The following is a 243,793-nucleotide window of genomic DNA, read 5'->3' as shown; positions in this document are numbered from 1 at the left end:
GTGTATGTGTGTGTATGTGTGGTGTGTGTATATGTGTATTGTGTGTGCAGTATATGTATGGTGTGTGTGTATGCGTGTATATGTGTGTGTATGTGTGTTGTTTGTGCATGTGTGTGTTGTGTGTATGCATGTATATGTGTGGTATGTGTGTGTGGTATGTGTGTATATGTGTGTGTGGTATATGTGTATTGTTTGTGCATGTGTGTGCATGTGTATGTGTGGTGTGTGTGTGTGTGTGTGTGTGTGGTGTGTGGTCTGTGTGTATGTGTGTTTATGTGTGTGTATATGTGTATGGTATGTTTATATGTGTGGATATTTGTGTGTATGTGCGTGTGTGGGGGTGTGGGCATGTGTGTGTGATTATATATGTTGGAGTATGTATGTAACAGTCAGAGGATAAGTAATAGTAGTCAAATTTTCTCTTTCCATCATGTGGAACCCAGACACGGATTCAGGTCATGCCATGGGCCTGACACAAGTGCTTTCACTCACGGGTCCATCTTCCCAGTCTGAGTAGTAAGTCCGATTAGTGAAGTAGCTCTAATGCTTATCGGTACAGACTGATACTTACAGGTAACTGCCAGTTCTCCATATTTTTTTTAACGTATTCTAACGATAGACCTGACTAGTTGTTTTCATCTCAGATGTAAATGAATGACAAAAGTAGAAATTCCAGGCTTGGTGCAGTTATTTGCTGAGACTCATTTAGGGTTTCAGAGATGTACACTGTCCCCAGGTGGTCTCCACTCCATCTGAGGATGTATGGTAGCTTGAAGAGAAAGTCCAATATTCCTCTGCTCAAGATACATATTAGGGACCAAGATGGTCCAGAGGGTAGAAGCACCTGCTGCACAAGCCCAACAACCTGGTCTATCCCCAGAACCCACGTAAAGATGGGAGGAGAGAACCGACTCCACAAAGTCCTGACCTCCACAGAAACGCCTCCCCAGCATATACCACATGCACAATAATAATAAATTCAATTTAGCTTTTAACAAGAATGACATTGAGAACTGAGTATGTAGCTAATGGGTAGAACATGTAATAAGTGTGTATAAAGCCCTGGGTTCAATCTCCAAAACCTCCTCCAACTCAATTTTTTTTAAAAGATTTATTTTTTTTTAATAATTTATGTGGAGAGGTATGTGTGTGGGTAATTCGTTCATGTGCATGTGTGAGCATGTGTGTGTGTGTGTGTGTGTGTGTGTGTGTGTGTGTGTGTATGCTCACAAGCATGTGGGTGCTCTTGAGATCCAGAGAAAGGTATTGGATCCCCTGGAGGTAAAGTTATAGGCAATTGTGAGCTGCCCAATGTAGTGCCGGGAACTGAACACTCTGCAAAAGCAGACATTTCCCTTAACCTCTGAGACATCTCTCCAGACACTCCCACCACCAACGACCACCAGTTTCTTAAAACAGTTATTGCCTCTAACCTAGCATCTGCATTTAAAACCTAATTGAATTTTTATGGTTTTAGAAAGAAATGACAGATGGCCTTTGCTCCGAGTAATGGTAAAGACCTCTAGGTTTTCCAGAAATTATTCTGAACACCAAAAGCTGGAACTAATGGGCTACACTGGCACTCTGAAATTCTGTGTGGTGCAGAACTGAGCCCGCTGCAATGTTGATGCTGTTTGGTTTTACAGCAGAGAACAAAGATAGAGGAAGGCCTTCCTCAGCACGTGTTTGGATGACATTGTGCCTTTAGAGAAGGGTAAGGAGTCAGCCCAGTACAGCATCAGGCGCAGCAACCACACAGCGTGGCTTCTGTGGTCAGTGGCTGACGCTCTGGGGCTCAGTGTTTGCTTCTGTGACTCATCTGGGTCAGACAGAGGGCAGGGTGTGGGGACATGGTGCTGAAGGAAATACTATGTAGCTATTAAAGACCTTTTCTAAAGTTATTGATTTCATGCACTTGAAATGCATAGTTTATCTTGAAGTTTTCAATAATCAATGCTGAAGAGATGCTCAGTAATTAAGAGCACTGGCTGCTCTTCCAGCGGACCTAGGTTCAATTCCCACCTCCTACAGGGCAGCTCACAACTGTTTGCAAACCCAGAACCAGAGGCTCTGAGGCACTCTTCTGTCCACTTCAGACATAAGACATGCATTTGGTAGACAGACATACATGCAAGAAAATACCCATACACATAAAATAAGAAAATAAATCTTTAAAGAAGAAAATTCCAGATAATCTTGCAATAGGACAGACATACAGTTTTCCCATGGATTAAGTGGGTGACCTGGTTAAAATGAGCCCCACTTTACAGCCCAGTTAGAATTTTATGAAAAAATCATGATACTTAACAAACATTTATAACTGTAATCTCAAGCCAGGGCATGGCTTATGCCCACCATACTAACACTTAGGAGACTGAGGCAGGAGGATTGCATTGAGTGAAAGCTAGCCTGAACTACAGTGAGATCCTTTCTCAGAAACAAAGGAGGACCCTGCAACCTCAGTAATAAAGCAGTGAGAGAACATGTACATAAAATGCCATTCAACACTCTTCCTGTGCAGCCAATGAATTTCAGTTTTTACTCAGTTAAAGTAGTTACAGCTCAGTGGTAGAGTGCTTGTCTCAAATACACAAGAGCTGGGATCAGTCCCCAACATTTCTCTCTCTTACACACACACACACACACACACACACACACACACACACACACACACGTACATGCGCAGAGAATTGCAACCCTTAATCAAAGCACTCACTCTGTTAACACCGAGAGGCAATGTTTCAGTGGTCCTTGTCCACAGAAGATGAGTTTTGTCAGGTCTCAAACTACAGCTACTTCACTAGTACATTCATATTAACTGTTCCGACTGGTAGTCTTCAAGAAGGCAGGAAAGATGGCTCAGCAGGTAAAGTCACTTGCCGCTAAGCTTGACAGCCTGAGTTAGATCTCCGGGACCCAAATGGTGGAAGGCAAGAATAAATAAACAAACCCCTGCAAGTTGTTTCCTGGCCTTACATAGGCACCATGATTCATGCACATGTGCACACACACATATGCATATACACACACAGACAGACAGACAGACAGACAGACAGACAGACTGATAAAATAATTTTAAAAGAAAGTTTTAGAGTAATGGCTTCTTACATTTTCCTTAATTACAACTCCTTAGTAATTTCAATACATCTTTACTTTATTTGGACATTTAGTGTTTATTAGAAAATGTGTAATGGAAAAAGGTATTGTCAAGCTACTAATTGAATATTAGTTTATAAATTATTTAACAATGTAATGTTTTTCAAAATAATAGTTACATATGAGGCATGTCTAATCTGATTATAGACAGATCATGTTATCTAATGTTCTTTTGGTTGCAATAAGAGAAATAGAATCTGGTCAGAGTAGATTACCAGTAGTCAAGCATAGTTCTTTTCTGAGGCTGAGGCAGGAAAATGGTATGTTTGAGGCCACCCTGAGCTACATAGTAAGTTTCAGATCAACCTGGACCACATGACAAGTCTCTGACTCTTAGGTTATAGTTTGGTGTTAGAATATGTACATAGTATACATAAAGATCTGGGGTTGAAATATCCCCCCCCCCCAAAAGTTAACAATTATTCAGGTAAGAACTGAACACTAAATCATGAGACTGAAAGGTCATGGCTGTGTTGAAGGCCATGAATATCGTCAGCTGAACAGTCTAGATTGCCTTAGACTGAGGAACAGGTTGACTCAGCTTGGGTAAGTTATTTATCTGAGAACAGCCAAGGCCAGAGAGGAAGCACGGAGGCTACTAAGGTAACTGCTGGAGGCCACCTCTGGGGATCCCATTTGGATTCATAGTCTAAATTTCATAGATTTATTTATTTAAGTTTTTACCTCCCTGAGTAAGTCCCTCTGAATAAGGACTCAAAACTGTCCTTTTGCTGGAGGGCTGGCTCAAGTTGGTGTTTTCAAAACTCGATATTCCCTGTCTCCTGTCCTGACACTTGTCCCTCATTGCTCATTCTTCAGAGGTGGTCAAAATTAAGGGGAGAATATGATTTTTCATTATGTGGTAGAAAATATTTTATGGTAGATAAACTTCCTTCTGAGAGATGAAAATGACAGAGACAGGACAATTAATCTGGTGTTTAGAAAAATGGAGGTGGTGGTACACCCCTTTAATCCAAGCACTTGGAAGGCAGAAGCAGATGGATCTGTGTGAGTTCTAGGACAGCCAGGTCTATATAGTGAAACCCTGTCTCAAAAACACAAAAATAAATAATAAATAAATAGATAAAATAGAGGAATAATTAAGGGCTAAGACCTGAACTGAATGTATGTGGCACCATCCCATAAGCTGGTAGCTGGACAGGATAAAGGGGCAAAAGGACAAAACTTGGGGCTCAGGCATTCTCTGCCTCTGCTTCTTGGCTGTCCCATGTCCAGCCATGATAGCCTGAAATCACGAGCAAAATAAACATCTTCCTTAAGTTGTTTATGTCAAATGTTTTGTTACAGTGATGGAAAGTCCATCTAAAACAGAAGGCAGCATATGCATTCCTCTTGGCGTTTTTATGGCAAGCCCAAATCACCAATCTCCCAATATTAGATGTAGAGTAAATACTGTAGATGCCCTGCCCAGATTCTCTACATGCAAATGATCCTGCCATCTGTTCAGTGTTGGCTCCTAATGGCTCAGAACTACTCCCTTCTATAGAAACTTGTTGCAGGACCCTGAGATTGTATTATTTGCTGAAAATTCTGTTTCTAGTTGTGATGTGGCTCAGCATACACCTTTAATCCCTCTGGCTGCAATACAGACATGCCCTTAGCATGTACCTTTAATCCCAAACAATGAAGGTAAAGTTAGTTTGTAGAAGGAAGCATCCATGTTTGAAAGTGGTGTCTAGGACCGGGCGGTGGTGGTGCACGCCTTTAATCCCAGCACTTGGGAGGCAGAGGCAGGCGGATTTCTGAGTTCGAGGCCAGCCTGGTCTACAGGGTGAGTTCCAGGACAGCCAGGGCTATACAGAGAAACCCTGTCTCGAAAAACCAAAAAAAAAAAAAAAAAAAAAAAGTGGTGTCTAATTGAGTGGCAGACAAAGTGACGAATCAGAGAAAGATTTGACAGAATAGGATATGCCCAACTCTCAAGAAAAGAGAGAGGAAAGGCAAACTACTTAAGAGAGCAGTCCTGGCAGACAGAGAGAGAGAGAGAGAGAGAGAGAGAGAGAGAGAGAGAGAGAGAGAGAGAGAGAGGTTTTATTGGGAAGAGGCAGTTTTACTGGAATAGTACAGAAAGAGGTTACAGAAAGAACAAGCTAGACACAGGTAAAGACAGAGTGAGCTTGAGACTGAGGAGGCAGAAGATTGGAACAGATTGCCTAAGCTAGTTGAGGCCAAGCAGAGAAATTCAGTCAGAGACTAAGGAGAAGACAGATTAAATCAGCATGGAGAGAAGTTTGAGCCAGAACAGCTGAGTTGAATCAGCCAGCCAGAGATCAGAAAGAATTAGAAAGGGTGAGCTTATTCAGCAGCAAGTCTCAGAGGCTGAAAACATTCTAGACCTAGATTAGATTGTAGGGAGGCTAGAAGCTTCCAGGACTAGGTCATTAGCAGACTGAGGCAGTAACCTTTGGAGACAACAATTAATACAGGAGAATAAAAAAATACCTTTACAGAAACTACCTTCAATCAAATGAGGGTCAACTTACTCAGAAGGTTACATCTTCCAACCAAGAGAAGATCTTCATGCTCAAAACATCAAAACTTGGCACCTGTACACAGTGCATGCATCTCTACATAGAAACACTATAATTTATATAGTTTCTCTGTGTAGCCCTGGCTGTCTTGTAACTCACTCTGTAGACCAGCTGGCCTCGAACTCAGAAATCCACCTTCCTCGGCCTCCCAAGTGCTGGAATTAAAGGCATGCACCACCACTGCCCGGCTAAAGATTTATTTATTTATTTTTTATTTATATGAGTACACTGCAGGTGTCTTCAGACACACACTAGAAGAGTGCATCGAATCACATTACAAATGGTTGTAAGCCACCCTGTGGTTGCTGGGAATTGAACCCAGAACTTCTAGAAGAGCAGTCAGTGCTCTTTACCACTGAGCCATCTCTCCAGCCAAATTAATTTTTAAAATCACCTTTTCTAAGTGGGTCGATGTGACAAGCATGTTCAGTGACAAGCAATGTGTAATGCCTGTCACACTGATAATGGATGGAATTAAAGAGAAACCCCAGTGTTGAAATCATTGCCTCAGAGCAATAACACATGTTGGAGAATTTGGGACTGTAAAGTAGGTGGATCTGGAAAGCATATGATTAAGCAAGGTGACCCCAAACTTGGAAAGAAAAAAACCCCATGCTCTCCCACCTGAAGGTCCTAGCCTGCAATTTATATGTGTGTATATGTAGACAGATGTGTTAAGCATAGGTAAATTCCAGAATTTAGAAAGGAGACTTTGCTAGGTGGTGGTGGCGCACGCCTTTGGTCCCAATGTTCGGGAGGCAGAGGCAGGCAAATCTCTGAGTTCAAGGCCAGCCTGGTCTACAGACTGAGTTCCAGGACAGCCAGGGGTACACAGGGAAATCATGGGGATTGGAGGTGGGGAGAAGACCTTAAGAAGACAAAGGAAGGACTGAGCAAGTGTAGGCAAGAGCTAATGAGTCATGAAAGAGGATAGAAACCTAATTGTTTCCTAGTTTCAGCTCCCTCGGTAGGTTTTGTTTTTAATGGCAGATATGTGAATTCAACTTCTGTGCATTAAAGTGTCAAGAAACCATTTTTGCATTTCAGAAGAATCCAGTGCATATTACTCCTTTGAAGTGGTGATTGTGAACACTGGTCCAGGCTGGCTTCAAACTCAATGTAGCTGATGATGCCCTTGAACTCCAGACCCTCCTGCTTCCACCTCCAGAGAACTGAGGTTACAATCGTGCATCACCACACCTCCTTTGGTCTTGCCCAAACTAAACAGAGCTGCTTCTATTCTGCTCCATAAAACCACTCTTATAGCATGACATTATCCCACAAATAATAAAGAAGAAATAAGATAGCATAAAGTACCTTGCCGGGAATGACCAAATGATAAGTATTCATCCAGAGAAGACACCTCTGTGGCCATCCATGTCTTGGCAGCCCCTGGGCTTTCCCAGGCAGAAGTATAGGCTGCTTCTTAGCAGGAGGCACAAGTGCTGCGGGCTGTCTGGTGCAAGCCATAGGCTGTCATCCACTGGCTCCAGCATTTCCCAGTTGCCTCTGTGCACTGTTGGCTGGAAACAGGCACACAGTTGCCTCTGGGAAGAACTGTGCTAAACCTGTTGCAATTGTTGTCAGAATAAAAGTGCCAGAAGTCCTTGTTCAAAACCAGCAGGTTTTCACCTTTGCCATGTCCCATGCCATCGAAGAGGGTTAACATCCACAGGGTAAGGGTTTTTTTGTTTTTTGTTTTTGTTTTGTTTTTTAATATTCTCCCCCTCCTTTCTTTCTCTCTGGAGATATACATTATAGGAAACCAAATATGGTGGGACATGCCTGTACTCTCAAATCGTGAGATAGACCCAGGAAGATCAGCAGTTCAAATCCAGCCTTGGCTACATATTAAGTCTGAGTCTACCTTAGGATCCTATCTAAAAACAATAACACCAACAGAAAGGTCATAAGAGATTCTGGGATGACTCATTCTGATGCCACTCAGCAGTTCTAAAGACAATGATAGTGACGAAGGCTGGAGACGGAGCTCATGGGAGAGAAGAGCCAAGCATGTGCCAGGCCCTCGGTTTAATCCTGAGCGCCACAGAAACTATGACAGAAACAGTGTCTTCACTTAGCCAACACTCAGCCAGTACTAGTCTCCACCAGTCCCCTCTGTAAACCCTTTGACACATTTAATTCAAGCCACACACTTACCCAACAGGTAGGTGCTCAAAAGATGAGAAAACAAAAGCACAGAGAGGTTAAGCAATTTGTCCATAGTCACAGAGATGGATGAGGTCTGAGATAGGACTGGAACCCTACAGAGTGACTCCAGAGTTCAAACTCTTTCTTTTTTTTTCTTTTGGGTTTTCCAGACAGGTTTTTCTCTGTGTAGCCCTGGCTGTCCTGGAACTCACTCTGTAGACCAGGCTGGCCTCGAACTCAGAAATCCGCCTGCCTCTGCCTCCCAAGTGCTGGGATTAAAGGCATGTGCCACCGCTGCCCGGCTCTGAGTTCAAACTCTTTACAGATGAGAGGCTGCCCTCCACGAATGGAAAAACCACAGGCTGAGGATGCATCTCAGCTGATAGCATGCTGGCACAGCAGGCTCCAGGCTCTGGGTCCCATGACCAGCACTATGTAAAACAAATATGTATAAAGTATCCAATAAAAAATAAGAAAAAACCATTATAGTTTATTTGAGATTACTAAATAGATAAACAAAAATCTCCCCCCCCGCACCCCCCCCCCGTAAAAATACACTGAGAAGAGCTCTAGGTGAGAGCTATAGGTATCAACTGACTGCGAACCCCTTGTAAGACTGAGCACTGAACTCGGTTAAGCCCACTGAACTTCAGCGCTCCAGGACGGAGGAAATGGGTCTCACTCCCATCATCCCTGTAAGTGTTAATTTGTTACACAGCAACAAAACACCGCTGCGGCATTAATACCTCCGTGGAGGAAGCCACTGCCTGCTGTGGCTCAAAGAGCTTCACTGGGTGGAGTCATCCCACCCACGGGTGAGGATGGGATTTGACGTAGTAGACACACCCATATCGCTAGCAAGAAAGAGAAATAAAGCTCTTTCTGACAGAGGAAGGGGTGACTCAGATTCCTACTTATTTTTAGACACAAACATGAGACCAATAGCTTGGTTTTCTGTAAGGATGAGGGCCTGTGGGAGGGGCCGTGTCGGGCTTGTTAAGGTATGTGAGTTGTCTCCTTTTTTAAACTGAAGCATGAGGTGACTGGTTCTCTACACATGCAAAGCTGGGTGGATTTAGATAGATTAGCAGCAAGAAGCAGTTAGGGAGACAAACGCAATGGCGTTATTCATACACATAAACACACCCAGTGGAGAGCCCTGTCACGGAGGCCTAGCTGTGTCAGTCTCTCAGTTTCAAAGGGAGTTGCTAGTACCGAGTTTGTCATTCTGATCTGCTTCGCCCACACACTCCTGTGACCTTTCCTCCTTCCCTTCCGGCTTACTGCCCTCCGCTCATGACACACGGCCTCCTTACTCTCCTTAAGTGGCCAAGCCTTTCTAACTCAGGCATAGAAGGAGGACTCTTACTCTAGTTTCTGCCCTGCCTTCAAGTCTCTACTCAAAAGGCTTAAAAAAAAAAAAAAAAAAAGATACTGTGTGTAGCTATGGACAGTGCCTCCCTGCCTGTCTTTATTACTTCACCCTATTTTTTTATATGTGTGGGAGTTGGAGAGGGGTGGTATGCATGCATACGGCCACGAGTGCCCATGTGTGCAGGACAGAGAATGATATTGGCACTTTGCTCTATCTTCCACCTTACCTTTTGAGGTAGCGCCTCTCACTGAACCTAGATCTCACCGTTTTGTCTAGACTGGCTGGCCAGGGAGCCCCAGATCTTCCAGTCTCCCCACCCTAGCCCTGCCATCACAGGTGCTTTTAAATGGGTGTGGGGAACCTGCCCTCCAGCCCCCCCCCCCCCTTTTTTTTTTTTTTTCCAAGACAGGGTTTCTCTGTGTAGCCCTGGCTGTTCTGGAAGTCACTCTGTAGACCAGGTTGGCCTTGAACTCAGAAATCCGCCTGCCTCTGCCTCCCAAGTGCTGGGATTAAAGGCATGTGCCGCCACTGCCCCACCAGCCCTACCTTTTTTTATTTTTATTTTTTATAATACAGGGGTTTGAACCCAGGGGCTGACGCTGGCAGGCAGGCAAATGTCCTTACTGCTGAGCTGTGTCCCCAGCTCCCTGTTTAATTTTTCTTCACTAGTACCTTGACAATCCGATATGCTTACACACAAAAATGTACAGAGGCTAGGGCTGTAGCTCAGAGGTGGAGACAAACTTCCAGTATCAGTGAAGCCCCAGGCTTCATCCCCAGCACCAAAAGATACAAGTGGTTGTGTTAGTAGTCACTGCATTTTCCCATCCTAGAATGTAAGCTTAGGGACAATAGATAACAATAGAGAGCCTCTCCCTCTCCCCCTCCCCCTCCCCTCCTTCCTCCTCTTCTCTCCCCACCCTCTCCCACCCCGTGTGTGTGTGTGTGTGTGTGTGTGTGTGTGTGTGTGTGTGTATGTGTGTGTGTGTGTGCTTTTTTGATATTGGATTTCATTACGTTCCCTTTCTGGTCTCAGACTCTCTCGTTAGGGGCTTCAGGGGCTCAAGAGCTCTCTCTGCCTTGGCCCCTTTAGCTGAGACTGTATACTCATGCTAACAGGCCTTTACTCTGTTTCCTTCATCATTGTACCCCACCCCCCATGTCCAGAATGGTTCACAGCTCACAGTAGGGGCTCACAAACAACAACAACAACAACAAAAGCATTTGTGTTTCTTCAAACAATTCATCCAGTCTGAGCTATCCTGCTACCTCCCCCAGCTTCCATTGTTCAGGCAGGATTTGCTAACCAGTCCAAAGCAGAGAAGCTACTTTGCTTGCATGCATTCATAAAATTCAGAAGAACAAGGTTAAAATGTAGAGACAGTGTGGTACAGGAATGAAGTCTCTTCTTGCCTTTAGCAGTCACATGATGGGGATCTTCTCAGGGGAATGATGAGGAGTCTGTGTAAGAGGCTGGAGCAGATAGGCCTGGAGATTTCTTCCTGTACTCCACTCCTTTGAAACTAGAACCCAGTTGGTAAGAGAATCGGGAAATATTGGTTCTTGTTCTATATTAAATGTACACTGGGTATGCATATTTAGGCATGTCTTGTAAATATACCCACACCCCAGGCCTTTAGATGACCCAAAACTTCTTTGATGTCCTTCTGAGGTCAGATCTCAGTTCTTTGAAGGAACTGAATAGGTGCCAGGTTGGCTAACATCCTGGTATCTGTGAGCACTTCCTTAGGCTCTGTTCTTTTAAGACCTGGGTCCACCTGCTCTTCAATAGGATGTGGCTTAAGACTAAAATATTGGTTTCAAATAAACATTTTCAGTGTACATTCTATACAGTATCTGCTGGGAACACAGTGAACCACGTGGACAAGGCCTTCACCCTCATATATTCAAAAAGATCATAAACAAGTAATGGAAAACAAATCAAAACTAGTCAGGTATTGTGATACAATAAAAATATGAGTTGGATATGTCAGCACATACCTGTAAGCACAGCACTTAGGAAGTGAGGCAGGAGGATTGCAATGAGTTTGCAGTCAGCTTTGGCTACATGGTGAGTTCCAGAACATTTGGGGAAACAGGATGAGACCTTCTCTGGAGGGACAGAAGAAGGGGAGGGAGGAAAAGAGACTTGTTTTTAAATTTACTTAATTTTCTTTTATGTGCAATGGTGTTTGGCCTACATGTGTGTCTGTCTGTGTGGAGTGATCCAGTCCTAGGTCTCCCAGAATTGGAGTTATGGTCTTGGGCTACCACGTAGGTGCTGGGAATTGAATTAGGCCATCTGGAAGAGTAACCAGTGCTCTTAACCACCAAGGAACCTCTCCAGTCCCAGGAAGGAGATTTGTAATCCCAGTATCTAGGAGGTAGAAGCATGAGAATTGTGAACTTAAGGCCAGTTTGGGTTATATAACAAACTCTGTCTACACAAAACAAAGAAGAGGAGGGAAAGAGGGGGTGCAGGGAGGGAAAGGGGTACAGGGAGGAAAAAAGGGGGTGCAGGGGAGGAGCCAGGGCTGTAGCTCAGTGGCAGAATGTGTCAATAGATGATCAAGACCCCTGGTTTGACTTCCTGTCCTGCAAGGAACAAAACCAAAAAGGAATGAAGGAACCCCAGATCCAGAAATGATGGCAAACTCCTGCAATGCTGGTGGTCAGAAGGTACACGCAGAGGGTATTTAGAGGGTAGCCTGGGCTACATAGTGCATCTTAGCACAGTATGGGCCTTATTGTGAGACTTTGTTTTAGAAGAGATGAAAACAAGCTATAAGAACAGACAGGCCAGGCCGGGCGGTGGTGGCACACTCCTTTAATCCCAGCACTTGGGAGGCAGAGGCAGGCAGATTTCTGAGTTCGAGGCCAGCCTGGTCTACAGAGTGAGTTCCAGGATAGCCAGGGCTACACAGAAAAACCCTGTCTCGAAAGAAACAAAAAAACAAAAAACCAGGAGTAAAAAAAAGGGGCCCTAACATCATGTGTCAGAAATGTTGTTTCTATGAGGGATGAAAAGATGATTTGATTTCAACTAGGGATGACAGCATGTCATTAAAGGACAACATGTAGGAAAGACCAGGTTAACTTTCACCAGGGGAGACCGTCTGGAAGCGTTTCTTGGGGAGCATTTAGGAAGACCATCCAGACGTGGACTGAACATTCCGGATGGGTGAGCACAGCCATTAAGACCTCTAGATGGGAAAGACCAGGGCACATACAGTTGAATCTGGCAAAGGCCAGTGTGTCTGGGGTAAGGGGCGCTACTGAGCAGTCAGCAGCAAGAGGTAAGTTAGGGAGACAGGCAGGGCTCTCCCGGGTGAGTGAGATCTCTGAAGTCACAATTAGGGCCAACAACCAACCAGGTTTATCTCCAACTGGGGGCTTTCAGGCATTCGGAGCTGCAGTAGATGGTCACTGAAAGGTCTTAAATAGGGAATATAGCCAGGCAGTGGTGGTGCACGCCTTTAATCCCAGCACTTGGGAGGCAGAGGCAGGTGGATTTCTGAGTTCCAGGCCAGCCTGGTCTACCGAGTGAGTTCCAGGACAGCCAAGGCTACACAGAGAAACCTTGTCTCGAAAAACCAAAAAAAAAAAAGGGGGGGGGGGGAGTGGAATATAAAGCTATTTCTTAAAGGACACACTGCTGTGGGTGTGAGTGTGACTAAGGTATAGAAGAGGGGCAAGAGAAAAGGAGAAGCCACCTAGCCAGATGCTGCAGCCCTCTGTGCAAGGGTTGGTGTTGGGAGGACACAGGCACAGACTGAGGTGTTTTGAAGGTACAATGGAGGTGCCTCAGGAATGTGGGTGTGGAAGGCAAAGGGGTTAAAGAGATACCTGAACTAGATACAACCAGGCCTTAGAAAGCAAACACAGTGAATAGCAGGTGTGGTGACAGAGAGCCCATAATCCCAACACTTGGCAGGTGGAGGCAGGAGGATCAGGAGTTCAAGGTCACTTCAGCTACAATAAACCTACAACATAAAGATAGTACTGGTGTGGGGGTTGGGGGGAATGTGTCCCTAGTGAACACATACAGGCTTTTGCTAGTCTCTGAACAACATAAAATGGGACTGTTTAAAGAAGTAAGAAAGGATGCAAATTGGTTAAATGTGCATTCTGGAAGCCAGGTAGTGGTGTATGCCACCTAGTTTTTTTGAAGGTAGAATAACAGGATTAAAAGTTCACGGGCAGCCTGGGCTATAAATGAAGACCTTTTGTCAGAACAAACAGGCTGGTGAAGTGGCTCAGCAGGTAAAGGAGCTTGCTGCCAAGACCCTGGAACCTATGTGGTAAGAAAATAATTGGCTCCCAGAAGTTGTCTTCTGGCCTCTGTGTTTGTGCTATGGCTGGTCATGGTGTACACACACACACACACACACACACACACACACTAAATGGGGGGGGGACAACAAATGATTTTTCTATTAATACTTTAAGCAGCCACAGATATTCACAGATGTGGATAACACATCCACAGGGCTTATGAGCCCATCCCTGTGGATACAGAGGCATATGTGTGGTTGGTTTTACAGCTGAGGAGAAGCTAAGGTAGACCCAGTATGGACATCTCTGGTAGGCAGGGATGAAGAACCCAGAGTCCTGCTGACAAAACAGGCATTATTCAAAAGAAGAGCGGTCTTTTTATAATTATGTTAGCTTCCTGTTGCTATGAGAAAATACCCAAGAAAATCAATTTATAAGAAACAAAGATTTCTTTTCTTTTCTTTTTTTTAAGCTCCCAGTTTCAGAGATTTAAGTGCATGGTGTGGTTGCTAGGCCCTGTTTTATTTGCACCTATTTGTGGAATGGAGTTTATGGTAGAGAAAAAAATTCCTTACTTCATGGGAGACAGAGGGCAAAGATGAGCGAGGTGGTGATGCTGGGGTGACAGAGAGCCTCTACGGGCATGCCACAGGACCCACTCTTATCAATGGGTATCTCAAGTCGTGTTTGGCTTAAGGCCATTGTTTTCATGGTCCTATAAAGTCAGCCTATGTCCTATGTTTCCCTTGTAATTGTGTGTGAATCTAGTTTTATCTCTTGGGCAAGGTTTGCATTGGTTTATTGCACCCTTAATCCTTTTCCATGGCACCTTTAAATTTCCACCTGAAAACCACTGGCATTCCTACATGTCCCAGTGTCTCATGTATTTTAAATATTTCTTTGGTAATAATCTCTGACTCCAAGTCTCTCATTGGTATTGGCTTCCCTTTTGCTTTAAGCCTTAATGTGTTGAAGTCTATCTGTTCTGCCTTCCAATTTCATCTTAATCTAATTGCTAGGCTGGCTAATTTATCCACTGCTGTATCATTGTGTCTGTAATGGTCACCTTCTTTGTTAGGATGGGTGTCCACATGATATACACACACCTTAACTTCTTTGGTTATATTATATAATTCCATCCAAAATTCCTTGGACCATACATCCTTGCCATTAATTTTCCAATCGTCCACTTCCCTGACCGTATGGCTAAACCATTGGCTGTGCACCATCAGTTGGTAAACAAACAAAGTACCTTTTGTTTTTCTTTGGGGTTTTGCCTTGCTTGCTAGCTTGGCTGCTACTGCTTCTGCAGGCTGTGCAGATTTAGCTGTTCCTTGTTCAGTGACCACCATTCCATCCCCTGGTCTGTAGGCTGCTGCCTTTCACAAGACCGTGTTCTATTTACTGGTTGTGAAGCTCTTCATAAACCAGGCATTAACCAGGGAAGGCTGGTACTCTCCTGTCCCCCAATGCCCTAGTGATACCTGTTTCTAGGGAGGAGTGGCATTTGGGATGATTGATGATCCCTGTGGAGTCATAGGGCAGTCGGCCTGAAGTATTGACTCCAATGCCTTTGTCACCGACCCCTGTGCAGACAGGGTACCAGAGCTCTGCTAAGTACCATTTCCATTGTAGTACCTTCCCTTCCGTGGGTAGACGGGCCCGTGCTTCCTCTGAGGCCTTGATCCGATCTAGGATTTGGACGGTGGTGCTGAGTATTACTTGGCTGCTCTGCAGCAGGCTGTGGCAAGTTTGTAAGGCCTCATATGCTGTCCATATTGTTTTCTCAAATAAAGAGAATTTGTTTTCCCACCACAGGAAGCATTTACAATAGAAGCCTACTGGCCATCCTCCACCATTTCAAAAGGCAAAGATACTCCAGTTTCCGTACTGTTATAGGTACAATATGTCTAAATATTGTCTATAATACAATATGTCTATATCAAGTGGATGTATTGCAGCTTAGAGTATTCCTTTATACACTCTAGCACTGTTTTCACAGCTTGTTCTGGGGGGTTTATCCCAAACAAAATCATTTGCTTTCCTCATAATATTATACAAGGGCTGAAGAGTGACTTGTAAATACAGTATATGTTGTCTCCAATATCCGAATAATCCTATAAGATATTGCATCTTATCGGTTGGTATTTTAAGCTGTTCTAATTTACCTATGGCTTCTGTAGGTATTTCTGGTCCTGTAGTGGACCACATTATACACAGAATGTGACCTTTGTATCTGGTTCTGATACCTTATCCTTACTGATGGTCTAACCATCATCTCTCAATACTCATATCATGGTCTACTGCTTTCTGTATATTTTCCTTTTCTTGTCCAATTATCAAAACGTCATCAACATATGAACATATACTACAGTTAGGTGCTGGCGTGACCTCATCCAGTGACCATCTTAGAACGTTGTGGGCAATTATTGGGCTGTTTATGTATCCTTGTGGTACTCTTAGAAATGGGTACCGTCTTGTAAATGTGGTGTATTCTCTGCTCTGTGGTGCAGTGGTATGCCACAGAACATGTCTGACACATCTAGAGTTGCCAGCCATTTTGGTGCTTCTTTCTTAATCCTTGTGAAAAGATCTTCTTATCTGGTGATTGTCCTGGCAGTTTAGGGGACAATTCACCAATTCTCCTGTAATCTACTGTCACTCACTACTTACCATTTGGTTTTAAAACTGCCCAAATCGGACTGTTGAAATCGAAGCTTTGAGTTGGTTCAATTACTCCTTCCTTTAGCAGAGTTTAATGGTTTCAGACATCTCCTCATTTTCTCCTTTAAGTGGGTATTGTGGCATAAAAGAGGCTTTAATTGTTGGTAGTCTTACGGGTCCTCTTTTTACATCTACTAGATTGCCTTTTACTTTGGCAATCTTTTTCAAATTTAGGAAATCAGGAAAGGTTTTTGAAATCACTCAGAAGCCTAAAAAATTTTCTAGTGCACTGCAACATGCAAAATCCAAGGGAATTATTTTGTCATACACCATTAATTCTAACTTGTACACTGGTCCTATGGATTCTCCTGCCACTCCTTGTATATTTATTTTTTCCTTCCTTGGTATAGTGTCTGGTAGTCCTATGTATACATTAACATCACTGCCTGTGTCAGTTAGCCATCTAACCTTTATCTTCTTATTCTTAATTCTGAGGGGCAACACGATATATGGTCCTATGGGCGCCTGATTTGATTCCCGTTAAAAGATGTATCTGCCTTCTTATAAGTGGGCACTGATCATTCCTTTGTACTGGTGGCTACTTTTGTGGTGGCCTTCTGTTCCCTATAAAAGACTTAGGTTTGCTCCCTCCAAAAATCCTATTTGACGTATCCATCTGTAGGGTTCTGTTTACAAATGGCATTCCAGGTTTTCTGCTAAAGAATCTAATATTTGTGAATGGTCTGAAAAATCTAGATGTTCTCCTTAATTTAAATGTTTTCTTTCCTCTTATATTTAATGTTACTACTTTTCCTTGGTCTATTTCCCTGTATCCTTTAAAGAAATCAGGTACCTCAGAAATGGTTCTGCAATTTTGAAGTGGTCCTGCCAAATCAGTTCTCATGTGTGGTGGTGTCCCCTTGATAACTAAAATTCTTTTGAATTATCAAAAAATTGGTATAAATGAAGCAAGCTGTGGCAGCTTCTTCATTATATAACCACAATTCTCCTAGTTTTCTCACTAGCTGGATGGCCTCTTGGAAAGTGTTCCATTTTGCTGCTGCTTCAAGTTGTGTAAAGTCTAAAAGATGGAAATGTGTATCTCCAGGCTGTGGGTATCCAGTCCAGGAGAGGGTGTATCACCTCGAGCAGTGTCTAGGACTTGTTCTAAAGCTGCATACACTGCTGGGTTCCCTTCTGTATTCTTAATTTTCCCCATCTCCAACTCTGACAGCATGACCGTGTCTGCTCCTTTTCCCAGAGCTTTATCTTATGGATGCTTCGTTCCATTCTGGGCATCTTCTTGTCTCAACTCACTTAGTTCTTGAGGAGTGCATGGTCTAATTTCCATTTGTCGCTCGAGCTGCCCCTGTCATTGTTACTGTGAATCTTCTAAGTGTATTAACCTTAGAAGCTGTCACTGGGAGGGAGATGGCTGTCTTGCCCAGGGCCCTGGGTTAGGACAGCATCTTTAAAAGGATTGTTTGCTCCCCATTTCTTAATGATACTAGCGGCTAGCCTTTTGCCCATGAGTCTGTCTTATCTCTGTTTACTATGGCTTTCATCAGTATTGCAGTATTGCATCCTAACTTCATGCTCTAGCAGTGGTTTTGCTCCTTGTGGACTTGTTAGATCTCAAATGTTTAAACTCAACTTCCCTTTTGGCCTTATTCTTTGTTCCATGCCATTTCCTCTCTGTGGGATCCACAGCATCTGGACACTTTCATGGCTTTGAAGCCACTAAGTAGTTTTTTTATTCTGGTGTTATAACATATGCTAGGGAGTATAGAGCTTTAATAGTTTTTTTATATACTACCCAAAGGTAATTTTTTGTGGGTTTCTTAATACTTTTTCCAATAATTTGTCTGCCCTTCTCACCAGGCGTTTGGCCAACCAGTCTCTCATGGGTGTCCCTGCACCTTCCTCTCCTCCTACCTTGCATGCAGCAGTTGGCTTTAAGGTGTAGGTAATCAGCTAGTGATGAAGGCACTCACCCAGGCCCTTTCTCACTCAGCCACAGTTGGCTTGGTGGTCCCCTCTTTCAGTACCTCCCTTAGAGACTAGCTCTGCACCTAGGCTGCAATTAATTTTGTATGACCAGAGGCTTATTGCAATTTGGTGGAATTTAGAATGGTCAAGACAGCTATAGTCCTTAGAGGGTCCAGTTTCCTTCTCAGGATCCCACCTTGGAGGTGGAAGCCTGCCGACCACACCAACTGTTCTGAGTCTCGTCCGGCTTAAGGCCAGGAAGGAGAAATGGAGTCCAGATACCATTTAATCCCAAGGTTTATTCACTACAATGGCAAGCATCATTCCACAACACATGTGGGGTACCTGACTCATAGGCAAGCAGCAGAGGGACACTCATCGAGGCTTGCAATCTGTCTGTCACTCGGCACACCGGCACACCAAAGAAGTGGCAGCTCCTTCCTCTGAATCCTCTATCTTGATGCAGTCAGGACGGCAGTCAGTCGTCTCTGGTCGGAGAGTAAGACAGCACAACCGTCTTCACCTTGGCAGCATCAAGACCTCTGCCTGCCTGCTTCAAGCCCTTGCTTTTATTAGCTACAAGCCAATCATTACACTCTAGCCAATCACACTCTAGCCAATCACACTCTAGCATTTCATTACATAGTAATTCTTTCTTTTTACATAGTACTTCTTTCTTTTTTGTTTGTTTGTTTTTCTTTTTTCTTTTTTCTTTTTTTCGAGACAGGGTTTCTCTGTGTAGCCCTGGCTGTCCTGGAACTCACTCTGTCGACTAGGCTGGCCTCGAACTCAGAAATCTGCCTGCCTCTGCCTCCCAAGTGCTGGGATTAAAGGAGTGTGCCACCACCGCCCGGCTATAGTACTTCTTTCTTATCTGCTACACACAGCTGACATGAGCTAACTGCTCATCGCTATGTGACATCGAACTCAGTCCTACTCTTATTTCTTGTTTACATGCTCTCCACAAATGGGTTCCACCTTCTAAATTTACATCACCTCCCAGGAGCCTATCAAATCTGGACATCAGAGCCCTGCTGATCTACCCAGCACTCCACCTCTAAACTGCGGTATCAGACCAAGCCTTCAGCATAGGAGGCCTGGGGAACCCGAGCACAAGTGTCCCAAGCACTTCACACGCAGCCTTTCACAATGACTGTTCTTGGTCATTTATCATTGATTGCCTGAATGGAATTTTACATGTGCTAGGAAAGAGCAGGTGCTCTTATTTGCCTAAAGCTATGGTAAACTGCAGAACTGACAGCAGAACCCATCAATTCCTGGAACCTCTTGCTCTGCCTGTCTTTAAAAGAATATTCATTTATTATGGATACGGATGTGTTTAGGCACACCATGTGTCTGCTGATGCATGCGGTTAGAAAGTGTTAGATCCCTGAAATTGGGGTTATGGGTAGTTGTGAGGTACATGATTTGAGTGCTGGAAACTGAGGTCCTCTGCAAGAGCAGTACATGCTCTTAACCACTGAGCCACCTCTCTAGCCATACCTCCTTGCACCCCCCTTTTTTTGAGATAAAATCTCATTATGTAGTCCTGGTTAGCCTGGAACTCAGAGATCTGATGGCCTCTGTTCCTTAGTACTGGGAATAAATGTGTATGCCAGCACACTGGGGGTTAGGTAGTGGTAGGAAAGGTGTTGGTGATTTTTAAATGTAATAGGGTCTCTACGTAGCTCAGGATACCACTGAACACACCATCTTCCTATCTCAACTCTTGTGTGCTGAAATTACATGCATGTACCACTACACCCATCTGGCCATCTTCAAACACTCTTTTGGTTAAGATGAGTAAACTGAGTAGCATTTTAAGTGAGAGCAAGACATGAGTTATCATGTTTTGACATTGCTTCTTACTACTTATGAGACATGGGCACCTACATAATAAAAACATTCCTAAGACTTGGGATGTGGCTCAGTGGCAGAACACCTGGCTAGCATGTGCCCAGCCCTAGACATTATTTCAGCACCAAAAGGGAGGGGATATGCCCAAGCTTACAGATAGTGTGTGTGTGTGTGTGTGTGTGTGTGTGTGTGTGTGTGTGTTTGTATGTGTATTTTTTTAATTTGTTGTTGTTTTTGAAGCAGGGTCTTACTATGTAACCTTAACTGGTCTAGAACTGATTATGTAGAACAGGTTGGCCTCAGACTCACAGAGAGATGCCCACGACTGCCTCCTGAGTGCTAGAATTAAAGGTGCATGTCAGGGTGTCTTACTCTACTTCATTATGTATTTATGTTGTGTGTGCTCATGTGTTCATGTGTACATGTGCATGGCATGTAGATGTGGGTGGAAGCCAGAAAAGGGCATCAGAGCCCCAGGAGTTATACGTGGACATGAGCATCCAGATATGGGTACTAGAAACTGAATTTTTGTCCTCTGGAAGAGCAGCAAGCACGAGCCACCTCTCCAATCCCCAAACCTCCAATTGTATTTTAAACTAGATATGAATCTCTTACAATAATTCAAATAATAAAGTACACTGGGGAAAAAAGGAACAGGGCCTGGCAGGATGGCTTGGTGGGTAAAGCACTTGTCATGCAAGGCCAAGGACCTCAGTTTGATTCCCCCACATGCACATAAAAGAGACAACTCACTCCACAAAGTTGTCCCTCTGGTCTCCACATGAGTGCTGTGATGTGTGTGCGCGCGCACACACACACACACACACACACAAATAAATAAATACTAAAGTATAAAAAACTAAAATATAAATTTTTATTTAAAAATATATGTATTGGACACACACATTTTAAATATATATGTATATATATATATGTATGTATACACACACACACACAAAGGCCAAACACAGTAGTTTAATACTCAAGAAGCACAAGCAGGCAGATCTCCATGACTTCAAAACCAATCTGACTTACTTATTACTTTACAGGCCAGCCAGGTCTATACAGTGAGACTCTATCTTAAAAGAATATTAAAAAATGTCTAGGAGGTCTGAGCATAGTGATGCAAACCTTTAACCTCAGCACTTGGGAGGCAGAGGTGGGAGTATCATTGTAAGTTTGAGGCTAGCCTGGTTGACATAGTGAGTTTGAGAACAGCCAGGCTATATAGAGTGAGTTTATCTCGCAAAGGCTCTGAGTTCAGTTGTGAGTACCCACGTCCCACAGCTTACAGCTACTTGTAGCTTCAGCTCATGTGCAAACACCCACATACATACACATGGGGAGGGGGGAATTAAAAATATAAGTAAATAAATGAAGCAAACAGACATTGAGAGCTGGCCAATAAGTATGAAATATTTCTAGAATATTATACAGAGGTTTGGTTATGCCAAAAGAGATTTTCATTCTAATCTTGCTAACAATAAGAAGTATGAACTAAGTAATCAATACAAATATCATCGTTAATAAGTGTCTTAGTTACTCTTCTGTTGTCATGACAGAACACCATTACCAAGACAATTTTTTAAAAGGTCTTTAGTTTAATTTAGGGCTCATGATTCCAGAGTGTTAGCAACCATGACTATCATTGTAGGGCACATGGCAGCAGGCAGGTCAGCATAGTCACAGAACAGTAGCTTAGACCCACAGACAGGAAGTAGAGAGCTAACAGGGAGTGGTATGGGCTTTAGAAAGCCTGCCACAGTGACCAGCATCTTGCATCAAGGTCATATCTCCTAATACTTGCTAAGTAATTCCACCAACTGTGGACCAAAGATTCAAATGTGTGAGCCCGTGGAAGCCATTCTTCTTCAAACCACCACACTATGATATGGACATCTAGTGTATTGTCTTAATTACTTTTCCATTGCTGTGTTGAGACACTGTGAGCAAGACAACATTTAAAAGAAAGTGTTTAATGGAGCTTGCAGTTCCAGAGAGTTAGAGTCTGTGATGAATGAGCAGACACCAAGACAGCTGGAAAAGCAGCTCAGAGCTCACGTCTCGATCCACATCCATAAGGCAGAGATTCACACACACTCAAAATGGCATGAGTGTTTTAATTTCACAGCCTTATGCCAGTGACATACTTCCTCAAATAATGCCACACCTCCTAAATCTCAAACAGTTCCACCATCTGAGACCCAGTGTTCAGACACATAAGCCTGTGAGGACCATTCTCATTCAAAGTACCACACTCATCCCAGAATGATGTTCCCAAACTCAGCCTCACTTGCTTGGATAGTACTGTGGCCAGGAAGGTGAATTTCAGTCTAGTGATAAGTACCAGACCCCCCAGCTGTGAGAACTGTATAAAACAATGGGCCCTTGCTTACCTAACAGCCATAGTCGTGAAGGTCAATGGTGTCATGGTCATGAAGCCAATGAACATTAAGTGCATTAAGCTACATTAAGTGCAGAGAAAGTCACTGTGAAATCAGACAGTAGCAGAAACTGACAAAGTGCAAATAAAGTTTATAGCTTACCCAATAAGCTTGTATCTATGTTGCCTTTCTGGCTTTCGTCATCATCTAATTATAGTTATATAAAATGCGAGCATTAGGGAAAGATGGGTAGGGAGGACTCTTTGATCAGCTTTCACGGCGTTTTTACATCTAGAGTTACTCAAAGGCGATCAGGGAGAATAGGAGGGTCGAGAGGGTGATCAGGTGAATATGATCGAAATAGATTACATACATGTATGAAGATGTCGTGTGTTATTGTTGCTGTTATTGTTGTTGTTGTTATCATTTAGAAACACATCTTGCTCTGTAGCCCAGTCAGACTGTGGTGGTTTGAATGAAATTTCCCCCATAGACCCATAGGGAGTGTGGCCTTGTTGGAGTGGGTGTGGCTTTGTTGGAGGAAGTGTGTCACTAGGGGGCAGGCTTTGAGGTCTCAGATGCTCAAGCCATGCCCAGTGTGGTGGTCTCTTCTTGCCGCCTGTGGATGTGGATGTAGAACTCTCAGCTCCTTCTCCAGCACCATGTCTGCCTGCATGAGATCCAGAGTCCCACCGTGACTGATAATGGACTAAACCTCTGAGCTGTAAGGTGGCCACAATGAAATGTTTTTTCTTTATAAGAGTCGCCTTGGTCATGGTGTCTCTTCCCAGCTATAGAAACCCTAACTAAGACATAGATCTTGAACTTTGCCTACCTTAGCTTCCCAAGTTGATGCCAGGCCCAGCTTTTGCTTTAGCACAGAGTCTCGAGCTGGCCTCAAGCTTGAGCTGCCCCTGCCTAACTGTTCCAAGAACTAATATGACAGATGTGTGTCCTCGAATCCAGCTAGGCATGGATTCTTCAGGCCCTAACTAAATGACTGTGGTGGTCTGGTGATAGTTTAATACCCTTGCTTAGTGCCTCGGGTCTATGAAAAGGCACTTGAGATTTTGGCTTGCTTGACTCCCTGCCTTTACCCCCAGAAACCTGGGGAGAAAAAGACTCCTTTTCCAAGCCAGAGTTCAATTCTCCATTTCAGGAGTATGTTTCTTTTTCTCTCAACAAAAAACAGTGGCAAGTGTGTGCTATACAATCAGCGAGTGTGCAGAGCAGGGATCCCCACTTCCTGTCAGGAGGAAGCATGCAACTAGCAGGCTCCTAAACACTGGTGAGTCAACTCAACTGAAAAGCAGAAAATAAGCTAACTGGCAGGAGGGTGAGGAGAGGAAACGCAGATGTCTATTCATAAAGTCTGATTCATTTGAAAAAGAAAGTCACATGCTATCAGGTTGGGATTCGTGCTCGCTGTGCTGAGCTGAAGTCCAGAGCCTCTGTAGTCCCAGGGGTGACTAAGTCATTATTTCACTCCGAACACAAAGAGCTCTTGCTTCGCGTGCCCCTCGCTGTAATTAACTCTTGCAAGCAGAAGATGAAGAATTGAACCTGAGAGGTTCTTGGCTACCGGCCAAGCTCTCAGAGTTACTTATTTTATTTTGATGAAGAAAAATAGAGAAGAGGGCCGTGTCGACTACCCTCGTACTTCGTGGGTCAGTCACGCTGACTGAAACACCGTGAGACGACACTTGCGCATTTTTCTGTTGTGCATTTTTCTTCAGAGACCCACAGGGATGGCACATACTATCGTGGCTGGTGGCGTGACGGTGAACATTAAACCAGCAGCTTGGTGGAATGGAAGGGCTGGAGTTTGCAGTGTTTGTGGGTTTCTGTAGTGAGACTAATACTCTCCTCCCAGCCGTGGCCATTTCTAGACTTTCCCACCACCTTGGCACACCATTTCACACTAGACCCATCACTCAAACACATTATCAGTGCGGGAAAAACAGATGACCGTGGTAAAATAATAGGGAGTGAACACAATTATTTTCCACTTTATTATAAATGCAATTCATCTAATTGAAGTCTACATCATTTTATTTTTTCAATTAGTGTGCTTAATTACTGGCTCATCAAATTCCTGGAAAAAAAATGTAAGAACCAGGTATTCACAGTCTGTCGAAGCTGGTATCAGTCTGGTATAGAGTCACTATATATGGTTATAATCCCAGGTAACAAGAGAATGACAAGTTTGAGGTCATCCTGAGCTGCATAGCAAGTTCCAGGACAGCTAGAAAAACAGTGAGACCCTGTATTGTATGTTAGTTACTATTCTCTTCCTTCCTTCCTTCCTTCCTTTTTTTTTTTTTTTTTTTTTAAGTCCAAAACCTTTTACTGCACCATGTCCCCACTCCAGGTCTTGCTCCACCATCATCCCCTCCTTTTCCAAAACTTAAGCATTTCAAAGCCACATAAAATAGGTAAGGCAAGGTATAGTGCTGAGAACCTTTAACTGTAAAGAGGTGGAGCCAGGCAGATCTCTGAATGTGAGACCAGCCTGGTCTCCACACCAGGCCAGTTAGGGTTACATAGTGAGACTGTCTCAAAAAAAAAAAAAAAATTAGACAGTTAGTTACTTTTCTTACTGCTATGATAAAATATTGGACAAGAAGAAACTTGAAGGAGGAAGGTTCATTTTGATTCACTGTGAGGATACAGCCAGCCCATCATGGTGCCATCATGGCGGAGGTGCTTGGCGGCAGGAAAATGAGGCAGGCAGTTACATTGTATCTGAAGCTGAAAAGCAGAGAAAGATGGACGCTGGTGCTCAGCTTGCTAGCTCGCTCGCTCGCTTGCTTGCTTGCTTGCTTTTTTTTAAAGTTCTGTCCAGGTCCCCAGCCCATAAGATGGTGTCACTCACATTAAGTGTGTGACCTTCCTGCTCTGTTAAACCTTCTGGAAACAGCCTCATAGACATGCCCAAAGGTATGTTTCCGTGGTGTCTAGTTCACCTCTGTTACTGTGATAAAACACCCTATGAAATGCAACTGAAGGGAGAAATAGGTTTATTTGAATTACACTTCCATGCCACCGTCTATCACTGACAAAAGTCAGGGCAGGAACCTGAAGGCAGGACTACTTGAGATTCTGTGCAGTATTATTACCTCAGAGCAAGGAATTCATGACCAAGGAAGCACAGCAGAAACCAAAGGGGAATGCTGCTTGCCATCTGGATCTCTGGTTCGTGCTCATCTACCTTCCTTTAAGAGATTAGGACCACCTGCCCAGGGAATGGTACCACCTGGAGTGGGCCGTCCTCCTGCATCAATTGGTAAGACAACTCCCTAAAAACACGCACATAGGCTACCCTAATCTCTCTGCAATTCTCAATCAAGGCTATCTTCTCCAGTGATCTAGGCTGTGTGAAGATAGTTAAGGCTAGACAGGACACAGGGTAAGTCTAGATGCAGCCTCGAGACAATGTAATTTACTGTTACTACCACCCAGAAGAAGATCCAGCACGAAAAGTTCTAGCTTGTAGTGCGGGACAAAATTGGAGGTCAGCAGAAACGTGCTTCCAAAAAGAGCTCCAAGCTTTCATCAGCTGCTCCCTTCTTGTGTGACAGTCCTGATTCTCGACATCCATTATGATCTGGCCAAAAAGGAGACCACACCCACTTCTCTGTAGGTTATCTCCCCCAAATGTCTGGTTTTATAAACGAGGACTAGAAACCCTCAGGAGAGCCAAATAACAACAATGACAGCAGCAGCGAGGAAGGACTACTACATGTTAACTGTTGAATCTCACACAAATCCTAGGCACAGGAACTATTATTAGTATTCTCATTTGTTTTCCTTTAAAAAAAAAAAAAGTTTATTTTTGATTATTTTTATGTCTTTGTGGGTATGTACATGAGGCTACAGATGTCCAAGGAGGCCAGAAGATGATGTTGGTCCCCTGAGCTGGAGATACAGGAGGTTGTGAACTGATGAACATGGCTGCTGGGAACTGAACTCTGGTCCTCTGGGAGAGTCATCTCTCCAGTCTGGTGGGTTTGTTTGTTTCTTTGTTTTCCCAAGTAGGATCTTATACAGCTCAGACTGGCCTTAAATTCACTATTTGGTTTAGTTTAGAATGGCCTTGACCTTCTACTCCTTCTGCCTCTACCTCCCCTTCACTAGAATTACATACTGTCTTTTGCCACCACATCCTATTTATTCAGTACTGGGTACAAACCCAGAGTGTTGTACATGTTAGGTGAGCATTTTGCCAGCTGAGGTTCTCGGCCTAATGTTCTCATTTTAGACATAAAGGGATTCCACACACACACAGCTTCAAATCATTTTCTGATTTTATTTCCACAAAGAGAGCAATATGGGAATTCTGACAGTTTGACCAAATGCTGATGCTCAACACTGTGGTGGTGACCTTATGTGTGGTTTGTAGCTCATGTCGAAGTTTGTGGGGAGTCTTTAAAGGGCAATGTACCAGACACACAATTCCCAGCTCTCCTGGAACAACTATTGAAAAAAAAAATGTTAAAAGCTGGGACTGGCAATATAAAGCAATAATTCCAGTACTTGAGAGGGTAAGGCAGGAGCTGGTGAATTTAAAATCAACCTGGGCCTCAGAGTGAGTTCTAAGCCAGTTTGTTTAAGATAGAATACCCAGATCCTGTCTCAAAAAACAACAACAACAAAAGAACATATTTAACAGAAAAAAAATTAACATTTAGGGCACTAATCTATCATTCTATTTCCTATTCCATTTGTGGAAAATAAAATTTTTAGCTGATGCTGGAGAGATGGTTTAGTGGTTAAGAGCACTGGCTACTCTTCTAGAGGTCCTGAGTTCAATTCCCAGCAATCACTTGGTGGCTCACAACCATCTGTAATGGGATCTGATGCCCTCTTCTGGTGTCTGAAGACAGCTATAGTGTGCTCATATACATCAAATAAAATAATTAATAATTTTAAAAAAGTTTTAGCTGAACATGGCAGCACATGCAATCCCAGCACTTGGAGGCTAAAACAAGAAGATTGCCAAAAGTTTGAGGCTAGCCTGAGCTACATAGTGAGTTTAAGCTATGTTCTGGGGATGGGGTATAGCTCAGTGGTAGAACACTTGAAGCTCTGTGTTCCATCGCCAATGCCACATGAATAAATGGATAAATTAACTAAATGATTTTTGGAAGCTGAGGTAAGCACTCAGTGATTGAGTTAGTTAAACAAACTAACAAATTCACCAACAAGTTATCAACATCCTTGAAGGACTGAGGCAGCACCATATGTACACGGAGACACAGAGAAGCAAGTTATACCTTCAAGGTCTACTGTAAATGAAGAAATACAAGGACAGGAGGGTGTGAAGTATTTCATTGCTTATTCAAAAAGAGAAAAGGGCTAAATACACACACTGTGTGCTTGCTGAACAGTTCTAAAGGAGCACACGTGTCACCTCTCTGGTCACAGTTACTTACTTCTAGAAGCCTAGAGGACTGCAGAGGAAGGAAGATACTTTTTTACAGGGCAACATCATATATATATATATATATATATATATATATATATATATATATATATTTGAACTTCACCGTGTGCATGCATTATATGTTCAAATACAATCTTTAAAAAAAAAATCCCTCTGATCACACCTGCAATTCTAGGACTAACCAGGCTGAGGCAGGAGGATGGAGGGTTTGAGACCAGTCTGGGATATAGAATGTCACTTTGTATTTTGAAAAGAAAGTAAGAGAAAATCCTTATGGGGGTGGTGAAATGGCTCAGTGGTTAGTAGCATTTGTGGTTCTTGTAGGAAACCCAGGTTCCATTCCCAACATGTCTACATGGAGGCTCACAACTGTTGTAACTTTAATTACAAGGGTTCAATAGGGCACCAGCCATTCCCCACAATGCACAGACATGCATAAGATCAAAACACTCATATATATATATATATATATGTATATATATACATATATATATACGAAATAAATACATAAAAATAGTCTCAAGAAAGTAACTTTTTCATATACTTTTTTATTCTTTTTTAATGGAGCAGATACAGTGTTTTCCTTTGTTGTTTTTGTTTCTGTGTTTTAAGACAGGGTCTCAATTATGTCATCCTAGCTGGCAAGCCTGAAATTCACTATGTAGACCAGGTTAGCCTCAATCTTACAGAGATTTATCTGCCTCTGACTTTCAAGTGCTGGGATTAAAAGAGTGTGCCACCATTTTTTAAAAATGTATTTATAATGTAGATTGATTAAGAAGAAGTGAAGGACTGAAGAGCTGGCTCATTATTTAAGAGTACCCACTGCTCTTCCAGAAGACCCAGGTTTGATTCCCAGTACCCACATGACAGCTCACAACTGTCTGCAATTCCAGATCCAGGGGATTAGGCACCCTTTTCTGACTTCCTAGTGCAGAGTCAAACCTGTGGTGCACCTATATACATGTAGGCATAGCACTCACACACATAAATTAAGAATAAAGAAGAAGGGGCAGCCGAAGAAAAAGACCCAAGCACCTGCCAAGGGCACCACTACAACAGATGAACGTGTGATGGGGAGATGGGAAAGACAGTGAAGCCGAAGGGTTTGTATCCTGTGGAGAAAGGTGGACCTGGAGACTCGACAGTGGTGAGGAACAGGCAGATATAAGGCCATGATGATGCCTGGGCTGCAGTCAGGGGCCATGTTTGTGTCCATGGTCCTACTGCAATTAGGAGTCTGGGTCAATGTCTATGGCTAGAGTTACTACCAAAAGCCAAGCAGATGTCTGTGCTCTGGATGACTGACAGAAACCATGTGGCTATCTGAGGGCTGTGGCGCCTTAGGAGACATGTTCATTAGAGTGGCCTATGCTGCCACCTGAAGCCATGGTGACATCTGGGCCCATGCTGCTAACAGGGGCTATATCTGGGTTGGTGACACTATGGTAGCTAGGGTCTTTGTTGGTATCACATGTAGTAGCATAGTTTCCCTGCAAGTTTGGAGGTGCTAAGGTAGGAGGAGTAAGGGTAGGAAGAGGAGGAGTAAGGAGAGAAAGAGGAGGAGCAAGAGGGGGAGAGAGGACCAGAGAGAAGGGAGAGAGAGGACTGGGGGGTGGGGGGTGGGGGGAAGAGGACCAGAGAGAGGGGAACATGGCAACGGACATGTGCGTGTCTCTAGCAATTAAAGGTAGTTGATATATCTAGGTTGGGTATTGGGGTACATCTCTGATTGTGTGGGCATCTTGTTATTGAGCATTACCAAATATATAAAGCCTTTGGATAATCTAAGCATTAGAGTCTCATTTCTACCAGGTACCTCGTGGAGGGCAGAATGGTCTGGGCTCAGCCCAGCCTTGTGGAGAGAGTGGGGTAGATTGGCAGAACCGTCTCTCACATTGGTGTCTCGTGGGTGGCAGGGCCAGTGTGAGTGAGCTGCCTGAGCCGAGTGGAGGCAGCGTATTCTCAGGCCTAGGCTAGTTGGGAAGATGGCAGCTGCTTAAGAACAAGCAAGACTGGGAGCCGCCATTTTAAATATCTCCCTCAACAGGCACAGGCCAGTGTTACCATCAAAGGCCATGCAGATGTCCCTGGTCTGGATTGCTACCTGAGGGACTGTACTGAGCTGTCCCTGTCCCTTGCCAGCTACCACACTTGGGAGAGCTGGCCTTGCCCTCATCTGGACAGCACAGTAGAGCTGACCCTAATGATGGGGGAGCAGGTGAGCTGACCCCAAGGGCATGAGCTGAGGAAGCCCTTTGCCATGGAGTGGCATGAGTGAGGAAGAGATGCCCTCCCTGCCCTCATTCCTCGACGCCTATAGCAGGTGAGAGAGCTGACCCTGAGGTCCTGACAACAGGAGAGATGTCCTATCCCTCACCAGGAGAGGAGGCCAAGCACTTCATCTGGGCAGTACAATAGAACTGATCCTGGTGGTGAAGATGCAGGTGAGCCAGCCCGAGAACATGAGAGCATGAGAGCTGGCCCTGCCTCTTGCGGGCGCAGCATTGGATGAACTAGCGGGACAGTGCTGGAGAACTAGCCCTGGTGGTGTGGGCTCCGAGCAGCTAGTGGGCTGACCATCTCAGCTACCTCCTTGGCCCAGATCAGAATCTTTGGTTGGCACATCCCAACATCTACCCCATCTATGATCTGCTGCTGGAAGGAACTGAAGAGCCAGTCTTGAAGATCCAAAGCTGCAGGATCTCCATGACCCAGGACAACAATGAGATGTCTGAGAAGAGTCCCAGTGAGGATCCAGTATTGATGGTGTAGCAGAAGCCAGAGGTCTTGAAACAGACCAATGACTCATTGCCATGAACACTGGACAAAAGGGTATGCTGAGTGACACACTGTGACACACTACGGCTTCCACGACAAGATGTTGTTTTGTTTCCTTACTCTATCTTCTTTTCTTTTCTTTTTGGGGGAATGTTGCAAGGGCAGAGGGCGGATATGAAGGGACAGAGAAATGAGTGGGATTGGGATGCGTGTTGTGAAAGTCACAAAGAATCAATAAAAATATTAAAAAAAAAAAAAAACCTCTGTCCATGCTTTGACCTGAGGTAAAACAATATTAGTAAAGTGACAAAGTGAACAGAACAACAACCAGAAAGAGGAGGGGGAGGAGGAGTGAGGAAGGAAGAGGGGGAGGAGGAGGAAGAGGAAGAGGGAAGGAGGAGGAAAAAGGAAGGGGGAGGAGGATAAGAGTGGGAGGAGGAGGGAAGGGAAGGAAGGGGAGGAGGGGGAGGAGAAGGGGAAGGAGGAAAGAAGGGTCAGGGGTTAAGAGCCCATTGTTTGCAGAAGACCTGGGTTTGATTCCCACTACTTATTTGGTTGCTCAGAGTTGTTTGTAACTACAGCTCCAGGGGATCTGAGTCCCTATTTCAACTGCCACAGGTACCAGCCATGCACCTAGTATACAAACATACAAACAGGCAAATACTAATACACATAAAATAAAATAATTTTAAATCATATATACGTATATACATATATATATGTGTGTATATATATATACATATATATATGTATATATATGCCTTTAATCCCATAATATAGGAGGCAGATCTCTGAGTTCAAAGTCAGTTCAAAGTCAGCCTGGTCTACATAGCAAGTTCCAGGACAGAGAAACCAGGAGGAGGATGGAGAAGCAGAGAGGTCCATGTGCTATGTCTTATATCTTCACTTGCTATAAATTGGGCAGATACTTTTTGTTTCCGGTGAAGTATGAGAAAATGGAACATCAGAAAAAAACTAATCAGGCTTAGTGAACAAATGGCCAAGATCAGGTGGAAACAGCCTGCAGCTGGTACGAATGGGTGGGGCCGCGTGCTAGAGGATTCCAACCTTAGCCTTGTCTTGTGACTTTTTTTTTCACACGGCTTGGTCATTGATTAATAAACAGGGGAGCTATCTAAACCTATCTCAAGGCCATTACAAGTGGAAACTCTAGAGTCCGGTGGCCTGGCTGTGACTCTGGTTAGGCTACCTGACGTCACTAGGACTCAGGTTACATACACGTAAAACCAGTGGGATAGACCAGATAGAGAGGCACATGTCTGTAATCCTAGCTCCGGGGAAAAGGAGCATTGTCTAGAGACCGACATGGCTGTACAGAAAGACTGTTGAAAAAAAAACAAACAAACAAAAGGAAAAAAAGGAAGAAAGGAAAGGAAAAAGAAAAAGAAGAAATGGATTACTGGTATAGATTGTAGACTATCATATTCAGCAAAAGATAAACCTGAAGTTTTGTTCTCTTTCTTTCTTTCTCTCTTTCTCTCTTTCTCTCTTTCTCTCTCTCTCTCTCTCTTTCTTTCTTTCTTTCTTTCTTTCTTTCTTTCTTTCTTTCTTACTTTCTTTCTTTCTTTCCTCCAGTGAGGGGCATTGAACCCCAAACCTTGCTCATGCCACATGGCCCCAGCCTCACCTCCTTGCTTTTAAGTATTCCACGGTATCCTATGCATTATATCCAATAGGTACACAATAAATATTTGTTGAGCTAGCTTTGACTATTTACTCTAGACCCAAACACACTGTTTGAGGTGTTGGAAAACATTCTCCCAATATTCTCTGTCATTGCAGTAGGCTTTTAGCCCCACCCCTGCCTCTCTCTAATAAAATATACATAATAAAAATGACTTGGTAGTGCTGGCGGGGTTGCTCAGCAGTGAAGAGCACTTGCTGCTCTTTCTGAGGACCCAGGTTCAGTTCCCCCAGGTGGTGATTCATGACTATTTGTAACTCTAGTTTTAGGACGTCTGATGTCCAACTCTTTGTTTTCTTGTTTGTTTTGTTTTGTTTTTGAGACAGGGTTATGTTTCTCTGTCTCTAGCTACTTCGAAAAGTATAGGATTTTCCCCCCAACTCACCTTTCCTCTCTCACTGTGCCTGCAATCATTTTTGCTTTAGCATGTATAGACATCCACATGATATTTGTGTATCTAGGGCCTTGTGGAATGCCAGACAAGAGCTCCACCACTAGGCTATGTTCCTGTCTCAGTGAGGGTTTCTATTGCTGTGATGAAACTTCATGAACTAAAAGCAAGTTGTGGAGGAAAGGGTTCATTTGGCTTACATTTCCACACACTATCTCAGGAAGTCAGGACAGGAACTCAAACAGGGCAGGATCTTGGAGGCAGGTGCTAGTGTACCCTCCGTGGGGTGCTGCTTACTGACTTGTTCCTTGTGGTTTGCTCAGCCTGCTTTCTAATAGGACCCAGAATCACCAGCCCAGGGGATGACGCCACCCATTGTGTCATCATCATGGGTTGAGCCATCCCCCATCAGTCACTAATTTAAAAAATGCCTTTACAGGCTTGACCCTAAATGGTCTCATAGAGGCATTTTCTTCGTGGTCAGAATCTATCCTCAAGTAAATGAAAGTTGGTGTAATCAGTGGGGGAGGGCTCCTCAGCCAGTCAGTGATACCTCAGTGGACCAAACCTCCCAGGCTGTCTGGACTACTTGCTTGACTCAGGATTCCCACATCCTTGTTTTGTTTTTAGACAGGGTCCTGTGTAGCCCAGGCTGGCTTCAAACTCAACTCCATTTCTTTCACCATGTGTGGATCTGGGGGGATGATCTCAGGTCATTGAACTTTGCAGTGGGTGTCTTTACTGAGTCATAGCACATCTCACACTGGCCTCCTGGTGTTTTTTTTTTTTTTTTTCTAATTAAAAAAAAATAAAAGGTACTCGGAGGTCAAAGAACAACTTCTGGGAGTCAGTTTTCTCCTACCACATGGAGTCTGCTGATGAGACTCACATTGTTAGTGCCTTTCCTTACAGGGACATCTTGCTGCTCACAGCGTCCTAAAGAAACCACCCTGCTCCCTCTGCACTGACACTCGATAGCAAATAAACAAGGTCAGTTCCTAAAAGGCCAAGCATGGTGAAGGCCGAGCGTGGTGAAGGCCGAGCGTGGTGTACACATTCCAATTCCAGCACTCAGCACTCAGCACTCGGGAGGCAGAGGCATGAAGATCGTCTCTGTGAGTTCCAGGCCAGCCAGGGCTATGTAGAATATATCTCAAAAACAAATGAACTAAACAGGGGTTGGAGCAGGAGGCTTTGTCAGCCTTGATGACTCAGAAAGATAGTATACCACTTTTTTTTTTTTTCCTTTGACCACAACCTTGGTCGCACTGGTGGGTAAGTCAGAACATTGTTTGAGTTGCTGAAGTAAAACTTGCCAGCTGCTAATCTCTGGTAGTTTTCTCATGGGCCTGGCCAGATGGCACTTTCGGTGATAAAATTGTTCAAAGAGATTTCTATATTTTCTCTCTACTGTTTCTCAGATATGTACATTTCTGCTCATGAACAGCTTTTTTTTTTTTTTTTTTTCCTAGAAACATTCTATGATGAAAGCCGTCAGAGTAGCCTGGAATCTGTATAGACCCTGTTTAAACAGAAGTCAAAATTTTACACAGCAATGCTTACTTATATTTTGTGAGCAGGGAGGTGAGAAAGGGTGTCACTACATAGCCCAGGCTGGCCTAGAACTCACTACGTAGACCAGGCTAGTCTCAAACTTGGAGCCAGTCTTCCCTATAACTCATACACCTCTCTAATTCCAGTGGTTTTATATTGAAATGGGGGGCAGAGTTCAAGACTAGCCTCAGGTATCTACCAAGTTTGAGGCTAGCCTTAGCTATGTGGTGGTGGTTGTAGTGGTGGTAGTGGAGGTGGTGGTGGTGGTGGTGATGTGGTGGTGGTGGTGGTAGTGGAGGTGGTGGTGGTGGTGTTGGTGATAGTGATGGTGGTGATGATGATGGTGGTGGTGGTGGTGGTGGTAGTGGAGGTGGTGGTAGTGGTGGTGATGGTGGTGGTGGTGGTGGTGATGATGATGGTGGTGGTGGTGGTGGTGGTGGTGGTGGTGGTGATGATGGTGGTGGTGGTGATGATGGTGGTGGTGATGATGATGGTGGTGGTGGTGGTGGTGGTGGTGGTGGTGATGATGGTGGTGGTGGTGATATGGTGGTGGTGGTGGTGGTGGTGGTAGTGGTGATGTGGTGGTGGTGGTGGTGGTGGTGGTGGTGGTGATGGTGGTGGTGGTGATGATGGTGGTGGTGGTGGTGGTGGTGGTAGTGGAGGTGGTGGTGGTGATGATGGTGGTGGTGGTGATGATGATGGTGGTGGTGGTGGTGATGGTGGTGGTGGTGATGTGGTGGTGGTGGTGGTGGTGGTGGTAGTGGTGATGTGGTGGTGGTGGTGGTGGTGGTGGTGGTGGTGGTGGTGAATATGTACCAAGTTGGATTAACTTGGACCTCTAATCTTCCTGGTGAACCTTCAAGTTGATGAGCTTCAATGTCCCCATCTGTAAGGGAGGAATTGCCATATGTAATTCATGCTGTTGGCAATGAGTCTACAGACAGTATGGTAAGAGCTCAGGTCAGTGCCTGGCACAAAGGCACTCTGGGAAGTCCAGTGCAGTTAGCCCACATCTGGTTCAGGTCCAATGGGATGAATGCAAGGATTACATTTTCGTTTTTGTTTTTCTTATATATCCCAGGCTAGCCTCCAACTAAATTTCCGGTCCTCCTGCCTCTCCTTCTAGAATGCTAAGATTGCAGGCATGGGGCACCATTTCTGGCTTAAGGAGTGCTGGGGACTGAACTCAGGACAAGCACTTTATTAGGTGGCACCTCCAGCTTTTTTTGTTCGTTGTTTTGTTTGTTTGCTTGTTTGAAACAGGGTCTCACTAATCATTTTTAATAGCAGCAAGTCACATAAGGTGACCCTTGAAACCTCCCAGTCCTAAGACTGAGACCTCCTTAGAAATCACTGCTTTCAAGACTGGAACCTTCTTCCTATGTTTTTGTTTGGGTCTTAAGACAGCAATAAGAGGCTTTCTCGGGACATAGCTAAGCCTTCCTGCTTCAGACTTCAGAATGGAAAACAGGGTAGCACTGCCAATCGCTCTGCCTCTCATGGTGTCTTTCTGGTCCTGTCCAAGTGTAGATGTGTGACCCATCCTTAGCCTGCCCTTTCTCCTCACCCGCACCCCACCCCCAACTCCTTTTCTTCCTCTTCTCCTTTTGGAGATTTTCCAAAAGGTAAGCCTCTATAAACGCTCTTCTTGTGTGCCTGTGTGATTCTAGGGCAGGATCCCAAGGCCCTAAGCAAGCAGGGCAGGCCGTCCACCACTGAACTGAATCCTGCCCTAAACTTGGTTGACAGACCCTCTTCCTTCACAGTTGTAGCACCCACCTTTCAATATACTCAGGGGTAGAGAACTTACAAATTCGAAGGGAGAAAATATATGTTCTGGCTTCAAACTTAATAGAAACCTGGATAGAGGCGGGATTTGAACTCTGAACAGATTTGCCTATGAACAGATTTGTCCTCTGTTTCATTCCTTCCTTGCTGGGAGGCCTGAGACAGATTATTTAGCCTCCCTGAACCTCTATGTCTTCATTTGTAGGATGACTACAAGGCTCAAAAGGTTGATATGTGGGACAGATGGGTGCCACCTGCTTGTCCCATGACAGCACCTTAATGCCAACCCTCCCTTTCCTATGCAGCACTTGTCATGCTTGTTCCCTTCCCCCACTTCTTTTCTTTTAGCCCTTCCTGGTTGTTTCTTCATGTCTACCACCAGCATGGTTGAACTCTGGTCACTTTCCTCTGCCAGTTCCCCATTTCCTATGCTTCGGGTTGTTTGCTCATGTCCATTTCTGCCCAGCAGGGAAGGCCCACTTTCCTTCTCCTGGCTCTCTAGAAGCGTGGGTTCTGTTTGTTTGTTTGAAGTCTCACGTTGCAGGGATGGGCCTGCGCCATCCATCCCCTCTGCTTGGAAGTCTGTAGAGGGCATCAGGTCTTCCTTGGTAGTAAACGTTTAAAACCACCCCACAGCAGACTTCAGACGGTCAACTGAACCAGTGTGTGAACCCCAACCCTGGCGGCTGCTCACCGACTGCTTTGGATTCCTCTACAGGATTGCATCCCCTTGGGGCTGTTTACTCAGCCCTCAGCTGACACCAGGGCTGGGTTTTACCATCATCCAGAGATAAAAACCTAAAATACAGCAGCTCCCTTAAGGACTAATGGCTTCTTTAAATGCCTAAGTCTTATCTACAGCCATTTTATAATGTGGGCCTGTGGATTTGGACTGGCCCTCAGGTTTAGCTTCTCTCACACCCTTGCTATTCACTCCCTAGATTCCTGGGCTCGGTAGCTTGGAGACTAGCCCAAGAAAGAATGGGTGGGGCCCTGTCCTCTAAGATCATAGTGGCATGCCCTGTGGGCAGAGCTGGAGAGCTCTCCTAACCTCTTCTCCAGGCTTGAGAAGAATTCCCCTGGCCCAGGACTGTGGGTCAGGAACAGGGCTTCTGCCTCCTTTCTTGAGAGCATAAGGATTCTGCGGGAAACCAGTGACGTCAGGGGAGTCCTTTATTCATTCATCAAATATTTATTGGGCTTTTACTCTGTATAAAGCATCCTGTTGAGGCTTTGGTTTACAAAGATGAGTAAGTCATAGTTTCTAGTGAGAGCAAAGTCAAATAACGCCCACATGCAATTGCAACCAGAAGTCTATGTGAAGCCCAGGACCTTAGTGGAGGGAGGTCCTTATGCCACAGATGGTGGAACTGGGTGGTTGGGACATGACATCACAGGAAAGGTAATGTCTTCAGAACCTTCCAGAAGGAGACACTCAGCGCTGGAGGCAAATAGTATAAGGGCCAGGCTGGGGAGAAAAGAGCTGTTGATTCAGATCCCCAGAAGCAGAACTGAGAACAAATATTTGAGTGCAGTGGCTCATTTGGTGACGGTCCTGGGAAGCACCATCACATCCAGCTTGGATTGTGATTTGATTTTCTTGAGCCCAGTCTGTGTTAAAGGGAGATGGCTAAGAGACAGGTCCACATCCAAAGCTCCACTGTACTCAGAGGTTCTCACTGTGGCCTGGAAGTGCAGGGCAGGGAGGATGTGCTGACGTGTTTGTAGCTCCTGTCCCTTAGCTGTGTCCAAAGCTGGACACAGAGGACACTTCCTTCCCTTCCTATAGCCCAGCAAGCCCTCGGTGCAACTCTGCCTAACTGCCAGCCTCCTGCAAGGCCTTGTACTGTAGCTTTGGCATCATCAGAGGTGCCTGGACTTTCCCTTTGGCCTTGGCCAACTTAGCAGTCTAGGCCTCTCTCTTCGTAGACGGACCATGGTTTCTCTGATTGCCAATGAGCATAAGAAACTTATCCCGGTCATTCAACAACAGGACATCTTTCTGAAGCGGTTGTGTGGCCTTTCCAGAAAATCCCCATGGAAAAAGGAAATATCCCAGTGGTAAACAAGGGAAAACAGAAACATCCCAAGGGCCCAATTCATTTCTAGAACGGAGCTACACACCCAATGGTTCTGGACACAGACCTCAAGGTCAAGGGGCTCTAGTAACTGGATTTGACTGTCACAGAGTCCATGAAGGTTGCCTGGGGAGGTCATTCACTCCACTGTTATTGTAGAGACAACCAAACTTAACTCATCGAATAGCTATACTATTCAAATGTCTCCAGGTAAAATGTTTCTCTTGGAAATAACAAACTAGCCGGCAGTGGTGGCACACGCCTTTAATCCCACCACTTGGGAGGCAGAGGCAGGCAGATTTCTGAGTTCGAGGCCAGCCTGGTCTACAGAGTGAGTTCCAGGACAGCCAGGGCTACTCAGAGAAACCCTGTCTCGAAAAAAAAAAAAAAAAGAAAGAAAGAAAGAAAGAAAGAAAGAAAGAAAGAAAGAAAGAAAGAAAGAAAGAAAAGAAAAGAAAAGAAAGAAAAGGAAATAACAGATTATATATCCCGGAAAATTGTTTCACAACTGAGAAACAGAATCAGAGTCAAACACTAGACCCTCTGTTGATAAACTTTCCTCTGTCATTCATCAAGCATTCCTTTGGTGCTTATCCCAAGGACCATTGCTTGGAGCTGGAGAGAAACCACTTTAATAAGTGGATGTCTGTTCCCCAGGAAGGGCTTTAATCCAGCTGTGCAGAAATACTGCCATTCAGTTAACTAGAACCCATTGTCACCAATGACACAATAAAGGCATATTCAAATGAATCTTCAGCATCTGATTGGGCAGCACATGTACTAGAATTGGAACCATACTGAGAAGATTGACATAGACCCTACACAAGAATGGCATGCAAATGTGTAAAATGCTCAAATCCATCTTGAAGGCCTAGGGCATTCCTCCCCCCCCCCAAAAAAAAAACAATTAAATAAATAAATAATAAAAGGAATACGGCATGAGGGCTGGGGTTGTAGCTCAGTGTAAAATGCCTTTTTACACACCCGGCACCCTGGGTTTAATCTCTAGCATCTCCATCAATAAGCATAAGCTGCTACTTAGACTGCAAATGCTCCTTCTGCTCCTGTCCTCTTACTACACTGGGTTTCTATATGCCACATTATGACATCATGTGAATCCCTGGGTTTTATTGTAAAAACAGAAAACCCTTGTGACTCCCAGCAGTGTCAGACTGTTACTCCAAAGAGTTCTAAGGAGAAGACTGAGGCTCTTTTCCCTTTCTGCTCCTGCAACCTTGGAAACACAGACACCAGGCTGAAGTCAAATGGAACCAACTACCTTAAGGAAAAAAACAAAGAAGAATACAGAAAAAGAATCTATTTATTCAAGTGTGTTGTAAACACAAGCTTGCAATATTAGCATTTTTTTTTTTTTTGAGAGGCAGTCAAATGAACCACTGGCTTGTGGATGCTTGTCACTGCTGGAGTAACTAGTTATGTTTATATAGCAAGATCTGAGGGGAAAGTGACCCTCAGGATACGCAGTAAGTGAGGATAAATTTCACTAATGTGGCCAGGCGGTAGAGGCACATGACTTTGATCCCAGCACTCACAGGCAGAGACAGGTGGATCTTTGAGTTCCAGGGCAGCCTGGTCTACACAGTGAATTCCAGGACAGCCAGGGCTACACAGAGAAGCACTATATCTTAAAAGCAAGCAAACAAACAAAAACCTTCCATCAATGCTCCAAAGTTGTTCTTTCAAGAATCCGATTTTGGTGCTGGGCATCATAGATCACCTGTGATCACAGGACAGTGGGAAGCTGAGGCAAGAGGACTGCCTTCAGTTCTAGCCAGCTTAGCTGTATAGAAAGTTCTAGACCAGCCTGTACTACAACAGAGCGAGACCCTGGGGGACAAAACAAACAAACAAATTGGGGTTAGACTAGTTACAGTATCACATACTTGTAATACCAATACTCAAAAGACAGAGAAAGGAGATATTGCCTCAAGTTTGAGGTCTTAAAACACGACACAACACACACACACACACACACACACACACACACACACACACACACTGAAAGGAATTGGCCATATAACTCAGTAGAGTGAGCATAGCGGCCCACACCTATAATGCCAATACTCAGGAAGTAGAGCCAGGAGGACAAGGAGTTCAAGGTCATCCTCAGCTACATAGAGAGTTTGAGGCCAACCTGAGCTACATGAGACCCTATCCTAAGAGAGAGAGAGAGAGAGAGAGAGAGAGAGAGAGAGAGAGAGAGAGAGAGAGAGAGAGAGGACAGAGAGCAGTGGACTGGACTTGGGGACTGAGGGTATAACTTAGTGATAGAACACTTGCTTGGCATGACTGAGGCCCTGGATTTGATCTTCAGAATTTGAGAGTAGACTGAGGATGGAAAATTGGGTTTGAGCTGATGGTGACACATGCCTGAAATCCCAAGATCTCTCTATGTAGACTGAGCTCTCCTTGAACTAGTAATGTCAGCATCTCTGGATACTGTGTGTGTGTGTGTGTGTGTGTGTGTGTGTGTGTGTGTGTGTGTGTGTAGGTTTTTTTTTAAAGATTTATTTAATGTATATGAGCACACCATTGCTGTTTTCAGACACACCAAAAAGGGCATGGATCCTATTAGAGATGCTTGTAAGCTACCATGCAGTTGCTGACAGAGCAGTCAGAGCTCTTAACCACTGAGCCTTCTCTCCAGCCCTTGTTTTGTTTTTTTTGAGACAGGGTCTCACTCTGTAACCATGGCTGGCCTTGAATAATCTACATAGACCAGGCTGGGCTTGAACTCACAAAGATCTATAGGCTTCTGCCTCCAGAGCACTGGAGTTAAAGCCATTTGCCTACATTCCCAGTTACTTGGTGTATTTGACTATACTTGCTGGATGAAGTAGCAAAAGGATCCAGAAGCCCGGTTTCTTTATCACTTTTATCTTCCAAACCTTCACCAAATGGATCAGTTCCTCAGAAGCCATGAACTGGACTTTAACTGCAAGGGCTTCTGGGAAATGTAGTTTTGCTTTCCAGTCTCCCACTATGGAAAGACATGTGGGAGGGAAGTGAAATAGATCACTTATAATAGTTCTCACCTCTAGCATTTCTCTGGTGTTTACTTTTTATTTGTATGTGCATGTGTGGGGGGTGATTAAGTGCATGCATGTGCATCATGTGTGTGTGTTCAAGAACCTTTGGGAGTCAGAAGAGGCATGGATCCTCTGGAACTGGAGTTACAGGCAGTTGTGAGTTGCTGTATAGGTGTTGGGAACCAAACCTGGGTCTTATTTAAGAGCAGTAAGTGCTCTTAACTGCCATTCCTCCAGCCCTATTCCTCTTCTTTTTAAAAAATTATGTTTTTTCAGTGAATTGTGTGTGTCTCTGAACTCATGTACGTGTACCATAGTGTGCATAAGGGATGGAGGACAAGTTGGGGAAGTCCTTTTTTCCTCTTCCTTCCTATGGGTTCCATGGATCCAACCCAAGCTTGGAAGCATGTGCCTCTGCCTACTGAATTATCTTGTCTGTCCCCTCTACTATCTCTTGAGTTACTGCTGCTTTTATCCATCTCTTGCAAGACTCTGAGAGCAGAGCATCTGCCTGAACAAAACGGAAACTAACTGAGCTGCCTGGAAGAAGTCTAGAACAGAGTCACTTAGCCTGATATAGCTGTCTCCTTAGAGGTCTGCCAGAGTCTGACACATTCAGAGGCGGATGCTCACAGCTAACCACTGATCTGATCAAGGGGTTCCCAATGGAGAAGTTAGAGAGAAGACTGAAGGAGCTGAAAGGGTTTGTGACCCCATGAGGAGAGTAACAATACCAACCAACAGAGCTCCCCAGGGTCTAAACCACCAGCCTGGGAGTACACAGGGAGGGACCCATGACTCCATCTGTACATGTAGGGGAGGATGGCCTTGTTGGGCATAGGTGGGAGAGGAGATTCTTGGCCCCATGAAGGATGAACACCGAGTGGGGGGGGGCAATTAGAGGGTGGGGAGGTGGGAGTGGGGGGTAGGTGGGGCCACATCCTCATAGAAGCATGAGGAGGGGGGATGGGATAGGAGGTTCCTGGGTGGTGGGGGGAATGGGGGTAAGGGGATAAAATCTGAATTGTAAATATAATATCCAATTAAAAAAAAAAAGAAGTACACTCTCTAACCTGTGCAGTGTGCTCCAGGTTTCCCAGCTTTAGTGAGCTGTCACCTGTGCTGGGGTGGGTCTTGGTGATGCAGCTGTCTTTGAGTCATTTCTGGTCCTGTAAGCAGCCCTTTACCCGTACTCCTGTAAGTAACCCCAATAAAAGTCATTGGTTCACCAAGTTGGACTTGGACCTTGGTGGTATCCATACTTTGGTATGTCGTGGGCTCCCTATTTGGGTGAGTAGGTGTGTGTGTGTGTGTGTGTTGCATCTCCCCAGGAAAAATTTTGTCACACAACAGTTACGTTTAAATTTTTCTTTTGAAACACACCTTTGATTGTGTTACTTCATATTCAGAATCTTGTCACTCTTTCGGAAGAATAAGGAACAATCTCCTTTCAAATCTGTTGTCTGGGCCCAACCCACCTCCAGCTTCCAATCCTGTCACCTCATCACACATCAACTTTCTGTCACAAAGATAACCATGCTTTTATGTCCTCCACCCTGCCTACTTCTTGTTCATGAGTTTCCCCAGGTGGAGTGTCTCCATGTTTCCAACTCAGCTGGGAAGGGTGATATGGGCTTGTAATTGCAGCACCCAAAAAGCTGAGGCAGGAGGATTGAGAGTTTGAGGCTAAGTTGGGCTATATATATAGATCTCATGTCAAAAACCAAAAAAGCACATACTACCCCTGAGGTCACTTCCCTCTCACTCCCAGGCAGAATTAATGAATCTTTCTGGCATTTTTGTATCCACCACTAGGATCTTCTTACGGTGTATGATAGCTATTTCAATATGAAGGACTGGGTCTTGCTTCTGCTTCCCGGGGTGTCCCCAGTGCTTGACAATTCCTAGATAATAAATACACACCAAGTGAAGAGGCATGTGGATTGTTCCATGTCTTAGGGACAGTGAGTCTTATTTTGTTTGAGACAAGATCTTACACAGCTCACAGTGTCAGTAAGGTTGCTTTGAACTCTCTGAACTCTTAATTCTCCAGCTTCCACCTCCCAAGGGATACAATTACCTGTGTGTGCTACCAAGCGTGACTGAACTATCTCCTCCTCCTCTTCCTCCTCTACCTCCACCTCCTCCTCTTCTTTCTCCTTCTTCTTCCTCTCCTCCTCTTCCTTCTCCCTCCTCCTCTTCCTCCTCTTCCTTCTCCCCCTCTTCCTCCTCCTTCTCCTTTCTTCTCTTCCTCCTTCTTCTTCCTCTTCCTCCTCCTCCTTTCTCCTTCTCCTTCTTCCTCGTCCTCCTTCTTTTTTTCTTCTTCTTCTTCTATTTATAAACTTTCTGAAGTTCTAACTTCAAAAATTACCCTATAGACTGTGTGTTCTGGGTCATGCCTGTGATCCTTGTACATGAGAAGTGGAGGCAGGTCAGGGGTTCAAGTAATCCTCTACTGCATATCAAACTAGCTGCATGAAGACTAACATGAAGAGGAGGAGGTGGAAGATGAGGAAGAAGAGGGGGAAGGAAAAGGAGGAAGAGGAAAATATTAAGCAAGGAGAAAGGACAATATTGTGACTCAGAAACATGAACTGTAAACGATTCAGTATTTTCACCGCTAATCATCTTCTTTTTTCTCATTTCTCCACTATCTGACTGGTCACCCAGCCTCATTCATGGCTTTTACCTCCAACAAATACATCTTTGATCCTATCCTCTTCATCTAGTTTGACACTATGGTAGACTCACACAGATGTGGTTACTGTAGTTCATTTTGCTTTGGAGACCAGGTCTTACTGTGTAGCCCAGGCTGATTTCAAAGCCCACATCCTCCTGACTTGGGATTGATAATGTGCCCTGTTCCCTGGAGGACATGAAAACCTAGGGGTTGTCTCAGTTTACAAAGTCCTTTCTGCACAATGGACTCAATTTCAGATCCTTAATATCCATGTTTTAAAAAAATGCCAGGGCCTCTTGGGAGGCAGAGGCAGGCAGATTTCTGAGTTCGAGGCCAGCCTGGTCTACAGAGTGAGTTCCAGGACAGCCAGGGCTACACAGGGAAACCCTGTCTTGAAAAACAAAACAAAACAAAACAAAACAAAACAAAACAAAACAAAACAAAACAAAAAGTAAAAAAAAAAAAGTTAAAAATGCCAGGTGTGATCTGCATATCTTTCTCCAACATGTGAGGACTGGGGGTGGGTGGGACGGGGAGGCAGTGAACTGGCTTGGCTTCCATGTATGTATTCAGACACACATATACCATAAACATATGTACACACATACAATCATACATATATACATCACACACACATACACCCACATATAAAAAAAAAAAATCTTTCTTTAGACAGGCGTGTTGCTGTGTCCCAGCTCCTGGGAGGCAGAGATGGAAGGATGATGGGTTTGAGGCAAGCCTGGGCTACAATACTGAGACCCTGACCTAAAACAATCACCAAGCCATTCTGAATTTCTGCCTTGTGACAGACAAGATTTCTTATGACCACCAACCCATCAACTTCGCAATGTAATCCTCTAGCCACAGGGAACTCTTTCTTGCACTCACATCCCCCGGTCTCTGGGATTTCTTGGTGACTTGCTCAGGTGAAGGGCACTTTCCCTCTTTTCTACATGGCTAACGCTTAGGTAGCCCTTGAGCATCTCGCTTCTGCCTCTATCTCCCCAGATTAGGTTTTTGAATGTGTGAGTTAGTCGGGAGGTAGTGGTGTATGCCTTTAACCCTAGAATGCTTATATTCTCTCATGCTCTCCTGGGCCTCCAGACTGCACGGCCATGGGCCTGTGGTTGGTTTGTTTGTTTGTTTGTTTGTTTGTTTATTGGTTTTTCGAGACAGGGTTTCTCTGTGTAGCCCTGGCTGTCCTGGAACTCACTCTGTAGACCAGGCTGGCCTCGAACTCAGAAATCCGCCTGCCTCTGCCTCCCAAGTGGTGGGATTAAAGGCGTGCGCCACCACCACCTGGCTCTGTGGTTTATTTATAATACAAGTTCCTTGATAGAAGAATAAAGACTCATTTTTCTTCTTTATCTTTAGCATGATGTATTGAATCAGACACATACGAGTAGATGGAGCTGGCACGGTAGTGTACTTTTGTAATCTCAGCCCTTGAGAGAAGTAGAGGCAGGAGGATTGAGAGCTCATGGGTTCCAATTCATCATTCTCTGAAGCTAATGTAGGCTCCATGAGGATCTATCTCAAAACAAGAGCAAAAATCCCCTTAACACAAACCAAAAGAAAACAAAGGGTTTAAGGTCGTGTACACAAACCCAACCCAAATGCTAAGGCGGAGTTTGAGCTGTCGGTGTCCCTGGCGCCTTGCATACACCACGCACAGGACCTCCCTAACAAGGTGGGTAGCAATGAGGAGGCTAAAGACCCCAGTGGTCAGGATACTTGCTCACAGGTGATTGGGACAGGATTCGGGTTTGGGCCTTTGCCTCTATATTGTTTTCTTTCAGAGGGAAGGGTCTCGGGTAGCCAGGGCTGGCTTGAACTCCAGATCCTCCTGCCTCTGCCTCCAGAGCTGGAATTACAGGCATGTAATGCAGTGCTTGGCAGACCTTAGTTCTTAGTACAGTAGTTCCTTAGCTATTGTATCTACCCTGGCGACAATGGTAGGAGTGTACCCTGCTGAAAGATGGGTAGATGATCAAATCAAAGGTATTCCAAGTAGGAAAACAATAGAAGCAAAGATAAGAATGTTCACTCGCAGGGCTGGTGAGAAGGCTCAGTGGGTAAAGGCCCATGACCCACTTTGATCTCTGGGACCCACATAGAGAAAGGAGAGAACTAACTCCCACAAGTTGTCCTCCACATCTCTGTGTGCACACAGACACATAAATAAGTTAAAGTAAGTTAAAAAGAATGTTTCTTTTTAAAGCAATATATATATATATATATATATATATATATATATATATATATATATAAATTTTATGTATATGAGTACTTAAAAGCTCTCTTCTGGTGTGTCTGAAGACAGCTATAGTGTACTCATATACATAACATATATATATATATATATATATATATATATATATATATATACATGTGTGTGTGTGTAGTTGTATGCAGGAATGTATGTATGGGTGCTCACAAAAGCCAGAAGAGGAATTTAGAGCCCTCAGAGCTAAAGCTGTAGACACGTGTGAGCCATGTGAGGTAGGTGCTGGGAACTGAACTTGGCTCCTCTGGAAGAGCAGCAAGTACTCTTTGCCATCAAGCCATCTCTGTAGCGCCCGTTTTTAGAACTCTGAGACAGAGTCTCTGTTTCAAAGACAAGGCTAGCCTCAAACAAACTTCCACTATTCCTGCCAATATTCATGTGAACGCTGGAATTATAGGCATGCCTGTTTACCATGCCTGTAATGTTTACATCATTTTAATATGGCTTTTTATGGCCACATCTGCAGTTAATCCTTTTTTTTTTTTTTTAAGATTTATTTATTTATTTCATGTATGTGGGTACACTGTTGCTGTCTTCAGATACAGCAGAAGAGGACATCAGATTCCATTACATGGTTGTGAGCCACCATGTGGTTTCTGGGAATTGAACTCAGGACCTCTGGAAGAGCAGTCGGTGCTCTTAACCACTGAGCCATCTCTCCAGCCCCTCTGCAGTTAGTTCTTTTCTGTAAAAAGGCCATTTCCTACACACTGAAACCTTTGAGAACACACTCCTCAAACTTTGGAAGCTGCTTGTTTGTTTGTTTGTTTGTTTGGGTTGTTACAAACTGAAGCACGGACTCACACCAGTACTACTAGCTACCCATTTATCCTAAGTTACACTCAGTGCCTTGAAATAACCCTTTAGCCATTCTTATGTATGATCCTAAGCCTGGGTTGAGCTGAGCTAGACTCTGCTTCTCCTGATACAGTTTTCTGAACATTTGGGATACTAATATTTAGATGTATATCCACACTGCCTACTAAGTGCTAGGCACTGCCTTGGTTCTCCACCCTGTCAAGGGTCTTGCTATGAACCTGGCCTTGAACTTGCAATGTAACCTAGGCTAGCCTTGAACTTGAGGTAGTTTAAGCCTCGTAAGAATTAGGATTATAGGGCTGGAGAGATGGCTCAGCGGTTAAGAGCACTGACTGCTCTTCCAGAGGTCCTGAGTTCAATTCCCAGCAACCACATGGTGGCTCACAACCATCTGCAATGGGATCTGATGCCCTCTTCTGGTGTGTCTGAAGACAGCTATAGTATACTCATATACATAAAATAAATAAATAGTTTAAAAAAAAGAATTAGGATTATAAGTATGTACTAGCACACTTCACTCAGACACAGTACTTGGACCCATTTGGATATAACCAGGAGGACAGCCACACAGATTCATATGACACAGTCCTAGCCAAAAATCCTGTGAGAGGCCATGGGATGTCATGATTAGGATCACAAAGACAGGCTGCCTGGCTCTGCCACATTTTAGCAGTGGGTCCTTAGCTGTGTCACCTACCTGCTCTGCCTGCTGGTCTCTTCATCAATACCAGGACAGTGATCTCTATCTCATGCCATTGCCGTAAGGTTTACACAGTTAATGTATGTGGAGCACATGATACTGTCTGGCAAACACTCTAATAAGCTGTTAATAAATATTAGGAAATTTCATGTTGGCAGTCTTTTCTGTTAAGTTTTGCCAGCTGATTGAGTTCTTTGTGTGAGGCTGTTTTCCATTATAAAATAAACAGAAATCTAGAGATCTGGTGTGGGGCATAAGTCTTAAAGAGATACAAAGGAATTAATAGCATTTGCTGCCATAAGAAAGCCAGTTCTTGGCCCTGAGTGGGCCTTTAAGGGCCTATAATTTACATTAGCGCTGCCTCCCTCTCAGCGGGGCAGTCTTTGGCACAGCTATTTGTGCAAGAGGGACGAAGGTCAAGGGATTCCTGTATTGAAGGCCTTTCACAAAATGAAGGATTTGGCTTCTGAGATTAATGTCAGAGGGAACCCCTGCTATACTTAATTCTCTTTTCTGTGAACTCAGTACATTTTTAAAATTCAGTTAGGGGCCCTCCTACCGTGTGGCATGGTAACTGCCAAGCCAGACTCAGTCTAATAGATTTCTGAATGGCTCTTCTCACCCATGAGCACTGACTGTGGTCTTGGTTTGGCAACTGGGTTTAACCCTTTGGACTAGAGACTCTGGGGGAATAGCGTGTCTTGCATTTGCACATATTAGATCCAGTGGGGATTTAATGTTAAAGTTGGAAATGAAAAGTGTTTTGTTTTTTAAGTCCTCTACGAGCAGGGTTCTCAGATAAGAAAACTCAGGAGGCTGTTAAAATGTCGGAGAGAGGCCTCTCTGACTCTGGTGGCATGTTCTGAATTGCTGTTAGATTCAGTTTTTGAAGGACTTTTAATGAAGGAAGTATCACCAGTCTCCATAGAGTCTGGGACTCCAGTGGGTGGTTGGGTCTCATCTACCAATACTTGTTCTGGTTCAGATTAAAGTGAGATGAAATGAAGGAGATAGGAAGAAAATACAATTACTGAGATGACATTGTCAGCTCCAACAAGAAATAAATAACAGGTGTCCCTGCCCCACCCCAACCAATAAACTCAGCCATTTATCACGACCTCACCATGATCATAGCAAAAACATTGTTCTGTAGAGAAACGGGAGCACTGATGGCGTGTTCCAGGCACAGTGCACACTTCTTTGTATACCGTCCATTCAGACCTCCCATGGGCAGTTTAAGAGAAATAACTTCCACGTATTGAAAAGGTCATGTGTCTGAGAGAGTAGTTCCGTGAAGGCCTTCCTTGTCTAGGGAGCCCTGGGTTTCACTCCTCAGTAGTAAGGGGGAAAATGATTACTGGGAAGGAAAAAAAAAAAAAAAAAAAAAAAAAAGCCTCTGTCTTTCTGTGTCTGTGAGTGTGTTGCTATTCAATCCTTATGATGAGCAGATTAGGTAACTCCAAGCAATGAGGTGAGGCTTGGAGAAGTAATTTTAATACACGAGAGAGGGGACTCACTATGTCACTTTGGCTGTGCTGGAGCTTGCTGTATAGGTAGACCAGGCCAGTCTTGAACTACTAAATATTCTCCTGCCTCAGCCTCCGGAGTGCTTGGGATTAAAGGCATTGGCCATCACACCTGACCATCTTTTTTTAAGCTTCTTTAATCTGTTACTTAACTGGGTACAGGAAAAGCAGCCATAGCTTCTGTAGCATGGAATAGTGAGAAGCTACAAACACTTTACCTCTGTCACATAAGAAACTTGGAGAAACTACTGACCACCTCAGTTCCTGACTCTGAGCTCTGGGGTAATGCAAATGATTTGTGCCTTACCTGACTTGCTCCTTACAGCTGAGATCAGCATTGATAATTGATGTTTCTTTGGAAATGTCACATACGCGAGTAGTTCTTACTGTATTGTGGTTCTTTACAAAGGTCTGAGGCTTGACTCTTTTAAAGTGAGACCGTCTTGGCACAGCATTGAACTAAGATTTATATATAGGAAAGACAATTCTTTAAGAGCCTTGGGGTAGGTGTTTTCCAGGTACCAATACACAGGAAATTGTATTTCCTGTGTATTTTCTAAGTGCCAGGAACCATGCTGAGAATTCACCTTGCATTTAACCCCTGAAGATCCAGAGGAGTAGATGTTATCTGCTGGAGCCGAAGCTCAGAGCAGCTAAGTAGCTTGTGTGGTGTCATTCATCTCAGAGGTTAAATTGAAATCAAATTCCTCAGTGAATGTGTAAAATGTGTGTGTGACTTAGCATGTGTGTGTGTGTGTATGTGTGTGTGTGTGTGTGTGTGCATGGGTGGGCTCAAGCATGTGTAGAGGTCAGAGACAATCCTGGGTGTTGGGCCTTGCCTTCCAATTTGCTTGAGACAGAATCTCTTCGTTGTTTGGCACTGTGCGTGGCAGGCCAGCAGGCCCTTTAGCTTCCAGGGAATCTTCTATTTCTGACTCCTGTCTCATCATAAAAGCACTGGTTCTACATGGGGTTCATGTGATTTAACTCAGGTTCCCACTTTGGTAGGACAAGTGTTAGCCACTGAGCTATCGCCCTAGTCCAAGATTCAAATCTTCAGGTTTTTCATACTGATTCTGGAATATTGCCTCAGAGGGGAGAGTGGGACAGAGGCAGAAAGTCCCAGTCATGGGGCTCGAGGGATAAAATGACTTGGAGTGGGACTTGGTGTTCATGAAGGTCATCCACAAAACAGAAATGACAGAAGCTTGTATTTACTGTTCCATAGTCCCCCCCCTCTGTTTTGTTTGTTTGTTTGTTTGTTTATTTATTTATTTATTTTGAGACAGTTTCCTTGTATATAGCCTTGGCTGTCTTAGAACTTGCGCTGTAGACAGGCCTGGCCTCAAACTCACAAAGATCTACCTGCTTCTGCCTTCCGAGTGAGTACTGGGGTTAAAGTCCTAAGCCACCATCTGGCTCATCATCTGTCATTTTAAAAGTTTATTTTAGCCAGGTGTGGTTGCAGTGGAGCAGGAAGGTGACTTAAGTATTTAAGTTCAAGACCAGCCTGGGCAGCATAGGGCAAAACAGTCTTTAAAAAAAAAAAAAAAAAAAAAAAAAAAAAAAAAAAAAAAAAAAATCTGTGGCTGGAGAGATGGCTCAGAGGCTCTTCCAGACTGCTCTTCCAGAGGTCCTGAGTTCAATTCCCAGCAACCACATGGTGGCTCACAGCCATCTACAATGGGATCTGATGTCCTCTTCTGGTGTGTCTGAAGACAGCAACAGTGTACTCACATATATAAAATAAATAAATAATTCTTAAAAAAAAAATGTGTATTGTCTTTGCCATACTCATAGGGAGAGGAGTGGAAAGTAGGGAAAATAATTATATATGTTTTGCTTGGCTAGCCTGGGCTATATGGAATCTTGTCTTAACCCCTTTCTCACCCCACTTACACTTCCTAAAAACCAACTCACAAAAGAATCATACCCACTTGGAAGCTAGGTGTATCGTACATGTGTGCGCAATCCCATCACTTGGGAACTGAAGCAGGAGGATAGCAACTCCATGACAGCCTGGGCTACAATGCAACCCTGTCACACAAAGGAGCAACAGTAGCACACCCAGTTTACTGTATCAGTCAATGCTTAGAAGGGAAAAAGGGCACCGAAGTCCATGCAGCAGGCTGAGCGCTTGAGGCAAAGGAAGAGACTCAGAAGCACTCAGCAAGACTTACTTCCTGGAGCCTGGCCTTTCTCAGGGGCTCAGTTCCCAGGTGCAGCTAGCACTACACACTGGGCTTCTACACATTTGCATCCATCCTAGGTCAAGCGCTCAACCACTGAGCTACACCTCTTTTATCTTCCCTCCCTTCCTCTCACTCTTTCCCTCCCTGTTGACTTTCTTGCTGACTTTAACAGACACCTCGATCAGCTTCTCAAGGCTGGCCCGAGCTTCCTATGGGAAAAAACCTATTTTGAAGCACAGAGCTACGCCTCCTGTAGCTCAGAAAGTCTCTTGGAAACTGGGTTTCCAAGCCTTTTTACAGCTGTGGAGTCTTGGTTGCTACCTCACTGTATCAACCCTTAGGAAGGGTGCGGAACCGGGGGTTTTCTACCGCCTGAGATTCTCAGTGTGCGCTTACCAACGAGGACTTGATTTCGAATCCAGAACACGGTTAAACTGGTCTGGCTTGATTTTTGCTGAAGATCAAATGGATGGAGAACTTCAGAATTCCTGGCTGGCTTCAGGAATTACTTTTACTAACAGTGATAAGATTCGCCTTTTAGATTAGACCGGAAAGGTCAGCACTTGTACTGCTCACCTGACCTCTGCATGGCCAGTGTCTTCGCCTCCAGAATTGGGCAGACCTGAGGATCAGATTGAGGAAGTGGGTGAAAGGGATCCTGAGTAGGAAAGGCCTCAACATAAAGAGATTAGGATTTCTTCATTTCTACGTCAAGTTAAAAGGAACAGAAAAGGCAGACACCAATTCCCTTTTACCCTCTACTATTAGTATTAATGATATTTATGAGTTTTCAACACCCACCCCACCCCCCCTTTTCTCTGCAGTGCACGGATTTTTCAAACCACATGGTTCATTGTTATCTAACCTTTAACCTACGGAGTAACTCGAAGGGTGTCAGGGCAGGTCAAGTGCTTAAATCTGAATCAGAATTACGCACGGGACATAGACGTTGGGTTTGCACATCATGGAATGAAGGGCAAACTTCTCTCCATGCCCCTTGAAACTTTTACACGACACGAAAATCAGTGACATACCCCTTGACAAAGACTTTGTTTTTTCCCCTCTCCTTGAGACTGTCCACAGTGAATGCAAAACTCCCATCTTTAGAATCTTCCAGAAACTCAGCGCTGGCTGTTAAATAACTTGTTCACAGGCTCTCAGATAGTGAGGCTGAGCGTTGGGTCTGGAGCCTCCTTCTAACTTTCATTGCACGTTTTCTACCAGGAAAAAAAAGCCATTATATAATAATAATAATAATAATAATAATAACAATAATAATAACAATAATAATATCACTAACAATGGTGGCTAAGGCTATATGCCGATACTCTTGTCAGCTTACATTTAACTAGATGGGGGGGGTAGTTATGGGTCCTTCTTTTAATTAAAGTAGCCTACTGTGAAACAGTATTTTTTTTTTTTCTCAGTTGCATGACATTGCAACCCGAAATCACAACTTTAGGTTCCTTGTGGTGCCCGCTTCCTCTTCTAGTTTGTTTAGTCACAGAATTCGATTCCTGTTGGCTGATTCCGCCTGCAAACAGGCTTAGCGCTCCATTGAAATGCGGGAGGCTCCTTAATTCTTGTATAAACAGGTAACCCGAGGGGTGGGGCGGGGACCGCGGCCCTAGGGTGGGTTTACTGGGAGTGGGGATGGGGTCAGACCTGGAGCCAGTTCCCCAGTGATCAGAGGCAAGGTTAAAGGAGGGCTTGGCTTCAGTTGCTCCATGCAGTGTTTTTGTTCCCTTTCTAGAAACCAGCTGTAACACTAGGTCAGAGCGCATTAAGAATGAGCCACTTTGAACGAGCGGCGCCCAGGCCCCAGGCCCTGCTGTGAAGGCCCCGGCAAAGGTCAGAGCTCTGGCCGCGTGACGTGTCTGCCTGTGCTCTCCGAGCCATGCTCAGCCTCAGGTAAGGACAGCCCAGGAGGTCCCGGCTTCCTGCAGGCCCGCGGCGGGGCTCGCTGCCGCCCTACCTGCTCCAGCGCCTTCCTGCCCCGCAAGGCCGGGGGCGGTGGCACTGCTCACCCGGGAGTCAGGCGCAGGGTCCTTAGTCCTCGGTGCAGGCTCTGGGTGGCTTACTCTGAACAGCCACAGGCGGCCGGAAGCCATTCTCCTAGATGTCCCCAGGTGGGGCAGGTGCCACTTCTGGGGTCCCTTCTGGATGTCTGAAATGGATGTGACTTTTTGAGCGGCCAAAGTTCCTAAATCCTTCCATCGGGGCCAGTTCGATACGATTTTTTTTTTTTTTTTAACCTTCAGCTAAGGTATCCGCGCTCCTAAAACAACAGGAATGTTGCACTGGCCTTAGGCCAGCGGAGGCTCAGCGAACAGGATAAAATTTCAGTGCAGATTTACGGGAAGTTGCCGGTGTTGGGAGTAAAAATCTGGTTTGGTGAGTTTAAGGGAAGGGAGTATACGAGACAACCTTGCTACTGTGAGGCGAATGGCCTCGTCTGGGGGAGGGCAGGAGGCGGAGGGAGGGAACCGGGAAGAGCCGGGATTGCAGAGGCACGGATTGCAGCCCGTCTCCGCCGCGCTCCTCGGGATCCGACCCCGCGCCGCTCCGCCCGGGCCACAGCCGCCGCACAGCCCGCTCGTACAACCCAGCCCAGCCGGCAGCTGAGCGCCCGGACCCGGAGAAGCCAGGCTCTGGGTCGGGGGGGAAGTTACTTACCGCAGGTCGCTCAGGTTAAGAAATTGTGACAAACTGGAATTCCCAGAGCCCAGGAAGAGTTAAAGCCTAGAGCTATCTGTTGTTGCTTTAAGCCGCACGGTGGGAAGTAGCTTGGAGACTCTTTAATTTGGTTTTGTATTTAAAAGAGGGCGGCCAGCGAAGATGTTGTAGGTGACTTCCTAGCCTTGTAGATTGCTACCGGGCTGTGAATGGTATTAATTTCTGAAGTGGGCGACGCCAAGTACTTACAGAAGGTAAGGTGGACTTTTGGCAGTTCTGACTACTGCCTCCAACCTTCCACGGAGTCCTGATTTTTGAAAACAAAACAAAACAAAAATTTCTCTCTCTATTTCTTCCCCCCTCAGTATTTGTCTCTCATTTGACCGCCTTCCTTCTTTAGTGGGAAGTTAAAGGGTTTATAAAAAGTTTTATTTTTTTTAAAGCGTCAGCTTTTGGAAGAGCAGATAATCATACCGTCAGCCGCATCATGTTTCCTGCAGACTTGAGTCTATTTACATGGGGGCGGGGGGAGATTCTTTTTCCCCCCTTGGAAAACCATGATCAGTCGCTTGGAGGCACAGGTGACTAGATGCGGATTACTAACCTGAGATTTTGGAATTTTGGGTGGCGGGGGCGTCTCACTTAAGTGTTAACCAGAGCAGAGGGGGGCCTTCCTGTAGACGTTTACCTCTGAAGGGGAAGCTTAGTCGTTTTCAGCGGACAATTCAATCCGGAGAAAAGAGTAGAGTCTACCAAATATATGCCTGCACTCACTGGGTGTCTAAGAAATCAGTTAAAGTGAATGGGAATGGAAAATTTTAGATAAAGGACTCTGTTTTAATTAGGTAAAAGTTGACTGGCACTCTAATACATCCCTAAGGCACTTAGGGATGTGGCTTCCTTATAAAGTCTTATCAAATTGATGAAAAGATACTCTCTAGGTACTTACAAACCATTTTTTTGATTTGCTTTTGTTTTCCCCATTACTTATGTGAGCGAAAAGTCGAACTTTTCTCCCGCGAGTATGTCAGTGACTCACTTAGGAGTTTCCTTAGGAGGGTTACAAATTAAAACTGGTCTTCAGGCTGGTGAGGTGGCCAACTCGGAGGACCTGAGTTCTAGCCTTCCCTGGTGGTGGTGGAAGGAGACAGCAATCCTCTAAGTTGTCCTTGGACTTATTAATTAATAATTTAAATACTTCATTAATTTAAATAATTAATTAATTAATTAATTAATTAAAATGGCTTAGGTCAGGCATGGTGGTTCATGCCTTTTATTCTACAAGAGGCCAAAGCAGAGGATTGGAGGGTCCAGGGCAGCTGGAAAGCAGGACTAGGTGGATCATACCTTTAATCCCAGCAGGGGAGGAGGAGCCATTCTAGTTCAAGGCCAGCCTGGTCTACAAAGCAGTTTCCAGACCAGTCTCTCACTGTATACTGAGACTCTGCCAAAACAAACAAACAAACAAACAAACAAGATAGGTACATGAGTAGGAAATAAGAGTGGAGTCAGACTAAGGAACGTAAAGGGTGGTTATTAGATCAGAAGTGTTTGAGAATTGTAGAAGCCACAGCTAAATGGCAAAAGTTGCCAGCATAGAGCACAGGCTCTCGATGGACCAAAGCCCCCAGCTAAAGGAGAAGGTAGCATTTTATGGGGCTCAGGCTGCCGTTCAGTTACACAGTAGTCTCAGAACCCTATGTGATGACTTGGGTGTGTGTGTGCCCACAAAACAACAGCTGTCAGAGGCATACTGGAGGAAGCAGGGAGGGCTAGCCTGTGCATTTTTCATGTCTGCCTTGACCTTCCCATTGATCTGATGGAGACGCTGAAGGCCTCTAACTTTGCAGGGAGCTACACCCCGGGAGAGTGGAGAATCAAAAAATTTCATTTGTGCCAGCTTCATGATTAACTTCAAATGAAGACATGCTGGCATAGCAAAGCCTCCCGTCTACCTTCATCTGACTAGATAGAATGCACTATTTCTTCAGTGTTTGTAGTGCTGTGTTCAAGGCTCCAGTGCCACAAAGGAGAGTGTTAGCATCTGTCCCTAGCTGAGGATTGAACTCAGGGAGTCTAGCATGCCAGGCCAGTGCTTTACCACTACACTCTCAGATCTCTTAATGTCATCATATATTTACTGAGATAGGCTTCCTTTGCATCATCTAGGTCTAGGCTAGACTAAAACCTGTGAACCTCCTGCTGTGGTTTTCTGACTAGCTGGGCTTACTACACTGTGTAAGTGCTAGCAAGGTTGTTTTTTTTTTTTTTTGAAATCCAAATTCTTAAAAATAAACAGACTCTTCTGTCCATTATTGCCTTTTCAGAACTGTCTAGGATTCAAAATTAAGCAACATTATTTTATAATAATCTCCATTGACATTTAAAGACATAATAATTATTATTATCACTATTGTTATTTTGGTTTTTTGAATCAAGGTTTCTCTGGGTAGCCCTGGCTCTCTGTCCTGGAACTCACTTTGTAGACCAGGCCTGCCTCTGCTTCCTGAGTGCTGGGACTAGGCGTCTGACACCACCACCCACCTGAGTAAGACTTTTTTCTTTTTTAATTAAAAAGTTTTTTTTTTTAATGTGCGTGAGTTTTTGCCTGAGTGTCTGTGTACCACATGTGTGTCTGGTGCCTTCAAGGCCAGAAGAAGGAGTTGGAACCCCTGAAACAAATTACAGAAGGTTGTGAATCCCCATATGGGTGCAGGGAATTGAGCCCAGGTTCTCTGAAAGAGCAGCCAGTGCTATTAACCACTGAGGAATTTCCCCAGCCCCAAGACTTACATTAATTTTATTTGGTGTGTGTGTGTGTGTGTGTGTGTGTGTGTGTGTGTGTGTGTGTGCACAAGAGTGCAGGTACCCAAGGAGTCCAGAAGAATGAGTCAGATTCTCTTGAGCTGAAGTTATAAGCAGTGGTGACCAGCTCCATGTGGGTGCTGAGAAATGAACTTGGGTCCTGATCTGCTCTTAACTCCTTAGCCATCTCTTTAGAACCCTCAATAGTGTTCTTTAAAATAATTTATCATTGTTTTTGTTTGTGTGCACAAACGTATGTGTATGCACATATGTGTGTGCATGCATGTGAGATGATATAGGCATCAGATGACAACTTTTTGGAGTTAATTCTCTCCCTTCACCATTTTGTGAGTTCTGAAAGTTAAACTTACATGGACAGGATCACACAGTGAGATAGATGGCTGAGCCATCTCTCCAGCATGCTGCACTTTAAGTCAACAGATTGACTTTTTGAGATAGGGTCTCACAGTCTAGCCCATGCCTCACCCTCCCAAGTGCTAGGATTACAGGAATGTACGCGCTCGGCTCTTTAGGTCTTAAAACTTTCTTTACTCTTTATTTGTCAGTTTATTTATTGCTCAGGATGCAGAGTTCTGCTTTGTTGCTAAAGCAGTTGATGAGATTGTAAGTTAAAAAAAATCAAGGAAACAATGTTTTTTGGATTTGTGTTTTCTAGGCTTAGTATTTTTACTTGAGTACTTAGGACTTAGTACTGAGTTCCAGTCTCGGCTACCTGGTATTCCCAAAACAAAACAAAACAAAATAAATTAAAAGACTACTTTCATTTCCTCAAATGATAAGAACATCTTTCATTTACTAGTACAACCTATTTTAAGTAATGATTTTTTAAAAAAGGTTAGTGTCAATGAAATTGTTCTTATATGATTATCCAGGATCTACCCTCCTCGCCTGCAGGTGCTGGGGATCCAGCCCGGGGTCCTATAGACCGAGGCAAGTCACTCTACCACTGAGCCCCACTCCCTCCAGCCTTAAAAGTATCCTTTTATTGTGTATGTGTGTGGTTTTTGTTTTCCTTTTGAAACAAGTTCTCATTATGTAGCTGAGGTTAGCCTCCAATTTCTGTCTGTCTCCTCCCTCAGCTGCTGCTAGCCCAGTTCCCCAGCATTAGACTCTTAAGCTCAGGATTAAAAGTAATTCGTGGCCCAGATAATTGAGCTCTGACTGCCACCAGAAAACATCTGCTTGTTTGAGAAGGCCCTAATAAGTCTTCTGACTTTTCAGGATTGCCCAAGAGTTAATATTTAGATATTGTCAGGGTAAGGAGCTTTTCTTAAATTTGGACCTATGCTCATATTTCTATGATAGGGTATAATAGTGAGGGTCGAAACCCCAAAACTTATCCTGAAATGTGGTTCATAGGACTTTGAAAATAAATTTTTTTTTTTTGCATGAGTGGAGAATGCACATGGCATTTTATGAATCGACAATAGAAACATTAAACACGGCTTGAAGGGCTTGTCAGAAAGATTCCAAGGTAAAGGCTATATTGGATGGAGCCCTTCAATTTCAGGCCTGATTAAGAGCTTAAGACTTAGGAGCAGTCTCTGTCTTATGATGATATGGATTTCCTGGTTTAATATCATATGAGGTGTGTGTTAGTCAAAACAACTACTTACTGAAACTCATGGCTTCAGAGAATAAGACGTATACATGACTTGGGTTCCAAGGAAGGAGGTCTGGGGTGGGGGTTGGGTTGGGGAAGACCCCACTGCAGAATTGGTGTGGGAATGAGAGTAGTGTTCAGATGTCACCTCAAGTTAATGGAATTACCCCGGACTGAGAGATTCGGGAGGAAATGGTACCCTGCCACCTTCTGTGTAGCCCTGAATCCCCAGAAATGGTCTGAGCCTGACTTCTTATTGGTTCTGTTCCTCTGATAGTGACTTCTATGTTCTGTTAGCATCTGTATATAAGAGAGGTGGAGGGGAAGGCAGGAAACAACTGCCCCTTGGATCCCCTGGAGTCCAGGATAGAAAGCCCAGTGCCTTGCTTATGCCAGACAAGCCCTCTACCACTGAACTATATCCTCAGCTTGTTCTCGTTTTATTTGAGATGGGAGTCCTGGTGAATTTTCCAGGCCTGCCTAGAACTTACAGTTCTCCCTTAGCTCCTTGCAAAGCTGAGATTATAAACCTGGAGATCTTTCTTTATAGTCTAAAAAATGGTGGAGGAGTGAGTGGAATTTTCCACTGAGAGCAGAAAAGCAAAATCCCTGGAGAAACGAGTGGCCAAGAAACAGGTGATTTCTGCATGTACCAGTAGTGTGGGATAGACCAGCTCACCCGCAGATCAATCAACTGCAGGCTAGCTAGCCACTATGGAAAGTTCGGCTTGGCCTCTCTCCCATTTGCCTCTCTGCTTGTCTGCTTGTCTGTCTGTCTGTACTTCTCCTTGTTCTCATCTGGTGGTGGTGGTGGTTTTTCTTTCTTTTTCTTTGTTTTGATTTTTGAGACTGAGCCCCACTCTGTAGCCCAGAGTGGCTTTAAGATCCACAGGAAGCTCCTGTGTCTGCCCCTGGATCCTACACCTGTCTTCCCTCCCCTCTCTTCTACAATTTGAATGTTCCCAGCATGCTGCCACAGACACTGCTTTGAATGAGTCCAGGATACAACCAGAGAACTGACCTCAACAAGGCACAAGTCCTTCCATTACATTTGCCCATTATAGGAGCTTAGATTGTATAAAAATGACTTGTGGCTGTATTTAAACGCATGTGACTAATACATTTATGAAACAATATTAGGTAAATATACAGGCAGGATATAAGAGCCTGTCTCTAGTGAGTCTGTGAGTGGTTTTAGATCCTAGATGTGCAGTTGCTTGTTGAAGGTCATCAAGACTAGGTGTTTGTCATTAGAAGACAAAGTGTTCCCCCAACCCTGTGTGTATTGAGAATGTGGTGATCCTTTGTTTTCCTGTTTTGAAAATGTACGTGTTATTTAAAATTATAGTTGGGCACTTGAATCAAAACAGGATACATCCAATCTCCCCAGCTAATGCTTGTCTATGGTGGTGCTGTTTGTGTATAGTTTTTATGAATGTGAAGTCTCAACATTAACACAGTACTGGGTATGGTGAAAGTCTAGATAGTGGGGGTCCCTGGCAGCTGTAGCTTCCCAACTGAGCCTTTGTCTCACAGCCAGTTTTGGTCATACTCTCTGAGTATGGGTAGAAGACAACCTGTTCCCTGAAAGGATGGGTCATCCTTGCACGGGTGAGCAAGAGTTAACTATGTGTACCAATAGGACGTGGGCGTGTATGCAAGTGCGTAATGAATACTGCACATTGTGCAACTGAAATGGGGACAAGGTGCTTATACCTGACAAGGAAATGCCAGCCTGTTAAATTGTCACAAGAAGTAGCTATCTTCCTTGGGGGTGGGGTGTAGCTCAGTGGTAGAACATATGCTTGGCTTGTGGGAAGTGAGGGTCCCATCCTCTGTGTGTGGGTATAGACACTTAGATGCACAAACGGTATCTGTGCATCTATGTGTCTGACCACTGTGCTCTGTGTCAGGTGTGTGTGTGTGTCTTTATTTATGCATATGAAGGCCAGAGTTGGATGTCAGAAGTCTTATTCCAACAAGCCCCCCCACCTTATGTTTTGAGACAGGGTCTCCCATTAAACCTGATTCAGCTAGACTACAGGGGTGTTCAGATGACTGCAGGGGTGTTCTTGAATCCATTTTTCTAGTGCATGCACTGCTGTCCCTGGGTCTTTATGTGGATGCTGGGGACCCACACTCACTTAGCCAGCAAAGCACCAGCTGAGTTATTTCTATAGCTTCTGGCTCAGTCGTTTAAAAAAGCATCTCACAGGTCAAAAGAAAAGAAAAAAATACACCAGGCATGATTGTGTGTGGAAGTAAATCATAGGGGGCAGAGGCACAGGTAGTTGCTATGAACCAGAAGCCAGTCTATATAGTCTATATAGTTTGGGGACAGCTAAGGCTACATAGAAAGATCCTGTCTCAAACAAAAATAAAGCCAGAACCAAACAAAACAACCTTAAGTAATGAAACAGATTTTTTTTTTTTTTTTTTTTTTTTGAAACAGAGACTTGTAATCTTGGCTAGCTTGAACTTGCTGTGGATATCAGACTAGTCTTGAATGAGCAGGGATCTACCTGTCAGGTACTGGGATTACAAGTGCCACCACACCAAGCAAGACTTTTTTTTTTTTTTTTTTTGGGAGTACTTGCCTTGGGCCAACTGGATTCGTGCTAAAATAAGATTTCTTTTTGTTGTTCTTTATTTTCAGAAATAATGACATGGTTCTTAGGACAGCAAGCCTTTACCATGGGTAGGCCCAGCTTCTCCAGACAAAGTTACCTTTGTGTAACTACAACTAGGAGGATGTGGTAACCCAGAAAGCTCAACGGGGCACCGGGACTGTATTGACAGAGGTTCCTATGTCTACTGTTGTCTTTCTGTGTTATGCCTACCAGCTAATATTTGTAAGCTATGTCTCTACATTTTCTACTGCTATAGACCTACCCAGGGAAGAAGTCCATGGTTGCTGATTCACTTTGGGATTATCTAGATGATAAAAACCAAAGATGCACTTGCCTCAGCCTAACGAGGAGCTGAAAGTATAGGCCTATGCCACAGGCCTGGCCCCTAGCTTTCAATTGTTGTCTCCAAAGAACCCTACTTCAAGAAAGAGCTTTCTTTTGTGGTCTTTTCTAGTTGGATCTATGATTCTTCCAGTGTCACATGCAGCTTTCACTGAAAGGCCATTGCCTATGTCTGTAGACCCTGTTGTTGCGTGATTACGCTTCTTCTGAGATGCAACTCACTCACACGTCTCCTCTCCTTACCTCAGATAGGAACCCATAACAGACTACAAAGTACAGAAACCACTGAAGTCCAACTTGGTGAACAATGGCTCTTATTGGGATTACTTACAGGAATATGGGTGAGGGGTCACTGACAGGAACAGAAATGACTCAAAGACAGCTGCATCACTAAAGCCCATCCTAGCACTGGGTGACAGACAGCTCACAGAGCTGAGAACCTGGAGCACACCATACAGCCTGCAGGCAGCACAAATTAGTTGGAGAGTGTCCTTTCCAGGTGCTTCAGTTGATCCAAACCTCTTCCAGACGCCTCAGCTGGTTTCTTTTCTTCCAGGCATCTGGTGTAATCTCAAAAAGTCTGAAGTGCAGACTCCTTCCCTTCAGTTTGAGAGAACTCGAACTTTGTACTGCTTATTCTGGCAGGGTCGGATCTGGTGCAACTGCTCAGTTTCAGGGACTTCCCTGAAGCTCTTTTGAGCTGCTTAAGGAGCAGGAGCTTCCTATAGGATAGAATGTTTCAATCTTGGAGGAAACGGTTACATTACACCACAACTTTTCCTCCATTTTTTTTATGTGTGTTATTTTGTTTGCTTTGGTATTCTAGTTGAGCTACTTATGAAAAAAAGAGTGATTATCTGTTGCTTTACTATTGAAAATGGAGATGGATAATACGGATTAGAAGTTGTGGGTATATGAGACTATAATACATCAAACTGATATAGTTTGTATTGAGCTTTATTGCCTTGTATTAACTAATCAGAATCATTGTAGAACTTGGCCTGTCATATTATAGCTTGCCTTCTTTTCTCTTGCGACAAGGTGTCAGTGTGTAGCCCTGGGTGGCCTAGAACTCACAACATAGATCAGATTGATCTTGAACTCAAAGAGATCTTTCTGCCTGCCTTTCCCTCCAGGGTCTGGGGTTAAGGTGTAGGCCATCACTGGCTTTTACTTACACTCTTTTTCCCCAGAACATAGAGTAAGTTCCTTGGAAGCAGGAAGCTTTGTGTTTGTGTATCATTCACATCCCTCAGGTATTTTGAGTGACCTAATACAAAAAGCAGGTTCTTCCTCTAAATATACTGTCATCTAATAAGTTTTTTTTTTTTTTTTTTTTTTTGCATTTCTTAGGCATATGTTATATGTAAACATACAGACTTAACCAGGCACTATCCTCTATTTTCTTCTAAAAGCATTTTACCAAAATTTGTCAAAGAATCGATAGGATGATGCTTTAGTGAACTGAGGCAGGAGCCTGTAGCAGCTGAGCCTCCAGAACCATAGCGTGATAGGAGGTAATGGTACTGTCATGGAGCTCAGGTGCCCATCACCCCGTTCTACAGTTAGCAGTCTTTAAAATCTCAAACTCACTGAGGTTTGTTTTTGTTTTGTTTTGTTTAGCACCTAGTGCCTGGCAGCTAAACCTCCACACATCCAGCCCCCACTGCAACCCTCAGCCATACACGAACACAGTTATATACACTCAGAACACACGAACACAGTTATATACACTCAGAACACAGTTAAGAAGAGAAGGAAAGGTCGTTGCCTTGCGATTAGGAAATGCTTTTTAGATGATTATTAGGAGAAAGGTAGATTTTTCTCAAAGTCAAGTTGACAAAAGGAAAAAAATCCCAAAGAGGAAGGTCACTGTGAGGTGACTCCCTGCCCTGGAGCCTTGTACCAGTGTGGTTTTCTGGTGGGCCTGTGGTGTGACTATCAGAAGGGAGATGAGGAAGGAGGGCAGGTTGCTGGGAAGTCCTGGGAGCTACCTCTAGTCATGTGGGCAGAGCAAAGAGAAACCAGTCTGAGCCAGCTCTCCCTACCAGTGTGAGCTGCAGGTCTGCTCACTGTGAGTTCCAGAACCTACCTGAGGATATCTGGAGATTTTTCAGTTGCAGAATCCAGCTCAGCTGGTATTCCTGAGCCTGGTAGGAAATGGGCCAGTTGGCACCTTCAGTAGCACCTGGACCCTAAATCGAAGTGGTCTCTGATCTCACACATCCCACAGACAGCCTCTTTCCTCGTTGACTGAGCTAATCTGTTAACTCCTCCCCTGCCTCCTGCATTGCCTTCTCCCCTCCTCAGCCTTCTGAGGCTTACAGGTGCATTTTCATGTGGCGCTGGGGACTGAGCTCAGGGCTTTGTGCACGCCAGGCAGGCTCCCCACCACTGAGCTGCAGTTTGGTTCTGAGATGTCTTCTCACTGGTTTTCAGGCTTGCCGCAAATTCCCAGGATCCAGCAATTCTGCCTCACCTTCAGCATATCACTTTGCCTGGCCACATCCTCCTAGTTAAAATAACAGTTCTGCCTTTCCTGTTGTTTGTCCCCTCTCTCTTCCTTCTTGTACCACGTCAAGATTTTTGTTTTAATTATATACATATATATATATGGATATATGTGTGGATGTCTGTGCACATGAATGCAGGTGCTCGTAGAGTCTAGAGATATTGTATCCCCAAGAACTGGAGTTACAGGTGGTTAGGAGCTGCCTGGCGTGGGTGCTGGAGACCAAAGTTGGGGCTTCTGCAAGAGCAGTAGACATCCTTAAGCATTGAACTCTCTGTCCAACCTCTACTTATCACTTTTTAACACGCCGTATGATTGTGTGGTTTATGTAGTCTCTTTCTCCCTGACTGGAATGCCTACTTCATTCATTGGGATATTCCAAGCACAAGTATTTGTTGAATGAATGAGTTAAACAGCCAGGCTTTTACATAGCACAAAATATGAATTGTATAGAATGAATACCTTATGTGTACTAGTCAAAACACAACCATGGGGACATCTCAGTGAGCGTGGGTTTTTTACAAGACCACTTTTAGGCTGCCATGTTTTCTGTGGTCTCATTTTTTTCTGCATTCACAGCCTTTCATAGAACCCGATGATTAAATGATGTCCTAGGCAGAGCCAAGAGCTGGGATGTCACAATCCTTTCGGCACTTCTCCATTTCCAAATCAAAGCTGCCTCTTTGGCAGGCTTCCTGCCACTTCCCCCGTAAATCTCCTCGCCCTCCCTTCTGAGCTGCTCTTGTGAATTGCATGTCCCGCAGTTAATTGCACTCAACTAACTCTTGTTAACTGTATTTATCACTTTTTTCTATGGTTTAATTTTAATGAATGATTCTTCTGAAAGTAACTGTTGACAGCGTTCTTCATTATCTCTTCTGACCTCCGAGGCATTGCCAAATGCCAACTGCTGCTAATGGAGTTTTTCCATTATGGATGGAATACACACACACACACACACACACACACACACACACACACACACACACTGGGGGTGGTGGTGCTGGGGTTAAACCTGTGTATGGCAGGCAGGTGCTCTACCACAACTACCCCAACCCTCTGCAGCCCTTCAGTTAGGTAGTTGCCTTGACCTGGCATGCAACAGAAGTGCTGATGCCTTTAGTATTGCCAGAGAACTTCTACCTGAGACCTTGGCCTTGCCTCTTACTTATGAGCAGAAAATGTTGTCTTCCTGGTCTGTCTTAGGCCTTTATTAGCTCCTCTTTCTTCCTTCGTCTAATTACCCAGGTTTAGTCAGGTCGCTTTCTCTGATTTGTGAGGGTCCAGTCCCCTTCGCTTTCCCTTCTTTGTTTAATGCATAGCTCACTGAAAAGGGCTCCCCCAGTGGTTGGTAGAAGCCTGTGGTTCCTAGCTAATTCCTGTGGCTATCAACTAACATTTGTAGAGTTTTGTTATGGTTATTGTTTTGAGACAGTTTTGCTATGTTGCCCAAACTGGCAATCCTCCTGCCTCAGCCCTCCAGGGCTGGGATTATAGGCATCAATCTTTGTACCTGGCTTATATTTTTAACTTTTTCTGCCACTTATTTTATTTCTTGTCATATATATTGAGTGGGATAACAGAGATATAAATACAAATGTGAAATTAGATTTTTCTTTAGTAATAGTTTGCCAACAACAACAACAACAAAACCAGTATCAAACTAGTTCAAACCAGATACACTGAAGGCACCTGGTTTTTTTGTTTTTTTGTTTTTTTTTTTTTCTCAACTTTTTCCTTTTTGAGGTAGGGCCCCCATGTAGCCCAGGCTGCCCTTGAACTCCTGGCCTCTTGCTTCCACTTTCCAAACTCTGGGATTTCTGGGAAATCGGAGTCGAAACCTAAGCGTGAAGCTGCGTACTGGACGATAGGCACCGGGTGTGCAGTGGGGCACCAAAATTGTCTGTTGTGAAGGAACTGTCTTTCACAGTGGAAATGGCGTGTAAGTGTTCTGACGGAGCCAACCAGTCCCTGAAAATAGACAGGGAACCCGCCGTCAGCTGCATCGGTCAGAAGAGGGTGTTGCAGCTGGGCCTGGTGACTCACATCTGTCCTGCCAGGACGTGGGAGACTGAGGCAGGAAGTTCGTGAGTTTGTCTCAAAAATAAGAACAAAAATGAGGTGTGCCAGAGAGATGGCACAGCCAGCTGTTAGGAGTGTTTGCTGCTCTTCCAGAGGACCCACCTTTAGTTCTCAGCACCAATATCAGGTGCCCACAACTGTCTGTAATTTTCAGCTCCAGGGGATCCAGTGCTCATGTGCACACATACACACACACACACACACACACACACACACACACACACACACACTTAAAATGATAGAAATAAATCTTTAAAAAAAAGGATGGTGGGGTATCTTTGCTCATGTGCTAACTTGGGATGCACAAAGCCCTGAGGTAGATCCCAGCACTAAGCAAACTAGAAGTAGGGGCTTACACCAGTAATGAGGTGGGGGTAGGGAGACCAGAAGTTCAAGGTGGTCCTTGGCTACAGAATGAGTTCTAGGCCACCCTGGGGTACAAGTGATAATAATAATAATATGCATTTAGCAAACACTTCATGTTTACTTAATGTATACTTAATGCGCTGATTAGTTTTAAGTTTTAGTCAGCTGGGAATATTGTCTTACTGAGGGATTTTCTGCATCAGATCGGCCCGTGGGCATTGCCAGTGAGGAACTGACTTCTTCGCTAACTGATGTAGGAAGATCCATTCCATTGTGGACTGTGCTATTGTTTGTTACCTAGTTCTCCTATCACAGGTATATGCCACCATATGAGACCTTTGTTTGTTTGTTCTCTACTAGTCTTGGCTGCTCTGGAACTTGCTCTGTAGACCAGGTTGGCTTTGAACTCATAGAGATCTGCCTGCCTTTGCTGGCGCTGGCCGCCGCCACCACCAAACTATGATATTCTTACGTAGAGGCTCTGAACAGTCTATAGGGAGAGCTAGCGAGCAGAAGGCAAGGTTGTGTGCATTTGTTTCTTGCTGCTCTTACCTGTGGATGTCTTGTGACCTGCTCCTAATTCCTGCCTTGATTTCCCCTTAGTGAGGGACTAACCTGGAACTGTAAGTCTAAAACCTCTTTCTCTCTTAAATTGCCTGTTGTCTGGGTATTTTATTATAGTACAACAACAGAAACTATAAAACTTTTAAAAAAGTCTTTTATTTTTAATTACTCATAGATGTCTGTGGATATGTGCCTGTCAGTAAAGGTGTCTTCAGAGACCAGAAGAAATTTCCTTGATGTGAATGCAGGGAATTGAACCCTGGTCCTGGAGAAGAACAGCCAATTGCTCTTAACCACCGAGCCATCTCTCTGACCCCGTATCAAACTTAATTATATTAATACATATCTACAATATAATTTGTAGTAATATAAATCTATTTACTTGTATCATTTATATGTATTTGATATTGGATATTATTTCAGCATATGCATTGTTTTATATTGCTTAGTATATGTTTACTTAATTTACAGTATCCAAAAACATTTAAAAAGCAGGGAAAGCTAAGTATGGATAGTTACATAAGGAAAGATGTTCATCCAACATTTCAAAAGATGCAAGAAGATATTGTGGGGTGGAGCAGTGAGTACCATTGCTAATTACAAGTGTACTACAATTAATTACAATTCATTGAAGGCATTCAGGTTACACTATAAATATTGACACCATATAGGAGATACATTTGGGACATGCAAACACATGTGTTGTCTTGTCTTTACTAACTTTATAAAGGGTCTGCACACATGTTTACATGCTGGCTGAAAACCGAGGCTAGACCAATATGCTCAGGTATGAGAGACTGGTGTGTGGCTCTGATGATACTAGGTTTTGTTGTTGTTATTTTTAAAAGGCAGGGTTTCATGTAGTCCAGGCTGGCCTTGAATTCACTGCGTCCCTGAAGCTGTCTCCTAATTCACTTGCTTAGTTCTCCAATCACAAGTATATATATGAGACCTTGGTTATTTTAAAACAACAACAACAACAACAAAAAGATACAATGTTTCCAAATTCATTGGGGGGGGGAATAAAGATGCTATATGTTTATATGAAGCATTAGATAACTCAGATTTTTTTGTTTGTTTGTTTTGTTTTTTTTGAGACAAGGTTTCTCTGTGTAGCACTGGCTGTCCTGGAAGTCACTCTGTAGACCAGGCTGGCCTCGAACTTAGAAATCTGCCTGCCTCTGCCTCCCAAGTGCTGGGATTAAAGGTGTGCACCACCACTGCCTGGCCATAACTCAGTTTTTAAAGGAATGTTTTAAGATGTCCTCAGCTATTAGAGCTGGGTTGAGAGAGAGGGAGGTCAGGGATGGACATGGTTTTGCAACCAAGGCTATTGAAAGCTTGGGTAGTTGCAGCGTGTCCTGTGTCAATGCCAGTGTGGCCTGTGTAGTGATTGAGTTTATTATTGCTTAACTGGGTCAAGTGATGTGGGTTTTGCTTTTGTCCAAGATGGGTCATTTTCCAAAGGGACTTGTAGGGCTTGGAGTTTTCACAGTTATTTAAAGTCTGTTCTTAACAGTTCTTGGTAAGGAAGCTGGATTAGTGAGTTCCTACAGCAAGCACATGCAGAAGCAAGGAGGTTGCATCTGTGTAACTGAGGGCCAGTGATGCACGCAGGTTAAATGAGGGGGCTGGCTCATTGATGCCTAACTCTACTGCCGGCATGTGGCCAAGAGTCTGAGGAAGGTACAAGCTTGAGGCCAACTTGGGTTGCATAGTGAGACTGCCTGAAAAGAAAAGCTAAGAACAAATAGTAATGTCTACGTATTTGTTAAGCACCTATTGTATACCAGGCTTTACCTAGCTGGATTAACAAAGCGACTCCCAGTGAGTTGCTAGTTTTTCTGCCCATGTGTCAGGCGTGGGAATGAAGCACAGATGTATTGAGTAACTTGCCCACTGTAAATGCTGGCCAGAACTCAGGCTTCTTGTAAGGCCTCCCAAACCAGGTCAGGTTTGGGAAAACTTGATCCTTGGAGCAAGACCAGGTCTTCTTACCTAGATCGGCTAATCACACAGCTCTAAAACTTTCCTACCTCACATCTTCTTTCCCCAGTTTGAATACATGCTGTTCATGGGTCTTCAAGGGGAAGTAGAGCGTAGGAAAGGATGGGCAAAGGGACAGCGAGGGGCTGGCTTGTTCTAAGTCTCGCAAAAGTCTTCTAGAGTTGGTTACTGAAAACCAAGTGCTACACAAGACAGTGACATTGCTGGTGTACCAGGACTGGGGTTTCTTTATCTAGAGTTGGTAGAGGCTGGGCTTGCTGCTAAATAACAGTACTACCGTATACCTGGGAGCAACTCCTCTGTCAGTCCTGCTGACGGTGACAGCCTGCCTTCCAGGGGACTCTCCACTTGGGCCACTGCTGGGCAGCTCATGCCCAACACTGTTCCTACATTTTTATTTACTTATTTATTTTTAATATTTTTTAATTGGGGGGTGGGGGTTGGGAAGTTTTTTTGTTTTTAATGGCTGTGTGCATGCACATACACATATGCACATGAGTGCAAGTGCCTGTGGAGACCAGAAGAGGGCGTCATTCCCAGGAGCTGGAATTACAGGAATCTGTGAGCAGATCAAATCTATGCAAGAACAGGATGTGGTGTTGACTACTGAGCCACCTCGCCAGCCTGTTTTTATGTTTATTTATTTACACTGCTGAGAGCATCACATATGTTACCCATGCCCTAGTCCCCACCTTAATTTTTTCCCTTTCTCCCTCTCCCTCTTTCCCTCATCTCCTGCACCCCAATCCTCAGGCTGGCCTTTCATTCACTATGTAACTCAGTGGCCTTGAGCTTCTGCCTCCTGACGAACAACTTCATTTTGTGCTTACCAAAATGATTTGTTTTCTTTCTTTCTTTCTTTCTTTCTTTCTTTCTTTCTTTCTTTCTTTCTTTTTCTCCTTTTCTTTCCTTCCTTCCTTCTTTATTTCTTTCTGTCTTTTCTTTTTTTATTGGTTTGTTTGTTTGGTTTTGTTTTATTTTTAAAGACAGAGTTTCTCTACAGAGCCCTGGATTCCTGTAGACCAGACTGGCCCTAGTCTTCTAAATGTTGGGACTAAAGCCGAATGCCATCATGATAGACTTTTTTTTTCTTTTGGTGTTTACAAATCCCAAATGGAGGTAGGCTTCATGAAAGAGTTAGATCTCCTCAGACTTACAAGTGCTTGGAGCTTAAAAGTCTTGGTAAGGAAGGATGAAGTTGCCCTATCAAAGCTGAGGATGACATCATGTAAAATGAAAAAAAAAGTTCGTACAGAACGATCGTCTCCGAGGGAGAGGCGCTCCAGCAGATGAGTAGCTGGCTGGCTGCATGTAGCTGCGATGTCAATATCTTTATGAAAACAGTAAACATTTAAGGATAGCTAAGAACTAACCCTGTGGACTAAGCAGGTAATTTTCCTTTTGAAGAAACATTTTTGGTCAATATTTGATGTCCTGTAGATTTGGCACAGAGAGATAAATACATGTCCTTGGCTGTTTGCCTAGTTTCCATTAAAAAAAAAATTAATGATAGCCAGCCCCACCATATTTTTATTCCAGGCAGGAAGACTGAGGCAGATTTGGGACAGATTTGCTCTATACATGGAGTTCTAGACTAGCTAAAGGTTGTAGCAAGAACCCTATCTCAAAAATCAACTTAGTGAATCAAAGGCCATTGTCACCAAACCTGGATGGAGTCCATGTGGCAGAAGAGAGCTCACTTCCCCAAGTTAGTTGTCCTTCGGCCACAGCACAGATGTGCATTCTCGTAACAACAGATAAGTGTAACAGGACAACATCAAAAATTTAATTATAACCAGAGATGAGATAACCAAAGCCTGGGGGATGGGCATTGTGGGGGAATGAGTCAGGGGTCCTCTGAAAATTATCATGAATTCAGTCCTGCTTGTATATAATGAACTCTTATGTTACTCTGTGCATAAAATACCGTGTGTGTGTGTGTGTGTGTGTGTGTGTGTGTGTGTGTGTGTGTATGTGGTACATGTATGTATGTATCCTTTTGGGTGTATGCACATGTGTTTACAGATGTAGATGTATGTGGAGATAAGAGATGGAATTTTGGTCTTTTTAAATAGAATGCCACCTTAGTTTTTGAGACAGGGTCTCACCCTGAACCTAGAGCTACAACATTTGGTTAGTCTGGCCAGCTGGTGAGCTCCAGGGATCTGCTCATCTCCATTCTCACCAGCACTAGGGTTACAGATGTGTGCTGTGTTCCAATGCTGGGGACTTGAACCTAGGTCCTCATGCTTGTTTTGGCAGGCACTGCCAGACTGAGCCATCTTCCTGATGCCCCTTTAGACCGAATAGATGGGAAAAGTGTGTACTGAGACTCTGAAACACTCTGTCATGATTTGTGTGTGTGTGTGTGTTGTGTCAAGTCATTTAAGGTCAGACCTGTTTTGCAGACTCCTTATTGGATCAGATTAGAGAACTGTTCATACTGTTGTGTGCCTCCAGCAGGGTTCGGGATATGTATGGGCACTGTCATAGAGGTTTTAGCTATGCAAGTTTTAGTTTTTTGCTTTTTTGTTTTTCCAAGACAGGGTTTCTTTGTATAGCCCTGGCTGTCCTAGAACTCACTCTGAAGATCAGGTGGGCCACAAACTCACAGAGATCCACCTGCCTCTGCCTCCCAAGTGCTGATTAAAGGCATGCACCACCATCACTGGCTTCAGCTCTGAAAATGTAATGTCAAATATGGATTGCAGATGACTTGTTCCCTCCCACACCATGTATCCCAGGTCTCTGATTGTTGAGTTCTTTCAGATTCTTCGGGAACATCTTGTTCAAGCAGTCCTTACTGTTTGTTCCCTCACACTGGCTCTCAGACTTTACAGGTAGATTCTTAAACTTCACTCTTGATTTTTTTTTCCTACAACCAAGTATTGAACCTAGAACCTCATGATGCTGGTCAGATGCTCTGTTGCACTGTTTCCTGGTGGGGACTTTTTATACTTTTTACATTTGGATCTTAGTCCATCTCAGATTTCTTCCCTCCCTCCCTCCCTCCCTCCCTCCCTCCCTCCCTCCCTCCCTCTCTCTCTTTCTTTCTTTCTTTCTCTTTTTGTTTGTTTGTTTTTTGAGATGGGGTTTCTCTGTGTAGCCCTGGCTATCCTGGAACTCATTTGTAGATCAGTCTAGCCTTGAACTCAGAGATCCTCCTGCCTCTGCCTCCACAGAGCTGTGATTGAAGGTGTGCGCCACCACCACCCCGCCTCATCTCAGTTTTCATACCTCAGTTCTGAAGAGGCCTGAGTCTTGCTCACGTGTAACATTTGCACTCAACACCGGATTAAACTTGAGCTGCTTTGCCCATGTATCTTGTTGGAGATTTACATTCACACCTATGAGCTGTAGCTATAATCTGTAAGTACCAATGGTGTCTTTGGTCTGTTTGTATTTTTATTTTTCTTGTTTGACACAGGGTCTCTCTCTCTCTCTCTCTCTCTCCCTCTCTCTCTCTCTCTCTCTCCCTCCCTCCCTCCCTCCCTTCCTCCTTCTCTCCTTCCTCTTATGATAGTAATCATTCCAGCCATCTAGTCACTGAGTTGATACAGGTTCTGACCAGGCATTAGAGATATAAAATGTATACAGATTCTCTGGGCAGCAAAGGCACCGAGATTACACGCAACAGATGTTCTATTGTGCCTTCATCTGTGATTTACTGCACATCTTCTATTTTGTGACTTCATTTTCCTCCTGAAATAAGAAAAAAACCTCTCTTTTAATGTTGCTGTATTCTACTCCAGAGAGATTGAATATTGTGGAATAGTTTAGCTACTATAATAGGAATCTGTAGCATTGGCTTCGCCTGAAGAGACATGGTGAGGGAGAAGGTTGTCTGGAGGTGCCTGTTTAAGATTAGGTGTTTAATCTACTCTGTTACGTGCTTGGCGGTTTTGTTCCAAGTACTTTGCAAAGATGGTCTCATTTAATCCTCTGGAGAACATTATGAAGTACATACAGTTATTATCTTTATTACAGATGGGAAAATAGACATGTGAGATGTTAAGTCTCTTTGCGTTACAAAGCCAGAAAAAGCAGAGTCAGGATTCTAATGCAGGCAGTTTTGCACCAGAATTAAAGATGATTCTTGAGTGAGTCTTGAAATACTTTCAGAGATGTGTTTACAAAGAAAAAAGTCCCTGCCATCTGTGGGGAATCCCTGAGCTTCAGAGAGCCTAGAAATACTGGGAGAAACTTGATTGTAAAGATTTTACTGGTTGGAAAGGACATTTTATAGACAGCAAAGAAAAATGGAAGCTTTAAAAAATTATCAGAAAAAATAAGCTGATGCCAGCTTCCCAAAGAGCCATGTTTTTGTTCTTTGGTTTTCCTGTTTGTGACAAGGTCTTCTCCTGCAGGCCACGCTAGCTGTGAACTTGCTGTGTGACATTGGGTGACTTTGAGCTCCTGACCCTCTCGCCTCGACATTCCAAATGCTGGGTCTGAGGTGTGGGTATCAGCTTGTGTATCCATTCATTCTCTGCTCACATGGTTTTCTTTGGACCCTATTATAATCCTGTGTACTCCTGCTCCCTAACATCAGCTCGTCCAGCCCCACTGTTGGAGACCGAGGCTCCATGCAGACAGGTGCTTAAGTCTTAGTGAGCTTAAAATTGAATCTAAGTGTTCCAAGTTTTCTTTTAGCTGCATATTTTTGCACATTAGCATATATTATAATGTATACAATATAGCATACTATAAAGTGTATAATATATACTGATATATAATACATATTATATAACATATAATATATAACATGTAATAAATATAATATATAATGTATATATAATATAATACATGTAACATAAATATTTGTGTTATATATCAGTATATAATAAAAATATATAATATGAAGATATATATGATCATTTAAAGTGTAAATATCAGGGCCTAGAGAGATGGCTCAGTGGTTAAGAGCACTGTCTGCCCATCTAAAAAAGCCTAGGTTCAAGTCCCAGCAACCACATGGTGGTTCATGACAATCTGTCACTCTGGTTTCAGGGGCTTTCTGTACTCCTCAGGCAACAGGCACCAATGTAGATAGACTTACATGTAGGCAAAACTCTTGAACACTTAAAATAAGTCAATAGAAATTTTAAATTATAAAGTGTGACTATTAGGGCTAAAAAATGTAGGTCACTTGGTAGAGCACTTGCCTGGCTTGTGTAAGACCGTGGTTTGATTTCTAGCACCATATTATTATTTTTTTTTTTAGTTATTATTTTGAGTTTCCTTCACATCAGCCACCTTTGCTTATATTTACTTAAGCTGTGCGCAACACAACTCAGGAGGCTGAAGCAAGAGGATAATGGAGCCTGGGAATTAGGGACTAGCTTGGGTATCTAAGTTAGACTTTATTTCGAAAATAGATGGGTAGATAGATAGTTATTTTTAGGGGTGTCTTTTTTTAATAGATAGATTAGATCTTTAGTCTGACCCTACATTTTTATACCCCATGTGACAGCTACCTGAAATGTGTCTCCCTTTCCCTTGGGCTCACTGTGCTTTTTTGGTACAGCATATTATTTCTTCATTCTTCCTGCTCCTATCTGTTCTGTCATAGAATCGGTTAAATAAGTCCTCTTCTCTTTAGGCCTCCCAGCCCCTCTGATATCACGACTCTGAAGTGTCCTCAGGTCCGTGGCTTTCTTGTTCAGTATATCCCTAGCAGATCAGGAAGTGATTTGGGACTGAGGATATTATTTGTTGAATGAGTAAGAGATTAATTAGGGTCCTTAAACATGATCATAAATGTTACGAACCAAGGCATTCCAAAAACATGGAATGTTTTGAAACAAATATGTTGATCAGTGACATTTTAAACAAAGCCAAGGGTGGTTTGTGTAGAGGTTGCGTGGAGTTAGGCACTGGCTAAAATGCCTGGTGCCAAGAAAGCAACCCACTAACCCTGAAGACCTAGAGGTTACACTCCCTGGGATGCAAACAGTAGAACAAGTGACAGATATTCACCAAAGAAAGCCAACAGAACTCTTAACACCCTATGGGAAAGTCAGAAGAAACGTGGCCATCCATAGCACGGAGGGAAGTCGTGTGGCTTACACATTCTGTTGGATTCTCACACAATGAGAATGCATGGTCCACTCTTCATGAAGAACTGTTCACTAATATCATGTTCAGCCAAAGGAACCAGGACAGTGGAATATGTGGGGGGGGGAAACAAGAGCTTTTTAAAGACGCAAACCAGGTGAGATGACTCCCAGGCATTACCACCGTGAGTGTAAGACACCGTTACATCTTAGTGCTCTTAAGATGTGAGTACAGGGCCGGGCAGTGGTGGTGCATGCCTTTAATCCCAGCACTTGGGAGGCAGAGGCAGGTGGATTTGTGAGTTCGAGGCCAGCCTGGTCTACAGAGTGAGTTCCAGGACAGCCACACAGAGAAACCCTGTCTCAAAAAACCAAAAAAAGATGTGAGTACAACCAAGACATGGGGATCTAATGTATATAGTGAGCTCCCCTTCACAGGCTCTCCCCAAGCCCAGGCTGGTCTCTTAGCTTCTGATTCTCCCGCTTCCACCTCCCCACTACTGGGGTTCATTAGTAGGCACCATGATGCCTGGTTGATTGAGATTTCTTATCTGCCATGTGTTAGCTGTAAATGTAATAATTTCCTCATGGATACATTGGGGCATCGTGGCTTTGTTATACTCCATCTTTAGATGGGGGGAATTGTTTTTTTACTTAACTTATTTTTTATTTTCTCTGTGTGTCTCTCTCTCTATGTGTATGCCATGTGTGTAAACTCTCAAGAACACCTTCTTCTGGCCTCCAAGGGACCTGCATTTACATGATGCACAGACATACATGCAGGGACAACTATATGCATAAATTAAAAAAAGTTTAGCTGGGCAGTGGTGGCGCACACCTTTAATCCCAGTGCTTGGGAGGCAGAGGCAGGTGAATCTCTGAGTTCAAGGCCAGCCTCATCTGCAGAGTGAGTTCTAGGACAGCCAGGGCTATACAGAGAAATCCTGTCTCAAAAAAGAAAAACAAAAGTAAAATATAGTTACATCATTTCCCCCTCCCATTTCCTGTCTTTATTTCCTCCCATGCTGCTCCCTTGCTCCCTTTCCTTCTCCTTTTATAAACTTAAAAAAATGATCTATTTCTTTTATTTTATGTGTATTGGTGGTTTGCCTGCATATATGTCTGTGTGAGTGTCAGATTCCCTGGAAGTGGAGTTACAGGCAGTTGTGAGCCGCCACGTGGGTACTAGGAATTGAACCCAAGTCCTGGAAGAACAGCCAGTATTCTTAACCACTGAGCCATCTCTCCAGTGCCAGCCTCTTTTAAATTATTATTAATTGTGTGTGAGACTATGCATGTGTATGTGTATATGCTGACTATATAAATACAATCTGCCCGGCTCATTTTGTGTTTCTTGTATGTATATATGATTTCAGGGCTGATCCCTTGGTATTGGGTAACTTGTTGACGGGCTCATCCTCCGACTCTGAGCATTCCTTGGTTGCCCGTAGTTCTTTGTTTAGGGATGGGACTCCATGAGATTCCCGCCTTCCACCTTAGCGTGTCTTTGGGTGTTCTACTTTTTCAGGACTTATTTAGGCAGCTGTGTTGCTGAGGCACCACGGGCGAAGGTTTCCTGTTATTTCTAGGAGGTAGAATTTCACAGCAGACTTCCTGTTGCTCTGGCTCTCACAATCTTCCTGCCCCACTCTTTTGCAATGTTCTCTGAGCCTTAGGTACAGGAGTTGTGTTGTAGCTGTACACTGGGGCTGGACATCCCGCTGTTGTTTATTTCTCTGTATTTTGATTGGTGTGGTTTTCTGTAATGGTTTCTGCCATTTCTTTGATGAGGGACAAGAACTATACTTACATGTGCATAAGCATATGCGTTTAGAATGCAGCTAGGGTTTATGCTGGTTTTGTCAAGTGGCTGTCATAGAATCGTTAAGATCCAGGATCTCTGTAGCCCCAGGCTATGGTCTAGGTTTCCAGGAACAGTCATGATTTCCTTCCTGTTACATAGGTGTTTAGTCCAATCAGAGAGCTATTGGTTGGTTACCACTAAAATATGAGTGCCACTATTGCACCCCTACGTTAACGTGCCCTGCTGGATGTCATGACTTAGACGGTTAGGCTGGTAGGACTATTGGCTGTTAACTTCCATCAGAAGCGGAGTACCATAGTACCAAAAGGTGCTATGAAGTTAGTTGAGGGTTCACTATTAAATTAAATTAAATTAAATTAAAGTTAATTTTTTCTAGTTAAAGTAATATCTAATTAAAACAATTTCCTCCAAGTCTTATCATTTTCGGTAACTCAAGATCGAACTGGGTGGGATTACCCCACCCAGAGAACCCCAGAGGAAGCTTTGTTACTTAGTATGTCCAATAGGTAACTAGTAATGCAAGCCAGTGCCGCTCTTAGCATGTGAGTTCACACACTTTGTTTCTTTTCTTTCTTTTTCTTTTTTGCTTCCTTTTTTTTTCTTTTCTTCTTAGACCATTAAGGGTCTTAAAGACAAATTAAGTGACCACGTTAAGTTAACAAGAGAATGCCGTTGAGACTCTTGATTAAGACGTGGTTGGAAGTGCTTCAGGTTGCTGTCAGCTTTGGGCAAACCCCAGCTTTCCTGAATGGCTGTGGAGTCAGAGGGCATGTTTTGCAGTTGGACAGGACCATAGGGGATTTCTGATTTGACATTTCATCCAGGGCAGACAAGCCTCTCTAGCATGATAGTAAGTCTGGTACCTGTGTGCATAGCTCCCTGACACTGCTATTCTTTTTTCTTTTTCTTTTTTTTTTTTTTTTTTTTTTTTTTTGAGACAGGGTTTCTCTGTGTAGCCCTGGCTGTCTTGGCACTCACTCTGTAGACCAGGCTGTCCTCGAACTCAGAAATCCGCCTGCCTCTGCCTCCCAAGTGCTGGGACTAAAGGCGTGTGCCACTGCTATTCTAATGACCTTATTTTACAGAGTGCAAGTGGACGTAGGAAAGCTAGATAGTTTTCCCTAAAGCTAATATCCAATTGGATTCACAGACCCACTTTCTGGAGCTATTTATTTATTTATTTTTTTATGAATGAATGAACAGGATCTCACTATGTAGCCCTCTCTGGCCTGAAACTCGCTATGTAGACAAGGATCTGCCTCCGACTCCCAAGTGCTGAGATTAAAGACTTGTGCTCCACTTCCCCTTTAAGAAGTAGGGTCTTGCTTTGTAGTTCAGACTGGCCTTGAACTCATGATCTTCCTGCCCAGTGTCCCAAATGTTGGGATTACAGACATGCCACCATCATGCCTGAATTTTCTTTATAGCTTTCATCTGTGGAGCCTAGTTCTGCCCTCAAGGATAATATCACAGACCTTTTTGGGGGGATGAAAGCCACCCTTCTAGGAAGGAAAGGGGTTATATTGGTTTAGTTTCAAGAATGATTCTGGGCTCCAGTGATCCTTAGTGTCAAGAAACCACCTACTAGGTAGAATGAACAACCACAATCTGTTCTCTTCAGTTGGTCTCTCCATAATGTCTTCCCTGTAAGGCAGATAAACCTAAGTTACTTTTTTTATTTTAAGGCTGGTTGTGTAGACAGTCCTTTTAATTCCATCACTTGGGAGACAGTGGGCAGTAGATCTCTGAGTTCCAGGTAGATCATAGTGAGTTCTAGTACAGTCAGGGCTAAAGAAACCCTATCTCAAACAACTGGGAAAAAGAAGAGAGGAAGAAAGAGAGAGAGGGGGAGAGAGAGAGAGAGATAGAAACAGAGATGTGAGAGACAGAGAGGGAAGGAAGGAAGGAAGGAAGGAAGGAAGGAAGGAAGGAAGGAAGGAAGGAAGGAAGGAAGGAAGGAAGGAAGGAAGGAAGGAAAGAAGGGAAAGGGAAGGAAAGGAGGGAAGTAGATTAGTGTCACTTCCGGGTCAAAGCAGTCACGGTCCACCTAGTTCATTCGAGGGTCCATAGGAGGAACAGCAGGGTTGGCCACACACTAAGGGTCAAACTAAACATGGCTTTGCTAAACCCACTTTCCTAGGTTGCAATATTTTGTTGTTTAAAGTCCTCTTAGTGAACTATTTGGGGGCGTTTAGACTTTAGAGCTTTCTTTAAAACAACAACAACAAAATCTCATATGATAAAAATTATAATTTTTCATCAGTGTGAATTATTTGCAGAAGAATGATGAATCCATTTTCCAAGATAGACGTGCTTTCCACTGTCATACTAGGGTATCCTAAAATTAGGCAAGTGCTCTACCACTGAGCAAACATCTCCAGGCTTTAAAAAGCTGCTTTGAGAGAGGGTCTGGATAAGTGGTGTTTGGATGTCTTCAAGCTCACTGCCTCCTGCCTCAGCCTCCCATAGCCAGGCAGCTGGAGCACGGAGAGCATTGCTGGAGCATAGTGAGCATCGCTGGAGCACGGTGATCATCACAGTAGACTTCTCTGTTTTATTTACTCATTAGATGTTGTGCTGATGCATCTGTCTTAAACAGATAAGAGTAGAGGACAGAGTGGAGGGTGGTGTCACATGCCCTTAATCCCAACACTCCAGAGACAGAGGAGGAGGATTTTGTGAGTTTTGGTCTACCTAAGTCCCAGGCCACCCAGGGGAGAGAGGGGAGAGAGGGGAGAGAGGGGAGAGAGGGGAGAGAGGGGAGAGAGGTTGGATGCGGTGAACTATAGACTGCAAATACCCCATATCAGTGAGATATTTTTTAAAATGATTTGTCATCGCAAAGCATTGTGATGCTTTAATCATTCCTCCTTTTTTAAAACAAATCTGTGGGTGGGGTCAGAGGACAACTTTGGGAAACTGATTCTCTCCATCCACTACGTGGGTCTCTGACTGAGTTCAGGTCGTCAGGCTCAGTAGCAAGCACTTTTACCCACTGAGCCATCTTGCTGGTTCTCTGTCTCTGGGACATAAGATCTCACTCTATAGCCCTGGCTAACTTGGGACTTACTATGTAGAACAACATAGCCTTGAATTTGTACAAATCCAACGGCTCCCTCCCCAGTGCTAGGATTTCGGGCTTGAGTCAGCATGCTTGGCCTTGATTCTTGAATGCAGCATTTTCAAGTATGATTTTGGTTGGTAATAAGTCTCCCGTAGGCATGCTTTATTTCTCATTAGAAGCTGAGGCAAAATTCGGTGGCAGAGCTCTAGCTGTGGTCAGCTGAAGGAGTTAATTATTTCTAATCTTTTGATCCCTGTCACACTACTGCACTCTGCCATAATACACTAAAGAATTTTCAGCAAGTGGTGGGGACTCCCTGTAGCGCTCTCTGCCTTAAAACCCATTTTGTGGAGTTTAACCGGGCTTTGGTATGTGCACTGACCCCAAAGTGCTGTTTCAGTGCTAAGGGGAAGTTGCCATCTTTGGACAGGAGTGGCCATTCCCCCACCCTTGACGACTGATCCCCGTGTTTGACCTTTTGCTTGAACTACAATTTATTTGCACCCACATGCAACTCATCGTCCTCTTGAGTCTTTTTATTTGTGTGGTTCTGGGGATTGAACCCAGGGCTGCCAGGAGCCCCATCCCTGAGCCACAGCCTCAGCTCTGGTTTTTACATTTTATTTTAATGTGGGGTCTTACTAAGTTTCCCCATTGGCCTTGAGCTCACTCTGTTCCCCTTGAGTGAACTTGTGCCCCTCCTGTCTTAGTCTCTGTAGGAGCCAGTATTACAGGCTTGTACTACTACTAAGCTTGACCTTTTTATTCTTAATAGTTGGAGAAGTAGGTCAAAAGAACAATCTTTTTTTGACTTGAAAAATCATATGAAATTCACAACGTCAGGGTCCGTAAATACTTTCTCTCCTGTGAGGAATAATGTTCTTAATGTAACTCAGCAGATCTGAGTAGTTCTGATAGAAACTGTATGCCTCGAAAAAGCCTAAGCTGTCAGTGACCAACCCCTTGGTAGCATATGGATACATATAAGCAGTGGTAATCATGTTGAGGTGGGTGCTATGCAGTCTGGGCCAGGAGGTGGAAGTGGACAAAGGCTTTTCCACTTCTGGCACCTGTCCCCAGAACACCACCTCTTGGCACTCCACACCTCTCTCTTCTTCTTGCTCTTCTCCCTACCGTCATATCTACAAGCCAGCAAGTTCCATCTGTCCTGCCCCAGAAAGAGTGCCTCCAAGGACAGTTACCATCCCCTCTTGAGAGTACTCCACTTAGCAATTGTACTTTGCCTGTGTCTCCTGTCAGCTTTTTCCAGGCACACTGTGGTCCTGGGCATTTGCCTTGGCTTCTGTTTCTTAGACCTCTGGCTTGTTGAAGGTAGGGACTGTGTGCACACTAGGTGCAGATAGAACAGCATAGGGTAACTGAGCAAATAAACTTTCAAACATAGACTGCAGGAGTCCGATGCATGCCTTTAATCCCAGCACTCAGGAGGTAGAGACAGGAGAATCTCTGTGAGGCCAGCCTGATCTACACAATGAGTTCTAGGACAGCCAGAGCTACATACGTAGTGAGGCTCTGTCTGTCTGCAGAAGTCTGCAGGAATGAGGTGAGTTCCGTTTCCTTTGTTAGTGAGTAAGAACACAGACTCAGTAATACCTCCTGTTTCTTAGCTGTGAGTTTTCTGCTTTCCCAAATGAGAATTCCACAGCTGTGGTTATTTATGATGAATTCATCTTTCAAGGCTAACTGAAGAATGCACAGCGATAAACCCCGGCGATAATCCATTGGTGGGGTTCATGGGCTTTGAGTCAGGCTGCACATCTGTGAGCGGTGAGACCTTGGTGTTTGGTTAGCAAAGAAAAGGGCAATGGTTCATGCATATACCGTTGAGGTGGCTGCTGGGGTGGGGTGGGGGAGACAAGGATTACAGTAATTCTCAGTCTTCAACCTACTTACAAGCATTTGTAAGTAACAGAAGACTGTGAACACAGATGAGAGACACTACAAGTTAAAAGCTCAAGGTTGAGAGTGATAAAGGTTATATAGAAAGGATGTTAGGATGGAGGCAAAGCGGGGAGGTACCTGGAGCAGGTAGCAGGAAAGCTGCAGACATTCGGAGTACAGTGAAGTGTGATGGGAACCCTCCAGGCCCCAGACAGTGGAGCAGAAGCGTCAAGACAGAGGTGTGTCAGACTGTACGTGGAAGCAGAGAGGAGAATGGCTGCTTGACCACCGACAAAGGGAAGGAAAGATCCAGAAGGGAAGGAGATGGTTGAGGTCTGGCTTGGCAAGGCTGTTTATAGACCTACAGTTTGTACCCACACACGGAGTGCCTTCCTGGCTCAGCTCTGACCTCAGTTCTGCAAGACTGCTGTGTTACAGAGGCCTTGGCTTCTGCTGGTCCAGTGTCCCTCCAGGCAAATCTATTATCTCATTACAAAAGATGTCTTACAAAACAGGCAGAAAGAATCTCACTGTGCTTCGGCTTCCGTCGATCCCACACCCTAACAGAATGTGTTCCCTTCTGTGCTAGTGAGTTTTACTCCATGGAAGGAAGAGGCCACAGTGGAGACTCACAATTGTAGTGAGCAGGAACAAGGAGGAGGAGGGGGTTTCCTTGGACTGTTAGCTGTGATGAGCTTAGATGATTTGTGAGGTGTCGTCTGTGGGGCCTTCCCTCACTCAGGTACTGTTTGATACTTTTCCCTTGTAAAGCTCTACCAGAGAGTGAGAGATATTTAATGCTTTTGATGTAAAGTGTGCCCCAGGTTGTTTTCATGGACACTAACTTGGGTAGCAGCTAGTGTTGAGAATGCCATTTGGGAATCTCAGTGTGAAATCCGAACCCCTGCATCAAAGTTATACCAGGTCCCGGGTCGGTCCTAAGCTTTCAAATTCTTATCGAAGACCTGCAGAATAGGGACCTGGGTTCCCAAAGCTCTCTCTCTCTCTCTCTCTCTCTCTCTCTCTCTCTCTCTCTCTCTCTCTCTCTCTCTCTGTGTGTGTGTGTATGAGTGTGAATATGTGTTGGTATGTGATGTCTTGATGTCTATGTGTGTGTGTGTATGTGGGTGTCTGTATGTATGAGTGTATGTTTATGTGTGTATGATGCGGATGTGTGTGTGATGTCTATGTATATATGTATGTGTGTGTGATATGGATGTGTCTTTTTTTTTTTTTTGGTTTTTCGAGACAGGGTTTCTCTGTATAGCCTTGGCTGTCCTGGAACTCACTCTGTAGACCAGGCTGGCCTCAAACTCAGAAATCTGCCTGCCTCTGCCTCCCAAGTGCTGGGATTAAAGGCATGAACGGCTGATATGGGTGTGTCTTGATGCGTCTGTGTGTGTGTGTATATGTGTGTCTCTGTGTGTGTGTGCTAGGAACTGAACCTCGTGCTTCCTGTGTTCTACCACTGAGCTATACCTCCAGTCTCTTTACATCGTATTTTGAGACAGGCTCTTACTCAGTTGCCCAGGCTGTCCTTGGACTTCTGTAGTTGAGAGTATCATTTACTTTTCTGTTGCTGTGATAAATCACTGCAAGCAAGGCAGCTGTTAGAAGGAAGGGGTTTTTGTTATTTGTTTTTGGCTTAGACGTCACAGAGGGAGAATTCACAATGGTGGGAGAGGCATGGCAACTGACAGCCAGAGCAGGAAGCTGAAAGGTCATATTCTTCAACCTCAAGCATAGAGAGTGAACTGAAAGCAAAGGCAGGCCCCAAAGCCCACCCCTCAGTGATGCACTTTCTCCAGCAAGGCCACACCATCTCCCAAACAGTGCTACCAACTGGAACCAAGTGTTCAGACACCTGACCCTTCGGGGGACAGTTTTACTCACACCACTACACTCAGGCAGTGGTCCTGTGATCTCCCCGCCTCAACTTTCAGAGTAGTTCAGACATCAGATGTGTGCTACCAGCCTCCAGACCTGGCTAAGGACGTAAAGGAAAGATGGTTCTTTTGAAAAAGTTTTTCTATCGTGGTAAAATATACATTAAAAAAACCTACCACTTTAACACTTTATTTGCTTCTCTTCCTAGTTCTAGGACAGAATCTAGCATGTGCCAGGTAAGGACGTGACCACTGGGTTAGATTCCCAGCTCTCTAGCCATTTTTAATGTTTTTATCAGTGTATATAGTTACGCATACTTCTATATTTTTATTTGTGTGTGGGCAGGTGTCGTTTACTTGTGAAATCTTTACGGGAGTTAGTAATCTATGTCTGCCGTATGGGTTCCAGGACTGAACTTGGGACGTCAGATTTAGTGGCAGCTGCCTTCCCACACGGAGCCGTCTTGCTGCCTCCATGTGCTAACCATTTTTAAGAGTAAAGTTCAGTAGTAGCAAACCTGTTCACAGTATTGTCTAACCGTCACCACCGTCCATCCCCGGAGTGGCTTTGTTTCTCAGACTGAAGCTCCTTAAACCCATCCATCAATCACCCTTGGCAAAGGGCACTCTGCTTTTTGTCTTGAGGAGTTTGACAAATCTGGTATCTTGTAAGTGAAGTCATATTTATTTGTTTATCTTTTTCTCTCTCCCTTGTTTCTTGTCTCAAGCAGCTCAAGCTGCTTTTGATTTAAGATCCATTTTTTCAAGGTTTCCTGACTGCTGGGATTACAGGTTTGAGCCACCAAGCTCAGTTTAGTAGTGTGTGTGTGTGTGTGTCTGTGTGTGTGTCTTTTTATTTCATTTAGCCCTCAGTGTTTATTCAAATGGATATGCATGAATGGTTGTTCTTTCTACCTTTGGACCATGTCGAAGGCCTGTGGATGCTGGTACCACTTGACTCCCTCAGGCTCTGTTTCCACTTGTGCTGACTCTAGTGGTAATTCTTTTTAATTTTTTGAGATGTTTCCATGCCATTTCCTCAGTGACTGCTACTTCACATCCCCCCAAGCAGCGACCTGCCAAGGGCTCTTCACTATCTGTCTTTGCCAATGTAGCCCTCCACCCACTGTAAATGGCTCTGGTGAACTGATACCTACCTCTCTGCGGTTCGAATTGACACGGTTGACTTGCTTTTGTAAATAGGAAGCTTGATAAGAAAATGCTAATTTGCTAACGTCTGTCTAATGTCAACCAAGCAGACATAGTCAGTTGGTAGAATCCACATGCATTGTCAAGTAATGACTAGGGGGTGTGAGTGACACAGGTAGCGAGGGCATGAGGAGAATCGGTTAGTGTTCTGAAGGATGTTGCCAATGCAGTTGATATTGGTGCTACATTTTGTAGGGTCCCTGTACTGACATTTGCTCAATCTAGGGAATAGCTAAAAATAAGAAAAAAAAATAACCTTAATAATTTTTTTTTTGGGCGGGGGAATGGGTCTTCTAACCACAAGTCAAAGATTCTGAATTGGGAAGTGGTGAAAACACATATAAGAGCAAGCATTTTATTTATTTATTTATTTATTTATTTATTTATTTATTTATTTATTGTTTTGAGTGAGACAGGGTTTCTGTGTAGTCCTGGCTGTCCTGGAACTCGCTCTGTAGAGCAGGCTGGTAGAGAACTCACATATCTGTCTGCCTCTGCTTTGCAAGTGCTGGGAGTAAAGGTGCAAGCCTGGCCTTTTGCCTTGTTTTTCTTTTTTCTTCTCTTTTTAAAAGATGATGTCTCATTATGTAGACCAGGCTGGCCTCAATGCAAAGAGATCCATCTGCTATTGCTTCCTGAGTACTGGGATTAATTTTATTTATTTATTTTTTAAAGATTTATTTATTTTATGTATATGAGTACACTGTCACTGTCTTCAGACACACCAGAAGAGGGCATTGGATTCCCATTACTGATGGTTGTGAGCCACCATCTGGTTGCTGGGAATTGAACTCAGGACCTCTGGAAGAGCAGTCAGTGCTCTTAACCATTGAGCCGTTTCTCCAGCCCCAGGGATTAATTTTATTATCATTATTATTATTATTATTATTATTATTATTATTATTATTTGTGTGTGTGTGGTGTGTATAGATAGATAGATAGATAGATAGATAGATAGATAGATAGATAGAATGAACAAACCAAAGTACTACCATCTGCCTATAGAATTCAGAAGACCACTTGTAGGAATTGATAGGGGAGTCAATACTATTCTTCCTGTGTGGGTCCCAAGGATTGAATTTTGGTCTTCAGGCTTGTGCAGGAAGTGCTTTTACCTACTGAAGCCATCTCACTGGCCAGATGGACCCTTTAAAATGCATTAAAAAATATTCTCTCTGTCTCTGTCTGTCTGTCTGTCTGTCTGTCTGTCTGTCTCTCTCTCTCTCTCTCTCTGTATGTGTGTTTGTGTGTGTGTGAGGTATGCATGCTGTAGAGCCTAGAGGAGGATGTCAGATTTGTTCTTGAGAGTGGAATGATACTCCTTTGTATGTGTATGTATACACAAATATACATACATGTATATGTACACATACTTATACATATATACATATATACATGTGCATATATATGCATACACATGTATGTATATACATAAAATATACATGTACATATATACACATGCATACACGCAGACACATACACATGAATGAGTGGGTATATATATATATACATATATATGTATATGTATATATATATGTATGTATATGGCTGATTCTGTGGTATTCTTTACACCAAGCCTCCAAAAGCAAAGCCTTCCAGAATACAGTGCAGCTGTGTCCCATTCAATACACACTTAGGAGGAGAGGGATTGGGGCCTTCCAGGCATCTCTTAAAAATGCTAATTTTTTAGATGTTCACCTCTCTTAAGCATTTAGCACAGAGCTCCTGTGGTGTGGGAAGAACAGAATGTCACCTGGCCTGTCCCCTTCCACCCCAGCAAAGAGCACCCACTCTGTTTCTCCCTAGAATGTATTCATGTACTCAATTGGAAACATGCTCCCGAGTGCCTGCTGTTTGCCGGGTATTATATTTGGTTTTGGACCTTGGTGACAAACAAGTATCTGCCCTCTCGGAGTCATGCTTGGATGACGACCTGTCGGAATCTCAGCTGTCAAGAGGAGGTAGTTAAACTTTTGGGTGATCATCTGCTGTAGCCTCAGCCTTGTGGAGGAGCCCGTGGTTGGTTTTGATGTGGAGTGTGGATGCTGAGGCGAGTTTGGGCCTGACAGGCCAAACAATGCTGGAAAGAGCATTGAGGTTTCTCTGGTTAAGCATGACTGCCACGTGAGGCTGAGGCGAGGTAACCACCTGCAGGGGGATGTACACTGGTCTTTAAAGATCAGTTTATTAGAGTCTAATGAAACAATTAGAAACAAAAATGGAGTAATTGTGTTACTTCCTAACTTGGGCAGTAAAACTCAAAGTTCCTGATAATTGCAGCCTTGTTCTGTTCTGAAATGGGTCAGAGAGGAACTTGGTCTGACCCCCACTCTCTCCTTCATCTGGCACATGAATTCCATTCCATACTAACTCCCCCTTCAAGTACACAGCTAAGTTTTTAAGTAAACACGAGAAACTCTGTTATTCCCAGTTTAACTAACATGGAAACTTCTAATCCTCTTACTTTTTTTTTTTTTTTTTTTTTGATTTTGCAAACAAAGGTTTGTTGGGACAAAACTCTTTAAGGAGCCAGTCACGTGGACCAGGTATCCGTGTAGTGACCCTCAAGTGAAATCGGCTAGAACAGCCAATCAATGGCTTAAGACTGTCTCCCACACTGGTTTGCTTGGCTAATCTTTAACTACAGGTTGAGCAACTTTAGTGGAGACAGTGAATGCCGACAGTCTCCGTCCGGAGGCAGCAGGCACTTCACGTTATTACTAAATGCTCCACTCAGCTTCCAGATCCCCCTATTTTTAGCCCATGAAATAAAATAACCCCAAAAGCCATAGACTGTCCAGTACAATAGCCACATCTCACTGTGACTATTGACATATGGCTAAAGTGACTGGGGCTGTTTAAATTTGTATTAATTTCTTTTCTTTCCTTTTCTTTCTTTTTCTCTTTCTTTCTTCCTTCCTTTCTTCTTCTTCTTCTTTCTTCTTTTTTTTTTTGTTTTGTTTTTTGTTTTGTTTTAATTTTGTTTTTTTGAGACAAGGTTTCTCTGTGTAGCCCTTGCTGTCGTGGAACTCACTATGTACACCGGGCTGACTTCAAACTCAGAGATCCGCCTATTTCTGCCTCCCAAGTGCTGGGATTAAAGGCATGTGACACCGCTGCCTGGCACCACCACTACCCAGCAATAAATGGTCTTCTTTGTTTTTAAATATATAATTTATTTTTATTTTATGTTCATTGGTATTTTGCCGGCATGTATATCTTTGTAAATGTGACAGAAGCCCTGGGACTGGAGTTACAGACAGTTGTGAGCTGCCATGTGGGTGCTGGGAATTTGACCTGGAGCCTCTGGAAGAGCAGCCAGTGCTCTTAACTGATAAGCCATCTCTCCAGCCCTAATTTATATTAATTTCAAATTTAAAAACAGAAGCAATGGACTAGGTTTGGTGGCATACAGCTGGGGTCAGAGACAGGCATATCTCTGTGAATTCTAGGCCAGCCTGGTCTACGCAGAGACCAGGATAGTCTGAGCAACAAAGTGAGGACTTGCCTTAAGAAACAAAACAAAACAAAACAAACAAACAAAATCTAAGATGTGTTTAACTACTTTATGCCATTAGCACTCCATAATTATGTTCAAAAGGTAGGATCAAGCACATTTGTCCTTAAATGCCAGGCCTTCTGTTTCCTATATTTGGCCTCAGACCAACTTTTTAAGTTTGTTAAGCTTTGATTTTCTTGCCTGTGTAGGGGCTGAAGAGATGGCTCATTAGTTAAGAGAGCGATGGCTGTTCTTCTAAAGTACCCAGGTGTGGTTCTCAGCACACACAGGGCAGGTCACAACGGCCTGTAACTTCAGTTGCAGGGGTTCTGATGCCTTCTGCTAACTTCTATGGGCACTGGGCACATTACGTCTATGTAGACAGAACACCCAGAAGAGAAGAAATGGTACAGTAAATAAGCTTTAGTTTATAACATTGGAATGAATACTAAAGGATATATATAAATTGCCCGGCGCACAAGAATCACTCAGTTCCCATGACCGTTGCTCCAGATGATGTAGGGTTGGTCGCTGTAGTTTATCTGTTTGTGTAGTCCCGGGGAATGAATTCAGGGCCTCACAGATCTTGGGCAGAGTGTTCTACCACCGAGCACCATCTCCCTCACACTGTCGTTGATGCTCTTGTCAGTTTAAGTACTCAGTGGTGTTCTCAGATGCCTTCTCTGCCATCTTCTTGTTGGTTCTCAAAGGGCTTAATCAGAGTTGGTCATTTGCATGTTGAGATTCATGTTAAAGGTATTTATAAGTTGGGGCTGGAGAAATGGCTCTGTGGTCTAAGAATGTTTGCTGCTTTGGCAGACGATGGGAGTTCTGATCCCAGCACGCTTGTCAGGTAGCTAACAATTGCCTCTAACTCCAGCTCCAGTGGATTGGACACCCCCTTCTGGTGCGCCCGTACTCACACGCTCATACATTTTAAGAAAAAAAAAATCTTTAAAAAGTTACTAGTGCATGTTCTTCTTGTGGCCAAGCCTGATGATCTGCATTATCTACCTTGCTTTAATCTCCTTTGCCAGTCTTTGTCTACAGTCCACCACTAGCCACTAGCCTACAAATCCTGAATTTGTTTTTACTCATTTGTCAGGGTGTGTGTATGTGTATCTATGTATGTGTATCTGTCTCTCTCTCTCTCTCTCTCTCTCTCTCTCTCTCTCTCTCTCTCTGTGTGTGTGTGTGTGTGTGTGTGTGTGAAAAACACCTGTTGTATACCTGGATCTCTGATAGGTGCTAGGACTGTAAAAATGAATAATAAAATCCCTGCCTTTCAGGAGCTTACCAACCAGAAAGGAAGTCTATTATTAAGGTACTCAAATGTCACAGGTTCCTTGATAGGATTGGGGGGGAGAGCACAGGACCTTGTGGACATCGGCAGGAAGGAAGCAGGGGACTCTACTAAACAGGCAAAAGGCAGAGGCTGCCACAACTGAACTGTTTCTATGAGTGAGTCCCTGCTGTGAAGAGGGCACAGTTGAAGAAGACGCTGATAGGCCTCAGTGTAGACACCTGGAAGGGCTTGAAGCCAGGAGAATGTGTTCAAGAAGAATGGTGTCATAGTGTGATGGTAGGAATTAGGGCCAAGTTGACAAAAGACAGATTGGAGAGTTCAGAGAGGTTATCTGTACACCATGTTTTTGCTAATAGTGATCCACGAGATCTCAGTGTGGGAACAATCCCCCTGGCAACAAGGACTCCAGCTAGGGACTCTAGCTGTTAGGAAGCTATTGAGGCCTAGCTGAAGAGCTGCAACTAAGATGTTTGTGCTGGTGAGAGAGAGAATCCAGTGAAAGGCACCAAAAGTTAGCCTAAAGTCCACTTTCCTGGCAGAGCCAAGATGGATGCTTTGTCAGAGCTCTTTGTGGAACTATTTTTTTTTTATGCGTGGGAGTCCATGTGCTCTGGTGCGAACAACCTCCAGGAGAGAGGGGTCCATTTCCCTCAGGTGTCTTCGGTTAAGCCAGGTCTTAAGACACATTATTTTAACAAGCCATACACAGAGTTTTACCTACATAGAGATTCCAAGCTAGTGAAACCCACATATGATATAGAGTGTCCCCACCCAGAAGTGCATAGTGAGAACCTGTCTCAAAAATGGATGGATGGATGGTTGGTTGGTTGAATAAATAAGTATAAAAAACTTGTCTGCCACTGTTATTCTCAGACTGTGTTCTAGAAGCCCGGTCTTCACAGTGACTCACTTCTGTTGAGCCTGCACACAGATGTTGAGGAGAACCCTCGTGAGCAGGAGTTATTTGAGGAAGTACCATCTGCTGTGCTTTGCTCAGGGTATGGAGCCAGGGAGCCAGGGCTCTGCCTCCTCCAGGAACTGAAGCTGCTGCGGGTCTTTGGCTCAGCTCTGCTCGAGGAAGCTTCTTCAGAAAGTGAGCCCACAAGGAACCAAGCAGTCATGTGTTCATGAGCAAGTCACTTAAGGCTTCTTCTCTATCACGTGACTCTCAGGCCACCAAATGTGTGCTGGGCCGGGAGTCAGCAATTCACGACCTTTCCAAGGGAACTTATTTGAGCAACTCTTATTTTTTTTTTTTTCTCCTGGTAAAATCCAGTGTAGACTGACTGAACCTAATGGCCAGCAGGACACTGGGAGAACTTATTTCAGGGCTGTCTACCTCAGTTTCCCCTTCTGTAAATGGATACCATATTACCTACTCGGATTACTACTTTTTATTTATCATCTTCAGCATTATTTATTGTGTGTGCATGTGGGGGATACACGCTACTGCTTGTATGTGGAGGTCAGGGAACTGCTTTCATGGAGTCTGTTTATTTCACCTTTACACGAGCCCCAGGGATTAAACTCTGATAACCGGGCTTTTGTGGCAAATGCCTTTATTTGCTGAGCCATTTTACTGGCCCCTTCCAAGGATATGGATATCATGTGATAACACATGCTTAACATATATAATAATGCCTGTCACATGGCAATAATAAATGTTTATCAAAATAAGGTTAGGGCTGAGGTTGGGGCTCCAGGCACTGAATTCCATCCCAGAATCAGCTAAATAAGTTAAATAAATAATTTCTAGCTCTAAAGATATATTGTTCTTATTATATTACTATGATGACACTTTAGGGTTACTTTACCATTTGGGAAATGTACTCCTATCTATTATGTTAGCTGGTCAGAGGATAGAAAGGCCTTTGAGAGTTTTGTTTATATAATAAACAAGCTAAGGGTGTAATCTGGCAAAAAATAGAGACTGCAGGTTAAGGCCTGGGCTCCCTGAAGGAAGGCATTCCTTCACCATTCCTACGACTGCCCTCTAGAGGGCTCGGCTTCTCAGTCAGTGATGTGGGCCTATGAGCAGATCTCCACCCACCCACCCCCCAACCCCCTTCTACTAGGGCCTAGGGTGGGAACCTAGCAAGATAAAGCATTGACAACACACTTCCCAGAGGCATAGCACTCTTCCCAGGGGCTGTTGGTCAGAGGAGGCCACCAGCCTGTCCTGTTTCAGCTCACATGACACCTGAGAACTCAGCTGTTCCTTTCCTTCCTGGAGTAGGACTTCAGGAACTTGGTACTATGAGCAAAGCGGAGAAAACCAGGAAGGAACTAGTTGTGTCAAATGGCTTCATGTGTCTCTTCAGTGCTAAATCATAACCATCCCAAGGCAGCTGGTATGGCTTGGCCCTTGGTCACAAAGTAGCCCTGATGAAATTGGTCTGATGGGGGGAGGGGGGATTAGGACAAAGGCATTGAAGACTGAAATTTTAAGGCTGTGTGACACTTCTAGAGAGAGAGCTTTCGGTGGTACTCTGTATAACCTTCCCCTAGTGAGCTATGGCGTGAGTTGAGCATCTCCGTGGGGCTGTAGTGCTTGGAGCTAGGATCATTCAGTCTCAATGGCACAGTCGATGTTCTGGATTGTTTGTGAGGGTTCTCTGGCATTATAGAAAGTAGCGCCCCACCCCTAGCCACCACTCACAAGATGCCAGCAACATCCACCACCAAAAATGTCTTCAGGCATCACCAAGTGACTTCTGGGGGTCCCCTGTGTCTCCCAGATGACCTCCATCACTCTGAGACCCTTAGAGATGTTCATGGTTTAGGAAATGATTGAGTTCTGTAACCTTTACGTCTCAGATTTTACCGCTTGAATTTTGTCCCTTCCAATGCGTGTTTGGCAACCCATCGTCTCTTTATGAGCTTGCTTGCAATCACTTACAGAATTAAACAGAAATGTCTACAGAACAGATTTGTATATGACTGTCTGGAGTCATTCCAGGGCTATTATGTGTTGTTTTTTTGTTTTTGGTTGTTGTTAATCTGAATTCCTCCTTTTAACTTTTTAACCTGTCTCCTTAGTCCCCCTCTAAGCAAGTAAATAAATGTCCTCATTTCTGTGAATAACTGTAATCAAACTTGATCTTCTTATTAGAGATTTCCTTTTCTTTCATGGTGCTAACTTTGCCCAGGCTATTTCTGAAATAGAATAAATTTGTTTTTATGTAAATATATATAGTGAAGGAATGCCTTCCTTCAGAAAGCTCAGGCCTTAACCTGCAGTCTCTATTTTTGCCAGATTACACCCTTAGCTTGTTTATTAAATACACAAAGCTCTCAAAGGCCTTTCTAGCCTCTGACCAGCTAACATAACAGATAGGAGTATATTTCTCAAATTGGAGAATATCTTAAGTCCCCAAAGACTAACAACCTACAGTCCCCACAAAGAGGCTGAGGAACAATCTAGATGTGTTTATCTTGTGGTGATCATTACCATCTGTGAAAAGCATTTGAAACACTGCTGTGGGTTTGTGGCAGGTGATCTGACCTACCATTTAGCTTTGAACAAATGAATATTTTAAGCCCACATGTCCTACATGTATTTTGATACTTTGCAAAAATGAGAAGTCCCTATTTCTGTAAACTTTACAATTCATTTTTACATAATAATTTAGCTTATTAAGTGATTTACTTATCCTTTATGTATGTGAATATTTTGTCTGAATGTATGTATACCAAGTATGTGACTGGTGTCCACAAAGGCCAGAAGAGGGTGTCAGATTTCCTGGAAATGGAGTTACAGGCAATTGAGAGCTGTCATGTGGGCGCTAGGAACTGAACCCTGGTCCTCTTGAAGAGCAGCCAGTGGTTTTAGTGTCTGAGCCATCTCTCCAGTCCTCTTCTCCAATTTTTAATTGTCTTTAAAATTAAGTATTCTTTCTTTTCTTAACCACTGAAGATAATTTCTTTTTACAATATTCACATCTTTGTTACAATGAATCCTATAAGATTATAAGAACCTCATTATAAGAACCATAGGGCACAAAGGAGGAAACAGAACTCATCTGAGGTAACCATTTGGGGGAATTATATATCATTGTTGTTTGTCCACTACTGATTTCATCATTCTTCTAGCAAATTATAAGTCACGAAGGTGTGCTAACTCTGAGGTACTGTGATTGGTCAAATGAAGAAGAAAATCGAGCCGGGCAGTGGTGGCGAACGCCTTTAATCCCAGCACTTGGGAGGCAGAGGCAGGCAGATTTCTGAGTTTGAGACCAGCCTGGTCTACAGAGTGAGTTCCAGGACAGCCAGGGCTACACAGAGAAACACTGTCTGGAAAAACAAACAAAAAAAAACAAAAACAAAAACAAAAAGAAAGAAAGAGAGAGAGAGAGAGAGAGAGAGAGAGAGAAAATCGAGCACAGAAAGGCTGAATGATTTGCATACACTAGAAAGTGACAGATAATCTCTTGGTGATGTTGTCCCCAGTGCTGCCACCACAGTTTTTCCAGCACAATGCAGAGCTTCCACAGGTCAAGAATGAGTGCCCCACTTGACCCACAGACCTAGTTTTGGATGGTGACTTATATTAGAGGCTTTGGACTTTATTAGAAGAACTTTTCTGTAAATACAGAGTAGCTTCTTGCATGTTGCATGTGTGTGTGTGTGTGTGTGTGCATGTGCTCACTGGCAGAAGCCATAGAGGAACATTCCCCTGAGGTGCCATGTTTCACTGAAGCCTCAGGTGGTGGTCAGCAAACAGCATTGGTCCTCCTGCCTCTGCACACCACAGCATTGGGGTCAGAGTTTCATGCGCAAGGATCCCTAGATTTTCACGTGGGTGCCAGGTGGGGATTGGAACTTGAGTCCTCATATTTATGCAGCAAGCACTAAGACTTGAGCCTAGGTCTGTCTGAAAATCCTGCACATCCCATGAGGCCTTGTAAATGGTTGCATACATGGCACAGCCTAGCTGGTTGTTAAATTATAAAATCCTTTGTCCTCTTTGGCAGTTGCTCCGTCTGTTGCCTGTGTAGCTACCAGGAGCAGTCTGATGCCACCTCTCACATGCTGGGTATGATTACAAGTGTGTGCTAACTACACACCATACCCAATTCCGTTTTTTGAGATCATGTTTTGTATCCCAAGCTGGCCTCAAACTTGCAATCCTCCTGCCGCTGTCTCTTGAGTGCTGGATTACACACAAAACTCAGCTTTGTCTTTTGCAGTAGAGTAGACTCATGTCTGTCTGAAGACTGCCATGCAGCCCAGAGAAAGCAGCCCAGAGGAGAATGTATGGCAATCTTTGTGGGCCAGATTACATCCCATCATAGTTGTGTGCATCTCTTCCTCCCTCCCTACTGTGAGAGCAAACTCTAATCCTGGCTGTGCAAACTGTGTTCCAGCTGTGGACCACCAAAGAGGTGGCTTCTACACCTTGCTTTTTCCACAGCTTCCAAATATTTTGGGCAGCTGTTCTTCCACAGGGCCCTTCTGAAGGGCATGCCTATGCAGTTCTGTTCATAATTCTTTTTCAACTTTAAGAAGAAACCTTGGAGGTTGTTAGAGAGTAAGGAAAAGACACCTGCATACATAACCCACAGTAACAACTGTATAGACACCATGCAGGCGTACCATACACACACACTTTTTGTTATTGAGACAGGTCTCTGTGCAGGCCTGGCTAGGCTGGAACCTCCTACGTAGACCAGAGATATGCCTGGGATACCATGTCCAACTAAGACAGATGAGGAGAGCCAAGAATCCTACTGGTTGAGACCAGAATTACTCCTGGCAAGGAGAAGGGCCTTGTAGTGTAATGGTATCCACCTCAGTAGCCTGAGCTAACCCTGTGCTTCACAGTAGAGGGATCTTGGTTTGGCATGAAGCCTTCTGTAGGCTTCTCTTATGTTCTTGTAGGCCCCTCCTCTCCCCACCCTCCTACACCCCAGTTCTGCTTCTCAGGTGGGATTGCCCCATTTTACTTTAGTCACCTTAATCCCAGTCTAGTCTCCCCCTTTAGCTTCTGGTCCTCAAGCCAGGTAGACAAGATGACCCTTCTATTGATTTAGCATATCTTTAAATATAGTGCATTTTGCAGATTATCTTTGAAGGGACTTGATTACAGAATGTAAAATATGCTAGCAATTTAATGGCAGCTTTTTAAAAATGAATCAACAGGCCCATGGGTTATTTGAGAAATGTTAAAATGTGTAAAAGGGTGTGCTGTAGAGTAGAAAAAATGAATTTATTTAATTTTATTTATTTATTGTCATGGCAAAAGAGGATTCTTAGAGGTAGGCTGCACTTGAATGCTTTTGGCTTTATTCTTTTGTCTTAAAATAAGGGATCCTGGTACTAGTCTCCTGTCCCCCAGGGTATTGTAGATACACTCAGTGGAAATGACTCTGCGTATGTAGCACACACACAGCACTGGTCTGTTAGGCCATCCTTGGGAGAGACATACATGTTGCATTCTGAGTTCTGAGTAGCTTGAGTTTTAGATGGAGCTAAACATTTAGAGGGTGGTTGGAATTCTGCAGGTATCTGGGAGGAGATAAAGTCTCCAGGCAGTGTGGATCCTCACTTTCTAGAAACACTTGTACTGGGGAAGGGGGAGCTGATTGCAGCTCAGAACATTTGCATTTTTGGTCTTGTTCTTTAGCCCATGTTGACTTGGAAGAAGCCCGTGCTGAAGATCATCTTTCCTCATGCTAGGATGTGCTAGAATTAGGCATGTACTACCACGCCTGGCTGCATTGCTCTTGTATTTTAAAAATCGACCTTAGAAAGCTCTGGATGCATTTAGAGGGAGTGCAGGGTTCCACACTTTCCCTTCCTCCCGTTTGCCTCCCTCCTTTCTTCCCCACCCCCTCAAGCTGGCTTGGAATCATTAGTTCTGTGCCACCATACTGGGTTCTGTGTGGTGCTCCGGTGTCAACCCAAAGCTTCAAGCGCCTTATAGATCGAGCTACATCCTCAACCCAGTTGCCCATTTTCTGTGTGGTGAATGCAGATTCTGTCTAATTCTGGTGAACCATCTAACCGTCAGACTCTGGCCCTGTTAGGAAATTCTTGGTGATTGTGCAAACCCTGTGAGTGCTTTCGGTGTTTGGACAACAGTACTTCAGCTGACTCGTCATGTTTTTAACTCTTGTGGCTCCGTGAGAGTCTGGAGGGAAATTAGAGAGAAGGTAATGCTCCCAACGTGCGTGGTTGTAAGCTAGTGGGTGGGTAGTGGTCCAAAAGTAAGTGTGTGGTTGTGAGTGATTTCACAAGTCTTCTTCTCATGGCTATCTAGTTATAAGTAAACTGGAGGGAAAAAAGAAAGACAAATATCAAAATTTGCGTAAAATCAGAAAGAACACCAGGTTGTCTATTTAATTTGTGGTTTGTTGTGCACAGTAATCAGACTGGGACATTTTTTTTGTGTGTGCCAGCAGACAGAACTGGGAACTAAGGAATCACAAGTGTTCTTTTTCTACCCCACCATAAAGGCTGATTTAGCAGAACACAAACCCTCCCTTTATGCTAGCAAGTCTTCCTGATTTGGGTAGGGCCCTGAAAGATGGTTAGGGTGATAACTAGTGAACCTCAGAAGAATTCTGCTGAGTCAAGACTTTGCCTGTGCTGGTGCTGGTCACACGTGGTGAACTGCCAAATAGGATTGCCTGGGCATTGCTTTACAGTTCAGAGCTGGGAGGAGACGTTTGTGTAACCCCTGGGTAAGCGCTGGCCTGTCTCAACCGCTCGTTTCCGCTTTCCTTTTTTTTTTTCTTTTTCTTTCTTTTTTTTTTTTTATTACAATTAAATTTTATCGTATGAATTTTCTTTAGTGTCCGAAACACTGTTACTTTTTCCTTCCTGTAGATGGAATCTCATCTAACTCAAGTTGGACTTGAACTCTTGATCTTCCTGCTTGCACGACTGTGTGTGTGTGTGTGGGGGGGTGGGTTGCACATCACCATGCCTGGCAATAGAAGATTCATGCAATGTTTTCATAGTGCATGTCATTGTTCTTTGCTCATATTCTGCCCACGATCCCTTCTGATTCCCCAAATAGTCTTGTGGGTTTTTTTTTGCTTGCATGTTACATGCATTCCATATACTAGAGAAAATGAATTTGTCTTTGAGTCTGGCTCATTTTAATTAACGTCATTATCCCCAATTCCATTCATTCTTCTGCAAGTGACATTTGGTTCTTTCTCTGTTGAGTCTATGTATGTCCTTTTTCTTTTTTCTTTTTCTTTTTTTTTTTGGGGGGGGGGTGGTGTTTCAAGACAGGTATGTCCTTTCCTTTATGGATTTGTCTGTTGATGGGCAGACATCAAGAGGTTGACTCTATCATTTGGTTGTTGTGCATAGTGGCACAACAAACATATGTGCAAGAATCTTTATAGCATGTTGACTTAGATGCCTTCTGTATAGCTCAGCATGTTTCACGAGGACTGTATGGTCTTCTGCTTTCCACAGTGGACACAACACTTTACATTCCCATTGGCTTTTTATCGTGAGCTTGAGCTACTAGGTTGTGTCCAGTGCTATGCTCCACCTCGGATACAGGGGTGAACAGAAACAATAATCCTGTCTCTATGGAGACTACATCTGGGTAACTGAGCACCAACCAAACTTGGCCAGCATTTAATTGTGGCCTGTGATAGGTACTGAGAGAATGGGGTGGGAGAAGGAGAGGGAATCTGTGTGATTGAGGCCGGGAGGAAAGGCATCATAGAGGAATTGGCATTGGGTGTTGGACTGAGACTGGAGGAGTGGAGTTGGTGAAACAAACCCCTGCTGGCCCCGCTTACGCAACATCTTTCGTCTCTACAAATGATTAGCTTAGAGAATAGAAATAAATTGGTGTTTCTATGCATTGCAGACAGTAGTGGAAAGCAGTCTTCCCTTCTCCCTCCCCTTCTTTTGATCAGAGGCTTTCTAGTTCATCTTCAAACTCTGTATCCTCCTGCCTCCAACTCCCACGTGCTGGAATTGCAGGCATGCACCACAAATGAACCTGGTATTTCCCCAAGAGTTTCTATGTGGGGCTATTTGAATCTTGTCAGAATACAACATCAACAGGATGCACTGTTGTGCCCAATATGAGGTCAAATTGTACTTAAAAGAAAGAGGTCGCAGGCTGGACATGACAGCCAGTGCCTGCAACCCCAGTCCTTGGCCAGCCAAGGCAGAAGGATCAGGAGTTCAAGATCACCCTGCTACACACAAAGTTAGAAGCCAGTCTTGCTTACATGAGCAATGTTATCTCAAAAAATAAAACATACAGCACCACTCACCAATTAAAAAAAAAGAGTCGGGCGGTGGTGGTGCACGCCTTTAATCCCAGCACTTGGGAGGCAGAGGCAGGTGGATTTCTGAGTTCGAGGCCAGCCTGGTCTACAGAGTGAGTTCCAGGACAGCCAAGGCTATACAGAGAAACCCTGTCTCGAAAAACCAAAAATAAAATAAAATAAAATAAAAAATATTAAAGAGAGAGAGAGAGAGAGAGAGAGAGAGAGAGAAGAAAGGCAGGAACTGATGCCTGGGAGTACCTGTCAGATTGTCAGACTGTTGTTCTTGGGATGACGATGAGAGGGGGCATGGGGCTCTCAGGGTGGGACTGAAGCCCAGCACATGTCTTACAGGATCATACTTTGCAGCATAACCCTTGGCAGGTCTTTCATTTTCATAGATGCACCTTTATCTTGTTTTGACACAAGGTCTGGTGATATGGCCTGGTCTCCAATTCTGCACTTTTCCCAACTGAGCCTTCCACAGACTGTATTGTATATCACTGCGCCTGCTCAGAAAGGAGCCTTTAAGCTGTTGGGACAGCTCTGCTGAAATCCATTGTTTCTGTGAAACCCAGAGACACCAGATCTCCCATACACCTGCATTCTCAGCCTCAGAACAAAAGGTACCCCTCATTCAAGGGCAGTCTCTGGTCTCAACGACTTGCTTGCGGGGATTGTTTGCCTACCACGGTCACTCTGGGATTTAAGCAAATATCTGAGCTTTTGTTCATAGAAGAAGGATTTGAGGTAGACCTAAGGAAGGACTTGAGGATGTTGTTGAAACTAACTTGATTAAAGGATCATTGTCTGAGGGAGCGAGAGTGTTTCATTCCTCAAATGTTAAGTATTGAGTAGTGATAGACCACCTACTTCAGGGTAGATCTATTGAAGGAGATAGGTAGGTAGGTGCTACAGAGGGCTAAAGATGGATGTGCATTCTTATTTCAGTGTAAGAAGTGAAGAGAAGAAAGGAAAGGAGTTTAGGGCTGGTGACTAGCAGGCTGTTTTAAACAGAAGCCAGCTTGGTGGCTCACACTTCTGTGTGTGAGTGACAACATGCTTGTGGAAGTCAGTGGACAGAGCTCGCCTTCAGGCTTGCACAGCAAGCAATTTTGCCCTCTGAACCTTCTCCCCGGTCCTTCCCTTATGAAACAGGCATCCCATTCAGGACCCTCTGCTTCAGTCCACTTCTTTCCATTGCTGAAACTGCAGTTTGAGCAATAGCCATACTCAGTAGCTGTATGTCTCAGGGGCCGTAGAGATGAAGACCTGGCCGCTCTTCCAGAGGACCTGGGCTTGATTCTCAGCACCCACATGTCAGCTGCGGATGGTTACAACCATCTGTAACTCCAGTCTCAGGGAATCTGATATTCTCTTCCGGCTTCCCTGGGCACCAGGCATGCATATTGTATACGTGGCATACATGCAGGCAACGTACCTATACACATAAAAATAAACATTAACAAAACCTTTTTAAAAATTGTTCAGCTGGACATGCTAGGGCATACCTGTTATCTCAGTACTCGGGAGGTAGAGAGGCAAGAGAGTCAAGAGATCAAGGTGAGCTTCAGCCACACAGCCAACCAAGACCAGCCCAGGCCACGAACACAACAAGACCTTTTATTTTGGGTATATCTCTTGTTTTATTTTTGTGGGTTTTGTTTGTTTAGGGTGCAGTTTTCAGAAAGATGAACAATTTGTCCCCTCTTCCTGCCTGTCCATCCTTCTCCACTTGTGTGTATTTATTTTGTTATGTTTTAAGGAACCCAGGTTTTCTGTAGCCCAGGCTGGTCTCAAGGTCTGTACCGGAGGATAAGCTTGAACTCCTGATTGCCTTTTACCTTCTAAATGTTGGGGTTTAGGCCTGGGACACCAAAGGGCTTCCATCTTTTCCTTCCTATACAAATGCTAAGTATTTCTTGATACCTGGATTCCCCCATATCAACAATATTTCAAGAACAAAGTTAAGTACCCTTTGGTTACTTCTGAGTTAGTTAAGTACCCTTTGGTTACTTCTGAGTTAGTTAAGTACCCTTTGGTTACTTCTGAGTTAGTTAAGTACCCTTTGGTTACTTCTGTGTTTTAGTGCAAAGATTCCGTGGGACTCTTAAGTCACACTCACAGATGGCAGAACTTGAACTTGGAAGTCTGCTTTCTTGGCACTGTGTGAGATCTCTGCTTGCTTTTAATAGGCTGGCTGGCTCCACCTTGCCCAAGTGAAGGTAGGTACTAGAATATTCAAATTAAGTAGCAGTTAACATTGAGATTAAATCACCCATTGAATTTGTCAGCCTCAAACCATATTATTTTGTGGCAACCCAATTTCTATAGTGACTTAAAGCTGTGTCCCTGACCCGTGATGGTCATGTCCCCTCTCACATAGAACTGTCTCCTGATGGCATTGGTGGACAGGCTGGGCTCTGCCTGCTTTTGTGCTCTGGAACCACAAGAGGGCAGCTTGTCCAGGGAACTTAGGTAAGAAAGTACTGTTCTTGGAGGGTGGAGACTTGGGACTTTTTCAAAACTTTCTTGCATAAAGAAGCCTTTTTATATCCCAAGTTTGGTCCACACCAAGAGAGGATATGTTCAGGATAATTTTCAGAAGAGTCTTTTCCTGCACATACTTCCCCTGTTCTTTGGAATATAAATATCCATAGAAATATAAATATCCATTCCCTCACGCAACATTCTCTCCTCTGTCCTTTCTGCCTTCAGTGTTTGTAGTATCATTTACTCTTGATACATTTCAGTGTGTGTTTGTGTGTAAGTGTGTGTGTGAGAGAGTGTATATGACTATGTGTGTGAGTCTGTAGTGTGTATGTGAATGAGTGTGTGAATGTGTGTATGTGAGTATGTGTGTAAGTGTATGTGAGTCTATGTGAGTGCGTGAGTATTTGCGTATATGTTAGTGTGTATGTGTGTGTGAGACTGTATGTGTGTGAGTCTGTATGATTGAGTGTGTGTGAGTCTGTGAGTGTGTGAGTATTTGTGTATATGTTAGTGTGTGAGTGTGTGTGAGACTGTATGTGTGTGAGTCTGTATGTGAGTGTGTGCGTATGTGTGTGTGTATGTGTGTGCGCATGTGTGTGTATGTTAGTGTGTGAGTGTGAGTCTGTGTATGTGTGTGTTTTCTCTGTGTGTTTGTGCCTGAGCTATCAGGTTTACTACCCACCTCATTGTTGGAGACAGCTCTCTCACTGCATACAGTACAGTGCTCTATTGACTAGACTGACTGATCAGTGTTCTCCAGGAACCTGCCTAGCACTGTCTACTCTCCCATGTCCCTTTTACCCCTCCCCATGTTTTAAAGTTACTAGTGTGTGTGGCTTTTTATGTAAATGCTGGGAGCTGAAATTTGCTTGGGGCTTTCCATGTTGCCCAGGCTGGTCTTAAATTCACTGTTTCCTTCCTGACTCAGCCTTCCGAATGCTTGGCTGATAGATGCGAATTTCAAGCCACACGCCTGGCTTCCCTTTAATCTAAATCCTAGGGTCATTCATAAATATTATTCTTCTACACTTGATCTTAGCCAGAACGCTGAGAGGGCATTTATTGTGGTCCTTTCCTGTGTGAGAGCCTGGGGGAGAGCCAAGGAAATCAAAGCTAGCCTATTTCCAGACAAGTATATAGGTTTTTAACCCTTTGTTGTCTTATTTGCTGTTTCAGTTTGGCTCATGCTCACTGAGAGGGAGAGCAATCTGTAATTACACAACCATTAGTTTCTCATTTGTTTTTTTTAACGTTTATTTCTGTTTTAATTAGCATTCACTGCACTTACACATTTAGACTAATTAACTCAAGGAATCCTCCCTCTGAAGGGAAGGCTGCTGAGCCCTGAAACTGACACACCTGTGAGGAGAGTGGGCACGTTCGGGTTTCAGTGACAGGAAGGAAGGAGGTTTGCTTTCTGACAGCTCAAGTTTTTAAAGAAATACATTTTCTCACAAGGGTAAGAGACTAAAATCTCGGCACTTAAGAGGAGGGAATCTCCCTAGACAGATCATGGGTTCAAGGTCATCCTCAGCTGTATAGTTCTATGCTGGCCTGGGCTGACAACCAATGTTTGTTTTCTTCCTTCCTCTCTTCCTCCTCTTCTTTCCATTTCTTTCCTCTTTTTTTTTTCTCTCCTTCTAGAACGAAGTGCGTCCACCTCTGTATTAGATGCCCTTGGGCAATGCCTACATTGGCCATGGCTGAACGCACTGACCTTTCTAGTTCCGCATCTCTTTGACCTAGACATCCCTGCGCCCGCCCGTGCCCCTCAGCCCTCCTCCGCATCATGGCTAGGTTGCTCCTCCATTCGAATCCTTCCTGATTCGAAGTCCTCCGTGGCTCCCTCTGCCATCAGATATGAATTCCGGTTCCTCTGCTCATTTAGCCTCAGGCCCTGCCCACGCTCCATCTCTCTTACCAAACTGGATACTGTACTCTTCACGTCTCCTCCTTCCCTGTGAACTCTGGAAAATGTCCCTCCCCTCTCCACCTGTGTCTGTTGGACACATGGACTCATCCTTTGGTTCTCATCTTCCTTGGTTAGTCTAGATGGAGGGATTCCTGCCTTCCTGGTTCCCATTGCTCCTAGTATGTGCAAGCTGCCATCCCAGCATTTTATAATGCTCTCCTACAATCCCGTGTCCTGTTTATCTGTCCCCATTTAGAAGGCAGTGGCTTTGTCTTCTTAACCTGATGTTTCCAGCCTAGGCACCTGGATCATAATTACCACAGCTGCAGATAATATATTCATTTGAGCTACAATTGCTGTTCCCTGCATTTGGCAGAAGGACCTGGTCTATAATGGTGAATAAACGGTGTTCATTTAATATGTGTTGGAAGCATGAATGGTGGATGTTTTAAAATGTCCTGTACTAGATTAGGCCAACAGCCATCACCATAATCATTAGGCCATATTTTATATGACCTTATGGTACCATAGAGTGTCTAGATTTTATAGTTGTGGACAGAGCATTGCGCCTGCGCCCTCCCACTTTCTACTCTCGTCCTTTAATTGTGGACTTAGCCACCTCTGCTGGTCTTTGGCATGCTGGCCCTGAGATACGGTGTTGGGATGTGGGAAGTTGGCATTGGTTGGTTTCATTAGGGTACCAGAAGAAACTAGCACAGATCAGCAGCGTCTGCAGCATAAGTTGATGTCACTGTCATTGTAGAAGCTGGAATTTTTTTTTCTTCTTTTTCGAGACAGGGTTTCGCTGTGTAGCCCTGGCTGTCCTGGAACTCACTCTGTAGACCAGGCTGGCCTCAAACTCAGAAATCCGCCTGCCTCTGCCTCCCAAGTGCTGGGATTAAAGGCGTGTGCCACCACTGCCCTGCAGAAGCTGGAATTTAAGATCAGAGTATCCACAGATGGCTCCTTCCTATTAACAATTTGAACATGTATTTATTTATTGCTGGGTGGCAACCATGCATGGAGGTCAGAGGACAGCTTGTGGAGCCAGTTCTCTCCTTCCACCATGTGACTCCCAGGGATCAAACTAAGGTCTGGTGGCAGGCAAGGACCTTTACTTGATGAACCATCTAGATAGCTCAAGATGACTCTCTTCTTGCTGTGTCATCTCTTGTCTGGTCCTCATACCTTCTTCTTCTAAGGACTCCAAACATACCGTGTTAGGCCCCATCAGGACCCATCCCTGGTCTCATGTAACGTGGATCACTGCTCTGAAGATGTGATCTCTAAATACGATCCCATTCTGAGCCCCTGAGGGCTGAGCCCTCAGCAAACGAAGGCAGCCAGACTGTGTATCCCGTACAAGGCAGGGGCGTAGACTTTCAACATTTGTGGTTTCTTCCTTGTATCCAATTCCTGTTTTATAACATGTCAATAAAAAGGAGCCCAGGAACCTTTAGGGAGAACACAATGTCTCCCAGTCAAATGGTCTCTACCCCGAGTGCTTTGATCTGGGACTACACGCATATATCTTAGGGAACCGGTGCTTCAAAATGCCTTCTGTGTTCTGTCTAGAAATCTGTCCCCTTTTGATTTGGTCATTTGGAAAGCTGACCTGCGGTCTGCACGCTCCCTTTGTCGAGGGTTTGGTGGGCAGGCAGAGAGGTCAGGTAGTGACATGGCACCACGTCCATTTGCTGTCAGCAAACACTCGGGTTCTTTATTACCTTTGAAATAGGCACTCCTGACACAGGTTGGACTCAGAGAAGCTAGGCAATGCCAAGTATCTGTGGGTCAAAGTTCCTTTAAGCACCATATGCTAATCAGAAGTTCAAACTTAGTTAGCCTGGCCATTGCACTGAGGAGAACTTTGGAGCAAATGCTTACTGAGCTGGACACCAAAAGTTACCACGATTCATAAGCCTTTTTCAAAAAGCAGGCCGTGGTGTTTCTTGGTAGAGGCAGGAGGAAGGAGGCTCTTGTCACAGTTTGATTCATTCTTATATAATAAAATCTGCTCTACAGAACCTGGCTACTCAAAGGTGTTTTAGTGACCATAAAGCCAAACAGTTAAGGAGGCTTGACTATGTAAGCAGAAAGGACAGCTGTGAAGGGCGAAGGAATATGTCCTTCGATCGGTAGACCAGGCTGACCTCAAACTCACAGAGATGCGCCTGCCTCTGCCTCCCAGATGCTCGGACTAAAGACATGCATCACCACCAGATGTATCAGCGGTTCTCAGTGGCAAAGTCCTCATTAGCATTTTTGGGGGGTAACTAACGGCATCTTTTTTATTTCACAGCTCAGGTAACAAACAAGTTAGAAGGACAGCTTGCTCTCTGCCACCCAGCCTCACTCGGCTCCCAGCTCACTGAAGTTTGGTAAGTTAAGATGGCTTCATCCTGACCGTCACTGCTCAGATGAACACCATACAGGTGTTCAGAGCATTGAGTTCCATATGCAAATTCCCACCCTCCCTCGTTATCATTTCATCTTAAAGATTATCGCTCTTGTTTATCTTTATGTACATGCATATATATCTTGTAAGCGTATGCCATGTGTATGTTGCTGCCCAGGGAGGCCAGAATAGAAATCAGATCTGCTGGAACCATAGTTACAGATGGTTTTGAGCCACCTGGTATGGGTGTTGGTCCTCTGAAAGAGCAGTAAGCGCTCTTAACCACTGAGCCATCTCTCCAATCCTTTATTATTAACAAACAAACGCCCCCAAAACAATACTGCCTTGTTTTTGTTTAATACACTAGGCAAAGCGCCCTATATGTTTGTAAGGACCAATGAATGTTTCCATGAGAATAGAAAATAGAATGGAAAATCATAATAATTTGTGTTGTTTTTGTTTTGTTGGGGTTTTTTTCGTACTGATTTTAATGGGCGAATTTGGTGGTCAGTTAGCATTTGGCTTTCACTGGGTTATCTGTATTTCTGCAGTGCCACCCTCAGCATCTACCCACCAATCAATAGTGATTTAAGGTGCCTGCAATTGGGGCGTATCTCACGGAGACTTGGATTCTGGTAATCCTTAAATAACCCACATGAAATTTTCGCAGAGTACAATGTACTTCCTTTTGGGGGGGATAGATTATTGAATTTTTAAGAGGAGACGACCATGTTCTGAGTGAACTAATAGGAACCCTGTGCTTACCCAGTGAAAGATTTGAGCTCCTGGTACTGAAAGGGAAACCTGTGCTAAAGTTACCTGTGCCACAGATGAGTTGATGCTGTATAGACTAAGCGCCCCTTCCAAATCGCATGGCCTTACACACATGTACCAACCTGTGCACCCACACACATGACCCACAATACCATGCACACACATGCTTGCAGACCACACACACACACTCAAAAATGGAGAAAGAAAAAAAAAAAAAAAAAAGAGAGAGGGGGGCCTCAGATGTTGTCCACAGCCAGGCACTGAACTCAGGAAAGGCTTGTAACTTGAGTGACATTATGATCTCAGAGGCGGAATGATGGCTTAGTAGACTGAGAGGGGCTGGAGACAGGTGGTGCTGACCGGGGACAGCCACTTAAGGGCTCCAGCATAATCCACCAGTGTCAGTAGCAAGGAATAGCACAAACCTGATACGTCTAGGTGGAGAAGACTTTGGGTGTAAAAAAAAGGACTTGGTTACGTTTCTGGAAGAACCTTTGACTTTCTTGAGGAGGTAGCTTTCAAGCTGTTGGTCAGATTTGTGGTTGTTGCAACTAGCTTCTGGTAAGAGGTCTGCCTCACCAACCACATGCTTGTGTTCTGTCTTCTTGGTGTAACCAGGCAAGCATTCTTTCTTATTAGCTTAGCCCACATATCCCCCACCAAAGGCTGTATGTAAGCTGTGGTCTGGAGCACCCACCCTCAGCCCCTTGACTCTGTATCTGCCTTTAGGCTGGTTTTCAGCCTTAGTGCTCTGTGCTGATATCATCCATCAAGAGTACTGTTGAAGTCAATGTTGTTGTATATGCCTGGTGGTGTTTGAGAAAAGCCGCAGCGCTGGCGGGCTATTTAATCAGCGGGGTGGCTCAGCTTAGCTCTGGCTGTCATGTTCCGCACTAGAAGCAGCCAGAAGCCATGCACACCACAGCTAGAATCGGCTAGAGGCCAGGCGTGCCACAACTAGACCCATGAGATGCCAGCATGGGGGATCCACCCTGCTGCATCCACAAATCGAGGCTGAACCCCAGACAATATCCGCCATCCTCGAGGTACCCAGTAGAATGAAGACTCTTAATGCTTAAAGATTATCCAATGGATTTACATATTTGGAAATGCTCAATTACAAGATGTTCTCACAATTAGAATTGTTATCCAATATCAACCTTTTGATAGAAATTGCTATCCAGGACTGCTTTTGACCCATCCATCTTCCTCCATGGTTCATAGTCTCCTTTCTCTCCTCTTCTTCCTCTCCTTCTGTCTTCCCAACTCCTCACTCCACCTACCTTTCATACTGCCTAATCACCAAGCTTTATTGAAAATGTAGTGGGGGGAGGGGGGAGAGATTTTGCTACAGGTCTTTTGTTTTGTTTTTAGTAAGAACTCTGACCCAGAGTTCATTTATTTATTTAATGTGTGTGTGTACATTTATAATGTGATGTACACGCCATGTTACGTGCATGAAACTCAGAGATCAACTTTGGGGAGTTGCTTTCTCCTACCGTTTCAGTCTCAGGGATCAGCCTCAGCTCCTCTGGTTTGGTGGCAAGCCAGGTCAAAAAGGGCTTCTGTTGTTGTAGTGGCTGTTGTTAAGTGGCTGGTCCTATTCCCGAACTCAAGCTCAGCCAATGAAACTACAGAGTCCTCAGGAACAGCTTTCTACACGCCCCTAAAATTTGCTGGAGACCAAGTTCTCAGAAACAGCCCTTACCTCTTCTCCTTCTGAGAAGGCAGCTGGAGGTGAGGGCCTTGGAGTTGCACAACTGGTCAGCCTGTATGAGGGAGAGTGGCGAAGAGCAAACACAACCAAAGGTCAGACAGATAAGCTGAGCAGACTGTCTTTTCTTTAGTCATGCACTGGCAGGGTCCCATCACAAAATGACCCTGGCTTGCTCAAAACAGTCCCACAAGTTCTAGAAGCAGCTTTTGTTTTTCTTCTTTTTCATCTCCTTTTTTTTTTCTAACAGAGTAGTTGTTTTCTTAACACACATTAGCAATATTTACTATATGCAGTGTAACATTAGTACGTAGAGAGGGACAGAGTCACAGTTCAACTTGAAACCTGCTCAGGGCCACTGTAGGAAAGATTCTAGGGACTGTGCATGAAGGCTGCAAAAAGTTATCGCAGTTCAACAAGGTCTCTACAGCAGAGTCCAGGAATGAAACCACAGTTAATAGGAAATACTGACATCAATATTAGCAGCTCTGCCAAATAAATATTAATAGTGTTCATAGTATAGTTCTCTGGGTAAGGATGTAACTCCATTGGCAAAGTGCTTGCTTGGCACAAATGAAGCCCTAGGTTTCATCCTGTGGTGATTTGAATAGGAATGACCCCCATAGACTCTTGTGTTGGATGCTTGGCCATAGGGAGAGGCACTGTGAGGAGGTGTGGCCTTGTTGGAGGAAGTGTGTCACCATGGAGGACGGCTTTGAGGTCCTTATGCTCAAGCTGCACTCACTGTGCTCCAGTCTCCTGCTGCCTGCAGATCGAGATGTAGAACTCTGAGCTCCTTCTCCAGCACCTTGTCTGCTGTATGCCTCCATCCTTCCTGCCATGACAATAACGGACTAACCCTCTAAAACTGTAAGCCAGCCCCAATTAAATGTTGTCCTTTGTAAGAATTGCCATGGTCATGGTATCTCTTCACAGCAATAAAACCCTAACTAAGACACAACCCTAGCCTCTCATAAAACTGGATGTGGTAGTACATTGTCTATAATCCCAGCACTGGTCACCCTCAGCTACATAAGGAGTTTGAGACAACCTGGGGCAGATAGACCCTCTTTTGTTATCCACAAAAGTGTCATAGCTTCCCTAGGTCATTGGGCCACCTCTTGCCTCCAAGTGAGATAGCTTATTTTCAAAATTAAAAAAGGCAGAAAGGTAGACGTGTGTCATGGCTTAGCCAGTAATGTAGCAGACAAGTGGATGTTTGCCCACAAAGGAGGTCCGGCTACTACAAGGAAGAGGTTTTTTACGCCAACCCTGCACAAGGGAAACAAAAACTGGGCACCAACAAACGTGTGTCCTTTGGCACAGTAGCAGCTCAGTGGTGGCTCCATGCTTTGTAAAAGCCATTAATCATTTGGAAAGTAGGCAAGCACTCCCAAGTTCTGGGGCTGAATTATTAGGTTAAGGTCAGCATCAAACCTTTAGGCATGTTCTGGGGGTGACATTCAGATGTTAGCTAAGTGGTAGAGAAGTTGTCTAGAATGCGCCAGGCTCTGAGTTCAATCCCCACCACCACAAATGTCAGCCCTGAAGCTACCAAGAACCATGTCTTCGAGCCAGTCAGTAGATGTACATTGAGTCAAAGTTTCTTGCAAGACTCTATACAGGTCAAAAGCAGGTCGCTCGTAGCTGCTACACCAAGGACAGACAGACAGAACACCTGACTTCACTTCAGCCACACTCAATGGTATCTGTGCTGGAATCAGATGCCAAAAAAATTGACAGCAACAGAACGGCCACACAGATTTCATGCAGAATGATAAAACTTCTGTAACTAGGTATTGTTGAAACTGAGACCAAAGTCATAAGCATCCAGGGCACACCTGAAGCAAAGAGTGAGCAGGTCAGCCTCAGCTGCCTGGAGTGAATGGCTACTGCATCCAGGCAGGCCCTTAGACTTAGTGCTGTTGGTGCTTACTGAGTGCTTTCCTCTCCGCATGTAGACCATCGCCAAGTGATTAGCTGTCCAAGTCCTGAAGTATTGGAGTTGGAAGGAACCCTAGAGATGGTGAGACTAAGTGAAATCAGTATTCACTGAGCACTTATTATGTGCCAGGAACAAGATATATAAGATTTTATATATATATGACTTAAAGCTGAGCAGTGGTGGCACACACCTTTAATCCCAGCACTTGGGAGGCAGAGGCAGGTGGATTTCTGAGTTCTCGGCTTGCCTGGTCTACAAAGTAAGTTCCAGGACAGCCAGGGCTATACAGAGAAACCCTGTCTCGAAAAACCAAAAAAAAAAAAAAAAAAAAAAAAAAAAAAGTTTATATACATATGTATGCACATACTTATACTTGGCTGGGGTCTTCTATATTTATAATAATTCCACCAAGAAAGTTAGAAACCTGGGCGTGATGGCACATAAGGCCAGTACTAGGGATCTGGAGGCAGAAGTACTAGGAATTCAAACCCTGTCTGAGCTATGTAATGAGAACACATCTCAGCAAAGTTCAGGTCTGCTGGCATCTGCCTGTGATTCCAACACTCTGAGGGTAGGGGCAGGTGAATGTGGAATTCTTGGCCAGTCTTGGCTACTTAGGATTTCAAGACCAGCCAGAGTTACATAAAACCCTGTTTTAAGCTTTGTTACCTCTTCAGAAACCATTTTTGAACCATGAATTCCAGGAACATACCCAAAGCATAGCACATACCAAGAGTAACTGGAAGCCAGAGAGTGTACTTTCCTACCGCTTGCTTTTCAGAGGGTTGAGGGACCATCAGAAAGGGCATGCTTTGGCCATTCCAGCCAGACTCACAGGCGTTCTCTAACATCAGTGGAAATAACAAACTGTGTTACACGTGGCAGAGCCTAGACCCTGGAACACAAATCAGGTAGCTAGGGTCCCAGGCAAGCTTAGTTCACACCGTGAGTTTGAGGCTAGGCTTGCATCTCTATGACAGTTTCAAAAAACAAAACAAAACAAAACAAAACAAAACAAAACAAAAAAAAAAATGTATCTTTGGGCTGGAGAGATGGCTCAGAGATTAAGAGCACTGTCTGCTCTTCCAGAGGTCCTGAGTTCAATTCCCAGCAACTACATGGTGGCTCACAACCATCTGTAATGGGATCCAATGCCATCTTCTGGTGTGTCTGAGAACAGCTACAATGTATTCATATAAATAAAATAAAGACATTGAAAAAAAAACCCATGTCTTCCTCCCTTTCCCTCAAAAATCTCACAAATTTGTGTTGACCTTAAGTTGGGTTTGGGGAAAGAGACATCCTCTAGAGTCCATCTTACCTTAGATTAAATATAAGAGGGAACGTTAACACCTTTGTGTATACCAGCCCACTAATTCTAAAATCAAGAAGCCAAGGTCAAGACCCAATAGACTAAGGTTTGAACTCAGGTCTCTTGAGTCCATCCTCCTAGCCCAACTTATAGTTTTAGTCTCACATTGCTATAATAGCTATGAAAGAGGGAAAACTGAAAGAGACTGTCTGTAAATGTCTTCATATGGTCTCAATCTCTCTCTGTGTGTGTCTTGGATTTGATTTATCATTATTATGTGTGTTTGCATATACAGCTGTACATTCCTGTGTTCATGGGTGAGTGAAGTCCAAGAGAGGGTTGTTCAGCTCCCGCTCTTACTTTCTACCTTATTCCTCTGAGACAGAAACTGGAGCTTGGGGTCCACATAGGCTGTCAGTCGGCAAGTCCCAGTGGTCTTCCTGCCTCTGTCCCACACAGCACTGGGGTTAACAAGCACAACCCAGGTCTTCATGGTTGTCCATCAAGCACTCTCAACCACTGAACCATCATCCTAGCCCCCTGATTTATTGTTGTTGTATTTTTTTTGCTTTAAAAATTATTCTCTCTCTCTCTCTCTCTCTCTCTCTCTCTCTCTCTCTCTCTGTCTCTCTCTGTGTGTGTGTGTGTATGTCTGTGTGTGTGTGAGTATGTATGATGTGTGTATGTACACATGTTCGTGAGTAAGTGCACACTTGTGTGAGCCATGGTGTGCATACAGAGGTCTGTGTTGTTTTTTATCATCCACTTTGTTTGACACAGGGTCTGTTTGGTTTGTGTGCAGTTAGCTGCCCCTCAAGTTTCTGGGGACTCTTCTGTCCTGCCCCCTGTGACTGTAGGAGTTCTGGGGTTCTAGAGGGTGTTATTGCACCAAGCTTTACCTAGGTTCTGGGGATTTGAACTCAAGATTCTAACATTTGTGTGGCAAACCCTTCATCCACTAAAATACCTCCCCAGCCTGTTTTACATTTTTGTTGTGTTTGGAGAAAAGGAAGAAAATTATGTAAAAGAAACTGGATGACCTGCAAAACCCTAAACTAGCTGACATTTACCTCTTAGCAGAGAAATGTCTTGTTATGACATGGCCTACATTGTCATCTTTGTTGCTATTGTGGTTGTTACATTGAGACAAGGTCTCATCAGGTAGAGCTTGGAACTCATTATGTAGCCTAGGTTGGCCCCAAACTTGTCCCACTACCACCCTAAACTAATACTGGCCACTTTCCAGGACAGATCTATATTTTGTGGCAGCCATGGGGTGGGGGTGGGGGTGGGGGTGGGGGTGGGGGTAGGGTGGCATAAGGACAGCGAGGCCAGCACACAGTTAAAGCTCTGTGTTCTCTGTGCTTTAGACAACACAGACAGTAGAGGAAGGCAACCAGCCTGGCTGGTGAGAACAGGAACACAGGGACCTGTCACCTCTGTATGTGAAGATTAGGAAGCAGGCTGGGGCTGGAAAGTGAAGCCAGAGACTATCACTGTGCTCTTGGCTTGAGAAGTTGATGAGTCACGGTTTCTGGCAGCCCCAAGAATCAATTCTGAAGGTACATTGAAGGAGAAAAAAAGAAATAGCCCCTGTTTGTATAAAGCCACCAAAGAGGGAGCTTAGCCTGTCCCATGCCTTACAACACTGGAAGATCTTAGTTGAGTGAACAGATAGGGGCCTCTTTGGGGAGGCACAAGGGCAGTGCTGAGCTAGGGTCAGCTCTCAACATTGCCAGTCTAGCCCAGATGGTTTCTCTTAATGACTTGCACTTTTCTCTCTGGTGCCTTATGTGTCCCCTCTGGTACCAGTAAGTCAGATATCCAGAGCCCTTGGATATCCCCCAACTTCTTCCTCCCTAAACCTGCTTTCTCCTGTGGTACCCAGTGTTTCCTTCTAAATCGTTCTTCATTAAGACTCCAGTTTGAGCCTCTGCTCCCCGTAAGCTTTCTTCTCATCTTTGCCGCATCCACCTAAATTTCTGTGTATGCAGCTACTGTTAGTGTGATCCAACCTGCCTTACCATAGTCATAATAAACCAAACAGGTCACACACACAAGAAAGGGAAGAAAAGAAGAAAGGAAGGGGAGGAGACAAGAAGGAAGGGAAGGAGGGTAGAAAAAAGGAAGCAAGATGAAGAAGAGGCAAATGGAATGGAGGAGTCGGGGACTGGAGGTGCTGTTCAGGACTTAAGAGCTTGTTGCTCTTGTAGAGGACACAGGGTCAGGTCCCAGCATCCACACAGTGGCTCACAACCACTTCAGTTCTAGAAGAGCTGACATCTTTTTCTGACTCCTTAGGCACCAGGCATCCATCTATACAGGCAGGCAAAGTGCTTGTATGCATAAAACAAGCCTGGAGGAAAAAAAAGAAAGAAAGTTGACTTGCCTTTGGTAAATGAAATCTTTTCTTTTTCTCCTTGGGTGCTGTTTTCTGTTTTATATTGTAGTGGTTGGTAACAAGAGGTAGCCCTCTCTCCTTGGCTGCTGGCCAATCTAATTTTTGAATTTTGCTGATCATGTAACAGTGGCATTCGTATCTTTCCCCTCTTACTAGATCATTAAAAAACAAAATAAACAAACAAAAAAACTGAGCCTTTCCCTAATTTGTTTGCCATGGAGTCCAAGCTTATTGAGCATACCCAGGGGCCAGGGCCGTGCTGATGTGGAAACAGGACTTTGGTTTATAACAATTCTCCTGTTTGCTTTGGTTTGCCTGGACCAGTTTGGAAATTCCCAGCTCACTCCCAAGGCTGACACTAGGCTCAGCTTAGGTTCCTTGTAGCATCAAGTTCCCTCTCCTGTGTGGGACTCTCAGCCCAGAACGTGTCTGTGGCAGCTTTGGGTGGCTAGTTTCTCTCTCTCCATCTCTGTTGCTCAGAGCAGAAAGCACAGCTGTGAGAGAGAAGATGAGCCATTGAGGTTGATTCACTGAAATTTGAGACACCAACCATTTTGGGGAACCTGCATCATTCAAAAGACTGGAGAAGGTCTTTGGGGTTTCATATTCTCATTTGGATGAGGAAATCAAGAGTTGTGATTGGACTCACTGCAGAGGATTGGGGGGTGGGGATGGGGCCTAGCATTTGTCTAGAATGCACAGTTGGGCATAGTGGGTCATTTCTGTAATCCCAGTGCCCAAGAGGCTAAGGCAGGGAGATCACCAGGAGTTCCAGGCTAGCCTGGACTAGAGTGAAACTGTGCACCCCCACTACCACCAAAACCCAATCCAAATAAATAATAAGTAAATAAAAAGTAATTATAGCAAATGGTCAGCCCTGACAACATGTACATGTGAACCTGTGTGTGTGTGTGAGAGAGTGTGTGTGTGTGCATTTTTTTTTTAAAAAAGAGGCCATAAATTTGTGAGTTGGGTGTGGGGAGTGTTGCACAGGAAGGTTTGGAGGGAGGAAAGGGAAGGGGAGAAATGATATAATTAGATATAATCTCAAATAAAAATATTATGTAAAAAAATAACAAAAGAAGAATTTAGCATCTTAGCCGGGCAGTGGTGGTGCACGCCTTTGGTCCCATCACTTGGGAGGCAGAGGCAGGTGGATTTCTGAGTTTGAGGCCAGCCTGGTCTACAGAGTGAGTTCCAGGACAGCCAGGGCTACACAGAGAAACCCTGTCTCAAAAAACCAAAACCAACCAAACAAACAAAAAAGAATTTAGCATCTTTGTAATCCCAACAATTGGAAGGTGGAGGCAGGGGGATGGATTACATGAAACCCTCTGGGGTGGGGGTGGGGAACAGGTATTAGTGTTTAGCACAGTTGTGAGAAGCATAGTTTAAGTTGGCATTTCTTGAACACATCTTAAGAGCAGACAAAGTGTAATAGGATGCCCAATTCCTTTCTCACGCAGTTAGAGACTTTTTTAGTATTTATGTCACAACTAGTGCACAGAATATTTTATACTAAAATATCTTTTTATTTGTTAAATCTGCTAACTCTGTTCTTTAAAGCCATGGGAACTAAACATGCTTTTATTTTTGTTATTGAGTCTTGCTATATAGCTCAGACTTTTCAGAAGTCTGTGGAGATTTTGTTCTGTCTTTGCTGTGTTGTGATTCAGCGGTAGGCAGATACTCAACCACAGAGCTACAGTCCGAGCCCTCATTTAACATGGGCTTTTTTTCCCAGAAGACTCATTTTTACTTGTGTGTTTCTGTGTCTTTGGACTGATCAAGTAGTTTCCAGTGAGTGCAGGCTGGAAGAGGACATTAGATTCCCTGGAGCTGGAGTTAACAGGGTCTTGAGCAGCAAACTTTGGTCCTCTGGAAGAGCAGTGTGTGCTCTTAAACCCAGAATCATCTCTCCAGCTCCTTCTTTTAACTTGAGAGAGAATATCAGTCTCACCAAGTTGCTGGCTTTGAAGTCACTGTAGCTCAGGCTGACCCTAAATTTGTCATCTTCTGACTCTCCTGAATAGTTGGGATTGTAGATCTTGCTTATGAGCATCTGTTGTGAGGTCTGTCTGTGTGTCTGTGAATGTATGTGGGTATATGAGTGAGTGTCTGTGTGACGTATGTACGTGTTTGTAGATGCATATACATGTGGAAGTCAGAGATTGAGGTTAGGATGTTTTCCTTTTTTTTTTTTTTTTTTTTTTTTTGGTTTTTCGAGACAGGGTTTCTCTGGCTGTCCTGGAATTCACTCTGTAAACCAGGCTGGCCTTGAACTCAGAAATCCACCTGCCTCTGCCTCCCGAGAGCTGGGATTAAAGGCGTGTGCCACCACCGCCAGGCTCAGGATGTTTTCTTAAATCACTTTTTACCTTATACAGAGTCTCTCACTCACCCTGGGACTCAATAAGTCTGCTCTACTGGCTGGCCAGGGAGTCCCTGGGATCTAACTGTGTCCATCTCCCAGCGCTGGGGTGGCACATTTAGCCATGCATGGCTTTTGCATAGGTTCTGGGGATCCAAACTCAGATCCTTGTGCTTGCATTTTCACACAGTCACACATAAACAGACACACACACCACCCCGTGTCCCCGAGCCTTCTTATTTGAAACTAAATTCAAATTCTATAAGGACCAGTTTCTTGTGTGAGTGTGTGTGTGTGTGTGTGTGTGTCTGTCTGTCTGTCTGTCTGTCTGTCTGTCTGTCTGTCTGTGTGTGTATGTGCATTTGTTCCTAGGACTTAAGCCCAGAGATTTTCCTATTCTGGACAAGTGCTCTACCATTGACCTACATTCCCAGCCTGAAATGGGTAGTTTTCTAAAGCTTAAAGCTTAGTTATATTACAGAATTTCTAAACACATCAATGAAAATTTTATGCTTGGTTACATTGAAATTCTTGGAGTAGCTCAAACTCTCATAGGACAAAGATAAGTCATCGTGGTCACTTAGAAAATATTGGTTCACTTATTTGCAAAACATTGGCATATGTTTTATTATTCAGTACCCATTGAAATTTGTTACTGTCACAGCTGATACTCCTCAAGCAGCCTTTAATTATTGGCAAGCTGTCACGTCCGTGTTAGCAGATGCAAGTCCCCCACAATTTTAACTTTACTTTGACAGCTATAATTAGAAACAGCTGTGGCTTTGACGTACCAGGGATCCTTCTTTCCTTTGCTAGAAAGCATCTGCCAAAAGCCCAAAGCCTGAAGAGCCATGATTCTCTCTCTACAAATGGCCTTCTAGGAGGGAAGTGGCAAGTCCGTGGTGCAGCCCTGTCACACAAGTGATTCCCCCTGAGACAGCTGTGGCAACTAGGTACCCAAAACAGGCAGTTTTCTGGGTGAGCTCCCTGGGGGTTCCTGGAACCTCACTTTGAGAGCCGTGGGTCCGGTGGAAGCGGCACCGGATGGTGCAGACTCGTTGTGTGCTCATTCTTCCACCATAGTCTTCCACGTCCCGGGTAATTGGGGGAAAACATCAAAAGCTGCCGGGGCTTCCTTAGGGTGTATGTTGAACCCAGCGTGGGTGATAGGCAGCTTATGAAGCCGAACGCACCAAACTTCTTGAAGCCCTCTTTTGAGATTTAAAGGAATTGGAATGGCCGTCCACATTATGTCCCACCCGCCTCTCCTGTTTTCTCTGCCCCCTCATGTTTCAGAACTCAAGTCTACATTCAAAAATCTGAAAGCATTCCGCAGACTATATACATGACAGTCACATATGTCCAGGGCAGAGCTAGGCCGCCAAAGTGCACAGGTGTTTTGGACGTGAGCAGCAGTCTCTCAATATCAAAATATTCTGCCCTTTCAGAATTCTATAGTTGAAATTTTCTGGGAAATTCTTCAGAAGCAGAGGAATGAGGGCCTCTGAAACTTCAAGGCCAGCTGGGTCTACGTATCGAGGCCACGTCTTAAAAAAAAAAAATAACAACAACAACAACAACAACAACAAAAAAAAAACCCAACAACAACCAAGGCCTTCATTGTACTAGTAAAAAGAGGACCAGAGAGCAAAACCTTGACCTGGAATTGTTAGAAGTGGGGCAGACAGGAAGTATGAGACCAGCTAGGGATACAGAGTGGGACCCTACCTCAACAAATCAAAGCAAAGAGCCAACCAAACAAGAAAACATGTACTGTCCAGAAAGCACTGACCTTCCTCAGGGACACAAGTCAATCGATGACCAGCATGAGACAGCATATTTAAATCCTAACATGCCAAGTACTAGGTAGAATCCAGATTTCTGCAGCGAGCACACAGGGCTTCAATATCAAGTTTGTAAACACAGTTAGGTAGAAAAGTAGAAACTGTTTGGTTGAGTTTCATGGTTAAATGAGGACCCCTCCCCATCAGAGTTTTTCAACAGGTTTTAAATAGCACAAGTGATCTTCCGGTGAATAAGAAAGGTGTCAGGGCATAGGGGAGGAGAAGAAAGGAATGAAGAACAGAGTCAGGTTCTGATCATAGAGGGGCCAAAAGAAGAAGAGGTGGCGCTCCATGTAAGCAATAGGCATGCTATGAGGGAGATAGGCTACAGTGTACATGGGATGCAAGTGAGACTCAGGGATGGAGGGTTCAGACGGAGACTGGTGATTCTCAGCTCTGCTGTCATCGCAGTGGTGCGAAGCCCCCATGTTGCCTCTCTGCTATCTTCCTGTAAGTCTGAACTAAGGGAGATATCGCATGGTCAAGTGCCTAGAACTGTAGACAGTAAATGTCTGGAGCCGGTTGTGGGGGCAAATCCCAGCACAGATGCTGTGGCAGAAGGGTGGAGAGGTTTATTCAGCAATATTAGGTCCTCGTGTATTAATTATTATTGTACGTTTCTTTGATTGATTAGTTTATGCATGTGCATGCTTGCCTGCACGTCCCACAGCGCACATGTGGAGATGAGAACACTTGGGAGTCTGCTCTCCCTTTTCACTGTTAAAGTCATGAAGATTAAACTCAGGTCAGGCTTGGTGGAAAGCACCTTTAACCTCCCGAGCCATCTCCCCAGCATAAAACTATGTCTTAAAAAAATAATTTTTAGAGGCTGGGAAATGGCTCAGTGCTTAAGAACACTTGCTTTCCCACATGACTGTTCATAACCATCTGTTATTCCAGAGCTAGGGCTTCTGGCACCCTCTCTGGGCATCTCAGGCACTGCACATACATGCACAGTGCCCATGACACATGGGAGGAAATCACACATAAAATGAAGCTTGGTTTTGGTTTCTTTGATACAGAGTCACGGTTTGTGTCTCAGTCTGGGTTTAGCTCCTAGCAGTCCTCCCGCTTCCGCTTCCTGAGTGCTGGTATTACAGACATAAATCACTACACCTAGCTTTGGACTAGATTTGCTTTTTTGGGTTTTGAGACAAGCCTCGAAGCCCAGGCTAGACCCAACCTTGGCAACGATCCTCCTACGTCAGCCTCCTGAACCTGGCTTTGTTGCTTGTTTTTGATGGTTATTTCATTCGCTATCATTTCTTCACACTTTACTTTCGACGTATATAATATGTTTATAAAATCATATATGAAACGAGAAGACATCCTTGCCAAGTGTGGCCTTTTTATTATACTAGGATTTAACCAACAAAGTACTCCTTTGTATTTGGCCATTTTCACATGTTACTCCTCAACATTCGATTATAACAGAGAACAATTACCACACTTGGGCGGCTGAGGCAGGAGGATTGTTGAGAATTCGAGTTAATCCAGGCTGTCCATATAACTGAGTTCAGTGTGGGCTATGGTCTAAGACTCTATTAAAAAAGAAAAGTTACAAACACCACCAGAAGTTCAAGTATATCCCCGCACAGTCAGACCTAGGACTGGCTCCATGCTAGGGGTGCAGTGATACATGTTCCACTAGAGTCCATGAATGCCAGAGTGGAAAGGGGTTCCCTAGAGAGGGGCATGTAGAAAAGACCCCTGGGAAGGGGAAAAACATCCCCACATTGGGAGGCTTGACCTTTTAGCACATTTGACTTCACTGGGGTGCCTGAAGAGTGAATGTCCAGGAGAAGGGTCTTACAAGATGAGAGAAAGTGGGAAACTGAGGCTGGCAGCCCAGAGCGAGGAATACAGAATAGGGGGAAAATGTGGGAGGAGTATCATAGCAGGAGGCTGTCGTAGAGAGATCACAAGTTCAAGGCCTGCCTGGACTGAAGAATCCATGTTAGGACAGTGAGGTAGAGAGGGACCAGAGAGGCCGGGCTGGAGTGGTTGTGCAGGTCTGGTTAGCTAATTGTGTCAGAGGGCAGTGTGCACAGACTGTTGTGTAAGATGGAGGAGACTGCCCTGGCTGGCCGGCCACGCCTCTGAGCAGTCAGATAAAGGGTCATTTGTGAAACCCACCCAGAACTGATGAGTCATTCCAACCCCAGAGAAAGGAAACTTACTGCTGAACTGAAGCCTCTGCAACTGGACAAAATGGAAAATAAGATGAGGTTTATACACACAAGGCGTGAGGAGACAGTGGTTACAGCACTTCAGACCCTGATGTGAAGATCTAAAGAAGTGCTTGATTAGAGAACTGTCCCCCATTCAGATATCTTCCCTGGCTCTAGGCAATTATTGGATTATTGTTTGTTTGTTTGATATGCATCAAGAAACAGTCTCAGAAAGGTGGAGATAGTAGCCCAAGGTCACATAGCCTGAGTTTAGAAAAGCCAGGCTCTGGGTCCTCCAATCAGGTTTCTACACTTCTACTTAAAGAAGGAAGTGCGGAATTCTGAGTGCTCTTGGGGACTGGGGGGGCGGGGGGGTGGAGAGCAAAAAAGGAGGGGGTGTCTTATTTGCCTAACCTGTCTGCCAAAGCAAACTTGCTCCTCTAGACAGGTTTGCTCTTCTTTTAGGCTTGTAGGTAGCAAAAACACTCATCCTCCCTCCCTGTCCAACTCAGGGCACCAAGAGCAGGTACATGCGTGTTGCCCTCATGGACTTGGGACCCAGGTTCTATGGACCAGGCCTCCCAGGGACCTCTCAGTTTGGTTAACCCTGCTTCTAAGAAGCACCTGCCACGCTGTGGGTGCTGATCACTCGGTGCCAGCAAGTTTCTGTTGTCCTTCGGTTATAATTGTTAACCTGAATGGAATGCCAAACTTCTGGTTCAGAGCAAGTTGCTGTTTAACTGTGACGAACTTTTGGGCTATAGAAAAACGGGGAGTGTGTCCGTTCTGTTATCGCAGAAGATACCTTTTCCAGGTACCTTTTGCACAATAACTAGAAATTCGTGCCCCATAAATATGTGGGTGCTACTGTGTCTGCAGGTGTGCTGGGGAATTCTATCCTTCCTCTATCTCCCTTTATTAACTCTTAATTTAGACACCTTTTCAGCCTGACAAGTCAAGACTTGCTCGGGGATTAGAGCAAGGTGATCGCAAGGCCACCTTCAAAACAAAACAGAAAAACATCTAAGGCCTCTAGTGTCAAGTTTTGGTTTTAGAAGCTTTGGCCACTGATGCCCAAGTCTTCAGATTTGGGCTTGTTTCCCTTGCTTTCAGGGAAGTGTGGAAACTCGCTTGTTCAATGACATTATTTTACATCCCAGGATCTTTTCGCTACCATTATATTGTGTTCTCTCAACGGTGTTTGCTCTGAGGGTGGGTCGAAAGGCTGTTCAGTGTCTCGTAAAACATTTACCAAAAGCACTGAGCCATGGTTTTGAAGGGCATTCCGTTGCCAGAGCGTGGGAGGCGAGGACGGGCAGGGGAAAGCAAGCACCAGGTGTTTGGCAGGTACTGGTTTCATACTTTAGTATTTATTAATATTTAAAACTGTGGATTGCATAGGCCTTGGGCCCCCCTTCTCCTGCAGGGGTGGGGATGGTGACTGGGGAAATATGTGGGGTGAGCCGGCAGAAAGAATTTCTTGGGAAATCTTAAGTTTCCCAGTGGCTGGAAGTCCCTGCAGACTTGTAACCCTCCGCTGTTTTCGGTTGTACTAGAGGGCTAAGCCTGTCATGGAGAGGGGTTTGAGGGGTGGCCGGAGCCTTTGCTGTGTACGTGGACTTCAGCAAGGAGCCAGGCCTTCGGATTCTGTGAGGCCAACCAAGTGTCACCTGGTGCCTTCTACCTGGTGACTCATTCAATTGAAAGCTTTTGCTAAAAGGTGTCTCCAATTTCTTGAAAGTTTTCTTCTCTCCACCCCCGTCCCTCTTTCGTTAAGTTTAGACAAGATAAGTACAAATTAAAGGTCACCGTGAAATCAGGTTTTTATCTTAAGATCTAGACTTTTAGGCACAGCAATTCTAGAGTCTCTTTGTATTGTTGGCCATGACCTTGGGAGATTGCTGGGTTATTACACCTTGGGAATACTGAGTCTTTATTTGCCCCCCTTACCTCTTGGTAGAAAATTTGAACTCATGTGATCAAGAGGGAACCTGAACTATTTATTTTTGATCAATTGTCAGTTGTCATGGTGATTATGATAGACACAGATACCTATAGTTGTGGCTAAAATCCAAACAGGAAATCAGAAATTCTGAAAAAAAAAAAAAAAAAATACAGGGCCCAAAAAGTAGGTGCTAATTCTTGTCAAATGGTGTCACAGTATAATGTATAGAATACAGCAAGCATATGGAGTCATTGGCCCTTTTGTGGTAGTAGATGGATGTGTGAGGTTGGTATTAATGGTTGAGAATGCCATCGATCCTGCCAGGGGGCATCTTCGCCAGCTTCCAGACACTGTAAAGGGACTAGCAGAGATGACTGCTTCAAAGTTGGAGGAAACTTCCTCTCTGCTGAAGCTTCTGGGTTGGCTTCTGTGTCTGGGCTGATAGGAGTCTGTCTAACAACTGTGGAGCAGTAGACCCAGTTTTAGGGAAGGATGGCATATTGAAGCTTAGGGATAGTAAGTGGAGCTGAATAGCCAGGCCTTTCACTGCTTTGACCACTGAGAAGTTACGACATTTTCAAAAAGTGAATTAGCCTTTTCTTATCCCCTTAAGATTTCAAAACTAGCTAGGCATGGTGGCACATGCTTTTAAAGCCTGCAGAGGCTGTCCTCCGAGTTCAGTCTGGTCCATATAGAGCAAGCTCCAGGACAACCAAGGCTATACAGAGAAACCCTGTGGGGTTTGTTTGTTTGTTTGTTTGTTTGTTTGTTTTGTTTGTTTGTTTCAAAACATTGGCCTGTCACAAAGGTGCACGAGACTGCACAACACGTGCAGTTAGTTAGACCATCTCTAGTTCCCTGTAAATCCAAAATGGAGACTTGGTCAGTGGAGGACTCTGTGTTCTCACACCAGACTCTCTGAAGGAGGTAGTTAATATTAGTCAGATCTGAAATGTGATCAGAGGAGCAGAAAGGCTCTGGGAAAGGGTCTTCTGTTTTCTAGAGACTTCGAGATCTTCTTTTGCCCTCGTCTCACAGAAGTGCCTTCCTTTCAATTTTTCTAGATTTCAATCCCCTAGATGTGTGAGTGTAAGATCACTAGAGGTTATTTTATATCCCATTAGGGGTCCTTACCATTTCACCATAGTTTGTTGATTGACAAATTTTGCTTTTAGTAAATGGGGTGAGAATGCTTTTATGTCAAGTTGGCTATGAGTAGGTGCTCTCTCTACAAAAGATTGGTAGTGTTTGGATTTTTGTTTTGTTCTTTTGAGTCAGTCTCATTCTTTAGGAGGCTGACCTTGAATTCCTGCATCAGCCTCTGGAATGCTAGAATTGCAGGTGAGTTCCTTGGAGCTGGGCTTGCACCTTTCTTCCTTTTTGAAGTGTTATCTCACTGTATATACTTATGGCTGGCTTGTAGCTTACTATATAGATTAGGCTAGCCTGGAACTCAGAAGAGGCACCTGCCTCTGCCTCTGAAATGATGGGATTAAAGGTGTGTACACCACACCCAGCCATTTGTTTGTTTTGAGTGAGGTTATCACACCAACGCTCCATTTGGCCTAGAAATTTCTGTGCAACCCAGGCTCACTTCCAACTCCATCAATCCTCCCACCTTAGCCTCCCAAGTACTGAGATTACAGGAATGAGTAACCAACCACTTTTTGATTGTATTTAGTCCCATCCCATGAGATGGAACCCATACCACACACTGGAAAAGTGGGTAAGAACCTGAGACTAGAAAGGTCAAGGTCACTAGGAGAAAGGTCAAGGTCACTTGGAGAAAACCTACAGTTATTCTGCTAAGGGAACATAGCACCTAATGGTGTGTTGCTATACCTGTAGATCATAGCATCATTAAACCCTTACACTTAATACTGTCTCTTAGCTTTCAATAACATTTCTGGTTATCAGATAGATTCATCTATCCATCCATCCATCCATCCATCCATGTAGCCATCCATTCATCCATCAACTGTTTATTAAATGCCCATTCCAGGATGTGTTCTCATCTCTCAGTTCTTTTTTGCTTTGTTTTGAGGCAGGGTCTCACTGCGTACACAGGCTGGCTTTGAACCTGTGGCAGTCTTCCTCAGTCCCCAGTTCTGAGACTCTAGGTGTTTGACCTTTGCCTAGTTTCATTTCTCAGTTCTTCAACGTCACTTCTTGTACTTCCTCCTCCCTGCATGAGCCATTATCAACATCATAGTTCAGCTTTGGCTGTTGGTGAACTTCATAAACACGGAGTCTTTCAGTCTATGCTCTTCTGCCTGGCTTTACACAGTTGGCACTCACAAATATCTGTAATATTTGTCCAGGCGGTTGCACATAGTTCTAATTTATTTGCTCATTCGTCTTGCTTTGTAGGAATAGACCACAATTTTTTAAATTATTTCAGGAGTTAAAACTCTGAGTGTGAGCTAAAAAGCCATGCCTCTGTGTGTCAGCTCTTCAAACTTGGGTGACCTCATAAAGGGTGGGATAGAAATGTTATCACCTGAGAAGGCAGAAGAAGGGCCTGTTTCAGGGAGTGTGTTTGCTAAGCGCTCTGCATGAGCCATTTATTTAACGGAAGCAGCTGTCTCAGGAGCAACTGCGGCGGTTTTATATGAGGAACCCAGCCCCAGGAGCTTCGGGAGTTTACAGTGGAGCGTAACTCAAGGTGAAAATTGCTTACCACACTAGAGAGCAATCTTGTTCTGGAGAAGACAGTTGGGGCTCTGCCATCACTATTTCCTAAGACTCTCTCCCTCACCTGCTTGAGGGCTGGCGGTTGAATCCAAGGCTTCTTTCATGCTTGGCAAGAGACTCAGCTTTTGAGCTATATATCCCAGCCTAAGTCAGCCTTTACAGCGTGCTGGGAATAGGCAGACCCTCTGTTAGAAAGCCAGCCATTGGCTTGAGCTTTTTCTCTTAACTTTTGTAATCCATTTGTTTTGAAGATAAGACTTTCTGGGTTCTAACTTGTATGTTTTACTTATGAATTTTTCTTTAAGATTTTTTTTTTATTGTATTCATTTATATCGAAGGCGCAGAGGGTGGGGTGGGAAGGCACACGCCACAGCACACGTGTGTGAAGGTCAGAGGGCAACTTGAGTAGGTTCCTCCACATGGGTCCAAGGAATTGATCTCAGGTCATCGGGTTGACTGTAAGAACCTTTAAGCACTGAGTCACGTTACCAGCCCTTGCTCGGAACACTTTCATACTCACTGTATAGATTCAGCAGCTTTAAAGTTTTTCCTAAGTTCAAGCTTTGGTATGCATGGATAAAGAATAACCATCGTAAGAAAGCTAAATGAATTAAGTCTGGGTTACTGATTTCCTGGGAGTCAAAGTTCCTGTGTTTTAAAGCAGAATCAGAGGAGGTTCTTACATTGGAAGCTCCCGAAAGGCTCAGCTTGCACAGCCTGGGGAGAAGAGTTCCGGGAAGTGAACGTTCTGGGGAACAAAGTTACCGGACTCTTGCCCAGAAGGCCCTTTCTTAGAATAATAAAAGACAGCCTGCCCCTTCACAGTATTTCCTCCTAGCTGTCAATGATAGGGATTCTGTTTTAAACTTTGCCTTAATGTAAAAGAGCCTGTGTGAGAGACTGATCTTTTCAGTGAGGCCTGGTGGCTGCGTGGGCCACCGTCTCTCCAGTGCCATCTGTGAAACCACCCTGAGATGATTGAGCTGAAGCTGAATATCTCAAGTTGCTTCTAGAAAGAGCAAGGGTCCCTGCTTTCTGTGCAACCAGGGTTTGTTTTTCCCGATACTGGTAGAGAGCCTTTCATAGACACTACTTAAAAAAAAAGAATCATCAACTTGCCTTGAATAAATCCTCTTTAACTTTATAAACAACATTCTGTAATTGTACTGTTAAAAAGAAAAAAAGGAAAAAAAACCCCACACATTTTCTTGGCCTGGAGAGATTGTTCAAGGGGTTCTTTTAAAGGACCCATCTCTTTCATGAGGGCTGGCCACAGCCTGTAACTCCAGCTCCAAGGCATCTTCTTCTGGCCTCCACAGGCACCTTGACACTGGCGCACCTCCCCCTAGGGCACACATGTAAACACAGTTTAAAAATACAACACACCTTTAAAAAATCCTTTCTCAAATAATCTCCGTGTCTCCCATTAGCTGCAGTCTTGCGACGTTAAAAGAGAACACTGAAGTAAACAATACGATCACATACCTGGCTAGGAGAAGAGCTGACGTGTGGACTTTCCACCTCCATGGGCCCTGCTCTTCTCTGGCCCCACTCCTGCCACCCGCACGGTGTGTGGTGACCTGTGTCAGCATTACCTTTGGTCTGTCTACAGGGGCCTTTCAGAACACAGGCTTCATGGTTGTGCCTTCCATGTGTGAGACACTGCACCAAATGCTTTAGAGTCGTCCCCCCTCCCCCCCCCATCCAATACAACTCTGCTAGCTCAGAGTCCTTCGCCCTTCTCGAAGAAGGGAAACCAAGGCACCAAGCAGTCAGATGATTTGCATAAAGCCATATGCTTGCTCGGTCTCAAGCTTTCACGCTGCTCTCCCTGTCAGCTGCCACAGGTCTTCATCACAACTGAGCTCAATGCAGGAGGCCTTCAACAGTTTTTTTTTTTTGTTTTGTTTTGTTTTTCTCATAAGTCTTGACTTATCCACACCACGTCCTCCTGATAAATAGATATTGTCTTTGTGACTAGACATAGATGTGGGTTAGATTCAATTTTTAAAATGAGCCTTTAACTTTCAGAGCTGTAAGAAAACCAAGGTTAGGGAATAGGAGGTCAGTGGGCCTGCTCATCATAAGATTGGTGACCTCTTTCGGGGAATCCTGGAAAAGACAGCTTCTCGGGCAGGAAATTGGTCAGGTAACTCTCAAGAGCACACAAAGGGGTGTGTGTGTGTGTGTGTGTGTGTGTGTGTGTGTACACGTGTGTACTCGCACGCGGGCAAATGCAGGGATATTTATAAAGACCAGAGGTCATGGTGGAGAAGCCTTGGCAACAGGCAGTTATGGTGGCAGAAGCAGGAAGCTGCCTGCTCACGTGTCCCCTCACACAGAAAGCAGAGAGAGGAAAGGGACAGGAAGTGGGGCCAGGCTTTATAAAACCTCAAAACCTGAAGAGTACGTAAGAGCACTTGCTGTTCTTGCAGAGGACTTTGCACCATATGGCAGCTCACGAGTATGTGTAGCTTTAGTTTCAGGGGATCCAGCACCCTTCCCAGTCTCTACAGACACTAGGTGTTCATGTACACATCCATACTCAGGCAAACACTCATAAACAAATCAGGGGGACAATTTGGGGGGCAACCTTAAAGCCCACCCCCAGTGACATTCTTCCTCTTTAAAGTTTCACAGTCTTCTTGAGACAGGGTTACCAACTAGAAAGTGAGTGTTCAAACACATGAACCTATGGGTGATATTTCTAATTCAGACTACCACACGGGGCTTCTGGGTCTTGCTGAAAATGCCAGGCTTGTAGAGCTGTGAGCCCCAGGGATCTCCCCATCTCTGCTTCTCCATGGGTAGGATTACAAATCTACTCCACTATTGTCCTCTTGTAACATGGCTTCTGGAGGTGACTACTTGAGCTCATGCAGGATCAGCAGTGCTTTACAGAGCTCATGCCTTGTTTTGTATTGTTTTGTTTTAAAGGCTTATTTATTTTTACTTCATAGGCATGATTGTTTTGCCTGCATGAATGTCTATGCACCATGTTTATGCTTGGTACCTGAGGAGGCCAGAAAGAGGTCATTAAAACTAATTGTGAGCTGCAGTAGAGGTGCTGAATACAGACTCCATAAGAGCCCTAAGAGTGGCCAATGCTCTTAATTGTTGAGCCGTCTCTCCAGCCCCTTGTTCTGTTATTGTGAGTCAAGTTTTTACTATATAACTCTGGCTGGCCTAAAAGCTGCTATGTAATTGAGGCTGACCTTGAACTTATGACAATCCTACCTCTTTCTGCCTCCTGAAAGCTGGGATTGCAGGTGTACACTACCATGCCTGATTGCCAAGAGTTCTTTTGCCCTCAGTATCCTTGGGAAGGAAATTGCAGACACTCATCCAATTTGTTGCTGGCTTGGCTCTGTGGGTCTCTGTTCTCCTGCCTGGAATAACAGGAGAAGTGAAATCAAGTGGTGCTCAGAATGGTTTCCAAGCTTTCAGGCAACCAGACAGATACCTTGGATGCCAGTAGGGTCTAACAACCATCGTCCCAAGATTGATATCCTGCCTCTCTTGTCTGGGTTTCGTATTGAAAGAGCTGATTAGCAGCTAAACCCTTTCCCTGCCCAGCATAGTGGCCTTTCTGTGACACTAAGCTGACATATAGGTATGCCAACACCCAGTGGGTTTTGAGCATCATTGCTGAGGTAGTGTTTGGTGTGTCAGTCTGGCACACTGCTGGAGTGCAGTGGTTTTCGCTAGCCTTACTTTCCAACAGGATTCTTAGACAGAACTTTGTGTCCACTAATGAACCTGAACTCCAACAAGGAGTTCAAGGGACTGAATAGTGCTCCTTGCGGATTTTCCCCGGTTTAAAGATTGTGAAACCCCGATATTTAAATCGACCATTGTTTAAATGACTGACCTCCCTGTGTTAGCTGCTCACTGCATATGCAAACTCCGGAAGAAACCAAACAAAGATCTCATTCTGCTTCTCCAATAATGACTTTTTACTGTAAGAACATAGGAAACACCTGCTTGCCCACGCTTTAGTTGTTTAATAGAAAATTTCACTCACTCTGTAACTCAAGAACTAAATTATATATAGCCCAGGATGGCTTCAAACTCATAATCCTCCTGCCTTAGCCTCCCAGGTGTTAGGGTTATAGTATTGGTTATCTCTCATCATTTCATAAGAAAATCTGAGCAGTTTGACTACATCTTCTGCCACTGTTTGATACACTTGTCTGAGAAAGCAATAAATAGCCCCTCACAAAGACAGCACACCAAAGGACATCCTCCAGTGACTAGAACCCCACTTCTCGTGTGATAAGGACTGTTTGTGCTGCATACGAATTAGAATGTAGAAACAGCCAGGGAGTGGCTTCTGTTGAAGGAACACATACCTGGATGAGGGACCCGACTCCATGTTTCCAGGCCTGGTGATTTATTTATTATTTATTATTTTATTATTATTTATTATTTATTAATCCTCTGTCCATTCATTCTTGCCTGCTCTCTGAGCTGGTGTGCTGCCTACACTTCTCAGGAGCTCTCTTGTTTGTACCATAGGAAAAATAAAGGGATTTATTTGCTTTGCTTTAAGTAGGAAACAGAGACTTGGATGGTGTGTTTTTAATAGAGAAATTAGATATTTGGAGATACTGCTTGTGAATGGTGATGGAACATATGTTTCTCACCCCCTCCCCTTTAGACAGGGTCTCACTATGTAGCCCAGGCTGGCCTCAAACTCACAAAGGTCCACCTGCCTCTGACTCTTGAGTGCTGGAAATAAACGTGTATGTCATCACACCCAGAAGTCCAGTACTGTTTAAAAATAATCTTAACCACGCTTTGGCTTCATGCCTGTAACCCTAGCACTTGGGATACTATAGCAGTTACTGTAAGATCAAGGCTAGCCTGGGCTAAAAAGTAAGACTGTGCCTCAAGAAAACAAACGAGAGAAAGCCAGGGGGAAGGGAAGGAATTTTTGTTTTATTCTTAAACACAAAAACGTAAATCATTTTTAGAGAACTATTTTCTTTTTCACGATTTTCATTTAGAAATAAGCACTCATGGCTCATTCCTAAGTGGAGTCTGGTAAAGAATTCACTGTTGACAATTCAAAAATGACCTACTTCTGAGTCATATAAAAGTTGTTATCAATGGGCTTAGAGAGATAGATCAATGATACAGAACACTGCTCCCATAAAGGACCCAGGTTCGATTCCCACCACCACATGGTGGCTCACAAAGTCTTTGTTTCAGGGGATCCAATGACATCCTGCCATCTGTGGATAATAGGCACACACATGATATTCTTAGCCACCTACACATACACAGAAAATAAAAATAAATCAATCTTTAGGAATATTAAGGGCTTGAGTGAAATGTGTGGGGGAGATTTTTCAAAACAATTCATTTAGTAATCTAATCCTGTTCATTTGCTATGGGTTTTATTTGTTTTTGTCAGTTTTATTTTGAGACACTATGGAGTCCTGGGTGGCCTAGACACTCTTTGTAGACCAGGCTAACCTCCACCTCACAGAAACCTGCCTACCTCTGCTGCCCAAGCTCTGGCTTGCCCTGCCATGCCCCGCCCAATTTGACTTCTGCCAAGACCTTATCACAGAATTGGAGAGAAGCAGAGGAGGAAGTGTAAATAGACTAATTCGTTAAGGAAAACTTGTGGGTTACAACTGGAAGAAAAAAATTGCCACAGATAGCCTATTTATTGCTGCAGCTGAACCCAGCTTGTTTCGATTTTTCTACACCTTGCCACCTTGCACCTGTGTGCTCTGTAAGGACAGTGTGCACGAGGCAGTGGATCTCAAAACCTTAAAAATGTCAGCTGGAGGGATGGCTTCAACAGCAAAGGTTCATGGTTTAACCCCAGCACCCATATGGCAGCTCAAAACCAGGTTTGGGGTATCTTGACACCTACTTTTGACCTCTGGGGACACCAGGCAGGAAGGTGTTGCAGACACACGTGCATGTACAACACCCTTACATATATATATATAATTAAATGAGAAAAGACCCAAGAATCTCATTATTAAAGATAGAATGCAAAATCACAGAACATCTTCAGAGAATCTGAACACCTGAATTCCCATCCATCACAAGATGGATCACAGATGTGCAACAGATGTGCGGTTTTCAAACTTCACCAGTTCCACCTCTTTTCAATACCCTGTAGTAGTCTATAAGAAGCTGCTAGCCATTGGTGTGTGTCTGTGCCTCTGTGTGTGTGTGTGTGTGTGTGTGTGTGTGTGTGTGTGTGTCTGCGCGTGTGTGTGTGGGGGGGGGGAGTGTGAGGGAAAGAGAGAGTACACCCAACACTTCATTTTGTCTTTTGAGTTCTGTGGCTAACACAATTTCCAATACATCCATATACATCTACATGTATGTATATATTATTTTAAGTAAGATTTCCAACAGTATTAAAACACCCCTGCTTATAAACCTGTAAGACAGTCACTAAGCACCAAGCTAAAGGACAGGGGAGAGTAGTGACTCTAGGTGGAATTTTGTCATTATTGTTATTGTAGCATTGATTTATTTTATTTGCATGGATGTCTTGCCTGCCTGTATGTCTGGACCACATGCATGTCTGGCCTATTGGAAGGCAGAAGGGGGCATCAGATCCCCTAGAACAAGTTACAGATGATTGTGAGCTGTCAGGTGGGTGCTGGAACCAGACCTTGGGTTCTCTGGAAGAACAGCTGGTACTCTTAACTGCTGAGCCATCTCTCCCACCCAGTGGGAAGACTTTTGACCATCTAGCTGTAGCTTACTGGTGGAAATGTTCAAACCCCTGAATTCTCTTTACTTAGTTCTTTTGGGCTGGTACTATTCGTCACTGCCCTGGGCTCTCCCTTCCTTCCAAGGCAAACCTGTAAGTCACTGCTCACCGAGTAAGCCCCATCTCACCCACCTTTAGAAGAATGGTTTCTTTTCACAGCACCCATAACCCCAAGCACCAGCCTTAGGTTGACCTTAGGCCTGTGATCACCTTCTGCCTTGAGACCACCTTTGGGGAAAGATCCTCTGGCTTAGAAAGATCTTTGTTTCTCTCCCCCCCCCCTTTTTTTTTTTTTTTTTAGTTATAATTTATATTTCAAAAATTGATGATAGAAGAAGGGGAAAATGCCAGACACTCAGTCACTGGCTCCAAATCTATGATAAAACGTATGTCCAGGCTTAACCAATCCTACCATTGTCAAGGTCTATGCTGTCCAAGTGTTTCTTACTCAGGTGCAGCCATTGGCTCCTCTCTACTCTCTGCACCCTCCCAGCCAGCCACTTGGAAAAGCACGGGCTTAGCTGGGTCAAACATTTCTCAGCAATGCAGGGGGTGGGGTGGGTTTCAGTTCACTTCCTCCTCATGCTTGACTTCCCCTCAATTCAGAGCAGGCTTGATTCATCCAGTGAAGTTCTGTATTCCTTTCTGTGGACGAAGCAGCAAGGACATATCAGATTTGCCGTGGGAAATGTGTTGGCGTGATTACAGTACAACAGGTGGCATGCCCAATGCGGCATGTCCACCCCTGTAACCCAATATGTGAGGCAGACGACATCACCTCCCTTGGTATCGGAACACCTATAAAGTGTGCGTGACCTCGGTGTGAATGCGGTGTGGTGAGCACCAGGGCCTTTCCTACAACCATTTACATGTTGAAGATTGTACAGATAAAAACTAAGCTGGGGGGAGCTGGGGCTCAGGGTGGGAAGGAGCGGGGAAGGAGAGAGACCGCGCACAGCTATTCTTGTACCCTAAGCCATCACCAGTGTGCACGCGTGTAGCAAGTGGTGGTGACTCTGTGGCTGAGTAATGAGAAAATCTGAAAGTGCACGTTGTCCCTGGAGAGGAAGAGCTAAATGACTGGAAAAAGTCGCTATAGCCACTGAGCTTCATTTGATTCTTGTGTGACTGTTATTTGAATCTTTTAAAACCTTTTATAAAAACTTTATATTTAATTACATGCATATGTGTATTTGAGCCTGTGCGTGTAGGTGCCCTGAGTGGCCAGTTGAGGTCAGTAGAGTCAGATTCCCCCTGGAGCTGGAGTTACAGACAGCTTGAGCTGCCTGAAGTGGGTGCTGGGAACGGAACTCAGGTTCTGGAAAAGAGCAGAACGGAGACGCCTGTCTAGTTTCCACTGGTTGAGTCTTAAGAAAAACCAACTATTCTAATAGTGTACTAAATGGCACTGGAGACATGTTCTCACACAAATGGAAAATGTTGGTTATTCAAGATCCTCTACCAGAGCAGATCCAGAATTTCAAGGTTTACCAATCTAACTCTGTCCAGAATCTTCTGTCAATATTCCACTGTTAAATCTAGGTTTATATAGTCTAAGTGATGGCCAGTAGTCATTCACAGTACTCTTCCCACCCTCTGCTGGGATTAAAGGTGTATGCCACCATGCCTAGCCATTGCTTTTGAAATAGTTTAGCTGTATTACCCAGGCAGGCTCTGAACCCCAGGCTTCCTGCCTCAGCCTCTTGAGTAGCTAGATAAGGATTTATTAAGAAGCACCCAGCATTGTCCAGAGTGTTAATAGAAGCCTGTACCCGGGCTTGTTGACTCAGGATCACCAAAACAAAGCTCAGGCTTGCTCGTGGTCTCAGGATCTTCATCGATTTTAGGGATCTTGTGTCCTAGGATATGATTTAATAGAGTGTTCACTTTTGATTTTGTGGCCACAACCCATTGTATATTACCAGACTAAAGCAAAACTAGCTTACTAGAAATTTGAAGGTACTTTTCTAGAATTACTTTTACAAATTAGCCAATACTTACATGAATCCCTATTTTTCTCTTTTAAAGAATTTTACTACATTTTATTTGTGTGTGTGTGTGTGTGTGTGTGTGTGTGTGTGTGTGTCTGTAGTTTCAAACTGTGAGCCAACATAAACCTTCCCTCTCTTAAGTAGTTTCTCGTCACATGATGTTTGGTCACAGTAACCAGAAAAATAACCAACACACCAACCAGGGTCAATAAATGCTTATGAAAGCCAGATGATAACTTGAAGCTCACTCTCCTACTGCCTTGGTTTGTGGCTAAAACAGGGTTACAGGCCTGTGCACCAGGCCAGACTTTTGTCTGTTCCCAGAACATGTACAGGTTTGCTTGCTTGGTACTGTACATGTTGACAGTGTTTGAGGTTTCCAGGCATGGGAAGAGGGCTGGGGACTTGGAGGTGGGGGAGATAGCAGGTGTAAGCTGCCCCTCGAGGTTCCTCTGTACAGGTACTGTTGATCTCTGGTTTAGGAATCTTCTCATCATGTACCGTCTTGGTCCTTGCCCTATCCCGGTGGTGCTGGCTCCAGGATTCTGTGTATACAGCTAGGCATGCTTTGAGGGGCGAGGCTGTGCCCTCGTTTGAGTAAGTTTTTGCTCTGAGACTGAGTATTTGACTAGTCTCTCCTGAGAAACTATCATTTCCTATTCTTACCTGGGGGAAAACCCATTTATGAATATTCCTTGAAATGAGCAGAAGAGTCCTGGAGAGAGCTGGTCAGGAAAAAACCAATATCATCTAGGTTACACACTGACTTCCTTCTGAATGCAGAAAAAGCCCTTGTCAAAAGCAGCAAGTATAATCCCAGCATGTGGGCAGTGGACTTAGGCCAGCCTGAGCTACCTGTGCCCCTGTCTGCAAAAACCTAACCAAACAACAATAAGCCTCCCAGACCTCCAGCAGTGAGCATTCTGTTCTGCCTAGCAGTGTGATTAGTGAGGACCTATCCTTGTGTAGTCTAGTCAACTGTAAGCTTGTGCTGAGTGTAGTTCTGTGTGGCTGTAACCTTGGAGCACACAAAGGAGGGCCAGTCATTAAGTGTCAACCAAAGGCATCCTGTGGACACACTGAGGCCTCTCATCTCCTCAGGAGAGCCTGCACTTCCTCGGTGGTGCTATGGGATCATCTTCACTACTTGGTCACACCTTCCTGTCTCCGGCCACGGAGTGAGTGTATGTGTGATTCAGGGGTTTGCCCTCAGTATGCAGCTTGTATTGGTAACTCTGGAATTGTTTGGTGGCTTGTGTGATCTTTGCTGGACAGATCTGACATCAGAAGTTTGCCCAAGGTAGCTAAGTGGCAAGGGTTAGGTTTTGAACTCACTGTCTACCATACTCCAAAGCCTGTTTTCTTTCTGAGGCTTGGTCATGTGCTTGCTGTGTGTAGGTGGTCTCTGGTGAATATCGGGGAGCAGCGTCGGTGTGGAGATTAGGAGACTGAAGGGAAAGTTGAGGCAGGTGGCTGCTGCGTGAGGCTCAAACGAGAGGCTTATTTCTGTAGCAGTGCCAGCACATCGTGAGGGGAAGGTCATACAGGGGCTTTTTGTTACACTTCTATTCACTGTGAGAATGACAGAGCTGGGACACTTAGCCATTCACCCAGACGTAAAAAATAGTGTCAGAATGGAGACATCTCTAGTGTCTGAAGACACCTTCTATATGGTAAGCATTCTCTTATAAATGTCTGAGTCCAAAATAAGATGGGCAGAGAAATATACAACCCAACCATTCCAGCTCACAGAGCCACATGCAGAAGCTTTATTCCTTAAAAAAAAAAAAAAAAAAAAAAAAAAAAAAAAAAAACCAGAAAGGGATGGGTGGGAAGAGGAAGTCGGGACACAGCTCTGAGAAGCTCCCTTTGGAGGGTGGGTACTGAGTGGTGACTGACTTTTTTTCCCTACTTGCTCAAGATGATATTACAACTTTTTAAAGTAACAGCTTTACTGGGGCGTGGTGCGCCAATTTAATGTGGGCTTTCAGGGGGCTTTCGTAAGTCCTCTAGGCTGTGTGACCACCAGGGCAGTTACTTTCAGGGCGTGGTCGACACCTTAAAACTCCCCGGTGCCCGTTACCAGCCACTTCTGCTTTCTTGCCCATCTATCTTCTGACTCATTAACATGTTTCATATAAGTATGGATGTTTTACAATATGGATTTATATCATGACATCGTCTTTCACTTAGTATGCTATCTTTAAAAAAAAAAAAAATTTACCCAGGAGGGACCCCAATTTGCTCAGAGGAGAAGGGAAGTGTAGGGAAGGATTGTGGGGGGAAGGTGGCTGGGAGGGGGGCAGTGAGTGGAATGTAAAGTGAATAAGTAACAAACTAATAATAAGTTACAAACATTATTTCTAAACTATTAACATTTTTCTAAAGTACAATATATTGATCATATTCTTTCCCCTCTCCCATCTTCCTCCCACTTCCCTATTCACCCGAAAATATTTATTTTTAGTTTTCTATTTACCTGGAATAATTTGATCATTGCATGGAGGAGCAGGGTAGGAGCATGGAGGCCAGAGAGGGCATTGAACCCCCTTGCAGCTGGAGTTATGAGCGGTTGAGCCACTGGATGTGGGTGCTGGGAACTGAACTGAGATCCTTTGGAAACGCAGCAACTGCCCTGAAACAATGAGTCATCTCTCCAGCCCTTAGAACAGTATTCTCAAGATCTGTGTGACTTATAGCAAGTGTCAATACTCCATTACTTTTTATTGTAAAACAATGTTCTGTTGTATGAATATATCCCATTTAAATCTGTTTGTGTGCATTTGAGGGGTTCCTGCTTTTTGGATATTGCAGTGCTGCTGTGACTTGACAGTTTTGTGAGTGTTTGTGTACGTGTTCTCACACTTATGTGTAAGTGGTCATGTAGGTGTGTGCAGAGGCCAGAAGTCATCATTGCTATCTTCTCCTCTGTTTTCCGTTTCTGCTAGACTGGCTGCACAGGGAACGCCTCACCCAACTATTGGCCTGCCTCAGCCCCCACCCCTAGGTGCTGGGATCACAGGTGTAGCCCCATGTCAGGCTTTTGCTAGGGTGCTGAGGATCCGAACAGAGGACTCCCTGCTCTCACAAGCACTGTATCCACTGGGCTGTCTACCCAAACCCTGTTCTCGAATTTTCCTGAAGTCATGGCTCTCTATCTCTCTTGGGCATGTTTATGATGGGATTTCTGAATCATGTGGTAACTGCCTTTTCAATCTTGGAAGGAGCCGTCAGCAGCTTGAAGGGCTGTACCATCTGACAGCTCCAGCAGCAATGTGGGAAGGTTCTGATTTCTTGTCTCCATTAACATACATTGTTTTGTCTTTTTTAAAAATTAGTTTATTTATTCCCTTTATATCCCAATATCAGCCCCTGCTTTCCTCCCAGTCCCCACCCTCACTGTTCCTCTCCTCCTTCCCCTTCTCTGAGAAAAGGGAGCCCCCCCAACTTCTCTCCCTCTCCCCCAACATCTCCCCTCCTCTCTCTCATTCTCTCTCTCTCTCTCTCTCTCTCTCTCTCTCTCTCTCTCTCTTTCTCTCTCTCTCTCACACACTCACACACATCAGTCACTGCCATGGATGAGTCTTTGGAGAAATGTCTATTCAGTTCCTTCATCTATTTTTAAATTAGTTTGTCTTTTGTTGTTGTTGTTATTATTAATTCATGGTAGCTCTTTACATATTCTAGATAAAAGCTATTAGCAGAAATGTGCTTTGCAAATGTTTTCTCCCATTTTATGGTCTGTCTTTTTATTTAATTATTTAGTGTGGGTTTTTTGTTTTTTTTTTTTTTTTTTTTTTTTTTGCCTTCAACACAGGGCCTTACTGGTGCTGAATAACCTCAACCTATAGTTTTTATCCATATGTATATATGGGGAGGGTGTGGGTCACCTCATTTGCCTGGAGGTCAGAGGACAGCTTGCAGGAGATGCTTCTCCCCTCCGACCCCTTGTTACTGTAATGTCTTACTGTAGATTGTTTACTAGGTGTGCACACAGGCAATGGGGGCTGTGTTGTGTGGGCTGCATCCTGCGGAGTGTCTAGCACACTGTTTACTCCTCAGTGATCAGGTTGTCTATGTCTAGTTTTACTTCTGGGCTTCCTGTGTGGATAACCTGTGTTTCTTTTCTTTGCCTAATTGCCTTGGTTAGAGCCTCCAGTACAGTGATGAATAAAATGCATTTTTTTCCTTGTTCCCGATCTGGGGGAGGGAGGTGGTAGATCTTTTACAATTAAATTGTTGGTTGTAAGATTTGATTGGTTTTTGTTTGGTAAGATTAAAAGAAAAATCAGGTGGAAGAAGTTTCTTCTGTTTTATTTGCTGATTATTAGAATTATGAAAGTTTGTTGATCGTGTCATGCATCTCCATGATGATTTAGATAATAGTGTAGTTCTATCTTTGTTAATATTGTGGTTGGTTTTCATGTGGTAAGCCCCAAAGGCAACTTAAGGAGGGGTTGATTACTGCTTATGGTTCTAGCGGGAGAGTCCATAATGGCGAGGGAGGCGCTGCTGCAGGCAGCCAAAGCAGGACCCTGGCTGATCACGGGTGCCTGAGGCTGCCAGATGAGGGCAGATCTGGAGCTGGAGCCACAGGGGCTTGTGAGCTGCTTGGTGCAGGAATTGAACTTGAGTCCTCTGGGAGAGCATCAAGTGATCCTTCCTGCTGAGCCGTCTCTCTGGCTCCAGATTTTCTGTATCTTGTTTTTGGAGCTTATTCCCCACCCCACCCCACCCCCCACCCCCGAAATGTGTCTATCGCATTCTGGTTACGGAGTTAACCTGGGCACGCTGTTCACAGCATTTCTTTGTAATCCTTTCCTGTCTTTGTGTCACTAGTGATGTCTCCTGTTCTCCTGAATTTAGTAAGTTGAGTTTTCTCTCTCCTCCTTGTCCTTTTTGCTACAGGTTTGTCAATGTTGTTATTTTCTTTAAAAACAAAGCAAATGCCTGACTTTTGGAGTTTGTTTATTTTATTGTTTCTCTATTTTTGTATTTTTTTTTTTAGTTGTTTGAAAATTTGACATGATGAGTTTTTACTCGTTTACTCCGTAAATATTCTGTTTATTCCATCCCCACCCCCACCCCTCCCAGGCCCATCCCTTCCTTCCCTACCCACCCAGCCGTGTGCCTTTGGTTTTCTTCACCCTTTAAGTCCAGTCTGAGCTTCCCCTGAATTCATGGCCACATGGTCTTGGCCTAGAGCCTGATATTTTATTTTGAGATAAGGCCTTACTATGTACTCTTGGCTGGCCTGGTACTTGCTGTTTTGCCCAGGGTGTCCTTGAACTCCCCAACAGTGTTCTTGCCTTCTCGAGTGCCTCAGAGCCCAGCTTCTTTTTGGTTTTCCCCACATGCTGCTCGTGACACAGTTGTCTTTCCTTTCTGTTACATCATTGCTCATTCCCATGCAGTCTCCTCTCCAAACTCCATTGCATATGCTATGTGTGAGCAGCAGATGCTAACACCGAGAACCTGCAGACTTCCCCTTCACACACTGTGTCAGAGAACTGAATAGATGAAGGCAGAAACTGGCCCATGGGTCTCTCACCCCTCTGTGATGGAGTCCACGCCGCTTGGTGGTTCTAGGGCCAAGGCGTAGGTTATGTCGTCACGTTGAGTAGGCGTGACTTCTCTCTCTGCCACCTACAGCTGTGAGACATTGAGGGACATATTTAAGTCCTTGGAGCCCCACTTTTCACATGTGTGGACTTAAGTAGTCACTTTATCATTGTGAGGGTTACGTAAGACTAACACATGCAACACCTTGAGCCCAAAGTTGGCGCAAGGCTAAGTATTTAATTTTTTTAGTTTTTTAGTTTTTAGTTTTTTCCTTCTCTTACTATCACCATGAACTAGCCTGAGCCTATGCTCAGGTGACTCCACAGGTAACTACCAAGTCTTGAGTCATGATTCCATTAGTTTCCACATCTCTGTCACCATCCATGGTGTCCATTTACCCCCTGGCTGAGACACGTCCAGCTGCAGCCTGGCAGCCATCTAAGAGCCTTGGCAAATTTTGGCTTATTCCATCCCCTATCCATAGGGTAAAGCTAATGGAACAAGCAGGAGATGGATTTTCCTAAACAAATCTGAAACAAGCTGAGGGACAAGGTCCATAAATTATGAAAATGGAACATTAAAAAAAATTTCTAATTTAAGTCTCTACTGCTTCGGAGTTCCCTTTCTGAGAAGGATGCTAATGCCCTCGTGAACTCTCCAGGCAGACATTGTGTGAGGGGGTGTGCTGGAGCCGTTCTGTGCTTTCAGGGAATCTCTTACAAATCCATATAATTTTATTCTCAGCCAGCAGCAAACAATGGTCATGATGTTACAACAACGAAAAAAAGTTATCTGAATTACTCCTTATTATGAAACCTTCAAATAGCATCCTTTAAAATTAAAATGTGCCTGGGTTTGGTATGTGCACATGTAATCCATCCACTCGGGGGATGTGACTGGGGATTGGTGAGTTTGAGGCCAGCCTGGGCTACATAGAGTATACCCCTGTCTCGAAAGCCCAATAATAAGCAAAATAATTCATTAGTTACAAGTTAAAAGGTGTCAGTTCCCTGAATCCTAGTAAATGCATGAAATGGGTTTTGGTTTTTGGTGGGATTAATGTTTTGTTTTGGTTTGGTTTTGGGTTTTCGGTTTTTCGAGATAGGGTTTCTCTGTGTAGCCTTGGCTGTCCTGGAACTCACTCTGTAGACCAGGCTGGCCTTGAACTCAGAAATCTGCCTGCCTCTGCCTCTCAAGTGCTGGGGTTAAAGGCGTGTGCCACCACTGCCTAGTGGGATTAACGTTTTGAAAGACTAAATTCAAAGTAGATAGTTAAAAGCAGAAGCTGGGAACTGAACTCCAGTCTTTTGCAGGAGCAGCACCGTTTTTTTCTGAGCCATCTCTCCAGACTCCTGGATTTCATCTCCCAATAACACACACCTGCCTTCTGTGTTGTATCAGGTGGCTGCAGCCTCACCTAGCTTCACATTAGATAGCTACTACTATGTAAACAGCAAGTATTAGTGAGTAAATAAACCTTAACAAGCTTAGACAAATAGCATACTCCATGAGAAGATAAATAAATGCATATGAAATATTCACATTATATGCTTCATGTTACTGTTTGTGGGTTTTGGGGGTTTGTTTTATTTTGTTGTTTTTGTTGTTGTTGGTTGGTTGGTTGTTTAGTTTTGGTTTTTCAAGAGGAAGTTTCTCCATGTAACAGCCCTGGCTGTCTTGGAACTCACTCTGTAGACCAGGCTGGCTTAGAATTCACAAAGATCCACTTGCCTTTGCTTCCCAAGTGCTGGGATTAAAGGCGTGCACAACCACCACCCAGCTACTGTTGAGGTTTTCTTGAAGCAGGGTCTCACACTGCAGCTTAGGCTTTGTCACACTATCTAGCCCAGGCTTGCCTCAAACTTGGAGCAATCCTCTTGCCTTCCAAGTGCTGGGACTCCAGGAGCAACACTAGGCTTGGCACATATCTTAATTTGTATAACTAGTAACACATACATATTCTCTCCTGGGTAAGTCTGAGGACCTGGTGACACACTCTTGTCCCCATGCCTGCTCTCACGACTGCTCTCCTCCTCTGCTGGTTTTCCTGACCTTGCACAATCCAGCATAATGATTGTGCTGTTGGATAACTCTTTCACTGACCATTTTCTCTACAGGATTATACGGTTCATAAGGGTGAGATTTTGGTGTTTTGTGTGACACTATTATAGCCCTCTTGTCTAGAACTGTTCCTGCCAGTTAGAATAAATGACCTCTGTAAATGGTAGTTGTTATTAATTACTATTTTACCTTTTAAAGACGAGTATCTTTGTGTTTCCCCCTTTAAAATTAGTCTTAAGTTTGGAGACTTTTCAGTTGGATGACAGGTTTTGTTTTGGTCTATTTTGAGATAAACTCTCATGTAGCCCAGGCTGGCTTTGAACTCCTGATCCTCCTGCCTTCACCTTCCAAGTACTTACTTAGCTTCCAGGGATATGCTACTGTGTTCACTAAATTTTGTCAATTTGACACAAAGTAGTGTTACCTGGGAAGAGGGAACCTCAATGTAGGAATTGCCTCCATCCGATTGGCCTGAGAACATGTCTGTGGGAGCTTTTTTCTTGATTGACTGTTTTAAGGTATGGTTTTGTGTTTTGTTATTGTTGTTTTGTTTTGTTTTGCTGTGAAGAGACATTGTGACCAAAGCTACCTATAAAAGAAAACATTGAATTGGGGGCTTGCTTACACTTTCAGAGGGTTATCAGTTCATGGTCATCATAGCAGGAAGTGTGGCCACAGGCAGTCCAGCAGGCTTGGTGCTGGAGAAGGAGCTGAGAGCTCACACCTGATCCACAAGCACAAGGCAGAGAAGGAAGCTAACTGGGAATGGCATGAGCTTTTGAAACCTCAAAATCCACCCTGAAGTGATTAGAAGGATTAGGCCACACCTAACTCTTTCTAAACAGTTCCACCAACTGGGGACTGAGCATTCATATATGAAATGGCCTATGGGGGCAGTTTTCATTCAAACCACCACAATATTGTGGAAGGCCCAGCCCACTATGGTGGTGTCTCTTCTGGGCTGGTGGTCCTGGATTGTATAAGAAAGGATGCTGAGCCAGGCAGTGGTGGTGCACGCCTTTAATCCCAGCACTTGGGAGGCAGAGGCAGGCGGATTCCTGAGCTCGAGGCCAGCCTGGTCTACAGAGTTAGCTCCTGGATAGCCAGGGCTACACAGAGAAACCCTGTCTCGAAAAACAAAACGAAGGGAAGGGAAGGGAAGGGAAGGGGAGGGGAGGGGAAGGAAGGGAAGGGAAGAGAAAAGAAAGGATGCTGAGCAAGCCAGCCATGGAAAGCATGCCAGTAAGCAGCATCCCTCCATGGTCTCTGCCTCAGATTCTACTTCCAGATTCTCCTTGAGTTCTTGCCCTGACTTCCCTTAGTAACGGACTGTGATGTGGATGTGTAAGCCAAATAAGCCCCTTCCCCTTCCTTCCCAAGGTAATGTTGGTGCTTATCACAGCAGCAAAAAGCAAACTAGAACAGCTAATCTGCCTGGCTAGGGTTTTAGTTTTCACATAAATCCAACCAATGTGATGTAATGGTTTAGAGGATCACCTTTGGAACCAAAGCTCCCTCCGTTTTTGTCTGTTTGGTGTGCTGAAGACCTCTATGCCACTGGACTAACTCCTGGCCCTATTTTTAAATTTTGAGGTGAAATATCTCCAACTTTATTTATACTTTATCCCAATATAAACTATATTCTATGCTAAATGCTATAATGAAGTGTTTGACAATCTAACTGGGGAAATAATGCTTCGGAGCCTTTGTTCATTCAGGTCTGTGGGAACTTCTGTGTATCTCATCTCCTTTCCAGTGGGGTATAATTAGGTTCACGGCCAACTGTTGCTAACACTATTAGCGCAGCTATGTGGCTTCAGTGCCAATGTTTGGTATAGGCTAATTCTTCAATGCTTGTGTGTGCATGAATGCATACATGCATGCATGCATATGAACAATTTCTTTCTCTTATATGTCAGTCATGCACTGATGCAAACAGTAATTTTAGCAAAGCCTCTGGAATTCAGAATAGCACCAAATGAGATGCTGAGGTGGTTCAGAGGATAAAAAACACTTGCCACCAAGCTTGATGACATGACTCAGATCCCTGGAAACCTCATGGTGGAAGGGGAGAGCTGACTTCTGCAAGTTGTCCTCTGACCTCCACATATTTATGTCCGCCCCTCCGCAAATAATTAAATATTATCAAATGTATTTCTAGAAACAATATGTTACTATTATATGTAAAAGCAAATACATACTGGCATGGTCTTTATATTGGTCCTATTTTAACTTATAGATGGATTAATGTTTAACTACCATAGTAATGTTTGATTTGGCCTGATCAGATATCCCCTGTATTTAAGATAGTCTATGAAGGGCTGGGAATACAGCTTAGTCAATAGAATGCTTGTCTGGCATGAAAAAGGCCCCATGATCATGATGGTTCACACTGGCAACTGGACATTGTGGTTCACACCTATATGCCAGCACTTAGAAGAGGAGGATCGGGAGTTCAAGGTCATCTTCAGGTACATAGCAAGTCTGAAGCCATCTTTGGATATTAGACCCAGTCTCAGAAAAACAGCAAAGAGTAAAGCTGGCTGACCTAAGATCAACCCCCAGGACCTACACAAACATCTACAGAGAATAGACTCAACAAATATGTCCTCTGATCTCTACCCCACATGGCTCAAACATACCCTCACTCATTTATCATACACATAATAAAATTTAAAACACCCAAAGTAAGTAAAAATAGCCAATGTAACTTCATATATGTCTATGCCTTCCTTCCCAGACTAGTCTCGGGTTTGTTTCTTTCCTTTACACAAACAAGTCTACCTTAGGGCTTCCTTACTTTAGAGCCGCCATCTCAGACTCTAAAACAAAGGAGCTTTGTGAAGACTGAAGACCAGTTCTTCAGACAGGGTTTAACTGCTTGCTGCAAGCCAGTTGGGTCTGGAGTGGCTTACATCACATTTGTATGCTCACAGAAGGAGCTGCTAGGAGTAGTCAGGGGCTGGTGGAGGGCAGGCAATGTCTACATGAGAGAGGGAGGAAACTTCTGGGGATTTTTTCTTTTTTTTTTTTTTTTTTTTTTTTTTTTCCTATATTGCTTGAGTTTATTAAACCCAACTTTGTTTGAAACCACAGCATGAGGATTTCATTTATTTCCATGTTGAAGGCAGGCTATAATTGTTGTCATAATTACTGCTTTTAAGCCTTCTGTGAAAAGCTAGTTGCTCTTAGCTCCCAACTCTTCTGTTTTTTTAAAGCCAGGGACCTGCACATGTGACTAAGGTCTTCTACACCCAGCCCCATTACACTCGGGCCCTACTCTACCTTGAAACTCAACGCCCTCGAATATTTTTCATGAAGATTTTGCCCTTTAGGGCAGTGTTTATTATAAGAACATGTATGTTTACTCAGACACATAAACAAATTCTTACAAAAAGGCCCCAGACCTGAAATACTAATGTTCAAAACATGCTGTAAACACAGGAATTTTTTTTCTTATACTGATTTTTTAAAGGCATATGTAGTTTGATTTACATGTATGGGTGTTTTGCCTGCATGTATGTATGACTTTTGCACCATGTGCTTGCAGTGCCCACAGGAGCCAGAAGGGAGCATCAGATCTTCTGGAGCTGGGGGAGGGGGGTTATAGAGGGTGAGCTTCCCTGTGGATGCAGAGAACTTAACCCTGGGCTTCTCCAAGGAACAGCATGTATGCGTGCCTTCTGGGCCAGAGAAGAGCACTCAGCAGGTAAAAAAGCTCCTTCCACCAAACCTGCTGAGTTATGGATGGAAGGATAAACTGAAAACACACTTGCCCCTCTGGACTTTTGACAGTCTACTTTTAAAATAAAATAAAATAAAATAAAATAAAAAAAGCTTATAATTCAGTGAGGTGAACAAAAAGAAAACTTGAGGCCACAGCTTTGTCTGCTTGGTTGGTATTTTGGGATACAATCTTGTGTATCTCAGGCTGGCCTTGAACTGGCTATTTGGTCACAGATGACCTTTAACTCCTGACCACTGCCTCAGCGCTGGGATTGCAGAGGTGCATCAGCAAACCTGGCTTCCCTATTCCCGTCTTGGGGTTCAGCCCAGGGCCTTGAACATGCTAGGCACACACAGCACCACTGTTAGGTAAGGAGGACTGGTTTTCATTTCTTCCTAGGCTGTGGGGCGCATTTTCACAGAGTACTGGGTGTCACGTGGTGTCAAGACCTAACCCCCTACCTCTGTTTCTCTTCCCCCTCCTCTGATTTCTAACTCTACTTGGAGAGGGCTCTTGGCTGAGGTCCACCCCAGCTGAGATGGAGTGTACTTGCTCTGGATCTTCCCAACGTGTTGTCTTTTTCATCATGAAGCTTATTTTACCAAACTTTCTGTGCTCCCCCACTACTTGTCTCAGCTTCTTACAGGTGAATCTATTTCAGCTTCAAATTAATAAAATGTTCATGTGGGATGTTTGCCTATTTTTATCATATTTATAAATATGATTTTTGGTAGTGTTTTGATGAGAGAATGTCCAATAATTCAAGTTATCTAGCCTAGATACAGTAAAGGCGGGGCAGGGGGGAGGTAACATTTGCTAAAAATTCAGCATTTCCAAGAAATCGTGGTAATATCTTGTTTTTCTTTAAGACTTTCTAGGCAGTCTTTTTTTGTGTTTGTTTGTTTTTTCTTTTTTGTTTTTTTTTGAGACAGCTCTGGCTGTCCTGGAACTCACTCTGTAGACCAGGCTGGCCTCGAACTCAGAAATCCGCCTGCCTCTGCCTCCCAAGTGCTGGGATTAAAGGCGTGTGCCACCACCACCTGGCTCAAGGCAGGCTTACTAGGTGGATTATACTGGCCTTGAACTGTTGAACCTCCAAGTGCAGTCTCCCAAATTCTGGGATTAGAACTGTCACCTCAGTGTGTAATGATGTCTCACAGTGTCACTTTTTAGTATTTTCTATTTGCCAGAAAACTTCCTGCTTACTCAAATGTGTTTATTTAACCCCCAGGACATCCCACACGAAGTAGGAATTACTATTTTTCTTATTTATATTAAGAGCAGTGGGCACCCACATGACTCTCCAAGATGATTGGCAAGAAAATCATTGATTTCCTTCTAGTCACGATTAAAATATTTCCATCAAATTTCCTTTCCATGCAATGCCAGTGTCTTCTTGGGATTCCCTCAGTCAGCTCTGTTAAGAGTACGTTTTTGCACTACTCTTTGTAAGGCTACTAAGTATTTCCCCACTGCTGTGGCCCCTCCCTGTTTTCTGAGCCACACCTTCAAACTCATTCCAGGTGTCCTTAGCAAATGACTCCCAAGGCTAAAAGCCATTGGCCAATGCAGAGCCAGGAGCCACGTTGGGCAGAGTCACGCTGTTCCTGGGGTTAGGGGCAAAGGTTGCTGAAGCAAGCCAGGCTGTGGTCGCGATTAGCCTGTGCACCCAGATCCAAGCCTGGAAAGGTAGGGAAACCTTACTTGTTTTCATTGAGGTGTGGAGAAGATGGTTGTGTTTGGTTAAGGCAATTTAGCGCTGGTCTATCGAACAATCTGTTTTGGCTTTGTTTTAATTAAAAGCGGTGTATACATCTATAAGTTCTCGAGAATTTTAAACACTGCTCTATTTGCCTTGCCTCCAAGTTACCTAGTTATGGGTGGGATTTGTTAAAGGTGTTTAGCCTTACAGCTTTCCACTGAATATACTTGGAAAATTCTAGATCGTCACAAATATATCATTTCAGCCATACCGTATAAGCAAGGATGTGTCAGTGCTGTCACATAGGCAGTCTTTAGAGAAGAAAATATGACAACTAAAATAAATTAGGAATTAGCAGTATGATAATATGTAAAACTGTAGCCTGGTATTTCCTCATGGTGCTCTACTTTGAGCCACTCTTTTCAAACTGACAAAAGTTTTAAGAAGTGACTTTAACTGTAGGCTCTATGCGCTTTATTTTAACGATAATACTTTAGGTCTACCTTACACTCTCTGTTCTAAGATTAGCCACAGCGACCAGAAAGCAGAATGTCTTTTTCACCTATCTACCTAAAAATGAAGTGATCTGCATAGCACTTTGTGTAGAAGCAAATCATCAAATGAAGCATCTCTCTGGTCATAGGAGGAGCCCTCCTCCATCATGGTGGGAGATGCTTCAGTGCCATCAGTCAGTACTGACACAGAGTGTCAGTCTACACGTCAGCTTGTAGTGTCAACCGGCACTCACAGCTATTCACCCAAGCATTCTGTTGTTGGTATCAAAGGTAAACGTGTCTGTAATGTCTGTAACAAGTTTTCCACTTTGTTCCAAAAGTGGCTCAGCATGGGTTTGTGTTCTGTAACAGAATAGATTGGACATTTATTTAAGGGCTGAGACATGGTACTGTTGGATAAAAACATTACATCAAAAAAAAAAAAAAAACCCTTTAGTATTTATTTGTATCTAATTTGTAAAGAGAATACTACTGTGCTTATCACTGGTTATTATTAAATGTGTGTGTGTGCACATGTGTGTATGTATATATGTGTGTGAGTGTGTGTGTGTGAGTGTGTGTATGTGTGTGTGTGTGTTCATGCCATAGTGCACTGTATAGGTCAGAGGACAACTTGTGTGAAGTTGGTTCTCTCCTGTCTTTGCCTGGGCTGTGGGGATCTAGCCAGGTTGTCAGGGTGTCCCAGTGAGTGTTTTACTGACTGAACCCTCTTTCCAGCACCAATCCCCTTTTCTTAGTTTGATGTACTTATTTAAAGATGTTTTCAGCCTGAAATATCCTGCTTTTACTACATTTGCCCAAAATGCCTTTTTTTTTTCCTTCCTGAAGTTCGCTCTCAGTGGTGCCTTTTAATGACTGGTCTCTCGCTCTCACTGAGCTCTGTGGATTGGACTTTCGGGCGGAGCAATGGCCACGGTGTTAACTATTTACCTGGCTTCGGAGAATAATTACTAACCATCATCTTGATGTTTCTCAACTCCAAGCTGAGGTTCAAAGGTTCAGATGGACCTTGCGGATCAGAGGTCACACTCGAATTGCTGCAATTTGTTGCTGAATTCTGCCGATATGACAGAAATTCACAGCTATGAGGATTGCTCGATCCACTCCTGCACACAGGCCAGGCCGGGCAGTTAATACTGTCATTTGTACAAGTCAGCCTTTGGCACCCAAGTTTAATAAGTAACTAGCTTGTGCCTTAGGTTTCACTGGTACAAGGTGCACATTATAAAACGGGTCAGATGTCACCGGGCAAAGATGAAGGCAGTGAGGAGTGGCCATCCCATGGCTACCACCCATGAACTACACATAAAGACCCAGTAGTCTGTTTAGTTCATATTTCTATGGTGTAAATTGTAACATATCTTCATTTTCTTGGTCTTAAAGAGATGTGTCCTTTTGTAACATGTTTGTAAGAAAGACCTGTCTGATTAGGGATCGTTAGCCAAGAAGTAGACACCAAAGCTGCAGACTTCACTTAATCATTTCACGGGATCTTGGATTCCTCAAAAGCTTTCCAAAATGAGCTGTTTAAGAATTTAGGGACTGCCGGGCGGTGGTGGCGCACGCCTTTAATCGCAGCACTTGGGAGGCAGAGGCAGGTGGATTCCTGAGTTTGAGGCCAGCGTGGTCTACAGAGTGAGTTCCAGGACAGCCAGGGCTATACAGAGAAACCCTGTCTGGTGGGAAAAAAAATTTCGGGACTAAGAGGCAGTGACTCAGGCCATGTGATTCCTCAGAAAGCTGAGGCATAAAAATTGCTTGGGTCAGCCTGAGCTATAGGGTGATGCCCTGCCTTTGGGGGAAAAAAAAAAAGGCTATATTATTTTGCCTTGGTCTTTTAGAAGTTACATGTCACAATTGATTGGCTCTGTTGCTTTGGGCCTGTGGCAAGGACACATACCATGGTGCATGATGGTGCCAAGCTGTTTCCCTCATAACAAAGAAGTATAAAAATTAGGGCCTGAGGTCCCATATCTCTGTCAAGTAACTCTCAAGCAAGGACCCAAAATTTCCTGTAAGGTCCCACCTCTTACTACTGCCTCCCAAGCCTTTTGAAACATAGGCCTTTGGATCCTGAAACAGACCCTGGGTATACAGTACAGTATTTTTCTTTTCTTTTCTTTTCTTTTCTTTTCTTTTCTTTTCTTTTCTTTTCTTCTCTCTCTCTCTCGCTCGCTCTCTCTCTCTCTTTCCCTTTCTCTTTCTTTCTTTCTTTCTTTCTCTCTCTTTCTTTCTTTCTTTTTTCTTAGTAACACAATTGGAATTTCCAACTCTCCCAAACTTGACTGACTGAACTCTCTTCCAGAACATACTAATTTAGAGCTCAGGTTCTCAACCCCTCTGGGTTTGAATCTCAGCTTCACCATGTTCAATTAATAGACCTTAGTCTCTGTCTCTCTGTGCTGGTCCCCATGTCTCACGTGAGTGGAATTCTAGTTCTTGCTTCCTGCAATTGTAGCAGCAATTAAGTGGATGGTGTCACTCAAAGGATGCTTAGCACAATGTCTGGTGTACAGAGGGATTCAAGCAAGGACTGAGCTGTGCTGCTGCTGTCACTGGCTCCAAACTGGTGACTTAGCCATGCCCAATGTACATCCCGCCCCGGTGTGGCTTCCCCTTGGTTTCTTCATTTCAGGAGGGGTAGACTCAGAAGTGCAGAGTTGGATCAGATGATGTGGGGAATTTCAGGAGACACTCTTTTGTATATCAGGCAGAAGTATGCTTTAAAATGTCCATTTTAGGTCTACCATTCTTTGGATGCGGTGGTTTTTTTAGCTGATTTCTGTCATGTGGGAAAAGCTGTAAAAGGAAATAACTCCAAATTATCTAACTTCCCTTGCTGCCAAGTAGTGAGAAACACTTGAGATTTAAAGTAAGTTCACATATGATGGCTTATGAATAAGCTGAGTCCTACCCTTGGGGATCTACATTACATAGTTCTATTTACTGATCTCAAAATGAAGCTCTCCTCTCTGTCATAGGTCAGGACTTGGCCTTTTGCAAAACTGAGAACTTTAGCAAAAATGTCAGCTATGAAACCTTGGGTTTATTCATTCTGTTTCTTTATTCTTTTCAGATTCAGTGCCTCTTGGATAAAGATAGGAGTTGAACAACCAGTGACAGTATTAAAATTCAGTACTTGGTATTGAGAAAAGTCACAATGACATCTCACATTAATTAAAGCTAAGCACTGGCTCTGGGCCAGGACTGAGCGTAGGATTGGGATTTAGCTGTGACTCAAACCACATTCTGCCCTAGTAAAGTTTTAATCTGGCCTAGAATGAGCTCAGTTACTAACGGTTTTAACATACCATATGCCAAAACTCTACCACGTTTGTCCTTCAATGTGCCAATTTCCTGGGGCTCGACCTGGTGTCACGAAGAGTGCTAGATGACACTGTGGGCACATGTCCCGGGGTCTCCCCACACTGCATCACGGAGGAGTGAGATTTACGGCTGAGCTCAGGCTGACCATGCAGGGGATCTGGGAGGATCTGATGCACCATGAATGACCTGACAGTGTAAGAGATGAAGTGGGATGAGAACTGACTCTTCAGGTCTTATGAGGATAGACTAAAGACAGTGACAAGGTCCAGCGATCGATCGGCTGATAGGACCCAATCGTAGGATTTTAAAGGCTACTTTGGATTCATGACTGGGATGAAGGCAGTCCAGGAAGGTACTGAAACTACAGGCTGGCTGTCTACAGCCTACTCCAAGTGTGGGCTCTTTAATTCATGGAGTGTTACCGGAGCTCAGGACACAGAAAGCCAAGGCCGTGACGGTTGAGCGCATGCACAAGGCCAGTGGCCACTAGAAATCCAACAGCCAACCCACAGAGCTTCCTGGCAGCTCTGAGTTCATTTATCCTAGGAAAGCATCTGTTTTCAATAAAAACTATTCCTGCCAGCTTGGTAGCACACACCTGTTATCTCAGTACTCGGAGCTAAACCAAGAGTATCATCAGTCTTTCAGGGCCATCTTGAGCTTTGTAGTGAGTTTGAGGCTACCCTGGGCTACATGAGCCCCGTCTTCAAAATGGAAGACATAAATGATTACTACTAATTCAATTAATAAATAAAGTAGCAGCTTCTTTTTTAAAATTTACTTATTTTTTTTTACACTCCAGAATTTATTCCTCCTCTTCTACCCTCCAACTGTTCCCCCTCCCATACCTCCCTCCCCCCGCCCCCCCCCCCCCCCCACCCTTCCACACACACACACACACACACACACACACCCCGTCTCCACAAGGATGTCCCCACCCCCCACCCTACCTGACCTCTAAACTCCCTGGGGCCTCCATTCTCTTGAAGGTAGGTGCATCATCTCTGATTGATCACAGACTCAGTCCTCCCCTGTTATATGTGTTGGGGGCATCATATCAGCTGGTGTGTGCTGACGTTTTGGTGGTCCAGTGTTTGAAGTAGCAGTTTCTTAATGACATGCATGCCCAGTTCCGGTTGGTTCTTACTCCTCAGCATCACAAACACTCCCCCCCCACTTCCTCCCTCTCTCCTTCCCCCTCCCTCCCTTCTTCCCTCTCTTTCCCTCCCTCCTTCCCTCACTTCCTTCCTCTCTTTCCTCTGTACCTTTCTACCCCAGTATTCCTCCCTCCTTTCTCTGCATGTGTGTACCTTCCCCAGCCATATCCCTTAAAAACTCTCTTCTTCCCACACTGCTCACAAGCCTCTTTGTTTCTTGGTCTCTACACACACTTCCACCCACCTAAATACGTGTATTTAGAAGTTGAAGAGTGGGAATGAAATTCTTATTTTTAGCTAGTGTTTGTGACAGAGGTTGAAGTAGCACAGGACATGACTTGATGATCGACTGTGTTAAAAATATATATATATATATTAGTTTATAAGGTTTTTGTTTGATTGATTTTTAATATTAGTGTGTCCTGTCTCATTCCAACCAGTGAATTTGAAACAACTTTAAAAAGCATGTGGAGAGGGCACTAGAAAGATGGCTTGGTCCTTGATGCTTTTGTAGAGGACCTGGGTTCAGTTCCCAGCTCCCATGTGATCACTCATCCATCTCTAAGTACACTGTTTCCAGCCCTCGTCTGTCCTCCATGACTGCTCCATGAACACGATGCCCCTACTTACTGCAGCAAAACACTCATACACAAAATGAAAAAAAGAGAGAGAGAGAAAGAGAGAGAGAGAGAGAATAAACTCTTTTAAAAGGAAGCTCTTATTTTAAAAGAGAAGAACAATTGTAAATCTTGATTTTTAAATATGTGGGCCTGTGCTCTACCTCAGCTGGTAATTGTTCTTGCTGCCTGAGAATGCAAACCTGCCTTCCAGATTTCAGCTTAGGGAACCCATATGGAGACGGGAGGAGAGAATTCCACAAAGTGCCATACATGCACACATCATACATGCACATCATCATCATCATCCTTCAAGAAAAAAAAAAAAAAAAAAAAAAAATGGCAACCAGACACAGTGACCTATAGTCTTCATGTTCATGAGTCTGGGGCAGGAAGTTTGCCATAAATTCCCGGCCTGGGATACAATGAGATAACCTGTCTCAAAAACAAATTCCAACCAAGTACTACCACTAAAACCAACAAAGACCCTATGTATCCTGACAAAATACAGAAAGAATATGAGTCAAAATGAAGTCAGGGTAGGCAACAAAACTGAGAGCATCCTGCATCAACGGATCGCACTGCCTTTAGGGTTTTTGCTTTGTTTTATTTTATTTTGAATAGACTTGTCTGTTCTGGGATTCACTTTGTAGATCGGGCTGGCCTTGAACTCACAGAGATCCGCCTGCTTCTGCCTCCTGAATACTGGGATTAAAAGTGTGCACCACCACACACCAGCTTTCAAAACATTTGCTGGAAGCCAGGAGCAGCTCTAAGATAAGCATCCCAGCTTATGTGTTTTATTTTGAGATGTGTGTGTGTGTGTGTGTGTGTGTGTGTGTGTGTGTGTGTGTACAGTCAGAATAGCAAATATTGAAGTTTCTGTGAAATAAATTTTATTTAGATTTATTGTGGGAAGCCAGAATTTCCTGGATATGTATACTGAGCCTACGTGTTTTACTTGAAGGAATTCTGTTGCTTACATAGCTATGACCGCCCTCTCAGTGAACCTTCTTCCTCTACAGTATAACATAAAACTGAAACCTGTGTTTCATTATATATTAGTAATTTACTTTCAGATTATAGAGTGTACATGGCCACTGCTGAGATATTGCGTTGGGGGCGGGGGGGGGGGCATTTACTAACATACGCAGTGGGAAACCTCAAAGTTCCGTGCAAATACTATGAAGTTCATAATATATCCTATGAAAGATCTCCCCTCCCCTCGGGAAAGCTGAGTACACCCAGGGGCGTGGTATCGGACTCTACATTTTATTCTATAGCCGTGATGCTGCAATTAATTTCAAGACACAGCTTATAATTTGCACTTTAGCGTCTAGGATTTTATCAAACTGTGGTGTTGGAATAGTTGCTATCCGGCAGATGACACACAGAGCTATGTTTTCAGGGTTGGGTAAAGGCTGTAAGCATCTAGAGCTCACAAGTGTAGCTCTCTAAGGCCGTGGCCTTTCTCCCCTTTGAGGAAATGCTTTTTGGGGGGATACTTTATTTTACATTGTTTTTAAATAAATGATGATTAGGGTTTGACCCAGGGCCTGGCTGAGGTTATGCTTTGTCTTCTCCTAAAGACATGGATCCCTCAGAATACCAGCCATTCCAACAGAGATTTGGTTAAGCAAGCTTGTGTTTTAACTGGCTTTAGAGGCCAGTTGTTCCAGAAGATTCCAAAGCATGCTCTGTAGAGCCCTAAAGGTCCTACCTTGTCCCCGCGAAGCCACTGACTCTTGTTTTCTTGGTCTTGTCTCTTTGGGTGGCTAAGTTTTCGGTGGAAGAATCCATGAAGCAAACCAAAAAATGAAACACGGTGGCAACACCAGATATTTAAAAACTAGTAATTCAGCTAGTACTTCAAACAAGTGAAGGAATTTGCATAAAATCAGAGAATAAAGGTAAAGGCATGGTGGCATATGCCTATGATCCCAGCACTTAAGAGGCAGAGGCAGGAGAATTGCAAATTTCAAGCCATTCTGGGATGTATAGCATGTCTCTGTTTCACAGAAAACACCCAGGCCAGGATAATCTTCTAGTCCCTATTCTAGTGCTACATACTGGGGTTAAGAAATCTGGATGCACGAGCCATTTGGGTCTTTAGGTAGCTTGATCAGGTGTGTTGATAGTTGTGAAGGCTGGGTAGAGTCTGTCTCCAGATATGAAGTAAAGGCAGGATCTACTGTAATACTTTATCTAATGTGTCTCTGTGTCTTGAACATTTTAATTTGAACTTTTCATTCCCTTCCTTTGAATATTTTGTACTATTAGGATTTCTTTCTTTCTTTTCTTTTCTTTTTTTTTTTTTTTTTTGAGACAGGGTTTCTCTGTGAACTATTAGGATTTCTAACATTAACTTAAGAGCTGAACTGATACTTTTCATTTTTTCATAACTGTCTCCTTGAAAAGAAAAACCCTCAAGAAATCTTGACTGATTTTAGGGCGAAGTCAGTCACTCTCAAGCCAACTCTGATTGACTGCAGGTAGACTGCTAAGCCTTGTTCCTGTGGTCTTGGGGACAGGCTCTGGATGTGGTCAGGCACTACTTATGATTTGTTAGTGATGTGTAACGTAACTCCACAAGCTATGTGGGAGGCCTAAAGCTAGATATTTTTATCTCTGTATAAGGAGGTAGGTCTTTTTGTGAGTCTCTGGGCTGCAACTGTATTCTTCCTAAGCAGTGTGCGTATCTCTAAGTCATGGCTGCTCTAAAGGTCAAAACACACCGAAGGAAAGAAATTGCTCCTGCTCCTGCTGCAATTCCCCGTTCCTTCAAGGATAAGATAATGAGTTACATTTCTTGGTTTCTAGGGGACATAAGAGTAATGGTTTCTTGAGTAATTGGGGTAATGATAGTTCATTTTAGGAAGAAAACATCCTCAATTTCTAGGCCCATGTGAGTGAAACTTACATTGAAATAAAGCAAAACAAAACACTACTAACATTTTCTTCGATGCTTTAGGTTTTGCCTCAAAGGAGTCTTCAAGAACTAAACAGAGACATCCCAAGCAAGCTGCCGGAATCTTCACGAATTCTCTTATTCTACCTTCCATATAAAGAACCAGAGCCAATCGAATTGGTGACCTTTGGTGAGTGCACCTCCCAGAATCCTTTTCTTCTTCCCTGCTTAAGTAAGAACATAACTCCCCTCCCTATCACACAGATGATGATGTGCGCCTGCTGTGTTTCCATGGTGAGTTAGGGAAATGTTAACCAGGATGATGAGTTTCTTTGAGCCCATACTACAGATCCATCCTTATTTCTCTGTACATGTCACATCTTGCTGGTTTGGAAGGATGCGTCGTTTCCTGCAGAAAGAGGCTGGAGTAACCTGGGCTGCTCACAGTCTACCTTTGACTTCTCAGAGTACATTAGTATTTTCTTCCTTCCTTCCTTTTTTTCTTGTTTTGTTTTTTTGTGGGTTTTTTTTTTTTTAATTCATGCACTTTACATTCTGATTGCCACCCTCCTCCCACAATCCTTCCCCCCACTGTTACGTGTTAAAGACAGAATCTCTCGTAGTCCAAGGGAGCTTTGAACTTTTTTAACCTTCCTGCCTCTATCCAGCAAGTAGTACTAAGATTACTTAGGCCCCGCCACAAGCTACAGTCATCAGTGTTTTGACATCTTTCAATATGTGGTATACAAGGAAGGATCTCTGTACAAGACAAGACAGAAGATTCCATGTGATGGTATTTGATTTGGAAGCCATCTTCATAGCCTCTGCAAGTTGGCCTTCTTGCTTGTTATTTAAGCAGAAGTAGCTGTCACATCAGACTTTCCAGTTCATGACCCTGTCCTTTCTTTCGTAACCAGCTTGCTTCACAAGGCATGTCTTCAGGGTTCATAGAATGCTCGTTTCATTATAGGACTAATAATATTCTATTGTAAGGCACGGACCAGGTTTTGTTAATTCCTATTCATCGGCAGCCATCACGGTTGTTCCCTGTTTTTGGCTACTATGAATAATATGCCCAAGAATACCTGAGTCCTGCTTTTATTTTAAATTTACATCTAGCAATGGAAGTTGATAAATCAATGTATTTATAGATTTTCTTTTTTTTTTTTTTCCTGAAGTATCAACAGATTGTTTTCCACCGTTGTTTTTACATTGTTACCATCATTGTTCAAAGAAGTCTAGTTTGTCTGCCTAACTGGTTACTGTTCAGGGGTTTGTCTTGACAACTGATGGACATTATAATGAGGGTAAAATGGTATATCAAACTGCCAGGAAAGGCAGGTGCTGGAAAGATGTTCACGTTTCATATTGGATGCATACAAAGGTTCTGTCCACAGGAAAACCAGACTAGGGAAATTCCTGAAAACAGTTTGCCCATAGTATTGTTGGTAGCCTAGTTTAGTTTGACTTTTCTCATCCCTTAGGATGGACGATGCTCAATGTCTTTTTGTGTACCTCTTGTATCTTGAAATGTGTGTGCAAGTCCCACACTCATATGTTAATCAAGTTGCTTGCCTGCTTTGCAGCTGAGGTTGTGGTTCTTTATGGATTCTGGGCGTTGGTTCTTCATCTTAAGTGAAGGCATATCGCAGGCAGAAGTTACTAAGATGTCATGGATGAATGCCACGTGCCCAACATTCATTGTTTTTCTTGTAGGCTTCGGTTGTTTGTCCCACAGCCTTTGAGGAAACAGATAGCTCATGTAACTAGCATACAGTAGTGAGATCAGTGAGCATTTTCGCTCAATGAAATACCCAACATAAGAGCACCAGAAGCTGATAGTATTTTAAGTTTGCATGTGCACATCTGTGCAATGTGTTATGAGGATATTTATTTGGAAACAGAGGGAACAAGAGAGGACACACTCTATGTGGTTGGGAGTAGTGAGATTTAGGCAGATGACTGCACCATTCAAAGAAAGATCAACTGTTCCTCATGTTGCACTGGAGAAACTACACTAGCCTACCTGCAATACTATTGGCAAACTGTGTTTCCAGAAGTTTCCCTCATCCTGTTTTATTGTGGACGGAACCTACGTATGCATCTAATATACAATGTGAACAACTTTCCAGCACCTTTCCTGGCAGAATTTTGAGAAGGAGGAAGAAACTCCCATCTGTGTTTGCTGCCCCTCCTAGTATCAAAGGTCTACAGTGAGCTGACTTGCTCTCTGTTGAGCCTGAGATAACAGCAGGGTTGAATTTATGCAACCCGTAGTTACAGGATTTTCTGACGGAACAAGATTCGGTTAGACTTTCAACATCAGAACACTTGGTGTGGGGAGTCAGTGTCCAAATTCCAAATCAGTTACTGCTAAATCTGTTAGCTTAATCTTCAGGACAGAGTTTACCAGGCCTACCCCTCTCCTGGTTTACACTGGGGTTGGTTCATAAGGAGGAACTCTGTTGGCCATTGTGGGCCGTTCTCATTCTCGCTTTACCATAAATGGAGGTTTGGAGAAAAAAAAAAAAAAAGAAGAAGAAATAACTAAGTGAATTGCATTTTCTTATTTTGGATGGCATACAATAGCTATGCTTCCTAAATATAGTTTGTGAGACTAGTATAGTGCATCTCCCTTAAGTCTCTTCACATGAGATTACCTCAGAGCACCCACTCTGTCCATGTGAGCCCAAGGACAAATGATTAGCTTGCATAGGGGCTGTTTTTACTCAGGGCTCAACTGAAATGTTAACTCCAAATGTGTGTGGTAAAAGCAAAGAGCATACGAGAAATGACACCAATTCAACCCCACCATCCATTGCCAGAGTTTAAGATAACATCCCTGACGGACCACACATCTTGACAGTGTATCATATTTTCCGTTTACTTCCACGGATATACTAAGAGTATAGTTCATGAAATTCTTTAATATTGTTTTGCTTTCTAGAACTATTAATATAGTCAGTCGTCAATCCGAGCGACTTTGACTGCCTAGGCAAGTTGTAGAACCTAGAAAACGGCTCTTGTTGGCCCCTTCCTTCCCTTCTCTCCTCTTCCTCGTAACTTCCATTTCCTCAGAAGTAAACAAAGCAAGTCACTTGTTCCAAATAACATTCTCGTTTCACCTTCAAAACTCACGTATGGATAAATGAAGGTTTCAGTTCTTTCCGGCCAAGCTCCTTCCTTCCTGATCCTGAGCCATGTATAGCCACACTGGAGCAAATGATTTAAACAAGCTCTAAAAGTAAGTAGCCATCAGATGGCCGCATAGCTTGATTCCCACTTGTTACTGTGGGTACTTATTAACCAAGGCGATTACAGTTGGGAGTCAGAGATGGGGAATGAGAGCCTAAGACGAGAGGAAAGCACACTGACAAGAAAGGAAAGCAAGAGCGAATGAGGAAGGAAGATGACGGACAACAGGAGGAACTGGTTGTTCCCGCGTGTGTTCCCTCAGCTTTGTCCTCTCCTGTCTGGAACGAGGGCCACGTGACTGATGTGAGGCTGAGGACCTTGGTGTTTGTGTGCTCTTACACAGAGACATTTGTGAGCTTCCGAATGGCCTGGTTAGTATCAGATTAACCTGTGAGCTCCTTTCAGCATGCTGCCCCACTACTTGGCAGAGACCTCCTCAGGAGCCACGGTATTCCCAAGGAAGGTTGGAATGCTGACCCCCTGCCTGGACGTTGCTATTGTCTTTCACTAGAACATTCTTTCCCCCATTTTTTTTCTTTTTTACAGAGACTATAGTTGTAGTGCTCTACAATACAGCAATAGCATTTGAAAGTAGATATTTTTTAGATTAACTCTATGTATATGAGTGTTTTGCCTGCATGTGTGTATGATGTGTATGATGTGTGTATGATGCCCATGTGTGTCTGGGGCTCACAGAGATCATGAGGGAGTTGGGTCTCCTGGAGTCATGGATGGCTTTCCACCACCATGTGAGTGTTGGGAACCAAACTTGAGTCCTCTGCATAGCAGTAAGTGCTCAGATTCCTTGAGCCATCTCTCTAGCCCCATCAAAATATGCTTAATTTTTCTTTTTAATTTTTTAATTTTTAAAAATTTTTTTTCCCTAGCCTTCTCCCTCTTGCCCCAGCCCCCGCTCGCTCTGACCCAAAGTCTAGACACCCATATGAGGGCATCAGATCTCATTACAGATAGGTTATGAGCCACCATGTGGTTGCTGGGATTTGAACTCATGACTTCCTAAAGAGAAGTTGGGGCTCTTAACCGCTGAGCCATCTCACCGGCCCTGTTTTTAACTTTTTGTTTTTTTGTTTTTTTTTTTTTTTGAGACAGGGTTTTTCTGTGTAGCCCTGGCTGTCCTGGAGCTCACTCTGTAGACCAGGCTGGCCTTGAACTCAGAAATCCACCTGCCTCTGCCTCCCAAGTGCTAGGATTAAAGGCGTGTGCCACCACCGCCCGGCTGCTTTTAACTTTTAAAATGTATTTATTTTACTAATTTATATGTGGATACATTTTACCTGAATGTATGTATATACACTGCATGCATGCCTAGTATCCACAGAGGTTGGAAGAGGTCATCCAATCCTCTGGAACTGGAGTTACAGAACTGTGAGCAGACATGTGGGTGCTGGAACTTGAACCTGGGTCCTCTACAAGAGCAATAAGTGCTTTTAAGTCCTGAACCATCTTTCCAGCCCACAAAAGTATTTTTAACTTCACAAAAACACCCCACACTCAGTTTAAACACTTAATTTTTTTTTGAGAATTTCCTATATAACTACTATATTTATACATTATTTCCACCCATCCCTCACAGTCTCAAGTGCCTCCTATGTCATGTACAAGACCTGCTGAGTCCAGGCTGTGTTGCTCAATGTTTATTTAGGTCTGACCACTTGGGATTGGCTGGCCCATTCATTGGTGTTATTTTGAACCTGAAAAAAAAAAAAAAAAAAAGCTGATTCTTCCTCTGGGAGCAGCCATCGATTGCCTGTGGTTTGGGTGGGACCCTGTGAGACTTCCCTCCTCCACACTGTAGTTGACTGCTGTTTTTATTCTGTGGGGCTTGTTTAGGCAGCCATATTGTTGAGATTTCGTGGGTGCAGAGCTTCCTTGGCATGATAAGATGGCACTATCCAGCAGCAGGCTTCCTGGTCCTCTGGCTCTCACTGTTTTTCTCCCCCTTTTTCATTTCTCTGAGCCTCTTATAGAATCTGCACCATCTCTTTGCAGTTCGGCCAGTTCTAGATGTCTCTAATGGCCTCCAGCTGCTGTTTAAAAACAAAAGGCTTCATTTATTACCGCCCCCCCCCCCCACACACACACACATACACACAATGTCCCTGGCTTATTATTCCCCTTCATGTGGAGAGTTCCTGGGGAAGTTCTCCTTTACTGGGACACTTGCCTTAAGGTTGTTGAAATGCAAGGGCATCCACCTCGAACAGGATCTATATCAGCCCTGCTCCGATGGGAGCAGCAGATCTTGTTTCGTAGTTATAACTAGAATGACTAACGTTAACCAAACAAAACCAAGTCACACCTAAAACTGAAGCTAATGTTTGACCGTGTCGATCCAGTCCAGAGCCTTTGTTTCAGGACAGGTCGTGTTCCTTACAAAGAGACCTGTGAGATTCTTGTAAACTACTATCTCACAAGTCCCACCACAAGGTCACACTAGGACAAGCCCCAGTGAGCATGTGTTCATGGATCACGGGACGCTACAGGCATTCCCTGTTTTCACAGTGTAAGTGCTTTTTGCAGCCTACTAATGTAGTTGGAAGCGGGAGAGCAGGGCACCCCTCATGCACATCACGGTGACTGCTCCAGCTTATATTAGGGGAAGTTCTCTTTCTTCATCCCTCGAAAGAGTAATTCAAAAAACTTAAAAAGCATTCAGGTTTTCTCTTGTGTGTATGTATGTATTCTTCTTTAAAATACATTTTGTGCACCAGTTTTAGAGGGTTTTTTTTAAATAATTGTTTTTATTTTTATGTACATTGGTGTTTTGCCTGCATATGTGTCGGAGTCAGGAGCTACAGGTGGCTGTGGGCTGCCCTGTGGGTGCTGGGATTTGAACCTGGGTCCTCAGGAAGAGCAGCCAGTGCTCGTAACTGCTGAGAATCTCTCCAGCCCCCAGTTTTAGAATTTTAAAGTGATTTGTTTGTTTGTTTGTTTGTTTTTGTTTTTGTTTTTTTGTTTGTTTGTTTGTTTTCCTTTAAGACAGGGTTCTCTGTGTAATAAGCCCTGGCTGCCCTGGAACTCCCTTTGTAGACCAGAACTCACAGAAATCCACCTGCCTCTGCCTCCCAAGTGCTGGGATTAAAGGTGTGTGTCACCACTGCCCGGCTTCAGGTTTTTTTTTAAAACGACATATGAGTCTATTACTTTTGGACCATCTGGTTTTATAAATATGAAATTATATTATCTCCAAAAAATTAGCTGCCTTTATTGTATTATACTCCATTATTTAGCTGTGTAGAGTATTTGCTCGCCATATTTAGGAGCCTAGGTTCGCCGGTGGTGGTGGTGCACGCCTTTAATCCCAGCACTTGGAAAGCAGAGGCAGGCGGATTTCTGATTTCAAGGCCAGCCTGGTCTACAGAGTGAGTTCCAGGATAGCCAGGACTACACAGAGAAACCCTGTCTGGGGGTGGGGGGGAGGAAGCCTAGGTTCTACCCCAACACCATGTAAAAAAAATTTTTTTTCCAAAATTTACCACAGTGCATCATGACTTTGCACTAAGCTTGTGACCACACTTACGACTTCTTTAATTAACAATAGTTGTGTCGCCGGGCGGTGGTGGCGCACGCCTTTAATCCCAGCACTTGGGAGGCAGAGGCAGGCGGATTTCTGAGTTCGAGGCCAGCCTGGTCTACCGAGTGAGTTCCAGGTCAGCCAAGGCTATACAGAGAAACCCTGTCTCGAAAAACCAAAAAAAAAAAAAAAAAAAAACAATAGTTGTGTCACCGTTTTATAGCAAAACTGGAGTTGGGATGGGGGGACACTGTGAATGTATGGGGACCTTTGTTGCTCAAGGGCGGGGCAAGGTGGTGAAGGCACAGAACACAGCCTAGATGTGCAGCTCCCACCCACACTACAGGATGTGCGTCCTGGATCCCCATGCTGAAAGTTAGGTCATAAAAATGGATTCCATTTAAGCCAGATGGTTGGTGACATCTGTGCCCTGGCACTCCGGGAAGTAGATGAATGTAGATCAGGAGTTCAAGGCCACCCTTGGTTACAAAGTAAGTTCAAAGCCAACTTTTGAGACCCTGCCATTTAAAACAAAAAAAGTTAACTCCATGGGTTGATTTTAGAATACAGCTTGGATACACGAGCTACTTTACACAAGACTGGGAGTAGCTATGGTGCATTGTGCTGAACTCTGAGATCTGGAAAGCAAAGTTGGGTATTGATGTGTAGTGAGGAAGGGTTTCCCATATACTTTATCCTGGAGCTGAGGTTTTATTGTCTTTTATCTGTGTGGATCTAGGCCCATTCCCCACTGATCATGATTTTATTACATTTCCACTAACACCATATGTGAGAAAGAAGCAGGAAAAACTATCCTGTTAGAGAGCCTGAGTTTTGCCGTCAGATCTGTACACCTCATGTCTGTCTGTGTCCTTGGGCTATCTGACTCTCAGCCTCAATCTTTTATTCTTCAAAAAGAGAGCACTAATAGCTCACGCTTTTCAGACTTGGTTGGGGTGTAGGCACATGGGGTCTCCTTCATTACCTTTAAGATATTGATCACTGAGGGTACTGTAAGTGAGGGTACTGCTCACTTTGTAAGTGAGGGTAACGAGGACCCAGACTCTGGATACGTTAAGGACATCATACGATGATGTTGTCAGGGATGGAGGGGAGGTCTCAAATTCAGGAAATTGGCTTTTCTAAAGTTTGTCAGACCAAGATAAAAAAGATTACATTTGTTTTTTCCTCCCAGCCCCTACTCCCAGAATGACATCTCTGAGACTAATTGTTTATTATTAAATGCCTAGCTCATAAGCTTTGGCTCTACTCCCTGACTAGCTTAGAACTTAAACTATTTTCTATGTCCCTCATGGTTAATTGCCTCCCCTTCAGTCTCAGCCTGCTTCTTTCTTTGAGTCTTCCTCATCATCTCTCTCAGCATCTTATTGGACTCTCAAATCTCTCCTTGTATCTCCTTTTATTCTTTCACTATTTCCCAGAATCCTCTCTCTTCCTGCCAGTGTCCCACCTCCTATTTCCTGCCTCAGCTCATTGGCCATGGGCTTTTTAATTGACAGGTGATGGTTATAAGAGATTCTCTCTACAGTACCAGGCTGTCATTATTTTGGTTTTGCAAATCTTACAGTCTCTGCTATAGTAATTTAACCCTACCTTTGTTGCATAAAAGCAACCGTAGACAGACAGCACTAACTCTAATGTTCATGGCTATATTGCAGTAAAATTGGAAAAATATCCAGAAAGGCAAAGTTGGCTTTGGCAGCCCTGTCCCTGGTTGGCTGACTTCTCTAGGGCACACTTTTTATACTACTCATAGAAATGTCATAAGAATTAAGGGATTTTCATGAGATGTCTTGTACTCATGAATTCAAGAGCTCTAAGCTCACTAGCCAGAGTGCTTGGTCTCTCTCCTGTTAAGATAATTCTTCAAGAAATTATTTCCGGCCAGGCGGTGGTTGCGCATGCCTTTATTTAATCCCAGCGCTTGGGAGGCAGAGGCAGGCGGATTTCTGAGTTTGAGGCCAGCCTGGTCTACAGAGTGAGTTCCAGGATAGCCAGGGCTACATGGAGAAACCCTGTCTCGAACACCCCCCCCCCAAAAAAAAAAAAACAAAGAGAGAGAGAGAGAGAGAGAGAGAGAGAGAGAGAGAGAGAGAGATTATTTCCAATCTGTCTCCTTTTTTGCAAGGAGGATTACCTGTAAGCCATCTCTTCTCTTCTATTGCTGCCTTGTCCTCTGCACATGAGCTAACCACACCTTGCATCCACTTCTTCAGAAATGCTATACATATGAAAGGAAGCCCCTAAGGGTTCCTCGTGGGGCTAAATGGTTTGATCATAAAATTGGGAATTGCTTTTCATGAGTTTAATGAATTCTATAAAGTCCTTACAAAGACATTTATAGTAATATAATCTATGATAACATAGTTCTGAGGATAACAGGACAAGGAAGGCATCTTGGTTAGCTTGTTAAAATGGAAATTACATCCCATCTCTTTAACGAATATACATGTCTTTTAATTCCCAAACAGGCACAGACTATGTCCTCTTGGAGTTGACATTTTTGAGTTGGAGAAAGACTGAGGGAAAATGATGGTAGTTTCAGCTTGTTTGAAAGGGGACAATGACACCGAGCCATGGAGTTGTCTGACACTAACCATGGCTGGTAAAAAGAGACCCTCAGGTTTATCCTGTGTCATTCATTCTGAAGTCCTAGGCACTTACAGTACTTCCTCCATGCATTGATCAAATCCTGAGCAGAACCACTGTGCAAGAACTACACGTTCTCACTTGAAGATTCATCTGAGGCCTCCTAGCCACATCCTTCTGCCTTCATTTCCCATTGTCTCCCCACAGAATAAGGGGTGTGTTTCAGCCCAGTCACCATCCAGCCTCATTTGTGTTCTGAGTCTCTTCTGTCCCCTTTACACCTCTTGCATGTCAGCCACTCTAGAGAATTCCAGCAGACTGGCAAATGCTCCTCTTTGCTTATGGCATTCCCTCTGCTCTTCCCTCTTTCTTGCTAGACTGTGAACACAAAGACTGAGCAGTGGTCGCATGCTGAAGCCTTAGCACTGGTACTCAGTACCCAGTGAGTGAGTGACAGCATGAATGTGTGAATATTGTTTCATCGTCTATGTCATTATAGTATCATTATAGCAGGACAGAAGTTGACTTCAGTACCAGTGAGCTGACTGAGTTCCAAGACCATGTTTTCAGTGAATGGCCATAGTATGTCCTTAAACAATGTGACTCTTGGGAGGGGAGGCTCATTATGTTATTACAGAAGTCAGTAGTGGAATTTAGAAATGACCCACATCTTGAAAACCAGATTGTCAAGAGTTCTCATGAAGCAGAGATTCTCGATTTAAATGAGGCACTGTGATAGCTGGGCAGGTCATTAGCCTGGTTTCAGAAGTCTTATTTGTGGCCTGTCAGTCAGCCTGTGGTGGCGGATTAGTAGTCAGACCACAAAATGCGATAGCAGTGTATGATGGTAATTGTTGCTCGTGAAAAATAAAGTTGATGGCATTTCGGCCACATTATTAAATAAGGTGTCTGGTATCTCAGACACTGACCTGTCCTCTTGGACAGCACTGCACATGTCTCGGCTGGAAAGCAGAACTGTTGGCCTGGTTGGGTGGTACATGCCTACAATCTTAATACTCAGGAGATAGAGGCAGGAAGCTTAGCGAGTTCTAGGCCAGCTTGGACTACAGACCCTTTGTAGTCTCAAGGGAGGCCTGGGTGGCGAGGAAGAGTTCAAAAGAAAGAATACAAAATACCAGACTTGAGAGGAGATATATGAAATAATAATGTGTACTATTTACTTGTTAGATATAGTCTCAGCAACTCCAGTAGATTCCATCAGCAGTTCTCCACAAAGAAACACTCTGTACATCCCACAACTCTGCACTGTCTGAAGCCATCTCTGGTTGTCACAACATTGTAGTGTCACGTGTTTGTGCATCTCGTGGGTAGAGGGGCAGGGATGTTTTCAAACTTCCTAAATGCTAAGGGCATCCCCTCACAACAGCTGAAATGCTGACAGAGCTATGGAAGGTTCAAAATCCTGCGATAAATGGTACCTCAGGGCCTCGTGTAGCTCAGAGTCTGGGACTCTGTGAAATGAGATCATGTGCGTGAAAAAAAAAATCATCTAAAATGCAAACCACCACCTCTCTTTAAGCTATGGCTCTGATAGAAACCACAGCAGCTTTTTTTCTCTATTCCGGCATCGGCCTGCCTCCCGGTCAGACTTTATGTTCTTCCCAGATTTCTCAATGGCTCAGACCAGCAGAGCCAGAATAAGGAGGCAAAACGATAAACCCCTCCTACTGTATGCTGGTGGCATCTTTTGGGTTTGTTTAGGCATTTGCTTCCAGCATCAATGAATGTGTTAAGAATAAGTGTTGTTGTAATGCTTATAAAAAGAATAAGATAATGGATTCCTAGCAGATATTTATGTACTGTCAAACTCTGGGGCAGAAAATCCCTCTGCTTTGCCCACTCTCTGGCAAGCAGCTTCACCCCTCTTGGGATATACAGCTAGTGTCCCTGGGAACACACAGTAAAGCCTTCTTTTCAGGACTGTGTTGATAGAAGTGCCTGGGAAAATTGAGCCTCTTGGCTTTGCTTCTGTTTATCAAACACAGCCATCCATTGAATGGTGTTCTTTGCCATAACAGACTGTGTTACCAGCATCAACATAGCCGAGCCCTCTTACATGAACTATTCCTCAGTTGGGGGCATCTAGAGGTAGAGGCCAGGATGTCATGGTCTCCTATCTCTTTATGACTTTGCTTACAGCAAGGAGACTCACAGGAAGAAGTATTTTATGTGTCCAGAGGGTAATTAGTGTAGGCAGGGTGAGAATGGGGTGAGGGGTGCAGGGTGAGAGTGGGGTGAGGGGTGCGGGGTGAGTCCGTGCTCCCTTCCTCCGTTTATTGTTTGGGTCCCTGGGTAAATTCCTGGTCCTGTGGCCTGGCTTTGAGTGGGAATCCTCTTACTGTCAGTCTTAGGACTGTCAGACATGCCCCAATGCCAGAGCCCCAAGAATGGGAGCGGCCTCCCTGATGTTTATTCGAGTGGGTAGTGGTGACTTGGCACTGGGCAAAAAGCTAAATGCCACATGTTAGAAACCCTCCGCAGAGGCTGGTCTTTCTCTCCTGGTTTCTTCCTGATTTGTGGTGAGCTCTTTCTTCACACTCCATGAGGTTATTCACAACCTTAGTGACAAAGCTCTCCCTAAAATGTGAATTCTTAAAGCAATCCCCCTTTCCTCTTCTTTTCCCTTCCAAATCCAAACACCTCCCCCCCCCCCCACCCCCCCAGCGCCTTATCTCTGTCCTCCAAATTAACTTGGAGCTCTTAATAGTTTTTCTTCCTCAGCCTCCTGAGTGCTGGGTTTAGAAGCATGAGCCACTTAATCCAGTTTAGGTGACATTGTTTAAAACAACAATAGCAGTCTCTAACCTGTCTAGCATATTGTGAGTCAGGTGTCTTCAAGTGTCAGTGAATCCTCTCAGGTGGCTGCTGACAAAATCACTTTAGTGGTACGTGTGGGAAGGCAAGTCAGAACTCATGAGACACGGTTGAAAAGTGGCACACATGGGATCCAAACTCACAGAAAGTTCATAGTTTGAACTCCTCCTCCTCTTCTCCTCCTCCTCCTTTTCCTTCTCCTCTTCTTCCTCTCTCTCTCTCTCTCTCTCTCTCTCTCTCTCTCTCACACACACACACACTTCAGAACTATTAACTGGCAATCCAAGTAATTCTAGAATAAACTCATACCTGCCTTTGGTAAAGACTGGTTTTTGAGCACTAGAAATAGTTCTAAGTATATTGGTAACCTTTGCTGGACCAGTTAAAAACTAAAATCTGGATGAAGGATGCTCTGAACCATACCAAAACCAGAATTCAAATCTGAGCATCTGTGCTGTGTGCTTACCTTGTAAGTACAAATGTAACCTAGAACAAAAATTCTATCAGAACCCAGAATAGCAATAGCTTTTTTTGAAAGTATATTTTCACACAGTAGCATATGCCAAGCCGAACAACTGAATTCCTTCAAATACCCCCCTACCCCGTGCTCACTTGATGTTGGCAGCTCTCAGTGAGGAGTGGAGAGTACTCAGCATATGCAAAGAGAGCTTGTGTTGGGAGAATTCTGCCTCCTCAGGAACCTGGCATCCACCAGGATGCTTGGACCATTTGCATCTAGTGTGGCAAGTCTCTTCAGGTTCTTTCTGGAACAGCCTCTGCAAAGTGCTTTAGCCAAGGCTTAGATGAGAATCAGATTTATATTTGGATGCCTGAGCCACAGCACCAAAGAAGAATGACACAGTCAGCCAGCTTACCTGTGACATGGCACCTGGAGGCTGATACACGAGTTTCCACCGGAACTCGCTGGCTAGGCTTCTGTGTTGACTGGTTTAAAGCTGGCCCTGGCCCTGGGAACCCAGGATTCTTGCCTCAAGTTCAAGTTTAATTTTCTTATAGTGACATTCCTTGATCCCTCATTTTGAGGTTTTGCCCCAGGAGCCCCTCACGTGTCATTTCCTCTAATCCCCACCTTGTGAAGAGGATCATTTGCAGCAAGCTGTGGTGTGAACTGAGTCAGTCTGACACTGTTTCTGATGCTCATTCCCTGAGCTTCTACCTAATTGCTCTGTGCCTGTTTCTTTTTCTGTAAGGTAGGGACCCTAATCACACCCCTTCCCCATAGACCAGAGGGCTGCAGCGAGTTAGTATACATCCAGATACACAGAGCACAGCACTGCCCGTTACATAACAGTCTTTATAGCTGAGTCTGTGAAGCCTCAGAGTCTACAGGTTTCCCCCACGTTCACCACAGGAGGATTCAAGATCACCCTTACTCTCTCCGACTCCATTTATTTAGCGTACTCTGAAATCTGAGGTGCCCTGATTGGTCCTTTGAAAGATTGTTTCCTGCCATGTAAATGAACTGGAGAAAGTCTTTGCTATGTGTCAGATGCTTGTTTAACTCACAGCCAAGGATCCATTTCCTTCACACCTTAAGCAGGGATCTTAAAATTCAGTATTGGGTATTTGTCTCAGACACTTCCCTGCATAGCCTGATGTTGTGTGTTCCTGCTCTGGCCTTTCTACAGAGAATATTCTAGGCCAGTCTAGAAGATGTGAGTCTCTTCCTTGCCCTCCTGAGACCTGAGATTGCAGTTGTGTGCTTCTCCACCCAGTCTAAAGCTAATTTTTAATCCATTTTTTGAGATGGGGTTTCTCCTTGTAGCCCTCCCTGGCCATCCTGGAACTAGCTCTGGAACAGGCTGGCCTTGAACTCTGACTGCCTCAGCCTCCCTAGTGCTGGGATTAAAGGTGTGTCCTAGCACCACCTGGCTAATCTCAGGGCCTTGCACTAGCTAGGCAAGCATTCCACCACTGAACTACATTCCTTAGGCCTTTTGCTTTCTCAAGATAAAGGCTAGCCTGGAGCTGGATACACGGCTGGGCATGACCTTTGACATCTGCTTCCCTAAAGGCTAGGGTGACCAGCTTATGATGTCATACTGGGCCTCCAAGGCTAATTTTATGTCTATTTGTTTATTTGTTTGCGTATGAATGTGAGAGTGTGAATGTGTGTGTGTGTGTGTGTGTGTCTGTGTGAGTGTGTGTCTTTGTGTGTGTATCTATCTGAGTGTCTCTGTGAGTGGATATACACATATACATGCCAGATGAAGAGGCGAGCTTCCTTGGAACTGGAGTTATAAATGTTTATAGGGTTCCCAGCTTGTGTAGGTGTTGCATCTGAACTCCAGCTCACATGACTGTGCAGCAAGAACCCTTAACCACTGAGCCATCTCCCTAGCTCCCTGGGGCTAATATTGTTTTTCTCCCACATCACAAGGCCATTTTTTCTTTTTTAAAATATAATTTTTAATTAAAATATAATTACATCATTCCCCCCTCTTTGCTTTTCTCCTTCTAATCCTTCTCATGTACCCAGCCCCCCCCCTCTCAAATTAAGACTAAGTTTTAGAGTCTGAGGTGGCTGGCATTGACCTTGAGGACTGTAACCTTGACTTAAAGCCTGATCCTTTTGAAGCAGTCCCTGGTCAGTAAGCGTGCATGTAAAGTACCTTCGACTTCAACTCCCTCATGCCTAAGCATCATTCAGTTGGCTGGGAGGCCTAGCTGCAACTAGCACAGAGCACACAGATACAGGTTACTCAAAAACTATTGGAGGGGTGGGCGAAAGGATGGATAGGTAGGTGGGTGGGTAGGAGGTGAAGAATGAAAACATCCTCTGTTTCTCAAACTGTCATTCACATGTGAGTGTCAGGAACTGAGTCATACCCTCTCACCAACATTTCTTCCTCCAGATTTCATAAATGCTACACTGCTACTTAGAATAAGGTGAGAGCCTGTGTGGGCTGGGTAAGGGATGGGCCTGGGACTCTGAGGATATATTTTATCTGTGTGTGAGACTATCAGAGAGTGATAATGCATGCCCGAAATACCAGCAACAGGAGGCTGAGCAAGGAGATTGCCATGAGCTGGAGGCTAACCTGGGATAGGCCAACCTGTTCAAAGAAAACAATGACAACAAGCGATTGTATGTAAAATAAACGTGTGTGGCTATGGAGAAGGCAAGGTGCTTTATCTATCTATCTATTGTTTGCAATGCTGGGGATCAAATACAAGACCTTGTATATTATGAGCAAGTACAACATTTTGAAAGTTTTAACCTTCAGCAAGCTGGAGAAATGGCTCTGTGAGGGCTGACTGCTCTTGTAGAGGATCCAAGTTCAGTTCCCAGCACACACATTTGGCACCTCACAGCTGCCTGTCATTCCAGCTCCAGGGGATCTGATGCCCTCGTCTGGCCTCCACAGGCACCCACATGCAAATGCACATATACACTCACATAAACAAAGAATAGAATAAACACATTTTAAAAGGCATGTCATTCTTTAAGGGCCTATATAAAAATCCCAGTTTTGTTGTCTCTCTTTTTTTGCTTCTCTGAAATGGGGCGGGAGGGGGAGGGGCTGCAGTACACTAAGGCCTAAGTTCTATTCCTGTGACTCTCTACCAGTGTCCATACAGGACATCATGTTTACTGTGCAGTAACACATAGAGTTTCCCTTGATCATACATATGTTCATACATATATGTTATATATGTATTTGTCATCCTCCGTTGCAGTTCACTGATTTTGAACAGTCTCCTAAACCATACCTGCTCAGCTTCCGTTGGGAAGGAGACAGATATTCACACTCAACACTGACACTGAAATTAGAGAAACCAAGGTATCATTTCCAAGCATACACTAAGAAAACCTTTATAAGGAGCTGTTGTCAAGTTAATTTGCAAGCACTGAGGCACAAAGAAAACAAGATAAATCAATAGAAGGAAACTCTATCCAATGATACATGTTTAATTGTTTTATTACATTTATTTGTGTAGGTAGGGGAGCGGGCATATATGTAGAAGTCAGAGGACAACAGGCAGAATTTGGTCTTCTCCACCATAGAGGTTGTAAGGTTGTTGGGCTTGGTGGCAAATGCCATTACTCACTGATCCATCCTACCAGTCCCCCATAGGTATTCTCTAAAAATTGAGAAAAACATGATTTTAAATTAAAATCACCCTAAAATTCAACTAATTGGTCTGAGTTTTCACCACAATTTGGATCGAAAATATTATTGCATTTCTTGAGCTGTTAACAGTGTTCTAGACATAGGTCAAAGTTCCTTGTTCAAGCTGGGCATGGCTGTGCATACCTGTGTAAGTAATCTCGGCATGAAGGGGGCTGAGGCAGGAGGAACATGAGTTCAAATCCAGCCTGGACTCCAAGTGGGAAGTCTATATTTGTTACTTTTCTGTTCCTGGGATAAGATAACATTACCAAGGCAACCAGTGAAAACAAAACCAATAGTGCCTTACAGTTCCAGGAGGTTGGAAGCCACAATGGCCAGAACAGATGGCAGCAGGCAGCAGCCTAGGAGCCTGGAACAGCCAGCTAGGAGCTCACATCTTAAACCACAAACACTAAGCAAAGAGAGCACTGACTAGTTAGTAGGACAACTCCCCGGCAGTTGAGACACCCCATTTCCATATAACTTAGAAGTAGAACACTTGCCTAGCATGCAAGGCCCTAGATTCCACCCCATCAATGGCGGAAAATTATGTCCTTCACTTTCTTTCAGTGTAATGGAAAGGTCTACCTTTTTAAAGAAACGAAATAAACAGGCTATGCATAGCAATAAGATTTGCAGTGTGCTGTAGTGAAGTGAGACTAGAGTCGAAAGTGCAGGAATGGAACAAAAGTGATTGTTTGCTACAAGAATTAAGATTTTTCCCAAAAGATGACAACACGTTCTCACAGCTTGACTATTTTAAGGCCACCTGCATTTCCACAGCGGCCTCCTCAATCTAATATCTCCATTCAGCACCCCACGACCTGGCTGTTTACGAGAATGCATCTCCAAAGAGTGAGCAGAAAGAAACAAAGCAAGTGACTCAGGACGAAGTCCTTGCCGGGCTCCCCACTCACACTCTTCCTTTCTCTTTTGCAGGTTTCCACCAGCTGTGGATGCCTTTGACATTATGACTGCAGAAGATTCCACCACAGCCATGAACAGCGATCCAACAGTGGGGTCCTCCACCAAGGTGCCAGAGGGTGTGGCGGGTGCACCCAATGAGGCTGCACTGTTGGCACTGATGGAGCGCACCGGCTACAGCATGGTACAGGAGAATGGGCAGCGCAAGTATGGTGGACCCCCGCCCGGCTGGGAAGGCCCACATCCCCAGCGTGGCTGTGAGGTCTTCGTGGGCAAGATCCCACGTGATGTGTATGAAGATGAGCTGGTACCCGTGTTTGAGACTGTAGGTCGCATCTATGAGCTACGCCTCATGATGGATTTCGATGGCAAGAACCGTGGCTATGCCTTCGTGATGTACTGCCACAAGCACGAGGCCAAGCGAGCTGTTCGTGAGCTCAACAACTACGAGATCCGCCCGGGCCGTCTGCTGGGTGTGTGCTGCAGTGTGGACAACTGCCGCCTCTTCATCGGTGGTATCCCCAAGATGAAGAAGCGCGGGGAGATCCTGGAGGAGATCGCCAAGGTCACCGAGGGCGTGCTCAATGTGATTGTGTATGCTAGTGCGGCCGACAAGATGAAAAACCGAGGCTTCGCCTTTGTGGAGTATGAGAGCCATCGTGCCGCAGCAATGGCACGTCGCAAGCTCATGCCGGGTCGTATCCAACTGTGGGGCCACCAGATAGCTGTGGACTGGGCCGAGCCAGAGATTGATGTGGACGAAGACGTGATGCAGACAGTGAAGATCCTCTACGTGCGCAACCTCATGATCGAGACCACCGAGGAGACCATCAAGAGGAGCTTTGGCCAGTTCAACCCAGGCTGCGTGGAAAGGGTCAAGAAGATCCGTGACTACGCCTTCGTGCATTTCACTAGCCGTGAGGATGCTGTGCATGCCATGAATAACCTCAATGGCACGGAGCTGGAGGGTTCCTGCTTAGAAGTCACGCTGGCCAAGCCTGTGGACAAGGAGCAGTACTCCCGCTACCAGAAGGCAGCTAAGGGTGGTGGTGGCTCAGCTGAGGCGGTAGCGCAGCAGCCCAGCTACGTGTACTCCTGTGACCCCTACACGTTGGCCTACTATGGCTACCCCTACAACGCTCTCATCGGGCCCAACCGGGACTACTTCGTGAAAAGTTAGTGGAGACTCTTCTCTTGAGGGCCCCGTGGGTGTCCAGCCCCCTAGACAAGGGTGTTAGATTGAGCATGGCTGCAATTTACTAGGCCCTACCCATTTAGGTTGAGGTTGTGAGCACTGACTGATAGTCACAATTGCAGTATGGAGAGAAACGTCCCTCTGGTTGAGCAGTCACATCATTGGGACACTTTGTCTTTTGGTAGGGCCTAACCTATGTAGAGCAGGCCTGATTATCCCTTGGAGATTATGTTACAATCTTGATTCTGAGCCATGCCTGCAATCCCAGCCTTCTAAAGAGGGAGGCTAGAGGATTCCTAGTTTGAGGCCAGCCTCAAACTGAAGTTAAATCTTAAGGTGTTGGTTAGCAAAGTCGTGGCTTCTTATAGTCACTAAGGATATAAGACCAAGCGTGACACTAGGAAACATAACATAGGTTCAGGGATCCACTGTCCCATTCACTGGGCCTGAGTTAATATCCTCTGCCTTTTTTTTTTTTCTTTTTAAGCACAAAATGAGGAAGGAAGATGGGCACATCCCTTTCCAGATCTAACTTTTTCAAACTCTAAAATTGAAGTTGCACTTACAATCCTTGGAACTCACCTTGAATTCAGCTGGCAGATTAGAATGTTAAAATAGATCAAAATAGGTCATCAGAATCATCTTAGCCCACCGAAGGCCATAGGTGTGGCCACCTGCCACTTAGACAGAGGGCAAACTAAAAGGCCCCTGTACCATCCCTGTTGCTGGCTCACCCTTTTTCGTGTTGTTATTTTAAGCAGGCGGCATAAGAGGCCGAGGGAGAGGCGCAGCTGGAAACAGAACCCCAGGGCCCAGGGGTTCCTACCTTGGAGGATATTCTGCTGGCCGTGGTATATATAGCCGATATCATGAGGGCAAAGGCAAACAGCAAGAAAAAGGATACGAGCTTGTGCCGAATTTGGAAATTTCTACTGTCAATCCAGTTGCCATTAAACCTGGCACAGGTCAGTACAAACCAGGGTAAATGCCTCATTTGGTCCTAAACCTCAACCCTCTCTTTTGAGGGAGTCCCAGTCTTCATGGCTCTTACATCTTACACAGATTCTTCTGTCCTTCTGTAAAAAAGAACACCCCACCCCCACCATGACCTTATCTATCTAGAATGTAGGGGAATGGTCTAGTTCGGTCCCTGTTCATGTTAGACTATGACTGTCAGGGAGTTTTTCAGACAAGTGCTGTCCACCAGTCCCCGGGCTGTTTCTCTGTCTGTGACCTAGTAGGCAGAGACAAAAGTGGGAAACAGAAGGGAAGGGTATGAGACTCCCTGACCCTTGTGTCTAGAACTTGTCTTTTTCTTGCAACTTTTTCTTGCAAATGTAGGCAAACACTCCAGCACTGAGCTACATCCCAGCTGTGCTTCAACCAGCAGAAAGCAAAGGGCACAGGGATGGCCAGTTCTGAGAGAAAGTAGAAACTTCTTTTCCAGAGCAAACAAGTGCCAGTTTTCCTGTGATTAACAGTACAGATGAGGCAACAACGGGGAAGGTTTTTACAACTGGATTCTCCAATCCATAGATTTAGAATAGAGGGACTCAATCGTTTGAGCCAAGGACCTTGAACTTTGATTTTGCCACCCGGCTCCACAAACTTATCTGCCAGCATTGTTGGCAGAATGGCCACCCGTTGTGAGGAAGGATAAGAATCTGTAACTGTGTTTGGTGAGTTTGGCAAACCCATTGTCTGCAGATTCTCCATACACTAACCTCTGAACCCATGCCGAATTCCTTCTGTGGATAACAAGAATGATTCCCTCCCTGGCGTCTTGGTGTCTCTGAGGGTAGTAGAGAGAGCTTTTGAAGGGCATCCACTCTCTTCCTGATTGCATACTTCTTTTCCTGGAGAATAGGCAAGCAATTGGTATGTTTGGAACATAGGTTTAAAGTGTCAAAGGAATTCAGTGGTAACTGGGGAAATAGCCCTACCATCTCTACAATTCTGTGGCTGCTGGTACTAAGAGTGCTTTATAAATGCCATTGGCACGAAACAGTCTTTAGCCATGTGAAGTCCTGTGTCGTGGGTAAGAGCATCCTGTAGGCTGGTAGCCAGAGCAGTGCAGAGACTCTGTGCAGCCCCATGTGGCTTCAGCTAGTAGCCCAAACTGGACCTCAACCTTTTCTGATCATGTATTTCAAGTTACAACTTTGTCCTTCTGAGAGAGAGAGAGATACCAGGACAATGCTAAAGTATCTGGGCACAAGACTAGTGAAAGATTTAGTTGGAAAGGAAGGTAATGAATGGTATTTGGTTATGATTTTAGTTTGGTTTTTTTTTTTTTTTGGTGTTTTTTTTTTTGGTTTTTTTTTTTTTTTTTTTTTTTTAGTTTTTGATTGAATGGCCAAGCCATTGTTTATCTTAATGATGGCTTTGTCTCTTTGCCTTTGATGGCCTCCATCTTCACAGAAGAACCATGCTTACAGTTGGAGAGAAAACATAAAGGAAGGGACTCTCTGTGCACGTTTCATGTTCCTGCTTATCCTTTTAGCATACACAGCATGCACACGCACAGGCTCCCACAAATCGGGTCTAGCATCTCTTCCTTTTGATCTCTTGATATTGTACATCGTTGAGTAACTCTATCTGTTTGAATCTCTGCTTGAAGCCGTTCCTTTGGACTCTCCTCACAGAAATTATTTGAGTTGGCAGGTTCGAGTGAAAAGCTGGTCACTCATTGCTTCACTGCTATAAATGGATATTAGCACATGGGAGGCTTTTCCATTTTCTACTCAATCTCCCCCCACCCCCACCCCAACACACACACAATTGGATCAGTAATACTAACAGGAAATATAAGGTGGGGATGATATACTCCCATCTCTAAGCTGACAGAACGATACCTTATTCAACCTGCTTCTTAATACCTTGTCAACATGCAAAGGGCATCGGTGGTGAGTAATGTAAGCGAGAGTAAGCAGAGCTCACACTCAAATGCGTGTTCGGAAACATCCGTGCAGACGGCTCACTGGAAATGCTCCTGCCGCAGCGCGCTGTGGAGAAACTCCATTCCGATGTGGCGCCAAGCCAGGCAGAGCTGTGCGAATGTGCAGAAGTGCCGGGCTGCTAACCTGAATTTTAAAACATAACCAGGAAGTGAAGGCTCCTTCTCAGCGGTCGCGAGTGATGCACCTCTCTTACTTCTACTTCTCTTACAGTGGCCATTCCTGCCATCGGTGCCCAGTACTCCATGTTCCAAGCAGCTCCAGCCCCGAAAATACTTGAAGATGGCAAGATCCACACAATGGAACACATGATCAGCCCCATCGCGGTGCAGCCTGACCCCGCCACTGCTGCTGCTGCCGCCGCCGCCGCTGCTGCTGCTGCCGTCATTCCTGCGGTATCCACACCGCCACCTTTCCAGGTAGAGTTCTTGGCCTGGCTGGGATTTATATATGGAGCCCCTCAAAGTTTTTGCTGTGACTGCTATCATTTCTCTATGGAGCCTCTCTCAATCATAGACTCATTCAGCACTGAGAATATATTTGGTGCAATGATATTTTAAAATACGTGTTGTTTTGTTTTGTTTTGTTTTGTTTTGTTTTGTTTTGTTTTCGGGGCAGGAGACCAAACTTAGGGTGTTATGCATGTTAGGCAAGTATTCCTCCCACTGTGATGGCCTCCTAGCTCTTAAAAAAAAAAAATATGTACTGAGAAATAGCAAGAAAGGAATGCTAGCTCTATGAAGACTGTTTTTTAGTTTATTATTTTTAAATATGGAACCAGTATGGCTGCAGGTAAAGATGCTCTTCCAAATATGATGACCTGAGTTCAATATCCAGGACCCACATGGTGAAGGAGAGAGCCAACTCTGACCTCCCTCTATGTGTGGACTGTGATACATGATCTACCCCTGACTCCCCCTCACCCCCCCACACATGCACGCACGCACGCACGCACGCATGCGTGCTTGCACAGAGGCCAAAATGTGCCTAAATGGAAAGTTTTTGAATGGAGTAGATACAAATAGTCTTCCTCCCCTCCAGCTAAGACTCAGACTGTGATTGCAAATTCATCTTGTGTTTTTGCACTTTTACCCTGGCTAGCTCTTAGGATCTGACTCTTCCCTTCATCTTTTCTGTCTCCCCTCCTCCTGCCCAAATATCTTCTCCTAGATCTCTCATTAATACATTATTCTGTGACTTATGACTGCCACTTTGTTCTTTCTTGGAAAGCTGCCCTCCAGGACTAAGTGTCTTCATTGTGTAGCACACGGGGAAGGCATCTGTTGAACAGATGGAAAAAAAAAATTTAAAAACTATTTCTCTCTGAATGAGTGACTGAATCATACGTTTGAATGACCCAGGTCTCTCAACTCATTGAACAACAATTATCCAGGATGTGTATTTTGAAAAGCAGAAATCCCTGTCTAAGCTAGAGTGCACGTCATTGGGCTGGGCTGGGGTCTAGACTCCTGTTGTGTGCAGCTATCTCAGGTGATTTTCCAACGGCCAGGCATCTGAATTGTTATAGCTAGCCACCTCCCTTTTCTTCTCTATACTAACTCTCAACTGCTTTATTCAGAAAGGGCTAAACAAGTTGGAATTATTCACACATCAACATGTCACTAAGTAAAAAAAAAAATTTTTTTTTTCAATTCAGGGCCTTTTTGTTATCTTTTGCTTTTGAGATGTAATCTAGATATATAGACCAGACACACCCCACAACTCAATACCTCTTACAAATAATTTTTTTTAATGTACCACATTGTATAATAAGATTTACGTTTACAGGGTTGGAGGGGTGGCTCAACAGTTAGAAGTATGCACTGCTCTTTCAGAGGACCCAGGTTTGGTTCCCACAATTGCCTGTAACTTTAGCTTCAAGTTAAGACAGGGAGTCGTTGTAGCCCTGGCTGGCCTCACAGAGATCTGCCTGCCTCTTCCTTCTGAGGATGGATTAAAAGTGTGCACCACCACTGCCTGTCCTTGACTAAGGGTGTTGATGACTTAATAAAATACAAATAAGGCTCTAAGAACAGTGCTTGGAAGATCAGAGTCTCTCGGTTATGTGTATGGTCATTATTGCCATAGTTATTCTTAAGTTAGATAGAAGTTCTTTTGAACATGGTTTTATGACTCTGATTTCTAGATTTTGTGGTAGAGATAAAGTTATCCTTTATTAGAATCTGGGAATCCCAGTATTTGGGCAGTAGAGGCAGGAAGATCAGGACTTGAGAATCATCACTGAGATATAGTTCATTGGAGGCCCCACTGTGTGCTACGTGAGAGTCTGTCCCAAAACAACAAAGGAAGAAAAAAAAAAACTTTAGGAAGCAGCCACATCTGTGGCACTGACCTGTAATTCTAATTACTTGGGAGGCCAAAGCAGGAGGATGGGAAGTTCAAGGCTTGTCTGGTCAACAGAGCAAGTTCAAAGTTAGTCTAGGTAAGTTAGATCCTATCTCAAAATAAAAGGTTAAATAATAATAACCTTGTTATTATTATACAGCATGGGTGTATGTACATTTGCCTAGTATGTATGATGTGTTCTAGGTCCAATTCACAGCAATGGAAAGGAAAAACAACCGATGAAGACCTTTTAAATATAGCCTAGATTGCTTATTCTGAAGTTAGAGTAAGGTGCAGAAAAGATACCAGCATTTAGTTTCAGGCCATTCAGTGGAACATAAGGCGCACCAAATACTTTATTATTTCTTGCATGGTGTTTTATTTTTACCCCAAATCCAAACCTAAATCCATGGTTCTTAAGAGAGCTATTGACCCTCACAGTCTTGCCTATTTGTTACGGGAATCTGATATGCTACACTTTCCCCGGGATGGCTTAAAAAGTATTGTTCTTAAGCAGATTCCCAGCCCCCTTTTTGTGGCTTTAACTGATCGAATAGAATGAGCGATCGAAGATTTCAGTGTTTAAGAACTCTGGCTCAACCTGCAACCTCATGCTTTGACACGTGTCTGAACACTGAATTTGAGCGCATCAAGCCCTTCGAGGATGACATTTTGCTCTGTCTAGTCTCTTTCTCCTGTACTGTCACTGCTTCCCTACCTAGACGTTTTCTCTCCTTCTCCACTGGGGTGCTCAATGTTCGAATCGATGATGAACCTGCACGTGGGCTCAGCAAGGACATTTGTTTGTCTGTTTGTCTCTCAGGGCCGTCCAATAACTCCTGTGTACACCGTGGCACCAAATGTTCAGAGAATCCCCACCGCCGGTATCTACGGGGCCAGCTACGTCCCCTTTGCTGCTCCTGCCACTGCCACAATCGCCACACTACAGAAGAACGCCGCGGCCGCCGTGTACGGGGGCTACGCCGGCTACATACCTCAGGCCTTCCCCGCTGCTCTGCAGGTGCCCATCCACGACGTCTACCAGACTTACTGAGACCAGGGACCAGAGCCAAGGCAAGCCATCAAACCCTGCTGAAGGAACACTTTATTATTTATGAAGAAAGAACGTGCTGGGTTGGCATGCATGCAAAACCTGCAGGTGAAGAAGAATGTTATCAAATAGCACACTGAAATATTTTATATCCATGAAGTTTTCACTCGCGTTTTTTTTTTTTTAAATGACTTTTCAACTTAGCAGGCCCGCGTTCATACATTTCTAAGAGACTTGCGACGCCTCACGCCTTAATACCATCTTTTAAAATTTGTATGCTGTACTGCGTTTGTACAGAGGTTTGCTTTTGTTTTTTAAGGATATATTTTCAGTATGAAGGTTATTTTCTTAACTTCTGCACTCCAGAGTTTTCTATTTTGTAGAAACTTTTCAAAGTATATCAACTATATATATGTCTATCAAAAAAAAAAAAGAGAAAGAAAGAAAGAAAAAAAGAAGAAAAAGAAAAAGCAGGCCCCCTCATCTAGGGAACTATTTTGAAAACTATATTCAATATTTAAAGACACAAACTGTAGTGCTCTGAAATACTACATGAAACGTTATTTTATTTTTAAGGTGATGCTGGAAAGTGCAATTTTAAAATGAGAAAAAAAATGTCTCTACTGTATTTCCACTGGCATTAAGGGTTAACGATATTGCCATGTATTCTCATGTTTTCTGGGTTTATGGGAGTTTTGGGCTTGGGGTTTTGTTTGTTTGGTTTTTTTTTGTTTGGTTGTTTTTTTTTTTTTTTGTTTTTTTTTTAAGTCTGTTCTTAAGCCAACATGGAAAAAGACTTCTCGCACCCAGAGTCCCAACACTGGAAGGCTCTGACTTGCCCTCAGTACATTGAGCTCACTCTCTGTGTGACTCTATTGTTAACTATGCCCCACCCCCACCCTTTTTTTTTTCCTGCCTCCTTCCCTAGCTCCAGTGCAACTTTGAAGTTTGGCATATCTAAGAAAAATGAATTTTTCAAATAGAGAAGATAACTGATACCTTTTATATTATTTCCTGGGATTGCGTTGGGGTCTTTTATTTAATTTTGGTTTGTTTGGGGAGGTATTATCTTCTATATGTGTTTTCAGTAGCAGAATACACATAAGGACAAGATTTTTACCATGTTTGCCTAAGGCATCTTTGCATAGCTATTTAATTGTTCGTCATGAAAACCTTACCTTTCTAATTCTTTGATTTTTTTTTTTTTTGAAGTCTGAGTTTTTAGAGACCAAGAATGTATGTGATTATAGACAAGACCTTCAAGACTTGTCAATGGGAAGTTAAGCTTCTCATGCCTTCCTGTGTTTCCTACAGAATGCCTGTTGTCATCAGGGATGCTGGAAGCACTGTGCTCTTTAACAGGGCTTCCCTCAGTTATTCTACATTTGGTAGGTGAACACAGGGCATACACATCCAGGAGGGAGACCCTGTAGGAGTTTAAGGGTAGTTTGTAAATAACTTCTGAGCTTGCTCGTAGACCTTCTGTGTTGCCAAAGTTCATGGCCTGTAGTGTAAGGCAAAAATGCAGCCATTTTATTTCAATGTTTATAGTGTTTGCTTTTTTTTTTTTTTTTTTTTTTTTTTTGGAAGTAAATGCACAGATGCAGGGTTTTGTGCCTGTTTTAAGGCTTTTCTTTGGCAGAGTGAATGTAAAATACAGTAAAATGATAATATCATCATCTCTTTTATGAATTACATCAATTTGCTTGTTATTAAAAGGCTCAGTCCATGATGTGAGGTGTGCAATAAGGTAACAGATACATGGTTGTATTTTATGGCATAACAGAATCCATCAAATCTTTTTTTCCCATCAGAGTTTTGCTAATCAGCTTAACTCTTATTTGTGGATTAATAGTAGAATCATGCCCTTAGCAAATGCTTTCTGTTTTTAAATTAAGAGATTCCCATTTGTCTTTTCCCTCTTATCTTGATGGGATGGATTTTTATATATAAGAAATATTTATTTAACTATTCTATAAAATTATCGAGTGCCTGCTAAGGCCTTTAAGCATTCCTCCATCCTTGTTGGGTGGCATAAAGCATCTGTGCAGTGTTCTGAGGATTCTCCCTGGAAGCTGCAGCCTATAGGGATGAGTGACGTCATCAATGGTATCAGGTCCTCATCCCTTGACTTAGTGAAGAGAAAGTGCCCTCCTTCCTGCCACGGACTGACACGGAGGTTTCCAGATGGAACACTGACTTTCTTACCCATGTTCTTACTGTATTTTACAAGTGCCTGGAAAAATATTTTCAAAAACAATATTAATAATAATAAAGAGAAAAATATGCACTAAGTTAACATGGCAACTACCTTAACGACAGTCGTTGGTGGCAGCCAGTTAAGCATCAGTGGCCCTGCAGTCTGTGGTCTTACCTTACTTGTCCTTGTTTCTCAACCATTTCACGTACACTACTGAGGTAAGTTTATAACTTGAAATGTGAACTTTTTTTTTTTTTTTTAGGATTAAGAACAAACTAATATAAATGTTTTTAAAAGTTTTAGAGTTTGGGTTTTAGACATGCTCATAGTTTAGTTTTTAGCTTCATATTTGAAAAGCTTTTTAGATCTCGCTGCATTTACATACAGTACACTCTTAAGATGTATGTGGTAAATAAAGCTTTCTTTAAAGCAGTTTCAAGACTCTTTCTTTTCCTTTAAAACTAAAATCAGGAAGCTTTTGCAACAACAGAGGGATTGCACAAATTCAGTCTTGGCAGTTGGGGAAAATGGCCATGTTTTGGAAATGCCATGGAAGGTGGTTACAATGTTGAGTTATTTATCAGTATCCTCAGAACTTCAGCTCAGTGCCCTCACACCTGCCCAGCATGTGGATTCAGGTGGGACATGACAGAGCCTGTCACTGCTTCCTGTGGAGATGCTTCCCAGTCAGAGGAGCCGTGGAGGCAGCTGTGATGCATAATTATCCAGTGAGTTCCCAAATGCACTGGCTGAGCTCGGTGTTGGGCACTGCATGGAAAGCAAAGCCTGTGCTTCTCCTTTCCCCAATCCTCCGGAATGTTTTCAGAACACTCCCTGAGAGTGTCGCTCAATTCAGACAGTATCTGCTATCAAAGCTTAGCAAGTAACTGGAGACAAAATGACAAGTTGTGAGAATTGTCAGACTTCTTAGAACCGCTCCACCTGGCTCCATGGTTTTGTTAATAATTGTTTGTTTTAATAATTTCATTTTGTTTTGAGGGTTGGAGTGTTAAGACAAGGTCCTGCTGTATGCATCCCAGGCCAGGTTCCTACCTTAGCCTCTCAAGTTCTGGGCCACTGTGCCAGGTTTGAATTTTTACCTTCTTAATTTGAACTAGGGTCATGACCTCTCACCATACATTTTCTGAAATCCCAGTGTCCTCTGTAATGTATAAAAGGAGTAGACCAGGGTTGGACACTTCTCAAGAAAACATACCATTAGGCAGTGAGGAGTGCTAGTTTGTTTTGTTTTATGGAGATTTGTTTCTATCTGTGTAGGTGTAGGCCACGTATATGTCACTGGTATGTCGGTGCCCACAGAAGCTAAAAGAGAGCATTTTATTCCCTGGAGCGGGAGCGATAGGCAGTTGAGAGCTGTGGATGCTGGGACCTGAACTCCCGTCCTCTGCAAACACCATGTTCTTAACCATTGAGTCATCTCTCCAGCCCCACTGCTGCTATTATATGGTAAAAAAGTCTTTTGCTAGTTTAAGACAGGCTCTTGTGTGTAGCCAAAGCTGGGCTTTGAACCCCTGATGCTCTTTCTTCTGCTCCCTTGGAGTTGGGATTAACATCACGTTAACATGGTGCTTGGCTTAAGGGATAAGACCCATTGTGTTCTTGTTCAAGGATAAAAGTGCCGCTATTCTCAGTTCAGCTAGGAACAGCTCAGATCCATGCAGATCAGCACCTCTCCCAGCTACAGGCTTGACTGGAGCAGCTGCACCCTCGTTCCTTTTCATGGGTGGGGCTGCCCTTCCGAGGGGGAGAACACACAACCCGGATCACTTCCTGGTGAGAATAGATATGATTGTGTGCCCCAGGCTCCAGCTCCATTGTTCATGATAAACATTTAGGTGGGACAGATAGGGACTAGCCAAGGTCACAGAGTTAGCAAGTCACCTAGACTCCCGGCCAAGGGTCTCTCTGACTGCACATTAGAAAGGAGTCCCATCTAGCCTGTTGTGAAAAGAAAAAAAGGTTGTCTGGTTTTGCCTTGTATTGTGTTTCCATGTGCAGCTAGGGGAGTCGGGATAGAAAATGGGAGTTCCTGTTTCTCTAGAAAAGACTGATAAAACTGTTTACAAGATTCAAGGAATTCGCCGGGCCTCGGTGGTGCACGCCTTTAATCCCAGCACTTGGGAGGCAGAGGCAGGCAGATTTCTGAGTTCGAGGCCAGCCTGGTCTACAGAGTGAGTTCCAGGACAGCCAAGGCTATACAGAGAAACCCTGTCTCAAAAAACAAACAAAAAAATTTTCAAGGAATTCTAGCCTCAAGTCATCCCTTGATTATGGAGGCGATCCACCCTTGTATAGTAGGAAATCAGCTGTCTCTGATTATCTAATTATAGGGATGAAACCCAGGACCTCACACACACTAAGTACACTCTATACCTTTGTAATCCAGTCTTCAACTATATCCTGATTGGTGATTGTTTTGGTTTGTTTCAGTTTTTTAGATGTTTTGTTTTTTGTTTGGTATTTTTTTTTATGTTGTTAGAGTTTTTGTTGTTTGTTATTGTTTTTTTTGTTTTTTTTTTTTTTAATTTTTTGGTTGGTTGGGTGGGTGGTTGGTTTGGGTTCTGGCATTTGGGAGACAATGGAGATGTTGTTTGAGACAGAGTCTCAAGAAGTAGACAGTAGCTGACCTGCATGAACCTAGGCTGGCTGCAGACTTGCTATCCTCCTGATTCCCTGCATGAACCTAGGCTGGCTGCAGACTTGCTATCCTCCTGATTCTGCCTCCTGTATGCTGGGATCATAGAGGAAGGCCACCATGCACGACTCCTCTCTGCTCCCTCAATAGAATAAGTGTTCTCAGGCTGGAGTTGGTTCATCAGTTAAGAGCTCTTCCTGTTCTTCCAGAGGTCCCAAGTTCAGTTCTCAGGGTTGGGTAGCTCACAGCTGCCTCTAACTCCAGCTCTCAGGTATCTGGTGTCCCCTTCTGGCCTCGGAGAGTACTCACACACAGGTGCCATACATTCACACAAACACATAAATAAAAATATTTTAAAAATAGAGAGCTGTGGTTAGGACCATAAATAAATCTTTTAAAAAGAATAAATATTCCATAAATATATGTCAAACAATATATACAAGTACTTATTTAGTTTAAAGTCAGAATAATTAGAATTGTCTGGTTTTCTTACATAACCCTAACTGCTATGTAATAGTATTTTTATTGTAAAGTTTTCTCAGTGTTTCTATCAAAATTTTATTTGCAGGAGTGGTGGTGTTGAGACAGGATTCTCTGTAGTCCTGGCTATTCTGGGGCTTGCTCTATAGACCAGGCTGGCCTCTAACTCAGAGATCCACCTGCCTCTGCCTCTCCAGTGCTGGGATTAAAGGCTTGTGCCATCACTGCCCAGCTTAATTTTATTTTAATTTTTTATGATAGTGGGAAGAGTAGCATTTTTGGTAAGGCTGGTTCAGTGAAATGGCATCTTAAAATTGTTATTTATTTATCTTAATTTATGTTTTGTTTATGACTGTTTTGTCTACATGTATCCACTCTCATGCCTGGTGCCTGTTGAGAACAGAAAAGGATGTCAGGTCCTCCGGAGCTGAAGTTATAAGCAATGTGATCAGCCCTGTGGGTGCTAGGAATCAAACCTATGTCCTCTAGAAGCGCAGCCAGTGCTCTAAACTGCTGAGCCAACTCTGTAGACTGAAATGGGATTTTTTGAGAGAGAGAGAGAGAGAGAGAGAGAGACAGACAGACAGACAGACAGACAGACTTTAACAATGTGTGCATAAGTGTTTGTGTATATGTCTATACACATGCTAGATACCAAGGAGGGCACTGGATCCCCTGGAACTGGAGTTATAGATGTTTGTGAACTCCATGTGGGAGCCTGGAACTGAACCTGGGTCCTCTGGAAAAGTAGCAATTGATCTTATGTGCTTTTCCCCAACTTATCTCCCCAGCCTCCCTGAAATGACATTTTGACATTGTCGCCTCTTTTATTAAAAAAAAAAATCACATTTTCAGCTTTTTCGGGCATCACCAAATAAGAGGACACAGGCATACCCACCGTGTCCTACTTTTGACATATGTCCCGATTCTGAGTCTCAAAATCAAGGGGAAGTTCAGGCTTAACAAAGAAATGACTTCCAAAATCTACAGACTGCTTTCCTTTGGCCCAAAGGCTAAGTCAGAGGTTCTCAACGTTGTGTTTTAGAAAAAGAAAAAGAGAAGACGGATATGTTTGGTGGAGGTGCGGTATGGTGTGGGGGAAGAGGATGCCTCTGCAGGCCCATACTGAGGCATCCCTTCCCCTGAGGGACCAGTCACAGATGGTATAGTATAGAATAGAGTTTATTTAGGGCATGGGGAGGGGATTTGAGAGAGTAGAAACAGAGAGGGGGGGAGCAGAGGAGTAGAGGCTGGCCATGAGCACATGGTGAGGAGGAAGGAAATGGGGAGTGGGGAAGAGGGTAAGGGAGCAAGAGAAGATGTGAGGAAGCAAGCAGCCCCTTTTGTAGTGAGTCAGGCAGACCTGACTGTTGCTAGGTAACTGTGGGGTGGAGCCTACATGAAATGCCAACAGTCAACCTATGGGAAACCTCTATCTCCAAACATATTTATATTATGATTCATAACAGTAGCAAAATCACAGCAACAAAAATACTTTTATGGTTGAGGGTCAGCACCCCATGAGGAACTGTATTAGAGGGTAGCAGTGTTAGGAGAGTTGAGAACCACTGGGTCACCACACAGGCTCCCCTCTTGTACCCTGCTCTTGCTAGTGCCCAGGATTGCTCCATTTTCTAATTCCTCATGCTACAATGCACAGAAAAAATTATGTTTTGGACACTTCCTCTGTAAGCAGGCCTAGTGTGCCACAGAGCATCTTCAGTTTCTAATCAGAATGCCTGAAGGAACTTCCAGCTTTGCTTCTTGAGGATCACATGACCTTGAAGGAAAAAAAAAGCCTTCCGATCATGTGATCTTTAAAAACAAAGTCATCTGACCTCGAGGAGGTTATAATGTCTTCAAGAATCTTAAAAGCCTGATATGTTGTGGGCATGTTTTCATATGAATTTCCATCCTTGACTTCATCTCTCCCCACCCCTACCCCATGTACACACTGCACCCGTGCATAGGGCCTCACACACTAAGTAAGCATTGCACCACTGAATATTATTTTAAGCTCTCATTCTATTTTAAGAAGACAGTCTCAAGGTTGCACACATTGGCCTTGAGCTTGCTCAGTATTCCAGACAGGTCTTAGATTTTTCAATCCCCCTGCCTCAGCCTCCCCAATAGCTAGGGTTACAGACTGTCTGAGCCCTAACATGAATGAATTCTTCTCTGTAATCCCTCAAGCCTTTCCATCTGAAGCTCGAATTGTTTTGTTTTTGTTTTGTTTTTGTTTTGTTTTTGTGTTAGTCCCTCACACATGCTCTGAAAATACTTCATCCCTGAGTTACACCCCAGCCTTGGCCTCTAATCCTTCTCTTCACTGTTTACTCACTAAACATTTGAGTGACAACTCTGTTAGCACAGAAAGAAAGACAGAGGTCAACAAAATGGACCCTGTGCCTCCCGGCACTCCCAGGTCTTCTGAGGGCTGGGGTGCTTGTACCTCCAGGCTTGGACAGAAAGCAGATCTTTTGGCAATAGATGAGCAGGGACTGAGTTTCCTTCTTGAGATCTTCAGTGGTGTTGCCTCTGAGGAAGAACAGGAGTGAGGCCCACCCTCTTCCTTAAACATTGTACATGCATCCTGTTCACTGTGGGAGGAAGCTCTCTGACAGCTATCACGAGGAGGTTGGGGCCCAGTAATAAGTGGAAAGAACTCTTAAGTTATTCCTTCTGCTTAGGGATTTTTGTTTTATTTAAAAAAAAAAAAAAAAAAAAAAAAAGTAGCTCATGTGCCAGGCCTGGTGATGCAGGTCTATAATCCCAAGAGTACAAGCTCAATCAACTGTGAGTTCAAGGCCAGCCTGGAATGTAGTGAGGTCTTGTCTCACTCTGTGCCACCCTCAACCCCAATATAAACCTGGACTTGATCACATCAATGACCCTGCAGGTGTGTCTTTGTCAGCATCCCCGCTACACCGAGATACCCCTGCCCCCACCTGACCATGGCGCAGGAATGCAGACCTTTGCAGAGGTCCCTCCAAGTGACTTGGAGGAGGAGGAGAGTCCTGAGGAGAACCCTGAGACAGGTCCACAGGCTTTCCTCAGTACTGTTTCCTGAGTTCTCCATCACAGGCTTATGCTCACACCTGGAAGCAGTACCAGGTCCTGTATTTGCAAGACATAGCACTTTCTCAAGCTGACTTGTAACTACCCTTCTTTCTTGGTTTGCCCTTCTTTGTCCAAAAAAGAAAAAAATCTTCATTACTGATTAACCAGGCATGAGGTTTAAATAGGCCTTAGTCATTCTGAGGCAGGAAGGATGTGTCTCAAGCCTAACAGCTCCTGAAAGGACAGTACTGGAGGTTGCAGGGGTCAGGGGTCAGGGGTCAGGACGTGTTGAACTCTGGGATTATGATAACATAAGGTCTTGTCAGTTCGGTTTGGCTGGGACTTTTCTTCTCCTTTCCGGGGACTTGTATTCAAACTCTGGTGGCACCATAGGACAAAGCTGTCATTCCCCTTAGCTTCACCACCCTCATCTAACCCAGTTCAAACTTGGCCATTTAACACCTCCTTAATTATATATAAAGTGCTACACTGACTTAGTACACACACACACACAGAGAGGGGTGGGAAGGGAGAGAGAGAGAGGAGGGAGGGGGAGGGAAGAAGGAAGGGAGCAAGAGAGAGATATCTTGGAGATGAAACTTGATTCTAAAGGTGGTCCACCTTTACAGAAGAGGGACATTGTCTGAAAATAAGATAGCGTGGACAAAAACAACCTATTTAGCATAGCTCCCCAGCCTTCAGTGCAACTGCTCTAAGGATCAGGAGGCTTAGTCCAGGCCTCCCTTGAACATTTCTCTTGTCCCTTTTTTCCTGTTTGTAATAATGTTAAAAATCTGAAGGTAGGCCGGGCGGTGGTGGCGCAGGCCTTTAATCCCAGCACTTGGGAGGCAGAGGCAGGCAGATTTCTGAGTTCGAGGCCAGCCTGGTCTACAGAGTGAGTTCCAGGACAGCCAGGACTACACAGAGAAACCCTGTCTCGAGAAACAAACAAAAAAAGAAAGAAAAAGAAATAAGAAATCTGGAGATTGGAGAGATGGCTCAGTAATTAAGAGCATTGGCTGCTCTTGCAGAGGACCTGGGTTGGATATACACGCAGGCACGATACCCATACAACCTAAACTAATTTTTTAAAATCCAAAATAGTGTATATGTCACACATAGCTTCATGAATTTCCAAACTGAGCACCCATGTAAACAGAAGGGGTTATTCTGGCTCATGCCTGGATTTACCTCTGATCAGTGGGGAAATGCTATCCTTTCTGCAAGAACTCCTTTCATGAGCAAAATAAGGAGTTTACTAATTATAACCTCAAACCTCTGCTACTTTCTGAGGTCACCCCTAATGTGTCATACCTGGTTAGTGAATTTGGGGATACCCTAATGTGCTAGTTACCTTTCCCATCACTGACAAAAACTCAAAGTCAGAATGGCTTAAGAAAAGGTGGGCTTATTTTGGGTCACAAGCCATCATGATCTTGCACGCGGGACGTCAAGAGTGTGAAGGAGGACTGGAGAGATGGCTCAGCAGTTAGAAGCACTGGCTACTCTTCCAGAGGTCCTGAGTTCAATTCCCTGAAACCACAAGGTGGCTCACAGTTATCTATAATGGGATCTGAAGCCCTTCTCTGGTGGGTCTGATGATAGTGACGGTATAGTCACGTAAAATGTCTACAGTCGGGGGGTGGGGGAAGAGAGAGAGAGAGAGAGAGAGAGAGAGAGAGAGAGAGAGAGAGAGAGAGGAAAGAGGAGAGAGAGAGAGAGAGAGAGAGAGAGATTATTGATGATACTACTGTCCACTCTGGGCAGACTCTTCAGTTAAATCTCTCTGGAAATGCCCTCATGGATACATCTGGGAGTGGCCATCCATGTGGCTCTAAATGTAGTCCAACTGACATGAAGATTAACCTGTCCCATCCTTGCTTAATCATGTCCCTCTTCCCCTGAGAGGAAGCTTCACAGTGGGTTGGTTTTTCTCTGTTCTCCATCTTAAGTCTTCCTGGGTCCTGGGTGTTCTGTGACTAAGTGAAGAAACTCTGTCTATTCTTCCTTATCATCCGCCCTCCAGCTCCTCCCAGTCTCCTTCATCAGAAATACTTTAGCTTCCATTATTTTATTGAAGTAAAATTAACATAAATTTTACTGTTTGGATTGTTTTATTAAAAGCACACAGTTCAGTCATTTTATTTATTATCCTGTATAATATCATCACCATATATTTCCCGAACATTTTCATCATCCATTCCCAAAGGAAACCACACCCATTAAGCACTCACTCCTAGACCCTCTACCTGTGGCTGCTGGTGCCTGCTTATTCATGTTCTGTCTTTATACGCTTGCCTATTAAGACAATTTGCAAAAATGGATTAATTATGCAAGCATGTATGACCAGATTCTTTCACTTAGTGGAGGCTTTCAGAGTTTGTCCGCTGCATGTTCCTCTACTTCACTTACTGTAATGGCTGGATAATATTCTAATGTATAACAGCTCATTTTATTTATCTAACTTGTGGTTGGTAGAAATCTAATATTGCTTCCACTCTTGTGAATACTGTTGCTATCGATATTCCTGTACAGGTTTTTATTTAAACACATGTTTTTATTTCTGTTGGAAGGCAGTTTGTGGGGTGACCTAAAAATTCTGTGTTTGATTTCTAGGAAACTGACAACCTGTTTTACTAAGTAGCTGCTCCATTTTACAAGGTACAGAAGGCTTCTGATTTCCCCACCTCTTTGTCAGTGTTTTTTCTGTTTAATTCTTCTCCTGAATTTAGTTTTCTTAGTGGCTAGAACATGCCATCTCATTCTGCTTCTCTCTACTGACCAGTTGTAGTGGTTTCAATACACTTGGGCCAGGGAACTACACTATTAGGAGGTTTGGCCTTGTTGGAAGAGGCATGGCCTTGTTGGAGGAAGTGTGTCACTGTGGAAATGCGCTTTGAGACCCTCCTCCTAAGTGGGAGCCAGTCTGCTCCTGGCTTTCTTTGGATGAAGATGTAGAACTCTCTGTTCCTCCTGCACCATGCCTACCTAGAGGCTGCCATGCTCATGCCTTGATAATGGACTGAACCTCTGAACCTGTAAGCCAGCCCCAATTAAATGTTGTCCCTTATAAGACTTGTTTTAGTCATTTTGTCTGTTCACAGCAGTAAAACCCTAAGTCACTAATGATATGCAAAGCAAGCCATGTACCATGGAGACTTAATTCCCAGCCCCTATTTGCATTTACAATGTTTTAATACAATTGTTGGCAATTTTGTACTTTGGAGATAAGTCTGTTCGTATCCTTTGTCTATTTTTGATTGGATTGTCTTCTTGTTACATATAAAAGTTATTTATTTTTATCTATCTTCATCTACCTACCTACCATGTATTTATCTATTTATCTATCTTTATTTTCCGTCTAGTTATCTATTCTCTCTCTATTTAGGAGCCTGGTTCTTGTAGAGCTCAAGCTGGCCTCCGTTGAAATCAAGCCTAACCTTGAACTCTGGTCTTCTGCCCTTATCTTCCAAGTTCTAGGATTACAGGGGTGCTGTACCATCCTTGGCTTTGCAAAAGTTATTCATATGATCTAGACCGAAAACCCATGTCAGACACATGTCAAACATATGTACTCCCTGTCTCCTAAGTTGTCTTTTTACATTCCTTTGTGACCCCTGATGCAGGAAAGATTTTAGTTTTGATGGCCTCATGCTGAAAATTCATGCTCGATTTTAAGATTAGATTTTACTCTAAGAGTTTTACAGGTCGACTTTTACACCTAGATTTTGATCTGCTGGGTTTTCTTTTATTTTTATTGTTACGATTACAAAGCAAATGGAACCCAGGACCTTGTACATGCTAAACAAGCCTTGGACACCTGAGCCGTATTTGAACCTATTTGAACTCCTTTTTGCATATGGTGTGAGATCAATGCCTGCTTTAGCCTGTTCTCTGTCGATAATAACACCGTATCACAGACTATGTAAATTATTAAGAAGTTTATTTTGGCTCACAGTTCTGGCCCATGGTGAAGGAGCCAAACCTCCCCCATGGCCTTCTTGCTGGCAGAGTCCTGAGATAGTTGGGGCACCCCATGACAAGAAGTACACATGTCTAGGTCTGCCCTTTGGCTTTCTTACAAAGCTACCGGGTGGGACGCACCCTAAAGATCTTATATAATCCTAATCACACTCCAAACACCCCACATCTTCACAAGGTGAGGAGACTGAGTTTCCCCATCTCAATGCCTCAAGCTGGGAGTTAAACTCAAGCCTGTGTGACAGTAAAGCCAGTCCAGACCCCAGGAGGGCTCAGCTTCAGCCTTGGAGAAATTTCATTGCCTCAGCACATTTAGTTGAAGATTATTCTCCCCCTGCACCCCTACACCGAATGGTCTTGGCCCCCTTTCCTTCGATGGAGCGACTACAGACCTGGGCTTGTTTCAGTTCTCTGGCCTTTGCTTGGCACTGTCTTTATCGCCAGAGCCTTGCTCAGAACCCTGTCCTTTTACCGAGCTGTTCATGTGGGTTGCTCTGCAAGTCCACATGGAATGTAGTATCCGCTTTCTCACTTCCTGTGGAAAAGGCTATGAAGATTTTCCTAAGCCGGTGCTGTTGTGCCTGTTCCACCAAGGAGCTGACTCCGATGCAGTCTCCTCAGGGTCTTTTTATTCAAGGTCGAGGTTGACCTCCGACCCTGACAGGCAGCAGGACAGAAAGGTGAAGCCAGGGAACCCAGTTTCAAACATTTATAGAGGTGAGCAAACAAGTTCAGAGGGTTTCTAGCCTAGCACACATATGAAGAGGGGTGGGGGGCTATTATAGAGTTTTGTTGCCCTTTAAAATGAATGGCTGGTGCTGAGAGCCAAACCATAAACTTAACTTCTGCTTTCCTCCTGATTGGCGATCGTTAGGGAGTAAAGTGCCAGGGGCAGGCTTGTTAGAGAGTAACCTGGGAACTAGTGCTAGGTGCAGGCTTGTTGGTTAACTAGGGTTCAACCTTAGGTCAGGTTCTTTCCAGCCTGGTCTACAAATGAGTCCAGGATAGCCAGGCTTACCCAGAGGAACACAAATGTAAACTGTTCTTGTTAAATGTCAGACAGCAGCTTATATGTGAAATGGAGGAGGAGGAGGGGCCAAGTCAGCCACGCTGGTAACCCTGTCTCAAAAAAAGAAAAAGAAAAAGAAAAGAAAAAAAATGGGCTGGAGAGGTGGCTCAGAGGTTAAGAGCACTGACTGCTCTTCCAGAGGTTCTGAGTTCAATTCCCAGCAGCCACATGGTGGATCACAACCATCTGTAATGGGATCTGATGCCCTCTTCTGGTATATCTGATGACAGCTACAGTGTACTCATATAAATAAATAAATCTTTAAAAAAGAACAGAAAAAAAAAAAAAAGAAAAACGAGGTGCTGGTTATTGACCCCTTAGAGAAACCTCCTCTCTGCATGTGTATATTCTGTGGGTGAGGATGAGGCATGAAAAAGACTGGACAGGAGGCATGTGCCCAGTGATGGAGAGGACAGGACCGGAATGGGCCATCGGAGGCTACCAGTGATGGAAGAAAAAGTGACCGACCCCTCAGGCTCCTCAGGGGCCACCGTCAGAAAAGTGGAAGAAAAAATGTGTTTTAACTATTGACTGCTCCACAATCCTGAGAAATTTCTGCTAGTTTGTTCTGTTTGTTTATTCTATTTGAAGTGAGTGGTGAGATACACAGTTCTAGCCCCAGCACCACAGAGAGAATGCTTCACCAAGTCAAAAAAGGGTGGCCAACCCTGCCCTTTCCCCATACCACACATAAGCTGCCGTCTGACATTTGACAGAAACAGTTTACATCTGCAATAAATAAATACTAAATAAATAAATAAATAAATAAGCAAGCAAGCCTGGGGACCAGCAAGCTACACTTCCTCTGTGGATTTTTTGTTTTGTTTTTGTTTTTCCTTTGGGCTTAAGGGATAGAACCCAGGGCCTTGTGCATGTTAAGCAAGGAATTGAGAGCATTGTACCACTGAACTAGAGCCCCACCTCCACCCACTGCAGACATGGGCTTCCTAAGCTACTTAGGCCCTCCTTGAACTCACCCTGTAGCCCCGGCAGGCCTTGACTTCATGATCTTCCCTCCTCAGTACCCAGAGTAGCTGGAATTTATGGATCTCCTCTATGTTTTAGTCTCAACTAAACTAAACATGGGGTGTCAGGGAAGTAGAAATAATGGCTTAGAGCTGCCGTCCTCAACCTTCCTAACTCTGCAACCCTTTAATACATCTCCTCATGCGGCGGTGACCCCCAACCATAAAATTACGTCATTGCTACTTCATAACTATAATTCTGTGACTGATATGAATCATAATGTAAATATCTGACATCCAACCTCAGAGGGGTCGTGACCCACAGGTTGATAACCACCCTCTCTCTGGTAAATCCTTAACAAGAAGCTTTTGCCAAGGTAAGCCCTGATTCGTCAGCGTTTCCCAGTTTCTGTGGTGCAAATGTGTCCTCATGACTGACTCCAGGTTTCCCAAATGCCTTCCTTCCCTGACTGAGTGTAGAGCTAAGGTGTGAACAATTGTCTGTGACAGAATAGAACTTCTACCAAGCAGATGAAAATGACCTTAGTATCATAAATCATAGTGGTAAATTTTAAGTAATTACTACGTTATTTTAAACATACTTCACTTTGTTTAAGGTTTGTATAACGTGTTCTTTTTTTTTTTTTTTTTTTTTTCTTTTGGTGGGGGTTTGGTGGGGGTGGGAGGGTTTGTTTGGTTTTTGAGACAGGGTTTCTCTGTGTAGCCATAGCTGTCTTGGAACTCACTTTTGTAGACCAGGCTGGCCTCAAACTCAGAGATCTGCCTGCCTCTGTCTCCAGAGTATTGGGGTTACTGCACCACCACTGCCAGGCAGAACTTTTTAAAAGAAGATTTATTTTAATTTATGTCTGTATGTTGGCTGTGTGTGGGGACATGTGGACACGTGCTCTCAGAAACCAGAAGAGGGTGTCAGAGCCACTGGAACCCGAGTTACCCAAATGGGTGCTGAGGACCAAGCCCCCATCCTCTGCAACAGCAGCAGACACCAAGCCGTCTACCTCTCCATCCTCATGACTTGGTTTTTATTAATCGTCCAACTACCTTGCCTCATGAAGCAGCCTGGGCCGGTGGGCAGACTGTGGGTTGGGGCTGTGACTCAGTACAAAGGCAGAGGCTAGGCCATGAGTCAGATGGACCTCTCAGACTTCCTGTGTGAGATTTCAGGCAGGTCATCGGCTCAGTTTCTTCACCAGTGGTGATAGTCATCTCTCCAGGTGTTTTTGAAGACCGGACAGGCGTGAACAGAGTCTCCTGCAAGAATGGATGCTCAAAAGTGCTAGTTTACAGTTAGTGGTTTGCCACCATGGGAGGAGTGTAGGGAATGGGGACAGGTGAGTCTATCAGTTAACATCAGAGAAGAGTGAGATGCCTCAGTGGGTGCTTGAGTTCAACCGATAGAATCCATGGGGTGGATGGAAAGAACTGACACACACACACACACACACACACACACACACACACACACACACGGGTTTTTTTTTTCCTAAAAAGGGAAAATTTAACATATAAAAGGAGCCAGTTGGCTTAAGACTGGGACCCCCACTGCCACCAGTCCTCATCTGAACTGCAACCAGAGTAATTGTGACAACCAGAGTAATTGTGAGAAGAGCCCAGCACGCAGAGGTGGGAGAGCTGGGTGCTATGCCCTCTGAAGGTCCAAGAGCCTCCTCTGGGAACAGGGCTGGTTTTCTGCTCACTAGCCGACTCTCATTCTCAGGACTGCTTTGCCTTTCTTCATCAATGGCTTCTCTTTCTACTACCTTGCCTTGTATGTCCTGGAACGAAGGAACCTGGAAACTTGGGAGGGGAGGGGGTGGTTGGGAATTTTCCAATGTCCAATGTCCGGCAGGTATGGCATTTGTTTGAGAACAAGATGCAAATAAGTTTTACTTATATACTTTGCATGGGCTGAACTCTGGAAACCTCACTCCTCAGGGCTGGGGAAGGAGGAGCAGACTCCCAACAACCCTAGAAACAGGGACATCAGCCTTAGTTTGTGTGACCTCTTGCCTGACTTCCCACATGTGTCCTCAGATTGCTGAGAAACTGGATGATTTGACCTTTAAAGGTCAACTGTGTTACCTGAAGGGAGAAAGGGTTTCCTGTGAGCACCACGGGAATCAGCGTCTCAGGTAGCCTCTGGGGCAGGGAGTGGTCTGCAGAAAAGAACATTTAATGGGACAGAGGGAAGGAGGACCTGGCAGCAGTTTTGCTGTGAAGCATTGGGTTGGTGGACACTGGGAAGAGGAAAGACACGGGAGGTGTTAGGGAGAGGGGCCGAGGAAGGTGACCCCTGTTCTCTCCTAGTCCTCAGAGCTCTGGAGCTCTGATTTTTACACTGTTTTGTGAGAAAGTTCACATCCTTGCTCTTCCGTGTCCTCTACCACATAATGCCAGGGATATGGTGAATCAGGAAGTAAATGCCCGGTGCCTGGCACCTGATCCAACCTCAACTCGTTTGTCAACATTTCCCAGCCCCCTCGGAGAGGCCTGTGGAGAGATGAGTGGAACAACATAATCCTCTTGCTCTGGGGAGCCCAGGTGTTGTTCCTGCCCCCCCCCCCCCCCCCGCACTTCGCCCTGCTCCCACTCCCAGTGTATTGGTCACTTACGAAACACCAATTGTCAACTGCCAATGGTGTTTTAGACACAGACAGTCCGGTATGCTCACAACTCTTGTGATGTAGGCTCATATTTACAGGAGGGGTAGCTAAGAGTATGTTGGAAACCTGGCTTGCTGCTTAGCTAGGGGGATACCTGGGCTAGTCACCTGGCTTCCACTTCTTGTCTATGAATCATGGTACCTATCCTGCAAGATTGTTGCAGGGAGAATCATACAGGAAAAGCATTGCTTAATTATGTAGTAGCTGAGTAACTTGCAGGTATTACACAGGCCTACGTGACCTTGGATAAACTATTCCTCTCTCTGGGTCTTAGTTTCCTCCTTTGTGTATCTTGGGTCGGAAGTTCTCGGAGGCGTCCGGTTCTAGCCTTCTGTTGTTCTATGACAAACAAGATTCTCTGCCTCACTCTGGCCCTGCCTATCTACACAGAGATTAGAACATTTGCTTTTGCTACGCTCAGATAGCAAAGACCTTTGACAGCTGAGAAGGCACCTTCATTCCCTCCCCTTGAATGAGAGTTTCAAAGCTCTAGGACAAGGGGCATGGAATTAGAAAAGAAGGCAGAGTACCAGGTGACAAGACCTGGGTGTGGTGAAAACTGCCTAAAGGGACAGAAGGGCTCTAAGGTAGTCCTGGCTGTCCTGGAGCTCACTCTGTAGACCAGGCTAGCCTCGAACTCAGAAATCCGTCTGCTTCTGCCTCCCAGAGGGAGGGAGTGCTGGGATTAAAGGCGTGCGCCACCACTGCCCATCGAGGCAAAAGCTTTTTCTTTCTTTCTTTCTTTCTTTCTTTTTTTTTTAAAAAAAACTTATTTTTTATTTTATGTTCATTGGTGTTTTGCCTGCATGTACAGAGAGATATGAGCCACCATGTGGTTGCTGGGAATTGAACCTGGGTCCTCCGGAAGAGCAGCCATTACTCTTAACCTCTGAGCCATCTCTCCAGCCACCTTTCTCTTTCTTTCTTTCTTTCTTTCTTTCTTTCTTTCTTTCTTTCTTTCTTTCTTTCTTTCAGGATTAATTTATTTTATTCATATGAGTACACTGAAGCTGTTTTCAGTCATACCTGAAGAAGGCATTGGATCATAATTACAGATGGTTGTGAGCCACCATGTGGTTGACTGGGAATTGAACTCAGGACCTCTGGAAGAGCAGTTAGTGCTCTTAACCGCTGAGCCATCTCATCTCTCTGACCCCACCCAAAAGCTTTTTCTTAAAAAGAGGTGCTGTAAATGGTTGTTCTAAAGTAAGAGATGGGTGGTTAAAGACAATGCTTAGGACTCCTGTCTAGAGGAGATGAAGGGACAGACTGAAGGCTGATGGGAATAATTCTCCATGCTGTCCTGATGTCCCTAACTCAGTGATGGCATGCAGGCTACATACTATGAGTATAGTATGCTAGACCTTAGCTAAAAGTCTGGGGAGATTCTCTCTGACCTAGCCCTGGGGAAGATTGGAAGCACTCGAGGTGGAGGTGATTCGCCCCCAGAATTTCTTTTTCCTTCCCTTCCCTTCCCTTCCCTTCCCTTCCCTTCTTCCGTTTCTTCTCTCTTCTTTTCTTTTTGAGGTGGGGTTTTAGTATGTAGCTCAGGCTATCCTGGAACTCACTATGTACACCAGGCTGGCCTTGAATTCAAACAGATCTACTTGCCTCTGCCTCACAAGTGCTGGTATTAAAGGCATGCACCATCATACATGACTCTAGAACATCTTAAGTCAGTGTAGCTACACAGAAGATTTTTTTTTTTTTAAATGGAAAAGTTGGGACTATGTGTGGGGCTTGTTTTCCATGATGTGTAGTTTTGTTTGTTTGTTTGGTTGTGTGGGTGGGGTTTTTTGTTTGATTGTTTGTTTGTTTTTTCTTGACTTATTTGAACACACCCTTGTTTTCTCATTGTAACTTTTTTTTTATGTCAGCCAAGGCCAAGGTGCTGCTCTGCAGCTGAGAGAACTCGCTCATTAAGAAGGGTCTGAGACCCCAGGCTTTTAAATGACGATTCAAGAGGTTTGTGTCCCCCTCCCTGCCAGTATGTCTCTGCTAAAAGACCAACCTCCTGGCATTTCCTCCCATATGGCTTGTCCTGTGATAAATTATCAAGATTGCATTTCTTCTTTTATACCAGCTCTCACGAGTGCAAGCAATTCCATGCCTTCCCTTTAGCGAATTAGTGTTCAAGTTGTTGTTTTCCTCTGAAACCTTGGTTTTAGTGTCAAAAACCTGAACACTAACTTACTCTTGGTACTTGTCATCAACCACTGTGATCCCTTCAATAGATTGGTCATCTAGCCAATACAGGGAAAAGAAACACACACACACATATATACACACACACACATACATATACACACATACACACATATGCACATACACATGTGCATACACATACATGCCCATACACATGTACACATTCACATATACACATTCACATACACACATGCACATACACACATACATATACACATATACACACATGCACACACACACATACACACATATACATACACACACATGCACATACACACCCATACACACTTGTACACATATACACATACATACGCACATGCACACACACACACACACACACACTACTTCCCAGTCATTGCCCCATATGTTAGTTTGTATACTTTGTGATTAGCAAGGTCAAATCTCTAAAACAATTTTTTAGCTTATTTTAAGAAAAGAGAAAAACGAAACTTAATACCTGACTGATAAAAACTAATTACTCCCTATTCTTCAGTGTAGAAAAAAGAAAACTTGGTTTAACTGAAACAGAGCTGCGTATGGCAAAGCATGCCTGTAATACCAGCACTTGGGAAGCTGAGGTCTGAGGATTGCTTCAAATTCAAAGCCAGTGTGTTCTTTCCAGTGGTGAGTTGCAGGTCTATGTAGTGAGACACCCATCTAAATACAAAAAGAGAAACAGAAAGAAACGGAGAATGTTTTGAGCGGGGTGTGAGTGTGTGTGTGTGTGTGTGTCCAACCCATCATACTTGGGAAGTAGAAAGAGGAACAGTAGTCATATCAAAGATGAAGGGATGAAGTCAGGAGACTGAACATCTCTCTATTGCCTGCTCCTAGTCTGCCCCCAAAAGACCAGAGACGACAATGGAGCCCTCTTTTCTGGCGCCTGGTGTGTGCCTGCGGCCGACAGGCTCATGAGCCTGCCTCCCTTGAGGCCAGCCTTGGTTTGTGGTCTCTGTGATCAACATAATATTATGGTGCCAAGGCGTCCCTAGTTTCTCAATACCTCCAGCTCTTCTCAGTGATGCTGCCAACAGGCTGCTGACACTCTGTGGACATTCCTGAACCTCTACTGAGTCAAGAGTTGTGAAAGCTAAAGGGACATCTGGGAGAGTGGACTGTGCCTACCAGGGGCTGCTGGCCATTTCTCTGGCCTGTTAGATTTCTCAAGAAAAAGGCTAACAGGCCTCTTTCAGCCTCAGTTGCCTCTGCAGTGCAAAGAGGCTATCAGGACCTTCTTCCTGGGTTTACAGCGGGGGGGCGGGGATTGCACAAGTCTAGCACAGAGCCTGCCACCTGGTGGCTTGGGGCTAAAATCTGTCCATTTTTATGAACCCCATCTTAACACCAAAAGCCCCAAAGGAACGAAACCACCCAGGGAAAGCAAAGCAGAAAAACCAGTGAGTGGACCCTTTGGTATATAATTTAAACAAAAGATGGCTTTGTGTGGCCCTTTTCCTCCTTCTGGGTAAAAGAGGAAGCAAAGATACAATTCTAGTATTGCAGCCCACACTGTCAAAAGGGAACATGTGGTGACTGGATCTGTGTTCCTACCAGGAACTTGGCAAGGACCTTTTGACTCCCCACTGTAGGGTGAGGATCAAAGCCCCTCTATTGGACTCTTCTGGTGCCAGAAGTGTCCAGCTTTGGTCTGAGTGATTTAAGACCATGTATGTGTGATGCTGAGTAGGAGGGGCCTGGTTGATCAGAGTGGAAATTTTCCATTCTTACCCCGACTTCTTCACCAGTATGTTTGAATGAACAAACGGCATAGAGTAAGGCAGACAAGAATCAGGAATTGGACAGCCATGGGACAGAGACACAGAGTAGGAAAACGACAATGGAGTTAAAATCCTGGTGACTGGGGTTCTGCAGCTGGGGAAATCTTAACTGATATACCCTTTCTCCCTCCAGATAGAGACCCAGTGGATGGGGAAGGCAGATTTTTGCCTAGGTCCACAGCTGATGAGGCTGGATCTCCCAGGTCCAACTAAACTGTCTTTGTGTACCCAGGGACTGCGAAGAAGATCCTTAGAAGAATCCAGCAGGAAGAAAAAGAAAAGGTCATTTCTATCCAAATCTCAAGAGCTATGATTGGCTTAGCTAGCCCTGGGCTGATCCAAGAAGTGAGGGGAAAGCTGACTCCAAGAACTGATGCCAGGAGAAGCCTTGTGGGTGGAAGCTAAGAGTTCAAATAAGAGGTGAAGTTGAGCAAGCATGGCAGCCCTCCAGGCGCTGGAAGGGACCAGATGCACCTGCCCATGTACTGAGGCATGACGGGACTCAGGCAGGCCTGACCCCAGCCGGGGAGGAGGGAGAGGAGGGCAGAACTAAGGGCTTGTCTGGAGAAGCTGGCCAGGATCTCAACCCTTTTCTAACTTGAGCATGGGTATTCTTCCTGCATCAGGATCTCAAGAACGTGGCTAGAGACTCCACCCTTACACACACATCTCCTATTTGTCTCCTAATACACCAACAGTATTTTTATAGAAGGTAAAAGGCAGAAATCCCTGAAAAATGACAGAAATCATGTAAATCTGGAGTGTTTTGTCACTAAGATCAATGGCCACTGGCCTGGGCTACCCAGCAAGATTCTGTGTCAAAAATAAAAAATAAGCCCCTGAACAAAGATGGTGACTGTGGTTGGTGATAGTGGTAGTATCTTGGGCACATCATGTCTGCCATCTTCCTTTTTTTGGTTTCTAAGTTGCTTCAGTGTTTCCTTATTGATTCTGAGAGCGAGCCTTGAATAAATTCCCTTTTTATTATTATTGTTCAGTAGCCAGCATGGTTGACACAGGCTCAATCTTACCTGCAACGAGAAGCCAAGGCAAGCACTCACCTTGGAGGAAAACCCACTCCATGGAAGGTGAAAAAGCTCACGCATCCCATGTTGAGAAGCACATTTTAAAAACCACTTGCTGTACCTGATAGAATGGCTGATGCAATGCTGGGAGAGAGATTTGGCCAAACAGGTACCAATGGCTGCAGTCCTATGTTGCTGTGCTCCACTGAGCTCAGACCTGTGCTCAAGTCAGAGGTTCAACATCAAGGCCAGGGTCACCCGGCTAGCCAGGGAGCAAGTGTCCAGAAGTGGTGGAGCAGGTTAGGTTTTGAAATGTTGAGAAGAAAAGGAGCTCTGGTTCCTTTTGGGTCGATGCCTGTGACGCTAAAGGTCTTGCTTTGATTATAAAATCTGCACCAAGAACTCCCTCATCCCATAAGCTTCCGATAGAGCACCGAGAGTCAGAGTTCACAAGCTTCTTCCTGGTTGAAACATGGGAATCAAGCCACCCTGAGATTTATAAACTATGCTGAGAAAGATATAGAGTCATACTCCCTAATTTCCGCAAATAATCACAATTTTTAAAAAAGATGGTAGGTTAGGGAAATGCCCGTGGGTCTGTTTTCTAGGCCCTAGGATCACTTTTCCCTCTTTGCAAGAACCAAGGATTCATTCTGTTTCCTTGTCCTCCCATCATGCTATGCAGCTCTTCCCTGCCTTCTTTCTTTTTTTTTTTTTTTGTTCTCCTCCTCCTCCCCCCTTTCTTTCTCTCTTTCTTTCTTTCTTTCTTTCTTTCTTTCTTTCTTTCTTTCTTTCTTCTTTCTTTTTTAAGACAGGGACTCACTGTGTAGCCCAGGCTGGCCTGCAACCCTCTATGTAGAACACATGGGCCTCAAACACACAGCATTCTGGGATTGAAGATATGTGACAGCACTCCCAGCACACTGGGTTTCTTGTTGCTCCTCCATCCTACCCCAAATGCTGCTGAGTAAAAACTCATTCCAGCTTCTCCCGAAGACAAGCCCATCTCCATTCTTTTAGGGATTCCCTTTCTAAGAATTCGAGAAAACGGACTGGAGTGATGCCTCAACAATTTTTTTTTTGTTGGTTTTTTTTTTTTTTTTTCCGAGACAGGGCTTCTCTGTGTAGTCCTGGCTATCCTGGAACTCACTCTGTAGACCAGGCTGGCCTCGAACTCAGAAATCTGCCTGCCTCTGCCTCCCAAGTGCTGGGATCAAAGGCGTGCGCCACTACCACCCGGCAATGCCTCAACAATTAAGAGCTCGTGTTGCTCTTGTAGAGGATTGGAGTTTGGTTCGCAGCACCCAGGTCAGAAAGCACATAACTACCTGCAACCTAAGCTCCAGGAGATCCCATACTTTCTTCTAGTCTCTGAAGGCACTAGCCCTCTGACTTAGTGGGTAAAAAGCTTCCTGAGCAAGCCTCATGACTTGAGTTTGATCCCTAGAACACGTGTTTTCTAATTTGATTTCTGTGGCTGTCTCAGATGTCTTCAGTGAAAAACCACTTCTAGGCTGTAGTCCATCATTGCAGGCCAGTGACAGAGGCAGGAGCATGGGACAAGTGATCACATCATACCTATCTATAATAAAGAACAGGGAGAAATAAATACATAGACACTGCCTGCTTTCTTTTAGCTCTCTCCTGTCTTATATTCCAAGACTCCTTGCCTAGGGAACAGTGCTGCCCACAAGAGGATTAGGAAGTGTGGCCTTGTTGAAGGAAGTGTTACTGTGGGGGTGGGTTTTGAGAGCCTCATCCTGGCTGAATCTGGAAAGCAGAGTCCCCTTCTGCTGCCTATGGATAAAGATGCAGCTGGGGAAATCTTAACTGATATACCCTTTCTCCCTCCAGATAGAGATCCAGTGGATGGTGAAGGCAGATTTTTGCCTAGGTCCTCCACAGCTGTGCCTGTCTGGACACTGTCATGCTTCCTACTATGATGATAATGCACTGAACATATGAAACTGTAAGTCAGCCCTTCCTTCAATTAAATGTTTGTCCTTATAAGAATTGCCTTGGTCATGGTGTCTCTTCACAATTACGAAATTGTAACTAAGAAAGAAGTTGGTACCAGGGACTGGGGTATTGCTGTGATAGGCCTGACCATGCTTTTCTTTGGAGGAATGTGGATTTTGGGACTTTAGAAAGCAGTGGCCGGGCAGTGGTGGCGCTCACCTTTAATCCCAGCACTTGGGAGGCAGAGGCAGGCGGATTTCTGAGTTCGAGGCCAGCCTGGTCTACAGAGTGAGTTCCAGGACAGCCAGGACTACACAGAGAAACCCTGCCTTGAACAACAACAACAACAACAACAAAAAAAAAACAAACAAACAAAAAAAAAAAAAACAGAAAGCAGGGGAATGTTTCCCCCCCCCCCCCAGTGGAATGCTTTAAGTGTTGCTTAGTGGGCCATCCTATTAGGACTATGGAAGACAATGGTGATAAGGGTGATTTGAACTGTGGAAGTCTGGCTCTAAGGGTTTCAGAGGAGATTTTTAGTACGTGGCCTTGAGACTGTTTTTGTGATATTTTGGTGAATAACTTGGTTGCTTTTTTCCTTAGTCTGAAGAGTCTGCCTGAGGCTAAGGTGAAGGGACTCAGATGAATTGCATTGACAAAGGAGATCTCAAATCAACCCAGTTTAGACTCTGTGATGTCTTTATTCTCATGAAGAGTTTACTCTCATGAAGCACATCTTGATCAAGTGTACCAAGCTTAGAAAAGAAAAATACAAAATGTGTGTGTGGATCAAACAATAAAGAGGCACCAGGAAGTAGAATGGAGCTGAATCATTTGTTCCCAGAGATAAACAGATTAAGGGAGTGGTGACAAGTTGACATTTGAAACTAAATCTCATACTATTTATATGTGGAAAGAAAGCAGTAAAGCTAACCTCTGACCTACTGATGCTTCTGTGGTGTGTCGAGAATCAGTTCATGGAAACATTATTACCCAGAAACACAATGGCATCAGAGTAGCAGTACATGAGATGGGACTTGGCATCTCATGCGGTTGGTTCTACAGCAGTGTGTCATGGGGACTCAGTCCTACCTGTGCTAATGGTTTTGTAAAGCTATTAGAGCTCTTGAAGAAATTAGTAAGAAAGGATCCTGTTTGTTTCACTTACTGGTCCTCTGCTGTCTTGCTTTTTGGAAACAGTCACATTTCATAACTTAGTATTACCTGGAACTCACTGCGTAGCCCAGGCTGGCCTCAAATCTGTGTTCCTCCTGTCTCAGCTTCCTGAGTGAAGAATTATAAGCATGTGCCAGAATATTTGATTTAAGGATCGTGTTTCAAAGCAGGTCCAGGTTACTTTGAATATTAGAGACATAATCTCCTGTAGATAAGGATGGCCTTGAATTTCCTATGAGCCAAGGATAACCTTGAACTCCTGATTCTTCTGCTTCTACCTCCCAACTGCTAGAATTACAGTTGTCCAGGACTGTGCCCAGGCTCTTCTATGGTTTAAATCATCTCCAGATTACTAGTAGTCACTATTTCAATATAAGTGCTATTGTTTTGTAATTATTATTTCTAAAGGAATTTTAGTCAGACAGAAAGAATTTTTCCAGAGTTCAAGAAGATGCTATCTGAGCCGGGCGGTGGTGGCGCACGCCTTTGATCCCAGCACTTGGGAGGCAGAGGCAGGCAGATTTCTGAGTTTGAGGCCAGCCTGGTCTACAGAGTGAGTTCCAGGACAGCCAGAACTACACAGAGAAACCCTGTCTCAAACAACAACAACAACAACCAAAAAAAAAAGATGCTATCTGTAGAACATGAATGCCCTTTTAGTCATTGAAAACAGACTCATGGAGGTGCTGGGGGCATAGCTCAGCAGTAGAGAACTTGATTAGCATGCCCAACGATGTGGACTGAGCCTCCAGTACTGAGAGAGAGAGAGAGAGAGAGAGAGAGAGAGAGAGAGAGAGAGAGAGAGAGAGAGAGAGAGAGAGAGATTTGCTGAGGAAGAACAATTCCCTCACATGTGTGGGGCCCTGGGTTTAATCTGATACTGAGGGGAAATGCCTGCTCACCGTAATTTAACTGGGCCTGGGTGGTTTATGCCTATAATCTTAGCACCCAAGAGACAGAGGCAGGAGAATTGCTGCAAGTTTGAGGCCAGTGTGGTCTGACAGATTGAGTCTCAGTCAAGCTAGAACTATGTACTAAGAACCCTCAAGAGGCACAGGAACAGGAAGTATCCTAGAAATGGCAGGAAAATTTTACCCAGGAACCATCAACAATGTGACTGCTTAAACAAGACCCCTGACCTATGGCAACACCAATAGACATGCTAATATGGACAGGGAAATCTCAGGGGACCTTTGTGCTTAAACGAAGAGCTACAGGCAGTTACTGGCTGCTGAGAGAGGTAGAACTAGTCTTCCCCACGGGTGAGTTCATAAATTGGTTTTGCAGTGCCAAGTGGTCAGCTCTGAAAATATATACATATAAGCAACACTAAAGAGACTCGGCAGCTTGTGGGGTACAGCAAAGTCAGAGAAGTCAATGGCCTGTGGCCAGGCCTACCCAGAGGACCTTAAAACCTTAAAAGTCCTGTTTTGTTTGCAATTAAGAATATATATAATACAATAATGAACTTGGCTCTATTGAGACACACACATGTGAATAAATACACACACAATCACACACACACACACACACACACACACACACACACACACACACACATGTAGTCTTAGGGTATGCTGTGATAAAATACCATGACCTAAAAGCAAGTTGGTGAGAAAATGTGTAGTTAGTATGCAATTGTGAATATATGTCACATGTGAATGGGTGTCCAAGGTGGCCAGAAGGGAGCTTCAGACAGTTGTAAGCCGCTTGCTGTGGGTGCTGGGCACCAAACTCTGGTTCTATAAGAACTATTGCCCCATCCCCTACGAGTTTCTTTATGGTCTTCCTTCCTTCCTTCCTTCCTTCCTTCCTTCCTTCCTTCCTTCCTTTCTTCCTTCCTTCCTTCCTTCCTGAAACAGGGACTGTTGTAGCTAAGGCTGACCTCCAACTTACACAGTATTCATGAACAACCTTGAGATTCTCCTACTTCTATATCCCATGTGCTGGGATTATAGACACATATCACTAGGCCAGTACTGGGAAGGAAGCCCAGGGCTTTGTGAATACCAGGCAAGCACTCTTAGCTTTTTGTTACCCACATAAATAAAAACAATGGCCTCCCTTTAATTGGCTGAACTTCTAATCATTTCCATAGGATAACATTCCTAAGTATGTCCCTAGCTGGGCACCGTGGCACACACCTTTAATCCCAACATTGAGAGAGTGAAGCAGCAGAATTTCCGGGAGTTTCTAAGGTCAGTCTGGGTTTTACAGTAAGACTCTATCTCAAAAAGGAAAAGTGGAGCTGGCTGTGGTGGCTCATGTCCACAATCCCAACACTCAGGACACTGAGATGGGAGGATGGCCTTGAGCTCGAGGCCAACCTGGCCTGCGTACTGAGATCCAGGCCAGCTTGGGCCACAGCATAGTATCTTGTTTCAAAAAAACAACACTTCCCACTCCATCCCTCAAGGCAACAAAATGTGCCCCCAAATGGATGAGTGTTTTAAAGGCACTTTGAAGACAGTGCCACGGTGCTTTCCAAAAAGATTCCACTTGTATGCATGCTCCATCAGAGAATAGGAGTAGGCATGTCACTTCTCCTTCATCTCTTCAGCACTGGACAAAAATCACCTATAAAATACTTAAATAAAAATACTGCATAAGATGAGATGAGGAAATGAGGTCAGCAAGGGATGAAGCTGGAAGATGCGGACTCTGGAGGTCATCGGATGAACTTCCAGTTCCTTAAGGAAGTGGAATGGGGCTGGGAAGACAGTGTCTCCCGAGTTTGTTAGAGCTGTTAGAACTCAACACCACACCGTACAGGACAGTTTTTCTCACAGTTCTGATGTCCAAGACCAGGGTGTTACAAAGGATGCTCCTTCTGGGCGTGTGGTTTTCTTTAACCTCTCTGCTATGACCTTTCTCCTGTGTTCCTGAATCCCTAGTTTCTTCTAGTGGTGCTGGGGTTTAAACCTGAGGCCTCCAGCTTGCTGCACAGAAGTGTTCTACCACTGAGCCATACCTCCAGATATCACACACTCACTTGTGGGGGATTTTGGTTGTTTGGTTTTTGTTTTTGGTTGTTATTGTTTGTTTTGAGACAGGGTCTCACTTATGTAGGTTTGGCTGTGCTGGAACTCACTCTGTAGTCCAGGCTGGCTTTGAACTCAGAGATCACCTGCCTCTGCCTCCCAAGTGTTGAGATTAAAGGTATATGCCACTATATCCAGCCTGTTTCCCCCTTTTTATAAAGACATAAACACGAGTAGATTAGAGTCCCAGTGCTAATGACATTATCGAGCCTCACTTCCTCTTTAAAGACTCTACCTTAGTATAGTTACGTTGGTGAGTGGGGACACACCTGATCTCACACTCAGCAGCTCTCACACTGCTGGGTTAAGATAGAGTCTAGATTTTTAAGCGTAGAGACCAGTAAGTCTCCTGGAAATGCTGTGTAGTAAACAACTGAAGGCCGCCAGCTAACAACCAGCAAAGGAGAAAGGTCCTCAGACCATCGCAGGCCAGGGAGCTTTAAATCGGGTTTTCATCTTTCTGAGGCATTCAGATGACTGAGAGACTACAGTCCACTGTGACCACAACCTCATGAGAGACTGAGAGTCAGAAAGGCACTGAGGCAAGTTGTGCATCTCTGACCTGTAGAAACTGTTAGAAAACCTTAGTGTTTGTCCCGTTAAGCCTCTAAGTTTTTGGGGTAACTTTCTATTGAGCTCCTAAAAAAAATCACACTCTGTAAATTCTGAATAAGCCAGATGCGGAGCACGCCTCCCCATCTCAGGAAGGCGAAGGCAGGTGGAGCCATAAGTTTAAGACTGGTCTCAGCTATGTAGCAAATTCAAGACCAGCTGGAGTTAGATAGTCAAGATCCTGTCTCATAAGAAACAAAACAACAGAAGAGTAAATCATACATATGCACATACATATGTATATACAAAGGAGAAAAGAAAGAATATATCTAAAATTGATAGTGATTATTTTTAGGTAGATGTGTAGCTTGTGAGTGATTAATTTTAAGTGTTTATCATCCAACATATTGTCTTGGCTTCTTTTATTGGGACATATAACACAATCATATAAAAGTGTATAAATGAAGAGTTCAGTGGAATATTATAAATCCAGTTTTAACATCACCACCCAGGACAAGGATTAGACTATTGTCTGCACTGACAAGTAAAGGAATTTTTTAAAGATAAAAAGTAGTTTTTTTTTTTTAAATATGGAATGTCTGTGTGGTATGTGGGGGGTGGTACCTGAAGAGGCTGCAAGAGGCATCTGAGGCTCTGAAGCTGTGATTGTGACATGGATGCTAGGAACTGAACTCTGGTCATCTGGAAGAACAGGAAGTACTCTTAACCAGAGCCATCTCACCAGCTCACCCTCCCTTGTTAATATTATGATTGTATGCAATACCCGGGGTACGTACATGTTCATCGGACCTCACATTGAACTATATCCTTGGCCCCAGGAGATTGCTTTTTTAAACATTTGTTTTTATATTCTATCCAGCCCAGTCTATATACTGTGATATTCATTACTTCTTTTCTTTTTTTCTTTTTCTTTTTTTTTAAGATTTATTTATTTATTTCATGCATGTGAGTACACTGTTGCTGTCTTCAGACACACCAGAAGAGGGCATCAGATCCTATTACAGATGGTTGTGAGACACCATGTGGTTGCTGGGAATTGAACTCGGGACCTCTGGCAGAGCAGTCAGTGCTCTTAACCGCTGAGCCACCTCTCCAGCCCCGGTTCTTTTATTTTATTACTGCTACCATTACTATTACTACTACTATTATTGGGACTGGATTTTACTGTTATCCCCAATTAGCCTGGAACTTGCTTCGTAGACCAGGTTGGCCTCAAACTCACACAGATTCGCCTGACTCTGCCTCTCTGCCTCTCTGTTCTAGCTTTAAAAGGCATGCCTGCACTACTATGCCTGGCCATCTATCCCATTATTAATTTTTTATTTTTTAAATTTTTTTTTTTTTTATTTGGCTTTTTTTTTTTTTTTTTTTTTTTTGAGACAGGGTTTCTCTGTGTAGCCCTGGCTGTCCTCACTCTGTAGACCAGGCTGGCCTCGAACTCAGAAGTCCACCTGCCTCTGCCTCCCAAGTGCTGTTAAATTTTATTTTATGCATATATATCTGTGCCTGTAAGTATGTATATGTGTCACACATGTGCCTGCCCCCATGGAGACTAGGAGAGGACATAGATCCCCTGGAACTAGAACTACAGGCAGTTGTAAACCACTGTGTGAGTCCTGGGAACCAAGCCTAGTCCTCTTCAAGAACATCAATGGCTCTTAACCTCTGAGCCACCTTTCCAGTTCTGTTCCCCTTTATTTTTATTGTAGTAAAATATGCATACCATAAAATTAATTTTAGGGGTTTGGGGCTGGCCTGAAATTTAGAATAGTCCTCCTGCCTCAGCTTCCCCTGTGCTGGAATTACAAGCATGACACCACCACCAACTATGAGGATAACATTTCAACTATCTTATGGTTTTGGTTTTGGTGTGTGTGTGTGTGTGTGTGTGTGTGTGTGTGTGTGTGTGTGTGTGTGTGTGTGTGTGTGTGTTACCAGTGGTTTAGAGGAGGAGAGCAGAAATCAATGCTGAGTGTTTTCCTCAAATGCTCTCTGCCTTTGATTGGGAGCCTCAAGATAGAGCTCAGAGCTCTACATCTCGATCCACAGACAACAGGAGACTGTGTTCCTCACTGGGTGTAGCTTGAGTATGTATGACTTCAAAGCCCACCCCCAACAGTGACACACTTCCTCTAACAAGGCCATACCTATTCCAACAAGGCCACACCTCCTAAGAGTGCCACTTCCTATGGTCCAAGCATTTGAACATGAATCTATAGGGCCCATTCCTATTCAAACCACCACACCCTGTATCCAGGGTCTATGGTTAAGCACAGACACCCAAGCTAGGAGAGGTGGTTTCCATTTCTAACCAAGCATTCATAAGAGGTGACCTGAGAGTAAGGAAGTCAGTCAAATTCACAGTGGGGAGAAGGCCTGAGCTTCTCAAGGCTGGATTCTTAACTCCAGCACCTCTGTCATTGCACTGCCATCTCCCTGACAGTTCAAGAGTAGGGGCTTTCCCCAAGATGAGGCTAGGCGCCTTTTCAAAGCAGTAGTCAGTAGGTATTTGTCTATTTGGTGGGAGCAAGAGAAACAGATTTTTTTTTGAAATAGTCTCTATGTAGTATCGGCTGACCTCAACCTTAAAAGGTGATCTTCCTGCCTCAGTGTGGCCAGTGCTGGGATTACGGGCACGCTCCACGGTGCCTAGCATGATGAATTTTCTATTGCTAAGATGACACGTCACCCACATACCCACTCCTGTACAAAATGAGAATGAATCCCCAGAATTTCACACAGGTCAACATTTCAACCTCTGCAGGAGTGTCTTTTCTCTGATTTTTTTCTGTCTCTTTTAACTAGAGCATTTGATCACACGCAGTCATCGGTGGCGATAACATGTGTCATTTCAAAGCCTCCCTTCAACTTTTTTTAAGTTTCCTTTGTTCTTTCTATTCAAATTTCTGTGTTTCTTTGAATTTAAAAATTCTTTTTTTTTTTTTTTTCTCTCTTTTAATCCCTCTTACAAAATTTCAAACCTGAGACTTTCTGGAGGAAAACTGCGAATGAGTTTAAGTTTGTGCCCCCCAGGAACCGACTTGCTGCTACTCCTGGTTGATTGATCTCAGAGCTGATGGTCGGGGCCACGACTAGGCTTCTTTTTAGCATACATGAGCCCAGAGAAGATTTTTGCTTCTCACTCAAAAGTTGTAGCTATTTTGATAAGACGGGAAAAATGTCCTGCTTGCATTGTTACACGAAGAGCCATGGACAATTCCTGTTGCAGGAAGAGCCGTGGGTAGTTCCTCTGCTGTTTGATTCTTCCCAGTGTGGCCAGCCAATGTACATCTTCCATGTCCAATATTGTCCAGGAACAGAGAGTCAGATGAGGGAAAGTACACTCTCCATCAGCCCCAGTGACACTGTGAAGTAAGGGACAACCCATACCTTTGGCACTGATTGACTTAGAAGTGTATGTGACCAAACTGTAGCTGAAGAGATATAAAAGGAGTACCGATGGAGTTTCTGGGAAAATTTTGTTTCTTGATTAAAGTAGGAAGCATTTACATGCTTCTACATATAACAACTTTTTTTTTTTTTTGGACAGACAGGGTCTTACTATGTAGTCCAGACCTCAGACTTACAAATCTCATTCCTCTGTATCTGGTGTGCTGCAAGCACAGGTGTGTACCACCTCGGCTTGAAAAAACTTCTCAATTTTATTTTACCGTTTGTATACTTATTTATGGCCTATTTCTTTACGAGCTGCAGGCCTTGGCTCTCACCTTTTGCCTCACTGGGCAGACTTGCGTTGTTTCTCCGTGGCTATGCATCCTTCAGGCTAGCTGGCCCTCGAGTTTACAGATGATTCTTTCATCTCCATCTCCTGGGTCACTGTAGGAGTCCTGGGGTTACAGCTGCATACCAACACAAGTGGCTTGTTATGTTCTGGGCATTGAATTTGGGCTATTGGGTTTATGTAGCTAGGATGAGCCGTTTCCCTGGCCCACAATTTTTTCTTAATAGGACTTGCAGAATATTTCTAATTACAGAATAATTCTCTTTAAGACTATTGAGCCAAATGTTAGGCTGGTTCTTGCAGAAAGTCAGAACTCCTGGGGTTCTGTAGCTTTGACTCCATAACTGTTGCCCAACCAGGAGTTTGATTGTTCAGAGTCCACTCCAGGAGTTAAGGAGACCATCTGGTTCTGGGTGTAGACTATCTCTCTTGCTGGGCCTTGACCCAGTATTCTGATGTGAGAATCTCAATTGCTACCTGTTCTGTAGCCATATTGGGTTTACAGACTCAGATATACTTGTGGTTTAAATTACTTCCCTCATAACCAGACATTAAGAATTCAACACAGATGGCAAAAACAGCTCAGTTGAGAGAGCGCTTGATTGAAGAATTCCACATAGTTTGGGTGTGGTGGCACACACCATTAATCCAGCATTCAGGAGGCATAGGCAGGCAGATCTCTGTGAGTTTAAAGTCAACCTGTTCTACAAAGTGAGTCCAGAACAGCCAGAGCTTGTTATACAGAGAAACCCTGTCTTGGAAAACAAAACCAAAAATAAAGAAAGAAAAAATGAAAACAGATTCAAGATAGTTGGCGCAGAGAAAAAAAAAAAAATCCCTTTCTGCAAGTAGGTTTTCTGGATTTGGGAAACTCCTGTGGGCTGTATCTGAACCCTTACAACTGTTCAGTTTTGCACTACTTATTAATCCAACTAAAAGATGGTGGCACCCATGGAGCTGGGAATTCTTTTCACCTTGCCCCAGGACTCTCAGGGCACAGGCCTCCAAGAGTCACGTCAGAGGCCCAAGATTTCAAACATGGCAGCCATTAGCTTCGGGCCTCTTATCAACCTGCTCACCTCAGGACTTGCAGTGCTCTAGTCTGCAAATGGGCTCCAGGGTAAGGAGGCTCAAAGCTACACTCTTCAGGACAGAGACAGCACGGACTCAGCCAGAAAGGGAAGTTTCAGACAGAGACCGTCACACTGCTGTTCTCCAAACCCAAAGAAAAATATGACTTCCACTGTATCCATGAAAATACTCAATTGCTCACAGTTCCCGATTCTAGGTCACGCCCCAGTTCCTTCTCCTTGTCTAGTGATTTGCTCCTCCCACTTCTCCTCCTTCTGTTCCTCCTTCCTTCCATTTCGATTCTGGCTCCCACCAAGGTTCTCACACTCTGGAGTCCGTGTATTTCTGCCAGCCAGAGTCTGATTAATACAAATCCTAGCCATATGGAATATGCTTTTCTAAACCAAAGTCAATCCTCCCATCTGCTGGATCTCCTGAGTGACTCGCTCCTCTTTTGACTTGGGAATGTTAAAGTCCTGATAATCCTAGTCTTTGTCTTTTCAATGTGTGGTGAGTTATTTGTTTCTAATAAAAGAAAGGCACAATAAATAAAATTTTATTATATTTATGTTTCTGTGACTTGAATCAATAAGGGGAATATGTAAAAGAGGGGACATTTTCCATTATTCCTCTCTTTATTCCATCCTTAAGTCCCTCATACTTAGTTTTTAAAAAATCATATTACTGACCACAATTGGGTGTGGCCTTGGAGTAGGTGTGGCCTTGTTGGAGGAAGTGTGTCACTGTTGGGGGTGGGTTTTAAGGCTCTCCTAACCAGGTGGGAGCCAGTCTTCTAGCAGCCATCAGATGAAAACATAGAACTCTCAGCTCCTCCTGCACCATGCCTGCCTGGATGCTGCCATGCTCCCACCTTGATGATAATGGACTGAATCTCTAAACCTGTAAGGCAGCCCTAGTTAAATGTTGTCCTTATAAGTGTTGCCTTGAGCATGGCGTCTGTTCACAGTAGTAAAACCCTGAGACAGTGACTGAACATAATGGGCTCATTATGACATTGTCATACATTCATATACTGTATTTTGATCATATTCATCTCCCATGGCCCTAGCGTGTCTCCTCACACTTCCACTGACTCCCTTCCCCTTCTCAGCTTCCTCTTCCACCTTCCTGTCTTTTCATCTGATGACCCTGCAAGTTTCATTAGGGCTACTTACATGAACACGAGTGAGGGGTTGGTTATTTTCAGGAACTTAGACAGCTTACAGGTAGCTACATCACTGAAGAAAATCTCCATCAACCACTAACTACCTACAGAGCCTCAGGGAAGGATGGGGCCTCGTGACTCCCTCCCCACTCATTAATACACTGTTGATGGGCCCAGTCTTGTGCAGGTCCTGTGAAGTTGGTCATAGCCATTGTGAATTCAAAGGTGCAACAGCCATGTCATGCAGAAGACAGGGTTCCAGAATAGCACACGCCTTCCTCTGGCTCTTAGATTTTTCCCACACTCTTCTACAGTTCCCTGAGCCTTAAGGGTGGTGATGGAGCCTTCCTGTTTATGGCTAACCATTCAGCAGTCATGTATTCTCTCTTTGACCAGTTAGGAGTCTCTGTGGCTATCACTGCTCTTTGACCAAAGCTGACAGCAGCACTAGTCTTGGATATAAATGCAATTATTTAGAAAGCAGTTTGATGGGCACATTGTGCCCATTTTACAAAACAACAGTAACAGTTTCCCCACTAGGACCTATAACCTTCCCAGTCACGATCTTCTGACCAGCTTTACAATACTAGATGTGAGTCCTTCCTGAGGATCAGGCCTCAGATAACATCAGAAAGTGATTTTCTATCCCCTTAATAGACTTGCACAGTTACAAGACTGGGCACATCCAGACTGGCAAACTCAGCTATAATAATAATAATAATAATAATAATAATAATAATAATATTATTATTATTATTATTATTATTATTATTATTATTATTGGGACCATGAAAGGATAACTTGGTTCCTAGTCAAGTACAAGCCTCAAACCCCAGACCCTAGTGGGATGGTAGGTGTGTTCAGCCTTGCTCCCAGACTCCAGGCTCCTGACACGCGGCCGAAGACCTCCATTGATCTGTGCCTTTCGGTCACTAGGGAAATTCCCCTACAGCCCATCCCAAAGAGAGGTTTGTGTCACCTAGCACAGGTAGAGGGTGTGACTATAGGCCTCAGTCTCAAGAGATCTCCATATTAATGAGATACCTAAAGGCCCGAGGGTGTAGCCAATTAAACATTTCTTCCCAGACCCTCCTCCTTACAAATGGTATCTAATCAAAGGCCTGCCCTGGGGGTGTGGGGGTACAACTTCATCCACTTTCTGCCATGACAATAAACCTTTTAAAACCATGGACTTCCTCGTCCTCGTGTCTTTGCCCCCCCCCCCCACACCATGGGGAACGGTGGAGAAGGCCTTTGAGCTGCTGCTTAATCTCCTGCTAGAAGACTTCTTTACGTTCCTGCAGCGGAGGCTGCCAACTCAAGCAAGGAAGCCCAGCCAGCGACCCAGCCAAGGGAGTGCCATAACCAACAGTCTCCTACCCACTGGGTGTGGGACGGACGGCCCGTATGCCCTCCGTTTTGGTTTTTCCTCGGTTCCCAGTGGCGTCTGGGAGCCCAAGGACAGAGACCACTGGTCTCCCGGTCAGCAGTTTCAGCCCAGAGACCCCCACTCAGGAGCTCTGCCCGCACGGGACTTCAGGCTGAGACCTCTCCACGCCTGGGCAGAGCCCCGAGGCTTTTCAGCCCAGCATCCTCAGTCAAATTCTCATGCTTCTGCCTTCCTGAGCCATGACAGGTACGTGGGAAACATAACACAGCCTAACAGGACCCACACCCACATGTGAGCTATGGCCCTGCAATAATAATAATAATAATAATAATAATAATAATAATAATAATAATAATAATAATAATAATAAGTTATCATCATCATTACACTATTCTAATTGAATTGCTGGCTATGGATAATTATATTTTGTTTTTATTACATTTTTATTCAGATCATAAAGATTTCATTGTTTGCTCAAACTTCTGTGCTTTTTTTCTTTTAGTGAAGATTCTGGGATTTCAATTTAAATTAAAAAAAATTTTCATTATTCAGTGTATATCTAATACGAATTGAACTATGTCCTCTGTGACAATCACCTTTAATTGTCAACTTGATAAAACCTAGAATTCCTGGGAATGTACAAGACCCAGCCCACTATGGGTGGGCGTCATTACCTAAGGCAGGGGCTCCTGAACTGCATAAGAGTGGAGAAATCAAGCTGAGTACAGGCAAGCAAGTGGGAGTGCACACATTCGTTTTTCCCTGCTCTGGGTTGTGGGTGTGATCTGACCCACTGTCTCAAGCTCCTGCCCTGTCTGTCACTTGCCTGAGTAATAAACCATACCCTGGAATGCTGAGCTAAAATAAAATTGATTTTGGTTAGGATATTTTATCATAGCAACGGCAATGAAACTTGAAATCATTATGAGAATACAAACGATATGTTGAAGGCTCCAGGCCCTAAAACTTATGAGTGTTGTTTTGTTTAGAAATAGGGTTTTTTTGGGGATGTAGCCAAGTTAGAATAAGGCCATAATGAAGTCCAAATCTAGAGACTGGGTGTTCTTATGAGAAGAGAATTTTGTAAATATATAGATAGCCAGTTAAGGAGCACACTGTATGAAAAACGAGGGAGAGACCAGGGTGCAAGAGCTGAAAACCAAGGAATGCAAAGGATTATAGGAAACTGTTGGGAGCTAGACAAAGCAAGGGAAAAGTCAGACAGCCGTTTTCCACCAGTGATTGCAGTCTAAACCACAAGGAAATAAACTGTTGTTGCTTTAAGCCACCGGTTGGTGGTACTTGGTCATAGCAACCATCAAAGTCCAGTGTGAAGATTGGTTATGAAGACAAAAACAAAAAACAAAAACGAACAACAACAAACCCCAAACCTCCTAATCCCCATCAGTGAAGTGGCCATAGTCTACGAGAAGACACAACAGTGGACATTTTAAAATGACAAGTAGTATGTTCTAAGTATGAACACTGAGATCCATATGTGCTATACACAATCTCCTGGAAGTACTGTGCAGCCCCTTTGTCCAAAAAAAAAAAAAAGGTGAATTTTTAAATTTCTTACTTTTTTTTTTTTTTTTTTAGACAAAACCACCAGCTTTATTGAATGACTCCTTTCTCCCCCTTTTGCTTGTTTTTCTGTATTAGGTCCTATCTGAACCCAAAGCAGTCAGTATTCCCTCTGCCCATTATCTGTAATAACCTGGTCCTCACTTTTTCCATATTTTTCTAGAAAACAGTCATATTTGTCTATATGTGCACGTGTGTGTGTGAGTGTGTGTTGTTATTACTCACTTTACAAAAATCCTGTCATATTATAGATTTTTTTATGTCTCTCTTTGACAACGAAGGCTTGTGGAGCTCCCTCCATTTCAATCAGTAGATTCTTCAGCATTTCTTTGGGTGACTAAACGATAGTCCACGCTGTGATTCTAATGCGTTTCACTCAGCCGTTTCCTGTGTCACAAGCTTTGTAATGTGGTTGCATATGTCTTCTCTCTTGCTGTTGTCTCTAAAACAAGAAGTCTCTTACCACTCCTGCAGCTCATTACTGAGCCAGGCTGCTGACTGGTGACATTTAGGAATGTATCTGTCTCTGTAACTCCTGCCCCTTCCAGGACCACCACTGGCAGCTTTACCTGGGGGTGTGGACCTGAGCTCAGCTCTTCATGCTTGCATGGCAGGATTTCTTCCGACAGAGCCATCCCCCCAGCTCCCAAAGTTTTGATTTTTACAATTGAGATTTTAGAGCAGCTGTTCTCAACCTATGGGTCTTGACCCCTTTGGGGATTGCTGCACATCAGATATTTACATTACAATTCATAACAGTAGCAAAAATACAGCTTTGAAGTAGCAATGAAATGATTTTATGGTTGGGGTCACCACAATACAGGAAACTGTGTTAAAGGGTCACAGCATGAAGAAGGTAGAGGCTCAAGTTAATTTTTGTGTATTATGTAAATAATGTCCTGGTTTTATGCTGTTTTCTGATAGGTAGCCTTTCTTCACTGATTTAAATTATTCCCTTTTTCATAATTAAATGCTTACATAGACTGAGATTCCTTTTTGCTTTCTGTATTCATTTTTTATAGAGTTTAGAAGCTCAATTCCAATTTTTTTGTTTGTCCCTCCTTTCTTTCTTTCTTTCCTCCTTTCTTTCTTTCTTTCTTTCTTTCTTTCTTTCTTTCTTTCTTTCTTTCTTTGTTTCTTCCTTTCTTTCTTTCCTTCCTTCCTTCCTTCCTTCCTTCCTTCCTTCCTTCCTTCCTTCCTTTTTGAGACAAGGCTTCACTGTGTAGCCCAGGCTAGCCTCCAACTCACAGCTATCCTGCTTCTGTTTCCCCAGTGCTAAAATATAGATGTGAGCCTGTCCAGATTTAAATTTGATTTTTTTTCCCTATCACCTCCAGTTTCTTCTCAAGCAAGAGGCTGTTCGTACCTTTCTTGCCTGTTGGTCTTTGATATCCCTTTGTCCACACTCACTTCAAAATTCAGAGTCACGGGCAAGCATGTGACTAGCTAAGCCCGAATCACAAACCCAGACTGGGAAGCCAGTCTTCTTGTTTCTCTTTTACCAGCAAACAGCCACAGTTACAAAGCCCCTGACTGCTCTCTGCCACGTCTCAGAACCCTGGAGGGCAAGAAGAAACCCTAAGAAGGTGGGCACTTTCTATGCCAAAAAGACAGTCTACACCCCTGAGGTGAACACAAGGACACTTCTTGGAGTAGCAGAAAACAAAGCCCATAGTTTAAATCACTGTCCCTTTAAGGAAGTTGGCTTTTATCCTGTAAGTGTTTAGTTTGCCATTTAAAAGTTTTAAGTGGAAGAATCCCAAGATAAGTTTGGCAGGAGTAAGGAAGATGAAGTGAATGGAGAGAGGTGTAAAAACCAGTGCAACCATTTGAGACAAAGACGATGAATGACCTGAAATGAGGTCATTGTCAGAGGCATACAGAGTATCAGGTAGATATGAAATGGGTCAACAATTGGTTCGATGTTGGTTGGATAAGAATCCAGACTTGGCACCTGGCTTCTAGTGTGGATAATGGGGTTGATGCAGGAAGGGTGAAGGGGATGTTTATTACCCCAAGTCTTTTCAAATGGCATCAGGGATGTGGGCTCTCTGTCCTGGCTTCAGATGACCACACCCCCCATCCCACCTCCTCTAGTGCTAGCCACAGAATGGAGGAAGAAGAATAGACTTGGGGCACAGTGTAGACTATGAGCCTCATTTGGGATGTGTTGAAGACTGTAAGATGTTTAAGTGTGTGGGGGGTGGCCATAAGATGACATAAGGAGTGTCTGAGATGGACGGTAATAGGAAACCAAGACTGGACAAAGAGTTTTAGAATCAGCAGGAGAGATGTACTGGTCAAAACCTTAGGGGAGGAGAGCCAAGGATGGGACACTGGAGGGCGTTAACCATAGGCCTCAAAAGAGGAGCTGGAGACAGCCAAGGAAAACCGGCCACTTAAGAAAGCTGAGAGGGAAGTGTTCTGAGAAGGAACCAGCTTAGGAGCTGTGGTCCTGGACAGGCCTCAGAGTTCTCCAGGCCCTCCAGCCATTAGCAAGCCCATTGTGAATTTGAGAAGGGAGAAGAGTCAAGTCCTAAATTTACAGTAGGGAGAGAGAGAGAGAGAGAGAGAGAGAGAGAGAGAGAGAGAGAGAGAGGAGGGAGAGGGAGAAAGAGAAAAAGAGAGGGAGGGAGGGAAGGAGGGAAGGAGGAAGGGAGGGAGGGAGAGAGGAGGGAGGGAGGAGAGAGAGAGAGGCAGGGCCTGATGCTTCTCGTAGTAATCTCTCACACACTGCTTGTCATTGCTCAATTCTCTGTCCTAAGGACATGGTGGCAACATCCACAGACTTCTTGGAGTGACTGTAACATCCAACCCTGGCAAGTCATGAAGGGAGCGTGCAGCAGGAATGCTGAGGGGGGGGGATGTATATTCCTAAAGTCACATGGGGTCAGGGGCTTGTGCTCAATGGCTGCTCTCAGTCCTGGCTCCAGGTGGTGCCACGCCCCCACCTCCTCTCAGCCCTAGTGGCCACCACTCTACTTTGCCAGGCCTGTGATTCCTTCTGTTCCTGTGTCTCTACCTTCAAAGACAGTCCCTTGTTCAACTCCCCTTGGGTTATCCTATCTGGAATGTGAGCCGTTGTCCACTGGAGCCATCTGTCCACGTGTACAGGGGAAGCTTGGCTAAGAGGAAGAGAAAGATACGTAAAGGGCAGGGAAGCTTTGTCCCAGCTTTTATTTTTCAAGGGCTGGGGAGGATTAGATCTATTGACAAACTCATGAACTTCTAGCACTTGGGTCCTATTTCAAAGGTGTAAGCTGAGAAGAAGGAAGAAAAGCACACAGCTCCTTGCTGGCCCATACATACCCTGTGACATTATAAGTGGCCTCACTTCCATTGCTTCAGGGATCCTAGAACTTGTGTTTCCAGTTTGCCTAAGACAGTCTGTGTGCCAGGTTTGCCTATGGCTGTGTTGGCAAAGGGTAGTCTAAGCCCTGGGTGGGTAGAAAAGTAGGCACAGGAGCAGCAGAGGAGAAAGACAAAGATCAGGACCTCAGAAGGCCCCAGTGCACCTACCTCATCACGGTGGTTGAACAATAGGCAATGTGGCTGGTGACATCCTAAGTCTTGCCAGGCTTGTGCATGGCCACACCTCCCACCTTGCCAGGCCTGACTCCTGAGCCTCTCCCAGGTCACTGCTTTGATGCTGTTCTGCCTTGCAAACCTGCCTCCCTCCTTTCCTCCCTCCCTCCCTTCCTCCTCCCTCCCTCTCTCCCCGATTTCTCCCTCCCTCCCCCCTCCCTCCCTCCCCCCTCCCTCCCTCCCTCCCTCCCTCCCTCCCTTCTTTCTTTCTTTCTTTCTTTCTTTCTTTCTTTCTTGTTATTGTTTTGTTTTTCAAGACAGGGTTTCTCTATGTAACCCTTGTTGTCCCACACCTCAAACTCACAGAGATCCACCTGTCTCTGCCTCCTATGTACTAGGATTTAAGGCATGAGACACCACCGCCCATCTTCTTCTACAATGTACCCAGCCCTGTTCTCCCTGTGAGCCTGAGTTCCAGCCACAGTTGAACAGTCTCCTCAGCACTCAGCTGGACTCACTTCCTCTTGTCCTCAGGCCCCGTTCAAACTCTATTTCCTAGGCATTCCAGAGCCAACCAGTCACCACATTTGTGTATCCTCGGTCACATTACTTTGTGATCTGTGATCTTTGTTTTCTCATCTCTTCTCTCTGGTTGTCAAAGCCATCGTTGTGACTTCTCTGACCTGGAAAGGACAGTTCTGACAGCTCTCCCTGCCTCTTCTCTTCTATAGTCTTTTAATTGTGACCACAGGGTTACTCCCAAAACACAGACCTGATCGTATGACCCCATTGCTTTCCAATTTTTTGTGGTCTTCGGTATTTCTCAGATAAAGTCCTTTTAAAAAAGGGGAGGGGCATAATTTGACAAGACTGCCTCATTCTGACTACAGATAAATCTATCCCAACTAAATAATGTAACGTCCAGAAAAAGAACTCAGTGTAGTCGTTTTGTGTTATTCCAACGAAACACCTAAAGTAGGCAAATTTTATTTAAAAAAAAAAAAAAAAAAAAAAAGGTTTACTTAGCTCAGGGTCTTTAAGGCTTACAATACAAATCGCATGGCACAAGTTCTGTTGAGCAAGCCCTGGCTACATCACCTCAGGACAGATTCAGTGGTGAGAGCTTGTGGAGACTAAGAGAATACATCTCCAAGCACAGGCTAGAGACTGAGGTCCCCCAATTCCTTTTATGGTATTGCCCCTAACTAGCTTAAGGACCTCTACACCTTTTAAAGGTTCCATCATCTTCCAGTATCACTCCCTGCCCCCTGCCCAGGGAGCCAAGCATCCACAAATGAACACATGACATTTAAACCATGTCTAAACCAAAGAACATGGGTGTCCCTCACTGGCTAGTCTATTAGTTCTTATATCTGCTGTAATAAGTCATCACAAACTTACACCTATGTACCATCTTAGAGTTGTGGAGGACCAGAAGTTTGGAATGAATCTCGGTGTGCTAAAAGCGGATCAGACAATCTGCCAGTGGCTTTTCAATATTGTTGCCCCGTGGCTCCTGATTCTCAAGACCTGCAGCACTGCCTGCGTCCTTAGACACCATCTCTTCTGGTCTTTCTCTTTTGCATCCGCTTCCATTTAAAATGATCTTTATGATTATGCTGGGCCTATTTGGAAAATCTGTCCTGGGGTTGCTCCATTAATGACCTCAATTCCCCATTGCCAAGTCACCCGCAGCTTCTGCGGATTAGAGTTAGCCATCTTTGAAGTCACATTTGATTAAAAGTAGAGAAGCAGCTGAGCTGTGTATAAAGTAAATTAAGGGACCAGTGAGATGGCTCAGTTCTTGCTGCCAAGCCTGAAGAGTTTTTTTGTGGGCTTTTTGTTTTTTAAACAAGAATGTTTTAAAGTGTGTGTGTGTGTGTGTGTGTGTGTGTGTGTGTGTGTGTGTGTGTGTAGGGTTGTTGTTTTTAAGGAAAGTGGATTAAGGTAGGAAGTTAAGTGTGAGAAACTGGCTGTGGACTCCCATGCCCACAATCTCAGCACTTGAGAGGTAGAAGCAGGAGAATCCAGAGTCCAAGGTCAGCACTAGCTACAAAGTAAATTGGAGGCCAGCCTGGGCTACATAAGATCCTGTCCCAGAAACAAAAACGAAAAACAAAAACCCCAAAATAAAAAAAAGAAAAAAAGAAAAAAGAAAAGAAAATAGGAACCTTTCCGTCTTTCTTAATTTTAAGTTATAACCTTTTATAGCCTTAGCAGGCCTGGTTCTTCTTGGACCAAAGTACTGATAGCGAAACACCAGCCCACGAATCATGTAGCTGAGTACTGAAGAGGCAGGTCACTAACACCCACGTTCCCCTGAAAGACCCCAGTTTCTTCCTCTAAGAAGAAAGAGTGACAGCCGCCCGCCTAGTTCACAGCACCGTCAGGGTCAGAGCTGGCCAGGCCTGTGCACAACTTCACCGTGACCCCCACGGTTAGAGGAGATGGGTCAGTGAGTGTAGCTTGCTGATGCAAATGCAACCCCGGCTATCTTAGTTTAATTAAAGGATTAATATGGCAGTGACCTCATCCTTAGAGTGCAAAGTAGTAAACAAGGGTGGGTCACCAATATGAGGGAAAAAAAAAAACCACCTTCTTTCCCTCTAATGTCTATAACTAGACTTTCTGTGTGACAAAACAACAACAACCAAATCTTTTTTTTTTTTTTTACAACCAAATCTTTGTGTTGTTGTATTTAATTTAATTTTTCTTGAGATAGGATTTTGTTATATAGCCTTCATATAGACCAGACTAGCCTTGCATTTGTGGTCATCCTCCTGCCTCTGCCTCCCCAGTGCTAAAATTACAGGTGTGATGTAATCACCATAAACTGGCCAGGACAAGATCTTGAATTTGCCACTCCTGACTTGGGTTACAATGCACCCCATCTGAACAAGGCCCCCCTGAGGTGTCTATCATGCTGAGTGTACACGATTCATTTCCTTTTATTAAAAAAAAAAAGTTTTAGTAGGGACTAAGAGAGAATAAATTTGTTTTGTCTTTTCTTGCTTTAAATCTTAAGCAGGAATATACCATATTTTGTTGTCTGCAATAATAAAGAGATAAAGAATTGCATAAACTGAGGGCCACCTCTCCTCATCATGGGAGACTGTGAAAAGGCTCCTTTCTCACTTTTTCTCTTCATCCCTTCACCCTTGAACGTTTTCATTCAATGCATGGTTTAACGTAACATGTAGCTATGATATTGATTGAAGTTAAGAATAAAAGCATACCCAACCTATCCCCTAAATTATGCATGCACAGCAATCGGACTCAAACATTGGGGCAGATTACAGATGAATTTTATTGATTTTTCTCCAAATATCTAATGTCTACCAACTCACTCCTCTTTCCTCCTAATCGGCTCTCGCTATGATCAAAATGGTCATGACAAACACCATAGCAAAGAAAACCCACATGAAGAAACGGTCTATGACTTTGGCGACCTTCTTCCACTCGCTGCCCTTGGAGTTGGTGGCCTTGTGGTCTTTGAGGCACTTGGCAATGTATTCAATATTTTTTGTCAGTGCTTCATAGCGTGCACAATAACTGTCAGTATTCTGGGGGATCCCACCCTGGTACCCCAGATCATTCTTTAAGAGTTTGCTCATTTCCTTCTTTCTAGAAAGGTCTTTGTTTCTGGATGTTTTCAGGTTGGACCCTGGGAGTTTGCTATAAACCTTCGTGATTTGTTCTGGCTCCTGGCTGTGGCGGGGGCTGAGGCAGCTCTCACCTACATCGTAGACAAACAAGATCCTGGACATATATTTCAGGATGACCACCTTGGCCCAGTGTGGCACTGGTCGGGCCTCAGCCCCACAGAAGTGGATATTCATCACCATGATGGTAAGGGCTGTGGAGGCGGTGATCAGGGCCATGGTAGCTATGTAGTATTTTCCTGGAATGAAAGGAGCACCAGCTAAGTTCATTTTTAAATCTCTTCATATTCGATGAAAAAGAATCAAATACCGTTCTGAAGCAACTGGTCTACCCTGGTGGTTACCAGTAGAAAATTTTGAACCTGACTAAGTTTGAAGTCCAGCATCATTACCCCCACTAGACTCAGAAGCAAAGTAAAGTATAAAACCATGTCGAACTTTGTGCTCTATAAAACAAGTGTAGTAAGTGTCCAGCTTACAAAGGTACTTCTGTTAGGTATAGCAGACATGACACCGTAAAGTTCTCGGTACCACCCTGGACTGTAACTTAAACGGTTCACAAATGTTTGCCAGCATGTGAAAAACCAGTCGAATTTCATCGAACAGACAATGAATGGCCTTTGATTTCTTAGAATACCTCCAGGCCTCATTGTTATGGAAGACAATCACTGTTGCCTGAGAAAGGAGACAGCATGCCTGCCGCTGTCTTTAAATGTAATTTGATTACATAAGACAAGTGTTCATGAAAGGCAGAAAAGAAGGAAAGACAGAGGAAAGGTACAAGTAAATGAAATAAATACTGAACAACAGGGAAAGCAAACTCGCAGTTAAAGCCGAAGGATGAGATGATTCCACGGGTGAGGTCACGTGCCCTGTAAGCATGGGGACCTGAGTTTGAGCCCCTAGCATCCAAGTAAAACAGCACCCGTGGCTCCTCATGCCTATTCTCCCCAAGGCTCACAGCCCAGCCAGCCGAGCTGAAATGGAGACCTTCATTTCAAGGAGAACTTCATGCCTCGGTGCAGTAACACGGAGAGCAAAGGGGAGGTCTGCCCTCATCTCAAGCATGACCTCAGATGTGAGTGAACGGCCACAGGCACCCAGCCCCAGCCCCAGCCTCATCCCCCACAAACAAAGCCAAGGACAGGCTTCTGAAAAGAGGAGAAAGACTGGGCCCAGAGATCTACATCTGCAATCTCAGTTTCTCAGGATGTGGAAGCAAAAGGATGCTTGTACCCCAGAGGTAAGGGATAGCCTAGGCAACCAGAGCCACCTTCAAAAAAAAAAAAAAAAAAAAACAGTAATAAAATTTTTAAATTTCTTTAGGTTTGTTGTTGTTGGGGTTTTTTTTGTTGTTGTTGTTTTTTGTTTTTTTTGTTTGTTTGTTTGTTTTTGTTTTTTGTTTTTTCAAGAAAGGGTTTCTCTGTGTAGCCCTGGCTGTCCTGGAACTCACTCTGTAGCCCAGGCTGGCCTCAAACTCAAAAATCCGCCTGCCTCTGTCTCCCAAGTGCTGGGATTAAAGGTGTGCGCCACCACCACCGGCTTGTTGTTGTTTTAAGACAGAGTTTTCTTTATGTAACCCTGGCTGTCCTAGAACTCACTTTGTAGACCAGAGTGGTCTTGAACTCAGATATCTGCCTGCCTCAGCCTCCTGATTTCTAGGATTAAAGATATGCACCACCATGTCCAGCAAAATGAAGATCACTCATGGGGAGAGGACAGGAAAGCAGGAGCTTTAATCCTAAAAAAATGGTAAGAAAAGAGATGATGAGTCATTTCTCCTACAGACATATTTGGGAAAGTTTTATGTAATAGAATTCTTTAATATCTTTTTATTTATAATTTTTTCAGATAGAGTTTCAAGTTAGCTCAGGCTGACCTTGAACATGTCACTGAGCCAAAGTTGACCATGAACCTCTAATCCTCTAATTATGGGCATGTATTATCATGCTTGGTTGTATGCGGTGGTGGGGATCGAACCCAGGTCTTCTTTCTTGTTAGGCAAGAGCCCTACCAACTGAGCTATATCCTTATCTTCATGGTGACTTTTTATCTATTTATATTTCAGTACTTATCAATATAAGTACAATTTAAGACTTCCTACTCATTAGGCAAGTGCTCGTCCATTGACATATACCCCCCGCTCCCCAGAGTGTCTTGATAGATGATGAAAAAGTAGGCTTTGGTTGAGGAATACAAAATTTGAGACAGGAAAGCCTAGTAATGTGATTCACTGCATTAATGGGTGAAAGAGAAAATGTTTATGGTTATCTTATAAATGGAGACAAGACACTTGGTAATTGCCTTGTCCAGGACAGCGTTGACAGGCCTGTGGCAAAAGAGCTGTAAATGAATTCATTGAAGACAGAGTGTGTTAGCTTTACTGTGGTGCAGCTGCAGTGGCCAGATGGTAGAGAGAGAAGCAACCCAGGAGTAGGCGAGGGATGGCTTTTATAGGGAGGGGAGTTGAGGGGACAATCAGGCAGTGCTTCAGTGTCATGGAGTCCCTGGGTCTATTGTGGTTAGTAGCAGCCTGGCCTTGGGGTACTTGGGGTAATTCTCTTGTCCTGAGTCAGAAATAGCTTAGTGTGACCTCCCATCATAAACTACAAGCCAGTGCCTAGAGTTTGCAGCCCTGGCTTGTTATGGTTGAGTCCTCCCAATCTCCCAATGAGTTGACAGCCCTGCTGGGAGACAGCATGGGCCCAGCCCTCAGTCCAGCCTGATCTGAAGCAAACACAGTCCTGTTCTAAGGTTAGGATGGCTCAGCACGGCTATCCATCCCAGAACAGCATTCATAATGCTGTTTACATCCACTTAGTATTTATTTTAAAAGTCTAGATTAACCATAAAAGGAGTGTGAGCCAGAAACACTCAGGAAACACTACTTGTCACAGAGACAATGTAAATATGGTTCTGTAAATTCAAGAGCAAAGAGGCTTTAGTTCCTGCCTAACATGCATATGAGGTCCTGAGTACAAGTACAGTCTCCACTCACAGGGTTATGAGAGAGAGAAAGAGAGAGAGAGAGAGAGAGAGAGACACACACACAGAGAGACAGACAGAACACTAAGCATTGTGCCCTTTAACACTTGGGAAGCTGAGACAGGAGACAGAGAAGCCTAAGTTCAAGGGCAGCCTGGTTGTGCACTAAGATGCTGTCCCTAATAACAATGACAACCAAAGTCAGGAAGCCCATTTCATAGGTGCTACAAATAAAAAAAATGCTGTGATTTTTTTTAAAAAAATGAATGTTCTCCAAATCTTTATATGTACATAAAAAAAAAAAAAAAAAAAAAAAACACCAAACTGCGCATTACTGTGGAAAAGGAACGACTAATGTTCCCCAAATTCTTGTGAGTCATCTCTCTTTAGAAACTTGCTGACTTGTGCTTGCATGTCACTGCTGAGGAAGAAAGAGGGACCTGCCATGGGTCCCACTTCAGAGTTATTGTTTCTGGTTTTGTTTGAGACAGGATATCGGGTAGTTGAGGCAGGCCTTGAACTCCTAATCTTCTTCCCTCTACCTCAAGTACTGGGGTGACAGAGGTATATCACTAAGCCTGGCCAGTGTCAATCATGTCTATCTCCAGAGAAGTAATAAAAGGATAAAAGTGCCAAGGTTCCTATACCTCTCTGTATTAGTAGAGAAGAAAACCTGTTTATTTTAGAGGGAAATGTGTGTGTGTCTGCTGTGTGTCTGTCTGTCTGTCTGTGCATGCGTGTATGTGTGTGTATCTCTCTCTCTCTCTCTTTCTCTCTCTCTCTCTCTCTCTCTCTGTGTGTGTGTGTGTGTGTGTGTGTGTGTGTGTGTGTGTGTGTGGTTTTCTTGAAGAGACATAAAAGGGAAAATCCTCAGAACTTGGGAAGTAAACACAGAAGGATCAGAAGTTCAAGGCCAGCCTCAGTTATAGAACCAATTACAAGCTAGCTTGGGTCACATGTGACCCTACCTCCTCAAAAAGCAAAAACAAGACAAAATAAAAAGAATGTCTCCATAAAAACCAATGTCTGAATACTGGTTAACTGTATTCCATAGAGCACGCATGGCCGAACAGCGTGGTGACTACTGTTCTCTATGTCCCTGAGTTCTGAAGTTTCTCTTTGTGTTTTATCTTTTTTTTTTGGTTTTGTTTTTTTTTTTTTTGTTTTGGGTTGGTTTTTTGTTTTGTTTTGTTTTTTTGTTTTTTTTTTTTTTCGAGACAGGGTTTCTCTGTATAGCCTTGGCTGTCCTGGAGCTCACTCGGTACACCAGGCTGGCCTCGAACTCAGAAATCCGCCTGCCTCTGCCTCCCAAGTGCTGGGATTAAAGGCGTGCGCCACCACCGCCGGCTTTGTGTTTTATCTTAAAGAACTAAGGTTTACTTTTGGTACTGGCAAGCATCTGTTATAGCAGCAGGTCAAGGTGTTGGATCAGAGGGGTCTCCTCAGTGGCAGTAGTGGGAGGTGTTAGAGGTGTGGGAGGGATCTCAGAACAAAGGTAGACAAGCAGGCATGGCAGCCTCAGCCTTCACTGCAACCCTTGGCTGCAGGTTACATTACTGTAGACTTTTGAGAGAGATGGCTCAGCTCTTAGAGGAGACTAGGTTCACAACCAAAATATGAGAAAATTCATTCTGCTTTAGAATGACCAGATTCTCAGATCCTGGCCAATGTTCACACACACACACACACACACACACACACACACACACTATTTTAAAGAAATAAAACACTTAATTTTGGAACAGACCTTTGGGCATAGGAACCTCTGTTTTAAAAGTGGGGTGAGGCTGCATCTGGTACCCATGGTAGAGGTCTGATTTGAGACTGCAGCTCAAGACCTGGCACAGTTGCTATGCTTCCTTCTGAGAAGAAAGACCTAATACTGTGAACCAGTAACAGAAGTCACTGCTGAGCAGAGGTTTGTCCAGCCTGAATGAAGCTCTGGGTATGACTCCTGGCACCAGGGAAGTTGGGTTTGGTGAAACATATCTATAATCTCAGCACTAAGCGGGGAGGGGGGAGGGAAGGAGGATCAGAAGACCCACTTTTTTCTTGGCTAAATTACAAATTTGAGGCCAACCTGGGCTACACTGTAAAACTCTGTCTCAAAAATCAAAAAAAAAAAAAAAAAAAAAGATAAATACAAAATAAACAAGTGTTCTTTTGTGAGCATGGAGGTCCTAAGAATTATTTAATTCCAATGAATAATTCTAATAAATAAATAATTCCAATAAATAAAAATATAATTGCTATAAGCAAAGAGGCCATCTGCAGGCACTGAATGGGGTTCATGAAAACACGAGGCCAATGGCTTCAGTTGCTCTCACTTGGGGCATTACACACGCCATCACAACTGCTACAAAGCTAAGCTCCAAGTGCACACTCACCTATCAGAGGGACGTTTTCTGAGGCTGGCATGATCTCTGCCACCATCAGCTGAAATACAGTCATGGCCAACAGTATGGTGACGCCCAGAGAGACCTTCTCCCCAGAGGCTGCTGGGAGGTAGAAGCTCAATGGTGCGAGGAACGAGATGAGGATGCAAGGGATGAGGAGGTTGACGATGTAGAAGGAGGACCTTCTCTTCAGGAGGAGAGTGAAGGTCATGTCTGGGTAAGGCTCCGAGCAGCAGCCATAGGAGATGACGTTCTTCACAGCGGGCATGCCATGGACCTCCCATTCCACATCTTCAATGAAGTCGGAGAGGTCACCACTGTCCAGGGCGTTGAAGATGTCTACCTGGTTCCCATTGTAGGTCCAGGAACCAAAGGTCAGGTTGCACTGCTGGCTGTCGAAGGGGAAGTAGGTGACATCCACTACACAGGAGCTTTTGGTGATGGCCGGCGAGTCCCAGGTGATGAGCCCATCATACCGCAGGACCACATTGGTGTTCACAGGCTCTGAAGACTCATCGTCGGCCCTGGAGAGCAAATGAGGACAATGACAGACACTTCCTGAGGAATCTTACTGACTTAACCCCTGTGCCACTCGCTGCCCTGTGTCTGTCACTTCAGCATCTTTGGCAGTGGGTCTCCATTCTCTGTGAGTTTCAAATTACTTCCAATGCACCCTTCTCCACCTCCTGCAACTGGTCTGGACTGCTTCCCTTAGCGTCATCCTCGAAGCACCTCGGATCCGTGTTCCCTCCAACCTATTTCAATGCTACTAATGATCTGAACATCAGAAAAGAGGGGGGCCTGTCGAGGCTAAAATCCGCCTCTCTGATTCTGTTGTCATCAGAAGTGTGTGTATGTTCATTTGAAAAACACAGAGGAAAACGTCATTCATCCATTATCTTACAGATGTTCACTGTTTCTCAGGACACCTTCTCTTTGTCAGCATCTATCCCTGCCTTTTCTAAGTACGAGCGCTCCGCTTTCCTCTAGAGAATTCGTCTTCCCCCCTGAGGCAACGTTGCCATGAACTCATGCGTACATAACCTGCTTCTCTAGCACACAGCCACTGGAGCAGATTTAACTTGGTGGCTGTGTGTACTTGCAGAGAAATGCTTGGGTAATGCTGGTCACTTCAGTGCCTAACGGAAGCAGGAGCTCCATTTGTTCTGTTTGTTCTTCAGGGAGAATTGATGGAATCTGTACAAAACTTTGAGAGATCATCCACATCAGGAGAATCTATGTCAGCCCTAACTCTAATCCTAACCCTAACCCTAACTCCAACCTTAACCCTATGTCAGATCTCAGTCTATCACTCTGTGGATGAGTGGTGGTAGATCTTGTGACCCATTGTTACGGTTAATATTTTAAAACAGCAGCACCTGATGTGTCTTGTGGTGTGGGGCCACCATCTTCCTGACTCGGCAAGGCCTGAGACCATGAGCGGCTGTTGCTCGGCTTAGGCCTCCGGCTCAGGCAGACCAGAAGCACCAGCCTGCCACCCATTGGCTCCGCCAATCTACCACGCTGTCTCCACAAGGCTGGGCTGAGCCCAGACTATCCTGCCATCTACTCAGTACCCAGTAGAAATGAGACTCTAATGTTTAAAGATTATCCAATAGCTTTATATATTTGGTAATGCTCAATAACAAGAAGCCCACACAATTAGAGGTATTACCCGATACCTAACCTAAATATTACTACTACCTTAGACTGCTGGAGACACGTGTACATCCACCGCCATTTCCTCCTCTCTCTCCTCTTCCTTTTTCCTAGCTCTTCCTCCTCCTTCTCCTTACTCCTCCCACATTAGCTCCTCCCAAAATACCGAGTTTAATATAGAGGGAAATATACCACTACATATCACCCTTCTTGTTAAAATAATAATAAAAACAAAACGTTCTCTCAAAGTAAATAGCCTGGGTTGGCTATGAGACTATAAGTCTTCAACCTCATCAGAAATCCAGAATGACTGAGTTAACTGAAAATATGAGATACAAAGCATGGCTTCTAAAACTTAGCCAATTTATAGAGACCACTGACCACCTGGACAGTCCCTTCAAAACGTTGGAGCATCCGATCTTCAGCCTTCTGGCCCAGGATCATCTGACAGACCTTAGTGGTGCAGACTTTCTAAGGACTGATTTCCCTGTCTCGGCAGAGATTATCAGTCAACTATTCTGCATATTGTGTCCTATTGCTGGACAGTATTGTCTGTAGATGAAATGAGGCAATTCCTGCCTAGTGGCTATCTCACCACTACTGGAGTAACTCCAAAGATGCTCATTTTCTTCTTAGAATCCAAGAAGGGGAAGCTGTCAGGAGCAGACAGGTCTCTAATCAATTGATCTTTATTAAAGAAATGTCTGTACCATCAATTCTGTAGACTTCTGACATTTTTGAAAACCAACTATCTATGTAAAGCAATCTGAACTGTTGCCCATTAATTACTCTCAACTATTTCTGAGTTAAATCTAGAAAACACCCTAACAATAAACTCAGAGCCATGAATTTGCTATTTGGCCCTTAACTCATATTGCTTAATCATCTAAAACCAGTTTATAATAGCAGTCATGGAAAAACTGGGTCTAAGCCTTATATTCTTAAAGGTGTTATATAGGCACAGTGCCTATATGAGAGTAACAATATTAATCCCAATTTTATATCAACAAGAAATTCATTCCAATGAAAACTTTAAATTTGTACAAAATAAATTCTGTAGCAATGTAAGAGATTATAACTTCAACTTTGTATCAATTATGAAGATTTCTACCAATAGGTTATGGCTATGTGTAAAACGTTGGAGAATTAAAGTGTAGAGGGGAGGGAGAGAGAAAAGTAAAGAATAGTAGGGGGAAAAGAGGAGGAGGAGAAAGAGGAGAAGAGGAGGAAGAGGAGGAAGAATAGGAGGAAGAAGAGAAGGAGGAGGAAGAGAAGGAGGAGGAAGAGAAGGAGGAGGAAGAGGAGGAAGGATAGGTTAGATAATAAAGCCTAGTTCTTAGATGTTAGCTTGCTTGGAAGGCATACGGAACATTCTCCTGCTCACTTACAATGAGGAAAGGAGAGCAGGTCAGGACATTTGGGTAGGCTCTGAGTAAGGCATGGTATACCCAAGGTTACCACCCACCATTGTTGCCTTTTCAAGGGCTCTTCATGACCCCCAGTAGGCTCTGCCCACGGATCCCCTCTCCAGTAGGTCTCATTTTATCTGAACAATAGAATCCACAGGATATCTCAATCCACAGGAGCTTAGGTTCCAGAATAAAGACAGAGGAACTCCCAGACAACGACGGGAAGGAGGTGGAGATATTGAGCTTGAGATATCCCAGAGGTCTGGCTCCTTCTGGAGTATAGCCAGTGGGCAGGTGATGCCCACTGCTCTCTGGAGCTTGTGGGAATGCAGAACTTCAGGCCCACCCTATGGCTACTGAATCCAAATCTGAGGTTTTTTTCAAGATCTCTAGGTGATTCATGCATACTTTACTGTCTGAGAAACATGAACCATCCTATGTGTATAAGGCCCTTTGCTCTGAGAAGAACCCAAACAGTCCCAAGATATCGTCTCCCCTCCACTCTAGAGTCTGAAACCCACAGGACAGATTCCAGGTGGCCCATCCTATCGAGCCGTGGCAGCATTACTGTTACATAAACTCTGGATCGTGAGCAGATTAAATCGTGTCTCCAGGAAATTCTCACATAGAAGTGCTAGCCTTCCAGCTTACTGAGGAACAGAGCTTAAGATAGTAGTGTAGTGGAGATCTTGGGGGGCCGAGGCAGGAAGATTGTCAGGTCCAGGGGAACCTGAGCTTAACAGAAAGATCCTGTCTTGAAACAAAGCAACAGCAACAAACAAAATCACACAAGAGGAAGAGGAGGAGAAGGAGAGAGGGAGGAGGAGAAAGGTTATTACAGATACAGGAAATGAAGATGTAGCTCACGCTGGAACAGGGTGGCCACCTTAGCCTGTATCGGGAGTCTACTTACAAGAGGGGATTTGGGCACGGAGATTCTGGCACAGGACTCACCAAAGAGAACCAGGTGTGAAGATGAAGGCAAAGGTCAAAATGATACTTCTACAACTCAAGGGGCACTGAGGACTGCAAACAATAGAAGATGGGGGAGGGGCACAGAACAGGTTCCTGTGCGCTGCTCGCTCAAGGTGCACAGGAGGAAACAAATCCACACTTTAATTCTCCAAAGTTTTACACTTAAATTTACATTTTAAGCCTCCAAAAATGTGAGCTGACAAGCGTCTCTTCAAGTCAGTCGGTCTCTGAGTATTGCTTAACCCTTAGGAAACTGCCTCTAATTTCGCCCCCTGAACGGGGGAATGTAAAGTTCCAGCTTTTAGGACCTGGTGCTCTGATCATCTGAGATTTGAATAAGGACACAGGTTCACACTCCACATGTGTTTTAAATGTCCCCATGACATGATGTTTAAGTTTCTACTAAATCAGTAGGTTCGTTTCAGAGACTCCTCTTACTTGTTGTACAGGACAATGTCCGGCCTCCACACCAGATCGCTGGGAATCCTGATGGAGTCCAGTCCGTCATACAGGTCTCGATCCCACGTGAGGTACGCATCGTGCCAGGTTTGTCGGATCCACAGATAGGCTGTCAGAATCTGATTTCTCTCGTCCTAAGCAATTAATCCAGATGTCGCTTTATCTAGTATACACTTCTGGCTTTGGGGCACCGGCTCTTGATAGCAGGAATCTCAAAAGGGCTTTCTTATTTTCAACCCACAAAGGAGACCTTTTAAAATTCTATCTGTTTGATTGATTATCGAGGCCACACTTAATGCTTTCTTCATGTAGTGTACAAAATGTAAAGGAGGCCAGTTTTAAGTCTATTTTTCCTTGGGACAACTGCTAAGTTTCCTCTGAAAGTGGATCAACTAATGACACACTTGAGCCAGGAGTCGTGAAATATCTACCAGGTGCAAAAGAAAACATCATTCAAATCTGAAAGCTTGTGTAGTTAAATATGTATATGGAGGGAATCAGCCGTGTTGTCTTAAAACACCACTTTCCTTTTTAGAAATTGTGGTTAAATCCACATAACCTCAAAGTACAATTTTAGGGGACCAGAGTTAAAAGTGTGTACTGTTCTTTCAGAATATCTGAGATCAGTTCCCAGTACCTATGTCAGGCAGCTCTCCACTGCCTATAATTTTACCTCAGGGTATTATAGAGGCCCTCTTCTGGCCTCTGCAGTCACTGCACTAACATGCTCAAACACATGTACACATATAAAATAAAATAAAATAAAATAAAATAAAATAAAATAAAATATTAAAACCCACCATTTTAGCCACATTATAACTGTCAGTGGCTTCCAGTCACCTACCACACTGCATAATCATCTCAATTACCTAACTCAAGGACATTTCTGTCACACTCAAAAGAAATGGCCATAGCCACTAAGCAGTCACAGGCCCCTGGCAACCAATGCTTTGTTTTCTGTCTGAATGAACTGACCTATTTTGGACATTTAATGAATAGAATCATACCACATGCAACAATGTCTTCCTTCCATTACTCTAGACTGGTAGTGTTTATGGCTAGGCTGTAGGTAACATTATTGACAGTAAGGAGCACTTGATGGTGACATGGTTTGTTCTATAGAATTCTTCCTTGCCCTAGCTCTCCCTGTTTCAGCCAGCTGGTACCCAGGACTGCCCGCTTCACTCTTTTCTAAGGTCCTACTCGTAGAGATATTCCCTTCCGAAGCACACGCCTGTTTTCACTGTCACCCTGTCTCTGAAGCATCACCATCAAATGTCACTCACCATGTCCTTTATCTGGGAGAGCGTGACCTGCAGCGTGACGTTCAGAACGGCATCTGTGTCTTCTACTGGACGCAGAGCATTGGAGTAGTCTTCAAAAAGATCACTAAACAATTTCTGGGCGTACTTTCCATTTGCCGCCTCTACAGCTGTTCAAAGAGAAGCACCCAGATCAGCGTTTCAAAACAAGACCATCTCTGGGGTCACAATGGGGGATGGCGCCACACCAGCTAGGGATAACTTTGGAATGAGTGGATGACTTTTTTTTTTTTTTTTTTTAAAAAATGCTGGTCTTACCTACCCTGATGATTGAGAGTCAGAAAGAGGTGTGAGCATGCCCACCTACTCAGGTCAGTCCTCCTGTCTCCGCAAAGAAAAGGTTCCAGAGGAGCCTATGTGAAGCACTGCACTAGGCTCTCACCTCTGATTCCAGAAGCAGCAAAATACATCCAGCAAAAGGAGATGCAGCAATGGGGCCGGTTCATCTTTTCTCAACATGTAGAATGTCCCAGCCAGACAGCAAGGACTCCCACTTCTGTCTGTGAAGGACACAAAGCACTTTCACTGCCACAGTCATGAACCAGATGGGGACTGCCAGCCTTGCCCTCTGGTAAGCTGAGACTGTGGCTCTGGTAACCTTGATGCTAGGAGCCCAGGGAGGGGGGGTAAGCAGGGCCGCTCTTGGGGAGGTATCGTAGCTACCTTCCATCCAGACCAACACCCGACACCTAGAGACTCCAAGTAAGAAGAATAGAAACTTGCTACACTTGCCGCAGTTGGGGACAGAGGGTGCCAAATCCAAGGGAAGCTGAATCACTGTAGACACAGCTGACACCAGAGACCACCCCTGCCTTTCTAGCAGCATCTGAGGGGTGGGGCAGCTGTAGACAGTTGAGTGTCTTCGCTCTGTTTCTGAGCGCTTCTTCCATGGATCTTGCAGAGTAACCAGGTGGGACTACACCGTGCGAGAGGGTGTGCTGAATGGGAGGAGAAGTGTGAGCTTTCTGGCCATTCTGAATGTCCCTGAATGACAAGACTGACTAGGGAAAATAACAATCCTGTTCCCCAAAGCTTCCAGTCCACATCTATGCAAACAGAACAGCATCGAGGACATAGTATTGACTTACACCTCTGCTCTTCTTTGCAGACTCAGAATGTCTCCATTTACCAAGTCAGTCAAGCTTTGCCAGCTCCTACAAAACATGGTTCAAAGGCTAACCAGATCCTACGAACCTGACTTCTGACCCACGTGCTGTCACCACAATGTGCCTCGTTTTCATTGGAATGTTATTTTATATAGTTTCGTTCACTTTTCACACAACAAATTTTGCACACACACACACACACACACACACACACACACACACACACGTCAATTTCCAACCGCATCTGTAGGCTGGGAACTTGTGGCTCTGCTCCTCTTGCCTGGGGAAGCTGCCTCGGAAACTGAATTAAGATAATTTGGCTGCCTAGGATCAGAGCAAGGAAATTGGATAGCTCTATTTGATCAGGTTACAGGCAGCTAATGAGTCACCCCATTTCTCTTCAGGAATATATCCTCCACATGGAACAGACATCCAAGCCATCAGCTAAGTGGGTTTCTAATTGTCCACCCACAGCTGTTCTTTACGAAGGCATTATTTCCCTCATCCTCCAGTCTGAGTCATTCAGTGACACAAGCCCTGGGCCCTAGGATTATGCTTCCTTCGACAGACAACTGCTGTCTGATCTCCAAGACTGCATGTGCTTTTGGATGTGTGTTTAACAGCTTGTTTTCCTGTTGGGAAGCCGAAGTCCCAAGATGCACACTGGCTTACTTCCAGCAGCTGGTGGGATTCAGGTCACCTACCCTAAACTATTATATTCACAACGGGAACATGCCTGCCTTGGTTTTCAACAGTACTGCTTTGGATGCACAGGATCGATACATTGTTTGTAGGCTAAGACTCTTTCTGCCTTGCCTCCTGTTTCTTTATTTCCCTCAGTAGTCGGAGCAGGCTCTGGTAAGGTGCGCTCAGAGAACACTTGGTACTAACTGCCCTCGTGGCTGCTTTTGGTTACTTGTGCTCAACTCAGTTCATTCTGTGGGTCGCTCAGAATTAAAAAGGAACTAATGAGGAGCTGGAGAGATGGCTCAGAGGTTAAGAGCACTGACTGCTCTTCCAGAGGTCCTGAGTTCAATTCCCAGCAACCACATGGTGGCTCACAACCATCTGTAATGGGATCTGATGCCCTCTTCTGGTGTGTGCCTGAAGACAGCGACAGTGTACTCATATACATAAAATAAACAAATCTTTAAAAATAGAGGGAATAATGATGATGAAAGCTGATGGTCACTTCCTAATGCTAACACAAAGCTAAGTGAGCCAGTGGGGGTGGGTAGTGGGGAAGACTGTGCCTTGAGGCTAATAAACACAAACGAAACTTTTAAATTCTGATATTGTTTCTGGTCTCTTGGTTAAGATCAAGCACAAATTCCTTCCAGGAATCACTAGCGGAGGGCTGGGGGGTGGGGGTGGGCGGGGGGGGGGAGGGGGAATGGCTCAATAGGTAGTGCATATGCGTCAAGCACAGGGACCTGACTTCAGATCTCTAGCACCCACATGGAGTGCATCTGTCATTCTGTACTCAGAAGAGGTGGAGACTGGAGGACTCCCTGGAGCCCACGGGCCTGCATACAGGACACACATGTACCAGCATCCACACGTACATATACATGCACGCACAATATGCAGACACATAAATCACACGGTGGGGGCGAGGGGGAAGGGAATGACTACCAAATATAAACTCTATCTCTCCATCAACTCCAAGCCATTCTAATAAGAGAGACCTGGAGTTCTTGTTTCCAAGACAGTAAGTGACAGAAGCACTCAGCTGAGTTTACTGTGTGAGATTCAATAAGGCTTGAAAAGCAAACAGAGAAGATAGCCTTAGAGAGGATTAGGTTTTGTTGTTTTGTTCTGTTTGTTTGTTTTTTTGTTGTTGTTTTTGAAATATGGACTTAGACTAGCTATGTAGCTGAGATTTGAAGTTCTACCCCTCTTGTTTCTGCCTCCCCAATTCTGGGATTATAGGCATGCACCATCTTGCCTGACTGGCCAGCTGAGAAACTTTGAGCAGAGTGCATAGTCTCTCCACGCCTCAGTTTCTTCATCTATAAAATGGGGGGGTGGGGGGGCTGGGGTTTATAACATTGGTTACCTCTTAGAGTTGTTTTGAGGAATAAGTGAGTTACTTCATAGTGTTCTAAAAACACTACTTGATTATAAAACTGTTAAATAAGTGAAAATTACTGGGGAAAGCACATTCTAATGTAAATATATATAATATTTATTTATATGTATAAGCTATCGCTAAAATACATAATATTTATTTATCTTTCTTTCCCCTCCAGTGAGACTGTCCTCCTTCTCTCACTCCCTCTGGATCCCTGTCTCTGTCTCCTATCTTAAGTCTCTCAACTGACCCGATTAGAGAAGAGTTAGTTGCTTTATCTGACAATCAGCTTGTACTTTGGGTGGGAGAACTTCACTCCTGCTACTTTCTTGTTGTCCTTTTAAAAGAATATTTTTTTATGTGAATATGTGTGTGCACGTGTGTGGGCGTGCATGTGTATGGATGTGCATGTGTGTGTTGGGCTGTGGCTTGGGCGTGGGTCCGGTGGGTTGAGTTGTGGATCCAGCGTGGCTCAGGGAGGCAGAAGCGACTGAGGGAGGAATTCGACTGAGTTCACTCCACGTTGCTCTGGGCAGATGTTGGGCTGTGAGAAGCCAGGAGACTCCGCTCTAGGAGTGGGGAGAACACAATCTGGGGTCCTGGGAGGGCAGCAGAGCTCTTGAGTTGGGGGTCCCTGGGCCAGGAGGCAGCCGGGAACCAACTGGGTTCTCAGGCACCGCTGAGAGGCCGCAGAAGGGTCAAGATGGGGGCATAAGGGCTGGATCAACCCACAGCCCCGCAGGGACATAAGCTCCGGCCGCATCCTGCAGAGAGGATCCTCTCGGTCAGGGTAACTCGCTTCACTGGGTCTCCGTGGCTAGAATGTAGAGAGGTTGTCAGCAGGAGATTAGAAGGTGGCTGGGTTGTTGAAGATTTTCTCCACGGTTCCCCATGGTGGGCCCCAAAGAGAAGAGGTAGTCCATGCTCTTAAAATGTTTATTGTCATGGCGGAAAATGGATGAAGCTGTACCCCATGTTCTCAGGGCGGGCCTTTTGCAAGGAGGAGGGTCTGGGTGCTTAATTGGCTATGACCCTCTGGCCTTTAGGTAACTCATGAATATGGATATGTCTTGAGGCTTTGCGGCCTGTGTCACGCCCTCTACCTGTGCTACATGACCAATGGCCACAAACCTCTCTTTGGAAGAGGCTGTAGAGGGCTGTGGCTATGTGGCTATGTGAAAGTAGCCAGGGGTCCCAGGAGCAAGGCCCAACTCCTACCGTCTCTGAGGGTCTCCGGGGTTTGAAGCCTGCTTGACCAGGTACCCAGCTGCCTCTCACAGCCCACCGCCCCACATGTGTGTGAGTGTGCATGGGTGTAAGTGTGCACGTGTGTGTGAGTTCCCCTGGAGGCCAGGAGAAGGCATTCCAGGTGGTTGTGAGCCATCAGCGTCGAGTGCCTGGAAGAACAGCGAGTGCTTCTCCCCGATGAGCCATCCCTCCAGGCCCTAGCTGTTTTTACATCAATGTTACTATTACTGTTAGCTAACAGTAGAGTTAGTTATTTGTGTAGTAATATCTGTGGGTGAGTAAGAGGTGTTGAGACAGGGTGTTATGTAGCTCCAGGTCAACACTGAACTCCTGTGCAGACAAAGTATTACAGGTGAGAGCCAGCACACCTAGTACATCGTACACTGTGCGTTACCCGGTCTAGACCTGTCACAGAGATGAGCGAACTCTTTCTGTAAAGAACCAAAAACCTGAACAGTAAATGTTTCCAGCTTCGCACCATCTGGTCTCTGTAAGAAGCACTCCTCTGTGTTCGTCTACTGTGAAAGCAGACGAACCGCAAAGTGAATGAGTTTGCCTGAGCTCAGCCAGGCACAGTGGCTCCTACGCCAGTGATCTCAGCACCCAGGAGGCTGAGGCAGGAGGATTGCTGGATTGCAGCAGAGGCCAGGCCAGCCTGTTTCAAAAAACAAAACAAAATAACAGTACTGAGGCCAAGTACACTACAGTTCAGGGCTCCCATAAGAAGAGACATTGCCTACAGGTAGAAGAGAGTTTCAGTACACACATGTAAACACACACACAAACGCATATGTGCACACCATGGACGGATGCAAGGCTAAGCCAGGGCAGACACTTGGCACCACTCAGCCCCTTACTCACACCATTCTTCTACACAGGCTGCACACACAGGAAACTTTATAATAAAGAATTAGAAACACAAGGGGCCAAAGATCACATGGCAACCCCTCGCCACCACCCTGTGTGATGTGTGGAGGCTACACAAACCTCTCTAGCTGTTAGAATGTCAGGGCAAGGAACAAGACTCCTCCAATATTGATAACACACCCAGTGATGTTTGGAACTGCGTTACAGCTGGGCCAGGGGTAGGCAGCTGTGGAGAAATAAAGTGTACGTATGAGTACATGTGCTGGGACCCCAGGAGTCAGGCCCAAAGCTGGGAGCATGAAATGGGCACAACTTACTGAGAGGTAGAGTTTCTGGATGCTGTCTGTTTCCAGAACTGTGATCCCCTTCCAGCCATCCCCCAGTTGTAGCCTAATTCATAGTCCCCATGGAGCTGCAGGGTGGAGCAGAATAAAACAGATGAAGGAGGGTAGCCTGGGAACCCAGAAACATGGGTACCATGTTGCTTGGCACCGGATGGAAAGCATCCTCACTGAACGTAGAGCTGAGCCTGCCTTTGTAGCTTCAGGTGCCTGAACAACACATTTCCCACAATGGCTGGTGTTGCTAGAGGTGGGCAGTGGACTAGGAACGCCACTCTGCTGCCACCCAGCAAGGCAGGCTTACCTGGGGCTTCTGAGTATCCTGAAGGAAAAGGCCAACTCAAAATTTTCTAACCATGATCTAAACTAGGTGAAACCGCATTGCCCTCCGCTCTGCTCTTTTTCTCTTGCTTCATGATGTGGCTGCCACTCCAAAATACTATAGACAGCAGACACAAGCAAAACTTTATTTACAGAGCTAGAGGTTCATGGTCACGTTGGAGTGGAGCAGTGCTGGGGAGATGGCTGTCTTAGTTAGGGTTTTACTGCTGTGAACAGACACCATGACCAAGGCAACTCTTATAAAGGACAACATTTAACTGGAGCTGGCTTACAGGTTCAGAGGTTCAGTCCATTATTATCGGGGCAGGAAGCATGGCAGTGTGCAGGCAGGCCTGGCACTGGAGAAGGAGCTGAGAGTTCTACATCTTGTTCTGAAGGCAAACAGGAGAAGACTGATTTCCAGGAAGCTAGGAGGAGGGTCTCCAAGCCCACCCCCAGAGTGACACACTTCCTCCAACAAGGCCACACCTCCTAATAGTGCCATTTCCTGGGTCATGCTTATACAAACCACCACGATGGCTCAGTGGTTAAGAGCATTTATTGATCTTGCAGGGGACCTTGGTTTGAGTCCCAGCACCCACCTGGCAGCTAACAATCATTTGTAGCTCTAGTTCTGAAGGATCCTCAGGTCTGCCCTTCTCAGGCAGCAGGCACGCGCACACATTGTGCACAGACACACATGCAGGCAAACGGTTTCTTCTGAAATCTCCCCCTCTCTTTGATTTATAGATAGTTGTCTTTTCCCTTCCTCTAGTGTGTGTCTACGTCATAATCTCTTCTTCTAGGGACACGAAGATTAGCTTAGCTTTGAAGTCCCTGGCCTGTGCCACCTTGCTTGGCCCTCGTTGAGGCTTTGGCTTTTACTGTCTAGTATAATGCTAAGACTTGGCCCCTAGACCAGGAATCTTCACGTAGCCCCTGGGACCCTGCCCCCAAGTAAATTCTAATTGGCAAATAAAGATCCCAACAGCCAACAGCTTGGCAGAAGAGATATAGGTGGGGTTGAAGTTTTGTGAGCCTGAAGAGGGAGGACCACAGGAGGAAGGGAGCAGAAAGAAGCAGCCATAGAATAGAAGAACAACAAGCAGGAAGGAGAAGGAGAGCTGCCATGAGCTAAGGGCCAAGAGAACACGACCCAGAGGGGTTCCCAATTGGAGTCACGTGTAGCCAAGAGGGAACACAGCAAATAGTAAGTGATAACTTGGGTTATCCATAGGAAGGTAGATTTTAACATCATGGAGGGAAGGCAGCTGCCCAGCTATTGTGCTGTCTAAGGCATATTAAAAATATCAAGGCTGTGTGTGTCTTTCATCCGGGAACATAAATAGTCTAAGGCGGGGAAGAAGCCACGGGCCGGGATTTTTAATATTTTTACTACATGCTCTGGCCTCCTTGTTCCCTCACTTTATATATATAACAAAACTATATATATATATATATATTTGTTCTGATGCTGAGTCTCAAGTAGCTCAGGCTAGTCTCCTCCATAGCTGAGGATACCTCAAACTCTTAATCTTCTTAATCCAAATGTTGGGATTAC

General features: G+C 44.2%; 2 protein-coding genes, 1 long non-coding RNA gene and 1 other non-coding gene across 11 annotated transcripts; 2 read left to right on the top strand and 2 right to left on the bottom strand.

Annotated features, from left to right (window-relative positions):
• Nucleotides 1-18,448: 18,448 nt before the first annotated feature.
• LOC143443120 (uncharacterized) lies at nt 18,449-53,517 on the bottom strand. 3 transcript variants are annotated; one of them, XR_013111867.1, is made up of 5 exons: nt 53,376-53,517; nt 52,435-52,617; nt 51,797-52,022; nt 42,270-42,391; nt 37,229-39,994 (listed from the first exon to the last, which is right to left on the bottom strand). It is a non-coding gene; the product is annotated as an uncharacterized LOC143443120 (long non-coding RNA). The 3 variants fall into 3 exon arrangements; XR_013111868.1 differs by lacking the exons at nt 37,229-39,994; nt 42,270-42,391 and adding an exon at nt 18,449-18,650; XR_013111869.1 differs by lacking the exon at nt 42,270-42,391.
• On the top strand, nt 38,905-39,009 carry LOC117713269 (U6 spliceosomal RNA). The gene has a single exon (XR_004607433.1). It is a non-coding gene; the product is annotated as a U6 spliceosomal RNA (small nuclear RNA).
• Nucleotides 53,074-182,712, top strand: Rbm47 (RNA binding motif protein 47). Of its 6 annotated transcripts, none has more exons than XM_034508185.2 (7): nt 53,074-53,311; nt 105,711-105,789; nt 155,359-155,485; nt 172,546-173,705; nt 174,484-174,690; nt 176,896-177,101; nt 179,852-182,712. In XM_034508185.2, exons 4-7 carry the CDS (start codon nt 172,577-172,579, stop codon nt 180,080-180,082), a joined length of 1,773 nt encoding a protein of 590 aa, XP_034364076.1. In that variant the 5' UTR covers nt 53,074-53,311; nt 105,711-105,789; nt 155,359-155,485; nt 172,546-172,576; the 3' UTR covers nt 180,083-182,712. The 6 variants fall into 6 exon arrangements, with proteins under 6 accessions (XP_034364076.1, XP_034364077.1, XP_076794688.1 ...); XM_034508186.2 differs by lacking the exon at nt 53,074-53,311 and adding an exon at nt 53,659-53,794; XM_076938573.1 differs by lacking the exon at nt 53,074-53,311 and adding an exon at nt 53,908-54,330 and having other exon boundaries at nt 174,487-174,690.
• Nucleotides 182,713-224,697: 41,985 nt separating this feature from the next.
• Nucleotides 224,698-236,798, bottom strand: Chrna9 (cholinergic receptor nicotinic alpha 9 subunit). Its single transcript, XM_034509298.2, has 5 exons — nt 236,658-236,798; nt 236,240-236,385; nt 234,933-235,087; nt 230,443-230,975; nt 224,698-225,309 (listed from the first exon to the last, which is right to left on the bottom strand). The coding sequence occupies exons 1-5, from the start codon at nt 236,719-236,721 to the stop codon at nt 224,768-224,770; spliced, it is 1,440 nt and encodes a 479-aa protein (XP_034365189.1). The 5' UTR covers nt 236,722-236,798; the 3' UTR covers nt 224,698-224,767.
• Between the last annotated feature and the right edge of the window lie 6,995 nt (nt 236,799-243,793).

Source organism: Arvicanthis niloticus, chromosome 7 (assembly GCF_011762505.2).
Source record: "Arvicanthis niloticus isolate mArvNil1 chromosome 7, mArvNil1.pat.X, whole genome shotgun sequence".
NCBI lineage: Eukaryota > Metazoa > Chordata > Mammalia > Rodentia > Muridae > Arvicanthis > Arvicanthis niloticus.
The sequence above is the reverse complement of the archived record's forward strand: the minus strand, read 5'-3'. Positions and strand labels throughout refer to the sequence as shown.

Coding starts and splice junctions, on each gene's coding strand:
- Rbm47 (XM_034508185.2), top strand. CDS start 172,577: ATGACTGCAGAAGATTCCACCACAGCCATGAACAGCGATCCAACAGTG. Junction 173,706..174,483: donor CCGGGACTACTTCGTGAAAA/GTTAGTGGAGAC, acceptor TGTTATTTTAAG/CAGGCGGCATAAGAGGCCGA. Junction 174,691..176,895: donor TGCCATTAAACCTGGCACAG/GTCAGTACAAAC, acceptor CTTCTCTTACAG/TGGCCATTCCTGCCATCGGT.
- Chrna9 (XM_034509298.2), bottom strand. CDS start 236,721: ATGAACCGGCCCCATTGCTGCATCTCCTTTTGCTGGATGTATTTTGCT. Junction 236,386..236,657: donor TGCTGCTTCTGGAATCAGAG/GTGAGAGCCTAG, acceptor CTCTTTGAACAG/CTGTAGAGGCGGCAAATGGA. Junction 225,310..230,442: donor AGAAAACGTCCCTCTGATAG/GTGAGTGTGCAC, acceptor CTTTCATTCCAG/GAAAATACTACATAGCTACC.